Source organism: Mustelus asterias, chromosome 1 (genome assembly GCF_964213995.1).
Source record: "Mustelus asterias chromosome 1, sMusAst1.hap1.1, whole genome shotgun sequence".
NCBI lineage: Eukaryota > Metazoa > Chordata > Chondrichthyes > Carcharhiniformes > Triakidae > Mustelus > Mustelus asterias.
In genome coordinates, this window is record NC_135801.1 from 95,536,608 (window position 1) to 95,791,682 (window position 255,075).

General features: G+C 43.8%; 2 protein-coding genes across 4 annotated transcripts; both read right to left on the bottom strand.

Annotated features, from left to right (window-relative positions):
* Positions 1 to 43,442: 43,442 nt before the first annotated feature.
* On the bottom strand, positions 43,443 to 167,861 carry ccdc149a (coiled-coil domain containing 149a). Of its 3 annotated transcripts, none has more exons than XM_078215502.1 (13): positions 167,670 to 167,825; positions 148,061 to 148,222; positions 125,974 to 126,012; positions 122,374 to 122,481; positions 116,948 to 117,064; positions 109,320 to 109,492; positions 103,789 to 103,861; positions 98,427 to 98,511; positions 78,987 to 79,131; positions 72,231 to 72,307; positions 66,936 to 66,968; positions 61,185 to 61,286; positions 44,519 to 45,670 (listed from the first exon to the last, which is right to left on the bottom strand). In XM_078215502.1, the coding sequence occupies exons 1-13, from the start codon at positions 167,715 to 167,717 to the stop codon at positions 45,111 to 45,113; spliced, it is 1,722 nt and encodes a 573-aa protein (XP_078071628.1). In that variant the 5' UTR covers positions 167,718 to 167,825; the 3' UTR covers positions 44,519 to 45,110. The 3 variants fall into 3 exon arrangements, with proteins under 3 accessions (XP_078071635.1, XP_078071628.1, XP_078071622.1); XM_078215496.1 differs by having other exon boundaries at positions 61,185 to 61,289; XM_078215509.1 differs by lacking the exon at positions 66,936 to 66,968 and having other exon boundaries at positions 43,443 to 45,670; positions 61,185 to 61,289; positions 167,670 to 167,861.
* Positions 167,862 to 194,982: 27,121 nt separating this feature from the next.
* Positions 194,983 to 252,519, bottom strand: lgi2a (leucine-rich repeat LGI family, member 2a). The gene is made up of 8 exons (XM_078225006.1): positions 252,338 to 252,519; positions 251,274 to 251,345; positions 215,728 to 215,799; positions 215,568 to 215,639; positions 215,342 to 215,413; positions 209,763 to 209,932; positions 200,727 to 200,891; positions 194,983 to 195,800 (listed from the first exon to the last, which is right to left on the bottom strand). The coding sequence occupies exons 1-8, from the start codon at positions 252,517 to 252,519 to the stop codon at positions 194,983 to 194,985; spliced, it is 1,623 nt and encodes a 540-aa protein (XP_078081132.1).
* Positions 252,520 to 255,075: the final 2,556 nt, after the last annotated feature.

Here is a 255,075-nt window from a genome sequence, read left to right on the forward strand (position 1 = left end):
GGCCCTGCCCACTGATCTTTAATGATAATCACGCGAGGGCTTTCTGCAGTGCACAGAGTGTGGGAGATTCATTTTGAAAATCCGCTAAAAACGAACAGTGGGATTTACTCCAGTTTTTACACGAATTTGACACTTAGAATTTTTTTGGGAGAATCCCGCCCGTTATATCCTGCAATATTTAACTCTCAGTTCTGAGTTTTTGGTTGTCATGTCTCATTAATCCCTTTTACGTCTGGTTCCTCCCAAAGCATTAGTGCCTCCATCTCATAGTCTAAGAATACAGGATAAACCTTTTAGAACTGGGATGAGGAGAAATTTCTTCATCCAGAGAATGGTAAGCCTGTAAAATTGACTATCACAGAAAGCAGTTGATGCTAAAACATTGCATGTTTTCAAGAAGGAGTTAGACATTGCTCCTGGGGCAAAGGGGATCAAAGATATGGCGGGGGGGCGGGGGCACAGTGGTTAACCCTGCTGCCTCACAGTGTCAAGACCCGGGTTCGATTTCTGGCTTGGGTCACTGAGCAGAGTCTGCACGTTCTCCCCATGTCTGTGTGGGTATCCTCCGGGTGCTCCGGTTTCCTCCCACAGTCTGAAAGACATGCTGGTTAGGTGCATTAGCCATGCTAAATTCTCCCTCAGTGTACCCGAACAGGCACCGGAGTGTGGTGACTAGGGGATTTTCACAGTAACTTCATTGTTGCGTTAATATAAGTCTACTTGTGACTAATAAATAAACTTTAAAAAAGGAAAATCAGGCTATTGAGTTGGATGATCTGCCATGATCGCAATGAATGGTGGAGCAGGCTTGAAAGACCAAATGGCCTCCTCCTGCTCCTACTCCTAGTTTCTATGTTTCCCTTATTTTATTATGTGCACCATATGGATTGCTTTACATATATTTTAATTAATTAATAGGATTCCCTCCCATTTTATGTGAATCCTTTTATATAATTCTATGGGCAAGATTCTCCAATCTCTCTGTACCCCTCACCTGTTACCAGCGTGAATGGAGAATTTGGCGCCCAGCTAAAACTCCATTCACTGTCGCGGCACCAGAGATGTGGACGAGGTCAGGGGTTTTCGGTGTATTTGTTCCATTATTATCAATGTCCTCCCTTACTTTATTTTGTCCTGTGCTTTCCTGCCCTGTTTTATTTATATTTAGGCTGCTTATGTTTCTTGTTGATTGCTCCTCATCTTAAGTTTAAAACTTTTTCCACCTCCTTTCTGCAGGAACACGGATCCCATCTGAACTCAAGTGCAACATATCCTATCAGAACATCTCCTTCCTGTTCCAGAACTGGTGCCAGTGGCCCATAGAAAGGACTATTTTCCCACACCAGTCTTTTTATCACATGTTAAGTCTCTTGATTTGTTAGCTCCTATGCCAAGTAGCAAGTGGCTCAGACAATAATCCAGAGATCATTATCCCCAAGGTCATGCGTTTTAATTTAGAGCCTGACTCCTGATACTCTTTCAACAAGACCTTCTCCCTGTTCGTAGCTTTGTTGTTTGTTCCAAAGTTAACCAGGACAACCGAATTTAACCCTTTTCCATCCAAATTCCTCTCCAGTCACTGTGAGATACCTCTTACCCTAGCATTGGGTAGGCAACAAACTCTTAGAGATTCTCATTCTTGGCTGCAGTGGATACTACCTATCTCCTTGATACCCCAGTCCCCCGTCGCATCCGGCTCTCAGCAGCCTTCTGCGTCATGGTGCCTTGGTCTGCGTTATGGATGTGCTCCCTGCATTCTTTCTCCTTATCCTCACAGACAGTGAGTACACCATAAAGGGTCATCTAGACTCGAAATGTCAGCTCTTTTCTCTCCTTACAGATGCTGCCAGACCTGCTGAGATTTTCCAGCATTTTCTCTTTTGGAGTGAGTACATATATCTGCTGAACAGAACCAGTGTCTGTGGTACCTCCTTCTCAATCACTTCTAAATCCCTGTTACCTGACTCCCTATCAGTCACATCCTCCCTTTCATGAACCTGTGTTTTCCTCTCGCTTGTGACTGTGTACTGGGTAAAACTGAACAGAAATGTTTTCCCTTCCCTTATGCTTCGAGATCTCTCTAACTTGCATTCAAACTCAGTGAGCAGGAGAGATTTGAGATGGAGATATCCCCCACAGAAATGTTTGCCCAGGACAGTCTTGCCATTCACAAACTCCCACATACTTGACATATGAGGAGCATTTGAGGACTCGATGGAGTATAGAAGGATGAGGGGGGATCTCATTGAAACATACAGAATACCGAAAGACCTGGATAGATGTTTCCATTAGTAGGAGAGACTAGGATCCGAGTGCATAGCCTCAGAGTAAAGGGATGACCCTTTAGAACTGAGATGAGAAGGAATTTCTTCAGCCAGAGGGTGTCGATCTAGGGAATTCATAGCCACAGGAGGCTGTGGAGGCCAGGTCATTGTGTGTCTTTAAGACAAAGATAGATAAGTTCTTGAATGATAAAATAGATCAAAGATTACAGGGAAAAGGCGGGAGGATGGGGTTCAGAAACTTATCAGCCATGATTGCATGGCGGACCAGCCTCGATGGACCAATTGGCCTAATTCTGCTCCTATGTCTTATGGTCTTATACTGCAAACCAGACCCTCAACCTGGTTGTTGTATCTTAGACTAACTTTATTTACTAATTTAATTAATTAAAGTCTTTTGAAGCTTTATCAAGTCATTTACCTAGAACTATATATTTAATATAATACTTAAATTTTTCTGGTCCTAGTTTAAACTACCATCCTAGTTTAGAGAACGAAAGCAACCTTAAAATGCACCTAATTGATGACGTTAGACTTTAACCTCTCAGGTGTCATTGTTTCCCATTCTCTCTGTTGGTCAGTTGTTTTGTAAAAATGAAACAAAACAGCAGTTCTTCCCTCACTACTGAATTTCCTGACTCAAATTCTCCAGGTTAAGTAAGTCCCTGACTTGTGCTACCACCTTCGCTCCACTTCTGCTCCTGCTTAGTAATGGCCTCTGTTTCCCATCCTCCCTTCCGGGGCACATTGTCTCTCAGTACAGCTATTGGCAAAAGCAGCACTGAATTTTCACCTCCTTTTCGCTTTCTTTAATCAGGCAGGGGTCTGAGGCTATGTTGTTCCAGTGCACCATTCATAAAATCATGAATTCTCTGTAAAATTCAAGTTAATTGGACTGTAAACCACCTTAATTGCGATCCTGCAGCTTTGCAGTCAGAAATCCGATAATCACCTCTCCGACTGCACACAAAAATCAGAAGCAAAGGCTCAATGTCCGACTTCCCACCACCGAAGCTGCTCTTTCAGGGTTGCTGAAATACCAGCTCTTAGCCTCTTTCCACCACCAGGGAGGTTGCTTTCACACAGTGAAGCCATCTCCAAGAAATGTGCAAGGAGGAAGGAGCAGATTGGGCAGCCAGTCTGACATTATCTTTCTAATTTTCCTGGTCCTGCCAACTTTGAAACCACCGTCATGGGACTAGGGAACCTTTCTCCCCAGCACCTGCCTTATGCAGCAGTACTCTTCTGGAGTGAATTCTATGCTCAAGCTCTGGACAAGGACTTTAACCCACAGCCATCTGACCCAGAGACAAGAGTGCTCGCAGCTGAGCCACAGTCAACATGCTTTTAAATGAATGAGTTGAGAAAAAGGATGATCATTATTCTTGTTTATCTTGTTTCTGTTAACTTTATGCTTTACAATAAATACAAATTTATCTTTTAAATTAAAATCTATAAGAGAAGTCTTTTACCATCTACCTATGAGACTGCACATTCTGTACTATTTCCAGTGTAGACCATAGTTATTAACCCTAAGGCACACTATCCTTTATCACCTTGGCTACATTTCTGTTTGTGGAGGATGCAGGCTTATGGAAGCTGCATTCTGTGGTGACTGTGAATGAAAAGTGTTTACGATGGAACACAAATCCTAGTTGCATAATCAACACATTTGTCAACAATCAACATCAGTCTTCTGATAGAGGCAACATAGTGAAAGGTACCCTGTATCTGACCTCCATGTTCATGTCAGTAGCACAACAGCTTTTATGGCTACATTTCAACATTTTCTATTGATCCAAAAGAACTCCCCACTGAACACCAGCCGTTTCATGTATCACTTCCCCTGCCTCTTAAACTCCTGACACAGCGATGAGCACTAATAACCTTGTTTTTTGACTGCAGGAACTCAGATGCAGAGAAAGCCATCATTGCTTAATGTGGGATGTGTATTCGGACAGGGGAAATTTGTGACTGTTAACATTTATATGCAACAGTAATTACTACATCCACCAGAATCAACCGCTTCTAACAAATTGCTTTAACAATTGGCCAACAGTAGAATCACTGTACAATCGGAGTGATTTCCACCATTGACCCCTTTTAGAAGTAATCATGGCATGACCATTCACCTAATTAACTACATAAACCATTTTAAATTCTGAATAAAACTTTATGATCTGGTTAAAATATTTTATCCTAAAGCACTCTGGGGCCTATTTATTGCTGAATGGGCATAAAGCCTTAGCGCAAGGAGATGGGTACTTTTCATGATGTTAATCGCTATCCACCAAAGCTATTTCCTGCTGAACGATATGGCCTATTTATTTAAAGTCACCGGGGGGCAAATTAGCTAACCCTTGGGAACAGGAGCGGGAATCATATTATGCAATTAACCCGTGCCATTCATTACATTAAATTTGTGCTGCCTGCTGGTTTACATGATTACCCTGTGCAGTCAGCACTACCCATGAAGTCCTTGGCTATTACAGCAGAAAGGGACTTAATATAATGAGTGGCATTGCTACATGGCAACCAGCACCTATTAAAGGATTAATTAATGCTTGTGCAGTAGAACTGCAGGAACTGGGGGGATTCAAACATAAGAACGTATGAAATAGGAGCAGGTAGGCCATTCGACGTCTTGAACTTGTCATTCAATAAGATCATGGCTGAGCTGATCATGTCTCCACAGGAAAATGGATAATCAACTCCACTTTCCTGCTTGTCCCCAAAAAACCATGACTCCCTTGGAGATCAAAAATCCATCTATCTCAGTCTACTGAATGGGGTCGATTTTACCAAATTGGGACTAAGTGCCGGGTGCCGCGCTCCAGTGCCCCCATACGCCTTTTTTCAGCACGGATCTAGTGGGCGGGGCCTAGCGCATTTGCATCTGTCGGAGCCGACAGCATAGCGCGCACGGGCGCGAAAGTCAAAGGCAGCGCTGACAGCAGTGGGGATGACAGGAATCCCCTTTGGAGGATCATGTCCTTGGACATTATCCTCCAAAGGGGATTCCTTTCATCCCCAGTGCTGTCTGTGCTGCCTTAGACTTTCCCTGGTGGGGGTGGGCAGGGGGGTGTCTGATGGGGATGATGCGACGTCTGTGCCCCTGGGGGTGGGTGGGGGGGTGTCTAATGGGGATGATGTGACGTCTCTGCCCCTGGGGGGGGGTGGGAGGGAAGGAGCGGGTGGGTGACGTGTCAGCCCCTGGGGGGAGGGGGGGGGAAATCCCTCCTCCGGTGGGGAGGAGGGATCGGCCGAAGACTGCCTGCTCCATGACACGTCACTCACCTGCTCCGTCGCGCCCCCCCCCCCCCCCCCCCCCCCCCCCCCCACAACAGGGAAAGGCAGAGCAAGGCCAGGAAGGTGCAGGAGGCTGTCGAAGGACTACAGGTCGGAAGAATGGTGGAGGGAGACCAGCGATCGAGGTAGATTGGGGGTGTGCCCCGCCGAGGGGGGCCTGCCACCATGGGTAGGATGCAGGTGGTCCCCCAGGACTGGCAGTGCCAGGTGGCGCCAGGGCTTCTGGAGCTCACTGCAGAGGCATCGGTGTCCCATGGAGTGACCCAGGGGACAAAAGGGGCACCCAGGGAGGAGGAAGGGCACGAGCCCACACCGGGGCATTCCAGCCAGGAGACCGTGGCTACGGCAACACCCTCCGACTCCCCCCTTCCCGACACTGGGGCATCTCAGGGACAGCGGGATGAAGAGGGTTCCATGGTAACACCCCAGACACCTGGAAGCCGGTCAGGGCCCTCAGGGTCCATGGCCTCTAGAGGACGGTCGTCACGCGCATCACAGGCCACGGGGCGTGGTCGGCAGCTGGCCCCCTCCCCCTCCACCGTACATTCTGGGGAGTCACTGAGGTGTAGTGTGAGGCAGCGTAAGGTTCGGAGGTCGTAGTTGCACTGGGATGGCGCGGGAGAAGGGCTGCACTAGTTAGAAAGGACTGGAAGCCGCAGTGTTCTCTTTTCACAGGTTTCCGTGTTTCACCAGCTTACCTTTACTGGAATTAAATGTATTCCCTCCGCAACCACCCGTGAATAGGTTGTCTCGAATCGCATCCCTGCCCCATTGACGGTCACCCGATGGATGCCTCATGGTGATATTAGTTGGGGTGGGCCCGCAATGTGGTGTCACTGAGCAAAGGAGGCAAAGGAAGCCATTGGTCTCTCATACCCCACGGGCGATGACTTCCCATCCCCCAACCCACCCGCCCCGGGGCCCTGTATGGGGGTTTCGGATACCTTACCCACTAGACCGGCATGGGCCCAGGTGCCACCGTGCATGTCGATCTCAGGCAGGAGTCAGACTGGTTTGCACCAGGGCATCATCCGAATAGTGCCTAGCGTGTCGTCATCACCCTCCTGCCTGGCAGATATATCGCGAGCACGGAGTACCCAGGCCTACCACTCCGGTGTGACAATGCGTGGGATAACTGGAAGGCACATTCCGGTGTTGGGGGTGGGGGGGGAATGGATCCCACTATCACCAGACCCTAGCCACTGATCTGCATGGTGACCAGAGCCTGTCTCGCCGCCCTCGCACGCCTCCGCTGCGCTGCCAGCCCTGCACCGCCTGGCAGGTGATCCATGGCGCCCTCAGCCTCCTCTTCCTCCGCCTCCTCTTCCTCCGCCTCCTCTTCCTCCACCTCCTCTTCCTCCACCTCCTCTTCCTCCGCCTCCTCTTCCTCCTCTTCCTCCACCTCCTCTTCCTCCATCTCCTCTTCCTCCACCTCCTCTTCCTCCACCTCCTCTTCCTCCTCCAGGAGGTCACCTCGCTGCTGAGCCAGATTGTGCAGGGCACAGCACACCACCAGTATGCGTGAGGTGACCAGGGAGCTGTACTGGAGGGCCCCTCCGGATCGGTCCAGGCACCGGAACCGCATCTGTTGGAGCCCAATGCACCTCTCCACATGGGCCTCATTATAGCGGGTCTCCGCCTCCATCACAGGCGTCATCAGCCATGTGCGGAGCGGGTAACCCTTATCACCCAGTAGCCACCCCCGCAGCCTGGGCTCCTCCTCAAATACCTGAGGGATGTCGGACATCCTTACAATGTAGCTATCATGCTACATTGAAAAGTGAATCGTGTGGAGGACGGAGAAGATCTGCAGAGAGATTTGGACAGGCTGAGTGAGTGGGCGAGGATATGGCAAATGGAGTATAACGTTGATAAATGCGAGGTTATACACTTTGGAGGAAATAATAACAAATGGGATTACTATCTCAATGGAAACAAATTAAAACATGCTACCGTGCAAAGGGACCTGGGGGTCCTTGTGCATGAGACGCAAAAGCCCAGTCTGCAGGTACAACAGGTGATCAAGAAGGCAAATGGAATGTTGGCCTATATCGCGAGGGGGATAGAATATAAAAGCAGGGATGTCTTGATGCACCTGTACACCTCATTGCTTCTTGGAAGTACAGCAGAGAGGGAGAGATTCGCGAGAGGAGTGCTGCGGGTAAGCGCTTTTATTTTTTAACTTACTTTTTCGCGGGTTTTTAAAAAAATATCTAAACCCGGAAGTGGTCGCGCAGGGAGGTCTGGGAGAGAGAGATTTTTTTTTTCCCCAATAAATTGGAACAGAGAGGAATCCCGATACTCTACACTTGTAGAGTATCCCACCCTCCCTCCTCCTCTAACCTAAAAAAAAAGACCCAGTGAGAGCAGGGCTTTGGAGAAAACAGGAGGAGGAAAGGTAAGTTTAAAATTTTCATTCACTTTTTTTTTCCCTGTGTGTTTAAAAGGGCAATTATGAGTGTGAGGCCAGTATGTTGTTCCCAATGTAGGATGTGGGAGGTCCTGGAGGCTCCTAGCCTCCCGGACCACCATATCTGTGCTGGGTGTGTTGAGCTGCGGTTCCTAAGGGACCATGTTAGGGAACTGGAATTGCAGCTCGAGGACCTTCGCCGGGTTAGGGATAGTGAGGAGGTCATTGACAGGAGCTATCGGCAGGTGGTCACACCGGGACCACGGGAGGAGGGTAACTGGGTAACAGTGAGGAAGGAGAAAGCTCGGTTGATGGTGAGCACCCCGGTGGATGTGCCCCTTAATAATAAGTACTCCTGTCTGAGTACTACTGGGGAGGACAGCCCACCTGGGGGAAGCAGCGGTGGCAGTGTCTCTGGAGCTGAGCCTGGCCCAGTAGTGCAAAAGGGTAAGGAAAGGAGGGTAGTGCTAATTGGGGACTCTACGGTGAGGGGGTCAGATAGGCGTTTTTGCGGACACAGACGGGACTCTCGGATGGTGGTTTGCCTCCCTGGTGCAGGGGTCCGGGATGTCTCTGGTCGAGTCCCAGAAATCCTGAAGGGGGAGGGAGAGGAGCCGAAGGTCGTGATGCATATAGGTACTGCTGACATAGGTAGGAAGAGGGAAGGGGTCATGAAAAGAGAATATAGGGAGTTAGGTAGACAGCTGAGAAAGAGGAATGCAAAGGTAGTAATCTCGGGATTGCTGCCTGTGCCGCGGGAGAGTGAGAACAGGAATCAGTGGAGAATGAATGCGTGGCTGAGGGACTGGAGCAAGGGACAAGGATTTGGGTACTTGGATCATTGGGACCTCTTTAGGGGCAGGTGTGACCTGTTTAAAAAAGACGGGTGGCACTTGAATCCCAGGGGGACCAATATCCTGGCGGGAAGGTTGGCTAAGGCTACTGGAGAGACTTTAAACTAGAAAGGTTGGGGGGAGGGAATCGAAATGAGGGGACTGAGAGCGAGGAGGTTAGCTCGCAAATAGATAAGGAATGTAGACAGGGTAAGAGGGAGGTTAGACGAGTGATGGAGAAGGGAAGTGCTCAGGCTGAAGGTCTGAGATGTGTCTATTTTAATGCCAGGAGTGTAGTGAATAAAGTGGATGAGCTTAGAGCGTGGATTGCTGCTTTGAATTGTGATGTGGTGGCCATTACGGAGACTTGAATGTCTCAGGGACAGGACTGGGTGCTTCAGGTGCCGGGTTTTAGATGTTTCAGGAAGGACAGAGAGGGAGGCAAGAGAGGGGGGGGAGTGGCACTGTTGATCAGGGATAGTGTCACGGCTGTAGAGAAGGTGGACGCCGTGGAGGGATTGACTACGGAGTCTCTGTGGGTGGAGGTTAGGAACAGGAAGGGGTCGGTAACTTTGCTGGGTGTTTTCTATAGGCCGCCCAATAGTAACAGAGATGTTGAGGAGCAGATGGGGAAACAGATCCTGGAGAGATGTAGGAATAACAGAGTTGTCGTGATGGGAGATTTTAATTTCCCAAACATAGATTGGAATATCCCTAGGACTAGGGGTTTGGATGGAGAGGAGTTTGTTAGGTGTGTCCAGGAGAGTTTCCTGACGCAGTATGTGGATAAGCCTACTAGAGGAGAGGCTGTACTTGATCTGGTGCTGGCTAATGAACCTGGACAGGTGGAGGATCTCTCGGTGGGTGAGCATCTTGGGGATAGCGATCATAATTCTATCTCCTTCACGATAGCATTGGAAAGAGATAGGATCAGGCAGGCTAGGAAAGTGTTTCTCTGGAGTAAAGGGAAATACAGTGTCATCAGGGAGGAAATTAGCCGGGTAAATTGGAAGGAGGCATTCTTGGGGAAAAGTACCGAAGGAAAGTGGAGGATTTTCAAGGAATGTTTGTCTGGAGCTCTGCATAACAACGTTCCGATGAGACAGGGGGGTGTTGGTAGGGTACGGGAACCGTGGTGCACGAAGGTTGTGATGAACCTGGTGAATAAGAAAAGAGAGGCGTACAGAAGGTTCAGAGAGCTAGGAGGTGTTAAGGATTTAGAGGAGTATACGGGATGTAGGAAGGAGCTTAAGAAGGAAATTAGGAGAGCGAGAAGGGGTCATGAGAAGACCTTGGCGGGTAAGATTAAGGAGAATCCCAAGGCTTTCTACAAATATGTCAAGAGTAAAAGGATGAGATGTGAAGGCATAGGACCCTTAAAAGGTGAAGGGGGAAAAGTTTGTGCGGAACCGTTAGAAATGGCGGAGGTGCTTAATGAATACTTTACCTCGGTATTCACGGTGGAAAGGGATCTGGGTGGTTGTACTGCTGGTTTGCGGTGGACAGAAAGGATCGAGCATGTGGACATAAAGAAAGAGGATGTGTTGGAACTATTGAATGGCATCAAGGTTGGTAAGTCGCCGGGACCGGATGGGATGTACCCCAGGTTACTGTGGGAGGCGAGGGAGGAGATTGCGGAGCCTTTGGCAATGATCTTTGCATCGTCGATGGAGACGGGAGAGGTTCCGGAGGATTGGAGGATTGCAGATGTGGTCCCTATATTCAAGAAAGGGAACAGGGACAGCCCGGGAAATTACCGACCGGTGAGTCTAACCTCAGTGGTTGGTAAGTTGATGGAGAGGATCCTGAGAGACAGGATTTATGATCATCTAGAGAAGTTTAGTATGATCAAAAGTAGTCAGCACGGCTTTGTCAAGGGCAGGTCGTGCCTTACGAGCCTGGTTGAGTTCTTTGAAAATGTGACCAAACACATTGACGAAGGAAGAGCGGTGGATGTGGTCTATATGGACTTCAGCAAGGCGTTCGATAAGGTCCCCCATGCAAGACTTCTTGAGAAAGTGAGAGGGCATGGGATCCAAGGGGCTGTTGCCTTGTGGATCCAGAACTGGCTTGCCTGCAGAAGGCAGAGAGTGGCTGTGGAGGGGTCTTTCTCTGCATGGAGGTCAGTGACCAGTGGAGTGCCCAGGGATCTGTTCTGGGACCCTTGCTGTTTGTCATTTTCATAAATGACCTGGAAGGAAGTGGAGGGATGGGTTGGTAAGTTTGCTGACGACACCAAGGTAGGTGGTGTTGTGGATAGTTTGGAGGGATGTCAGAAGTTGCAGCGAGACATAGATAGAATGCAAGACTGGGCGGAGAAGTGGCAGATGGACTTCAACCCGGATAAGTGTGTAGTGATCCATTTTGGCAGATCCAATGGGATGAAGCAGCAGTATAATATGAAGGGTACCATTCTTAGCAGTGTAGAGGATCAGAAGGACCTTGGGGTCCGGGTCCATAGGACTCTTAAATCGGCCTCGCAGATGGAGGATGCGGTCAAGAAGGCGTACGGCGTACTAGCCTTCATTAATCGAGGGATTGAGTTTAGGAGTCGGGAGATAATGCTGCAGCTTTATAGGACCCTGGTTAGACCCCACTTGGAGTACTGCGCGCAGTTCTGGTCACCTCATTACAGGAAAGATGTTGAAGCCATTGAAAGGGTGCAGAGGAGATTTACAAGGATGTTGCCTGGATTGGGGGGCATGCCTTATGAGGATAGGTTGAGGGAGCTTGGTCTCTTCTCCCTGGAGAGACGAAGGATGAGAGGTGACCTGATAGAGGTTTACAAGATGTTGAGAGGTCTGGATAGGGTAGACTCTCAGAGGCTATTTCCAAGGGCTGAAATGGTTGCTACGAGAGGACACAGGTTTAAGGTGCTGGGGGGTAGGTACAGAGGAGATGTCAGGGGTAAGTTTTTCACTCAGAGGGTGGTGGGTGAGTGGAATCGGCTGACGTCGGTGGTGGTGGAGGCAAACTCGTTGGGGTCTTTTAAGAGACTTCTGGATGAGTACATGGGATTTAATGGGATTGAGGGCTATAGATAGGCCTAGAGGTAGGGATATGATCGGCGCAACTTGTGGGCCGAAGGGCCTGTTTGTGCTGTGGCTTTCTATGTTCTATGTTCTATGGTGAGGCCGCAGCTGGAATACTGTGTGCAGTATTGGTCACCTTATATGAGGAAGGATATATTGGCATTGGAGGGAGTGCAGAGAAGGTTCACCAGGTTGATACCGGAGATGAGGGGTTTGGATTATGAGGAGAGGCTGAGGAGATTGGGTTTGTACTCGTTGGAGTTTAGAAGGATGAGGGGGGATCTTATGGAGACTTATACGATAATGCGGGGGCTGGATAGGGTGGAGGCAGAGAGATTCTTTCCACTTAGTAAGGAAGTTAAAACTAGAGGACACAGCCTCAAAATAAAGGGGGGTCGGTTTAAGACAGAGTTGAGGAGGAACTTCTTCTCCCAGAGGGTGGTGAATCTCTGGAATTCTCTGCCCACTGAGGTGGTGGAGGCTACCTCGCTGAATATGTTTAAAGCGCGGATGGATGGATTCCTGATCGGTAAGGGAATTAAGGGTTATGGGGATCAGGCGGGTAAGTGGTACTGATCCACGTCAGATCAGCCATGATCTTATTGAATGGCGGGGCAGGCTCGAGGGGCTAGATGGCCTACTCCTGCTCCTATTTCTTATGTTCTTATGTTCATGCACACTACCTGGATGTCTGGCGCAGACGTGCATGATGGTCATGTTGTGGCCACAGATGATTTGCACATTCAGGGAGTGGAACCCCTTCCTATTGACGAATCGTCGTGGATCCTGTAGGGGGGCCCTGAGGGCGACATGGGTGCAGTCGACCAGCCCCTGCACATTTGCCACGAACCCCGCAACCCGGGCTTCCTGATGGGCCTGGTCCAAGTCGAATTTGATAAACTGCCCAGCTCGGGCATACAGGGCCTCGGTGACCTGCTTGACACACGTGTGGACTGCAGACTGGGAGGTGCCACAGACATCTCTGCTCGGGCTCTGGAAAGAGCCGATGGCGTAAAGGTTCAGGGCTGCCGTCAATCCGACAGCCACTGAGAGTGGGTGCCCCCCCCACCCCTCGGCGCCAGGTCCTGCAGCAGGTCACATAGGTGTCGCACGGTCTCCTTTCGGAGTCTGAGACGTCAGCGGCATACGTTGTCCGACATCTCCTCGAAGGAGACTCGTGCACGGAAGTGCCGGGGTCTCTGCTCCCTCCTTCTCTGAAGCCCCCGCCCTGGGAGAATGTCGGCCACCTCCTGTCTCTGATGGTCGTCTCCCTCCAGCCCTGTAGATGGTACGGCCCGGGCCTCCGGGCCCGCAGTTCTTCCTCCACTTCCTCCTCCTCGGCTCCAGCAGCAACCAATAGTATAGCCACATCGATTGGTTGCATTCCAAACGCCATCTCACCACTCTGAAAGGGGGGTGGGGGTAAGGGGAGGGGGGAGGCAGGGGAGGTGGATTGGGGGGCGGGAAGGAGGAGATGTTGGAGTCATGCAATGCTGCTTGTCCCTAGCACATTGACAGCCACAGCCCCCCCATTACCCCCAATCCCCCCAGCCCCAGACTGCACACAGCCACAGAGCCTGGTTGCTTTGGCAGGCTGCTGCAGTGCTATGTGCACTCTGTGCACATCTTCAGCCTTCAGCCTGCAGTGAGCTGTGGTGCTAGGACCCAGCTGCAGTGCAGGGCTCAGTGTTGTGCAGAGCAGCAGCCCCCCCACCCCCCCCCCCCACACAATCCCTGAGACGCCACCCACCCAGGACAGCGGAATGGCCGCGACTTCCAACGCATGTAAGTACCACGGAGCCTCCGATCGCAACGTGCCTACCTCCTCTCACACCCTCGCTGTGGAGGCGCCTGCTCCCGACTTTTATTTCGCAGGTCGGTAATTGCGCAGGCGCAGATTGGGGCGGAGGATGGTAAAGTGGGAAACTTCGGAAAAGTTGGGCGCGGGCTTCATTAGGCCGATTTAAATGCATGCAGATTGGCGCCTGGATCGGCCGTTGGTAAAGGCGCGATTGGCCTTGGGTCGGGTCTGGACCGTGTTTTAGGCCCGAGTCCAACTTTACCACAATTTTGGGCGCTAAGTTTTGGTAAAATCGGGCCCAATAACTCATTCTCCACAGCTCTATGAGGTAGAGAGTTCCGAAGATTAAGGTCCCTCTGAGATGAGAACAGGGGTGGAAAATCCCAGACAGTAATTCAAGAGAAAAACTAATGACTACTTGGACTAGTGTAGACTAATGAAGGAGAGCCAACATGGATTTTTTACAGGAAAATTGTGTTCAACTAACTTGATTGAGCTTTTTTGAGTGGATGACAGCTGTGTTGTTGATTTTTTTAATAGACTTGCAAAAGGCAGTTGATAAAGTACAACACATTTAGCTTGTGAGCATAAATGAACCCCATGGGATAAAAGGGGCAATGTCAGAATGAATACAAAATTGGCTAAGAAATAGAAAACAGAATTGTGGTGAATGACTGTTAATCAGACAGGAGGTAAGGGTACAGTGACATTCCCCAAGGTTGTGTACTAGCACAATTGTTGTTTCTACATTAATGACTTGTAATTTTGGGGTATTTGGCACATTTTCAAAATTGGACCATTTACCATGCTTTGTCTCTTTCTTCATTCTTCCAACCAAAATGTATAATTTCATATTTTTCTACATTGAATTTTACCGGCCATTTGCCTGCTATTCCAGCAGCCTGTCTATCCCTTCAAAATCTATCACTAACTCTTTCACTGTTTTCTACACTTCCATGTTTCAAGAAATTGCACTGCTCAACAATCACCAGGCAGGAGTGTTCCCTTCCTGTCGGGGAACACTTCAGCAGCCAAGGGCATTCAGCCTCTGATCTTCGGGTAAGTGTTCTCCAAGGCAGCCTTCAAGACTCACGACAGCACAGAGTCGCTGAGCAGAGACTGATAGCCAAGTCCCGCACACATGACGACAGCCTCAACCGGGATCTTGGGTTCGTGTCACATTATCTGTAACCCCCACGACTTGCCTGGACTTTCAAAATCTCACTAACTACCCTGGCTGGAGACAATACACACCTCTTTAACCTGTACTTAACCCTCTCTCCACTCGCATTGTCTGTACCTGTAAAGACTTGATTACCTGTTAAGACTCGCATTCCAACCATTGTCTTGGAAATTGAGTCTGTGGGCCTGATTTTACCATTTTGATTCTAAGTGCTGAATCTGGGAGTGATCTAAGTCTGACTTGTAAACCTGTTCTCAGGAGTCCCCATACTCACTCTGCCTGAAAAAAAAGCAGTGATTCTGAATTGTGTTGTAGAAGCCTTTGGGCAGGGCTTAACGCACCTGAAACCCTGCAGCTCCGATTGGAGCCTCCAATTGTGCATGCACAGTAAAAGAAAAATTGAAAAAGGCTCCCCTGTCATATTGCTTCCGGGCTACATAAAGCGGCCCAGGAGCGATGGCCCCCACAGGCATTGCCCGACCGCACAACATAACAAACCCCCTTATCCACCCACCCCCCTGCTACCCAGACCGATCATGACTCCCTGCCCCACATCCCCCCCATCAATTGCACACAGAGTGGCAGCGGACCCCCCTTCCTCCCCCACCAGAGAATAAACTGGCCCACCTCCCTCCTCGTCCCCCCCACCAGAGAACGATCAGGTCCTCCTCCCCCCTCCCCACCAGAGATCCATCTGACCCACCTCCCTCCCACCAGAGATCCATCTGACCCGCCGCTCCCCCTCCCCCCCCCCCCCCCCCCACCAGAGAATGATCTGGCCCTCCTGTTCCACCCCCCCCACCAGAGATCCATCTGGCCCCTCCCCCCACCAGGGATCCATCTGGCCTGCCTCCCTCCTCCTTCTCCCCCCCACCAGAAACCCATCTGGCCCACCTCCCTCCTCATCCACCTCCCCCCCCCCGACCAGAGAGTGATCTGACCCGCCTCCCTCCCCCCCCACCACCACTGATCTGAGTTAGAGAGCACCGGAAGCTCTGAACTTACCTCTTCAGAACTGGAGCGCCCGAAACAGATTTTTGCAGATCATGTCTGTTTCGCGCTGAATCTGGACGGGTGAACACGGTGGTAACAGGGGAAATGCCGGTAAGTTTGGGCATCCAGCCCAAATGCAAATGCATTTAAATTGACGTCGTGCCTGTCTTTACCAAATTTTCGGACCCAAAAACGGGCGCAACTTGTTGGTAAAATCGGGACCTGTGTCCATATATGTCCTGTTTGTGAACCCAATCCTTCACTCACCTGATGAAGGAACAGTGCTCCAAAAGCTTGTGCTACCAAATAAACCTGTTGGACTTTAACCTGGTGTTGTGAGACTTCTTACATTTATTGGTATACAGTGAAAAGTATTGTTTTTTGCATGCTTTACAGACAAAGTATACCATACATAGAGAAGGAAAGGTGAAATTGCAGAATGTAGTGTTACAGTCATAGCTGGGTGTAGAAAAAGATCAACTTAATGTGAGGTAGATCCATTCAAAAGTCTGATGGCAGCAGGGAAGAAGCTGTTCTTGAGTCGGTTGGTGCGTGTCCCCAGACTTTCGTATCTTTTTCCCGGAAGAAGGTGGAAGAAAGTATGTCCAGGGTGTGTGGGGTCCTTGATTATGCTGGCTGCTTTTCTGAGGCAGCGGAAAGTGTAGACAGTATCAATGGGTGGGAGGCTGATTTGAATGCTGGATTGGGCTTCATTCACAACCTTTTGGTCTTGGACAGAGCAGGAGCCATACCAAGCTGTGATACAACCAGAAAGAATGCTTTCTATGGTGCATCTGTAAAAAATGCTGACAGTTGTAGCAAACATGCCAAATTTCCTTAGTCTCCTGAGAACGTAGAGTCAGTGGTGAGCTTTGTTAACTATAGCATTGGCATGGAGGGACTAGGACAGGTTGTTGGTGATCTGGACACCTAGAAACCTGAAGCTCTCGACCATTTCTACTTCATCCCCGTTGATGGACACAGGGGCATGTCCTTCACTACACTTCCTGAAGTCGATGACTATCTCCTTCATTTTGTTGACATTAAAAGAGAGATTATTGTCGTCACACCAGTTCACCAGATTCTCTATCTCTTTGCTGTATTGCGTCTCTTCATTGTTTACAATTACAATCCTTACAATTAAGTGCCCATAAAACACTCTCAGTAAACAAACAGACTTCAGAACTGCTATCTCAGCAGATATCTCCACTGAATACATAAAGCAATGGGAAAAGAGGAAACATTAACATTTGGTTATCATATTCGTCTATCCTGTTAATAGTGTGAAAGTATTTTATCTACCTTTTTACCCATTAGATGAACTTTCTAAAGATCTAATTTGGAGACTTTCCACATTCACGATGCTGATCTTTTCCTTGACAACTTTGCAGTGGGCAGAGGTAACACTCTGGAAAACACAGTGGGTGAGATTTTCCTGCAATTCAGCACAGGCAAATGGTGGGCCGGAAAAGCAACGTTGAAGCTGCTGACTGTAATGATAGTTTTCTCTGCCATATAGTTGAGGACTTTTAAAAAAACTTCAACGGGCAGGGCCAATAATATGTTGCACCCATCCCACCAGAATCTTAGTCAACTGAGAATCAAGATTTTTAAAGGCCACCCCATGGCACAGATAGAAAAGGCGTTCATCCAGCTCCCTTCAGCTCTGTCTCTGGCAGTGTCCCCTGGCACTGCCTGGGTAGCATGGCCCTCTCCCTCCCTGAGCGCTGCCCTCACCTGAGCTCCCTTGGGAGGCCAGTTGTATTCAATGTCGAACTGTAAAGAAGGCAAAACCATTGTAATTACCCTTTTAACAATTCTTGTCTTCAATCCATGGTTCATGCCACCATGCAGCTGGTGAAAAACTGCTAAAGTCTGATGGCCTCCATGAAAATTAAAAAAAACCTACCTGAGGCAGGCTCTCAATGTGTCCACTCTGCTGTCATTTGCTTCCTTCATCAGAACAGTTGGGATCTGAGTGTATTCGAATGCAGGCAGAAATGGAAACAGACATTCCAGCTGTCCTGCTCAGTGGTCATTTTGTTTCTGGTCCCTATTTGGTCCTGATCATGGCCATGAAAATTGAGCTCCTGGGTATACATGTACAAATCAATGAACCAGGACAGGTCAAAAAAGCAGTTAAGAACCATATGGGATTCTGAATTTATAAGTAGAAGCATAGAGTGGCAGCAATGGCACACGCATATAAAAGTTATTCTGCATCAGCTGGAATATGCGGTCCAATTCTGGGTCCTTTTCACTGGAAACAATGTGAAATCTTTTGCGAGGGTACAATGAGATTTACTAGTATGATTGCACAGATGAGAGAATAAAGTTAACATAGAATAGACTGGATAAGCTGGGTCTCCATACGGAACAGAAACACAAGAGAGAATTTGATGAGATGTTTAAAATTATGAAGGATTTAAATGGAGTAAACATAGAAAAACTACAGCACAAAACAGGCCCTTTGGCCCCACAAGTTGTGCTGAACATATCCCTACCTTTTAGGCCTACGTATAACCCTCCATCCTATTAAGTCCCATGTACTCATCCAGGAGTCTCTTAAAAGACCCTATTGAGTTTGCCTCCACCACCACTGACGGCAGCCGATTCCACTCGCCCACCACTCTCTGTGTGAAAAACTTCCCCCTAACATCTCCCCTGTACCTACACCCCAGCACCTTAAACCTGTGTCCTCTCGTAGCAGCCATTTCCACCCTGGGCAAAAGCCTCTGGGAGTCCACCCGATCTATGCCTCTCAACATCTTATATACCTCTATTAGGTCTCCTCTCATCCTACGTCTCTCCAAGGAGAAAAGACCAAGCTCCCTCAGCCTATCCTCATAAGGCATGCCACTCAATCCAGGCAACATCCTTGTAAATCGCCTCTGCACCCTTTCAATCTTTTCCACATCCTTCCGGTAATGAGGCGACCAGAACTGAGCACAGTACTCCAAGTGGGGTCTGACGAGGGTCTTATATAGCTGCATCATTATCCCCGGACTCCTAAACTCAATCCCTCGATTGATAAAGGCCAGCACACCATACGCCTTCTTAACCACCTCCTCCACCTGCGGGGCTGATTTTAGAGTCCTATGGACCTGGACCCCAAGGTCCTTCTGATCCTTTACAGTACTAAGAGTCTTTCCCTTTATATTGTACTCCTTCATCCCATTTGACCTGCCAAAGTGGACCACTACCCATTTATCTGGGTTGAAGTCCATCTGCCACTTCTCCGTCCAGTCTTGCATCCTATCTATGTCCCTCTGTAACTTCTGACATCCCTCCAGACTATTCACAACCCCACCAACCTTCGTGTCATCGACAAACTTACCAACCCATCCCTCCACTTCCTCATCCAGGTCATTTATGAAAATGACAAACAGCAAGGGTCCCAGAACAGATCCCTGAGGCACACCACTGGTGACCGACCTCCATTTAGAAAAAGACCCATCTATACCCACTCTCTGTCTCCTTTAGGCAAGCCAGTTCTGGATCCACAGGGCAGTAGCCCCTTGGATCCCATGCCCTCTCACTTTTTCTAGAAGCCTTGCATGGGGGACCTTATCGAAAGCCTTGCTAAAATCCATATAAACCATACAAACAAAGAGAAGTTGTTTCCAATGACTGAAGGGGCAATAATAAAGAAACTTTAAGGTGATTGGCAAAAGAAGGCAACATGAAGAGAAACATTTTTATGGAAGAAGTGGCAAGGATTTGTAATGCACTGCCTGATAGGGCTGTGCATGCAGATTCAATAGTAGCTATTAAAAGGGAATTGGATAAATATTTGAGCATGAAACAAAATGTAGAAATGAGAAGGAGTGAGGGATTCTGCATCAAGAGAAAAGCTCCACATGATAGTTTGGCAATCTGGAAGTACCAACATATTTTATTCCTGGGTCAAAACGTTTTGGCACAATAGGCTATCTTAAACTAAAAACTAGGTAACTTCTGTGATATACTTCTGATGATTACAACTGGGCGGTTCATTGAGACTGAAATCCTTCCCTGAGTTAGAGCCACGTGATGTAATCGACACCTTGAACCTCCAAGACCGTTAAGAATTTCACCAAACTGTAAAATTGCAATGCTCTGTCATGCTGCACTGATTGTCCATGGGGAAGGAGATGAAGCAGTCCTGAATTAATCTTACGGCATCAAAGTTGAACCATTTTATAGTTAATACAGCCTATTAATACCTTATCCCAGCTGCCACAAGGTGAGGGTGGGGGGGTGATTAGTGAACTGCAAATCATACTTTTCTCACCAACTAATTGCCTGTTACCAACTCAAACTGGCTCGCAGATAAGGTTTCAAGTATCAGTTAAAATTAAGTAAATTTAAGTTCTGATATATCAGAGACAAATGAACATGAAGAGAGTGAGGAAAGTGATTAGGGGAAATTTCTTTACTCAGCAGATTGTTGGAGCATGGAATATTTTGCCTCAGGGAGTGGTTGAGTCAGAGACTATTGCATCATGTAAGGGATAATCTGAAGCAGCAGAATATACAGGAATATAAGGTGAATTCAAGATCATGTAATGAATTTTGGATTTCTCTAGCAAAGAGCCAGGAAACACATGATGGATGATGTAGTTTGTGTTGCTATGATTCTGCTATGTTACTAATTTCTGCAGATGTAAAATTTCAGATGACAATGTACAATTATTGATAGAGAGCCAAGCACAGAGCATTAATGGCTGTAGGGCAGCTATGATTGGTGGGGATTTTGTTCTCTGCTGACTCTTCAGGTGGCAGGGTGGGAAAACCCGCCATTTGAAAAATCCTGCCACACTTCTCATGTTGAATTTCCTGACTTCAGGTAAGGCCTGCTCACAGTAGTCAACTCATCCAAATGAAATGGGCAATTGGAGATTCCGGGGGTCAGGCCCACTCAAACAGGCCTCTTCAAGGTAGCTTAATGTTGCAGCAATTTAATTTCGCACCATGCATGTTCTTACTAGAAGTCTGTAACTTCCTCACTCATTACAACCAGAAAACGAACTGATCCCTAGTCTAAGAAACTATTAACCCCTCACCCCCACTGAGGAAAATTGCACCTAGTCCAATGTAACCCATTCACTATTGCCACTTGCTTCTCTCCCCATCCATTTTTCCACACTGCACCAATGGCTCTGGCTCATGACCAGAGAACTCATTTATTTAATTCTATTGTACTCTCTCCTCTAATCACACTTCTGCCTTGATTTACCTTTCTTCCCCCTTTTCCCTCTTCATCCTCACTCAACTCCCTCCTCCCTCTCTCCCTACCCTTCTTTTCCTGATTTCCATGCATCCGGATAACAAACTACCTTCTGACTTGCCTCACTTGAATACTGGACTTGGTCTTGATTATGTACAATGCGCAAAAGATCAATTGGTAGTTGAATAAATATGCAGTCAAAGAACTGTGGATGATGGGTTTTGGTGTAGCATGCCTTCTGTTAGTTGAGCTCATGTATCAGATGTTAATACTTTAAATTCAGTGTGGAGGGATTCACCTTCCGCCAACACAACTAAACAGACAGCAATTCTAGACGATCTTACAACCCAGCCCATTCTATTTATCATACTAATGGAGTCAGTCTCCTGGTGGCAGGCTTATGTTTAGAAAAAAAAGTATGGAAGTTATAGAAAAAAAACAAACAGAATAGATTTTAAAAATAGATACACTTTTCGATTAATGAAATGTGAAATTAGTTTTAGACTTACCACTGAGGTATAGCAGTGTGCAATTTGATATTTTTAATATGATTTTGTTCATTGCCATCAGAAACAACATGCTTAAAAGATGTTTTTAAAGGAGAGTTGATGAAAAACTTAATGTAACAACTGAAATGATACATTCACCAGTGCTCTAATGATCTACATTACCACTCATTGAAGATAAATAGTGTACTTACCACCAATTGTCATTAAATGATGTACATCAAAGAGAAACATTTTTTAAAGATTGACATTGGAACTGATCACTTACTTCCTGAAAGGTGGTTTTGATGGGCATATGTACTGACAGTGTTGACAAATTTTGGGTTGAATTTTACCAGCCCTTTGAGGACTGGTAGAAAGGTTGGTAAACTGGGGAGGGAAGGCTTCGGGTGGTGTGCTCAACATTTTCTTGCCACCATGCTATTTTTTCCAGCACCAAGCAAGATGGCAAACAAGCCGCCTCCCCAGAGCCAGTAAGTGACCAATTAAGGGCCACCTACATCTGGATGGGTACATGAAGAGAAGGGAATAGAGGGTTATGACCCGCGTAAGGGCAGAAGGGTTTTTTTTAGTTTAATTACGACATCATGATTGGCGCAGGTGTGAGGGCTGAAGGGCCTGTTCCTATGCTCTATTTTTCTTTGTTCTTTACCAACATTTAAGCGGCATCTCCCCTTTGCTGGCACTTAGCCCACATCAGGAGGACTGCTGGCACGTGGGAAGATTTCCAGGTGAATACTGGTGGCCTCCCATTGGACCCTGGGGAAAGGAAGCTTCCTTTTTTGGCCAGTCTTTGGCACATTGATGTAATGGCCACCCCTGTGGCAATGATGTCATCTGCCCACTAAGATCCCTTGCCAAGATCCTCCAAGTGCACCCCAGAAATGGTTGTGGAAGTGCAGCTAAGCTGTCAGAGGCCTCTGCTTGGACCCACCATCTTTAACAGGGGTGCCAACCCTGGTGGCAGCCATTGAATCGTAAAATGTGGCACCGAATTCCATCATCTGCTGAAATGAGTTTAACCTGCTTTCAGCCCAGGCAGTGGAACTTCTGTCACCTCAGCAAACCCCTGGGCTTTTTGTTACAGATTATACAGAATTAAAAGTTAATTATTGGAATTATTTTCATTCAAATTTCAATAATATCTTCTGCAAGGCCAATATCCTCTACTTTCCTTTCACTTTGTTTTTTCTTTTGCTTTGCATAAGTTCAATATGGCTAATGTAGTCACAAGAAGTTAGATTTGATTGGGTTTACTGATCCAGTCTATGTTCAAAGCCTGTGTGAAAAAGGTGGCATACATTCAGAAATGTTGACAAGCAATTTTAATATTTTTTAACCATATCCAAGGACATCAGTAATCCTTTGATCAAAGCAAAATTGAAGCCAATGTTGTAGTGGTGCTTCAAGACAGTTATTTTTCCCTTATTGTTTTCTGATACACTTATTAGCTGTTTGGTATTATGGCAAGGACTGGAAGACATAACAGGCTACAAAATGAAGGCATGTAAAATCGCCGGCTCCAACACACCCCTCCCTGATGAGCTCAATGCATTCTATGCCCATTTTGAGCAAGAGGTCAGTGAGAGCATGCCCTCCACCCTGGAAGCCCTGGATGAACCTGTATCTGGGGTCACCATTGCAGATGTCAGAGCAGCTTTCTCGAAGGTCAACCCGCAGACAGCGACTGGCCTGGATGGGATAGTCGGACGAGCACTCAGATCCTGCACAGATCAGCTGGCGGGGGTATTCACAGACATCTTCAATCTCTCTTTACAACAATCTGAGGTCCCTATCTGCTTCAAGAAGACGACCATCATCCCAGTACCTAAGAAAAACCAAGCAGTGTGCCTTAATGACTATTGGCCGGTGGCTCTGACATCCATCATTATGAAGTGCTTCGAAAGACTAGTTATGGCACCAATCAATTCCAACCTCCCGGACTACCTGGATCCACTACAGTTTGCCTACTGCAGCAACAGGTCCACAGCAGATGCCATTTCCATGGCCCTGCACTCAACCCTGGAACACCTAGATAACAAGGACACCTATGTCAGACTCCTATTTATCGACCACAGCTCAGCCTTCAACACCATTATTCCCATGAAACTCATCTCCAAACTCTGTGGCCTGGGCCTCAGCACCTCCCTCTGCGACTGGATCCTGAACTTCCTAACTCACAGACCACAATCAGTAAGGATAGGCAACAACACCTCCTCCACAATTGTCCTAAACACTGGTGCCCCACAAGGCTGTGTTCTCAGACCCCTACTATACTCCTTATACACCTACGACTGTGTGGCCAAATTCCCCTCCAATTCGATTTTCAAGTTTGCTGATGACACTGCCTAGTGGGTCAGATCTCAAACAATGACGAGACAGAGTACAGGAATGAGATAGAGAATCTGGTGAACTGGTGCGGCAACAATAATCTCTCCCTCAATGTCAACAAAATGAAGGAGACTGTCATTGACTTCAGGAAGTGCAAAGGAGAACATGCCCCTGTCTACATCAATGAGGATGAAGTAGAAAGGGTTGAGAGCTTCAAGTTTTTAGGTGTCCAGATTGCTAACAACCTGTCCTGGTTCCCCCCATGCTGACACTATAGTTAATAAAGCCCACCAACACCTCTACTTTCTCAGAAGACTAAGGAAATTTGGCATGTTAGCTATGACTCTCACCAACTTTTACAGATGCACCATAGAAAGCATTCTTTCTGGTTGTATTACAGCTTGGTGTGGCTTCTGCCTCTGCCCAAGACCGCAAGAAACTACAAACGGTCGTGAATGTAGCCCAATCCATCATGCAAACCAGCCTCCCATCCATTGATCTGGCTACACTTCCCGCTGCCTCGGCAAAACAGCCAGCATAATTAAGGACCTCACGCACCCCGGACATTCTCTCTTCCAACTCCTTCCGTCGGGAAAAAGATACAAAGGTCTGAGGTCACGTACCAACCGACTCAAGAATAGCTGCTTCCTTGCTGCCATCAGACTTTTGAATGGACTTACCTCACACTAAGTTGATCTTTGTCTGCACCCTAGCTATGACTGTAACACTACATTCTGCACTCTCAATTTTCCTTCTCTATGAATGGTATGCTTTGTCTGTATAGCGCACAAGAAACAATACTTTTCACTGTAAATACATGTGACAATAATAAATCAAATCAAATCAAATTATTGGTTCAGGTCTGAAGAAGAGTCACATGGTCTTGAAATGTTAACTTTGTTTCTCTCTCCAAGGATACTGCCAGACCTGCCAAGTTTATACAGCGTTTTCTGTGTTTATTTCTGATTTTCAGCATCCACAGTTTTTTGTTTATGTATTACTGTTTCAGCAGCGCATTACCACAGTAAATAACCTAGCACAAAAGAAACCACACAAAAGTAAAAAGCAAAATTTAGCAAAAGGCGGTTAGTTGTCTTCAGGAAGCAAAGCAGAGGCGGTACAGAAAAAAAAGGATTAGAAACTGGCCTTTTCCAATTGTGGGAAATGGGCCAAAGTGAATTAGCTGCCAACTTTAGATCACGCCTGATTTTCTTTTCAATTGAAGTTCAATTTCACCTCTATTAACTTTTTAGTTCTATGAAATTTCCCAATTAACTGAACCTCTTCAAAACTGTGCAAAAGTTGCATTACTTTCAATTGGATTCACAAGGCAGTGTTTAAAGATCGGCATCTATATAGATTCCTTGATGCAACAAGGTTAGGTGGTAGGCAAAGCTTTCACGGACTGAGCGCTACTTGACCCTTTAAGTTGCCACATACTTGGCTCCAGCTACAAAAAGGTGGTTGCACATTTGAACACTGCAAAGAAATTAGAGGCTCAGGATAAGTGGAAGAATAGTCCTTACTATTGATATTCCAGCAACATTCCATTTATATTAATTCTTTTGAAACTAGTTTATGATAGTCCACAGATGATTATACAGAGAGATCTCATATTCTGATACAGAGTATAATTGTCTATATGTATAATATAGAAACTTCAGCTCACTGTGAAAGCGGTTGGGAATGGGAGATAACAGTGGAATTTTCCCAAAAAATTACTGAGTGCATTTTTGGGCAAGAAAACCGGTGTGATTCGCTTTGGGAGAGGGGTGAGTTTTGCACTGGTTCTGAGAAGGGCAGGGTCTAACACACTGGTAGCCTGGCTCCACAGAGATCGGGCACCCTTTTTAAAGAGCGTCCTGATATCAAATTGAAATTGAGGACCCATCCCTCCCCTCATGGACATTGGGGATCACACCCCCTTCCCTCATTGAAGAGATGTTTACCTACCCCCTCCCCAACAAAGATCACTGGCATCGGTGCCCTCCCAATGTGTCCTCCCTCATGACCACCTTCATTAACCACCTTCATGACCCCACCCTTCATGACCCCTCTCTCATGCCCCAGCCCTCTCAGGCTCCACCCCCTCATGCCCCAACCCCCTTGGCATTGCCCCTGGCACCCAGACACGACCCACCTGGCAGGGCCAGGATGTCACCTGTCAATTCAGCATAGTTCTCCCAGGTTGACACTGCCACTTGGGCAATGCCCATCCATGTCCCCGACCACTGCGGGCTTTAAAGGCCCATGACCCCCCCTCCCCCCCCTCCCCCCGCCCCCCACCCTCCCCTCCGCCAGTGTGGCCATCACACCTGGTCTCCATTTGTGGAGACAGTCGTGATTCTTGTCGGGCTCCCTCTGCGTCCGAGGGTTGGAAAATCCCAGGAGCAGGGAAGGTTCGGCCTCAAATGGACTCAGCATATTTAAATGCTCATTTAAATATGCTGAAGAACAGGAACCAGATGACACCCGGGAGCGGTGGGTTGGAAGATACCGACAAGGCTTCACGCCAGCACAGAATGCACTAAACCACTCACCCGTGATTCTCCTGCCCCGCTTGAATGTGTCCTGCACCAGGCGTGACATGGCCAAAATCCCAGCCAACATTTTCCAAAAATTTGGAACCTGTAAGCAGTACCAAGCATTCCAACGCAGTGTAGTGTAAAGCTTACTGTGTATTAACACAACAATGTACTTTAATCTAGCCATCAAGCAAACATTCTGAACTCAATCTATAAAATTCAATTTCTCCCAATACAATCTCGTTAATTCCATCTGTCGATTTAGTGGTATGAATTCATGTCAATTAAAAACTGGGCTGAGATTAGCCAAAGTTAGTTCACATTCGCTTTACAGGCAACAAAAAGGTCAGACTTTCATCCAATCAAACTGGGCTGCATTTGGATACCAGACTAGGTTTAAAGCCAGTATTTCTATCCATTCTGTTACTGTCACATCATGTACCCATAGACAACAACATGGAACATGGACACCTTTCCCTCACAAAATGGATCCCAGAGAGTCAGGTAAGTTCTTTTGTGGTTTCTGTATTGAAGAGACTAAAAATTGGAGTATGGGGGACTAAAAATAACTGGAATGCTGCTGAGATTGCAAACACCCTCAATTCTGTGGTGAATTGCTTAGCCGTCAACACATTGATGATAGAAACATGGATATTGGTGTTACATGACAGAAACTGACTTGTGATCAGAAATACCTGGAAGTACATTATTAATCCACAAGGACAGCTCGGTGAATCCAGCCTTTAAAAATGGCCTCCTGCAGGTGGGATTTTCAGTCAAGGGTGACGGGCTGAAACAGGAGTCAGGGTGACAACACCTGAGCGAATCCGTAGGCTGCTGGACATGGAGTTGGGCTGAGAACGAGGACTGCCTCTGTGCCTCAGAATTGTGTTTAAATAAATAATTTACAATAATAAAACAAAAAAACATCCCTCCAGACCTCCTCCCTCACCCCCTCCCCACAATCCCTATGTCCAATCTATGCCAAATGATATAAACTCATGTCCTGCACCCTAGCCCCCATACCCCAATGCCAAATTAATGCGCCTCTATCACTCCATTTCTCCATACCACCCATGCTAACTTAATGTCAATTGATACCTACTGTTACCCTCCTACCAACCATTGCTGTCACCACTTCCTAAATAGCTTTGACAAATTTGACAATTTCTGGATAGCTTTGACAGATTTGACAGCTGACACCTCCTTGGACATTTTGTTGCCATCTGGACATCTCTTGGACAGTTTGACAATTCCTGGACAGCTGGCCATCTCTTTTGCAGTTTGACAATTTCAATGATTTTGTGTGTAAAAAGTGCATTCCCAGAGGCTGCCTTTCATCTCCCAAAGGTGTCCTGGAATTCTATCCCTCTTTGTGCCTTACCTCTCAAAAGGGGTGCCCTGGCTATCTACGAGAATTGATCAAGTTAAGACCTCCTCTTACCTGTTCTAATCTGTACATTCCGAATTTCACATTCCTGCTCTTCTAAGATCCCACTTCAGTGGAGTCAGCTGGTGATTGAGTGAAGGTATTTGGTGTCAGAGAGTACAGTGTCAATCAGAGCGGGGAAGTTGGATCAGGTAGGGTGGAAGTTCTAGCGTTATGGAAGAGTAGTGGATGGTGTCATGGGACAGTACATGGAAAGTCAGGGTACTGCTAGCGTTGAGAATGTGAGGAGTTGGCGTCAGGTGAGGCATGGGCATGGTAATCGGCTCTTGAGGAAAGTGCAGGAATGTCCAGATGGATAATGACAGGTTCAGGGTAACAGGGGAAGGTTGAACTGTTACAGGAGGGAGAAGAACGACAAGGTAGTGATTGTGTGGGATAATGGGGAAAACATGGTGGCTAACAAAGATAGGATAGAAAGTGCTTGACACTCTGGCAAACCTGACTTGCACCATACTAAATCTGTAAAGGTTTTTGTGCAGTTTGTAAAACCTCCAAAGCATTCAATATGGGAGGGGTTTCTTTTCAGAGGAGTTAATGCTTCATTTTTGGGCTGAGTAAAGGGGAACCCTATTAGTCCACTTTATGGAGAACTAGGCTCAGCTCAGGGGCAGCACGGTGGCACATTGGTTCGCACTGCTGCCCCACAGCGCCAGGGACCCGGGTTCAATTCCCGGCTTGGGTCACTATCTGTGTGGAGTTTCTGTGTGGGTTTCCTCAGGGTGCTCTGGTTTCCTCCTACAGTCTGAAAGACATGCCGGTTAGGTGCATTGGCTGTGCTAAATTCTCCCTCAGTGCACCCGAACAGGTGCTGGAGTGTGGCAACTAGGGGAATTTCACAGTGTTACATTGCAGTGTTAATGTAAGCCTTACTTGTGACTAATAAATAAATAAACTTTAAACTTTAAAGCTCAGTCTGCTCTTGAGTTCTCATAAACCAGCAATGCTCTATGACTAATGGATTGCATTCCAATGAGAACACACCAAGGTCTGGAGCTACCGTATATTGTTTGCTGATTGGCATCAGCTGCTGTCAGAGGCAGGGATGAAGGGAGAGAGGGAGGTGGAATCCTCCAAGGGCTTCATCTGGGCAAAATGGTAGAAAAAGAAAGTTAAAGATGTTTTTAAGGCATGTAGTTGGGAAGGTTTACAACCATTGATACAGTTTCGGCACTTGTAAATATACGTTCACATTGTTTGGCAATTTCCTGAATTCTCATTTTGCTGCCAGTTTCTTCAATTATCCTAGGCACTTAAGGGCATGAAATTTGGTCCCCAATCAGAGTCCAATAATGTCCTCCTATAGAGTTACTTCTCTCATATTATCAACATTGTGATTACTGAATATTCTGACGTGAGGATGCTTAAGCACTAACCAACATTTGTGAGTGTGTGGACTGGACATGCATCATTCAATCCATTAGTTACAGCTCATTAGGTTCTGAGAGCTGAGAATGATGTCTACACAGAGAATGCAGCAAAGTCATTGCCTATCCTGCTGCTATTGTCCTGGTGTGAGATGTGGGTCAATGCAAAAAGTCCTCAAGGGGAGTTAGAAGGTAGCAGAAGCAGAATATTTGAATATTTGTAAGACAGAGATTGATAGGTTTGTGATAATAAAGGAGGGTGAAAGGCAGTCAGGAGTAAGTGGGAATATGGAGTTGAAATTCCAATCAGATCAGCCACCATTTTATTGAATGGCAGAACAGGCTCGAGGGGCAAGAGGGATTGATATGTAGTAATGATGTTGATCTTGGTAAGCAGGGGACAGTTTCCAAATTTGCAAATGACACAAAATTTGGAAGCATTGTAAACTGTGAAGAGGAGAGTGTAGAACTTGAAAAGGACAGACAAGTTGGTGGAGTGGACAGATGGGTGACAAATGAAGTTCAATGCGGAGAAGTGTGAGGTGATGCATTTTGGTAGGAAGAACGTGGATAGACAATACATTTAATTTGATTTACTATTGTCACATATATTAACATACAGTGAAAAGTATTATTTCTTGCACGCGATACAAAGCATACTGTACATAGAGAGGAAAGAAGAGGGTGCAGAATGTAATGTTACAGTCATAGCTAGGGTGTAGAGAAAGATCAACTTAATACGAAGTAGGTCCATTCAAAAGTCTGATGGCAGCAGGGAAGAACCTGTTCTTGAGTTGGTTGGTATCTGACCTCAGACTTTTATATCTTTTTCCTGATGGAAGAAGGTAGAAGAGAGAATGTCCGGGTGCATGGGGTCCTCAATTATGCTGGCTGCTTTTCCGAGGCAGCGGGAAGTGAAGACAGAGTCAATGGATGGGAGACTGGTTTGAGTGATGGACTGGGCTTCATTCATGACCCTTTGTAGTTTCTTCCGGTCTTCGACAGAGCAGGAGCCATCTAAGCTGTGATACAACCAGAAAGAATGCTTTCTATGGTGCATCTGTGAAAGTTGGTGGGAGTCGTAGCTGACATGCCAAATTTCCTTTCGCCTCCTGAGAAAGTAGAGGCGGTGGTGAGCTTTCTTAACTATAGTGTCAGTATGGGGAGGTCAGGACAGATTGTTGGTGATCTGGACACCTAGAAACTTGAAGCTCTCGAACATTTCCATTTCATCCCCATTGATGTAGAGAGGGGCATATCCTTCACTCGGCTTCCTAAAGTCGATGACTATCTCCTTCATTTTGCTGGAAGAGATTATTGTCGTTGCAATACAAACTAAGGAGTACAATTTTTAAAGGGATGCAGGAGCAGAGGGACCTGGGTGTATATATGAATAAATTATTGAAGGTAGAAGGACTGGTGGAGAGCAGTTAATAAAGCATGCAGAGTCTTAGGCTTTATTAATAGGGGCATAAAGTACAAGAGCAATGATGTTACATTGAACTTATACAGGACACTAGTTAAACCTCAGCTTGGAACATGGTGTGGCATCCAGAATTGAACACAATCGGAAGGATGTGAACGCATTGGAGAAGAGGTTTACAAGAATGATTCCAGGGATGAGAAGCTTCAGTTATGAGGATATAGTAGAGAGGTTGGGACTGCTCCCCTTGGGGAGAAGAAGGCTAAGAGGAGATTTGATAGAGATGTTCAAAATTGTGAGAGGGATGGATAGAATAGGTAGGGAGAAACTGTTCCTGCTCATAAAAGGATCAAAAACATGAGGACACAGATTTAAAGTGATTTGCAAAAGAAATAAATGTGATGTGAGAAAAAACTTCTTCACACAACGTTTGGTTTAGGTCTGGAATACACTGCCTGTAAGTGTGGTGGAGGCATTCAAGAGGAGATTAGATGATTACTTGAATAGAAACAATGTGAAGGGGTACGGGAAAAAGGCAGGGGAATGACACTAAGTCATGATGCTCATTTGAAGAGCAAGTGCAGACATGATGGACCAAATGGCCTCCTTCTGCACCATAAAAATACTGTGATTGTGTGAGTGTAGGATTAAAGAGGTGCATGTGCTGTTCTTGGCAGCCTTTGTGAGACTTCACATGGAGAATTATTTGGCCTGCTCATTTCCTTATCAAAAATAGGGTGGTGGTCCTTGTTGGTGGGCACCATACGTGATCCTTGTCAGTGAGGACCTCAACTGACAAGGTCGTTAAGGTAAGTGAGCCTGGACAATTGCATCCAGGACTCACTAATCATATTAAAATAAGCTGCTAAATATTTAGAAGGGCGCAAGGCCGATTATGCTGGCCGAACATCGCGAGAGACGAGAAACCAGACACAAACATGGTTTTTCACCTCTTGCCCAATCTTACCGGCTCACCACATCGACTAGCATGATGAGCCAGTAAGATTGCCCTCTAAGTGTCATTTTGGGTGAGAGAACCAGCGTGATTGCCAGCGTGAATCAGATCATAATCATCCCGCATTTAGTGCGCTCAAAGAACCCCCACGTGAATCACACCTATTTGGAGTCCTCAGACTTCGCCTGAACTGGCTCACAGCTGTACACTGTTAACAATGGGGAGCTGCATTTAAACACTCCTTCGGCACTTACAACCAGTCAAATCAGGAGGATGGCAGTGCAGCGAGCAGCTCTTCACCTTCAATATTAGGCAGGAACTGAAGAATGTAGATTGGGGGCAGATGTTTGAGGGCAAATCAACATCTGCCATGTGGGAGGCTTTCAAGTGTAAGTTGATAGGAATTCAGGACCAGCACATTCCTGTAAGGATGAAGGATAAATATGGCAAGTTTTAGGAACCTTGGATAACAAGAGATATCGTGAGCTTAGTCAAAGAGAAAAAGGAAGCATTTGTCAAGGCTAGGAGGCGGGGAACACATGAAGTGCAGAATACAAGGAAAGTAGAAAGAAATGTTCAGGCGGTACAGTGGCACAGTGGTTAGCACTGTTGTCTCACAGCGCCAGGGACCCTGGTTCGATTCCCGGCTTGGATCACTGTCTGTGTGAAGTTTGCACATTCTCCCCGTGTCTGCGTGGGTTTCCTCCAGGTGCTCCGTTTTCCTCCCACAGTCCAAAGATGTGCGGGTTTGGTGGATTGGCCATGCTAAATTACCCCTTAGTGTCAGGGGGACTAGCTAGAGTAAATGCATGGGGTTGTGGGGATAGGGCCTCAGTGGGATTGTGGTCGGTGCAGGCTTGATGGCCGAATGGCCTCCTTCTGCATTGTAGAATTCTATGATTCTGTGATCTCTATGAAACTTAAGAAAGGAATAAGGAGGGCTAAAAGAGATCACGAAAAGTCATTGGCCAGCAGGATTAAGAAATTCCCAAGGCTTTTTATACATATATAAAGAGCAAGAGGGTAGCCAGGAGAGAGTTGGCTCACTCAAGGATGGGGAGGGAATCTATGTGTGGAGCCAGACGAAATGGGCGAGGTATTAAATGAGTACTTTGCGTCATTTCACCAAAGAGAAAGACTTGGTAGGTGATGAGTCTGGGGAAGGGTGTGCAGATAGTTTGAGTCATGTTGAGATCAAAAAGGAGGAAGGTATTGGGGTTCTTGAGAAACATTAAGATAGACAAGTCCCCAGTGCCCGATGGGATATATTCAAGAATACTGACGGAGGCAAGGGAGGAAATTGCTGGGGCTTTGAGAGAAATCTTTGTATCTTCTGGCTACAGGGGAGGTCCCAGAGGATTGGAGAAAGCCAATGTTGTTCCTTTGTTTAAGAAGGGTAGCAAGGATAATCCAGGTAATTACAGGCCAGTGAGCCTTACGTTAGTGGTTGGGAAATTATTGGAAAGGATTCTTTGAGACAGGAATTACTCCCACTTGGAAATAACTGGACATATTAGCGAGAGGCAACATGGTTTTGTGAAGAGGAGGTCGTATCTCATTAACTTGATCGAGTTTTTCAAGGAAGTGATGAAGATGATTGATGAGGGTAGGGCAGTGGATTTTGTCTACATGGACTTCAGCAAGGCCTCTGACAAGGTCTCTCATGGCAGACTGGTACAGAAGGTAAAGTCACATGGGATCAGAGGTGAGCTGGCAAGATGGATAGAGAACTGGCTTGGTCATAGAAGACAGAGGGTAGCAGTGGAAGGGTGTGTTTCTGAATGGAGGGCTGTGACAAGTGGCATTCCTCAGGGATCAGTGCTGGGACCTTTGCTGTTTGTAATATATATAAATGATTTGGAGAAAAATGTAACTGGTTTGATCAGTAAGTTTGCAGAAGACACAAAGTTGGTGGAATTGCAGATAGTGATGAGGACCATCAGATGATACAGCAGGATATAGATCAGTTGGAGACTTGGGCGGAGAGATGGCAGATGGAGTTTACTCCAGACAAATGTGAGGTAATACATTTTGGAAAGTCTAATAAAGATAGGAAATATACAGTAAATGGCAGAACCCTTAAGAGTATTGATAGGCAGAGGGATCTGGGTGTACAGGTACATAGGTCACTGAAAGTGGCAACGCAGGTAGAGAAGGTAGTCAAGAAGGCATACGGCATGCCTGCCTTCATCGGCCAGGGCATTGAGTTTAAAAATTGGCAAGTCATGTTGCAGCTTTATAGAACCTTAGTTAGGCCGCACTTGGAATTGCTGACTCTTATCTGCCGCACAGTCTGTTTTAACCCTTATACGGTGGACAAATAACCACGAGTTGACATCTTATTAGTGCAACCAATATTTATTTAAACCCACACAATCGATAATCACCCACCCAACCAACAATAAGTTATCTTACAGGAAAATACTAGAGTTCAAGTCCAATACAAGACCTTGACTTAACTTTGCGTGACCTGCAAGTACCCAAGCAGACATTGGCCTTTAGCTGTGCGTTGATCTCGGTCGTCCTCTGCGTAGTCTGGTCTTTTGGTCTGGCACTCTGGCTCTGGTCTTCCTTCCTTCTTGGGTGTGGTGGCTCTCCTCATGCTGGTCATCGCTGGTGATGTTCACCGTTGTTGTAGCTCGTTCATGGGGTCAGAGAGAGACTCCTGGATGCGCAGCACCCTTTATACCCTGTTGGGTTTCACGCCTCTTTTTGGCCATTGCCAATCAATCAATCAGGACTTGATCACCCTGATCGATAAGAGTCCAATCAGGTGCTGCCACACCGATCTCTGGGTGTGTCCCCAACGGCTATGCCTGTAGGTGCTGGAGGCACATAGAGTTCACACCTTCCCCCCAAACGAGGGGCCACGGTGCCCTCATGTCTGGTACACAACCCAGGGTGACGAGAAAGTCTCTTTCATCCTGGAGATGAAACATATCCTGTGTATTCACTCATCAGGGTTGCAGCCTGTTTGTCTCTGTCTTTAAACTGCAGCCTGTTGTTTTAGTTCTTGCCCAATTGTCCCAGAGTGCTTTGCAAATCGCCATTTTAGGTGGCCCATTTGGCCACAGAATATAGTGTTCAATTCTCATCGCCACACTACCAGGAGGATGTGGAGGCTTTGGAGAGGGTACAGAAAAGATTTACCAGGATGTTGCCTGGTGTGGAGGGCATTAGCTATGAGGAGATGTTGGAGAAACTTGGTTTGTTCTCATTGGAATGACGGAGATTGAGGGGTGACTTGATATAAGTCTACAAGATTATGAGCAGCATGGACAGCGTAGATAGTCAGAAGCTTTTTCCCAGGGTGGAAGAGTCAATTACTAGGGGGCATAAGTTTAAGGTGCGAGGGGCAAGGTTTAAAGGAGATGTATGAGGCAAGTTCTTTTTACACAGAGGGTGGCAGGTGTCTGGAACTCGCTGTCGACTTTTAAGGGGTGTCTGGACAAATACATGAATAGGATGGGAATAGAGGGATATGGTCCCCAGAAGGGTAGGGGGTTTTAGTTCAGTCAGGCCGCATGGTTGGTGCAGGCTTGGAAGGCCGAAGGGCCTGTTCTTGTGCTGTAATTTTTTTTGTTCTTTGTTCATGGAGGCAGATCTCGTAGGCTTCTGGATGAAAGGGAGGAGAGGCAGGCCACCCTGTACCACCGAGTGGACAGAAGACCCAAAAGCAGGGAAGCCAATGCAATCTGGGATGTGGTGGCTGTGGCAGTCAGTGCCCACAGCTTGACCACTGAGGGCTGCTGCCCAATGTCAGAAGTGAATTACCTAATTTGAGCTGTAAGGGTGATTATCCATCTGTCACATCCTAGAATGTCCACAGTAATCCACTCCCTGTCACCCTGTGCCTGACCCTCCCTGTGAAGTTGTACCAACTAAGGAATAGCATGATGGGAACATTGGTCAGCTATTTGGTACAATATAATCGATAAGAGTCCAATCAGGTGCTGCCACACTGTTCTCTGGGTGTGTACCCAACGGCCATATTGCTTAGGCTGACTCCACATAATTTTAAGACTGTATGAGTAAATAAAACAAGATAAGGTCCGGGATGACAGAGTCACCGACCTTCTTCTGTTACATCAAAGGACAAGATAAGGGTATGAATGATGAGACAAAGAGTTCTAAGAGGTCAGCAAGTTATGACATGATTAATGACATTGCTTATGATTCTATTACTAATCGAATTCCTGAATATGCTCTGGTCACGCAAACTGATAATGATTATGTATAAATACTGAACTGATTCTCTGTGTAATTGCGGACTTGAGGAGGAATTAGCAAGTTGTACCAACTGCTCTCTGAACTCAAGTTTTCAGCCAAAACTGCATGCAGTCTTTTGTAAATAAAGACTAAGTTATTTAGTCGGAACAAATTTTGTTGAGTCTTTCAAGAAGCAGGAAAATTTCCACTTCAACATCCCCCCCACCCCCCCAGCATCTTCCTCAAATTCCTCTGGCACGCCTCAATATATGGCAGCTGCTACCAACCCCCAACCCCCAGAGACCCGTCAGCCATCAGGCTTCCGATCATCTCTTTTTGTCCCTGCAGGAGAAGATAGTTCATATTAAAAGGGAGAAGACTGGTGAGGGAATTCCCGAGGTGCATTCCCTAATCTCCTATGAAGAGAGAGTGATGGAGATGGAGATGGGGGCACGAGAGAGAGCTGTGATTGCCTGCGTGGTCAGCCTGCACCACAGAAATGAGGGTCCATATGAACTTTTCTCAAGTGATTTCCAACCTTGTTCTTCCCTTGCCCTGAGCCATGTTTCTTGTCTTGCATGATCAACACCTGATGAGGCCACGCTATCTGGAGTCGCAACCTGCGACCTCACCAGTACCTCGGAGAAAAACTCTGAGGAAAGCACTGACCAGGGTCAGAGGCATCAGCCACACCATCCACCAGCACAGAGGCACAGCCCTTGATGGGCAAAATTAGCAGACAGGTTTTGTTCATGCTGTTCATGCACATCAGGTGAAGGGGGAATGTCCAAGCGATCGGGCAGGCAAAGGTTTGCTGGATCCCAGGAAACCGCTGGCCCCCAGCCAGATGCCGAGCCTCTGGAAAAGGTTCTCCCAGAGCTGCTGGAGTTGCAAAGGCGGAGTCTTTGGAGTGCCAAAGCTTTCAGGCGCAGGAGATGGTGCCGGCATTGCATTGCACCCAGGCTAACACTGGCTTGTCTCACTCGGAGAACGTGATCTTTTACTCTCCTTAGCCTGAAAGATACTTAATTACCGTTCAATTACCAGCAATTTGTCTTAGATTTTAAGGCAAAAGATTGAGATTCAGTCTCTTAAACTCCCACACTTACCTCAACTCCAGATGTCCACTCTCTGCAGATAGCACTCATGAAAAAACTGGGACTGAGTGTAACCATCACATACAATTGTAATGTATAAGGATGCATGGTTGTAAATATTCATCATTGGAGTGAGTTTATTAACAGTTCACTACACAAAGGTTGCCTAAAAATGTTCACCTTTTAAAACATGAAACAAAATTTGAAATTTTGCAGTAGCTGAAAGCTATTTGTTTTTAATCGATTTAATCTTAACAAATGAACTTTTTATTCCTTGGGTGAAAAATTCGCTCATAATATTAATGTTGGTTTAGAGCAAATTCCTTTCTAATGGAAATTGTACTTGTACGTACCAGATTTGTCAATAGGAGATTATGCTGGTATGCAGGAACCATACAATAGGATAAATGGGACATGGGGAATATTTCAGTAGTTATCTAAATATGTTATCTAGGAGTAACAAAGTGCCATGGGATGCTGCCAGACATACACTGCTTCCATGATGCATCACTAATCTCTAATGAGGTGTAAGAGCATCAGAAAGAGGAGCAGTGCAGATTAAATAGACATCATTGTGAATGTTTTGGAAGCAGCCGCCTGTGAATCAAGATTCACAATGCAATTTGAAATGGCATAAATCTAAATGATATTTATGCCACATAGATTATGTTCCCCAGTGGCTTTTATATGGCTGAAAAGGAAGGTCTCATATTCAATTCCATATGTGCTGAGTTAGTTGATCTCAGCAGGAGCTATGATAGGAAAGGTATAACTGTCCTCAACACTCCTGGGTTAGCTGTTGGAAATTTGCAAAGGGAGTTGCTCACAATTTATATTCTTCCAACTCTTGCGCAAGGGCACTGCATGATGACAGGATCAATCCTGGGTATAATGCTCCCTCTTGTTGTGTAGCCCACTAATTATTATCATTGATCAGAAATGAATTACTGAAATACCAGAGGAAGATCATGCGACCATGTTAATACACTGTATCTCTGCAGAAGTGAAGAGGTTGGTTTTAACTGAACAAGAAAGGCATGTGATGTATCCAGAAGTTGTGAAGGAAACAAAGCCCAGCTGACCTTAATGTCTGGCCCACATTTCAATTTTTTAGTCTAACTCCTGCTGAAGCTGATGGGAATGACTTTTCATTGGTTTCATCATACGTACATGCTGGTATCTCCCAACTTGCTTTCTCACCAGGGCAGCCTTCACAAGATCCAATAAAAATAACATTGAAGCATTGATAACCTCACTGGGCCACGAGCTTTACATTTCACCTTGGCATCTGCTTGTAGTTGGGACCGAGGCCATCTTTAAAGTTGGCGAAGAGAAATGAGATCAGGTAGGAGGTGTCATAAAATAAGGCTATTTGGCCCATCAAGTCCATGCTGGTTCTCTGAAAAGCACTCTATTCAGTCCCGATCACCCATGTTAACCCCGTAGCTTGCAAATTTATATTCCTCAACTGCCGATCCAATCTCCTTTTGCAATAATTGATCATCTCTGCTTCTACCATCCTCCACAGGCAACAGTTCCAGGTCATTACCGCTCATTGCATAAAATCATTCTTCCTCATATTTCCCCTGCATTTCTTGCCCAAAACCTTAAATCAGTGTCCCCCTAATAACATTGGCTGATAGGAGTAGTTATTGCTTATCTTCCTTATCGAAATCTCTCATAGTCTTGTACCCCTCTATCAAATCTCGCCTCAATTTCCCTTGCTCCAGATAGAACAACACCAGCTTCTCCAACCTAACCTCATAGCTAAAATCCCTCAGCCAATAAATTGGTTCATCCAATTATAGCTGCTGCTTAGATGCTGCTTCCACCTGGTGGGAGGGTGTTAGAATCAGCTTCAATATTTTTAGGAGAGTATCGGAGAAAATTGTCAGAAAGAAAGTTGGGGGTTTTCCAAAATGCTTTATTTTAGAATAAAAATTCTACTCTATCTGGAGATAATGCTAGCTGCAAAATTTATTATCTATAGAAACTTTTACATACCCGACCTAAAATCTAACAGCGGTAGTACTTTGTTGCAGCTGGATATTGGATTGACCACAGCCATTTCAATAGTAAGCAATAAAAGAAACACCATTGAAGTAATTAACCACTGCCTAAAATTTCAGTGTAATGCAAATTTAACTGTTGCAATGGACAGCAACATTGGAATGTTCCATTTTGGTTTAATTTTTGGGGGTGGCACATTGGCACAGTGGTTAGCACTGCTGCCTCACATTGCCAGAAGCCTGGGTTCAATTCCAGCCTTGGGTGACTGTGTGGAGTATGCACACTTTCCCCGTGTATGCATGCGTTTCCTCTGGGAGCTCTGGTTTCTTCCCACAACCCAAACTAGAATTGGGTATACTAGTGTCCAAAGATGTGTAGACTACTGGGTGACATGCTCTTTTGGAGAGTCAGTGCAGACTCAATGGGCCAAATAGCTTCTTTCTGCACTGTAGGGATTGTATGGATGAATTTTATGGTGAATTCTATGGTGAATTAGCTGCATAAATTTTAAATGGAAGCTCCTGGCTGTGAAGGTACCTGCTTGATTTTCCTTTTGCTTAAATTCCTTGCTGAGGAACAAATCCACGGAAGTTTATCTGAGAGTGCTCTAATGTAATGGTAAAACGTGACTGCAAACATCAGAAAAGACAAGGGAAACAGTGGCAAATTTACCCAGAGTGCCTGGTCTGTGAGCATGATGAATGGTATGGTAATCACAGCATCAACACTGTATAAGTGTGAGAGAATTGAATCCTGAATCATTGATTGATAATCTCATTCCTGTCCTAATTTTGTGGCTTTAATTAGTTACAGCAATTGCCAGGATATGATTGCATTCGGAAATGCATGAACAGGATTAGATAACATGCCAACAGCTGCAAGTGAGAGAGGACCTTGGGTCCAGCTAGCTCACACATTCACAGTATTCGCTTAGGGCATTTCAAGCAAGGGAGATTAGTCATTTATTACATAATTTTGATCAGTCAAGTTTAGCCCATTGAAAGGAATAGTGCAGTTCCATTTAAAGAAAACACCAGAGTAATTTGTCAACCTTTCTCAAGTGAAACCAATGTAACTTGAAGTGGAAATTTGGCAATATTAAACATACACCAACATACACACCACATTCATCTGGATGTAAACAAACCACATGTAGTGCAAAGATGTGCAGGTTAGGTGGATTGTCCATGCTAAATTCTCCCTCAGTGTACGAACAGGCAGCGGAGTGTGGCGACTAGGGGATTTTCACACTAACTTCATTGCAGTGTTAATGTAAGCCTACTTGTGACTAATAAATAAACTGTAAACTACCAGCTTCCACTTTAAACACAATACCCAGGTGTGGTCTCAACAAGGCCCTATACAAATATAGGAAGATATCTTTACTGCTGTATGCAAATCCCCTTGCGATAAAGGCCAACGCTCCATTTGCCTTCCTAATTTCTTGCTGCACCTGCATGATCGCTTTTAATGATTCATGAACAAGGTCACCCAGGACACTTTGGACATCAACATTTCCCAATATCTCACCATTTAAGAAATGCTCTGCCTTTCTGCTTTTTCTACCAAAGTGGATTGCTTCACTCATTCACGTTATATTCCAGCTGCTATGTTCTTGCCCATTCACTTAACATGCCCAAATTCCCTTGAAGCCTCCTTGCATCCTCCTCACAACTGACATTTCCACCTAGTTTCGTGTCATCAGCAAATTGGGAAATATTACATTTGGTCCCCATGTCCAAATCATTCAGATAGATTGTGAAAAGCTGTAGCACATGCCCTGATGCCTTGCGGTGTCCCACTCGTAACAACCTGCCAACTTGAGAATGACCGATGTTTTCCTTATTCTCCCTCAGTGTACCCGAACAGGTGCTGGAGTGTGGCGACGAGGGGATTTTCACAGTAACTTCATTGCAGTATTAATGTAAGCCTACTTGTGACTAATAAATAAACTTTAACTTAACATTATAATACTTCTCCCATGTAAAACCCAGCTAATTGAATTCAATTTAAAATAAATTGATTAATTTTTCATAAAAGATGAAAGTCATAAAGAAAAATAAAACATAAATAAAAGCAAAATACTGCAGATGTTGGAAATCTGAAATAAAGCTTCAAACACAAGGTTAACATGGCTGAAAGACAACCAACATTGACAGTAGAGCTTAAGTCATGACTCACTGCCAGTTTTCTGAATAAGAGTATTTACTGACTTTCAATACTAATAGACAAGTCACAGCAAATACATTCAGAGCAAATGTACATTAGGGAAAACCACATTTAATACATTTTTTATTGTAAAACTTTCAACTTAAAATAAATGCAAGTTAAACTGGAAATATGTAACCATTCCTGAGATTAGAGTCCACAAAGGCCGCAATTCTCTGACCTTGCCTGCAGCTGGGATTCTCCTGTCCTGCTGCAGCGAATAGAGATTTGGCTGAGGGCCAAATTCTCCGTTCTCACTGGCAGCAAGGCGTGCGAGAGGAGAGAATTCCAGCCAAAGTTCCAAGTTCACAATTTAAATTCCGGGTTTTGAACACTTCCATATACAGTACATGAGGATATAGTAATGGTTTATAGAAAATAAGGTATCCATTGGAATGCACTCATCCTGGTATATATGTCAGCACAAATATTATTTATTTTCTGTTACTTTGAAGATTTTCAACGTGTTTGATATTCTGTAGATGTGCAGATTTTGCTGTTAATACAAATATTGCATTCTGTCCAAACATAATGGAGTTCAGTCCATCATATGGAACATCTTTTTCATTGGGGAATTGTGAAACTGGGTGGGAGAGGAAGAATGAAACAAAACAAGCAGAGAAAATGCAAAACAATGCATTTTCCTGGCAAATTTGCAACCGCGGCAAATTCCAAAGCACTTCATTGCTAATGAAATACTTTTAAAAAGATATCCTTACTGTTGTAAGTAGGCAAATGCAGCAGCCAATTTGTACGCAAGATGCCACAAATGGCAATGAGATAAATGACCAGGCAAAGTGTTTTTTTAATGATGTTGGCTGACTGATAAATGTTGGCCAGTGATGAAAATGAGAGAAACAGCTCGGGAATGAACAAATCTGGCTCTACCCAATAGCTCAACGTGTAAATAACTGGCATTAGTTAACACTGGCATAAATCCAATTAAAATTAATGAGATAGCGCCAATTGAGATATGTAGGCATGAAGAATGATCACTTAGCAGGGATTAGAGGTCTTTAAATGACCTTGGAACCATATTTCATAATAAATCACCACCTCGAGCAGAAGAAAAATTGGGAATGGAGGGGGAAATAAATAAAATTAAAAGACAGATGAACATCAGTGAAAACCAAACTGGGGAAACAAAATAATGTTACCAAGAAGAAAGTCAATTGCTAAATCAGTAATGTGACCGACCCAGTGAAAGGGGGAATAGGACAGATACAATAGTGTTGGGAGATAGTGCTGCAATGGCACAGAAGATTCATGTGCGTATGCCATAAGTCTGCAGATTAAACACGTTGCAAATATTTATTTAAGGCTTCTACAAAGTCTGCCCTCATCTGCATTTTCACACATTTCTTTTTCAAATTTCAGTAATAGCAATGCTTTCAAAATGCATTTCCTCTAACCCAAAATGTGTCTGCTGGTGAAGGAAACATGTTTGGAACAGTGCATTCCTCAAATTCAAAGAAACATAATTAATACAGTACAAAAGAATGATTCAACTCCATCCAGGCGCTACTATAATTACCACCAATTCGTAGCCAGACAATAATTTTACAAAAACAATCAGAACACACAGATAAATTAGGAGAAAAAAACCCAAAAATGTTTTAGGCTTTGGGCCTAAAGATTCTTTACTTCTAATCTGGTTCCCACACATTGACAGTGTATGTTTGACTTAACTACCAAGTCCTAAAAGAATAAAATGAAATGTAAATAAACAATATAAAACTAATAAATATGACAGAAAGGTCAAGAGCATTGCAAACGCCTGTAAATAAACTCTGAAGTGGGCTGGATCATTTCTCCTCAAAGACAATGACACAAGTGATATCGGAAAGAACACTTCCTATCAAGAGTATCTGTTTCTACTGACTTATTAACTTTCTTAAAAATAATGTATTTCAAAAGCTCTACTAAAATAGCAAGAACTTGAGGCAGCTGCCAATATATGGCAGGCTGTTTTGGGAAAATATGTGGAATTAAACATACTCAAGAACTCCAAGGTGTCAATAATCTCTCTTTAACACGTATTTTTCTGCATGGAGATGATCCTCATTTAAAAAATAAGCCAGCTCAATCCTCGCAAGTTCATTAAAAAAGAATCCTTTCTGACAGGGATCCGATGATGGCACGCAGCCTACAACAAAACTTCAATCAAGTGCCAAGCAAAATAATAGCCCAGTTATTTCCCTGTGCAATGGCTATTGGTAACCCAGAAAACATTAAATATTGTGAACAATCTAATTTCCATCACCAACAAAATTATAAGTCACACATAAAATGACATGAGGGCATGATTATTTACATAGGCAATTTATTTCCCCTCAGATTCAATCAAAAGGTATTGTTATTTTCCTCCATTCTGCGGTCTTCTCTGATGCTGCTTTTGATTTAAGTATAAGGTGTGAAATGGAAAAGGTTGTTGCCAAAGTAAAGAACAAATACCTATGATTACAGAATCATCAGCATGGAAAACAATCTTTGGAATGCTAATGCTGTGCCCCTGCCTGACTATCGTTGTCCTTAAAATAGTGCAAATTCATCACAATTCTCTCCATTACCCTTGTAATTATCACCATTATAAACATACACAAATTGTGAACTTGATCATTCTTAGAAAGTTGCTAGATCAGAATTCCACAGAAAATCAAGTTAGAAGAGTTACAGAAAATGTGATAGTTCTGTGAGTGGACTCTCCAGTAAAGGACCACGACCTCTCACTCCCCACCCCCATAAATAATTAGTAAATTTCATTAGTATATTCTTGCTTCTAGCATAAAACACACAAGCTATAAAATTCAGCACACAGTTTCTATGTGGTTCTTGTCACTGGCAAATCAATGCTAATTAATAAAAATAATTACTAAAACAAATGCATTATTCATATTACCACAATGAACATATCCTCCAGGTGTAACAAGTCTTGAGTTGTTAATGAAACATGGAAAAAATGCAATATTGACAATGTCATTTCCTTTTCCTCCCAACTTCTTTACTTCTTCAAATGGGAAAATCAAAGTTTTGTATAAATCTTATGCTAGCAACTTATGAATGAACCAATTTAATGCTCATGTTGGGAATTGGGGCTGTTGCCTGCCAATATGCAATAGGTGACACATCACTGTTAGTAAATATAAAACCCGTGGAAAGAGTTCCTTTCTCTATTCCAAGAATAATTCTTGTCTTACTTAATGAAGTCACTGTGACAGCAGCCATGTGTCTTGCTCCTTTACCACATTTCATTTTGATCTGGAGGGATTTCACTTGCAACACAGCAATTTATAAGAAGAAAGTTGCAAGTTCTAAAATGAATTTTAAAAGATGCAAATTGCTGGAAATCAGAAATAAAAAATGAGAAAAGTACACACCAGTTCGGTCAGGGTGTATTAAAAGGGTAAACCACCACAATTTTTCTCATTTAATTTTCAAGCTACAACTCCTCCTATTTCCAGCAACTGTTGTGAAACAAGGTCAGGGTTCCTGCTGAAGAATATTACCCAGATAAATCTCTTGTTTTTGGCAGAAACATTTTTAAATCCAATAGTGTGAAAATCATATTCCACTGATGACTTTCTACTGGTTCCTCAAGTCATTCCACCCTAAATAAGGAAGCAAAAGTATTATAAATTGATTTTCTGTTAATATTGTGTGCTTGGAAAAAAGATAGGAGTAGCTTTTGATGAAAACCCTACCCTTATTATATTTTTCAATAGGTAGCGATCAATGCAATTATTTATTTTACTTTACCATTTCGGATGTGGGAATAGGCTGACTTTGATTGAATTCGGTTCACCAAACAAAACACATAAACATTCACATCACATCCAACAAGTGCTGATGATCTGTTTTCATAATAATTACAGTTCCTCCTTGGTCTCAAATCAAGTTTAAGAGCTTTATCATAATTTTTAATTAAGGACAATAATCTTTAAACTATCGGAGCAAACTAAAATATAAAGCTAACAATCAAATTATGCTATATTTTCTCCATGATTTTCATCAGTACTTTCTGTGGAACCCTCAAATATTGACAGATCTGTGGTCAACAAGCTGTGCAACTGAGAATCAGAATGTGTTTTGGAAGTCATGTTTGATGACGTGCAATTTATGTTGCTTCCCAGAGCATCAGATAATTCATTATTTTGTATCCAGTGGTCACGCTCAGAATCAGATGGGTTTGCTGCATTTGTTCTGGCTGGTGGGGATTCAGAAACAGGTGAAATATCATCATCATTCTGAGATGTCACGATGCATTGCCCTTTCAAAGCGCCTGTTTCATTACAACCATCGCTTAACTCAGCAGTAACTAACTTCTCAGTCATTTTTGCTATTTCATTTCCTGGATTGGATTGGGACACTGATGGATAAATATCCATTGTCTGGGAGTCTGTTTGTAAAGGTAAAAATACTGGACTTCCGCAACTATCCTTTCGTTCCACCTGCATTTCTTCAGATTCTGTGGATTTTTTCTCCTTGCCAGAGAATTCTGGTGCTGAAGACTGAGGTGGAGTTCCTTGACCTTTAAATTGATCTGTGAATCAATGAATTTTTTTTTAAACAATCAATATACGGCATGTTTTATGAAAAGTTTAAACTGTGCACACAAGGGAAAGAAGGATTACGTCAACATCAAACATCTGCAATGGAGGGTAAAACATATATTTTATAATATGTAAAAACTATTGACAAATAGAATAAGGATCACATATTGACAGTTACATTAATGTTTCATGGACCAACTATAAATATCTTATGCACAAAAAGAACTGAAGTCACCACTCTCTGCACTCATAAGTGTTTTCAATGGAAGAAATAAAAGTGGAGTTGGTACAGCTCTTTGAATCGCTGACAAGTACATATATAGATATAAATAGATTTCCCAACTTGAAACAGTAATCACAAACGGGAGAGGTACAAATTTAACATAACTCAAACAAAAGAAGATACTCAAGATCTTTTTCTTGTTAAAAGTAATAGATGTGTTGCAGACTCGCAACAAAAAATGTTATTGCTCTGTCAATCTTTTTTTTAAGTTGCTGAATTGTAAATTACAAGAATAATGGCAATTATATATCACTTGTCAACATTCCTTATCTACATCTCTCATATCTGCTAACACCCATCTGGTCTGATTTCCCCATTAAAATGGCAGTACGTGACACTGCACTGGACACCAGTTGACCCTGTGGTGCAAAGATCTAAAATTTCTATCACAGTTCCAATGTCATGTTGTTTTTCTCAAGGCAGGTTTATTTTCAACTATTTAGTGAATGCTTTCTGCTTTTAATTGTACACGGGTAGATAGTTTTCTGATCGATAAGGGAATTAGGGGATATGGGGAGCAGGCGGGTAAGTGGAACTGATTCGCTTCAGATCAGCCATGATCTTGTTGAATGGCGGGGCAGGCTCGAAGGGCCAGATGGCCTACTCCTGCTCCTATTTCTTATGTTCTTATATCTTCCTAGTACATAACTGTCACCAACCTCTTCTACAGCCTGAATGGCCCTCCTGCTGGAACTTGCTGTGCCTCACTCATGTCCCTTCCCACTTTTAACCAGGGCCCCACTCCTCCTTTCCAACACCCAGGATTAGCGCAATTCTGACATGTGACCCCAGTGTGTCTGTCACCACTCCTTCCTCAAATTATATTCTGGTCCCCTGCTACATTCACATCTGCTTCCCCACTCTTCTCCCATGTTGTGTCTCCTTGGTCATCTGGCCTAAATTTTTAGGATGACGGGGTCCAGGCCACTGCCATCTGGAGAGGTGGCATGAAACACATGCACACTGCCATTTCATGGTCTGATGATTGGCAGAAAGTGGAACTTCGCTTCTCATTTGGGCAGAAGTCCCGTCTTGGAAAGCTGTTGGCTAATCAGATTGGCTGAAAGCTCTCTACCCACTCCAGGCAAGCGCTCTAGTGTGTGGAAGAGGCACTGCAGCAACACGCCAAGAACTAAGTACAGGAGCCAAAGATGAGGTAAGTGGCAGGGGAATCGAGTAGGGAACGATAGGGATGTCATGATGGAGGGTATTTGGGGTCCTGGTGGATAGGCTGGTGAGGGGAGGAGGATGTCCAGAGGTCTTCAGGCCTTGACGGAAGGGGACTGCCTGTCAGAAAATGGCTCTTTATGGAGGTATCCCTCAACCCACACCGCCACCAAACTCACCATCCCAAACTCTCCGCGCCCCCCCCCCCCCCCCCCCCCCCTCCACTTTCCTATCCAAAAGTAGGTTTGGTTGCTTTTCTGTCCGTGTCTCTCCCCCCCCCCTCCCCCGACCTCAAGTTGTTATTCATCTGCCAGCTTAAAAATTGAGGAATTAAGTGGCCACTTAAGGGCAAGGAATTAAAATCACAGACGTTTCCTCTGTCTACTAATGGTTGAGTGGGGGATATGCCGGGCCATGAGGTTGCAGATTGTGCTGGAGTACAATTCCGCTGCTGTTGATGGCCCACAGCGCCTCATGGATGCCCAGTCTTGGGTTGTTAGATGTGTTTGAAGTCTGTCCTATTTAGCATAGTGATAGTACCACACAACATGATGGAGGATATTCTCAATGTGAAGGCAGGACTTCGTTTCCACATGGACTGTGCGGTGGTAACTCTAACTGATACTGTCATGGACAGATGCATCTGCAACTGGCAGATTCGTAAGGATGAGGTTAAGTATGTTTTTCCCTCTTGTTGGTTCCTTCACCACCTGCTGCACACCCAGTCTAGCAGTTATATCCTTTAGGACTTGACCAGCTCGATCAGTAGTGCTGCTGCAGAGCCACTGATGAATATTGAACTCCCCCACCCAGAGTGCACTTTGCACCCTTGCCACCCTTAGTGCTTTCTCCAAGTGTTGTTCAACATGGAGGAGCACCAATTCATCAGCCGAAGGAGGACGGTACGTGGTAACCAGTAAGAGGTTACCTTGTCCGTGTTTAACCTGAAGCCATGAGACTTCATGGGGTCCAGAGTCAATGTTAATGACTCCCTGGGCAACTCCCTCCTGACTGTATACCACTGTGCCATCACCTCTGCTGGCACTGTGCCGCCAGCTCTGTTGGGTCTATCCTGCCAGTGGGACAGGACATATCCAGGGATGGTAATGGTGGTGTCTGGGGCGATATCTGTAAGATATGATTCCGTGACAATGACTATGTCAGGCAGTTGCTTGACTAGTCTGTGAGACAGCTCTCCCAAATTTTGTCACTAGCCTCCAGATGTTAGTAAGGAGGACTTTGCTGGGTCCTCCAGCTGTTGTCTTTTCCAGTACCTAGGTCAATGCCAGAGAGGCTGTCTGGTTTCATTTCTTTGTTGAGACTTTGTAGCGATTGATACAACTGAGTGGCTGAATTGCCATTGACACACGTCACAAATTAATTTAAGAAATCTTTGCCCACCCAATCTGCCTCTGCTCCTCTTTCGGCCCTTCTCCATCTTCCTGCTACCTATTCTCCTCTCCCTCTATCATCCTCTTACCTCCCCTTCCAGTGTAACTGTTTCTTCTTAACCCTAGTCAAATTACCAGCGGCCCCACCCCACATGCCTGTCTATATTTACTGATGCCTCAGCTTCATCTAAATTATTCATATACAAAGCCACAGGAGATGGAGTAGTGTGTAATTAAATACTCCTTGAAGCATGCTTAAACTCTGCTGCAGCATGGATATCCTTGATTGCCTCCAGAAGTCAGGGAGAAATTTCAGACAGCTTTGACGTTTTGAGATTTTCCGATAGTTGGCTATTTCCCTCAGGTGGGTTAAAACCTAGGGGATGTGGGGTTGAGGTCAAAATTCAATGGAGTGGCTTCTATCAAGCTTAATAAAAATTTCAAACCTACCAAGAATGTATTTGGAATAAACAGCCTCTTTTGTATTCATAATTAAATAAGCTAAACTATGAGTTTTCTCTTTTAGTAAGGGACAAATTAGATTCAGTAGAAAAAAAATCTTTGTTTTGTTACTTTAAAAGTCATACTAAATACAGTTGTTATTATTTGTTCTGGATGTCTATAACAGATCGTAACTTGGATCCCTCTCCAACCCAGCTCTCACTTGGTGCTCATGGCAGTTTCCCAGCTTCAAGATGGGGTCACAGTGGGAAAAGGTTTGGGAAGCGCTGGTATCCTGTGTTGTTAGCAGTGGGCAGAAGCAGATTGGTTACCATTTTTAGCCCCACTAGGCTCCCATAGCATTGAAACCCGTGGTGCCACAGAATCGAAATTTGCAGCCTAGGTTCTTAGACTGAGGGTATTTCAGAATCACTCCCAGAGCCACAAACTGGACAAATTAAGAAAAAGCAGATTAGTCATGTCAGTAATATAAACAAAATACTGTGGATGCTGGAATCTGAAACATAAGAACTAGGAGCAGGAGTAGGCCAGCTGGCCCCTCAAGCCTGTTCCGCCATTCAATAAGATCATGACTGATCTTTTTGTGGACTCAGCTCCACTTAACTGCCCACTCATCATAACCCTTAATTCCTTTACTGGTCAAAAATTTCTCTATCCTTGCCTTAAAAACATTCAGTGAGGTAGCCTCAACTGCTTCACTGGGCAGGGAATTCCACAGATTCACAACCCTTTGTGTGAAGAAGTTCCTCCTCAACTCAGTCCTACATCTGCTTCCCCTTATTTTGAGGCTATGTCCCCTAGTTCTAGTTTCACCTGCCAGTGGAAACAATTTCCCTGCTTCTATCTTATCTATTCCCTTCATAATTTTATATGTTTCTATAAGATCTCCCTGCATTCTTCTGAATTCCAATGAGTATAGCCCCAGTCTACTCAGTCTCTCCTCATAAGCCAATCCTCTCAACTCCGGAATCAACCTAGTGAATCTCCTCTGCACCCCCTCCAGTGCCAGTATATCATTTCTCAAGTAAATAAAACTGTACACAGTACTCCAGGTGTGGCCTCACCAGCACCTTATACAGCTGCAACATAATCTCACTGTTTTTAAACTCCATCCCTCTAGCAATGAAGGACAAAATTCCATTTGCCTTCTTAATTACTGCTCCACCTGCAAACCAACTCCTTGAGATTCCTGCACAAGGACACCCAGGTTCCTCTGCACAGCAGCATGCTGCAATTTTTTACCATTTAAATAATAGTCCATTTTGCTGTTATTCCTACCAAAATGGATGACCTCACATTTGCCAACATTGTACTCCATCTGCCAGACCCTCACCCACTCACTTAGATTATCTATATCCCTTTGCAGACTTTCAGCGTCCTCTGAACACTTTGCTCTTCCACCCATCTTAGTGTCATCTGCGAATTTTGACACACTACACTTGGTCCCCAACTCCAAATCATCTATGTAAATCGTAAACAATTGCAGTCCCACCACTGATCCCTGAGGCACACCACTAGTCACTGATTGCCAACCAGAAAAACACCCATTTACCCCCACTCTTTGCTTTCTGTTAGTTAACCAATCCTCTATCCATGCTAATACATTACCCGTAACACTGTGCACTTTATCTTATGTAACAGTCTTTGGTGCGGCACCTTGTCAAATGCCTTCTGGAAATCCAGATACACCACATCCACAGGTTCCCCATTGTCCACTGCACATGTAATGTTCTCAAAGAATTCCATCAAGTTAATCAAACATGACCTGCCCTTCATGAACCCATGCTGCGTCTTACCAATGGGACAATTTATATCCAGATGTCTCGCTGTTTCTACCTTGATGATAGATTCAAGCATTTTCCCTACTACAGAAGTTAAGCTAACCGGCCTATAGTTAGCTGCCTTTTGTCTACCTCCTTTTTTAAACAGTGCCATCACATTTGCTGTTTTCCAATCTGCAGGAACCACCCCAGAGTCCAGCGAATTTTGGTAAATTACCACTAGTGCATTTGCTATTTCTCCCGCCACCTCTTTTAGTACCCTGGGATGCATTCCATCAGGGCCAGGAGACTTGTCTACCTTTAGCACAATTAACTTGCCCAACACTACCTCTTTCGTGATAATGATAGTTTCTAGGTTTTCACCTGCCATAGCCTTCCTGTCATCAATTTTTGGCATGTTATTTGTGTCTTCCACTGTGAAGACTGACACAAAATACCTGCTCAATGCCTCAGCCATTTTCTCATTTCCAGTTATTACATCCCCCTTCTCGTCCTCTAAAGGACCAATGTTTGGGCCCCACACCTCAGGAAGGACATACTGGCACTGGAGCGGGTCCAGCGGAGATTCACACGGATGATCCCAGGAATGGTAGGCCTGACATACGATGAACGTCTGAGGATCGTGGGATTATATTCATTGGAGTTTAGGAGGTTGAGGGGAGATCTGATAGAAACTTACAAGATAATGAACGGCTTAGATAGGATGGACGTAGGGAAGTTGTTTCCATTAACAGGGGAGACTAGGACGCGGGGGCACAGCCTTAGAATAAAAGGGAGTCACTTTAGAACAGAGATGAGGAGAAATTTCTTCAGCCAGAGAGTGGTGGGTCTGTGGAATTCATTGCCACAGAGGGCTGTGGAGGCCGAGACGTTGAGCGTCTTCAAGACAGAAATTGATAAATTCTTGATTTCTCGAGGAATTAAGGGCTATGGGGAGAGAGCGGGTAAATGGAGTTGAAATCAACCATGATTGAATGGTGGAGTGGACTCGATGGGCCGAATGGCCTTACTTCCGCTCCTATGTCTTATGGTCTTATGGTCTTACTTTTGCCACTCTTTCTCGTTTTATATATTTGTAGAAACTTTTGCTATCTGTTTTTATATTCTGAGCTGGTTTACTCTCATAATCCATCTTATCTTTCTTTATAGCTTTTTTCGTGGCTTTCTGCTGCACTTTAACGATTTCCCAATCCTCGAGGTTCCCACTAATCTTTGCCATTTTGTATTCATTTTCTTTCAATTTGATTCCCTCCTTTATTTCCTTAGATATACAAGAACAGAGGATGCTGGGAAAACTCAGGCAGCATCTGTAATGTGAGAAAACAGAGTTAACGTTTTGAGTCCTTTTGATTCTTCACCAGAACTGAAGAGAGAAAAAAAGCATTCAATTTTAAAGTGTAGCAGTGAGAGATTGCAGCAAAATATAGCAACCTTAAGAATGAAATATAGGTGGTCTGGTGTGAGGGGGGGTGCATTGAGGCAATACGTGTATGGGATATTAAAAAAAAAGGGGTTTAAGATGGAGGAGAAAGGTCACAATCTAAAGCTGCAAACTCAACCTCGAGTCCCGGGGGTGACAACGTGCCCTACTGGAAGATGAGATGCTGCTCCTCCAGCTTCGCCAGCCTTCATTGGAGCATTGCAACAGGCCAAGGATGGGACCCGGGTTCGATTCCCGGCTTAGATCGCTGTCTGTGCGGAGTTTGCACGTTCTCCCAGTGTCTGCGTGGGTTTCCTCCGGGTGCTCCGGTTTCCTCCCACAGTCCGAAAAACGTGCTGGTTAGGTGCATTGGCCATGCTAACTAAATTCACCCTCAGTGTACCTGAACAGGCGCCGGAGTGTGGTGACTAGGGGATTTTCACTAACTTCATTACAGTGTTAATGTCAGCTTTTTTTTGACACTAATAAACTTTTAAAAATGTGGAAGTGAGAGCAAGATGCTGAGTTAAAATGTCAGTTCTTGGCTGGAAAATGGAGGGTTTCAGATTCCTGGAGTTAGTAGTCCACTGCTGCAATCTATATGGAAACAGTAAGGGTCGCCCAGCTCTCCTGCATCTCATCGGTAGATAGAGCAGATAACCTTTCCAATATTTAATAACTAATTTTATGAGAAAAAGGATGCACAAGAACAAGTTAAAGACTGATAAAATAGCATGAGTATTCATTTTTTCTAATAACTCAATCCATTTCTGAATCACTTCTAATTCCTGTCCTTTTTCAGAATTCTTAAACTTAGTAAGTGGACACAAAAGACAGCAGGATCATTTACTTTAATAATTGGCGGGAGGCTCTGAGCACAAAGGAAAAACTGGTCTTCATGGAGAACTAGAGGATGTTTGTCAGTGAAGTATGTTTTTTTCCAGGAGGGATGTGTTCATATAAATCAGTTCCGAATTGTTTTTGAAAGGAGTAATTGCGAGGCAATTGAGCTAATTGGGATCAAGACACAAAAAGCTAATTTTGTATGCAGTTCCTAAAGGACTGGAAACCAAAGTGCTACCGATGGCAATATTAAAAACTTGTTTAGTTCTAATTACAAGGAACAAGGCAATTTAATTAGACAAAATCACATGAGGTAACAAAAAAATTCTTTAAAACGTTTCGATGTAAATTCTAGAATTACAGGCATCAGCAATTATGGCAATGGCTGGTTGTAAAGGCCAGCCCTAAAGTTCAGTTGAAAAGGTATAGGCTGACGATTCGGATTGGTAGAACATGTTACAAAGTCATAAATCAAGCTCTATTTATGAACGAGGATGCAACTGTGATAAACAGAGGGTATTCGTCAACAAAGAGGAGCTGAAACAATTTGTATTAGTGGCCTGAATTGTTTGCCCATTGGGCACATACTAGGTGGGCCTGGAAGAGGGCACGAAACCTACTTCCAGCCGTGATCGGCCTTGGAACATTTTTCATGCTGCTTGGACAAGTAGCCAGCAGTCAGTGTGAAATGGGCACTGGGAAAGGGGAGGGTGTGGGTTGGAGCTTCTAATCTGTTCCCTCAAGGGGACAGTTGCTGTGGAGCTGCCTCAGGGAGCGGCAGACCAGTACAAAATATATCCTGATGGAAGAACACTGCAAAAAGTGTCTGTGCAGTACATTTAAACACAATCCTCAGTCCCCGGACACCTTTTTAAATTTTATTTCAGTCCTAACATTTAATTTGGCCTGGATTGAAGTTACAGCTAAAATGTAAAGGATGTCTGGCCAATTGGCCCCTTAATGGGTTAAATTGCCTGTATGATTGTCAGCAGAAGTGCGTCCGACCCTTGCCTTTACCCTCCGACTGAAATATCACACAAGTGCATGGTGACATCAGGACGTGGGCCCTGAGGTCTTCTCAAGCAATTTCTTGTGCTTCAAGGTTGGACACGCACTTGCCCAAGCAATGTGAAATTCTGGGCCTAGAGTTGATTAATATTGCCACGTGTCATAGACACCCAGGACAAACAACTATTTTTATATAGGAGCTTTAATGTACTAAACAGCCCAAAGCATTTTACAGGAACATTTTGAAGCAAAATCTGACACCCATCCACATAAGGTGACATTAGGGCAGATGGCCAAAAGCTTGGTCAATGAGGAAGTATTGGAAAAAACTCAGGAGATCCAGCGGCATCTGTGGAAATTGTGCAGCTGGAGGAGATTACAGAGTTGACATGGGGCGAGGCCAAAAAGAGACTGGAAAACAGATATAAGAGTCTTAAATTGAGGCATTGATTGAGCCAATGTCAGTCAGTGAACACAAGCATGATGGATAAATAACATTTGGCCCAAGTAAGGACATGGGCAAAGTGTTTTGAGTGACCTCAAGTTTACAACAAGTAGAATGTTAAAAATCGGTCAGGACTCTGTGGGAATAGTCAAGTTAAGAGTAGAGTAAAAAGGTTCAGAAAGATGGGGAGCATGTTTTACAGATGATAAAGGCTGTAATAGTGTAGTGATATTGTCATGCGGGTTCTCAATTAAATGTATTTAGGGTAGCAATGTAGCAAGGAGGGAAACAGAAATATTTTATATGGTCAACAATGACTTCTCATCTTCTCCTAAAGAAAATAATCTATTGGATTTGGGGTGGAATTCTCCCATTTTGAGAAGAAGTGTGGCGGTGGGTGGCTCCAGCTGAGATAGACAGATTTTTAATCAGTAAGGCAATCAAAAGTTATAAGGAATAAGGTGGGAAAGTGGAATTAAAGCTTATCATATTAGAAGTCATGATCTCTTTGAATGGTGGAGCAGACCCGATGGGCCAAATGGCTTCCTTCTACTACTGTGTCTTATAGTCTGTCATGCTGACCAGAATGGCAGGATCCTACGCCACATTCTGCATTTAGAATCTCATTAATTATGCACAGGTGAGTTCCCCTCCAACTCTCCTGGCGGGCCGGCAGCTGATTTGTCCACCTGCCCTCAACTGGCAGATTCGAAGCTCCCGGTGCCATATTAAACACCAGCCCAGCACACTTCTATCACTCTCCCCGGCCAACCTGTATTCACCAGACTGTGCAGGATGTCAGCAACACAGGAAAAGGTGAGCAAGAAGTCTGTTCCTCGATTCAACCATCTTCCCGCCCCCAAGCCCATCACCTGCAAGGTGCCCAAACCCCACTTGGACCTCTACCCACTACATCTGGGATCTTCATCCAACCCCTTCCAGTCAATGATGTGTATCCCTCTTGTTTGTGAGCTTTCCTGCAGGCTTGTCGTGTTCCAGCTTCCCTCCCCTCAGTCCGCCTCCTGCCTTCCATTGTTCGTCTTTTTCTTCCACCTCCTTGCCCCTGTACTTGACATTCTGAGTCCCCAACCTTCCCTCACGCTCCCTCCTCGCACAGCCCCCACTTCCACATTGTCCCCATTGTCATCGCCAATCCATCTCGGCCTCACATCGCACCCCACCCAGTGTCGAATTTCGGACCTTTTTTTGCAGTGGTTGTATGAGTCCCGCAGCACAGGCTGTCCGGATAGACACTGGCGTGTGGCACCAGAGGGAAGGAGAACCCTGCACTCCCCAACCCGAGGTGCAGTATTGTTCTGACTTGGTGAAACAAAGAGGGGTCATGGGTCCAGCAGCTGTCCATGGAGACCAGCTCGACATGGAGATGGAGGGGGCAGGAACCAATCTGTTCCAGCAGAGTGGTGCACAGTACATCAGGAACAGTGTAGCATTACAGCAGAAAACGTTGTTGCACTCACCTTGAAGTCTCTTGCCAAATGAGGGCCATCTTGTGCGTACCACTCTTTAGCAATCAGATTTGACGCTGACGTGATTTCCCGTTAGCATGATGCAAAATTTGAAGGTTTGACAGGACACTGGCGGACAGTTGTTTTGATGAACATGAATGCAACTGGCATTTCACCACCACCCAGCGGGAAGACCAACCCGCCCTTAATCTGTCATTGGGAGAATTGCTGGCAAGTTTCTGACATTTTGGCTCCTGCTAGATTTTCTGCTCCTGCCCATCGTGGGTTTGGTGGGAGGATTCCACCCTTAGGAGAGCGATTCTCCCATCCCGCTGGGCTAATTTTTTAGTGCAACGGGCCAGGAGAATCCCGCGGCCGGCGATTTGCGGGGTTCGCGTGTGCATTCGTGCCCCACTAGTGTCCCCCAGCGCCAGATTTCCAGTGGCATCTGCTCCACACTGGAAATCAGTGGGGAGGCACAAAGACCATTTCAATGGTCATTTGAATATAATTTAAATGAGATTAGTGGGCCCGGAACTGAAGTCTACGGGCCCGCTGGCATCTCCCAACCCCCCTGCCAGAGTGGTTTACTCCAGCGGCGTTTACTAATGGAGAACTAGCGGCCCAATCCCGCTCGAGTGAAGTAGGGGCTATTGGGGCCCCCCGGAGGGTTGGGCAGTGGGGAGGGTGGGGGTAGCCCCCTGGGCATTGGCACCTTGGTACTGCCCAAGGGGCAAAGTGCCAATGCTTAGGGGGCACCTTGGCATTTCCTATCGGGCATGGGTCAGTGCCAAGGGAGTAGAGCCAATGGGGGTTGTGGAGTCTGAAAGGCAATTGGTGAGGGTGGGGGCTACCGCTGCCACTCTGCATAGGGATTATGGGGGAGGAAGGGAGGCCAGGAAGGGGGGGGGGGGGGGGGGGGGTTGGCACTGCGGGAGAGGGTTACTGTCAGGGGAGGTGAAATTGGTGGGGTTGGGGGGGGTCAGGGAGCCGGCGTTGCAGGGGTCTTGGGGCTGGCCAGCGATCGAGCTCACTAGTGATCGGGAGGCTGGCAGTGCAGGGCCGCTGTGTCTGCATTGATCTCGGCACTGACAATCGGCACATGCGCAGTGGCCCGCTCAGAGCACTGATTTCAGCCTCTCCAGCGGGAATAGGCCCCACCCCTTGAAATGTAATGATATTCAAGCTGATGCACAGTGTGTGGGAGAATCTTCCCTGAACTCCCACTGAAAAAAACAGTGTGAATTACTCCATTAATCATGCAAATTCGACACTTAGAATATTTTGGGGAGAATTTTGCCCTTATTCTTCAGTAGTGATTCTGGGATGATGTCTTACTGATGGAGGGGGGAAGTGGGAGGGGGGAAACCATGCACGTGTTTAATTGCATCTGATTTTCAAATCAGAGGCCAAACTTGGGAAGGTAGAATGACTATGATATAGAAAGTGAGTGACAGGTTACTTCAATAAACATTTATGGGGCGTATACTCCTTAGATACAAAGACCTGTACAGAGTAAATGGAAGCCTAAATGGGAACATTTGTATGAAACTCAATGTGAAACACATTTGGCATAAAGTGAATAACTGTCAAGAAAAAATCAACAAAGACGGATAACTGAAACCGCCATTGGAGATACTAAAAAGGTACCAGAAAAGAGGGAGTGTGGGCAGGAATAGCAGCAATGATAAAGCTTTTTTCAGTTATGTTTGAAGCTAGAAAATGATTAAAGACCACACTGGTCCTCTGAGAGATTGAATCGTGGTACAGTCGGTAAGAGGATCAGGATTTGGCTAAAGTGCTGAATGGATAATTTGCAATGGTTTTCACGACTGAAGATAATGCTACGGTAACAATATTGTTGCTGAAATTGATTCAATAGAAGTAACTGCAGAATAGTCTAAACTAGGATTAAGGCACTTAAGGCCGAACATGCTGCAAAGTATGATACTATTTACCCCAGAGTGCTGAAGAATGGCACATGTATTCTGTCAGCACTGGTTCGTTTATTCAATCGTTCTGAGATTTGGGATGATTCCGGTGAACAGAGAGGGAGGCTCATGTGTTCCAAATACTTAAGAAATGGAAAGAATCATGGGGATAATCGGCCTGTCAGCTGGATGTCTGTTGAAGGCAGATGCTGGAACACATTATAAGCAATGTGATTCATGATCACCCAGAGGGCTCAATGGCTATTTGGTAATGATAAGCACAGCAACAGGAAAAAGGTCTGACTTCACTAACCTGATCGAATTCCCAGACAGGAACCAGAATAGAGAATGATGGCTTTGATATCTGGTTCCCAAAAAGCCTTCATTAAAGTATCATATGGAAGGCTCCCGGAAAAGGTTACATCATAAGGGGTTGTCGGCCCATTCTCCAGGGCAATGCCTCTACCAACTAGAGTCCACCTAGCAACCAAGCAACACTCTTCTCATGAATGGTTGTTCCATTTACATTTGGTTTTCATGCGAACTGTCCTAATGAGTGCAAGACAAAAATATTCAACTACTTATGCTTTTTTCAGCAATACTCAGGTCTGTACTATCAAACGAACATTTACATTACTCATACCACCCACCCCTGGTGCTGGAAACCATAAGTGATGGTAAATTGGGTGAAGTTTCCGTTTGCAAATTGTGGACTGTTATCTGACACTATTTGGTCCAGGATGCTATGGCTCATGAACCTCTCCTTCAACAGTCTCACCATCGCATCTGTGATTGTACAATTGCTTCTTCACCTCAATCCATTGAGAGAAGTAGTCCACCGCAATGTGGAAGAATCTGCCATTGAAGACAAATAAATCAATGCCCAACTGTTCCCATTGCCTGGTTGGGAACCATGTGGGGATAAGGGGTTCCCTCTGGTCCTGCTTGTATTGCACACATGCTTGGCAGTTCACTATAATGTCCTCAATTGCTCTTGAAATGCCTGCCCATCACACAACGGATTGGGCCCAGGGCCTGCATTTGAAAATGCCCAGGTGGCCCAGGAGTATTCTTTGGAGGATCTTCAGCTGAAGGGAGGTTGGAATGACCAGCCGCTCATTGAGTACCAGCAGATCAATGGCAGGAAAGTGCTTCTGCTGCTCAAACCAAGTCTTCATGGTACTACCGCTCGGTCACTGCTGTTGATAGTAATGGTGGATGCGGGTACACTCATCATCTTATGTCTGTTCCTAGCGGATTTGCTAGAGTTTTGGTGTGGTCGCCGGAAGGTGTCACCACACCAATTGTGAGTCTGATCCAAGCTCCCTGATCAGGTTAAAATCATGTTTCATTGGAAGGTCCATTGTGGTCCTGTAAAGTGTCTCCACAGTTGCTGGTTTTTTATTCCCCTGGGTGTATCCCGTCTTGTATGTGAACCTCATGAGCCATTCATGGATTCTTGGGAATGTCTCTGACAGTTCCTTCTCATCTAGCAGTGAGACCATTGACTTATGATGATTCGTTTCAATGTTGACCTTCAGACAAATAAAGGTCAACAGTCTCCATGGGACTGCAAGAGCTTCTTTTTCGATCATGGCATTTTATGTCTCTATGTTTGACGGTCCTCAGGATATGTAACACACTGGCTAGCAAGTTCTGTCCAGTTGTTCCAGTAATAAGCCTGCTCCGAGGCCTGTGGATGAACCATCCATGGCTATGGCACGAGGCAGGGATGAGTCATCGTAAGCCAGGAGGTCATCTGAGAGCAGCAGCATGGCTTTGACGCAACCAAACGCATGCTCTTGGCATGTGTCCCAGCATCAACCTGGTCTCTCTTCAGGGGTGGGTGGTATGAGTAATGTAAAGGTTCGTTTGATAGTACAGACCTGAGTATTACTGAAAAAAGCATAAGTTGTTGAAGATTTTTGTCTTGCACTCATTAGGACAGTTCGCATGAAAACCAAATGTAAATGGAACATCCATTCATGAGAATTGCTTGGTTGCTAGGTGGACTCTAGTTGGTAGAGGCATTGCCATGAAGAATGGGCCGACAACCCCTTATGATGTAACCTTTTCCGGGAGCCTTCCATATGATACTTTAATGATACTTCAGATGTTCTGTGACCTGTGCCAAATTGAGAAAATATGTTGTTATCTGATTCACCATATGTAGGAATCTCTGAAGGTGTGGATTCAAGGATGGTGTTGAGAAATCGCTGATAATTTTAGTTTCCCCTGGGTCTACCATTGTTGATGCTTTTGAACTGAAGATATGTCCTAAGTGGCCTTGAAGAATTTGCATTTCACATTGAATGTCAGCTCTGTAGTTTCTGTATTTTTCATGCTTTTGAGTCCATCCTTCACTGCCACCATGTTGCAAATTAGTGTATGTAGTTCGGTAAGTTTCATAAAGAAATTCTGAGTATAGTAAGTGTTTATTAGCTACTCAGAACTACATACATATATACAGCATGAGGTCAAAGCCATGGGCTGTCTCCATGCTTGCCTCTCCACACGTCTCTGTTCAGTACAAGGCTGCCCTCTAGATCATGTGTTCCTTGTCATCACAGTGTGGGCAGTACCATAACCAATCCCATGTTAACCCTTTCTATGTCAGACCTTTATCCTACACACAAGAAAAGTAATTGTTCAGAGCATCACCCAGGGATACTCTTATCCATCTCCTGCTATAATCCAAGATGGCATTATTGTAGGCATTGCCAAGTAGCTGCCAATGGTTCAAATTTTATATTAAAAAAAACAATCTTTACCCTTTCCAAAATCAGTGTAATGTTAATGCTGGAAGGAAATAAATTCTTGCCTGCTGTGTCACCACTGAATGGTCTGACCAGTTGAGGACCAATCAAATAGTGTTACCCTATAAATGATCTTTGGTAGTATTAGCAGATTAATTACATTGAATCTACAGAACAAAAATAGGCCATAGGAGCCTCCTCCCACTGTAATTACCTTTTTACAGCGGGTCCCATGTGCCTCCAATTCCTTCTCCCTCATAAAATGTACGAGGCCTCCCCTTAAATGCAACAAGAGTATGTTTTCACCACGCCACATGGCAAAGAATTCCACCTTCTCAGTAATCATGCATCTATGACTATGCAGTGAGTAATGTGTTCATGTGACACTCCCTTGTGTATTCTTTTACGCAAGGATTAACCTATTTAAATAAATGGCTTCGTGCTGGTATGTATAACAAAACAAGACAATGCTAGAGAAAAGCATTAATCACTCACCCACTAATATCATGAAGTAAATGGCAAGCTTTCTTTTCTCAACATTTTAAACTCACCATTCTGCAGCAGCTGTTGCTCAATGCCCAGAAACATAAGTGACTTTGGTCTTAGGTCCACAGGTATAGTAGAATCAGTTAATGTTAGAGTTTCCTTCCCTCCTGCTGTCACAAATGAAACAAAAAGCTGCAATAATGTTGCTCATAATGCAAGTGTTACAAATGATCATTTAAAACTATTTTCATCTTTTTCTATCCAAGGGTGCTGAAAATTATGTATCCATTAGAGCACAAACAAAAACAGAGATTTTAATTAAATGATGCACATGAGCCCAAATCAAATAGGATTCCTAATAAAGTCTATCCAGGGATATGTCAGAATATATTTTAATCCACATTTATTCAGATCAATTTGTAAACTGGCACCAATTTCACTGGCTAGATAATAGAACATAAACATTACAGCGCAGTACAGGCCCTTCGGCCCTCGATGTTGCGCTGACCAGTGAAACCAATCTAAAGCCCATCTAACCTACACTATGCCAATATCATCCATATGTTTATCCAATGACCATTTAAATGCCCTTAATGTTGGCGAGTCCACTACTGCTGCAGGCAAGGCATTCCACGCCCTTACTACTCTCTGAGTAAAGAACCTACCTCTGACATCTGTCCTATATCTATCACCCCTCAATTTAGCTATCCCCATCCGAGGAAAAAGGCTCCCACTATCCACCCTATCTAATCCTCTGATCATCTTGTATGCCTCTATTAAGTCACCTTTTAACCTTCTTCTCTCTAACGAAAGCAACGTCAAGTCCCTCAGCCTTTCCTCATAAGACCTTCCCACCATACCAGGCAACATCCTGGTAAATCTCCTCTGCACCCTTTCCAACAGATCCACATCCTTCCGATAATGCAGTGACCAGAACTGTACGCAAAACTCCAAGTGCGGCCGCACCAGAGTTTTGTACAGCTGCAACATGACTTCCTGGCTGCGAAACTCAATCCCTCTACCAATAAAAGCTAACACTCCGTACGCCTTCTTAACAACCCTATCAACCTGGGTGCCAACTTTCAGGGATCTAAGCACATGGACACCGAGATCTCTCTGCTCATCCACACTACCAAGTATCTTACCATTAGCCCAGTACTCTGTAATCCTGTTACTCCTTCCAAAGTGAATCACCTCACACTTTTCCGCATTGAACTCCATTTGCCACCTCTCAGCCCAGCACTGCAGCTTATCTATGTCCCTCTGTAACCTGCAACAACCTTCCGCACTGTCCACAACTCCACCGACTTTAGTGTCATCCACAAATTTACGAACCTATCCTTCGACGCCCTCATCCAGGTCATTTATAAAAATGACAAACAGCAGTGGCCCCAAAACAGATCCTTGCGGTACACCACTAGTAACTGAACTCCAGGATGAACATTTCCCATCAACCACCACCCTCTGTCTTCTTACAGCTAGCCAATTCCTGATCCAAACTGCTAAATCACCCTCAATCCCATGCCTCCGTATCTTCTGCAATAGCTTACCGTGGGGAACCTTATCAAACGCTTTACTGAAATCCATATACACCACATCAACTGCTTTACCCTCATCCACCTCTTTGGTCACCTTCTCAAAGAACTCAATAAGGTTTGTGAGGCACGACCTACCCTTCACAAAACCGTGTTGACTATCCCTAATCAAATTATTCCTTTCTCGATGATTTTAAATCCTATCTCTTATAATCCTTTCCAAAACTTTGCCCACAACAGAAGTAAGGCTCACTGGTCTATAATTACCAGGGTTGTCTCTACTTCCCTTCTTGAACAAGGGGACAACATTTGCTATCCTCCAGTCTTCTGGCATTATTCCTATAGACAATGACGATATAATGGAGCAACAAACCCAAATTTAGCATTAACAGCATAGAGAATGTATCTGAATACGCTTACAACACATGCTACACATTTTCAGGCCTGGATTCATATAGAATAACCTTAGATCCTATATATTCTTCATTAGCACCCAGTGGTTCCTAGCTGATGGCCCAGCAGTTCATAGTGGCACCTAAAATGTGTTCTTCTAATTAAAAGTTCAGTTAATTGAGGTATAATATTAATTACAAAGACATAGAAAGAATTTTACAAGTTTGTCATCCCTTCTGACTACATTATTTACATTTTCATTATTCAGTTTTTCCTCTTCTGCTTCGGCAGTTTTGTGCTCTGGCCAGCTGGAAGGATAACCAGACACAAGAGTAGCGGAGGGCGGCCTCAGGTTTTTTTCCTTTCTTGAGAAATCACTGGGCTCTCCTTGTCACTAAGTGTGTACAACTGAGGTCAGTAACTCTCGCTGTGGAGAAATTATGGCTGGAATTCACTGGCTATTCACACCCCACGACCACTGCCAGCAAGAATGGAGAATTTGGCGCTCAACTAAATTTCCATTCACTGAAGTGGGACCGGAGAATTCCAGCCGCGGAGAGGACGGAGAATTCTGGCCTATGGTTTTAGCACTGAGTACTTAATCTATTCAGTGCATCTAAATTTGGAGATCATTTTCTGGATTCATTCAAACTACTAAATATACATTTTTAAATCTATTACTGTGATTATACAATGCCACTGACCATCTGGCAGGTGAATTTCAACTTCAGTTCACTGTGCAAATATTATCTATGTCTGAAATGAGTGCAGCTTAGTTTTACTAGAATGATACCTGGACACCAAGGACTAAACTACGTGGAGAGTTTATGGAGTGATTTGATCCAAATTTTATAGATATTAAGGGGAATAATTCATTAGATTGGGCAAATCTATTTCAGCCAGTTGAGGATTCAATGGCCAGTGGAACAGTTTAAAAATTAGAGTCAGACCTTTCAGGACTGAAATCAGAGGTGGAAGTTAATGCCCACCCATTTGGCAAGTTTGGTGGCAGAGAGCATTTAATCAAGTGGGAGAATAGGGGGTGGGGATTCCTCCACTTTCCTGTTTCCACCCTGATTAAGTCCATGGTGGGAAGGCCCATAGATGGCCTTCTTCCACCATTGCCAATTGAGTCCACTAAATGAGCAATTAATCATTGGTCTTAACCATTAGTAGGCATGGGGGTTCACTATGCGAGAACCATGGCCAGAAAACTTGTGCAGAGTTGCTTGTGAGCTCCCGGTGTGGGGTAGGGATCCCTCATTCAAAAGAACTTAGTGTCTGATTGAGATACTCCACATTGGGAAGTGGGCATGCTCACTGAACCAGCCCCTGCACTTTCTGCTGAGCCTCTTGCCCCTGATCTCTTCTGATTCCTACTTCCAACACCCCTCGCACTATCACTCACTTGTGGCCTGCTGACAGACAATACAAGGCCTCAGGTGGGTGTTTGAACCAGCACCACCCAACTACCTCCCTGACGGCTCTGCCATTCAGTACAACAGGACTTCAGCCCAGGTCCTTGATCCCGGGGAGGTCTGACCATTTTCAGAGTGGCACTTAATACAGCTGGTCTTCCCTAAAGGAGGTGAAGTAGGATCCTCACCAGCTCTCCATATGGTGGGCTAGACCCCATCACCTCCATTAAATAGCACCTAAGGAAGCACTTCTTCACTCCAAGGGTGGCGGAAGTTTGGAATTCTCGTCAGCAAATGACAATTGATGCCAGATCAATTGTTAATTTTAAAATTGAGATTGTTAGCCAAAGGTATTAAAATATAGGGAGCAAAGTGGAGGTTATAAAGTCAGCCATGATCTCATGAATGGTGGAACAGTCTTGAGGGGCTGAATGGCCTATCCCTGGTTCTGGACCAAATTTCTGCTCCCATGTTGGAAACACAGATTCTGGAAAATTTCCAACTCCGCAAACCCAACTCGGAAGAAAGATGTTTGAATTTTCAGTCTGGGGAGCAGGGGAAGATGGTGTGGATTAGTGACAGTTGGGCCTGCCATCCCCAGATTCAGTGCTGAGGCAGCCGCAGGCGATGCTGAATGCAGACGTGAACCTTGGAGCTCTAGGACTTTGTCTCAGCCATACTGAAGACGGGAATGGGTTAATGAACCTTGTAACACTTAAACATTGAGACCCGAACTCTGTAATACTTAGAGACTTGTGAGAAGTACTGTAGAGTACATTGTTTTTGTGCATCCAAACCAGATAAGAGAAACAGCTGTTCCTGCTGTTCCCAGCTAATCGTGTTCAGGAATGTGGCTAACCCAGCTGGTATAAGCTAAGCTAGACTCCATTTTATGTTCAGTTATATTATGTACCTTTGTTTAACACGGTGGAGCTGACATGTATGCCTTCTGTGATCGTATAATCATAGATTCATATATATTTATTATATACTATTCATCCTCACCGCTATAAAGCGTTATATAGGCCCCTGTACGTCAGTTAACTTGTTTGTGCAAACGTATAATCTAAACAACCCACAGGAGTCCACATAGAGGCGACAAAACAGACAGCCTTGAGATGGCCACGATTAAGCGGACTACACGAAGGATGGAATCTCTGAGGCAGCAATAATTGTGGGAAGATGCGGATGTGACCAGGGGCAAAAATATTTGTATAAATATTTGATCTTAACTCATATTCGGTGAGAAGTCTGGAGATCGCGTTAGGGATCAGACTTCTCCCACAATTGTGAAAATAAACTACTGTACTTGGACTCACGACTAGTCTCAGAGGTATTATTTACCTACAACACATATAAAAAACAATAAAACCAGAAACAGCCTTTACCCCTCGCACACTCTCCATGCCAAGTCCATGCCTACTCATGCCACTTCATGCCCCCCATTGAGCTTCATGGCCCCTCATGGCCCCTCCATGAAAACATATGCCTCTCAACCCACCACCCTTTTCCCTTACACTCTCCATGCCAACTCACCCAGTATCTACCATGGACAAACCTCTGGAGCCAGGTGAGATGAAATAAAATTCAAAGTGTCTATTGATTATTTCACTGTTCAAAAAAACTCTCCTTCTAAAAAGCCATTCAATACATTTAACGTCTTCAAGTACATAATCCATTATTAAAACAAACCTCTCCTTCAAGGACTTAATCTCTTATGAAAACAAACACTTGTACTCATAACAAGTACAAAGCCTTTATAATCACTTGGGGTTGTCAGTCAAACTGTGAATTTATAAGGCCCTTACAGTGATAATGATAGGGTTGTGGAATCTGTCTTGCAGCACTAATCCTTTAATGATAACCCTAAAGCTTATGTAAACATACAGCTAGTGAAACTGTAAGCACTAATTTTTCTATTGCTGTTTGCTTTTATTCCAAAACATCTTGATATTCAGTTCCACTGAGTTTATCCATTTTTTATGCACATTAATGTCTACTTTTAACAATCCCAAAGGGTACATGACCTCTCCCAAAGGACACCTACATCTCCATATAACTCTGACACCTTTAGACCTTTTGCTCAAAGATCTAAAGCCCACATGTAACCCACAAACAAAAATTGCATCTGTTTGAAGGCAGCTGCACTTTTATATGTGTGGGTGCCTCTGTGAATCACAAATATGTAAAGTACAACCTGTCCCCATTCTTGCCCTGGTGAAAATGGAAATGGTGAGTGTCAGATTCAGTGGGACTTTTGGAATCAGGGCACTGGTGTCATTCACGCTAAGGCACAGACCCCTTCCCTCAATACAAAAATTCGAGCCATTATGTTCACTTACTACAAACGCTGAAAAGAAGAATCTAATGTGAGGTTAAGTTTAGCAGGTTGCATATGTCAATAAAAGCATTGGATAATTAAAGTTTATGCATGCAGTTTCTTAATTAGTACAATATAAGCAAAACCTACTCCCTAATCCCACTGAGATATTGTAGCTCAGACCTGTGGGCAGCAAAGAAAGAGAAGAAAAAGCCATTACTGTGAGACAAAAAAAGAGAAAAGGAAAATCACTCAATACATTGGATAATCGATTTAACAAGAGTTTCCACCAATGTTCAACTGACTTCACTAGCAGTATATTAACAGATTATTCACAGGACACTAACAGCACAGATTAACAAGTGTACAAATAACTTAATTCAAGTACTCAACAGTGCATAGTATATGGTGTCAATGCTAATGATGTCAGACCTTACAATTAACACAATGTTTCTGATATTTATCCCAATCCCCAATGACAGCCAGGAAAGGTCACGGGGAGGGGGGAGGCGGGGGCAGGGGGCATACCTTCTGGCTTTTTAATAGATATGGATATCGGGGCAGCTGAAGATGCTGCTGTGGGGAGGTGGGAATCGCGCTCCCACAGTGCTCTGGGAGCCTGATTAAAAATTCACTGTTGCTGCACAGAGTTTGCAGGGGTTAGGAAATACAGCATTAAAAAGGAGGTGGGAGTTCTTGACTCAACAAGGTAAATGCTTTTCCAGAACTCCGTGTGGACCAGGAGTTCTCTCTTTTGGACCCCAGGATCCTTCTATCTCCCCATGCCCACCTGGGCTTCCCTATCACCACTGCTACAATTGCTGACCTTAACTCACCCCTCCCCCATTCCTAGCCTCAATGGCCATAATCTCCCCTCTGCCTTAATTAGCAAAATCCCACATTTCATCCCCTCACACCCTCTACCCTGAATTGCCGGCATCTATCTCCAAGTGTCTCTGGCTATGGCCACAACAGATTTTCCCTCCTGGCTGCTGACCAGTTTGTCAATTTAGTCAGCTGCGGGGCAGGAAATGGAACATTAAAAAATCATCATGCAGTGCTACCTTTAAGGCTGGTAGGACCTCCCTGTCTCTGGCCTTGTTAAATACTTCAACTGTGTTCAGCTTCCCTGCACCCTTCCCACCTCCCTGTAAATATTAGGACCAATGTTTCTGAATATTCCAAATGTATTATCTGTAAAATACATCTCGCAAAGGGAGGTTAGATGGTTTGTCATGGTCAATGAGTAAATAACCTTGTTATATATAGATTTTAATTTTCATCAAGGACTTAGCATATTTGTAAATATGCAAGTATGTAATGATATGTCTGTTTGGTCAATTAATTTGAGTTCTACAAATTAAATTCATGATCAATTTAAATTTTATCTGCCATTACTATCAAATAGCCAAAGCACACTTATGAGTTAAGAACTATTGCAATTTTCAAAATGTGTGGTTGAATAATACAAACTACTTCAAAAGCTGATTTAAGCTGATGCAAACAACACTGCAGTGATTTTGCATAACATGCAAATAGGGCATAAAAGATTACAGTAAAATGTTCACCATCCAAATTTAAGTTATCCCTTTGGGCAACTGCTGTGGATGAAAGCAGCAAACAGAGAGCAGAAGTAGCAAGTCATCCACAGCAGCTCTGCTATTAAATGGCTCCAATGGTAATGGCTTTGATGATTCCAGAAAAAGTGCAATGCCCAGGATTGTAACTGACAGACAACAGTTTGCAATCATAGCGTCAACAATGAAATCCTGACCCCCCCCCCCCCCCCCGCACTCCCCCCCGCTCCTGCATTGGCTCTTCCTCCTCCTGACAGAACTCAGGAGCACCACTAGCAGCAGCAGGGAAAAGCTTGGCAAATATCAGTGCAGGAAAGAAAAATCCAGAAAACCCTTTGATCACTGAGAGAAGCACACATGGATCAGTAATATTGCAGCAAGTGGTAGGCTTTATCCAAAAGGAAAGTCAGCCACAACCAAAACACCCAGGTAATTTTCTGTCTCGTACTCGCCTACAAAGTGTATTGAAACCTTGCTCCTTCTCTCCAACAAACTGAACAAAAGATTAATCTTAAATAAACCTTCTCCCTCCACAGAAGTTTAAGGCCCCCCATTCCAGTTGGAAACATGTTGATCCAACGCCTACCTGCACCAAGAGGCACGTTGGCCCTAACCCCTGCGTTATGCAAATAAAAAGCAGCATTTTGGTCCTCCTCTGAATCTATCATCCTCTCACCATCCCACATCATCACTACCCACCAGCTGTTTGAATATTTTTATTTTCACCATGGAGCATTCTGGCTTTGTCCTCCTCCACTGAATTTTGTTGACCTTACACAGCTCACAAAATTGCCATGACTTCTACTCTGCCCAAATCTTCTTCCAATTCTCTCTTCTCCACCCATTCCAGCACCTTTCCCTCTTTTCCCACTCCCCTCTGTATTTTCCTTCTCTTCTTAATCCCTTTTCTCTGCATCTGCACTTTTACATCTGTCTCTTCTCCACACTTCCATTCTCTCTTGGACCAATTGGCAATAGAGCAGATCTCTTTCCTGACACCCCCCCCACCCCACCCAAAACCAGAAAACAAATGTTTCTCCCATGCAAAGAGGGAACTGTGCCTCAGCTCTGCTGAGGAGTGATGCTCTTCCCCGGCTTCAAGAATTACTTCTGGATTTTCCCCTTCTCCAATAGAGAAATCAGACATAAAACCACTTCTAATTCCGTCACTCCTACGTGGAAAACTGAACTTTACCCTTTCCAATTAGAAAGAAATTGTTGTCTGTTCTCCCCTCTCCACCCCTGTTCCCCACCAACCCAATAGGAAACCCAACTGCTTGATCAAGCTTAAATCCTCTCCTCTGCCAACCACTGCCCCCACAGAAGATGATCATTCTACATGACTCCCAGGGTAATAAAAATGCCCTGAACCAGTACAACCATACCTACCCACCACCCACACAATTATAAAGAAAATGGGCCCTGTCCCAAGCCTTGTGCACCCAGGGATTGTTACAATAATGGCCTCCTTCTGCACTGTAAGCATTCTATGAATATCTGAAACTTCTTTTCAAACTGGATGGAGTTTAAGATGTGGAGATGCCGGCGTTGGACTGGGGTAAACACAGTCAGAAGTTTAACAACACCAGGTTAAAGTCCAACAGGTTTATTTGGTAGCAAAAGCCACAAGCTTTCGGAGCCTTAAGCTCCTTCTTCAGGTGAGTGGGAGTTTAAGAGCCAGGGCACTTCCCAGAAGATTTGTGGCAAAATACAATCTTCGGTACTTTTGTATATATTCACTGACTCTTATAACAACATTGAACTAGACCAAGGTTTGTTCACTCTGCTTAGCTGGAGAATGGTTCAAAGCACAGGAGACTCACAAAAGGGAGATCAAAATGTTTCTCAGAGTGGTGATATAAAATTGTAGACTCCTTTCTTTACATTAATTTCCAGAAACAGGATGTTCCAGAGCAGCTCCTAGGGCAGTTCATATCAACATTGCTATCAAGTGTCATTCTGACAGCAGTAACCTGCTCATTGATTCTCAGTTTGTGTTCCGCCAGGGACATTCAGCTTCTGACTGCATTATGGCCTTGGTCCATTCATGGACAAAAGAACTCAACTCCAGAGGTGAGTAGTGAGTGACTGCCCTTAACATGACGGCAGCATTTGACCGCTTGTGGCATCAAGGATCGTTAGTAAAACTGAAGTCAATGGGAATCTGGGGAAAACTCTCCACTGGTTGGAGTCATACATAGCACAAAGGCAGGTAGTTGTGGTTGTTGGATGTCAATCATCTCGATCCTGGGACATTGTTGCAGGAGATTCTCAGAGTAGTGCCCGAGGCCCAATCAACTTTATCTGTTTCTTTGCAAGGTCAGAAATGGGGATGTTCCCTAATGATGTTCAGAACCATTTGTGACTCCTCAAGTACTAAGGTAGTCCATGCCCCAATGCAGCAAGACCTGGACAACATTCAAGCTTGGGCTGATAAATGGCAAGTAATATTCATGTCACACAGATGCTAGGCAATGACCATCTCCAAAAAGAGAGAATCTAAGCACCAATCCTTCACTGAATCCCCCACTATTAATATCCTGGGGGTTACTATTGACCAGAAATTGAAATGGTCTAGTCATAAAAACACTGATTACAAGAGCAGATAATAGGCTGGGAATTTTGCAGTGAGTAACTCACTTTTTGACTCCCCAAAGCCATCTGCAAGGCACAGGTCAGAAGTGTGATGGAATACTCTCCACTTGCCTGGATGAATGCAGCTCCAACAACTCTTAACCATCCAGGACAAAGCAGCCTCCTTGAATGGGACCCCATCCACAAACTTGAATATTTACTCCCTCCACCACTGCTGCATGGTGGCAGCAGTGTGTACTACATACTGTGCTGCAGCAACTCACTAAGGCTTCTTCAACTGTACCTTCCAAACCCGCAACCTCGACCACCTAGAAGTACAAGGACAGCTGCATGGAACACCACCATCTGAAAGTTCCCTCCAAGCGACATATCATCCTGACTTGGATATCACCGTTCCTTCATTGTCACTTGGTCAAAATCCTGGAACTCCCCTCCTAACAGCACAATGTGTTTGCCAATACCACATGGACTGTAGCGATTCAAGACGGGGACTCACCACCACCTTCTCAAGGGCATCTGGCCTAGCCAATGACGTTACGTCCCGTGAAAAATTTTAAGAAATGGGAGTAATTGGAGGATATAGAAATTACAGCCTGGGATACTAGTTTCGGACAATTTAGCTCACGCAGTTGAAGCTTCTTGCTCCTTTTGTTGAGCAAAGTTGTTGACACTTCAAAACTAAATGGATCAATATCTCCACTAAAATAGCAGAAAGTATAATTTTATATGAATGTTTTGAGCTTATTATGTGCGTACTCCATGGTGCAATCTGAGGGCCACAATCTACTGAAGTCAAATTTCAAATATGTACTCAGCTGTAAAGTACAGGACATTATATAATGTGTTGCATCACCAACTTTAGTAAACAATTTTGTATTCTTGACATGAGTGCTGGCAGATGACAATGTGGAACCAAGCATGCCAAATGCAGGCCCAAAGTAACTTCAGGACAAACACAAGAAAGGATTGCCAAAAAGTCCAGAAATGCTGTTAACAGTCATGAACAGTTGTAAACACGCACAACAGCAATTTCTAATGTCAAGTGGAACAACTTAATAAACTGTATTGAGAAAGGTTAATCAGTGACGTCTGACTCTGATGTCAGATTTGCTTTGCATGTTTGACCAGAATCTAAAGTAATTTTAGTAGACCGTGGCATTGTAAAAAATCTCCTATCTTGGACTGTTTGAAGATTTAACCTAGAAATAACAACAAAACTGCAACATAAAGAACATTTTAAAACAAATGAAAGATTCCAAGAGACAAAATTCACCTGGAAGACTCCACAAACCAGAAACTTCCAACGTTCTCAGTTTCTTTTCCAATTCAGCCACACGATTGCCCAGAATTCTGCAGAGATGGGAATAATTTCAAAGAGAGAGACTGTTAAACAAAACTGCCTTCAATATATTCAAAAAGCAGTTTAAACATTCACTTTGCCGCAACAAAGAAAATAAAACCAAACTATAAACTATAAACACACCAGTATTAATCAAAAAATATTAGTCCCTCATGTCATGTGTAGAGATAGAGATGAGAATTTTCATCCTGATATATACCATAAAACTAACTTTGAAAATCTATGACAGGCGCCATAATTTAAATGGGTTGGCTGATGGCAGTGACTATCATTTATAATATATTAAAAATTAAATGACTACGTGTACCTCCCTTTAATTCTTTCCATTGTGAATTTATATGCTTCCTATTATAATGCAAACTGCCTAAATAAACAGGTTATACCATAATTATACCCTGTTACCAATCTCCAGTGAAAGAGCTACAGTGACACTATTAGTAGAAGATATAATAGTGTAATAATAGCATTGGATATTTACATTTGGCAGTTTCCATTGTAAACATGGAGATACGAATTGAGGAAAGGGTGCCTGGCTTTCAAAGTGAGACTGAATTACAGGTGCTGGCTTTGGTCTAGGTTTTCACCAGCCTCTAGCTGCACTTCATCTGACGTTTACACTTGCAATTCCACACGAGATTGACTAATACATAAAAGTTACAGCATGAAAACAAACACAAGGCCCAACGAGTCCATTTTGGTTTTCATCCTTCATTTGAAGAGTATCCCTAAATCCTGTATCTCTTATTAATTTCTGGTACTAAATCACCGAATTATGTATACTAGGCACAATGTGCAGTGTCAGAGTGACTTGTTGCCTGCATCCAATATCAGTTTCAATAACTATACAAGTTACTTCAAATACATTCATTCCACTTTCAAAAAAGAACCTAGTCAGAATCCTATGATGATGGTACAGCCTTCTATAACACTTTGTACTAAGCAATTCTATCTCCAGTCAGTATTTTGAAATGATGTAAAAGTTTCACTATTTCAAAAATGATTCTGACATTTTAAGAACAGTGAGAAGTCTCACAACACCAGCTTAAAGTCCAACAGGAGTAATTTGGGATCACAAGTTTATGGACCGCTGTTCCTTCATCAGGTGAGTGATCATCACATCATGGCTACCATCGACAACGCAAACCACCGACTCGCCACATTATTTTAAGAACAATCTTTAAATAACTATAGAAGCACGCCACCATTCAATAAATGCTTCAAAAGAAAATGAATTCTGAAAAATTAGCTTAGTAATTTTCTTCTTAGCCCTGATGTGGTGCCTTGTGTAGAGAATATATGACCTTGAGACTGCACTTACATTAATATGAAGTTTAATAAGAAAATGGTGCTTGTTCTGGCAATTTTTTCTTGTTTCTGTGAAAGGTTCAGAACAAAAGGCACATAAAGAATAAGGTGCACTTATTAGTGCATCTGTGCATAATAGGTATAAGAGCTCTCTCCAGCTGGATTCATTACACACTGTGCTATCTGTGACTGCATGGTTACAGGCAGCAAGTACAGGAATTCGCCTCTTGAGGCTTGTATATAGGCTTAAAATGTTGTTGTAACCGAAATCTCAGCACAGCACAGCTTGCGTCACTGTCAGTATGGAATCTGCACGTTCTCCCAGTGTCTGGGTGGGTTTCCTCTGGGTGCTCTGGTTTCCTTCCACAGTCTGAAAGATGTGCTGATTAGGTACATTGGCCATGCTAAATTCTCCCTCAGTGTACCCGAACAGGCGCTGGAGTGTGGCGACTAGGGGATTTTCACAGTATCTTCATTGCAGTGTTAATGTAAGCCTACTTGACACCAATAAATAAACATAAACCTTTAAAAACCCACTGATTCCAGGTATCAATCTGGTAAACCTCTGAACTGATTCCAATGTATTGACATCCTTCCTTAAATAAGGAGACCAAAACTACAAGCAGTATTCGAGATATGGTCTCACCAGTACTCTATTTAACTGAAGTTTAACATCCTTACTTTTATGTTCAATTGCTCTCGCAATAAAGGATAGCATTCTGTTAGCCATCTTGATAACTTGCTGTACCTGTAAATTAACTTCTTGTGACTTAAGCACAGGAACACTTACATCTCTCTGCACTTCAGAATTCTGCAGCCATTCTCTGTTTAAGTAATATTCTGCTTTTTATTCCTCCTGCCAAAGTGAACAACATTTTCCCACATTATACTCCATCTTCCGGATTCTTGCCCACTCACTCAATCTATCTACAAAAAGGGACCTTGTCAGGATAAAACGGAATTGAAAATGACAGCAAAACGTGCAACAAAACAATGGGTGATCTTCAGAGGAAGTGTCTCAGGTACAGGCTAGCTACATTTCTACAAGGAACAAAGATAGAGGCTAAGGCTCCTTAGGAGATAGAGGGTGTGGTCAAACAGAAGAAAAGGTGAACAGTGCATGTCAGGTGAATTATTCAAGGAGATTTATGTCAAATACAATAGGTTGAGAGGGGAATTGAGGAGGAAATTAAGACTTGGAAAAAAGGGAATATGAGAATAGAATGGCAGTCAGCATCAAAGGGAACCCAAAAATCTTCTCCTGTTTGTAAATAATAAATGGGCTTGTAAGAGTTGGAGTTGGCCCTATGAGGGACAATGAGGGTGATAGAAGCTTAGAGGCGCAGGGCAAGGCTAGAGTACTTAATAAGCATTTTGCATCGGTATTTACTATACAAGAGGAATTTGACAAAATATCAGTGGAAGCGAAGATAATGGAGCTATTGGGTGGGGTGAAAATATAGAGAGAGAAGTTACTGGAAAAGCTGTCTATAATTTGGAGGGATTTTCCGCTCACGTTTTTAGGATTGCATTAGGGTTATGCCAGTGGGATTTTCTGTAGTGATTGTGCCAATGATGTAACAGGAATCCTGATGTTGAACATCGGAATTCCCATTTGACTACATTTAAATGTCACCATCAGACCTTTTGACTGATAATCCTTCACTGCTCCCTTCCCGTTAGTTTGGCTACTCATGTCGGCATGCCAACAGGTCTCTCAGGGCAAGCAGAATCTGCCAGAGTTCAGGCGGGAGGGACGATGTGTGGGTAGAGGGTCTTGCCCAGGCAGTGCTTCTTGGGAGATAGGTGTTGCTTGCAGTGGGAGCAGGGGGAGTGGGAAAGAGTGTTCCATGCATTGGGGTGAGTGACTTGGATATCAGAACACAGAGTGAAATATCAAAATTTGCTAATGATACCAAATTTCAAGGAGTGGCAAACAGTGAGGATGAAACTAATGAACTGCAGTAGGACACGGATGGGCAAGCAGAATAGACAGATAAGTGGCAGACAGAATTTAATACAGAGAATGTTGATGGTGCATTTTAGGAGGAGGAATAGAGAAAGGCAACATAGACTCAACGGCTCAGTTCTGAATAGCATGCAGGAATGAAGGTGGCAGAACATATTGGAGAGTGGCTAGCAAAGTATTTGGGACTTTGGGCTCCATAAATAGAGGCATGGAATTCTAAAGCAGGAAAGTAATGCTAACCTTTCTAAAGCTCTGGTTAGCCATGACTAGAGTTTTGCATCCAATTCTGGTCGCACTTTAGGAATAATGTGAGGGTCCTTGCGAGGGTGCAGTGGAGATTTACCAGAATGGTCCTAGGGATGGGGGACTTTAGCTACAACATTAGGTTGGAGAAGCTAAAACTGTTCTCCTTGGAGGAAAGGAGGTCGAGGTGATATTTGATAGACATGTTTGGGATTATGACAGATTTCAAAAGGTAGACAAGGAAAAACTGTTAGGAAAACAAAGATAATTTCAAGGGATTTAGATTTGTATTAGTAAAAGTTAGCAATAATGTATAGTTTTAAGTGTGTTTAATGTTTCTGTGCCTGGTACAGTAAAACATATAGTTAGATTCATGCTAGATAAAGGTGCTCATATATCTGGGGGTTGGTTTCAATTCCAACTGTGATTCTATTATGCTTAGAGAGAGTTACAGTATGAAGAATAAATAGTAGTAGCAGTGGTTGCTAAGCAACTGGAGGCCCTTGTAAGGTAGAAAATATTTCATATTTTATCTGAATTTGATTGCAGTTGAAGACAGGACACCAGAGAGTGAACGTCTCTCAACTCTGCTAGAAGAGAGACTGGACAGGATGGGAGATGCAAAGAGCCAAGCTTCTTAAAAAAGCAGTTACTTTAGAGATAACCAGGGAGTTGGGACAGATGCCGGAATTTTACCATCCCGCCCACCACGGGAATCAGAGTGGGCAAAGGGCGGACCATGGAAAAGTACGTTGACCTTGGGTGGGATTTTACGGTTTCAGGACAAAGGAGGCTGTAAAGTCCTGCCCAGAATATCTTAAGACACATGAATCTAGGAGAACTGAGACCAATGTAATGTTCAGAAGAATTCAAGGGAAAGTAAACAAAGGGTTCTGAGTTAAAGAGAATTTCAGTAACCAGATTAAAAGTGGAAAAGCAGACTTTAGATAAATCAAAAGTTTGATGCCATTTTACTAGCATCTGGGAATCGAGAGTTAAAGCAATTGTGAACAGTTTGTAGGGTAGTCAAGACAAAGGCATCCTAAAGAGGGTGGTATAAATCTTGGACTAGATTTCCTACTAAAAGTGGAGCAGAGGCTTTGTTTAAAAGTGTCATTTGGAAAACTTAGACTGGTTTTCAAAATGCAAACCGCTAAGGGAAAGCATTATTGTGAAAGATTTTAGAGTATGTTTTCCAGAGTGGAGCTTAAAAGCTCTCAAGTAACAATCAAAGGGAATTCAGAGGAGAAATCCACAGACACTAACTGGGATTCAGAGCGGAGTGTATGCATTTGACCACAGTCATCTCATGTGCGTAAAAAGGACTTTGTGTGTGAGATTATTATAGCTTAAAATGTACTTTGTAATCCATGTTAACCTTAAAATCTGTGTGTATTTGTTAAACTAAGGTGGGGGGAATAAAGGTGTATTGTATAATAATGCAACTTTTCATGTTTAATAGATTTTTTTTCTTGATGTTAAAACTAATTTGTGGTCCTGTGACTCTGCTCCTCCATGTTTTGTGAAAAAAAAGCAAAAGCTAGCCTTTTGAGCCAGGATTCTATTCTGGAATCTTCCCGTTCAGTTATAACATCAACAGGGATTGTAACAAAACTGTTCACATTAACTGATGGTACAAGGATTAGAGGTACACAGATTTCAGGTTTTGGGCAATAGATGTAGGGAGAACGTGAGGAAGTATTGCTAAAACGCTATGCTTTTTATGGAGTGAGTGGTGATGACCTAGAACTCACTGCCCAGAGAGTTGTGGATGCAAAGACTATCAATAATTCCAAAAGGAAATTCGATGGACACTTGAAGAAAACAAATTTACAGGGCTATGAGAATAGAGTAGGGCAATTGGACTGCTCTATGGAGAGCCAGCATAGATAGGCTCAATGGGCTGATCAACCTCCTTCCGTGCTGTAAATCATCCATAGCTCTAATTTACTGGGTACAGGCATGGAAGTGTTAACCCAGGTAAGATTTTAAACAAAGGTGGAGGATGGCAGCAGATTGCAGGGGGTCTTCTTGATATTGTGCTTTATTTTAAAGAAAAGTCAGGGTAATCTGCACTGCTGCTCTGTGCCCCATGTTGTTCTTTTGGTCTTCAAAGAAATACCAAATATCAAAGAAATGGACCTCTGTGTTTTTAGATCATATGGACTTCTGGAGAACATGCAGATTAAAGAGTTACCGAAGTGTTAACTTCACTTTTGAAGTGTAACTCCTTACCTCAGCAGTGCAGCAAGACCTTTTCTTTTACTTCAAGCAACTAAGAATCAAACTCACTCTTTCAAAAGGCATTTCCAATGCATTTATCTCAGAAAATTCTGTCTTACACAGCATCATATATGCAGTATTTTTGCAGTTCCTTGCTTAGAATTGCAAATAAATGTAATTATTGATTTCATAGAAACCAGAAGCAGGAATAGGCCATTCGGCCCTTCGAGCCTGCTCTGCCATTCATTTTGATCACGGCTGATCATCAAATTTAATATTCTGGTCCCGCATTCCTCCCTTTAGCCCTAAGAGCTATATTTTTGCATCAATAGATGTGATTTAATGTAATTTCCACATCCCAAGAGCTGGAGAATTTAATGGGATTCCTAGATAAACTCCAGTAGGCAAGTTACCAAAAATCAAGGTAGCTGCTGTACACGGACTACATTATTCCTGAAAGGGTTGAAAGCAAAAGATATAGATGCAGATTTCCGAATGTAAAGAATTACAAGATGGTAAATTAAAATACTGTTTCAAAAGCCTGGATTAGAAGCTGTCTCAAGAAATATCTGCACAGATAAAAAACACTGATGGCAAGTAATCTAGAAAGGTCCAGCTAGGATAGGGCTCTTAGCCTTCCCTTCATGATTTCCATTTTCAGGACATTTCTTCAGTTGGAAGATAAGTTATGCTTTTCGATGAAGTGCCTTTATTCAGTTAAAAAGAATCGACAGCTTTGCAACTGAGTAATCAGATCAGTGGCAACAAAGCACTAAATCTATCAAAACAATAACACCATAATACAATCTTCTTGATTCCAGGAGTAACAAAACAATAGGAATAATTTACTTATCTGCACCAACGGGATATCAGCACATTTAAAATCACAGCACGACTGGTCTTTGTTATCAAGCTGATGTCATACGTGCCTGTTAGTCTGTCGTTGGTGCTGAAGAACCATGTTCTTGTCGTGGATTGTCTCAAGTAAAGCAGTTGCCAATGATTTCAGATCTGAAATGGACTGTGGAGTGGCTGGCAGACTACAACCATGATCTTCAGACAATAGCTCCTGGACTGTAGCCAAAGTGCATAAAATAACATCAGTTATGTTAATTGCATGGGCAAGAAAAGCAGACACTTTGGGATTTAAACTCCGCTTACGAATTTTAGCAAAGTCAAATCAATGCAAAAAATTGAATTTTCGGTCTTTAACCTTTAATCATCTTTCTGCCTAAATTATTGTATTTCACCCTCATTGCGACCAATGATAGCTATAGAATTGTCAAGTAAATTCACTGATGCTACGCTTCCAATTGGCAGCTGTGCTCCAAAGGAGCATGGGTTAAAGATAAGACTACAAAAATCACTCATTTTCTGATCTGCCCTCTCTTTGAGTACAGCTCCCCACCAGAAGTATGAGACAATTAAAATGACCCTGTAATTTAGTTGCAACAGATTTATTATGCATTTCAGTGTTTTTGCTGTGCTCCAGGCTTAATCAAGGATAACCATCCTACCTCATCAAACATCACAAGTAGCTTTTGGTAACTGAGAGTAATTTCCCCTTAGCATTAATTATCATCCGACCAGTTTTAACTCATCAAAATGTTACATAAGTCAGTCACACAGTTTGAAATATTTTTTATTAAAAAATTAATTTTTCAAAAATGCCTTTAACAAGCTGCACGGTACATCAACTTTAATTTTCATCAAACGGTTCAGATTTTGTAATGCAACTTCACCAGCCAAGGTTGACTGAGAAAACACGCATTTTTAATAATTGGTCTCAGTTCTGATTGCTCCTAAGTTATGCTGAGGGGACCTGATTGCCTTTCAGCCATCTTTAAAACTACAAGAGTTTCACTTTGCCCCTTCCTGAAAGTAGTGATTCTTCCTTGGTAAGCTTGGTACCTCTGGTACCCCATGCAAGTGCTTACTGTCATTTGTAAACAGGAATAGTAATCACAAGCAGGCAGCACGGGAGGAAAGTGGAGGGAAGATGGGGCGATTTACTCTCCAATTCTGAGCTCACCAAATATCTATGCATAGAAATGAGAACGAGGAACACTAACTTCATATCTTCATCAGGTGAGATTGAGGAAAACGCTCACTGCCACTGGGGCACAACTGGCCATCTCAGCAAAGATCAAGAATCAAGCCTCAAACTTTCCTGATATGTTTGGCTCCATCATATCCTACAGTGCAATTATCCACCAAGACAATATATTGGTGAAATGTCACACAAATACACTTGTGACGGCAAAATGTAAATCGTTAGATAGAATGTACAATACTACTCAATAGGGGACCACAGAATCGTTGGGTAAAACTGTGTCCATTTTAATTTTAACCTGAAGCTTGAATTTCAAAATTTAAAATTGGATTTTCACATTTTAAATGCAGCTGCATGGATCAGTACCTTTCAGCGTTAATACAGGCTCCCATTAGTATCACATGCTCACATTGTGAATTGGTATCTTTAAACATGTTCTTACTTTCATATATGAGGTTATTTCATGATCCTTAATGGAGTACACAGACAAGTGAGGCAGTGGTGCAGTGGTATTGTCACTGGACTAGTGATTCAGAGACCCAGGGTGCTGCTCTGGGGATCTGGGTTCAAATCCCACCATGGCAGATTGTGAAATTTGAATTCAATAAAAATATGGAATTAAGGAAGAAAATCTGCTGTCCTTGCATGGCCCAAATGTGACTCCAGACCCATAACAATGTGGTTGACTCTTAAATGCCCTCTCAAATACACTCAGGTCAAGAGCGATTTAAGGATGGGCAACAAATGCTGGCCCAGCCAGTGATGCCCACATCCCCTGAATAAATGAAAAAAGGTAATATCCAATTTGTTTTTAATCTCGAAGCTAATTCGAGACATTGGTGCCACAAAGGTGAGAAACCAGGAAGTTATTGACCTGTTGGTCTGACGTCTAATGTGAGGAAATTATTTGATCTATACTTAGCGTAGCTAAGCACTTAAGAGAAATTTGAGCGAATTACAGAGAGCCAACATGGATGAGTAATATGTAGGTCATGTCTAATTGATTTTTTGTGGAAGTAATTAAAGTAGTAGATAGGGTAACATCTCTCCATCCAAAAGCAAAATACAGCAAATGCTTTTCATAGTGCAGCAGAAGTGAGAACAGAGGCATAAGGGCATGGAAAACTGCACTACAGAAAGTGGGACTGTTTCACAGTGCAGTTCTTAGGCGCTACAATTTTGAAACAAGGTCAGGAAGTGAGAAGTGGCAGGTCTGTAATTTGTTATGCCAGTGAGCTAAGTGTCAGCTTATAGAAGGATAGTTTGCAAATTTTGAATGCAGCCATGAGAAACATGGAGGGTTTCCACAGTCCACAAGAGCTGATCATCCTGGAAAGCATTTGAGTCTGATACTCACCTTTGTTGAAATAAGAAAATGCACACAACACAAATACACCATCATGCACACAGAACAAAAGTCCACAATTGCTCCCAAGAATTAATGAAGCACAATCACCATCAGCTACACAATTATCCTGAGCACAAACATTTGTGTCAATATCAAACATCTTCCTTTTTTACCTTGACTCCATCAAAGACTGGAATCCGACAGGTCTTGGTTCAAAACATTGCATTGTATTGAATTCTGAAAATGTTACTCAAACATAACTCGAGTGAACCTCAACGTGATGCCTTGCACTTGTGGCCATTCCTGAGGTGCTCCCTTTGTGGCTGGGTGTGTGCAGAGGCAGCCTGCTTACTTATGTCTGTTTGCAGATGAGATGCCCAAGGCAGTCATCCACAATTGGTTGTGCAATGCGTGCACCACCACAGGCTGCTCCACCAGCAACAATGCAGGGACAGCCTCCGACTGTTTAGATGGTTCCATAAGAGGCCAATATTTTGAATCCTGAAGCCAATGTCCTGTGAGGGCATGCTCCCTCAAAATAATCTTTGATTCCCTCAACCCATTGATGCATCTGAGGGACCCAACAGCTGGGGTATAGAAGGTACCAACTCATCTTTGTATCCTGCAGTAACACCACTAATCAGTCAATGCTGCAGAATTTCTCATATGTTCTTTGTTTGTCAGCATACTGCTCCTGCATACACTCAGTGATACTGCATACGGCTCTCCACGAGGTGGGCCACACTCTCAATGGAAGAGTTCTTGCCCTCAAAATCCTGAGGCCTGATGGTGCACATGATGAATGGCCTCCTCCCAACCTGTGCCCATGACTTCTCAATTCCTCAGGGGACTCCAATATGTGGGCCTGAATCTCCTGCTGCTAGTCCAGGAAATCCTCCATGTTTCTCATGACTGCACTCAGAATTTGAAAACTACCCTTCTATAAGCTCACACTTAGCTCATTGGCCTATCAAATTACAGAACTGCCACTTCCCACTTCCTGACCTTGTTTCAAAAATTGTAGCACCTTTAAACGGTTAATAACAACGTACAAGTGAAATTGTATTATAAGGACTCAAGATGCAGCTGCAAGACCATGTGGGAAATGAGCAGGGTGGGAGTTTTCTGACAAAGATACAAGATGCTGTTTTGTCCATTAGAACTCAGTGTTGAAGGTCGTAGCTATAGTGAAAACATGATAGTATAATCACTGTATACGTGTATGAATAATGATTGGGTAACTGTACTAACTCATGTTAATTTGTGATTGATAAATATAAACAAACTATTAACTGTATAACAGCATAATAATAATGTGTTGTAGTTGATCAAGAAGGTTATACTCCATTGTATATTGGTATAGCTTCCTGCAGCTGCTTCAATAAAACCGGTACAAAGAAACTGGCGTCTCGTTTGGTCTCTGCCTAATTGGGGGGACATGCCTAAAAACTACATTGTGAAACAGTCACACTTCTCTGCGGTGCAATAAAGAACAAAGAACAATACAGCACAGGAACAGGCCCTTCGGCCCTCCAAGCCCACGCCGCTCCCTGGTCCAAACTAGACCATTCTTTTGTATCCCTCCATTCCCACTCCGTTCATGTGGCTATCTAGATAAGTCTTAAACGTTCCCAGTGTGTCCGCCTCCACCACCTTGCCCGGCAGCGCATTCCAGGCCCCCACCACCCTCTGTGTAAAATACGTCCTTCTGATATCCGTGTTAAACCTCCCCCCCCTCACCTTGAACCTATAACCCCTCGTGAACGTCACCACCAACCTTGGAAAAAGCTTCCCACCGTTCACCCTATCTATGCCTTTCATAATTTTATACACCTCTATTAGGTCACTCCTCATCCTCCGTCTTTCCAGTGAGAACAATCCCAGTTTACCCAATCTCTCCTCATAACTAAGCCCTTCCATACCAGGCAACATCCTGGTAAACCTCCTCTGCACTCTCTCTAAAGCCTCCACGTCCTTCTGGTAGTGTGGCAACCAGGACTGGGCGCAGTATTCCAAATGCGGCCGAACCAACGTTCTATACATCTGCAACATCAGACCCCAACTTTTATACTCTGTGCCCTGTCCTATAAAGGCAAGCATGCCATATGCCTTCTTCACTACCTTCTCCACCTGAGACGTCACCTTCAAGGATCTGTGGACTTGCACACCCAGGTCCCTCTGCGTATCTACACCCTTTATGGTTCTGCCATTTATCGTATAGCTCCCCCCTACGTTAGTTCTACCAAAATGCATCACTTCGCATTTATCTGGATTGAACTCCATCTGCCATTTCTTTGCCCAAATTTCCAGCCTATCTATATCCTTCTGTAGCCTCTGACAATGTTCCTCACTATCTGCAGGTCCAGCCATTTTCGTGTCATCCGCAAACTTACTGATCACCCCAGTTACACCTTCTTCCAGATTGTTTATATAAATCACAAACAGCAGAGGTCCCAATACAGAGCCCTGCGGAACACCACTAGTCACAGGCATCCAGCCGGAAAAAGACCCTTCCATTACCACCCTCTGTCTTCTGTGACCAAGCCAGTTCTCCACCCATCTAGCCACCTCCCCCTTTATCCCACGAGATCCAACCTTTTGCACCTACCTACTATGAGGGACTTTAGCAATCTTCCAGACTCCTATGCCTCCGTTCCCACTTCCGCTGTCCTATGAAAAGTCTGCTCCACAAGTCATTTCCTTCCAATTTGAGTTCATATGACCTGAAACATCAACTCTGATTCTCTCTCCAAAGATGCTGCAAGGCAGCATTATTTCCAGCATTTTCTGTTTTGATTTCAGTTTTCCAGCATTTGCTGTATTTTGCTTTTGGCTGCATAGATATCCGCGTGACTCCAGAGGCTATGCATCTCTGCCGCACATTCTCCTCCAAGCCCACATTTCAAAGCTATTTTATCAAATTGGTATCTGCTTTCCAGAAGATCCAAGTCTCACATCCATACAAAACAACATTCCAACAAATCACTCTTAACTAAACTCTTAACAAATCACTTCTTAAGTTGTTTATTCAGCTTTCTGGTTAAGAACTGTCTTACCATATATTTACTTTCCCTTGATCTAATTTCTTTGTTGCACCACTTCCTAAATGCATGAATTCTCACATCTGTTCTTGTTCTCCTTCCATGAATATACGAATATTTCTTTGTGATTTTGAAATATGTATCACTTTGGTTTTGCCAATATTCACTTTCATTCCAAAGTTCAATCCCTGCTGTTACTAAGTTATCTACAAGTTCTTGTAGCAAGCACCAAGGAAGGATTACAAGTGCTTTGTCATCTGCAAATCTAACTGATGTTATCATTCACCCTTTCAATCTTAACAGCAGATACTGTGTCTTCAAACACATCTTTAATGTTTGCTTCTGCATAGACATTGAAGAAGACTGGTGATAAGCAATAGCCTTTTTGAACTCCTTTTCCAATTTTCCAATTGCATATGGTTCTGACTCCCAGTAGGTTACTCTTACTGTTGCTGTTTGCCCGATGTACAGATTTGTTATGAGTCATCCATCTCTCCAATGTCTTTCAGCACAGTCAAGAGCTTAATTCAGTCAAATCTCCAAAAACAAGCATATAAATCCTGTCCAAAATCTAAACTATGTTCATTCATTAATCCTATAATGTCAATTGCTTCTCTCGTCCCTCTTCCTCCCTACAATCCAAACTGGTCATCTCTGCCTTTCCACCCACTCTCTTTGGTACAAGTCTCACCACAATCTTTGGTGCACAGACAATCAGACTAATTATATGAAAGGCAGGATATTGGCTTCTTTCTTATGATGATTTTTATTTTGTCAGGGGTTTTTTATTAAAAAAACCTTCCTTATTTCATTTTGCTGTTGTTTTTTGCTGAGTACCACTAATCCCCTTTGCTTTTCCATAGAGAAGATTTAATCTTCCCAGCTGATCCAATCTTCCAGTATATAACACTACTATTTTAAGCATTGTGTTTGTGTCTTTTCTGTTTCTCTTCTACATCATTGTTCAAGTGTGTGTATTTCAACTTGCCTTCTTCAAGGTTATATTCTTCAATTTTTTCAGTTTTTCCATCTTTTGCAACACTCACTGTTTCTTGATCCTTTTGCCTCATAAAAATCCTATTCTATTTTCCTTTCCTCCTTGACAGATTCTTTAATTTGTTTGCATTGCTCATTGGTGTTGGTGGTATCCTTACTTTTTACCAGCTAGTGTTTAATTTACTTAGAATCCCTACAGTGCTGAAGAAGCCATTCAGTTCATTGAGCCCTACCAACAACAATTCCACGCAGGCGCTATCCCCGTAACCCCATGTATTTACCCTGCTAATTCCCCTGACACCAAGAGGCAATTTTAGCATGGCCAATCAACCTAACCCACACATCTTTGAACTGTGGGAGGAAACCGGAGCACCCGGAGGAAACCCATGCAGGCATGGGGAGAACATGCAAACTCCACACAGACAGTCACCCAAGGCTGGAATCGAACCCGTTTGGCACTGTGGCACAACAGTGCTAACCACTGTACCTCCGTACCGCCTAAGAATTTTTCGACTGAAGGAATTCTAGTAGACTGGGAACTCCCTACTCAAAGGTCTCCTTTATGCCAAAGCAGTAGCTCTAATAGCCTGCTTCATTCTGTGGAAGTCACTGCAGTCAGAGATGATTTAGCATTACCAGGTTCTTAAGTCTTTCAACAGTGTAAAGGCAGATGTGTGAAGTCTGCTACTGGTATCACTGTTGTCCCGTGCGACCTATCATAATAGTCAAGTTGTCGATGACTAAACTGATACCACAGTGGAAGGCAATGGTGAACTACCACAGAAAATAGCCAAGAAAATGTTGCATGATAGCACAAATGAACACCAATGGCCTAGACATGAGCCCCTAGCAAATAACATGTGGGGGGCAATTTTCCCAGGCTGACCCGCTAATGTTTTGACGGGTCAGGTCAGGAGATTCGCACGTGGCCAATTCATGGGATTCACGCATGTGTTCCCGACGCATGTGCATCTCTGAGCACCAGATATCCGGCACGGTCGGGACCACACAGGAAACCAGCGGGAACAGCAGGTAAGTAATTTTAATCTTATTTAAATGTGATTATAAAGCCCGGGACTGAACTCTCCGGGCCCGATAGCATCTCCCACCCCGCCAGTACAGATTCACTTTAGTGGATTTAGACTAGCTCCCCACGTTCGAGGAACAGCTGGAGACCCCGATGGAGTGAAGGGTGGGGGGCAATCAGCACCCCTCGGGGGGTCGGGCAGCAGTGGGGTGGTGCCCCCTTGGCATGGGCACCCTGGCACTGCCTAAGGGGCAAAGTGTCCATGCCCAGGGGGCACCTTGGCACTGCACAATGGGCATGGAGCAGTGGCAAGGGGACTGGGCCTAGAGGGCGATCGGTCGGGATGGCTGCCACTCTGCAGATAGAATTGGTCGGAACTGGAGGGAAGCCAGCAATTAGGGCAGGCTTGGGGGGGAAGGGGAGTGGTCTGCCGGGGTTTTGGGGTTGAGGGGGCTGGAGATCAGAGCACTCCGGGACAGGAAGAGGGTTGGGAATGGTCATGGGGGCCACGATTGGGCCATGGGAGGGGGGCAATCCTGCGGGGGTCCCGGACTGGCCAGCAATCGAGCGGGCCAGCAAACGGGAGGTTGACAGTTTGGGGTCACTGCGCATGTGCATAGGCCCAGAACTGTCAGACTCTGGCGTGAATAGGCCCTGCCCCCCGAGCTTTTAATGATATTCACGATTGTGACCTCTGCAGTTCGCAGAGTGTGGGAGATTCAAGTCTGATTTCCCACTGAAAAAACAATTGTGATATACACCAGTTTTCCTGCAAATTCAGCACTTGGAACTTTTTTTGGGAGAATTGCCCCCTCGATGTTGGGCTTGGCATGGGAGGAAATGAAGCCTCTGAGTTAGTCATCCTTATATATACAAGCTTGGTAATTTCAAAAGAACAGGAGCGTGGAATGTACAAACAATGAACAGGAAGGGAAAGCTAGAGAACCTAAAGCAAGAAATGGAAAAGTAGAAATTAAATATCCTCGGGTTATGTGACCTACAGTGGACAGGAGAAGGTGACATCATGAGTGATGAACTGAGAATGATACACTCTGGAAGAGAAGAGAGGAATGAAGATAGCATTAGTGCTAGGCAAAGAAGCTGCTAACTGTGTGAGTGAAGTGAAATGTGATTTAGATGGACTGATGTTGGTGAAACTAAAGGAACAACCGGTGGATATCACCACCATTCAGGTATATATACCCAGTATCAAATATTCAGATGATGAAATGTACAATAGAATTTTAAAAACAATCAAATAGGAGAATGGAAAGCACTAAGTGACTGTTATTGGAGACTGGAATAGTTTTGTTGGAGGAGGAAGAGGCAAAAAGGAAATAGACCATATGGTCTTGGAAAAATTGGTAGATTTTTGAAAAAAACAGCAGTCATGAAAACAAATACGTGGTTTAGGCATCACAAAATAAGACAGTATACATTGAAAATGTTTGGCAGTCCAGAAAAATTTCAACTGGATTTTATAATGGTGAGACGAAGATATGGTTATCATGGTTAGAACTCAAAAACTCAACCAGAGGCCAATGCAAAATCAGGTCATAACTTTGTAAAAATGGCAACCATATTCCAACTGAAAATGGTCCAAGGTGGAATTTGTTTATTTCTGTCCGCTTTCTCCTCCATTCTTCCTTTTCAAATAATAACCCAACTCCCTTTCGAATGCCTCGATTGAATTTGACTGCATGACACTTAGGCAACGCATTCCACATCCTAACCATTTGCCGGGTGAAAAGGTTTTTCTTCATGGCGCCAATTTTTCTGCCAATTACCTTAAATCTGTGTGCTCTTGTTCTCGAATGGGAACAGTTTTTCCTGATCTACTCTGTCCAGACCCCTCATGATTTTGAATATCTCTATCAAATTTCTTCTCATCCTCTCTTCTCCAAGGATAAAGACCCAACTTCTCCAATCTATCCTCATAACTGAAGTTCCTCATACCAGGAACCATTCTTATGCATCTTTTCTACATTCTCTCTAATGCCTTCATTAAAGTTGGGCACCCAGAACTGAATGTGCAATATTCCAATTGAGGTCGAGCCAGTGTTCAGTACAAGTTTAACGTAACTTTCTTACCTTTGACTCAATGCCTCTTCTAGCAAAGCCCTGGATGCCTTATGTTTTATTAACTGTTCTCTCAACCGGGGCAGCACAGTGGCACAGTGGTTAGATAGGGACCCAGGTTCAATTCCCGGCTTGGGTCACTGTCTGTGCAGAGTCTGCCCTTCCCCTCCGTGTCTGCATGGGTTTTCTCCGGGTGCTCCGGTTTCCTCCCACAGTCCAAACAATGTGCTGGTTAGGTGTATTGGCCATGCTAAACTCTCCCTCAGTGTACCCAAACAGGTGCCGGAGTGTGGCAACCAGGGGATTTTCACAATAACTTAATTGCAGTGTTAATGTACACCTACTTGTGACACTAATAAATAACTTTAAGCAACCTGTCCTGCCACATTCAATAATTTATGCACATTTACACCCAGGTCCCTCTGCTCCTGTACCTCCTTTAGAATTGTCTCATATTGTCTCTCCATATTCTTCCCACCAAAATGAAGCACTTCACTCATCTCTACATTAATTTCATCTGCCATCTCTCCACCCATTCCACCAACTTGTCTACATCTTTTTGAAGTTCTGCACTATCCTCCTCAAAGTTCACAATGCTTCCAAATTTTGTAAGATTTGCAAATTTTGAAATTAAGCCCTGTACAGCAAGCTCCAGGTCATTAATATATTTATTAATGATTTGGATAACACAAAAAGCAATATATCTAAGTTTGCTGATTACACAAAGATTGGTGGTACAGTATGTGGTGCAGAAACTTGATATTGATAGATTAAGTGAATGGACAAGATGTTTAATTGGTCTCTGATGTAACAGGGGAAGAAAGAACCAAAAATAGTCAACTATTACAAAGCCACATTGCAGTTCCATTACTGGGGCAGAAATCTGTGAAATGCATGGCTTTTTCCCTCGAATTAACTTTCCTCTCCTTGAGGTTGTGACTCATGATAACATGCAGCTACACAGATACCAAAGACCCTCCAGGAATGGCCATTCTTTATCAGTGTTTTCACATGGCAAGAAGTGGAAAGATATTCAATTGTGTGGCACCATAATCATCACTGACCTATTCCTCAAATAGATGTAAACCAACAACTACTTGCTAGTTCAAAATCACAATACACTAAAAAAATGAAATTAAGCAACATCAAGAAAACAACATAGGAGGCATTTCATGAATTAAGATAATTTGAATGAAATAACATTAAATGAAGAGAAGTTGACTGTATACACTTCAAGCAGGGATCAGTTTGTGATCAGGAGAATCTTACATGTTTCAATGCTTAATCATGAAAGATTGGGGAATTAGGTCTGATTTATAAGCTATTATCTCTCATTTAGAAAATTACAATATGAATTTAATAACATTAAATGTAGGCAGGGACATATTATTTCGAAGAGTACTAAATGATCATTCCATCATTGTCCATATCCTGGAGTATTTCTTTAAGCTCAATCTTATTTTAGTTCTCTGCACTCACATTATGCATGGCCCACAGATCAATCAATACAACCTTCGCTGGTATCTCTTAAATACAACTTATTACTATTAACTGCCTGCATGAAACAGCAAGAAATCTAATTTAAATGCAATTACTATCACTGTAATATAATTCCCTCAAACCACGAAGGACAGAAACTCACGTTATTAGTGAGATGAGACTATGCCACTCAACAATCTCCAAGCCAATTAAAACTCCAAACCACCTGCCCCCAATTACTGAACAACACAAACTCTTGACAAAGTTTGATGGATCGACTTGGATTATGAAGCACACTATTTCGGATCCAGGACCGTAATACTGCAGATTCAGTGTCACAACATCTACAGCTCACAAAATCCTGTAGAGGTGGTCAAGGGGGAGACAGGGATTGGAGACAGGGATTGGAGACAGGGTGGGGGGAGGCGGGAGGTGGTGATGGGAGGTGGATTTGAATTTCTCGTTGAATTATTGGGATAGATGTCTATACTATCTGCCTTTATTCTTATTGTTCTTCCCAGTGATGTTAATGGGAGCTGATGCATGTAGCCTTATTGTTAGAGCCAATGTCTAATGATGGTTCGAAAACATAGAGCTGTCATGACCATTTAAATCAATTTAACATTTGTGGTCAGCAAGAATGACAAAGAAAACAGCAAGACTATTGAGGATTGTCAGTGTAATGCGGAATGTCCCAATCAAGGAAAAATACATGAAGATATTTTGAAAGAACTAGACCTTTCCAAATGCAAAGGAGTGCCAGGGTTTCCCACATATTTTGTTTATCTATAAAGTGTTTTGTGGAGTCAAGGGCCACGACCCTGTCAGGCCTATGTCTGATCCACACATCCAAGAACTGTTGGGGAACCCCCGTCAGTTCTGTAGGGGGAGACCCAATAGAATCAGATGCTCTTCAGGCACTTAAATGGCTACCGTGAGATCTTCCCTGCAGTGATTGACATCCCCAGCAGTGATTGACATCCCCAGCAGTGAAGTCCAGCTTGTCGAAGGCTGCTGGTCAATAAAAGTAGAGTAAGAAGTCTCACAACACCAGGTTAAAGTCCAACAGGTTTATTTGGTAGCAAATACCATAAGCTTTCGGAGCACTGCTCCTTCGTCAGATGGAGTGGATATCTGCTCTCAAACAGTGCGCAGACACAGAAATCAAGTTACAGAATACTAATTAGAAATTCTAATTAGTATTCTGTAACTTGATTTCTGTGTCTGTGCACTGTTTGAGAGCAGATATCCACTCCATCTGACGAAGGAGCAGTGCTCCGAAAGCTTATGGTATTTGCTACCAAATAAACCTGTTGGACTTTAACCTGGTGTTGTGAGACTTCTTACTGTGCTTACCGCAGTCCAACGCCGGGATCTCCACATCATGGTCAATAAAAGGCCAGCAGCTCCTCATGCTGCAAGCACCAGCAGAAGCAGGGGCAACTGAGAGCAGCACACCCACCACAGGTCCCGGACCATGGTGGGAATGGGGGTCATTGAGGTCAGGATCATGAGAGGCGGAGGGCAGAGGCAATGGCAGGGGTATGACTTTCATCAACCTCTCCAACCCCCTTCCTGATGCCAGGCCTGAATGCCTGACTACAAGGACCTCAACCCCTCCCATCCTGCTCCTCGCTAAACCCCCAGGATCATGGGGCCACATGGTTTTCCCTTACCCTTGGAAGGCTGCCCAACAGGATTTGCTGGGCAGCCTTCCAAGGGTACAGGAAAACCATGTGGCCCCATGAGCCAAAACTAAATGGTGGTGGGCTCCCAGAAATCCTGAGGGGGGAGGGAGAGGAGCCAGAGGTAGCGGTACATATTGGTACCGCTGATGTGAGAAGGAAGGGGGAAGGGGTCATGAAAAGAGAGTATAGGGAATTAGGGAGACAGCTAAGAAGGAGGAAAGCAAAGGTAGTAATCTCAGGATTACTGCCTGTGCCATGGTAGGGTGAGGGCAGGAACGGAGTGAGGTAGAGGATGAATGTGTGGTTGAGGGACTGGTGCAGGGGGCAGGGATTCAGGTTCCTGGACCATTGGGACCTCTTTAGGGGCAGGTGTGACCTGTACACAAAAAACGGGTGGCACTTGAATCCCAGGGGGACCAATATCCTGGCAGGAAGGTTGTCTAAGGCTACTGGGGAGAGTTTAAACTAGATAGGTTGGGGGGAGGGGATCGAGACGAGGTGACTGGGAGCGAGGAAGTTAGCTCGCAAACAGAGAACGGTTATAGACGGTGCAAGAGGGAGGATGGACGGGGGATAGAGAAGGGGAGAGCTCAGACCAAAGGGTTGAGATGTGTTTACTTTAATGCCAGGAGTATAGTGAATAAAGGGGATGAGCTTAGAGCGTGGATCGATGCCTGGAAGTGTGATGTGGTGGCCATTACGGAGACTTGGATGTCTCAGGGACAGGACTGGATACTACAGGTGCCAGGATTCAGATGTTTCAGGAAGGACAGGGAGGGAGGCAAGAGAGGGGGTGGAGTGGCACTGCTGATCAGGAATAGTGTCACAGCTGTAGAGAAGGTGTATGCTGTGGAGGGATTGTCTACAGAGTCTCTGTGGGTGGAAGTTCGGAGTGGGAAGGGGTCGATCACTTTGCTGGGAGTTTTCCATAGGCCGCCCAATAGTAACAGGGAGGTGGAGGAGCAGATAGGGAAACAGATCCTGGAGAGTTGCAATAATAGCAGAGTTGTTGTGATGGGAGACTTTAATTTCCCAAACATAGATTGGAATATCCCTAGGGTAAGAGGATTGGATGGGGAGGAGTTTGTTAGGTGTGTTCAGGAGGGTTTCCTGACACAGCATGTGGACAAGCCTATAAGAGGAGAGGCTGTACTTGATCTGATACTGACCAATGAACCTGGACAGGTGTCTGATCTCTCAGTGGGAGAGCATCTTGGGGATAGCGATCATAACTCTATCTCCTTTATGCTTGCATTGGAAAAAGAGAGGATCAGGCAAGCTAGGAAAGCGTTTATATGGAGTAAGGGAAAATATGAAGACATAAGGCAGCAAATTAGAGAAGTAAATTGGAAGGAGGTATTCTCGGGGAAATCTACTGAAGAGAGGTGGCAGCTTTTCAAGGAATGTCTGTCTAGGGTTCTACAGGACAATGTTCCGAGCAGACAGGGAGGAGTTGGTAGGTTAAAGGAACCGTGACTACGGGACCTAGTCGAGAAGAAAAGGAAAGCGTACAAAAGGTTCAGAGAGCTTGGCGAAGATCGGGATCTAGATGAGTATACGGCTTGTAGGAAGGGACTAAAAAAGGAAATTAGGAGAGCCAGAAGGGTCATGAGAAGGCCTTGGCAAGTAGGATTAAGGAAAACCCTAAGGCGTTCTATAAATATGTGAAGAGTAAAAGGATGAGACGTGAAGGAATAGGGCCTATAAAAGGTGAAGGCGGGAAAATCAGCACGGAACCAGTAGAAATGGCAGAGTGCTTAATGAGTATTTTGCCTCGGTTTTCACAGTGGAGAAGGACATGGGTGGATGTCCTGCGGGCTTGCGGTGGACTGAAAAGATTGAGTATGTGGACTTTAACAAAGAGGTTGTGCTGGAATCTTTGAATGGCATCAGGATAGATAAGTAGCCGGGTCCGGATGGGATGTACCCCAGGTTACTGTGGAAGACGAGGGAAGAGATTGCAGAGCCTCTGGCGATGATCTTTGCATCATCGATGGAGACGGGAGAGGTGCCGGAGGATTGCGGATGTGGTTCCTATTTTCAAGAAGGGGAATAGGGATAGCACAGGAAATTACCGACCGGTGAGTCTAACCTCAGTGGTTGGTAAGCTGATGGAGAAGATCCTGAGGGATAAGATTTATGAGCATTTAGAGAGGTTTAGTATGCTCAAGAATACTCAGCATGGCTTTGTCAAAGGCAGATTGTGCCTTACGAGCCTGGTGGAGTTCTTTGAAAATGTGATTAAACACATTGACGAAGGGAAAGCGGTAGATGTGGTTTATATGGATTTTAGCAAGGCGTTCGATAAGGTCCCCCATGCAAGGCTTCTAGAAAAAGTGAGAGGGCATGGGATCCAAGGGGCTGCTGCCCTGTGGATCCAGAACTGGCTTGCCCAAAGGACAGTAAGAAGTTTAACAACACCAGGTTAAAGTCCAACAGGTTTATTTGGTAGCAAAAGCCACACAAGCTTTCGAGGCTCTGAGCCCCTTCTTCAGGTGAGTGGGAATTCTGTTCACAAACAGAACTTATAAGACACAGACTCAATTTACATGAATAATGGTTGGAATGCGAATACTTACAACTAATCCAGTCTTTAAGAAACAAAACAATGGGAGTGGGGAGAGCATCAAGACAGGCTAAAAAGATGTGTATTGTCTCCAGACAAGACAGCCGGTGAAACTCTGCAGGTCCACGCAACTGTGGGAGTTACAAATAGTGTGACATAAATTCTGATTCTAGGATCGCATGATAAAGACTCAGGAGGAAAAAAGCAGAAATATTTATGTGAAATAGTGTGACATAAACCCAATATCCCGGTTGAGGCCGTCCTTGTGTGTGCGGAACCTGGCTATCAGTTTCTGCTCCGCGACTCTGCGCTGTCGTGTGTCGCGAAGGCCGCCTTGGAGAACGCTTACCCGAATATCAGAGGCCGAATGCCCGTGACCGCTGAAGTGCTCCCCAACAGGAAGAGAACAGTCTTGCCTGGTGATTGTCGAGCGGTGTTCATTCATCCGTTGTCGCAGCGTCTGCATAGTTTCCCCAATGTACCATGCCTCGGGACATCCTTTCTTGCAGCGTATCAGGTAGACAACGTTGGCCGAGTTGCAAGAGTATGTACCGTGTACCTGGTGGATGGTGTTCTCACGTGAGATGATGGCATCTGTGTCGATGATCCGGCACGTCTTGCAGAGGTTGCTGTGGCAGGGTTGTGTGGTGTCTTGGTCACTGTTCTCCTGAAGGCTGGGTAGTTTGCTGCGGACAATGGTCTGTTTGAGGTTGTGCGGTTGTTTGAAGGCAAGAAGTGGGGGTGTGGGGATGGCCTTGGCGAGATGTTCGTCTTCATCAATGACATGTTGAAGGCTCCGGAGGAGATGCCGTAGCTTCTCCGCTCCGGGGAAGTACTGGACAACGAAGGGTACTCTGTCCACTGTGTCCCGGGACCTTCAACCGGTGCTATACACTAGATACATCGATGACATTTTCTTCCTTTGGACTCATGGTGAACAATCACTGAAACAACTCTATGATGACATCAACAAGTTCCATCCCACCATCAGGCTCACCATAGACTACTCTCCGGAATCGGTTGCATTCTTGGACACGCGCATCTCCATTAAGGACGGTCACCTCAGCACCTCACTGTACCGCAAGCCCACGGATAACCTCACGATGCTCCACTTCTCCAGCTTCCACCCTAAACACGTTAAAGAAGCCATCCCCTACGGACAAGCCCTCCGTATACACAGGATCTGCTCGGATGAGGAGGATCGCAACAGACACCTCCAGACGCTGAAAGATGCCCTCATAAGAACAGGATATGGCGCTAGACTCATTGATCAACAGTTCCAACGCGCCACAGCGAAAAACCGCACCGACCTCCTCAGAAGACAAACACGGGACACAGTGGACAGAGTACCCTTCGTTGTCCAGTACTTCCCCGGAGCGGAGAAGCTACGGCATCTCCTCCGGAGCCTTCAACATGTCATTGATGAAGACGAACATCTCGCCAAGGCCATCCCCACACCCCCACTTCTTGCCTTCAAACAACCGCACAACCTCAAACAGACCATTGTCCGCAGCAAACTACCCAGCCTTCAGGAGAACAGTGACCAAGACACCACACAACCCTGCCACAGCAACCTCTGCAAGACGTGCCGGATCATCGACACAGATGCCATCATCTCACGTGAGAACACCATCCACCAGGTACACGGTACATACTCTTGCAACTCGGCCAACGTTGTCTACCTGATACGCTGCAAGAAAGGATGTCCCGAGGCATGGTACATTGGGGAAACTATGCAGACGCTGCGACAACGGATGAATGAACACCGCTCGACAATCACCAGGCAAGACTGTTCTCTTCCTGTTGGGGAGCACTTCAGCGGTCACGGGCATTCGGCCTCTGATATTCGGGTAAGCGTTCTCCAAGGCGGCCTTCGCGACACACGACAGCGCAGAGTCGCGGAGCAGAAACTGATAGCCAGGTTCCGCACACACAAGGACGGCCTCAACCGGGATATTGGGTTTATGTCACACTATTTCACATAAATATTTCTGCTTTTTTCCTCCTGAGTCTTTATCATGCGATCCTAGAATCAGAATTTATGTCACACTATTTGTAACTCCCACAGTTGCGTGGACCTGCAGAGTTTCACCGGCTGTCTTGTCTGGAGACAATACACATCTTTTTAGCCTGTCTTGATGCTCTCCCCACTCCCATTGTTTTGTTTCTTAAAGACTGGATTAGTTGTAAGTATTCGCATTCCAACCATTATTCATGTAAATTGAGTCTGTGTCTTATAAGTTCTGTTTGTGAACAGAATTCCCACTCACCTGAAGAAGGGGCTCAGAGCCTCGAAAGCTTGTGTGGCTTTTGCTACCAAATAAACCTGTTGGACTTTAACCTGGTGTTGTTAAACTTCTTACTGTGTTTACCCCAGTCCAACGCCGGCATCTCCACATCTTGCCCAAAGGAGGCAGAGAGTGTGTATAGATGGGTCTTTTTCTAAATGGAGGTCGGTCACCAGTGGTGTGCCCCAGGGATCTGTTCTGGGACCCTTGCTGTTTGTCATTTTCATAAATGACCTGGATGAGGAAGTGGAGGGATGGGTTGGTAAGTTTGCCGACGACACGAAGGTTGGTGGGGTTGTGGATAGTCTGGAGGGATGTCAGAAGTTACAGAGGGACATAGATAGGATGCAAGACTGGGCGGAGAAGTGGCAGATGGACTTCAACCCAGATAAATGCGTAGTGGTCCATTTTGGCAGGTCAAACGGGATGAAGGAGTACAATATAAAGGGAAAGACTCTTAGTACTGTAGAGGATCAGAAGGACCTTGGGGTCCGGGTCCATAGGACTCTGAAATCGGCCCCGCAGGTGGAGGAGGTGGTTAAGAAGGCGTATGGTGTGCTGGCCTTTATCAATCGAGGGATTGAGTTTAGGAGTCCGGGGATAATGATGCAGCTATATAAGACCCTCGTCAGACCACACTTGGAGTACTGTGCTCAGTTCTGGTCGCCTCATTACAGGAAGGATGTGGAAAAGATTGAAAGCGTGCAGAGGTGATTTACAAGGATGTTGCCTGGATTGAGTGGCATGCCTTATGAGGATAGGCTGAGGGAGCTTGGTCTTTTCTCCTTGGAGAGACGTAGGATGAGAGAAGACCTAATAGAGGTATATAAGAAGTTGAGAGGCATAGATCGGGTGGACTCTCAGAGGCTTTTTCCCAGGGTGGAAATGGCTGCTACGAGAGGACACAGGTTTAAGGTGCTGGGGTGTAGGTACAGGGGAAATGTTAGGGGGAAGTTTTTCACACAGAGGGTGGTGGGTGAGTGGAATCAGCTGCCGTCAGTGGTGGTAGAGGCAAACTCAATAGGGTCTTTTAAGAGACTCCTGGATGAGTACATGGGACTTAATAGGATGGAGGGTTATAGGTAGGCCTAAAAGGTAGGGATATGTTCGGCACAACTTGTGGGGCCGAAGGGCCTGTTTTGTGCTGTAATTTTCTATGTTTCTATAATGGATGCCAAATGGTTCAATAATCTGCCAAATTTTCATCCCCTCTTGATGGCTGGGAATCCCACATTAGCCCCTTTCAACCACTGACTTAAGAGGAGAGGTTTTGCCAGAGGTTTTGCCATTGATGGGAGGCTGATATGGGGCCTCTCTTGTGATTAAGTGAGCCTGGTCCCCATGTTTCCCATCACACCGAGATGCATTAAATCCAGCCCAAGCTTCCTCATTGGCTCAGCACATTTAGCAAGTGATTATATAAACTGATAAATCCCAGGTTTGACCCCTAGTGCCATTAGCTTGTCTCAAAGGGGAGACAGTAATTAGTCCTCAGTGCCCTAGATGACGGAAATGATTAAGGTACCTGCTCCTGATCACTATCCTGTGACCCATACTGAAACTGCGCTAAGGGAACTTTTGAATGTGGATAGGATCAGGTTTGGCTGTGATACCATCCACATTGGAGTAGCCAACAGTTATTGGTCCTGTAGCCTGACAGAGAAATTAGAGCGGTGATCTGTCCTTGTAAACAGGATTGGTGGAAAATAACTCAGATATGTAGGCTAACAATGGAACACACAATCTGACAGGAAGGTGAAGAATGTTTTTTCTAATGAGCCTCACTGTAATGGGCCCATCTCACCTTGTTTAGCAGAAAGAACTCCTGTAAGTGCACTACTGCTGCTTCTCCCACTCGACTTCGGGTGCTTTTTACGCTCAAGAGCATTCTATGTGAAACAGAAGTTAGGAAATGATGAGGCAACATAATTCTTAAAACATATTAAAGAAAACCAGTCTCCTCCAGTCTCAACACAAGAGCATCACCTGATTCATCACATGATGAATAAAGGTCAGGTGAGAAAGTAACCAATCAACAGTTCATTCTGACTGTTAATCTCTATCACTATAAAATACACTTGGCTCATTAGAGTTAGAAATACATCGGCAATCAGCACAATATATTTCAAAACAACAGAGAAGTAAAAGAACATAATCAATGAGGTGTCTCAACAGAGAAGGAACCTATTTTTTATCTTTAAGTTCAACCAAGAACAATTACTAGATTATCACATTGGAAAGGAGGGAGTCAGAAACAAATCAATTTTTTACTCAAAAGGATAGAAAGAAAGCTTTACTAGAAACTACCTAATTTCTTATATCATCTATCTGCGAGTGCAACAACATTTTGGTTTTGATGAAAAGGAGCACAGAGTACAATAAAGAAATGATGTTGAATTTATACATAATATTAGTTAGCCAACAGGGATTCAAATACATTTTTCCTTGAAAGCTCGAATGCAGGTAAGTAAGGCCATGAATAAAAATAGTCTTTTTGTTCTTTATAAATGAGGCCCATGATATTAAACAAGCACTGATTTGTTTGCACAAGACATAGATTAGGCCACAGTTAGAGTAACGTCAGAGGCACTCTGTTACAGACAGAACATTAAAGCCAATAGGCAGCAACCTGCTGTGTGTTTCACAGTGGCGAAGGTGACCTGCCATTGACTGGCGTGGGATCTTCTGGACCCGCTGTTGTCAATGGGATTTCCTGTTGAATGCACCCCTCGCTGGCAGGAAACCCATGGAGGGGGTGCGCCGTAGGCAGGGCAGGAAAATCCCACCCACCCATATGAACGGCCAGAAAATCCCAGCCACTAAGATGGAACGATATATATTCAACAGGATGATGCTAAAATTAAGAAACTATAGGTATGAGACGAGATTTTAAATACTGGAACTATTTCCACTCGCGCAGAAAGGGTTAAAGATTTAATAAAGAATTTTTAAATCCTGAAGGATCGAAAAGGGAAAGACTACTTCCTCTAGTTGAGGAATTGGTGAGATGTCACCAATTTGAAGTTGCCACTAAGAGAATGACATAAGGAATTCAGTTAAACAGAGAGTTGTTTGAGCATGGAATGCATAATGACATGGAATAGTTGAAGCTGAAAACATAACGTTTTGAAAGAAAAATGCTTAAATGGCCGATTGATTATTTTGTGTGCTTTAGCTTCTACAGCTCTGTGGATGTCACTGGTGGGAGTCCTCTTAATGACCAAATTGCCTGTCAAGGAATCATTACAGAAAACAGCTAAGGATTTGAAGTCAGAAAAATTAAGGGAGGATTTAAAAAGTAAAATTACGCATTTGCTGGATTGACTAAATACCACTGAAGCTTTCTGTGAAAATGTTCCCTCTAAATATGACAAGACTACAGAATCTGAATTTATCCATCACAACTCTGGGCCAGAATACTAAGTCCAAGGCCAGGCTTTTGAGAGAGGCTGAATTTTTGGTAAAAACTTTAATGAAATTATTAAAAGACAAATCAATTGATAACTATAATAATGGATTTGAAAAACATTTTGGATCTTTTAATTTTATTTAAATTTTAGTTTGGACAAAAGGCACAAAATCTTTAAAGACTTAAGAATAAAATGGATAGCTTTAGCTTGCATATTGGTAATAATAGTAAGTTTAATATTAAACTGAAAGAAAAACTGAATAAATCTGCAAAGATAAGAGGTAGGTCAGAAGGTTGGTCAAATTTTAAGAACCTGTAAAGAATGACTAAAAAATAAGAGGGAGAAAGAAGAATATGAGAGAAAGCTAGCGAGTAATACAAAAGCAGAGAGTAGAAACATAGAAACTAGAAGCAGGAGTAGGCCATTTAGACTTTGAGCCTGCTCTGCCATTCATTTTGATCATGGCTGATCACCGAATTCAATACCCTGATCCCATCTTCCCCCACATATCCCTTGATCCCTATAGCCCCAAGGGCTATATCTAATTTCTTCATGAAATCAGACAACCTTTTAGTCTCAACTACATTCTGCGGCAGTGAATTACACACATTCACCACCCTCTGGGTGAAGAAATTTCTCCTCACCTCAGTTCTAAAAGGTTTACCCCTTATCCTCAAACTATGACCCCTAGTTCTGGACTTCCCCACCATTGGGAACATTTTTTCTGAATCTACCCTGTCTAACCTTGTTAGAATTTTATAAGTTTCTGTGAGATCTCCTTTCACTCTTCCAAACTCCAATGAATATAATCCTAACCAACTGAGTCTCTCCTCATATGACAAACATGCCATCCCAGGAATCGGCTGGCAAATCTTCGCTGTACTCCCTTTATTGCAAGGACATAGTTCCTCAGATAAGGACACCAAAACTGCACACAATACTCCACGTGTGGCCTCACCAACACCCTATACAAATGCAGTAAAACAACCCTATCCCTATACTCAAATCCTCTCGCTATGAAGGCCAACATACCATTTGCCTTCTTTACTGCCTGCTGTACGTGCGCACGTACTTTCAGCGATTAGTGCATGGGGACTCCAAGGTATCGCTGAGTATCCACCTCTCTCAAATCTATACCCATTCAACTAATAATCTGTCTTCCTATTTTTGCTACCAAAGTAGATAACCTCACATTAATCCTTATTATGCTGCACCTGCCATGCAGATAACCACACACTCAGTCTGTCAAATCACGCTGAAGCATCTCGACCATCCTCCTCACAGCTCACCCCCACACCCAACTTTGTATCATCTGCAAATTTGGAGATAATACATTTAGTTCCCTCTTCCAAGTCATTAATATATAATCTGAACAGTTGGGGTCCCTGCAGAATCCCACTAGTTACTGACTGCCAATCAGAAAAAGATCCATTTAGCCCAACTCTTTGCTTTCACTCTGCTAACCAGCTTTCTATCCATCTCAAGACATTACCTACAATTCCATTACCTGCTTTAACTTTACATAATTGTCTGAGTAAGAGTAAGAGATTCTACAATTATTTAAAAAGGAAAGAGGAACTAAAGCTTGTGTTGGTCCGCTGGAGAGTGAATGTGGGGAAATGATAATGGAAAACATAGAAATGGCAAGTGTTGAGTGGGTATTTTGTGTCTTTCTTCACAGTAGAAAACTTAGAAAACTTCCCAAAGACACTTGAAAATCAAGAGGTGAATGGGATGGGGAAAGTTAAAACAATCACCAACACTAGGGAAAAGCTGCTGGGAAAACTATTAGACCAAAAGGATGACAAGTCCACAAGACTGGATGGCCTGCATCCTAAGGTCTTAAAAGAAGTGGCTGCAGAGTACATTGGTTGTAATCTTTCAAAATTCCTTAGATTCTGAAAGGGGTCCCAGTGGGTTGGGAAATAGTAAATGCTATTCAACTTTATTCAAGAAAGGAGGGAGACAAAAAGCAGGAAACAACAGACCAGTTAGCCTAACATCTGTCAAAGAGAAATTGCTAGAATCCATTATTAATGAAGTTATAGCAGGATACTTAGGAAATCGTAACTTGATCAGGGAGAGACAACATGGGTTTGTGAAAGGGAAATCTTGTTTATCTAATTTATTAGAGATTTTTGAAGACGTAACAAGCAAGGTGAATAAAGGGAAATCTCCAGATGCAGTGCACTTAGATTTCCAGAAGGCATTTGATAACGTGTCACATCAAGGGTCACTACAGAAAATAAGATTACATAGTGTAGGGGGTAACATATTGGCATGGATAAAGAATTGGGTCAGCTAACAGGGAGCAGAGAGTGGGGACAAATTGTTTTTTTTTGGATTGACAAGCTGTAACTAATGGAGTGTCACAGGGGTCAGTGCTGAGGCCTCAATTATTTATAATCTATATCATTAATTTGGATGAAAAGATCAAATATATGGGAGCTAAATTTGCTAATGACACCAAGATAGGTAGGAAAGTAAGTCAGGAGGAGGTAGAGAGTCTTGGTTAAGTGAGTGGGCAAAATGTTGGCAGATGGAGGGCAATGTGAGTAAATGTGAACTTGTCCACTTTGACAGGAAGAATAGAAAAGTAGTATACTAATTAAATGGGGGCCAAAATATTGTCTGATTTCACGAAGAAATTAGATATCGCTCTTGAGGCTAAAGAGATCAAGGGATATGGGGGGAAGGGAAATCAGGTCATTGAATTCGATGATCAGCCATGATCAATATGAATGGCGGAGGAGGCTCAAAGGGCCTTCTTCTAATTTCTATGTTTCTATGAGAGAGATTGCAGAATTCAGTGATACAGAAGGGTCTGTGTTCAAGAATCACAAAAAATTACTATGGAGGCACGAGTGATTGGAAGGCAAATGGAATATTGATATTTATTGCATGGGGAATGGAATATACATTAGGGAAGTTTTATGGGAGCTATATAGGACATTGGGGAGAACACATCTGGAATACTGTGTACAGTTTTGCTCCCCTTATTTGAAAAAACTAATTGCATTGGAAGCAATTCGGAGAAGGTTCACTTGAGTCATTCCTGGGATATGTTATGAACAAAGATTTAACAGTTGGGCCTATGCCCATTAGAGTTTAGAAGCATGAGGGATACTTTTACTGAAACATAGAAGATCCTGAGGGGATTTGAAAGGGTAGATACTGGGAGGATGTTTCCACTTGTGAGAGAGTCTAAGACCAGAGGAAACAGTTTAAGAATAAAGACGTCTACCGTTTAAGATGAAACTGAAGAGAAATTGTTTCACTCAAAGGGTCATTAGCTTATGGAATTCTCTTCCCCAAAAAGAATGGAGGCTGAGTCTGAATTTATTCAAGGGTGAGTTGGATAGATTTTTGTTAGGCCAGGGAATCAAGGGTGATAGGAGACAGACATCAAAGTGGAGTTGAGATGCAATGAGATCAGCTATGATCTTATTAAATAAATGGTGGAACAGGTTCTAAGGGCTGAACAGCCTACTCCTACTCTGAAGCCTTATGTTCCAAAATATAGCAACGGTAGCTGCAATTTATTTTCCTAACAGGTGGCAATGATCATAATGGACTTTTTACGGTCATAAATTATAGTAAATAATGCACGAAGTGTATTCCACATTGAAGGACTGGCAACACTGAGGCTGAGTTTAAAATTTGAGCTTATTACAATATATATTGATTTTTACTTTCTGCTGATGAAATAATATGAGTCTCAATGCTGGCACAATAGCATGTTGTAGCAGACAATACCTTATATTTAGAGATGTTGTTTTTAAGGATGTTGACTTCTTCCTGGATTTGTTTCAAATGTTCGTGCAGATACCTGGAAAATAGAAGAAGACAAAGAGATAGCGTGTAGCTTTGCTCCTACTCTCTAAGGTCAAAGCAGACTGGCTAATTTTCCAAACTAGACTGAAGGTACTCTCAGGCTGACTTTTCGAGTTTATGCTGTCAACAGGGGGCCTTTATTGGAGGCCATGGACAGAGCACACGTGACCCCTTCAATCATAAGTAAATTTGTCCCTCATCAAAATCAATGATTGTATTTATGCTCGTTCATTTAATATGATTAGGATAACTTGCACTGACATTCAGAAGTTTGAAAATCAGCAATAGTTTATATTTGCACATTGCTATATCTCCATTTCCTAACGCTGGTGTCCTAACCTAACCTGCAAACAACATTGATCAAACAGCCAAATCTGCAGATAAGATTGATCAGAGGCACAAAGCAGCAGACAAGGTGAATTACAGGGAGAGACTGTAAAAAAAGATTAACTTTACATAACAACCCAGAAATCTCAGAAAAACCTTTTCATAGAATCATAGAATGCTGACAGTACAGGAGGAGGTCACTAAGCTCACTGTGTCTGTGCTAGATCTCTAGGGGAGCAATTTACCTCATCCCCTTCCCTTGCCTTCCTATTCTGATAATAATCCAACTGTCTCTCAAATGCCCCAATTAATCTGCCCCAACCCCCCCCCCTCAGGCAGTGCATTCCAGCTCATAGCCACTCGCTGCTGCAAAAGGTTTTCCTCATGTCGCCATTGCTTCTTTTTCCAATCAACTTTAAATCTGTGCCCTCTAGTTCTCAATCATATCCACACTGATTTTCTCTGTCTTGAATGACGCTAACTTAGCCATTGAGCTTGAGTGTGCATTGTAGACATGTCCAATACATAAAAGGGGAGGAGGAATATCTGGACAGTTTGCTCCAGACCTCAGGCACATCTTGTGGAGAAGTGCAGGTTCAGAAAGGTGTTGGTATGACCAATAGTGTAAAGGCAACCCAAGTGAGATAGAGAACAAGGACCTTCAGAAACTGATCCCATGCATTTACTGCCTATGAACATAAGGATACAGACTTTCGGACAGACAGACTCAATGCTGATCATGACACCTTGAAGCAGAAGGCTAGCCAAAGGGGGATGGGGAGTAAAAGGGGGAAGGAGGAGCAGCATGAGTGCAAGGACAATGTGGTAGTTGCAGAGGATTCAATAATTAGGAGGACAGACAGCATTTTTTGTAAGCAGAAACAAAAGGTTTCACAAGGTACATTGCCTATCTGGCTCCAGGTTGAGTGAAATCTCAAACCTGCTTTAAAGGATAATGGAGAGGGATGTGGAGGGTCTCATCACCGTGATCCATGGTGGGACCAACGACATAGTAATGAGTAGATAATAAAGACTGCTTAGAGCTCAGAAATAAATTTAAAATCAAAACTTCAAGCGTTATAATCTATAGAACACCTGCCTAAGATTCCTTTTACTTTTTGCATGTCATTTCTTAGACCACTCATCACAAACTGGTCAAAGCGGGTGATTTCTTCTGAAGCTTCCCAAAGAGCTTTTGGAATTTTTTTCCCCCAACTCTTTAAATTTCACGTCCACGTTATTTGCTATTCACAATACTGATGGATTCCCTCAAGCTGCACATGATTAGTGATTTCAGAAAATTGAGCGAAAATCACACTGTTCCACCTGTACCAGAACAAAACCTGTTTTTAACCATTTGGGTGTAAACTAGACCCATTTCAGATCATCTACCCTTCAGCGTGAACGACTTCTGTTATTTAAGGGTGACATTTATGCTCTTATAAAACATCACTCCCTGACTTGAGACATTCAAGTGGGAATGAGACTGTCAAAAGGAAGTCAAAAGAAAAATGAGTTTTATTGTAATATGTGACCTTTTAATACAGAAAGAAAAAATGGCAGGGTTTGAAAATGAGGTTTAAAAATAGTACACTAGCTATTTTTCCTCAGCAGAGGCAAAGTTGGAAATGAAATAGGAGGATTATTGGAGAGGGCGAGCAGGGTTTTCTGACAAATGGCATCACAGAATAGAATGGATACAGCACGGAGGAGGCCATTTGCTTTCCGTGACTGTGCAGACTTTCTGGAAGAGCAAATCGGCGAGTCCCCATCCTTCCCCTGCGGTCCTGCAATTATTTCTCTTCTCCGATAATGTTCCAATTTCCTTTTGAAAGCCATGAATGTATCTGCTTCCACCAGTGCAATTCAGACCTAACCATAAGAATATTTGAAAAGTCTCAGCAGGTCTGACAGCATCTGTGGAGAGAGAGAGCAGAGCTGACATTTCGTCAGCTCTTCATCAGAGCTGGTTCGTCAGAGAGATTCCAGCATCTGCAGTATTTTGCATTTATCATAAGAATATTTGTCCTCCCTTGGTTTTATACCAATCACCTTAAATCAATTCCCTCTGGTTCCTGACCATTCTGCAAATGGCAGCAGTTTCTCCCATGAAAGAATTTTTAAAAATCAACAGCTGCAATGGTGGGATTTGAACCCAGGAACCCAAAGTATTAGCCTGAACTTCTGGATTACTCATCCAGTGACATAATCACTAACCAAAGTCACTGTTAGATGATAATGGGGATATGTGGAAGGGCAGAGACAGGAAGGGATGGGTGCAGCTGCAAAATAATTTGGTGCGAGTTGTGGTGTGTAGTAGTTGGCACATGAGGGTGCAGTTGAGAGTGCCACTGTCATTACCTTGTCTACCCTGATTCGATAATTAATCTGCTTCCAGGACTGAATCCAGCATGGCACCACCTTCCAACATTACTCGCCTTACTCATCAATATCCAGACCTTCTTGCTCTCTGATTCAAGCTTTACCTGCTGTCAACAGGGAAGTGTATCTCCCTGAGGGGACTATACGTACCACAGCATCAGGTCTAAGGAGGGATCTGTGAATAGCATTTGTGTTCCCACACCTGCCGTTCACCGAAGCGCTTGTTCTTGCCTGTCAGCCAGCCCAGGTTGCTGCTGTCCATGCTGGGTGCTGCAATCCAAAGCCTGGCCTTCTGGAAGCAGATCTGCTCCAGCTCATCCTCCAAAGGCCATCGACAGGCTTGTCACATTGGAAATCAAATAATACATTGCTTCCTCCATTCCCCCACCTGTACAACACTTAATTGTCATCTTTGCAGCTCCCCTCTAAATAGTTCAGCTGAAATAGATTTGTGCAAGTCATTCATTAGTCAGAAAACTCAAAAGTCAGATGTAAATGTTGTGGCTGGATTAAAAAGCAACCTGAAAACACCCTTCAGATACTTTACTAAGCAAAATACTGCGGGTGCTGGAAAGTTCCGATAGTTCTGGATTCCTCAGGCAATAGCAGGTCCTCCTCCTTTGGGTGGGGCAATACATTAAAATTCCATCCTTTGGGTTTTTGGCATCATCATAAAAACATTCTATTACTGTAGAAAACTTCTATAGGGAATTCCAATTTGACAGGTCTGCAAGAATTTATCCTCAACCATCTTTTGTGATTCTTGACTCATTCAGGTTTTATAACTTTGCACAAAGTTTTTAAATTTCAGTTTTAACTGTTTCTGACAGAGCGTATCAAGGGTACCTGCGTTATAGCTTGCAGATTAACCATGGTCTCTGACCCATGGCCATCTGTCCATTGAAAGCAAATCCCATTTCTATTCATATCTCTCTTGCTAGTTTGTCTGGTTTGAATTTCACTGGTCAAAATCAGAACGCCAATGGATATATGCAAATCATCGAGTACTTAGGCTTAAATTTTGAACATTTCATTGTATGCACCCAAACATCTTGTGAAGATGAAAGGCTTTGTTATTTCTGCAGTGCATCAAAAGGAATCACCAATGAGGAAATATGGAATACGAAATGCATTCCATCAGCAGGAAAGACATCTTCTGCATGAATGAATCAATTCTATCTGCCGGGTCCTCACAGAATATTCAATTCATACAATGCATGTAGTTCTTTTTTAAAATAGGAATTATAGAATATGCTCTGATCGGTTACCTGCCTCTCACCTGTTTCCTGGAGTAGCTGCCATCTGAAAACTGTGCTTAAAGTCACAGGGTTCCAGATTCAAGTGCCACTCCAGGGCTTGAGCACAAAGGTTTAAGCTGACACTCTAGTGCATTACTGAGGGAGTGCCATCTTTCAGATGAGACATTAAAATGAGGCTGTATCTGCTCACTTGGGTAAATATAAAAGATCCCATGGCACTATTTCAAAACGGAGCAGGAGAGTTATACCCGTTCATTATTTATCCCTCAATCAATGTAATTATCATATTGCTGTTTGTGGGAGCTTATTGTGTGTAAATTAATTGCACTGAAAATGTGGTACTTTATTGGCTGTAAAGTACTTTGAGTCATCCGGTGGTTGTGCAAAGTGCAAAATAAATGTATGATTTTCTTTCTTTTTCCTTTCTTAACGAGCCATCTTGAATAAGACCACAGAATCAATCAAAGGTCTTTGTTAGTCAGATAACTGTTCAGCAAGGCTAGTATCAGTGACCTTTTCCTTTATCTGGCTGGTGGCAGAGGGGGAGAAAGTTCAAACCGAAACCCATTGAACTGCCTAGTGACAGTCTTAACACCTTTCCCAGCATGTCATAGAAAAAGGACAGCTACTTTTTGAGTGGCAGAGAGGGGGAAGGTAGTGCTTTGGAGAAGCAGAGAAGAACCGTTTTGAGTTAATACCAAGCAGGATGTTTTTGAGAATTCATTTTCTGTTTGAAAGGAAGGGACCCATACAGACTGCGGCTTTGGCGATGTAAGGAGCAGGGGGTCACTGAGGTGGGCCTTGCTGGTGAAATTCTGATCTAGAAAGCTCAGGCTAAGTGGAACAGTCTTTCAAGTGCAAATTTCAATCTAGCATGGTGGGGAGAGGTGAGCCTACTGGAAAGCTGGGAGTTAAAGTGGAACTGTCCCTCCAATGCCAGTTATCTGCCTGAAGTGGGGTGCTTAGCAAAAGGGTTTGGTAAGACGCATCTCAATTGTGATATTTAGTTAATGCAAAAGTAACTTTCTTTAATTTTGTGAACTGTTGTCAGTTAGGTAAAGTTTGATCTATGTGAATATCAGTTTGTTTGTTACAATGAAGCCTTAAAACTTGACATCTTGCCCTTTGGCTCTTTCTGTCAGTGGCTGGGAAATTTGTCTTTTTATTGGTTTCCACAGGGATCCTAACAGTAACTTTGTGAAACCACACACACTAATGACAGAATTGTGATAGCATTGAAGGAGGCCATTTGGCTCATCAACTCTGCACCTGCTCTCCACATGAGCACCTAATGCCAACCCCCCACCTTTTCCCTTCAGAAGACGAAGGAATAAAAATTTAAAAATTAACGGGAAATATTCCTACTTTTCTCATGCATTTAGGATAAATTACATATTTCATAGTTTATGATAATGACCACGTTATAAATATGACTCATATACAATCTGCTAAAAATAAAGACATTTCTGAGAAGGACTCAGTCACCTGTTCTCCATGCACAATGCATCAACATCAATTATTCGGTTTTCATGTCCTCCAAGAATATGGTTAATCTCTTGATTTAGGCGGTCAGATTTCTCCTGGTAGAAAGAGCGTTCGACCTTAACATCCTGAAGCTCATCCACCGCTGCTTGATAGTCATGATCCAAACGTTCAATCTACAGCAGAACAAAAACTCTGTTGAGTCACTAGACTGTCAGAGACATACATAGGAGCATTGGAAATAGGAACAGGAGTAGGCCATTCAGCCCGTCAAGCGTTCTCCACCATTCACACAGATCATGGCTGATCATCTATTTCTATACCACTTTCCCCCACTATCCCAATATCCTTGATGTCATTAGTATTCAAAAATCTATTGACTTCTGTCTTGAACATGCTCAATGATTGACCTGCTACAGCCCTCCAGAGAAGCAAATTCCAAAGATTCATCACCCTCTCTGAGTGACAGAATTTCTCCTCATCTCAGTCTGAAATGGCCTGCCCAAAATTCTCAGACTCTGTCCCCCTCACCAGCCGGGGGAACCATCCGTTATCCCCTGTAAGAATTTTATCAGTTTCAATTAGATCACTTCTCACTCTTTCAAAATCTAGAAAATACAGGCCAGTTTCTTCAACCTCTCCTCACAAGACAATCCAGCCACCCCAGGTATCAGTCTGGTGAATCTTCATCGCACTACTGCTATGGCAAGTACATTCTTCCTTAGATACGGAGACCAAAACTGGGGTAGCATGGTGGCACAGTGGTTAGCACTGCTGCCTCAGAGCACCAGGGACCCATGTTCAATTCCTGACTTGGGTCACTGTCTGTGTGGAGTTTGCACATTCTCCCTGTATATGCATGGGTTTCCTCCAGGTGCTCCAGTTTCCTCCCACAATCCGAAAAATGTGCTGGTCAAGTGGATTGACCATGATAAATTCTTCCTCAGTGTACCCGAACAGGCGTCAGAGTGTGGCAACCAGGGGATTTTCACAATAACTTCATTGCAGTGTTAACTATAAGCCTACTTGTGACACTAGTAAATAAACTTTAAACTACCTGCTTCCACTTTAAACACAATACCCAGGTATGGTCTCACCAAGACCCTACACAAATACAGGAAGGTATCTTTATTGCTGTATGCAAATCCCCTTGCGATAAGGGCTAACACTCCATTTGCCTTCCTAATTTCTTGCTGCGCCTACATGATCGCTTTTAATGACTCATGAACAAGGTCACCCAGGGCTCTTTGGACATAAACACTTCCCAACATCTCACCATTTAAGAAATACTCTACCTTTCTGCTTTTTCTACCAGTGTGGATTGCTTCACACTCATTCACACTATATTCCATCTGCTATGTTCTTACCCATCCACTTAACATGTCCAAATTCCCTTGAAGACTCCTTGCATCCTCCTCACATCTGACATTTCCACCTAGTTTTGTGTCATCAGCAAATTGGGAAATATTATATTTGGTCCCCACGTACAAATCATTCACATAGATTCTGAGAAGCTGGAGCACATGCCCTGATCCCTTGCGGTGCCACACTCGTAACAACCTACCAACTTGAGAATGACCGATTTATTCCTACTCTCCATTTCCTCTCTCCTTTCCTTCTCAAATAGTGGGGTTATATTTGCTACTTTCCAGTCTGAAGGAACCTTTCCAGAATCTATAGCATTTTGAATGCATCCACTATCAATGCATCCACTATCTTTATACCACCTCCTTCAATACACAAATGTAGCTCATCTGGTTCAGGGATTTATCAATCTTCAATTCAATTAATCCAATCCAATAATCTAATTACAATTAATCTATACGTAAACAGTTTACCCAAAATATTGTAACAACATCTGTGAATTAAAATCCCAACTGGAGAAGCATGTCTATAGGAACATTTAATTTTAAAACTGAATTTAATTGTTTTTTAACCAAGCATCTCTACTGTGAATACTTCCAAAAACACATTTGTTTAATTGCTCATCAATGGGTTTGGTAAATTGTCATTTACATGCCGATACTCATGCAATTTATCTCGCTGGGATATCGATATAGTCTTTTTTTGGAATGTTATATCTGGAATCCACTTGACTTTTCAATTGCTCACCCGAAATATGTTTTGTAGGTTCTCTTCCCTATTCCCTACTGTCATCATTCAATCTTGCAGTTTCCGAATACCAAACCCCATTTCCAGCATTGACACAATGGGCTGAATGGCTGTTTTCCTACCGTAATGACTCTCAACACTGGATTTTACAAGGTCTTGTCATCCTCACCCCCAGCTAAAAAGTCATGGGAGGCTGTGAGCCCAATCACAGTCCAAATGTCAGCCCCACAACAATTTAACATGGGCAGCAGCATTCATTGCTTTAAGGCGAGGAATACACCCCTTTCTTGGGAGGAAGGCCCTTAGAAAACTGCTGGCCAATCAGATGGCCAGAAGCCCCGTAATCCCTGCAGGACCAGTGAGAGCACTGACAACTACTGAGACCACAGGCTGTCCCATCATGCTGAGGAGTCAAGTTAGGTCTGGGGTTTGGCGTTTTAATGAGTGGGTGGGTTTAAGAGGCCAAGGTTCAGGTTAAATGGGAGAATGGCCTTTAGGGGTTGTCTCTGTTGGGCCCAGAAAGCCCTCAAAAGGAAGCTACCCCATCTTGCCCAACACCAGCCAGTTTAACTAAAGCTGGCAGGCTTCCTTGCAAGGCATGGGCCTCTTCTTGTTGTGGGTGCAATGGGCCTCAATAGACCAAAGGGGGGCAGCCAGCGATGTCTTCTCCTTCAATATAAAACTTCAAACAGTTCGAGCAGGCAAGTAGGTGGTGGGAATACCACCTGCTGGATTTTATCCACCCCCCAAATGGCAGTGGGTGTACATTCCAGTCCCATGACTCCCAAACATTGCAATGGTTTAACTGACTGATCAATCTCCTTCCTTTTCTCTCCCTTTCTATCCTCATATAGCCTTGAGCATTATATCAGCAATTAAGTATGCCAGATCAAAAGAGAAAATCCAGTGAGAAGGGCAACAGGAAAGTATAATCTGCATGAAATGAACTTCATTCTTACAATAGTGAATAGCAATTTGCTATTGGACAGGAAGATATTTCAAAGAGTAATATCTGTGGGCACCAAACAGCCAGAGAACATAAATAAATAGGTTGAGAAATTGAGGAAGGAATTTTAACCTAAAAATAGCAGCTTTGGGTCAGGCGGCATGGATGGGGTTAATATCTGAGAGATCAGTTTCCCAATCCAAACTCATCTTCAGATTGCCAATTTCAGGTTTTAACTGAGACCAGAAGGGCAAGCTACCAAAACATGCCCAGGAATCTGCCAGCCTCATTGTCATCTTACATTTCAGCTTTAACTGTTGGTTGTGTCTCCCCAAGGAAGTAAGGACTTAGTAGATTCAGGCAGTACCTTTACATCTACCTCTTGGACTCTGGTATCTGCCTGAAAAGCCTTTGCAATTGGGCATTCCTGACCACCACTACAACCTTCTGTCCTGATGCCTCCAATCCTCCCACCATGAGACCTACGATGTTCACCACACTAACCCCCACAGCTTTCCATTCTAATTTGTACGGGTTGGGGGAAGGAGTGGGGACGTCATCTTGAAGAGCATTAGAGAAGTCAACTCTTGAGGCAATAAAAGCGTGGATTCAGTCTTAGTGTGATGGTGGTAGAAGTAATGGCAAAGGCAGACGGTGTTGCGGCAGTGGAAGCAGGTGGTCTTGGAAATTGAATAAATATGGAAGGAAGATGTTCAGGTCAGAGTTGCCCTTTATACCAATCCCATAGAATAGAATCCCTATAGTACAGAAGGTGGCCATTCGGCCCATCGGGTCTGCATCAACTCTCCAAAAGAGCATCTTACCCAAAGAGAAAATCTCAGCAGGTCTGGCAATATCCGTAAGGAGAGAAAAGAGCTGATGTTTCGAGTCCAGATAACCCTTTGTCAAAGCAAAAAGGAATAGAAAGTGTGGGATATTTATACTGTGGGTGAGGGAATGAAAGATGAGTCATAGCCACAAAAACAAAGGGAAAGGCTGCTAATGGCAGTCCATGGAGAGAATAAAGGATGTGAATGGCCAAACGACAGAGAAACTAAAATCAGAGGATAAGCTGTGACAGATGAAGATATGGGGAGGGAGGGGAGATGAGTGGGAGAGAAGCAAAATTGAGAAAAAAGGGGGAAGGGGAAGCAAAGGGGGAGAAAAGGTAAGGAAAGGGGGCACAAAATATGGGGAAAGAGTGGGGGGAAGAAAAGTAAAGAAAGACAATAAAGAAATAAAGAACAGGTAGAGAACAGTTAAAAATAAATAAAATGAAAACAAAGGGGTTGAGGTGGGGTAGAGCTAATCATCTGAAGTTGTTGAATTCAATGTTGAGACTGGAAGGTTGTAATGTCCTAGCCGGAAGATGAGATGCTGTTCCTCCAGTTTGCATTGAGCTTCACTGGAACATTACAGCAGGCCAAGGACAGGCATGTGGGTATGGGAGCAGGATTGTGTGTTAAAATGGCAAGCAATGGGAAGGTCAGGGTCCTGATTGCGCACAGACCAAAGGTGCTCACCAAAGTGATCTCCCAGTCTACGCTTGGTTTCTCCAATACAGAGGAGGCCACATTGGGAGCAGCAAATGCAATAGACCAAATTGAAAGAGGTGCAAGTAAAACACTGCTTAACCTGGAATGAGTGTTTTGGGCCTTAGATGATAAGTATGGAAGAGGTAAAGGGGCAGGTGTTACCCCTTCTGCAATTGCATGGGAAGGTGCCATGGGTGATGGGAGAGGTATTGGGTACAGTGGAGGAGTGGACCAGGTTATCCCGGAGGGAATGGTCTCTGCGGAATGCTGACAGTGGAAGATGTGTTTGGTGGTGGTATCACGCTGGAGTTGGCGAAAATGGTGGAGGATTATGCTTTGCATGTGGAGGCTGGTGGGGCGAAATGTGAGAACAAGGTGGACTCTATCCTTGTTCCGGGAGGGAGGGGAGGGGGTGAGGGTCGTGGCGCGGGAGATGGACCACACGCTGTTGAGGGCCCTGTCAACAACTGCAGGTGGGAAACCATGGTTGAGGAAGAAGGAGCACATATTAGAAGCACCACTTTGGAAAGTGGCATCATTGGAACAAATGCGACGGAGGCGAAGGAGCTGAGAGAAAGGGTTGCAGTCCTTACAGGATGTAAGGCGCAAAGAGCTGTAGTCCAGATAGCTGTGGGAGTCAGTGGGCTTGTAATGGATATTGGTAGATAATCTACTGCCGGAAATGGAGACAGAAAAGTCAAGGAAGGGAAGGGAAGTGTCTGAGATGGACCAGGTGAAGGTGATGGAGGGGTGGAAACTGGAAGTGAAGTTGATTAATTTTTCCAGGTCTGGATGAGCGCATGAAGCGGCACCAAAATAGTCATCGATGTACCAGTAAAGGAGTTGTGGTAGGGGAACTGGGTAGGCCTGGAACAAGGAATGTTCCATATACCCCATAAAAAGACAAGCGGGTACCCATTGCTACACCTTTGATTTGGAGAAAGTGGGATGAGTTAAAGGAGAAGTTGTTGAGAGATAGAACGAGTTCAGCCAGGCGGAGGAGAGTGGTGGTGGATGGGAATTGTTTAGGTCTCTTTCCAAGAAAGAAGCGAAGAGTTCTTAGGCCATCCTGGTGTGGGATGGAGGTGTAGAGAGATTGCACATCCATAGCGAACAGGAGGCAGTTAGGGCCTGCGAACTGGAAACTGTCAATATGACGCAGAGGAATCCCGGATGTAGGTGAGGAGGGAATGGACCAGAGGAGTGAGGATGGAGTCAAGATAAGAAGAAATAAGTTCAGTGGGGCAGGATCATGCTGACACAATAGGCCTACCAGGAAAGTCCTTTTTGTGGATTTTGGGAAGTAGATAGAAACACGCTGTTCAAGGTTGGAGACTATGAGGTTGGAAGCTGTGGGGGGAAGGCATCCAGAGGAAGTGAGGTCGGTGATGGTGTTGGAGATAATGGCTTGAGTTCAGTGGTGAGGTCATGGTCCAGGGGGAGGTAGGAGGAAGTATCTGAGAGTTGCCGCTCAGCCTCTGCGAGGTAGAGGTCGGTATGCCAGATGGCAACAGCACCCTCTTTGTCGGCAGGTTTAATGACAAAGTCGGGGTTGGACCTGAGGAAGCAAAGAGCGGAAAGTTCGGAAGGAGAGAGGTTCGAATGGGAGAGGGGGGCAGAAAAATTAAGATGGCCAATGTCCTGTCGACAATTCCCAATGAAAAGATTGAGGGCAGCTAATTGTCCCGGTGGGGGTGTCCAATTAGAGGCAGAATTTTGGAGGCACGTGAAAAAAATCAGTGGAACGAAGGAGGACTCTCGCCCAAAGAAGTGGGCACGGAGACAAAGGCAATGGAAGAAGAGTTCAACATCATGTCAAGCCCGTGATTCATTGAGGTGGGGACATAAGGGTACAAAGCTGAGTCCTTTGCTGAGAACAGCACACACAGCCTCAGAGAGGGGAAGGTTGGAGAGTGTGGTGAACACAAGGCAAGGGTGGGGCTAGAAGAAATGGGGTTCGAGGGATTGGGATGGGCAGTGGGCTGCCACGAGCAGCCTTTCCCCTTGTTTTTGTGGCTATGACTCATCTTTCATTCCCTCACCCACAATATAAATATCTCCCACTTTCTATGCCTTTTAGCTTTGACAAAGGGTCATTTGGACTCGAAACGTCAGTTCTTTTCTCTCCTTACAGATGTTGCCAAACCTGCTGAGATTTTCCAGCATTTTCTCTTTTGGTTTCAGACTCCAGCATCTACAGTAATTTGTTTTTATCCAGCATCTTACTCGGGCCCATCTCCTGCCCTATCCCTGTAAACCTGTGTATTTACCATGGCTAATCCCCCTAACCCTTGTGGGAGGAAACCTGAGAACCCGGAGGAAACCCACGTAGACACGGGGAGAACATGCCATCTCCACACAGACACCAAAGGCAGGAATTGAACTCAGGTCTTCTGGATAATGCTGCCAAAAAGAGGCATTATAAACAAAGAAGAGGAAGAGACAATTGCAATGCATACAGTACAGTGGAGGTGGCACATGAGGCAGGGAGAGAAACCACTGGAGGTGACTGTCTCAGCTTACCCTCTGATTTCAGCTTCTCTGCCATTTGGCCATTCACACCTTCTATTCTATGGGCTGCCATTAGCACCTCTTAGCCTTTCCCCTTATTTTAGTGGCTATGACTCATCTTTCATTCCCTCAAAGAAAAAACTTACAGTTGCTGCCAGAACCTGCTGAGATTTTCCAGTATTTTCTCTTTTGGTTTCAGATTCCAGCATCCGCAGTAATTTGCTTTTATGGAGGTGACTTAATGCCTTTCCTACAACAGGCATCAGCGAGACTCTGGAAACCAGAGGAGGACTACAGCAGAGACCCAGTGGAAAAGATGGAGTGTTTGACAATGATATTGTTGAAAGGTAGCGGAGAGATTGAGGATAAACAGTGAGGAAAGGTTACAGTTGCACAGGATATTATGTGCGACTCTGATAGATGCGGTCTAGATGCTGTGTGTGGCTAAAGGCTGAATTTCTGAGAAGTGAATACAAGGAGTACAATGAGAGTTGAATACATGATTGAATAATAATTTTTAAAAGTACCTGTTCGCGTGTTTTTTCCAGCTGCTGAACAAGGTCCTCACGTTCATGTGCAGGAAAATGACGAGCCCCTACTTCTTCATCACCCAGCCGCTGTTTTGCAATAGTCATTCTTAGGAGCTCAAGGAAAGAGAAAATATATGATTATCATCACAGCCATTGCTTGAAAGAACCATGGAAAATAGGAGCAGGAGTAGACCATTCAGCCCTTTGAGCCTGCTCTGCCATTCAATGTGATCATGACTCTTCCTCCATCTCAACGCCATACTCCCGCTCTCTCCCCATACCCCTTGAAACCTTTAGGTCTCGAAGTCCATCTAATTCTTTTCTTAAATACATTTGGCGTCTTGGCCTCCACAGCCTTGTGGGAGAGAGTTCCAAAGGTTCACCACTATCTAGTGAAGAAATTTCTCCTCATCTCAGTCCTAAATGGCCTATCCCATATCCTGAGACCGTGGCCCCTTGTTCTAGACGCAACAGCTCCCCTCTGAAGGAAACATAATCCCTGCATCCAGTCTGTCTAGCCCTGTCAGAATTTTATGCATTTCAATGAGATGATGGTCACTGAATAAGTCAAATTTGATTTTCAATCAATGGAATTCTTACTAGTGTTTTAGGGATTGCTTTCTGCAATGCTGCCCGCTTTTCTGTTAAAACGTCAAACCAGTGGCCTTGATCATCATGCAAATAGTACATCAGTCTGAACAACACTTTGATTTTCAGGATGATGTTAAATAGTCCTTTTATGATGTGTCATTGATATCAATTGGTTGTAAAGATCAATGGTCCTTTCACAGCACATCAATTTAAGAACCCTTTAAAGAAGTTTATTGATTCAGCTGCGCAAGCATTCTAAAAAAACTGAGTTTGAAATTTAGCATTTTCTTAATACTTTCTAAATATACGATAGTAGTGATACAGAAACTAGTTTCCCTTCTTTTTTGCTCCATAAGATAAAAAGTGTGGACTATAACACTAACAGAAAGATGGGTGGTTGAGGGTGGGGGGAGTTCAACCCTTCTTTCCCTCACAACGGACTGGAGAGGTTCAGGGTTAAATCATCAAATTTGTGAAATCCAACTCCAACCCACTGTGAATGAATCTGGTTCTGTTTTAATCGTGGCAGATATTGGGGCAACTGGGTACACTGCTCAGGAGAGGCAGGTCCAAGATAATATTCTGATAAGGCTCCATTCCTGAGATTTCGGCAGCAATGTGAAATGAACACTTCCAGAGTTTGGGAACCTTGTCAGGAAAATGGTGGCAAGCTTGAGCCACATTTAAGAGAGCTGGTTAAAAATTAAAAATCTCAATATGAATAAAGGCTTGATGTTCACAGTTATCTTTTAGTTCCCTTTGGGAAATGGTGTGGGAACACTACGGGCCTGATTTTACCATTTTGAGTCTAAGTGCCAAATCTGGGCGTCAAATAGATCCGAGCCTGGAATCCTCTTTCCAGCGCGCCCATACGCGTTTTGCCGGCTCCGGTCTGATCCGCGCTGTGGGCGTGGCTTAGCGCTGGCGGACCGATCGGAGCTCTGAACTGCACATGCGCAGTTCGAAAAAAATCTGACAGAGCGCGCCCGGGTGCGAAAGAAAAAAAAAGCAGAAAGCGGAGAGAGCGGCTCTCTGACGATCATCCTCTGGTCGGGGGGGGACGGGGGACCCAGATCATCCTCTGGTTGGTGGGGGGGGGGGCCGCTGCCAGTCTGTGGCCAATCGGTGGGGAGGGAGGGGGCAGGGGGGTCCGCCGCCACTCTGCGGGCGATCCCTCCTCCCCACCGGAGGAACGAATCCCTCCTGCCAGAGTGGACGTGCGGCCATGCCGTCCCACAAAACCTTCAGGATGAAGCGATTCCTCGCTAAGAAGATGAAGCAGAACCGGCCGATTCCACAGTGGATCCAAATGAAAACCGGCGACAAGATCAGTACAAGTCAAAGAGGAGACACTGGAGAAGGACTAAGCTGGGCCTGTAAAGGGGTACACCGCCCGAATCGGGTGTCGGTAAAGCCGCGATCTGCTTGGAATCGGGTGCAGATCACGGTATAGGCCTGACACCCAACTTTACCACGATTTCGTGCCCGTTTTGGTCAAATCAGGCCCTACATGTTGTGTCGCGCACTTTGGCACTGGTGACAAAGGGAATTGCTGGCGTTATGACTGCTTTTGACAGTTTTTCTCATTTGAAGTGCAATCAGCATCCACAGCAGCAAGGAAGTGCTGTGGAGGGAGCTGCAGAGAGAGGAGCAACAGGGAACTGAAGATCATAAGAGGCACTACCCACTGAGCACTCTACAGACAGAGGTTCAGTTTCGCTGACCTTTCTGAAGAGCTGTCTTCCTAGGGGGTGTGACTGCCATGTCAGCTGGTCTTACAAAACATGCTCCTTGTTGGACAATGCGAACAAGTACCTGCTTGTCTCAAATTGACAACCTGTTACCCTGCTAAGCTCCTTAAGGAGCATGTTAACAGTTCAGGTGAGCTAAAAGGTGTTTTTTCAAATTGCAGATCACCAAACTCAAACAGCCTGGTACTTGTTACTGCACAACTGCTGGGTTCAATGCGTTAGCAATTAAGTAATTTTTTTAGGGCTTTGCATGTCTGACCAGGTGTAGTAGATTTTAGTTTGGCCTCTTCTCTGCCCAATGAGAGTTTTGGCTCTCCAATGTTCTGCTTCCTCACTTCTGTAAGGCAGCTGTGGGCCCCATCATGACTACCTTTGGCGACCATGCTTAACAGGCAACCCCTGCCTCCTGGCAGAGTTCAGCACAACTAATTGAGCACTGAGCTCACTACTGGTCCAAATAGGGCATCTACATTTGTGAGCAAACACAAGGTTGGGACTAGGAAATTATCTGGGCATCCATTTACCAACCTCATCAAACACAAAGGTCACATTCTGCACGCCCTCTTAGGAGAAAGCAGGACTCACTGTGATCAGGACAGCATCCATAATAAAACAAAAAAACAAAACTTCCCAGGAACATGGCCATAATATGATTAAATTAATTAGCTGGAAATCAACACTAAGGCCAGGATATATAGACCACTGACTAGACCCTACTTAAGAGTATTTTATTCAGTTCGGGTACCACAACTCAAAAGGATATAATGGACTTGGGAGGAATACAGCACAGATTCCACATCTCTCTAGGGTGCAAAGGTAAGTATAGCCCCCGGGGGAGAGGGACAGGGCCAGGGCCAGGCAGTGAACTGGCAATGCCCTGGCACTGCCCTTTTGTTGAGGTTGGCACTGCCAGGTTGGCACCATACTCATGAGTGGGGGGGGGGGGGTTGCAGAAGTGGGTGTCAGCTCAGACCATTGGGGGCAGGGTGGGGGAGGGGCTGATGATCGGGTAGAATGTTGGGAAAGGGCCGATGATCGGGCTGGCGGGGGGATTGTAAAGCAGTGCCGACACTGATCGAGGGTGGGCCCATGGCCCCCACAGTGAACTGCAGGGAGGGTTACCCAGGTTATGATCAGGGCACCTTTAAAGATGGTGCCCCGACTTCTGTGCAGCTGGGTTTTGCTGGTGTGTTGAAGCCCCAGCTCACTGTACGATGGCACGAAACACGTGGTTTTTCTCAGCAGAGTGGCATAAAATCTGGAGAGTAAACGAGCGTGTTTCTCGCTGGAAATATCACTCAGCCATTTTTTTGGTAAGATTTCGCCCAATAACTTTTGTAAGATACATGCATAACCAAGAGAAACCTGTATCAGTTAAATAAGCACTATGCGAAATAGTTCAGCAAATCTATTTAAAAGAGAATGTTTAAAAATCTACTCCAAGTCTACAGGGAAAAAAAGAGTGAACACCAGGAGGAGGAAAATAATTTACTAAAGCAAGTTAAAAGGGATATTAGAATATCAAAGGGGATATTGGAGATGAGTTTAGTTAAAGATGCTAAGCATGATATTAAAAAGGTCTCTCAACAACATAGCCTGGCAAGAGCACTTGAAGGATAAAGTGACAAGGAATTTACTGAAGATAAATTAGTTGAATTATTAAATGAATAACATATATAGATTATAGTGAAGCCAGAATCCTAAAAGATTTTGAAATTAGTGTGGTAAGGATACTTGATAAGTTTGGGGACTGATGTGCAAAAATCCCCTCCCTACATCTTGCGGTGCTGAAGGGGACGAGGGAAGAAATTTGAAGCAGCTTGTATGTAAAACTCACTAAGCTTGAGGTCTCCACTGCCCCTGCCCTGACTCACACCAATTCACATTCCATCATCACTCCTTTGCTCACATATATATATATATATAAATATAATCGGCTCCTGGTTAAAAAACAAATCAATTATAAATTCCGCAGCTCAGTGGCTGCAAACCTGTGGCATCCAGCGGTTGTGAAAAGCACCATATAAATGCAAGTCTCTTTTATTATCCCAATATCAAAAATATATCAACATTAATTATAAGAGATAACACAATAATAATAGTGGTGATATAAAAAGATCATGTCCACCGAGATAGATGGGATGAATGTTTTCTTTGCCCATTAGCTGTAAGGGTTCCATGTGAAATGAGGTTGGAGTATTCTAGTAAACAAACAATAGGGAGACTGGGCATTACTGTGTTCATTCTAAATAAAATTAGATTCTATGATGGGGATGATAATACGTTAGTGATCGTTTTCCATGGGTTCAATGATCTGTCCTTCTGTTAAGTAATACCTTGGGAAGTTTACACCTATGAGTCACCTTCCAAGGTTGTACACCTGATGAGGATCCTTGAACCATTGGTAGCATCTACTGGAAAAATGATTGTGCTCTGGAAACAGTGGGCAGTGTGTACCCAGATATATCCTGTAACTGCTGCCAGTGGGGAAGCTACCTGCCCAAGACGCAAACTCAGTTACCCCATCAACTTGTTGTCCTTTGACAGTTTATGCTGGTTATTCTGCTTAGAAATTGTGACTTGTTTTGTGATTAAAGAGAGAACACCTGCGAGTTTCTTCACATGATCACCAGAAGGATAGTTCCAGCAGAACTGTTATCTGTCAGTTATCTAAAATAAGCAAATGGGCTGTAAGGTTAGGCAAATCAGAAGGAAGATACTGACAAAAGTGCAGCATAAACATTCAAATACGAGGCAACAGATAGTGACTTTCTGACAGTTCTGAACTAGTAAATGAGCATGTTGATTAAACTGAGCTGCATACTGCTGCTAATCACAGAAACTTATCAACCAGAACATTTTAATCACTTGCAGGACTGTAGCTATTTATTTTTCATATTCTGATTCGCCACATGAACTGTTATGCTGATGCAATTTCTTCATTGTTTTACTTCAATCTTCACCATTGTTTTGTGTTTTGAAGATTTCCTTCCCCTCCCCTTTCCACTTCCAGCAGACAAGGCTGATGAATTTTTTCTTCTTCCAGCGCCCCTAACTCTAATCCGTCTTTATAAATTATACCTTGTTATCGCCCTGTGCCTCAGTTAGTCTCTGCTGGAACTCCTTGATTTCCTCCGTCAGCTGTTTATTCCGCTCTCGAGAACTACTCAGTAGTTGTGCAAGGTTTGCCTGGACAAAGAAATGAGGTTTGAGTTTATTTACTTCCACATTACAAATGCTCACTTGTAACATTATCTTGTCCTATTGCAAGTGTTTAACTTCTAAGCTGATTCCCTCTACCTTCACATCCATAAATCAACAGCAAAATTATTTATTTAATTTAGGTCCATAGGGAAAATAAACAATGGGCTGGATTTTACCATTTCCAGCAGAGTGAGGGAGACGGAACAGGAGTGCGCAGTCCACTTGCTCCTGCCTGTTTGATGGTGAATCAAACATCAGCACGGTGGCACAGTGGTTAGCATTGCTGCCTCACGGCGCCAGGGAACCAGGTTCGATTCCCAGCTTGGGTCACTGTCTCTACACGTTCTCCCCGTGTCTGCGTGGGTTTCCTCCGGGTGCTCCGGTTTCCTCCCACAGTCCTAAAGATGTGCTGGTTAGGTGCAATGGTCATGATAAATTCTCCCTCAGTGTACCTGAACAGGTGCCAGATTGTGGCAACTGGAAGATTATCACAGTAAGGTCATTGCAGTGTGCATGTAAGCCTACTTGTGACACTAATAATTAAACTTAAACTAGCCAATTAGCAGCCGCCCTGCAGAAACAGCCACACACGGCCATTGGGTAGGCGGCAGCTTCACGAGAAATCCACATGTGGCGACAGCACCCTTTGAACAAGGCAGAATCCACAGCAAACGCAAGCAGTGCAGCAGGAGGTGAAAGCACACTTTTCCATTCTGGTGACTGCTGTGCCAGCAGTGTCTCATTCAGGACCCATGCCAGGGAGGAAAGAATATCGGAGTAAACTTGTCCCATTTCCCTTCTAAATAATTATTCGGTGTTCAGGGAAAGAGAGTCATGTTGTGCCATTTAACGGTCTTTCCACCTGACTGGCTGTTTCTAGCATTTTGGGTTTTGAATTCTCCCCACCACTTGCAGCTGCCAGATCAAATGGTGGGGCTCAGATCACAGGCAGCTCCACAGATCGGCGATGACTTCAGGCTAATCCTCAGACTGGTCCTGAGAGTCCTTACCATAGAATGCAGCTTGCTCCATTAGATCATCTCTGCTGGGACCTCCCCTCTCTGCAGGTTGTGTACAGCACAGCAGACCATGACCATTAGTGAGACACAAGCCGGAGAGCAGACTGCACGGTCCAAGCATCAAAATCATGTTTTAAGCCTGGTCTGCTGAATGACGGCCCCAGTCGATACATGGCTCTCACTGTAAGGCATCTCAGCCTCCTCCGCAGATTTCTCAATGGAGTCATGGGACATGTCTTCAGTGAGTATCTCTTGGCTCCAAGAAGCCAACCTTCACATGGCTCTGGTGGATGGAACATCTGTGGCACCTGGGAGTGCCTAAGGATGTTAAGAGTCCTAGGATAGCAAGCACACACTCGAAGAAATGTTTGACGATGGTCAATTGAGGATGGTTGGAGCGAAAATCTTTATGAATGACAGATGCCCATGGCTGTCCCGTTGGAGCTTTGATGGCCACAAAATGTCTGCTGTCTATCACACTTTGAACTTTGGGGAAGCCAGCAATACAGGTGAAACCTCTGGCTGTCACCCTGACTAACGTCATCAATGGTAAAGGCGATTAAGTCATTTGTTCACCTAAACTTTGCATCTTTATAAAATGGGGAGCTTGAGCTGGAGATACGCTGCAAAGGTCTCTCGTTGCTGCCTGGAATGACCCCAGTGCATAAAAGTTCAAGGCCACAGTTATCTTGGAGTGACTGGCATAGGGTGATCATCAGCACAAATCGAACCAGCATTTCACAAAAGGAGGTAACAGTCTGCAAAGTTACTGGTGCTCTAAGAGATGAAGATAATTAATCCTTTGCCTGTAGACTCTGGGTGTGGGATAGTGTTTTCTCCTACTTATAGATTAGCTGTTGTTGTTGTCTGTCTTGTTTCAGCCCTTGCACAACAGCAGGTTCCTCACCTGCCTGGGCTGCATGGTGCACCTCTCCATGGACAGCTGGCTTCCTCGGTCTCCTTCTCCTTTCCCCCTCACTGGAGGTGCCTCCTCCAGCATGCACATGCTCCTTGGGGACAGCAATATCTGGTTCCTCTGCTGGAGTACTCACCCGCCAGGATAACGCTGTCTCCAGGCCCCCTTCCCTCTCACTCTCTTCTTATGTGTAATGTCAGCCGAAAACTGAGGAAATAGAGTCTACTAACAGCCAAACACTGCCACCTTCAGCAGCATGCAGCTGTTTGCAAGCCTTGACATGTTTTTCCCAGGTGGCTACTGAAAAACTGCAGTAAATTGGCTCTTTAACAAGTTTAATAACCTGTTAATTGTTTTTTTCAAAATGGCCAGGCTTCAAATTTTGGTGCACGTTTGACCAGAGGACTGCCGGAAGCTGGCAGATGACCTCGGATTGCCAGTGTGACATCAGCACAGTGTTTAACACTGCTGCCTCACAGCGCCAGGAACCTGGGTTCGATTCCCGGCTTGGGTCACTGTGCGGAATCTGCACGGGTTTCCTCCAGGTGCGCCAGTTTCCTCTCACAGTCCAAAAGACGTGCTGGTTAGGTGCATTGGCCATGCTAAATTCACCCTCAGTTTTACCGAACAGGCATCAGAGTGTGGCAACTCAGGGATTTTTACAGTAACTTCATTGCAGTGCCAACGTAGGCCTATCTGTGACACTCACCAATAAGTTTTAAAAACATTATTTTTTTTACTAAGCGTAGAGGACATCCTGTCGGATTGGTGGCTGCAAAATCCAGCTCAATGCCAAGTACCTATTGCTCTGAATTTATATTAAGATTTGTATGCCTTCTTCATTTAATCTGCTTGGGAAACTTAAATCACTTCATGCAATAAGCTCAAAAAGGGATATCATGTTCATTTGCATTAAGTGAATCATGGTAAACAGGATTACATAAAAGTAATGATGTACTTGATCGAGTCGAAAAAGTATGTTTGTTTTTGGTAAACAAGCAACAAAATGTCAGATTTTGACCAAAGCAAAAGAGGCAGAAAAATGGCTAAAGAAATGCAAAATACCAACTGGTCTCCATGAACCTGCTTTGGTTCCAATCTTCATATAGAAAGCCAAGTTCAAAATTTACTGCTTAGACCTCATAGAATTTTTTCACATTTCAAAATGTCCCTGTCCTCTAAATATTATTTGTAAATTTTAAATAAAATCCGATTCACGTTGGAATGTTTCTTTAAATTACTTTTTCTTAATTTAAATTCAGTTGCTCTACTTTCCTGATTTGCATTTTTTCCATCTAAACTTCCCTTTTCATTAGCATTCAGTGACAGGCTGTGTTCATGTTTTATCCTAGGAGATCAATTGGTCGCAAATTTGATCACAGCTAGCATTTATTTCAAATACTGTGTAAGGCTTATTCCCTTTTGATGCATGCTGCGTCTAGTTCACTTTTGTGGAATTGGTGCTGCAGTTAATTATAAAACATAATTACAGCCAAAATAAACATGATTTTGTCAAAAGAGTTTTATTAGGTTACACCTTACCTGATTCCGCTTTTCTGGAGGGAGAGTAGGATCACCATCCTGTGGAGTTTTAAAAAAAAGATACAAATGAAACCTTTACTGACTACCATTGCATCAATTTTCAAAATCCTTTATTTGTGTTTTTCAATTTTCTTTGTTGCTTGGCCTCATTACATCTGAGAAAATGGCCAAAATGGAGAGAGGATACTGCCTGGCATTCAATAGATTCCAAGTAATGCAACGGATCAGCTGGCCATGCACCACAACATGAAGCTACAGGGTGAGGTACTTTTCCATTGGAAGGAAGAGAAAATCCCAAAAAGTCAACCTTACTTGAGTAATTCCCAAGCGCCTCCAAGCAGACAATGTCAATGCGGCATTTGAAAATGGAAGTCTGGGGGAAAAGCTAAGTGACCTCCCTCTCGGCTACTACAATTAAGTAGAACAGGACAATGGAATAAAATTCCATAAAAATTAAGTAACACCAAAAGAATTTTGGTCTGAGCCAATTGAATATCTCAAATTGTGGAGAACTGCTCGAGTCAAGTTGTAAACATGCTATTTTTGAAAATACATACAATGACAATATAGAATGACTACAGTGATTATTTTCCCAGTGCCCACCTTTCAGTTTTAGAAGGTCTTGTGGTGCAGTGGGTATCATCCCTGCCTCCAGAAGCTCCAGTTCACGTTCCCACCCCAGCACTTGATGAACAAGGAAGGTATGTCCAGGAAAGAGATAGAGAATCTCGTGAACTGGTGCGATGACAATGATCTCTCCCGCAATGTCAGCGAAACGAAGGAGACAGTCATCGACTTCAAGAAGCATAGTGGAGGCCCCTGTCTACATCAACGGGGATGAAGTGGAAATGGTCAAGCGATCCAAGTTTCTAGGTGTCCAGATCACCAACAACCTGTCCTGTTCCCTCCGCACTAACGCTAAGTTAAGAAAGTCCACCAATGCCTCTAATTTCTCAGGTGGTAAGGAAATTTGGCATCTCTGCTACAACCCTCACCAACTTTTAGAAGGTGATAATAACAGCTGACCCAAACAGTCCTCACCCAGTTCAGAATTACATTGTTTCTAGTCGGTGTTCTGGGGATGGGGGTGATTAAGAACAGGAACATTAGCTCATTCTTCATCGTCCGCCCCCCCGCCCCCCTCCCCTTGCTCAGGTTGTAAACCGAATAATGAAATCAACGAGTATTGATACAACAGCAAAATGCTGCAGATGCTAGAAATCTGAAATTAAAACAGAAAACGCTGGATAAACTCAGCAGGTCAGGCAGCATCTGTGGAGAAAGAAACAGAGTTAACGTTTCAGGTCTTATAAAAGTTTGTTGACCTGAAACTTTAACTCTGAGCTGGATTTTAGGGGAATGGGCTGTGAGGTACAAGCATCTGTAAAATGGAAAGGGAAGGTGGGAGCGTGCGGGCTTCCTGCCACCGTGCAGACAACCCTCCCACCAAAAGCCCACTGAGCCACTTCAGTGGTTGGATTAAGGGCCTTCTCGTGCTGCCACTGGCATTTTACCAGCAGTGGGTGGTCCATCCACCGTGTGGGTTGGAAGATCAGAAAATGTCATTTAACACTGACAGACTGAATTCCATTCCATTTCTGCGCAAGTTTGGGAGAGAGAGAGTAACGTACAAAGGGAGAGAAAGGACTCAAGAATGGGGAGAGTGATGCTGCTCTAGTTGCTAACTTGGATCAAAGTTACTGGTCCTTATTAAATATGCTCTATTCTATATAAAGGTGTTTAGGACTTCAGTAAGCAGTGCTGATTTGGGCTTCCTAATGTGTTGGTAGCAAAAGAAGATACAGAGGATTGAGTAGTGGATTTTGAGCAAGTTCTAATGTAAGGAGAGATACCAAAACTTACACATTAATCACAAGGTGACACAGGATATTCATCCAGATATAAGCAAATATTAATTGAAAGCCACCTTGCTGCTAGTATAATTCCCTCTACACCTCAGCACACTTCAATTTCCATGGCACCATCCAGCAGATTTTCTATTTTAGTGCTTCTGGCACACAACCATATATCTTTGAATGGCACCTCAGGAAATTGTGCACTCTCAGCCTGATATTCTGTCCATTAATGTTGGTCTCAAGGTGTGCAATTTTCTGCTATGTTCTCCCACTGGGCACAGTTCCATGCCAGCAACGTGGCAGCTAAGAGTTTATCCAAAGATATTTCCATCAAAAGAATTTTTGGATAAAGTTCAATAAAGTTCTCCTTGCCAAACAAACCTGTTTATTTTAACTTAACGTATTTATAGCTGGAGCTATTATCTCTAAAATAGACTTATAACTTCAATAACATCCGTGTACCTAGTAGTAATACATAGTAAACTGTCCCAAGTCCCTTCACAGGGGCATTATCAAATAAAGCATTGTCAAACAAAACTTGACAATGAGCAACACAAGGAGGTTGTAGGACAGATGACCAAAAGCTTGGCCAAAAAGGGAACTTTTAAGGAGCAGCTTAAAGAGGGAAAGAGAGGTTGAGATGCAGGGGGAGGGATTTCCAGAACTGAAGACATAGCCACCAATGGAAGAGCAAATCCAATCAGGGATACCCAGAGGCCGGAATTAGAGTTAAGCAGATGCCTCGGTGGGTTGGAGGGCTAGAGGAGAGCGCAGAGATGGGCGAATGGGACGTGGTCTGAGTTCGGACACCAGCAGCAGAGTTTTAGGTGACCTTAAGTTTTTTGAGAGTAGAATGAGACAGCCATCAAGGAGTGCATCAGAAGAGTAAAGTCCAATGGTGACAAAGATATGGATCAGTGTTTTAGCAGAAGACAAATTAAGGCAAATTGGAGTCAGGCAATGTTATTGAGGTGAAAATGTGCAGTCTTTTTGATGACATGGGCAGAAGTTCATCTAAGATATGATATCAAGCTTCTGAACTGTCTGGTTCAGCCTCACAGTTGTCAAGCAGAAGAACACAGTCAGTGGCTAGGGAACGGAGTATTTTACTGGGGGAAACAAAAGACTATGGGTGGGATTTTCCAGCCGCGCTCGCCCCGAAACCGGAAAATCCTGCTGCCTGACTAAACTCAACTGGAAAAGAATTAGAATTTGCGCTGCAGACAATACTATGCTGTCTTCTCTCTAAAAAAATGCATATTTTTAAAATAAAAATTGTAATAGTTAAACAGTTGGTGTGTCAGGTAATCACTGCATAAGATTAAGACAGTTCCTGTAATAATCATTTCATGTACTGGAACTGCAGAAAGCAGCATTTTCTGACCTGATGGGAGACAAACAAGTATTTTGCCAATTTCAATGGACAATGTGTTGCTCTACCCTATAATCCGTGTTGTATCTTTTCTGGGGACAACGTAAAGGACGCTTTCCTCTGGGCGGGATTTTACGGCCTTGATCATCCCGAAAGCGTAAAATCCTGCCCGAGGTCAACGGATCTTCCCATGCTCCTTCCCTCATCCACTCCGCTTCCCGTGGCAGGTAGGCCGATAAAATTCCGCCCTCTGTGTCTTACCAGTGCTGTAAGTGCAGGAGAGGGGTGGCGAGCAAGGGTTTGAGAGTGAGGAGTGAGAATTCGATTAACGGTGGTAATGGCGTAGGAGAGGGACAGTGCTCAAGGCAGCAAGCAGGAGACAGCAAGTGGGCAGCGAACACGCAGGACTCAGCAAGCAGTTGGTGAGCGGGCAGCGATGAGGCCTTGGGAGGGTTCGTACAGGATGGTGGATGTGCAAATGAGTACCGTCACCAACTGCTAAGCACCCTGGAATGGGTGTCAACTGTACAACTGTTACTGTTCAGCGTCAGGAACAGGATTCAAAATTCATGCGGGTGGTATGCCAATTTATCCATGAAATTTCACAAATAGCCTGCAACAAATCCAAGTAAAAAATTCAAAACACTGAAAGGTCGCCTTTGCATATTTTGATTGGAGCAATAGTGAGCGTAGGTTTAAGTGGGAGGTTAGTAAGATTTTTAAACTTAGACATTAAGGCACTGACAGAACTACCAGTATTAAGTTAAATGACTTTTAAAACAAGATTATAAGCTAACGAGAAAGCAGCTTACACCTATGAGATGCAGTAAGAAATTTAGACGAGTGACTATGATTTTAAAACACATATGCTGATCTTTTGAATGTATTAATATATTGTTACGGTATATTGTTCACTTAAGTCAAAAGCAATTTGCTGCAAAGCATCATGGTAAAAGGCATTAGAGTGAAGCTATATTCCAAGAGAATGTTTAAACCTTGAGAATATGCAAGATTTATCAGTAAAGTTTCAGACGGAAAGAACATTTAGAACACTTAATCACATTTCATGAATAGGGTTTATTCACAGTTCAGACAAGGTGGATGCATGCCCGGATGTGGAGTCATGTGTTAATCTGGTTAGATAGTGACATTTAAGGGAACCCATGGAAACGTTCAATTGAACTTTGGGCTAGTGTCTAAGGGTACTAGGCAACATGGGAAGTAGGGTCAGCCAAGACAGGAGTTAGCTTCTGGATTCCACAGACTAATAAAATGCCATTATGCCAGAGTGTAAGATGCGATTGGCTAAAGTATATGACAGGTATTATTGTTGATTTGTGTATATTGAAGATGATTGATTTAAAGCTAATGATAGCAAGGATAAATTGATTTGAAAAATCTATAATTGATCTGTTTTGAATTGTGTACATCAGATTTCATCAGAGAGATCCAGCTGCTCTATCTCAGAGCTGCCCTGACCCTTTTGATGGTCTCCTAGCGGCCACTGGTCTAAATAAAGTTACGTCTTTAAACTGAGTCATTGGCTTCATAAGTTTTGTATTGTCTAGAGTTAAGGCAGTACCGGCCACCTTGATAACCCCACTAACAGTAGGAGGGATTGAATCTGTGAGGAAATGCTGCAATCACAGATTCTGTCTCTCCCATGTTTGCTGGTCCAGCTCCTCCAATGGGATACCCCTCCCACTCTTGCTGCTCCTCCAGAGACAGAATCCAAGATTGGAGGAGCAGCAGGGCCGCAATGGAGGGAAACTGTGATTAGAGGTCAAGGTATTTGGATAATTGCATGCAGATGACATGGTTGCGCTGCCGCCAATCGCTTCAACCAGCTGCTGGACAACAAGAGGAAGGAGGAGGCAGCCAAAAACTGAGGCATGAAACATGGGAGTACAAATCATGCCAGGTTATGTTTTCTGACCAGTGGATTGTAATCCCTTGATCAAAGGTTCCTCAGAAAACCTTCCCCTGTGAACACAATTCTTACCTCCCTATTCTATTAAGAAACAATAGCTCCCAAAAGTCATAGCTGACTTCACAAAATTTTTTAAAATATATTTTATTGGCGATTTTTTCCCATTTTTACAAAAACGCAATAAACTCTCAAGAACAGTAGAGCATAATAATTTTTCCACACATACATATAGAAAGAAGAGAGCATCAACGCAGTTGGTTTGAATTATTCATTGTTCATTACAAATGTTGTCTCCAAAGATACAAACATTGAAAAGTGTGTCAGAGATTGGCGGAAAACAAGATAAAGCCATGAATGCATGGCATAATGGCGCATATTCTCGCTTACAGGATACTAGTGACAGAGCCACGCAACCTACATTCCAGGATTTTCAAAGTAGCGACTGCCATTGCATATTCAGCCAAGAAGAATATAGGATATGATACAGGTATAGAAAAGACTGATCAGCCAAAGATTCTGCTACCACCCTTAGACATGCACCAAAGCATGCTTTCCCATCTCCAGCTATATCAGGGGCACCATTAATACAAAACAATGTCTTTCCCAGGATATGTGCTCTGTCCTTTAAGGAGTCTGTCAGAGATTCTTTGACTCCAAAATAACAAAAATGCAAAAAACAACTCTGCCACACCAATAGTTCTGTGGTGAACCATCGTTGGTTACCACTGTGGGGTTATTCTAATGTTGTTGTTGGGCTAGGGTGTTTACACTGTGGGATTAATACACCTGTGGTGGTTGCTGTTGTGGCACATCCCAGTCGGGCCCCGCCTCCTGGGAGAGGTATAAGACCCTCTGCTCGGGCGGGACCCCTCCAGTCTGGAATGGTGTACTCGTGTTTAAATAGTTCCATTGTTAGACAATAAAAGCCTTCAATTACAGAAGCCTTGTGTCTCGTGCTCGATTGTCGTGCATCAATTTTATTGTCTAACACGAAACTCTCGACAGAAAGGAGAGTATGGAACAAATGCTAAAGCCAGAGCGTCTGACGCTGGATCCACGTGCGGTCGGCGCCTCTAACACCTTCGACCACTGGCTGAAGTGTTTCGAGGACTACCTGGCAGCCTCTGCAGCAGTCACCACGGATAACGACAGACTCCAGGTCCTCCATGCGAGGGTAAGCGACACTGTCTACCTCGCGATTCGTGCGGCCACCACTTACCCAGGGCCCTCGAGCTTTTAAAAAAGCGCTACACGAGACCTCCCAACGAGATCCACACTCGTTACCTCCTCGCTACACGACGTCGGCAGTCGGGCGAAACCATGGAGGACTACGCCAATGAGCTCTTGCAGCTTGCCAGGGGCTGCGACTGCAAAGCTGTGTCGGCTGAGCAGTACATGTACGACCTCGCCCGAGATGCGTTTGTGGCAGGGGTAGGGTCTTCGTACATCCGGCTCAAGCTGTTGGAGAAGGGGAATCTCAACCTGACCCAAGCTATGGAGATGGCTGAAATGCTGGAGGCGGCGTCGAAGAGCTTGGCCCTGTATCCGGAGGACCACGTGGAGACAACGTGGCAGGAGCAGTCACAAATCCCTCCTCGCCCCACGGGCTCGCGCTCCCATATCGACCCGACGACGGCGGCAGCCCCAGGCGGCCCGCGGTGCTATTTCTGCGGAGGAGCCAAGCATCCACGGCAACAGTGTCCTGCTAAAGCGGTGGTCTGTAATCAATGCGGTAAAAAGGGGCACTACGCGAAAGTCTGCAGATCGGAGCCCAAGAACGGCAGTGCAGCCTGTGACCCTCCAGAACGGAGATCATCTCCATCGACGTCGCAGTACCCACGAGGTCCGTCCACGTGCGAGCCCAGGACAACGCCATTGTGGCTGGCGGAGTCGGAGGAGGATGACCACCAGGAGTCGCTACGCTTGGCACCCTCAACCATGTGCGATTCATGGGGGCGGCCATCTTGGTCGACGACGACCAGGAGCGACCAGCAGGGGTCCTCAGCATCAACCTCGGCTGCCTGCAGTGACGTCCAAGGGCCAACGGTGGCGTCGATCACCCTGGACCAGGCTAAGCACCACAGGCTTGACTGTTCAATGATGAACATTAAGGTAAATGGTCGTACTGTTTATTGTCTGTTTGACAGCGGGAGCACTGAGAGCTTTATTCACCCTGACACTGCAAAGAGGTGTGGACTCCGGGTTCTACCTGCCAAACAGACAATTTCTATGGCATCACGGTCCCGGTCTGTACCGATCCAAGGACGTTGTGTGGTAACTCTGAAAGTGCAGGGCACAATTTACGAGCAATACAGGCTCCTTGTGTTGCCGCATCTTTGCGCGCCAATTCTCCTCGGACTAAACTTTATGGTCCACATGAAGAGTGTGATCCTACAGTACGGTGGGCCACTCCCTTCGCTGACAGTAGGGGATCAGCCGCAGCCTCCAAATTGTCCAAAGCGCCCCGCATGCAATCTTTCCACACTAAAGATCACCACACCCTCTTTATTTAAGAATCTGGTACCAGGCTGCAAGCCCATCGCTACTAAAAGTAGGCGTTACAGCGCTGAAGATCGGATCTTCATCAGATCTGAGGTTCAGCGGCTCCTCAAAGAAGGGATCATACAGCCCAGCGTTAGTCCGTGGAGAGCACAGGTCGTGGTGGTTAAGAGCGGGAACAAACCCCGGATGGTCATCGACTACAGTCAGACCATTAATCGATATACGCAGCTGGATGCGTATCCTCTCCCGCGCATATCTGATATGGTCAATCAGATTGCGCAGTACCGGGTGTTCTCCACCATAGACCTTAAGTCCGCCTACCACCAACTCCCCATCCGCCCAGAGGACCGACATTATACGGCTTTTGAGGCGGATGGTCGTCTGTATCAGTTTCTTAGGGTTCCATTTGGTGTCATCAATGGGGTCTCGGTCTTCCAGCGTGCTATGGACCGAATGGTGGACCAGAACAGGCTGCGGGCCACCTTCCCGTACCTGGATAATGTCACCATCTGCGGCCATGATCAGCAGGACCATGACACAAATCTCCAGAACTTTTTGCGCACTGCATCTCGCCTGAATCTGACCTACAACAGGGAGAAGTGTGTATTCCGTACGCGCCGGTTAGCCATCCTGGGATACGTAGTGGAAAACGGGGTCATTGGCCCTGATCCCGACCGTATGCGCCCCCTTGCTGAACTTCCGTTGCCCGCTAGCGCAAAAGCACTGAGGAGATGCCTAGGCTTCTTCTCCTATTATGCGCAGTGGGTCCCCAACTACGCGGACAAAGCCCGTCCGCTTATTAAGTCCACGACTTTTCCACTCACGCCAGAGGCCCAATTGGCCTTCAAGGCATTGAAAAGCGACATTGTGAAAGCCACGATGCACGCGGTGGATGAATCCATCCCTTTTCAGGTGGAAAGTGATGCATCTGATTTCGCCCTGGCCGCCACACTAAACCAGGCAGGCAGGCCCATCGCGTTTTTTTCCCGCACCCTTCAAGGTCCCGAAATTCGGCATTCAGCGGTGGAAAAGGAGGCCCAGGCTATTGTGGAGGCCGTCAGACACTGGCGCCATTACCTGGCGGGGAAGCGGTTCACCCTGATCACGGACCAGCGGTCCGTGGCGTTTATGTTCAATAATACGCAGAGGGGCAAGATCAAGAATGACAAGATCTTGCGGTGGAGAATTGAGCTCTCCACCTATAATTACGATATTATGTATCGTCCAGGGAAACTCAATGAGCCCTCGGATGCCCTCTCGCGCGGAACATGCGCTACTATGCAGGAGGACCGCTTGAACGCCCTCCATAATGACCTGTGCCATCCTGGGGTCACTCGGCTCTACCACTTCATCAAAGCCCGCAACCTGCCCTACTCGGTGGAGGATGTCAGGTCAGTAACAAGGAGCTGTCGGATTTGCGCGGAATGCAAACCGCACTTTTATCGACCTGACCGGGCACATTTGGTCAAGGCCACTCGCCCCTTCGAGAGGCTGAGTGTGGATTTTAAGGGCCCCCTTCCCTCAACAGACCGGAACGTGTACTTTCTTAACATCATAGACGAGTACTCCCGGTTCCCGTTTGTTGTCCCCTGTGCGGACACGTCGACTGCCACGGTGATCAAGGCATTCCGTGATCTTTTTACCCTGTTCGGGTACCCCTGCTATATACATAGCGACAGGGGCTCGTCGTTCATGAGTAACGACTTGAGGCAATTCCTGCTCTCATACGGGATTGCCTCTAGTAGAACCACGAGTTACAACCCTAGGGGCAACGGACAGGTGGAGAGAGAGAATGCTACAGTCTGGAAGGCTGTCCTATTGGCGCTGAAGTCCAAAGGCCTTCCAGTCTCCCATTGGCAGGAGGTCCTCCCAAATGCGCTTCACTCCATTCGCTCCCTCCTGTGTACGGCAACCAATGCTACCCCCCACGAGAGGATGTTCTCATTCCCTCGGAAGTCGTCCTCGGGGATATCTTTACCAGCCTGGTTGACGTACCCAGGACCCGTCCTTCTGCGGCGACATGTGAGGGCCCGCAAGTCCGACCGCTTGGTCGAACCGGTCCACCTCCTCCACGCCAACCCTCAGTATGCCTATGTGGCATATCCTGACGGGCGAGAGGACACAGTCTCGATCCGAGACCTGGCGCCCGCAGGGGACGTAGCAACTCCTGTCGCTCCCACACCCCCAGTCACGAATCCCCTATCTCTTATTTCTCCCCCGGACGTGGCGCGGTCAGCACCGGGACCAGTGCATAACAGTTATACTCCACTGTACAGCTTGCCTGAGACTCGGAGATCGGCGCCATCGCAGAAGGTACCGGGATCCCCTGCACTACCGCTTCATCAGGGTCAACCGGCCCGTGAGTCCTCGAGGGGACAGCCGGACGCTGTTTTGGAGAGAACGCCACCGCAAGCACCTGCTCCGGTGTCACAGCCGGTATTGAGGAGGTCACAACGACGGTGCGGTCCTCCAGACCGTCTGGACTTGTAGATTTTTTTTGTATATATATAGTCTGTTTTCGCACCCCGCCGGCCTTTGTTCTCAAAGGAGGGGTGAATGTGGTGAACCATCGTTGGTTACCACTGTGGGGTTATTCTAATGTTGTTGTTGGGCTAGGGTGTTCACACTGTGGGGTTGTTATAATGTTGTTGTTGGGCTAGGGTGTTTACACTGTGGGATTAATATACCTGTGGTGGTTGCTGTTGTGGCACATCCCAGTCGGGCCCCGCCTCCTGGGAGAGGTATAAGACCCTCTGCTCGGGCGGGACCCCTCCAGTCTGGAATGGTGTACTCGTGTTTAAATAGTTCCATTGTTAGACAATAAAAGCCTTCAATTACAGAAGCCTTGTGTCTCGTGCTCGATTGTCGTGCATCAAGTTCAAAGCGGGTTTTCCTCACCAACTGTGAGCCATAGCTGCAACCTCTGCACCAAACCACCCACCCATCTCCTCACAGTGGTGCTACTCATATTAGCCATGATAACAGTAAAGGATACCACATGGTATATATCACCATTATAAACGCAAGGATTATAAGAAAAAAAAGATAAATATTGCACAGCCCTAGTACCATACAACGTACCGAGCATGCTCCCCAATACTCTCAAGATCTTTAAGGATATTAAACCCCTAGGATTCAATTTTGACACAGGACCAGAAGCAATGCAACTAGTCCTCTGTGCCACCTTGCACCCCTGGCATATTGAGGATATAGTAGGATCAAATCTGTGTCTTAAGCTTGGAGTAATTAAAGGAACATGCTGAGGGATGCATTCCATTATAAACAAATGGACGTCCCTGGCTTTCAAAGGATTACAGGTGAAATTCACCTCAGTGCTCATGAGCTACATCACCCCTGTCAACATGATAAATAACATCATAAAATCAAAAAAAGAGTGTAACGACAAGCGGTGAAGTTCAGGATTATCAATGAACTGCAGACCATGACTCCAAATTATTGCCATCCATGGAGTTTAGCCTCAGTAAAATTGTCAAACAGCCTTCGGGATCTGTCAGATGTCACCCTCAGGGTAGCAGGATAAAGCAGGGAAAACTTGCAAATTCAGGTAAATGTTATGGTAGATATCCTAATCAATCCGGATAGCCGGGGCCGGAGGAGGAGTGTCCGTCTGACCGGCTTTCCAGACGGAGCTGAAGGCTAGCTCCCAGCTAAATTTCAGATTCCAGCATCCACAGTAATTTGCTTTTAAATTTTTTGAGAACTGGCTACTATGTTTTCTAAATCTCGACACAAAAACTGGGCATATTAATTCTGAGGGGCATGTTGTATCCTGATTTCGAAGCCATTATCATGCATCTTCATAGCTTTGGTTGCAGAGGTTTCGATAAAAGCTGGAAAGCGTCTGAAAGTTATCTGAATGCAGTTTGACTTCACAATGTTTATCTGAAGAAAAATTTCCCAATGAAAATTTCTGATGCTTCATCACTGTATTGCTTTCTATGTAAGTGAATGGTGTCAGTTTTGAGGGAATGGAGCCTTCCTCATTTCAGGCTGGGTTCACAGCAAGATTGGACTTACAACAAACAGTTAAACTGCATCCACCTGTCCCAAATGAAGATGACTATCAGTTGGCAGAATGTGACCTCTTCATTTTGCATTCCAGCTATTTATGTGGCCTGTCAGATTGAGGCTGGCAATCTGGGGGTGTAATTGTAGTCCTATTGGGCACCAAGTTGAATGAGGACTGGTCTTTAGGCTGTCCAAATATTGTTCCATGTAGCATCCTTCAAACCAGCAGAGGGAAAGGAGAGCATCTCTCCCTTAAGCCAGGGCTAGGTTTAAACATAGGTCATGAGGTGAAAGGACAGTAGCAGCACCAAGTTCACCCCAAATTTGGAAACTGGAAATATAACACCTTTATTCAAGAAAGGAGGGAGACAGAAAGCATGAAACTATAGACAAGTTAGCTTAACATATGTCATGAGAAATTGCTAGAATCCATTATTAAAGAGGTAGCAGCAGGACATTTAAAAATTAATACTAAAATCAGACAGTGTCAGCATTGTTTTGTAAGGGGGAAATCGTGTTTAACAAATTTATGAGAGTTCTTTGAGGATATATGGAGCAGAGTGAATAGTAGATGTGGTGCATTTGGATTGTGCAGTAACCATTTAAAAGCTCATGATGTTGGGGGTGATTTACTGGCATAGAGACAGAATCAACCAGGTAAGAGGACACAGGAAATCGGGATTATTTACAGGTTGGCAAACTAGATCGAGTAGAGTGCCACTGGAGCATCAATTATTTACAATCTATATTAATGTTTTGGATGAAGGGACCAAATGTCTTTTAGCTAAATATGTTGATGATACAAAGGTAGGCAGAAAAGCAAGTTGTGAAAATTATACTAAAAGTATGCCAGGTGAGAGAGGTAGGTTAAGCGAGTGGACAGAAAACTGGCAGATTGACTATAATGTGGAAAGATGTGAGGTCGTCCACTTTGGCAGAATGAATAAAAAAGCAGAATATTATTGAAATGGAGAGAGACAATAGAAATAGTAGGGGGAGAAAGACACTGGTAGGCGTGGTCTATAGGCCCCCAAATAATAACTTAGAGGTGGGGAGGGCTATAAACAAGCAAATAATGGATGCGTGCAAAAACGGAACGGCAATAATCATGGGGGATTTTAACCTGCATATTGATTGGTCGACTCAAATTGGACGTGGAGGGCTTGAGGAAGAGTTCTTAGAGTGCTGTCGGGATAGTTTCATTGAACAGTATGTTACAGAACCTACGAGAGAGCGAGTTATCTTAGATCTGGTACTGTGTAATGAGACAGGTAGAATTAAGGATCTTCTTGTGAGGGATCCGCTTGGGTTGAGTGATCATAATATGGTTGAATTTCTGATACAGATGGAGGGTGAGAAAGTAGGGTCCCAAACCAGTGTCCTCTGCTTGAACAGAGGGGAGTACAATAGGATGAGGGCGGAATTGGCTAATGTAGACTGGGCGAGCAGACTGGTAGGTAGGACAGCTGAGGAACAGTGGAGGATTTTTAAGGAGATTTTTTTAAGTACTCAGCAAAAATATATTCCGGTGATAAAGAAGGACTGTAAGAAAAGGGATAACCGGACGTGGATAACGAAGGAAATAAAGGAGAGTATTAAAATAAAAACAGATGCGTACAGAGTGGCTAAAAATATTGGAGAATTAGTGGATTGGGAAAGCTTTAAAAAACACAAAAGAACGACTAAGAAAGCGATTAAGAAAGGAAAGATAGATTATGAAATTAAACTAGCTCAAAATATAAAAAATGATAGTAAAAGTTTTTACAAATATATAGAAAGGAATAGAGTGGCAAGAGTGAATGTTGGATCCTTGGAGGACGAGAGGGGAGATTTAATAGTGGAAAACGAGGAAATGGCTGAGACTTTACATAAGTTCTTTGTGTCGGTCTTCACGGTGGAAGACACAAATAGTTTACCGAATATTAGAGATCGAGAGTTGGTGGGAGGTGAGGTCCTTAATACAATTACTGTTACTAAAGAGGTAGTGCTTGGTAGACTAATGGGACTGAAGGTAGACAAGTCCCCGGGCCCGGATGGAATGCATCCCAGGGTACTGAAAGAAATGGCTGAGGTAATAGCAGATGCATTAGTAGTTATTTATCAAAATTCGCTGGAATCTGGGGTAGTGCCGGCTGATTGGAAAACAGCTACTGTTACGCCGCTGTTTAAAAAAGGAAGTAGACAAAAGGCGGGTAACTACAGGCTGGTTAGCTTAACGTCCGTAGTTGGGAAGATGCTGGAGTCCATCATTAAAGAGGAAATAGCAGAGCACCTGGATAAGAATGGTTCGATCAAGCAGACGCAGCATGGATTCATGAAGGGAAAGTCGTGTTTGACGAATTTACTGGATTTTTTATGAAGATGTGACTTGTGCGGTTGACAGAGGGGAACCAGTGGATGTTGTGTTTTTAGATTTCCAGAAGGCGTTTGATAAAGTGCCTCACAAAAGGTTGCTGCAGAAGATCGGGGTACACAGAGTTGGGGGTAAGGTGTTGGTGTGGATTGGGGTTTGGCTATCTAACAGGAAGCAGAGAGTTGGAATAAATGAGTGCTTTTCTGGTTGGCAGTTGGTGACCAGTGGCGTGCCGCAGGGATCGGTGCTGGGGCCCCAACTGTTTACCATTTACATAGATGATCTGGAGGAGGGGACTGAGTGTAGGGTATCAAAGTTTGCTAATGACACGAAGATGAGTGAGAAAGCGAATTGCGTGGAGGACACGGAAAGTCTGCAGCGAGATTTTGATAGGCTGAGCGAGTGGACGAGGATCTGGCAGGTGGAATATAACGTTGGCAAATGTGAGGTTATCCACTTTGGAAGAAATAATAGTAAATTGGAATATTATTTAAATGGAGAAAAATTACATCATGCTACTGTGCAGAGGGACCTGGGGGTCCTTGTGCACGAATCGCAAAAACTCAGTCTGCAGGTGCAGCAGGTGATCAAGAAGGCGAATGGAATGTTGGCCTTTATTGCGAGGGGGATAGAATATAAAAGCAGGGAGGTCTTGCTGCAACTATACAAGGCACTGGTGAGGCCGCAACTGGAGTACTGTGTGCAGTTTTGGTCCCCTTATTTGTGAAAGGATATATTGGCCTTGGAGGGAGTGCAGAGAAGGTTCACCAGGTTGATACCGGAGATGAGGGGTGTAGCTTATGAGGAGAGATTGAACAGATTGGGTCTGTACTCGTTGGAGTTTAGAAGGCTGACGGGTCATCTTATAGAGACATATAGGATAATGAAGGGACTGGATAGGGTAGAGGTAGAGGTAGAGAGATTCTTTCCACTTAGAAGGGAAACCAGAACTAGAGGGCACAGCCTCAAAATAAGTGGGGGCCGGTTCAGAACAGAGTTGAGGGGGAAATTCTTCTCTCAGAGGGTAGTGAATCTCTGGAATTCTCTGCCTATTGAAGTGGTGGAGGCTACCTCGTTGAATATGTTTAAATCACGGGTAGATAGATTTCTGATCGATAAGGGAATTAAGGGATATGGGGAGCAGTGGAACTGATTCGCTTCAGATCAGCCATGATCTTGTTGAATGGCGGGGCAGACTCGAGGAGCTAGATGGCCTACTTCTGCTCCTATTTCTTGTGTTCTTATGTTCTTATGCTGCGGTACGGAGGGATCTGAGTGCCCTTATACATGAATCACAAAACATTCGCATGCAGATACTGCAAATTTGGAAGGAAATGCTGGCCTTAATTTTAAGTGGAAAGCAGTATAGAAGTAGGGAAGCCTTTCTACTGCTGTACAGTGTATTAGCGAGACCACACCTAGGATTCTGTAAGCAGTCTGGTGTCCTCGGGGAAGGATATATTTGCATTGGGCGCCAAATTCTCCGACTTCACTGTGACAGGAGCGTGGCGTGAACAGCTGGTAAGACGCGCCCTTTGCTTTCTGAAGGGTAGCCACAGTTGTAAAGTAGATGACACAGCAGCCAATTTGAACTTGGCAAACTCTAACAAACAGCAATGCCATTATGATCAGATAATCTGTTACTGTGATGTTGGTTGAAGGGTAAATATTGACAAGTGCAACTGGGGTAAGTTCCCTGCTCTTCTTCTAAATAATGTCATGGGGTTTTTTACATGCAACCGAACCGACAGATGGGGCTTTGGTTTAACATTTCAGTTGTAAGGTAGAACCTTTGACAGTGCAACACCCAGCAGCGCAATGGAGGTGTCAGCTTTGGCTTCTGTGCTCAAGCACAAGATTAGGACCTGAACCCAGAACCTTGTGACTCAGAGAGTTGACCTAAATGTGCCATGTTCCTTGAACAAAATCTTACAATTTGTTGGAGGTTTATTTTAAAATGATTACATGTTTTTCCTTATTTCAATAGTACAAGATTACAATCTCTTGATCCTTTACAGTTAAACTGGAGCTGGATTTACATACAATTTGCTTTCTAATATATGTCAGATTTTATTCTTTATTCTACCTAGAAGCAGGGTTTGTAGAGCTTCTTTGTTATTTTTCGTGAAATTGTAAATGTATTTGTGACAAATAGGTTTACAATTTCACTATAATTAGTGTGCTAAAGCCTTCTTACCACAAGTTTCTAAAGTATTTGATCTCATATGATTCAGAATTTTTGTACGTTTTTTGGGGGGAACAGAGGCAAGCACTATCCTTGATGACTGAATTGTTACATATATTTCGATTGATATTCAGAGAACAAGGAGAAGAAAAGAAATGAAACAAAGAAGACATCATAGCAAATGAACTACAAAAGAAATCTTGAAGAATGGAGAGCTCGACCACAAAGCATCCCCTTGTGAGATGTGTGGAAGTCTCAAGCCCGTGACTTCTATCAGTTAGATGGAGAATTGGAACACTGACCACGATTTCCCCCCCAAAAAACCAAGTGTCATCACGGCAAGGATACTGGAGTGATCCGCGCCGCTCTGTCCCACACACTCCGGATTGCAATCGCCCCAGTCAGTCATTCTTTGGGAGAGCGGTGAGTTGCACGCCAGTTCTGAGAGGGGCGGGCCTAAATACAACAGTGACCCCCACCTCACAGCGCTCGGGCACCATTTGAAAGGGCGCCACCATCTCACAGTGCACTGGGGGACCCCTCCCTCCCCCAACAGACCACCCCACTTCATTGGTGGCATGTTTCCCCACCCCTCCCCAACATGGATCGCTGGCATCGGGGCCCTCCTGAAGAGTTCTCCCTCATGAACCCTGACATGCCCCCTTCATGACCCCTGACATGCCACTCCTCATGGTCAATGCCTGCATGATCCTCCTCCCCCCAATCATTGCCCCCTGTTATTGCACCCTTACCATTGCCCCTATTGCCCCTATTAAGGCCCCACCCCTTTGGCACTGCCTCTGGCACACTGGCAGAGCCCAACTGTCAGTTTCCCATCAAATCATGATGGGAAAATAGCCAACCTCACAAACATCAGAACTATAAAAAGCTGAGATTGTGATTCAGTCTACAGAAGAGAGAAAATGAGAACCAAAACCAGATTGCTGACTGAGCAGGCAGCTGCAATAAAGGTTGTTTGACCTTTGCGGTTATGAAGATTATTATGGATAGAGAACAATGGAACAGATGTGTCCTGTTTTCGTCACCCTTGGACGGATGATCTCAACAAAAGGTGGGCCTTGAACAAACAAGCATCATCAGCCTTTTTGAGGACTGGCAGAAACAGTATGAAGATGAGAGACTGAAGGTATCAGCAGAGACAACCCGGGACAAACCATCATGAAGGAAGAGCCTGAGTTTGGAACTCAGAGAAGACTACAGCCAAGCAGAATGAACCTGGCCAGTCCATCATGCATGGGTAGTATTTAAGTCCAAGATGTGAGTCTTGCAGCCTGTCATAGTTAAATGCTAAGTAGAGCTACACAAATTATCCTTATGAAGGAAGGTATGCTGAGTATTTGTGTGTTTTGTGTGTTCAAGTATTACTAATAAACTGCAAGTTGAACCATTTTATATTTTGGGGTTTTCGTCCAATATGATCATTAGAAACGAAGCAGTTGACGCCCACAAGAGACAAGAAGGATCAACAAACTTTAGACTAAATTTTGAAAAAAATGCCATTAGAAACACCATCTACTCATTTAGCATTTCATTTAATTCTTTAAGTTCAAGTATTACCTGAAGGTGATTGACAATAACCTCAGAGAAAATCACAGTATTTCTGGACAAGGTCAGAAGGTGGCTGATAACCTCAGGGAAGAAAACAGTATTTCTGGACAATAGCACCATGATGGAAAATGTGGCCAGTCAATGTATTCTGACTGCAGTTTTACTTGATAACTATGTAGTCAGCATCATCAGCTACTGAGTCTAATGGCCACAAAGAGTTGGCAGCAGTTGTCCAGGAAAATATGGCACCATTCATAAAATTAGCATTTACAAATACCAAGATGCTCAGCATTGATGGTATTCAGTACATGTGGAGGGAAGGGGTGCACTGAGTCCACAGCTGATAGATGGACAGAGACAAGGAGCATCTTCAATTACGGCAGTTGTGATCACAAAGCCTGTGGCTCACACACTCAAAAAAGGAAATGTTTCCAATAAATGCCCAAAGAGCTTTAGCCTTCCTTGTAGACAGAAGTGGTAGGTGGTTTAAATTCACATCGACACTCAACGCAGCAGCACTCGAGATGGACGTAGAATTGGAAGGATCATTTTATCTGGAGTGTCTTTTCATCTCTCTCATATATGAATATTACATCGAAATGTTGAGATACCAATTACATAATATTAATTAAAAACTCCATTGTATGGCCACTTTTTAATTAAAAGGAATTGTAAAATCTCTTTAATTTATATTTTAAACTAACTGGGACATTAATTGGCACAAACAATAAACCAAACACAATCAATTTGCAGGGTTTGAAACACGTGTTAAATGACAAGAGTGATTCACAGACGCATTGAATTCATAATTATGGAACAAGTTCATAGTGTCATTTTCTATTTATCCTGGGGAATATCTGTAGGGTGTGCTAAACTGCTCAGTGTACTCATAAGACTTGAAGTATCCCAGTGGTCTTTGTCAATCAAAAATCACTATTGGCAAAAATGATTTTTCACTATCTCTAAAGAGCTTTCCTCCTCTTCTTTGTTCCAGTCCCAATTAGGTAACCACCAGAAAGAAAACCAATCAAATCCCTGAATTTACCCATAAGCATTTTGAGGTCAATAGTCGCCACCCACTTCAACACACTTCCTCCAAAATAACATTTATAACAAAATCAACACAGGAAAATTAACTGTTTCTGAAAAAAATACCGATTCCTTCTTTGAAATTCCTTCAACAGTTTTGCTCCTGTCATAGAGATCTGATCTTGAGGCCCGAGAGGCCAAACGGCCTACTCCTGCTCCTACTTTGTATTCTGTCTATTGCTACTGTGTTTTTTATTATTTGTTCATGGGATGTGGGTATCGCTGGCTAAACCAACATTTGGTGCTTGATCTTCAATGTCCTTGAGAAACTAATGGTGAGCTGTCTTCTTGAACCGCTGCAGTCCACATGATTTCAGGAGAGAAGATCCAGGATTTTGTGCCATTGAGAATGAAGGAATAGTGATACAGTTCCAAGTCAGGATGGCGTTTGGTTTGGGGGGGAACTTGCAGGTAGTAGTGTTTCATGCAAATGCTGCCCTTGTCCATTTCAATAGCAGAGATCACGGGTTTGGAAGGTGCTGTTGAAGCAGCCTTAGCATGTTGCTGCAGTAAAGGGTGCACATTCATGCCACTGCACGCTGGCAATAGAGGGAGTGAATGATTAAAGTGGTGGATGGGGTGCCAACTAAGTGGTCTGCCTTGTCTGGATGGCGTCAAGCTTCTTGAACATTGCTGGAGTTATACTCATCCAGGCAAGTGAGGAGTATCCCATCACACTCCCGACTTGTGCTTTGTAGATGTCATACAGTAAGAAGTCTCACAACACCAGGTTAAAGTCCAACAGGTTTATTTGGAATCCTTCGTCAGGTGAGATGTTAAGCAGGATTTGGAGAGTCAGGAGATGAGTTACTCACAGCAGAATTCCCAGCCTTGGAGCTGCTGTTGTAGCCACAGTATTTATATGGCTAGTCTAGTTCAGTGGTAACTCCCAGGATATTGATTTCCTTCCTTTATGCAAGTTTTGACTCCAGCCATTGGAGAGGTGTCCCCCCAACCACCCCATCAACCCCCGCCCCACACACACACCCGCTGCCGCCTAATTTTGCTAAGGTTCCATGTTTGGACCAAGGTTGTATTGAGGTCTACAGCCAAGGAGACCGGGTGGGACCCAAACTGAGCATCCGTGAGCAGGTTATTTCTGAGTAACTGCCAGTTGCTGGGATTTTCGATGGCACCTTCCATCTCTTTGCTGATAATTGAGAGTAAATTGATAGAGCAATAATTGCCCCGGATTGTGTCACTGCAATATAGGATAAAATTATGGAAAGCAGAAAGCAACACAGAGATAACTGGAAAGCAGGAACGAATGAGGAAGACAACTGTAGACGGAGATATTTTTCTCCATGAGCAACATCAATGGAAACCATCTGTCATAAAGTAAAGTAATAGAGTAGATTTTCTTCCTCGTCACAATTAGAAATCAAAGATTGTTGCAAACTTGAAAGAGTAAAATACAGAACAGCTTGTTTACTGCCAGCTTATTCTAATATCAAATACAGCCCCGCTGAATTAATTGCCAGAGTGTAAACCATGTAGCTTACTTACATTCTGATTATGTTCAATTTTATAGATGTATGGTGTATACTCAACTTCAAAAGAGAACAAAGCAGCTTGCCATGACATGAGCAGGGCTGAAGTTAATATTTGCATGTCAGCGTGCAGCATGATCAGAATTCTTATGATTCCTTTGTGCACATTATATGAAATGCACCAACATCCCAGAATCAAGACTTTCGAGTTCCACTGGAGAAAACATTTCAATTCTCATCACACCGTTTGAACCCAAAATTATTTGTCGATAAATCATTCTCACATTATGAACTATGTCCATTCTACTTTTAAAACAAGCAACAATATATGAGTAATTTTTCCTCTCCAACTTTTTTTTTGAGGATGAACAGAAATAGTTTGGAGAATAAAGAATGAATCTTTAAAATATAATCCAGCTTTGGACTTGTATGACGGTAAACTTATGCAGCCAGGTCAACGATGGTACTGAGGAGGTTAAAAATGAAGGAAAACTGATAGGTTTCACTGAATCACAGAAACATCATTGTGCAGAAAATAGACAAAATATACACGGTGCTCGATAACTAAGAATAGACACGATGCTCGATAACTAAGAGAAGCCACATAATGATAAAGGGAGATGTAAGACATATATAAGAGGGAAAACTAGAACTGTGGAAGGGCAAATGCTGCAACAAGGGTAGAAATTAATATTGCTACACGTAATAAAATTCGAATTAGGCATCCTGTCAACTGCCAGCTCATGTTGAACAGAAGTGGAATAGAACTAGGGACAACAAGGAGAGAAGGTAAAAGTATCAACAATTTTATGGTGACAATCTGTCTCTTACCACAAGCCAGCAGAATACAAGAACAGATGCTACGCTGCATTTAGTATTCAGCAGCTTATCACAACTGATCAGTAAACTAGAACTGGGTGAACACTTGGCTACCAATGATTATTTGATACAATAAGATTTGACACTGTAATTAAAGTCAAGGCCAAAAGTAATAATATAGACTTCCAAGACTCAGGGAGTAAATTTTCCAGATATGAAAAGAGCACTCGGGAAGATTCAGTGGGGAGTGGAAAAGAACAGAAGTAGAACTAACTTGTGCATTCTACTTAGAACAAACCATCGAAGCAGCTATCCCCCTCTGGGGGAAAGAAACACAGTCGAACCACAACCACAGACTTTGGTCAAAAATACAATAAAGATAAAGGAAAATTTTTTTTAAAGATAGCTGGATCATATATATATATAAAAAGAATAATTAAGAGTGTAAAAGAGGTAAAATTTCAGACAATAGAAAAGAAATTGCAGGCAGCAGCAAGGTGAATGCAATATGTTTTTTTAAAACTTTGCATACGATAGGCAAAAATAAAAGACCAAGTAGATCCATATTGCTGAATCGCACCCCTGTGCCAGTTCACCCTATCTCTTTTACCAATCCCTTCATAATTTGTTGAGTGTACAGCCTCCAGTTACGATGGATTTTACTTCCATTGCTCTTGTATAATCCACTTGTAACATTTCTAGGTTAGACCCGTCTACACAGTAACCTCAATATCAATGAATTGGGAGTTAAATCTAGTGGTGCTAAAGTTGGCGTCTAAATTCACCCTAAAACAAAAGTTTCTGAACAATATATATTTTTAATAACATAATTTTGCTTCTTCCTTCCACAATGCAACTGGAATACAGGCTCAAAAATTAAAATAGTAACTTACTATTAGTTCTCTGTACTTTTTCTTCAGAGATTGATGGCGCTCCCGTAGCTGATTCGCCATTAGCTTGTACTGGTCCCGTTCCTGTTGGCACGTATCAAGCTCCTTGGAGAGAATCAACAAAGCTTCCTTCTTGCTCTCCAGTTTTCTTTTGCATATCAAATACTGAAACAGAAGGAAAATGTTAAAATTGGGCTAAAGTATGATGGGAAGGCAAACAAATTTCAGATTTTGTTCTTCCTAAAGGGACAGGATTTTTTTCCCTTAAACTTCTACAACTTTCTACCACCTACTGAACGTTTGTGAAATATAAGCCCATTAAGAAACCATACAGGGGTAACAAAGTGGCCAGCCAGTGAGAGTGATGAGCATTGAGCTGTGTGAAGACTCCTTTCTAAAAAGAATTAAACTTTCTCCCCATGGCCCCCTTTGTAAGGTGGGGGAGGGATGGTGGTACTATTTAAAAATATATTTTAAAGCTTACTGCTTTGTTTTGATTGTCCAGGCACCCAGGCCAGCCTGCCCATCCCTTCCCCCAAAATCTGATACATCTCACCAGGACCATCAATGCCAAAAATGTTGGAACTCCCTTTGGCGCGTGCCCCTAGCCATGCACCCTCCCAGGTCAGCGGCTTTATGATGGCTGGTCGAGAGCATCACTTTCAATGGACCATATAATTCCTTATGCAAGGTTAGGACCTTGTAAAAACCGACTGTAAAAGTCTCTATAGGTATGTGAGGAGAAAAAGTTGGTGAAGACAAATGTAGGTCCCTTACAGTCAGAAACAGGGGAATTAATAATGGGGAACAAAGAAATGGCTGCCCAACCAAATACATACTTTGGTTCTGTCTTCACAAAGGAGGACACAAATAAGATACCAGAAATGTTGGGGAACATAAGGCTTAGTGAGAGGGAGGAATTTAGTAGAGAAATGGAGTTGAGGAAACTGATGGAATTGAAGGCTGATAAATCCCCAAGGCCTGATAATCTACATTCTAGAGTATTTAAGCAAGTGGCTTGAGAAATAGTGGATGCATTGGTGGTCATCTTCCAAGATTCTATAGACTCTGGAACAGTTCCTACAGATTGGAGGGTAGCTAATGTAACTCCTCAATTTCAAAAGAGTGGTAGAGACAAAACAGGGAATTACAGACCAGTAAGCCTGACATAAGTAGTAGGGAAATTTCTAGAATCCATTATCAAAGATTTTACTGCAGTACACTTGGAAAACAGTGGCAGGATTGGACAGAGTCAGCATGGATTTATGAAAGGGAAACCATGCTTGACAAATCTACTGGAAATCTTTGAGGATGTAACTAGTTGAGTTGATGAGGGGAAGCCAGTGGATGTGGTTTATTTGGACTTTCAGAAGGCTTTCGACAAAGTCCCACATGAGAGATTAACATGTCAAATTAAAGCACATGGGATTGTATTCAGATGGATAGAATACTGGTTGGCAGCCAGAAAACAAAGAGTAGGAAGGAATAAATAGGTCTTTTTCCAAATGGCAGGCAGTGATTAGTGGGATACTGTAGGGAGCTATGCTGGGACCCCAGGTTTTCACTATATATTTTAATGATTTAGTTGAGGGAACTAAATGTAATATCTCCAAATCTGCAGATGACACAAAGCTGGGTGGGAGGTGAGCTATGAGGAGGATGCAGAGATCCTTCCGTGTGATTTGGACAAGTTGAGTGAGTGGGAAAATTAATGCAAGATACAGTATAACTTGAATAAATGTGAAGTTATCCACTTTGGTAGCAAAAACCAGAAGGCAGATTAATATCTGAAAGGCTATAAATTAGCAGAGGGGAATGTGCAACGAGACCTGGGTGTCCTCATACACCAGTCACTGAAGGTACACATGCAGGTGCAGCAGGCAGTAAAAAAGGCAAATAGTATCATAGCCTTCATAGCGAGAGGATTTGAGTACAGGAGCAGGGATGCCTTGCTGCAATTATACAGGACCTTGGTAAGGCCACATCTGGAATATTGTATGCCATTTTGATCTTATCTGACGAAGGATGTTCTCTGAAGGTTTACCAGACTGATTCCTGGGATTGCAGGACTGATAGAACATAGAACATTACAGCACAGAACAGGCCCTTCGGCCCACGATGTTGTGCCGAGCTTTATCTGAAACCAAGATCAAGCTATCCCACTCCCTATCATCCTGGTGCACTCCATGTGCCTATCCAATAACCGCTTAAATGTTCCTAAAGTGTCTGACTCCACTATCACTGCAGGCAGTCCATTCCACACCCCAAAATGTATGAGGAGAGATTGAGGATTGTATTTGCTGCAGTTCAGAAGAATGAGGGGGGAATCTCATAGAAATCTATAAAATTCTAACTGGACTAGACAGAGTGGATGCAAGAAGGATGTTCCCGATGGTGGAACCAGGGGTCACAGTCTGAGGATACAAGGTAGACTATTTAGGACTGAGATGAGGAGAAATTTCTTCACCCAAAGAGTGGTCAGCCTGTGGAATTCACTACCACAGAGGGTAGTTGAGGCCAAAACACAAGAAGCAGCTTGATATAGCACTTGAGGCGAAGAGGATCAAAGGAGATGGGGGGAAGGCAGGATCAGGCTATTGAGTTGGATGATCAGCCATGATCATAATGAATGATGGAGCAGGCTCAGAGGGCCAAATGGCCTCATCCTGCTCCTATTTTCTATGTTTCTATGTCTATCTGGGTCCTCCACTACTGCCAATACAATGCAAGTATGCAAAAATGCCATGGATTTTCCATCCCACTATCACATGCATTAAAAGGTCGACACTTAGATGTTTAAGATCTGCTGCTTGTATAACATTTATTCACTCTTTTGCTTTTTTCCAAATGTTGTCCATGTCGCCTGAAATGGGGATGGGAGAGGGGAAAGAGGTTTCACGGAGTTAACTTTATCCAGCATGCTGTTACAGAAAAGGGCAAAGAGTTGAGATTTTCCACTTGCAGTTTGCCAAGTATGTAAAATGTAATGAAGTCCTTCATTGTTCAATTTTACAATCCGCACAATATACGCCCACTGCCTTAATTTTCGTTAAATAATTCTGTATTATCACTTTAATTATTTCACAATAGTGCAGTCATCATGTCCCCACTGGGTGGAGAACTTTGGCAACATTCCTCCAGCTCTAGCCAGAAAACAGAGCAGAGAAACAATGGATTAATGCAGGAGATTGATAAGATGGTTGAAAACCACTCAAGTTTGAAGCTTCTGGCTCGTGAAAATATCAGAAAAGCTTTGGTGAGATTTCTGCTTTGTAATCACTCCTGGATATCCATAATTCTTTATTCAAACACAGTAAAACATTCTACTTAATGAACATCAATTTAGTTGACCAACCACTGTAACAGAGTCTCATTACCACTTCTACATGGCTATAAAGTTAATTTAAATAGAGGTCCAAGACAGCAGAATAAAATCTATACTTGCAAAGCTTGGCTGACTAGATATTGTACAATATGGTGATGCATGCAAGGTACTGAATAACTCCAGTACTTCACTGCATTTCTTATAATATAGTTGTCATCCATTTGATCAATATCATGCACTCACTTATTTCACAGAGATCTGTGATCGGCCTTCATTTATTTCACCTCATTAAGATCGGAGGCAGTTTTCAATATCAGTAAATCATTGAGTATTTATGTATAAAAATAATTTTTAATGAATTGAAAGTTATTTTTCTGGTGTTATTAAGGGAGTTTGGCTAGTCTGTCACTGTGGAGCCCTGCTGTATTTTGTGATCAGCATTTTGCTTTCCCTGATGCAACAATCTACCACCTGGAAATTGCCCTCAGCTGAGATACGCTATTGAATTCATGGGACCTCTTTAAATCCAATTGCTACTTCTTTTAGCAATGACTCACAGAACTAATGTGAACACTTACCTCCGAAGCTCCAAATAAATTCTTCCCCATTGTTTCCAATTATACAGGCAAGACACAATATCACATAAAATATAGCTTCAATTACACATTTACAAGTGTACTATTGCCATAGAGTGTCAAAGTAGTAAAATTATAGCAGAAATGGAAGAGGTAACTGTTGTGTATTTGGAGAATGACTCTCAGAGACATTCGATAAATGGAAGTAACTTTATTGTGGTGTATTCTCTCTCATACCTGCTGCTTCTTTGTTTCCCACTCTACATCGCATAGCATCCCTTCCTTGCATACATTACTGCAGCAGGGCTCCACGGTGAGCCAAAAGGGACAAATATATAACAGAATGAATGTATTCTGGAACAAGCCAGATTGAGGGGAGCGCAGGTAGGCTGCAACAGTTCAAAAAGGAACTACTTGAATTTCTTGTGACAGCTAATATTCTGGGTACTAAAGATAGGCTGGGCTGAGGTTTGCACTGCATAATCACAGTGATCTCCTGGAACTTGTTTTTGATTGCCTTGTGGGAACTTAGAGGAACTCCCCAGACTTTTTGCCCCTAAAATTGTGCAGTAAAATACATTTCGTATCACTCTACATCTAACAGGATGGCAAAATTCAGCAAACTGCATGTTTTCAGTGGAACAGAGGTCCCTGGAGGAAGCAGTTCCAAGAGTAAACTATGACCTGTCAACTGGTCAAGGCTAGTTAACTTACGTCACAATTTGTTTTTTTTGCTGATACTCCCAACCTTACTGCATTAGGGGAAGCAAAAACTGAATGATGTGCAAAATCCTACCACAGGTGAGGATTATCAAACTCCTTCAAAAAGTGCATTCAAATAGTTGCAAAATGACTAGTTCAACTCTAGTGGCTACAATTATGTCACGATTAATAAACACCACCAGGTTTTATAATAAATTTAAAGATTAGGTTTAGAATAAAAATACAGTTATTCAAATAGGGCATGGAAGGTTATCATATCCATGCAATGTTTTGGAATGAAAGCACTCTTATAGTTAAATAGACCTGGTTCAAAACTTTGAAGCTCTTCTCCTGCACCACTGCCATTGTGAACCTAGCAGGAATATGCCAAAAGTGCAAAAAATTGGACCAAGAATCTGATGCATTTAATTCCAGTGTTGTCATTTTCCATGGAGGACTCCTTTGGGATGGGGCGTCCTCCATGAAGCTCAAAGGGGAAGAAAGTCTCAGTTCAGGAGCTATCCCCTCTATAACACTGAGATTCTGTCAGTGGGCCCAGTCAGCAGGCATACCAGCTGAACAGTAGGGGTCAGGCCCAAGTTGTGTCCTGGACCACATATGTTGTTAAAACATCTGGCAGAATGTTCCAACCCATAAGACCATCAGAAATAGGAACTGGAGTAAGCTGCTTACCCCATCAAGCCTGCTGCGCCATTCAAAAGAATCATGGCTGATCCGACATGCCTCGCGTCCATTTTCCTACCCTTTCCCCATAACCCTCGATTCCCTTATTGATCAAAAATCTATCCATCTCAGCCATAAATATACAGCTCTCTGTGGCAAGAAGTTGTAAAGACTCACAACCCTCTCAGAGAAGAAATTCATCCTCATCTGTCTTAAATTGGCATCCCTTTATTCTGAGACTATGCACTTAGGTTTTAAACTCTCCCTGAGGGAAACATCCTCTCAGCATTTACCCTGTCAAGCCCCTTAAGAATCCGATATATTTCAACGAGATCGCCTCTCATTCTTCTAAACTTCAATGAATAGAGTTCCATCCTGTTTAACCTTTCCTCGTAAGACAATCCCTCCATACTTCTCTACTCTTATACTCCAGTCCACTTGAAATAAGGACCAAGATTCCATTAGCCTTCCTGATTATCTGCTGCGACTGTGTGCTAGCTTTTTTTGTTTCATGTACAAGTGCTTGTAAGTCCCTTTGTGTTGCAACTTTCTGCAGTTTTTCTCTATTTAAATAACAGTCTGTTCTTTTGATCTCACTTCCAAAATGAACAACTTCACATTTTCCCACATTATACTCCATTTGTCAACATTTTGCCCACTTCCTTTACCTATCAACATCTCTTTATAAACTCTATCCTTTTCAATTTGCCTTTCCATTTATTTTTGGCGACAGTATATTCGCTTCATTCCTCCAACTCATTTATATTGTAAATAGATGCAGTCCCAGCACTGATCCCTGCAGAACTCCACTGGTTACAGGTGGCCAACCTGAAAAAGAACCCCTTATCCCCACTCGCTGCTTCCTGCCAATTAACCAAATCTCTATCCATGCCAATATACTCCAACACCATGGGCTCTTATCTTATGATTTAACCTTTTGTCAGGTACTTTGTCAAATGCCATATGGAAGTCGAAATACAATCCACCTACTGGTCCCCCTCTATCCACTCTGGTTGAGACTTTCTCGCAAAACTCCAAACATTAGTCAGACACAATTTCCTTTTCTTGAAGCCATGCTGACACTGCTTGATTAGATTATGATTTTCCAAATGTGCTGCTTTACTTCCTTCATAGCAGCATATATGGAACCCCTGATAAAGGAGGCCAAAAGGCCACGTAGAATATCTCCAGGAAATACCACTTTAAATCCAAGTGCTACTTCTTGCAATAACGAGTCACAGAACTCAACATCAACATTCAATGCCAAAAAGTTTGATTTCCTTAGTCAGGTGGATTCCTGAGATAAGATAATGGCAGCACCGACATCCTTGCCCATAGTTACATGTGATGAAACTTCCCTTTAACCTGTGCATTAAATGGGGTCAGCAACAGACCCAACAAGCAAGCACAACCCAGCGCGAATACTCAGCCCACTGAACTTTGGCTTCATAAGCCACAGACAATATATTTCCACTCACCATCTTCAAACAACCCTAATAAAATTCTAAAGTCAGCTATTCCATCCTTTCCAAGCATTTCTGGGAGCAATAAGACTAGTGCTAAATAATTCAGCAAATAAGCATTTTGAAAAAATATTATTTCTGTATTTGAGAAATTGGATAGTCAATATAAATGCTGCAGAAAGATATTCTCAGTTCTGCCCCAGTAAGATTTAAAATGTTTTAAACAGCATTGCTGTCTCAGAAATATTTTATTTCGTCAGCCTGGCAAAATTATTATTCCCAGGAAATTTTTTTAAGCACCATTTATCAAAATCTAGCTGAATAAAATATTTCCAGTAATAACTATTTACCATTTTTAGGTTGCTGATCGATGGCATACTATAATTCACACTAAAAAAAATGCAATATAAGGGGCAGTCCAAATTAAAATGCCAATAAGCAGCAAAATGTGCTGATAGTTTGGATGTCTAATGCATTGTCAGCGCTCATTCTTAACCCTTCAATAACCAGTCACCAACTGATCCATGTACAATATAGTATGTGTTGCTAAGCATTATAAACTTACAATTCTGTGCATGTAAAACAAAAACATTTGCTAAACTTACTCAAAACTCTTACTACTTATGCATGTTTCTCTAAAGTTGGCAACAAGATAATGAAATATTTGAACATGTCCTCTACCGGTTAGAGATCAAAAAGGAGATGTTCTTGGAAAGGCAGAGGTTCTATTGAGTACTTCACCTCTGCCTAAAGGAGAGGACACTGCTAATGTCACAGTAAAAGGCAAAGGTAGTAGAAAAAATGGATAAGATAAAAATAGACAAAGTATGGGTATTTAAAAAGTTGGCAATCCTCAAAATAGAAAAGTCACTTGTTCTGCATGGGGCGCATCTTAGGTTACTGAGGGAAGTAAGGATATAGGTAATGAATGCTCCAAAGAAGACTGCAAATGTTAAAGAACTGTTTAAAAAAAAGGGAGGGATAAACCTGGCAGTTAGCCTAACATCACGGGAACATTTAAGTTGAACCAAAATGAATTGTTACTTGTAAATGAACGGGTTAATAAGTGAAATCAACAGGATTTGTTAAAGACAAATCATGTTTTGCTGACTTTATTGAGTTCTTTAATGACTAATGGGAAAGTCTGATGAGGATTAATGTTGTTTATAATGGCATTCCAAACACTCGATAAAGTTCCACATTATACATAGTACACAAAATAGAAGCCCCTTGAAGGATTAATGGGGCAGTAACAACAAGGATACATAACTGGCTAGGAGAGCAATGGTGAATAATTACTTTTCCAGCTGGAGGGAAGTATAGAGTGTTGGCCCCTGGGTTCCATATTAGAACCATTGCTCTTTTTGATCAACGTTGTTGTCCTGGACTTGAAGATAAAGGGCATAATTTTAACATCTGCACATGACTCAAACTCAAAATGTGTAAACAGTGAGGTGGATAGTAACAGACTTGAGGAGGACTGAGGCAAATTTGTGAAATAGAGAGATATTGCAGATGGGGTGGCAGGTGGCACAGTGGCAGTGTCAGGAACCCAGATTTGATTCCAACCTTGGTTAACTATGAGGAATTTACACATTCTCCCGTGTCCGCATGGGTTTCTTCCGGGTGTTCCTGTTTCCTCCCACAGTCCAAAGATGTGCAGGTTAGGTGCATTGGCCATGGTAAATGCACGCGATGACGAGAATAGGCTGGGGTGGGGGCAGTAGGCCTGGGTGGGATGCTCCTTTGGAAAGTTGGTGCAGATGGGCTGAATGATCTCCTTCTGAACTGTAGGATTCTATGAACTTAAGACAGAGAAGAGTAAAGTGAAGCATTCTGGTAAGAAGAATGAAAAGAGGCAAATATAAGCCAAGGGGAGCAATTGAGATTGTAGAAACAATTCTGGTGGGTTGGTGTGAGGGTGAAATAATCAAATCTGTTAAGGTGACAGGAGAAATTGAGAAGGCTGCTTAAAAAGTACTGTATATGATATCCTTGGCTTTATCAACAAGGCATGCAAAAATGAGTAAGTTGTGTTAAACCTTTAGAAGACACTTAGAACATAGAACATAGAACATTACAGCGCAGTACAGGCCCTTCGGCCCTCGATGTTGCGCCAACCAGTGAAACCAATCTAAAGCCCCTCTAATCTACACTATTCCAATATCATCCATATGTTTATCCAATAACCATTTAAATGTCCTTAATGTCGACGAGTCCACTACTGCTGCAGGCAGGGCATTCCACGCCCTTACTACTCTCTGAGTAAAGAACCTACCTCTGACATCTGTCCTATATCTATCACCCCTCAATTTAGCTATCCCCATCCGAGGAAAAAGGCTCCCACTATCCACCCTATCTAATCCTCTGATCATCTTGTATGCCTCTATTAAGTCACCTTTTAACCTTCTTCTCTCCAACGAAAACAACCTCAAGTCCCTCAGCCTTTCCTCATAAGACCTTCCCACCATACCAGGCAACAACATGGTAAATCTCCTCTGCACCCTTTCCAATGCTTCCACATCCTTCCTATAATTCGGCGACCAGAACTGTACACAATACTCCAAGTATGGCTGCACCAGAGTTTTGTACAGCTGCAACATGACCTCCTGGCTCTGAAATTCAATCCCTCTACCAATAAAAGCTAACACTCCATACACCTTCTTAACAACCCTATCAACCTGGGTGCCAACTTTCAGGGATCTATGCACATGGACAGCGAGATCTCTCTGCTCATCCACACTACCAAGTATCTTATCATTAGCCCAGTACTCTGTAATCCTGTTACTCCTTCCAAAGTGAATCACCTCACACTTTTCCACATTAAACTCCATTTGCCACCTCTCTGCCCAGCCCTGCAGCTTATCTATGTCCCTCTGTAACCTGCAACAACCTTCTGCACTGTCCACAACTCCACCAACTTTAGTGCCATCCGCAAATTTACTAATCCATCCTTCTACGCCCTCATCCAGGTCATTTATAAAAATGACAAACAGCAGTAGCCCCAAAACAGATCCTTGTGGTACACCACTAGTAACTGAACTCCAGGATGAACTTTCCCATCAACCAGCACCCTCTGTCTTCTTACAGCTAGTCAATTCCTGATCCAAACCGCTAAATCACCCTCAATCCCATGCATCCATATTTTCTGCAATAGCTCACCGTGGGGAACCTTATCAAACGCTTTACTGAAATCCATATACACTTGGTAGGCCACAGCTGAAATATCGCATTAATTTCTGGGCATCAAACTTTAGGAAGAATGTACCTGAGATGTGTAGATCATGGAGAGGTTTGATAGTGGTGTTCAAACTCTTGAAGTGTTTTGGTGGAGCAGTTAGGAGAAAGCATTCCAGTAGCAGCAGAGTCAATAAAAGACACAGGCTTAAGGTATTTGCCAAAAGGGCCAAAGGAAAAGGAGGAAAAATCTATGACCCAGTGCACTGTCCATGAAATAGTGGTGGAAAGAGATCAAAAGAGAATTGGATAAATACTCAAAGGGGAAAATAATTGCAGAGCAATGGGGTTAGGGCAGGGGAATGGAACTAATTGGCTAGCTCTTTGAAAGAGCCAACACAAACATAATTAAAACTGGCATCTGGCATGAGGGTGAATGGAAATGCAGGCACAAAATCTCATGAGAATCAAAAAATGAGATTCTCACTGGTGAGACCTCCAGGTAAGAGGAGAAAAATTGAAATAGAAAATATGGTAAATTTATTCATTTGTTTCCTCCAGGAAGTGTTCCCTCTGCCCATCAACTCTTCTCCTTTTTGCTGAGACAATATTCAGGTTTTGCTGTAGTTTCTACCATCACAGCTAGAAATGTTGTTCTAAGAACAGAAGATACTGGAAAAACTCAGTAGGTCTGCCAGCACCTATTAGGAGAGAAAGAGAGTTAACATTCCTTAGACTCTTCTGAAGGGAGTGAGTATATGTTAGAACTGTAGAAAGTGCAACAAAAAATAGCAACTTTGAAAACAAAAGATGAATGGCCTGGTGTGAGAGGGGAAGGGGGTTTTGCATTGAGGCAATACATGTATGGGATATTTGAAAAACAAAGGGGGTTTAAGATGGAGGAGGACAAAATCTAAAGTTGCTGAACTCAATGTGGAGTATCGAGGGCTGCAACGTGCCCAACTGGAAGATGAGGTGCTGCTTCTCCAGCTTGCTCTGGGCTTCTTTGGAGCACTGCAGCAGGTCAAGGACAGGCATGTGAGCAAGATGCTGAATTGAAATGGCACGCAACAGGAAGGTTGAGGTCATGCTTGTGAACTGAGCAAAAGGTCTTCTGCAAAATGGTCACCCAGTCCATGTTTAGTCTCTTCAATGTAGAGCAGATTGCATTAGGAGCAGCAATACAATAATCAAATTGAAGGGAGTGCAAGTGAAGCTTTGGTTAAGAAAAAAGGCAGACATATCAGAAGCACCACTTCTGAAGGTGACATTATCAGCATAAATGCAACGGAGGTGGAGAAACTGGGAGAATGGTATGGAGTCGGTAATGGGGCAGCACGGTGGCACAGTGGTTAGCACTGCTGCCTCACAGCGCCAGGGAACCTGGTTTGATTCCCAGCTTGGGTCACTGTCTGTGTGGAGTTTGCACATTCTCCTTGTGGCTACGTGGGTTTCCTCCCATACTCCAAAGATGTACGGGTTAGGTTGATGAGTCCTTACAGGGAGCAGGGTGATGGGAACTGCAGTTGAAGTAGCTGTGGAAGTCAGTGGGGTTGTAATGAATATTATTTGTCAGTCCATCACCAGAAATGGAGAAGGAGGGGTCAAGGAAGGGAAGTGATGTGTTCCGCCCTCTGCTTAAGGAAGAAGCGGAGAGCCCTCATTATGTCCTGGTAAGGGATGGAAGTGTAGAGGGATTGGACATCCATAAAGAAGAGGACGCAGTTAGGGGCAGGGAACTGGAAATTGTTGATATGACATTCGGCATCAGATGAATCATGAATGTAGGTGGGAAGGTCTGGACAAGGACAGAGAGGATGGAGTCAAACTAGGAAGAAATGAGTTTTGTGGAGCAGGAACTGGCTGAAACAATGGGTCCACCAAGACAGCCCTGTTTGTGGATTTTGGGAAGGAGGTAGAAGCGGGCTGTATGGGCTTTGGGGCTGTGGAGGGAAGATTGCCTGAGACGATGAGGTCAGTGACCATCCCGGAAACAACAGCTTGATGCTCAGCAGTGGGGTCATAGTCCAAGGGGAGGTAGGAGGATGTGTCTGAGAGTTAGTACTCAGGTTCTGTGAGGTACAAGTCAGTACGGCAGATAACAACGACACCACCTTTGTCAGCAGGTTTGATCACAAGGTCGGGGTTAGACCGGAGAGAGTAGAGTGTAGCAAGTTCAGAGGAAGACAGGTTGGAGTGGGTAGACGGGGTAGAGAAATTCGGATGGCCAATGTCATGCTGACAGTTCTCAATTAAAAGATAAGATCAGGTAGGAGGCCAGAGGATGGGGTCCAGATAGAGGGAGAATACTGCAGGTAGGTAAAAGGATCCATTCAACAAGGGTAAAACTCGTGTCGAAGAAGTGAGCAAGGAGACAGAGGTGACAGAAGAAGAGTTCAACAGCAAGCCAAGCCATCCATTGAGGTGAGAATGTAAAGGGATGAAACTGAGTCCGTTGCCAAGTGCAGAACTTCCCGCATCAAAGAGGGGCAGGTCAGTGGGTATGGTGAATACATGGTAAGGGGCTAAAAGGAGGAATGGGATCAGACAGACAGCAAGGTGTGGAGGGTCCAGGGATGGCATTGGTACCCGTAAGTTACTGAAGTTTGCGTTCCTTTGTTGTTGAGAGAACACAAAAATAATGTATATATTTTTAAATAGTTTGCATCCCAAAATTATGATCTCAGTGTCTTTTAAATACAGTCACAATAAATGCTATTAACAGGAAGCTTCTTTTCAAGTCATAATTTATATTATGCTAGGCAACATAAAAAAACAGCACAGCTGGAGACAACTATTGACAACTCATTTTTGACATTGAAATACTGACTGTTTCTGGCATTTGTCAGCAATTAACGTAGCTACAATGCTAATAACGTTGACACCCCATAAAAAGAAACTAACTATTTTTGACAATAAACTAACCAGTTTGTGGAAATTATTGACAAACTCCTTAACCTTGCGAACTAAATAGCGATTAAGTCATTCCCATCACTGAAACACCTATAAACATCAGCAGATTTGTCACCACACAATGTAAATAGGTCACTAAAATACTTATCAGAGAGTTCATCATACATTTTAGACTTTATTTGCTTGTGAACTCCATTTCAGTAGAATAAGCCTAAAGCAATGCTATTCCTTTAAATGATGGTGCCTGGAAAGTATACATCATGTAACCCTGAGTAAATAATGCTATGAGAAGTACGTATCTGTTTTTACTTTTTTAAAAGCTCATCCATATCTCTTGTCATCACACACTGGACAGTTATAGCTGTGTCAATTCATTGCGTATCACACTATTTAAACAAACACATGGAGTGCCTCAGGAAACCATCATTCAAACAGATTCCCAGGTTGCAATGTTGAGGAAGGCAACTGACAGTGCAGCTCCTCCTCGGCATGAACTCATGGAAACACTTGTTCACCACATGACTGTTTTAAATTATTCTCAATCACTAAAAGCTGCTGCACCAACCAATATTTAACAAAGGAAAGATATCACAGAATAGTTACAATGCAGAAGGAGGCCTTTCGGCCCATCACATCTCACTAGCTCACTGAAAGAGCATTCTGCCCAATCCCACTCCCCTGCTTTATCCCCATAACTTTACACATTTTTTCTTTTTAGATAGCAATCCAATTCCTATTTGAATATGTCGATCCAGCCTGCCTCCATCACCCTCGCGGAATTTGTTCCAGACTCCAACCAGCCTCTGAGTGAAAAGATTTTTCCTCACACCAAACCTATGCCCCCTAGTCCTTAATGGGCTCTTAAGAGGGAACAATTTATCACTATTTACCTTGTGCATACCTCTCAAGATCTTGAATATCTTTATCAAGTCTCATCTCAGCCTACTTATCTCCAAAGAAAACAGTCCTAACCTCTCCAGTCTATCCTCGTAGCTACAATTCTTTATCCCTGGAAAACTCTTGTGAATCCCCTGTGTACTTTCTCCAATGCCTTCACATCATTCTTCAAGTACACTGCCCAGAACTGGTCGCAGTTCTCCAGATGGGATCTAACTAATGTCTTATACAAGTTCAACAAGACCTCTTTACTCTTGTACTCAATGCCTCTATTAATAAAACCAAGAATACCATATGCTTTAATAACTGCTCTCTCAACATGTCCTACCATCTTCAATAACATGTTGTACATAAACACCGAGGACTCTTTGGTCCTGCACCTCCTTAAGAGTTTCTCGTGGTGGCACAGTGGTTAGCCTCACAGCTCCAGGGACTCAGGTTCGATTCCCAGCTTGGGTCACTGTCTGTGTGGAGTTTGCACATTCTCCCCATGTCTGCGTGGGTTTCATCCAGCTGCTCCTGTTTCCTCCCACAGTCCAAAGATGTGTGAGTTAGGTGGATTGGCCATGCTAAATTGCCCTTAGTGTCAGGGGGACTAGCTAGGGTAAATGCATGGGGTTATGGGATAGGACCTGGGTGGGATTGTGGTTGGTGCAGACTCAATGGGCCGAATGGCCCCCTTCTGCTCTGTAGGATTCTATGATTGTCTACTGTTTCTGCACGTTCTTCCTGCCAAAATAAATCACCTCACACATCTTTGCATTGAACTTCAGCTGTGACTTGTCTGCCCAATCCACCAACATGTCTCTGTCCTTTTAGAGTTTTAAGACTGTCCTCATCACAGTTGGCAACACTTCCAATCTTCATATCGTCTGCAAATTTTGAAACCATGCCCTGCACACCACAGTCTAGGTCACTAATATATACCAGGAAGGGCAAGGGTCCCAGGAATGACCTCTGGGGAACTCCACTACAAACTTTCCCCCAACATGAAAAACAACTATTTATCACTACTCTCTGTTTCCCGTCACTCAGATAATTTCTTACCTGGAGTGGGATGGAGCCAGGGAACCAGTACATTGGCCAGCAGTGCTAGTTTTAATGCTTTCCTGCCTCCATTCCCACCCCAAGGTTAAGTGAGTGGGCAAATATCTGTAAATGGAGTATAATGTGGACAAATGTGAAATTGCCCATTTTGGCAGGATGTATAAATAAAGCTTATGATCGAAATGGAGAGAGATTGCAGAGCTCTGAGGTGCAAAGGAACCTGGATGTCCTTGTGCATGAATCACAATAGGCTCGTAAACAGGTACAACTTAGGAAAGCCAATAGATTTATAATCAATTATTGTGAAGGGAACTGATTAATAAAGTAGGGAGATTGTGCTTCAGTTGAACAGGGCATTGGTGAGACTACATCTGGATTATTCCCTAGGGAACGCCATTACAAACTTTCCTCCAATCTGAAAAATAACTATTTATCACTACTCTCTGTTATAATAGTTTCTGATAACAATACATTGATTCCTAGACTTCAAGGGTAAAATTACAAGGTGAGATTACACAAACTAGGGTTGTATAACCTAGAATTTTTGAAGGTTAAAGACAATTTGCTTGCAGTTTTCAGGTTTTCAATATCTGTGGTTTTATACACAAACAGATGCTGGAAATCTAAAATAAAAACAGAAAATGCTGGAAATACTCAGCAAGCTGGGCAGCATCTGTGAAGAGAAACAGAGTTAACATTTCAGGTCATTGATCTTTCATCAGAACTTGTTTTCTACAGTTTGAGTATAACTACCTTGTTCCAGATCTCGACCAATAAAGGAAAGCACCTTGCTTGCCTTCTTGACCATCTCTCTTGCTACCTGGTGGACATGCATTCTAAGGTTCTGTTCCTCAACGCTTTCCAGAATCCTATCATTTATTTTGTATTCCCTAACCTTGTTTGCCCTCTTCAAAAGCATTCCCTCACACTTCTCTGACTGTATTCCCTTTGTCACTTTTCTGCACATCTGATGAGTTCAATGATATCTTCCTGCAGTCTACAAATTTCTTACTATCTATCACACAGTCAATTTTTGTATTATCTGCAAACTTCTTAATCATGCACCCTAAAATTGAAGTCTAAATAATTGATATTTACCACTGTTATAATTCAGGTCAGAAACTCCAAGGTATTCTATAAAGTTTGCCTGGATGATAAGTTTTGGAATTTGAATTTGGCGAGGGTAAGCATGAGTGTTTCACTTCAGGTACGATTCGAATGATCCACTCGGGGGCTTTTATCAAACAAAGTTTATTTAAGCATACAGTTAATATGTATAGAAAGAAAATTAGCAATAACTTTTACCAGCCACAAAGAAATAAAAACAACTATGATATTGGATAAACCTTAACAGCTAAATACCGTTCTAACCAAACAAACCCCATAAACAAAACCCTTGCTGCAGGTTTAGCACAGAAAATACGAATGCTCATGTGATGCTGGAACTTAGTCCTTTGGTTGGATGCTGCAGCTCTTTTGATACACACACAGGCAAGCTTGAAGTCAAGACAGCAGGGAGAGACTCCAGTTACTAGCTAGCACACCACCAACAGCAGAATTTTCACTCCAGGAAGGCCAGGAGAGCTGGAGTTAGTCAGCAGAATTTACAAGACCAGGGAGAGAGAGAGAGAGAGAGAAAACCGTCCTGCTACTTGACAACCAGGACAGCTTCTGACTCTAAACCAAAACCAAGACTCGAAGCATTGGTTCTACTCTCTCTCCATAGACCTGCTGAGAATTTCCAGCATTTTCTGTTTTTGCTTCAGATTCCAACATCCACAGTATTTTGCTTTAATGTAGATTCACTTATTGACTGAATAGCACAAATGATGCAGGACCAGGGATTCATACCAGGGATTGTCCTAGTCCCTTGTTCTAAGTACAGGCCCTACGATAACCAGTAATTCAGAGAAGGAAAATGCAACAAAAAGGCTGACTGTACACACAATGAAGGAAAGCAGAGTGATAGGTAGAAAGACAAGTTGGTTTGGGAAAGAACTTAAGCATGGAGAGTGAAGGATTAGTAGGGCATCACTAACATGAAACAATATGAAGTGCTCTTGCATGTATGACACTCTTCAAAGTTTTAGGGAAAAAACAAAGACCCATAGAGGGATATATCCTCTCTGCGTTATATGAGATGAGCATAACAATATTCATAAAAACAAGTTACAATTCTATAACAAAGAGAAACTCCTGACCCATAGTATATGGCCAGCTGACGCAAGTGAAATCATGGGGGCGATTCTCCCAAAAGTGCTGAATTGGTGGGAAAATTGTCCTAAATCATGACTGTTTTTTCAGTGCAACTTCTGACCCGAATCTCCCCAGTCTGTGCAATGCAGAGGTCACAATCGTGAATATCATTAAAAAACCCAGGAGGGCGGGGCCTATTCACGCCAGAGTCTGACAGTTCTGGAACTCTGCGCATGCGCAGTGGTCCTGATCCGTCAATATCCCCGTTTGCTGGCCAGCCCAGGACCCCCGCAGTGCTGCCCTTCCAGCCCTCCCCCCAAAGCCCGATCACGGACCCCACAATTCCCGGGTCAGCTCTGACCCCCCCGCAACCCAGGAGCGCCCCGATGTCCAGCCTGCCCCAGCAGTGGCGATTCCCCCACCCCCTCACCTGGGCAGACCCCCCCCCCCACTGACCAACCTTGGGGTCAGATCCCCCCCCCCCGGGAGGAATACTCCCCTCTGGCAGACCACCACCCACCCCCAGCCCGCCCCAATCTCTGGCCTCCCTCCAGCGCAGACCGATCCCCATGCAGAGTGGCAGCAGGACCCCCCACCCCACCAATCGCCCCTAGGCCCTGCCCACAATAGGCCCCACCCTCTTGGCACTGCCCAATGCCCGGTGGGTAGTGCCAAGGTGTCCCCAGGGCATGGGCACTTTGTCCCTTTGGCAGCCGGGGGCACAGGCTAGTACTGCCAGGGTGCCCATGCCCAGGAGGCGCTACCCCTCCGCTGCCCGACCCCCAGGGTGGCCCCAATTGCCCCCCCTTCACTCCGGTAGGGTCTCCCGCTAGTTCCGCTAGCTACATCAATAGGATGGGAATAGAGGGATATGGTCCCCGAAAGGGTAGGGGGTTTTAGTTAAGTCAGGCAGCATGGTCAATGCAGGCTTGGACGGCCGAAGGGCCTGTTCCTGTGCTGTAATTTTCTTTGTTCTTTGTTCCCCGAACGTGGGGAGCTACTCTAAACCCTGCCGGAATGAAGTACTCCTGGCGGGGTGGGAGATGCATTCAGGCCTGGCAAGTTCCGTGCCAGGCCCGATAATCACATGCAAAGTATGTTTAAAATACATTTTTTTAAAGATTTAAATGATTAACCTTTCTTCCCGTCGGTTTCCAGCACGGTCCCGACTGTGACTGTTCTCCAGTTTTGGGAGACACGCATGCGTTCCCGTGAAATGGCCGACAAGCGATTCTCCTGACCGGACCCGCCAGAAAATCTGCGGGTCGCAATGGGAGAATTGTGCCCCATAATACTTAACACTCTTTATTTACAAAATGTAGGTTCATAGAGACATGGATAAATTGCTTTAGGTGTATTCTTCAGCACTTGTAAAAACCATTTTGTAATGCTTTGAGATTGGTTTCAACACTTTCTGATTCTAAACACAATAATCCAGTGTGTGAGCGAGCAACTGAAACATTGAAGCTTTGGACATTTTGACAAGAGTTTTTTGAAAATTAATTTTCATCATAGTGGCACAAGACAAGAGTAGGCCGCATTCACCCCCTGGAGCCCATTCCGCTGTTCAATCAGCTGGCTTGTGCTATTTACCCAAAGATGTGTGGGTTAGGTTGATTGGCTATGCTAAACTGACCCTAGTGTCAGGGGGATTAGCAGGGTAAATGAGGGTTACGGGAATAGGGCCTGGGTGGGATTGTGGTCCGTAGAGGCTCGATGGGTTGAATGGCTTCATTCTGTACTGCAGGGATTCTATGACTCAGTATTTGAGAATTTCTACACACTTTCATCAACAACAACAAACAATGAGAAGAGTTTCCCCCCTCCAACATGTCTCCTTAATGCTTCTGGTGTTGGTCTCAGTGAAAGATGAGAACAGTTGCTGCATTGAGAAAGTCTGGCAATCATTGAATAAGTACAAATATTTTTCCTCATGTCAGCAGGAAAAAACATCAAGTAGTCCTGACAATTTGATTTTCCTTTTCAAACCACTTATTTTGTTGTTGTTTTCACATAATAATGTACACAGCTCCTGTAATTTATATTACCTGCCATGATGCAGACACTGACCAAGTCAGTGATGTGGGCTGAGATGTTTGAATAAGTTATGCAATTGCTACAACAGTGGGACATTATCCCTGCTCTACCCGTGCCCATGCGCACTGACTGCATCATCAATTCTGACGTGGAGGATCAGAGCCGGATCCGGGAACTCGGGCCGGAGATGCTCAGGCTCAGCCGCACGCACTGCAGCGCAGCTCCACGCTCAGGCTCAGCCGCACGTACTGCTGGAGCTCCACGCTCAGGCTCAGCCGCACGTACTGCAGCGCAGCTCCACGCTCAGGCTCAGCCGCGCGCACTGCTGCAGCTCCACGCTGAGGCTCAGCTCCAAGCTCAGCTGCAGCCGTGATCCGTGGCTCCCAGCACCGACAGAGAGTATGAAACCACATAGTAGTCGGTCGTTTGCTGTGTGGTTTCTGGGATCAATGTCTGGATGCACCACATTTTGCATCAAATAAAATATAAACATGAAGCCTCTAGCTGGGAGACCGTCCCTGTGAAAACAAGTAAACATAATCCCGCAGATGGCTGGATGACATTTCCTTATATTGATTCACTTAACATAAACTCACCTCATTCACCAGCCCCTGCCATTCGCCTTCGCTCCTCTTTGAAGTCATTTTATTGCTAAACTATAAGAATATATATGTGTGTATGAACGCAGTTAGTAAGTGGAGCTGCCAAAAAAAATACGCGTGAGGATTGTGATCAGTCAACCATGGGCAGTCGCTTCCTCCCGGCTGTGCTACCTCACTTCCATGTGTAGACCAAGCCCAACGTCAGGTCAACCCAGGGTAATGTGAGGCAAGCTGCAGCAGGAGGTTAGTTTAACAATGCCAGCACTTTCACTACAACATGATCTGGGTTCATTATAGCGCAGTCCCACAATGTGGGAAGGAGGTGGAATAAATGTTTGCTGTTTAAGATGTAGTTCATTGACTTTTCTTGTTCCTGAGACCTCTTAATACTCCTAAATAGTTTGGATTGACTTATGCAAATTTACCATTGCTGTCTTGTTTAATTCATAGATATAATGACCGTTTATTTTAAGCAGCAGAATTTTCCCGAATCCCTATTGACAGGAATTTTATAAAGAAATCCCTCCTCACCCCCAGACTCTGCCTTGAACAGACCCTCCTCCTGCCCAAGCTGCCACTTCCACATATTATATCCCTTCCACTGACTACTGGTCCCTTTATTTTTATTCATTTATAGGACATGGGCATCACTGGCTGGCCAGCATTTATTGTGCATCCCTAATTGCCCTTGTACTGAGTGGCTTGCTAGGCCATTTCAGAGGGCAGTTGAGAGTCAATCGTATTGCTGTGACTGGAGTAACATGTAGGCCAGACCAGGTAAGAACAGCAGATTTCCTTCCCTAAAGGACACGAGTAAACCAGATGGATTTTTCCGACAATCAACAATGGTTTCATGGTCATCAGTAGAGTCTTAGGGTGGGATTTTACTGCCGCTTTACGCCCGCTTTGCGGCAGGAAAATGCCGAATGGCGTCGGTTTTTGCGACCAGTGCGATTGTACGACACCCGGATTTTGGGCATGGTCAGCCTCTCACCAGAAATGGGCGAGAGGCTGGTTAATTTTTTGAAATTTATTAAAATCGTGCTTTGCATCTGTTTAGTGAGCCCGGCGTTCAATTGTCTGGGCTCAGTTGCCTTTATGGCCTCGCCGGGAGAGGTTCTCCCCGGCGAGGAAAACACCTGCTCCCCATGAACGGGGAACAGTCGTGTTGACCTCCCCGGTGGAACCGGAGGCCATTGAGGCCTCCCAGGATGGCTGAGGGCAAGCAGAGGTGGCCATTGGACAGTGCCAGACTGGCAGTGCCACCCTGGCAATGCCAGCCAAGCACCTGGGCAATGTGCACTGTGCAGTGCCAGGGAGCAGGGCCTGTGGGTGGGGTCAATGGGAGTGAGGTCTGTGTGGGGAGGGGCAAATGGGGCAGAGACTGTGGGGGGAGGAGCCAATGGGGATAGGGCCTGTGGGGGGAGGGGGCCCGCTGCCACACTGCATGCAGTCATGGGGAAGGGAGGGGTCCGCAATCAGCCTGGGCAGCGGGGGCTGCATCTCAGACTGCTGGCCCCGCGATTGTGGGGGGGAGGGAGCTAGTTGAGGCTGCCTGCAGTAGCAAGTGCCTGACAGCTCTCTCTTTGTCTGTCAGACCCCTGCTACTGCTAATGCGCATGTGCAACATTAGAAGTCTGCACATGCACCATACCACCCTCTACATGTTGTCTGTTGCGTTACCGCCCCCCCCCCCCCCAGCCTTCTGTAGCAAAAAAGGGACTCGCCCAAATTTTTAAAGACAGACTGCAGAAGATTGGGCCTGAAAACACACCCAAAAGACGGATCAGGAGCTCTCCCAGTTTCATGCCCGCCCAACACTTAGAAAAAATCTTGTAAAATTCCACCCTTAATTCCTGATATTTAATATTGAATTCATCATCCTGCCGTGGCAGGATTCAAACCTGGGTTCCCAGAACATTAGCTGAGTTTCTGGATTAATATCGAGCAATAGGAAATTATGATGCGATTAGGCGAGATTTAGCTGGCATAGGTTGGGGAAGGAAACTGCAGGGGATGGGCACAATTGTAATGTGGAACTTGTTCAAGGAACAGCTACTACGCGTCCTTGATAAATATGTACCTGTCAGGCAGGGAGGAAGCAGACGTGTGAGGGAACCGTGGTTTACTAAGGAGGTTGAATCTCTTGTGAAGAGGAAGAAGGAGACTTATGTTAAGATGAGACTTGAAGGCTCAGTTAAGGCACTTGAGCGTTACAAGTTAGCCAGGAAGGACCTAAAGAAAGAGTTAAGAAGAGCCAGGATGGGACATGAGAAGTCTTTGGCAGGTAGGATCAAAGAAAACCCTAAAGCTTTCTATAGGTATGTCAGGAGTAAAAGAATGACTAGGGTAAGATTAGGACCTGTCAAGGACAGTAGTGGGAAGTTGTGCGTGGAGTCTGAAGCGATAGGAGGGGCACTAAATTAATATTTTTCAGCGGTATTCACACTGGAGAGGGACAGTGTTGTCGAGGGGAGTACTGAGATGCAGGCTGTTGGACTGGATGGGATTAATGTTCATAACGAGGAGGTGTTAGCAATTTTGGAAAGGGTAAAAATAGATAAGTCCCCTGGGCCGGATGGGATTTATCCTAGGATTCTCTGGGAGGCTAGAGAAGAGATTGCAGAGCCTTTGGCTTTGATCTTTGTGTCGTCATTGTCTACAGGAACAGTGCCAGAAGACTGGAGGATAGCAAATGTGTCCTCTTGTTCAAGAAGGGGAGTAGGGACAACCCTGGTAATTATAGACCGGTGAGCCTTACTTCTGTTGTGGGCAAAGTATTGGAAAGGATTATAAGAGATAGGATTTATAATCACCTAGAAAGGAACAATTTGATTAGGGATAGTCAGCACGGTTTTGTGAAGGGTAGGTCATGCCTCACAAACCATATTGAGTTCTTTGAGAAGGTGACCAAAGAGGTGGATGAGGGTAAAGCGGTTGATGTGGTGTATATGGATTTCAGCAAAGCGTTTGATAAGGTTCCCCATGGTAAGCTTTTGCAGAAAATACGGACACATGGGATTGAGGGTGATTTAGTGGTTTGGATCAGGAATTGGCTAGCTGTAAGAAAACAGAGGGTGGTGGTTGATGGGAAATATTCATCCTGGAGTTCAGTTACTAGTGGTGTACCGCAAGGATCTGTTTTGGGGCCACTGCTGTTTGTCATTTTTATTAATGACCTGGATGAGGGCGTGGAAGGATGGATTAGTAAATTTGCGGATGACACTAAAGTCGGTGGAGTTGTAGACAGTGCGGAGGGAAGTGGCAGGTTACAGAGGAACATAGATAAGCTGCAGAGCTGGGCTGAGAGGTGGAAAATGGAGTTTAATGCGGAAAAGTGTGAGGTGATTCACTTTGGAAGGAGTAACAGGAATACAGAGTACTGGGCTAATGGTAAGATACTTGGTAGTGTGGATGAACAGAGGGATCTGGGTGTCCATGTGCATAGATCCCTGAAAGTTGGCACCCAGGTTGATAGGGTTGTTAAGAAGGTGTACGATGTGTTAGCTTTTATTGGTAGAGGGATTGAGTTTCGGAGCCAGGAGGTCATGCTGCAACTGTACAAAACTCTGGTGCGGCCGCATTTGGAGTATTGCGTACAGTTCTGGTTGCCATATTATAGGAAAGATGTGGAAGTGTTGGAAAGGGTGCAGAGGAGATTTACCAGGATGTTGCCTGGTATGGTGGGAAAATCGTATGAGGAAAGGTTGAGGGGCTTGAGGTTGTTTTCGTTAGAGAGAAGAAGGTTAAGAGGTGACTTAATAGAGGCATACAAGATGATCAGAGGATTAGATAGGGTGGATAGTGAGAGCCTTTTTCCTCGGATGGTAATGGCTAGCATGAGGGGACATAGCTTTAAATTGAGGGGTGAGAGATATAGGACAGATGTTAGAGGTAGGTTCTTTACTCAGAGAGTAATAAGGGCATGGAATGACCTGCCTGCAGCAGTAGTGGACTCATCAACATTAAGAGCATTCAAATGGTTATTGGATAAACATATGGATGATATTGGAATAGTGTAGATTAGAGGGGCTTTAGATTGGTTCCACTGGTCGGCGCAACATCGAGGGCCGAAGGGCCTGTACTGCGCTGTAATGTTCTATGTTCTATAATGCCACTAGGTCAGCTGGGGTTTTACCTTTGAGATGTGATGGGGATATTGTCACCTGCCTGGGCTCACTCTGTGAATTTTGGGCATCATATCCATAAGTATTTATTTATTAGTCACAGGTAGGCTTACATTAACCCTGCAATGAAGTTACTGTGAAAATCCCCTAGTTGCCACATTCCAGCACCTGTTCAGGTACACTGAGGGAAAATTTAGCATGGCCAATGCACCTAACCAGCACACCTTTCGCACTATGGGAGGAAACCAGAGCACCCGGAGGAAACCCACGCAGACACAGGGAGAATGTGCAAACTCCACACAGACAGTGACCCAAGCTGGGAATCAAACCCGTGTCCCTGACACTGTGAGGCAGCAGTGCTAACCACTGTGCCACCGTGCCGCCCCATCACCTAGCCTCTTCGCACTTGGTTTCTATCATCTTCCTGGCAATAAGCTAGAAATGGTTTTAAGTTATTAATAGCCTTCTGGATGTGCAGCAAATGCCACTGATATATAAGGACAACATTGAAGTTCCTGGTACTTCTCAAGCCCATATCACAAAGTATTGATTACAAAACTATTTTCCTTAATTGTCCCTCCATGTCTTCATTCCTCCATGCCATTTCAACTTTCTTTGATCCTATTTTCCAGGATTCACACTCAGCTTCTCCGTCTCTCACTTCCTTTGCAATTTCACTCCCTCTCCGTCCTCAATAGTTGAGCTTCCACCCACCTTAGCCCCACTCTTCCAAGGTTTCTCAGCCTTACTACCTCTCTGTCCTTCAAAAGCTTTCTTAAAATCGACCACTTGTCTCTGTGAACAGAATGCTTTGTTTTATTAAGTTAAAGGTGCGACAAAAAGGTGTGGAGTTGTTATTGAACCAGTCAGCAGTAAGTCTCAATGGTGGCATCATAGCAATCAACAGCCCTGTAAAGAAGCAGTGCATACACTCTTGGGCTTATTCCTTCTCAGCAAGGCTGTTCATAAAGAGAGTGCAAGGAGGAGACAGGTTCCTAATTAATTATCTGGCTCAGATTATTGTCTAGAGTGATTCCCCACGGGATTGGTGAAGTTACCCTTATGCCCAACTCTCTGTCTCTTGATACACAGCCACCCAATAGAAATAACATTATCTTTCCCCCAGTACACAAACACCCAAATATAACATCCACTGAATATTCTTATTATGTCTGTAAATCAAATACATTGTATTAAATATATGCCATTTACAAATTGCATATTATAAACATTGCATGTACTAATCTTTTATGTTTTTAAGAATATGAAAGTATTTGAGAAGAAAGATTGGGGAACGCTACTAGATAGGTACAAATGTGATTCGAGAAGTGTGAAGCCATGCAATTTAGATGATTAATGCGGAAATACATTCTAAAAATGGCATGATTTTGACAAGTATAATGAGCAGGGAGATTCTGGTGTCAATTTACACAAACCATTAAAGGCAGGGCAAATTGATAAGGTGGTTAAGAAAGCATATAAGTTGCTTGGATTTATAAATAGAGGCATAGAAAACAAAAGCTAAGAGATTGTGCTAGAACTTTGCAATTTATTGGTTCGGTTTTAGCTGGAGTATTGTGAACAATTCTGGGCATCACGTTTCAGGAATGATGTCAAGGCCTCAGAAAGAGTGAAGAAGGGACTTCAGTTATAAGAGAGTTGAGAAAGTTAGGACTATTTTCCTCAAAAAAGAGAAGGTTAAAAGGTAACCTCATAGAGATTTTCAAAATAATGAGAAGTTTTGTTTGAATAGACAGAGAAAAGCTGTTCCTTGCCACGAGCGGGGCAATAACCAGAGGTTGTGGATTTAAAACCATTGGACAAGTACGTAAGATGGCAGTTTACAGGATTACTGGCAAAATGTGGTGGTGTGGAACTAAATACAACTGCTTTTTCAAATATCCAACACGGGCAAATGATCTTCTTGTTATAAGGTTGTCTGATTCTAAGAGACCATATCGAGCTAATAGGAACGGCCCACACAAGTGAAAGAAAGGGCTTAATTTTCTTCACCCCCCACAGAGATGGTGCTGAAAGCAAATTTTGAAAAGTGGCCCATCAGGTTGGAGAATCTAAGCTATCCCTCCTCCAAGCACTTTTTCCAGAAGTGGGGACATCACATTGGCTACATGCGGCACCAGGAGGTTGCCAATTAGGCCAGTTAAGGGCAGGAAGAAACCATTGGGATCTTCTCAGCATTAGATTGGCCACCTACGAAGTCCATTGCCAACGGCAGCATGGAGGCAGCCTCACAGTAGTAGCTTTGGGGTAGGGCTTTACTTAATCACCCCAGCATAGACCCACTGCAATGTCCACCATGTCTGTAAGTCATCCTCTGGAGGGATGCTGCAAAGAGCTCCTCCATTTTGAGGCGCCCTTGCATTTGCCTGATAGTCTCAGCAGCACACACCACTACCATTGGGGCTGCCAGGCAGGCATCACCGCAGGCCCTCAGGATGGATTGAGCCTTATGTCTCCCTGATCCACCTGCCATCATTAATTGGACAGGGATCCCAGAGACAACTTCTTAAATTGCTGTCTCCTGGTACATCACGATCAACATCCTATCACAGCTACTTCCTGGTTCCTGCCCAGAATTGAGGCCAACATGGGATTGTAACCCAGCCAGGAAAATTCAGCTCAATTAGTTGAAATCCAGTGAGCTATATGGGTTATAAAAGACATAAATGGATTAAAAAGGAATATGAAAGAAACTTGCAAGGCATATCAAATTAATTTGTTTTATAGCTGTATTGAGAAGGAAAGAGTACTGGAGAGAACTATGGGCCATTAAAGGCAAATGCAGATTTAACTATAATGGGAAATAAGGTAATGGCAGAATTGTTAAATAAATACTTTAGGAGCAGAAATAGAACATATCTTGTTACGTTCATACAGCTATATCTAGAATACAAAGTCTGATTACCATTGGCGATTGGAGAGAACTTTCCAAAAGACTTCCCTTGACTGAAGGTTTTTCTGTTTCATTATCTCTTCCGGGAGATTGTGTGACTTGTGTACAGAAAGCACCATGTGGGGATGGGATAGGCTTCATGCAGCAGTTGGTCTTTTCCTGTACTCTTTGATATGTTCATTTTTCACATTGATTTATTTTTACTTCTGTTCACGTTTGGATAACTTTTAGAAATTAGTTTAAAAATGTCCATTGTGGTTTTATTTTTTTCAGTTTCATTCATTTTAGCATCTTTAGAATGTTTTTTCCCCTTTAATATTTTACAATAGTTTCTTTATTTTTAACCAGCTTTTTATTCCCAATGGCAGGCTAAAATATAAATATCTATTGCATCACGTAATCCTTTCCTTATCAAACTATCCATCTTACAACTTCCCAAAACATTGTTTATGCCAAATCCACTCTATATGTAAAAACAGTCAGAATAATTTTATGTATTTGAACTCCCAGTGCAGAATTTTGCATGCTGGAAGTGCAAATTGGGATTTCAGGCACATGCACCTGATCCCACTTAATTTTATTGAACAGAAAATCAATGGGGGGAGAAATTGAGCCCAATTCACAACATGCCCATCTGGAATGTTAATTCATAAAATAACGCCTTGCGATCTTTTTACTAAGTCTTACATTCCTTCAGGTATAAATTGGTATGAATTTGAAGCTGAAGTTTGTTCTAAATTTCAGTGGCTATGGGATGGGTTATACTTTACCATCAAGCAGACGAACAATGTTTCAAAAACATGAAATCATGAAAGGCAGCTGTGAGGAAGGCAGGAATATTTGAGCTGCCAAGAAAGTATGGGTTTTGCGGAGGTTCTGTTCAATTTAACATTAGGACTCAGTTTTCAATCCAAAGCCATTGAAGGTCAAATATTTGGAAGTTGGGTGAGCAGACTTGATGCTCCAGTCCGCAGTCCGGAATCTGACATTGGCAAGGAGATAAGTGATCAGGAAAGTCTGCGCCGACTCTCTGAAGAGCATCTTACCCATGCCTATCCATGCAGTTACCATAGCTAATCCACTTAATCTTTGGACACTAAGGGGAAATTTAGCATGGCCAATCCACCTAACCTGCACATCTTTGGACTGTGGGAGGAAACTGGAGCACCCTGAGGAAACCCACACAGACGGGGAGAATGTGCAAACTCCACACAGACACCCAAGGCCAGGATTGAACCCAGTCCCTGGTGCTATGAAACTGCAGTGTTAACCACTGTGCCACCATGCTGCCCTTGTATGTTACATAATTGTAATTTCTGGAAAAAAACATTCTCACTGTTTCTGGCAGATGGCACATTTAGTCAGCAGAATAATATGTTAAAAAAACTACAACAGCAATGAATGCATTACTCTGTAAGAGAAAATAGGGGAGATTTTCCTGGTCTGTGTCCAGACATTGATTTGTGCTCAGGGAAACCTCTACTAATGTGTATTTAAAAAATGGACCATGAGTAAATAATAACATCTTACTGTTCCCCATAAGGCTGTCTTCATTTCAAGTCAAATGTCTAGAAATCACATTGTGCTTGAAAACTGGAGCATGAGGGAGGTGAGAGGGGTGGGGACGTGGGATGCACAGACTAACCACACTAGTGAGTACCGATGCAGGCAGCAAGCAACATTTGTGTGATGATTTGTGCGTAAAGCCAGCATCACCCAAGCTGTACATCTGTCTGGGAAGCCAGGATTGGGAGGCCAGGACGCTACTTTAATGCAGCCAACATCTCTGAAAGAGAAGTGGTTTCTGGTTATGAATATGATAGAATTTCTGGACAAAATGGCTGAAAGAGAGAGTGGGCAGGCACCAAGAATCTCCAATGTTGTGCTGGCGGTCTTGGTGGAGATCATAGGGAGGAGAAGAAACAGGGGGACAGGAAGGCCTCCCAACATCTACTTAAGATGCAGTGGGAAGAGATCACAGAGGACATCAATGCCAGGAACATTACCCCAAGATGACAGCAGCAAAAAGGATAAAAATCCACTGGATTTGTTAAGATAAAAGAATTGCCAAAATATTTTCTCATCAGAGCTGCACCATTCAAAACCTAATTACTTACAACACACACAGCATTCTCAATACTGCCTTCCCCCACCACTCTGCACTGCCCCACAACTACTGTGCTACAATTAACTAGACATCCTTCTCCTCATACTCATGCAGTCAGCAATATTACACCCCTTGCTCAGCCACAGCTCACATCTCTCACACATAGAAACACAGCTCTTTCACAATCACAATCTCCAAATTTCTCTAATGCAAGATTCTTTCTTGTGGAAGAGAATTGCACACAACAGGAGGCAGCAACTGCCACCATAGATGGAAAGGCCTATTTTATACCCTCACCCCCTTGAAAGGAGTATCCTGGCTACATTGGGAAAGGGCACCAAGGAGGCCAGAGCACTGGTGAGTTACTGCAGCAGGTGCTATGCAGGGTTTCTTATTGCAAAATCTTTCTTATCCCTTCCTATTCTCTCTCACCCAACACACTCATAACAAGCTGCAGATGTTTTCCACAACCATTTCTTTCATTCTGGTCTCACTCACATGAGCTACCATTGATTGCCTTTTGCTTATTTTCTTGAGAGTTAGTGATATTCAAAATAAAGACTGATTTTTGCTGATATTTTCTAAATTTATTTTTGTCGAGGTTCCACAGGGAACTTAGAGGTGACCATATTCTGATGACCTCACCTCTGTTTGGTATATTTGTGATATATCCAATTACTGCTGGCTTTTGCCCAGAGGGTTCCTATCTGGTTCGTTCAATCCGGCATCAAAGTGCAACTATTTCTTTTTCACCCCAGTAATGCAGCAAAATGTTTCCTGAGCTAAGGTCTGCAGTTCATACACAATGCCCCAAATTTGTCTTCTCTCAAAGATTCATGTTAGTTTAACATTGAATCCTAATTGTGAGATAAGTCACAATTAGGCATAGATCAGTTAGATAGTCAACACCTTTTCCCAAAGGTAGAGGAGTCAAAAGACAGAGGCATAGTTATATTGAGAAATACAAAAGGGTCCAGAGGGGCAATTGTTTCACACAGAGGGTGGTGAGTGTCTGGAACGAGCTGCCAGAGGTAGTAGTAGAGGCGGGTACAATTTTGTCTTTTAAAAAGCATTTAGACAGTTACATGGGTAGGGTGGGTATAGAGGGATATGGGCCAAGCATGGGCAATTGGGACTAGCTTTGTGGTTTTAAAAAAAGGGCGGCATGAACAAGTTGGGCCAAAGGGCCTGTTTCCATGCTGTAAGCCTCTATGACTCTATGACTCGAAGTCAAATGTTGACAGTTTGTTGACCTAGCAACTTTGGAATTGAAACATTGCTCTCTTAACCTAAAGGTCAGAAATCAAAATCATTACCTCAACTGACATTTGAACCTACGCAGCGTCTTTGGGCAAATTCCACTAGCTCTATTACGTTTCCAGACAGGTTACTTTAGATGCGCGAAGCTTTCTGGGGTTAAATGTTGCAATGCTTTGATTTTAGTTATCTATTAATAGACTGGAATAGTATTGAACTAGAAAAGAGGAGGATTTCTATTTGCAGTACAATATTTTCTCTGTCAGTATCTTCCTGTCCCAATAAGCAAAGTGCTACCTGACTCTGTTCTGGGTGATGAAGTAGAGCAAGGGAATATTTGGGAAGAAGTTGTCACAAAATAATAGGTATCGTGTAAGAATAAAAATGAAAAAAAGGCCAGTGACAAGGGTACTCTAAGGGAAAAAGTAAACTGTAGGGCGATAAGAAAATGAGTTTAACCAGATTAAGTGGAAAGAAAATCTAACAAACAAAAGTGTAGGTGACTGGTGGGAAATATTTATATAGGAGACAGAATGAGTGTAGAACAAGAAGTGATGTGATGACACGACTACTTAAAGAGTCATGTGACAGAAGTGTGGGCGTTCTCCCTGGAGCGTGGGCAGAGTGGAAGCATGTAAGAGCTGCTCCGAATACTGAATAAACTATTGCTATAAATCCCTGGTTGCCAGTCATTGGAACCCAGCATGATGGCACAATGGTTAGCACTGCTGCCTCACAGCGCCAGGGACCCAGGTTTGAGTCCAGCCTTGGATGACTGTCTGTGTGGAGTTTGCACATTCTCCCTGTCTACGTAGGTTTCCTCTGGGTACCCTAGTTTCCTCCCACACTCCAAAAATGTGCAGGTTAGTTGGATTGGCCATGCTAAATTGCTCTTTAGTGTCCAAGGATGTGCAAGTTAGGTGAATTAGCCATGGTAAATACGTGGAGTTACGGGAATAGGGAGGGTTTGGGTGGGATGCTCTTTCAGAGAGATTCGAGGGGCTATATAGCCTCTTACTGCACTGTTGGGATTCTGTAGTTTTATTCTATAATTCGGCAATGGGCACACCTTTTATTAATGAAAAAATGTATATTGACAGCTGTTTTTCTTATGGATGAATAGGAAGATTAGACTAAATATGAAACAAATGGAAAGAAGTACCCAGTGAAGAGATAATCAGGAACAAGCCAGGATTAATGTAAAGAATATAGGAAAATAGAAACGCTAAGACGGAGTATGAGCAAAAATTATCAAAATGCATAATGGGCAATAAAAAACCTTTCTGCAAGCATATCAGAAGCATTAGGATTGTCAAAGTAAGAATAGAGATTCAAAGAGATGATGGAAACAAACATCATGAAAATTGGTAGAGGAATGCACTTTGCCTTAGTTTGATGTAGAACATTTAAGTGGAGGTTATTATTCAAAAAGAGATAGTACCACAGAAGCTATTAAAACATAAGGTAAATAAACAACAGTGACCTACAAGTTGATACTCAAGGATCCTGCAGGGATCTTGGGAAGAGGTATTGCAGACTGTGACAATGATGCTACAGAATTCTGTAGAAAGAAAATAATGCCAGAAGGCTGGATGAGTGGCAGACATGACGTCCCTCTTCAAGCAAAGAGGCATGGCAAAGCAGGAAATTATCAAATAGTTAGTCTCATTTCTATTATTGGTAAAATACACAGTAAAAGTGCTAAACATTTGAAGAAACATAAGTTAAGCAGTCAATATGGATTTCAAAAAGGCTTGTGCTTACTTAATCTTATAGAAATGTTTGAGAAAGGAACAGCAGATCGGTAAAGTAAATAGATACAGTTTGTATGAATTTTTGAAAAGCTTGTGACAAGGTGCCATTAAATAGCCTCATAACAAAGAAATCTAGGGTCATTTTAATGCCCATCATTCCTTGTCTCTGTGCTAGACATGCTTACTCTTGGCAGACCCCCAAACTGAGAAATGGGCAGAACAAGCAGCACAGCCACAGATTTTTCAGATGGCCCTTGAACTAAAACTCCACAGGGGCTAAATTGAAAATTAGGCCTCAGTTTTGGTTTTTCTTTAGATGCCTGCTCGGCTCCCTCAAGTCATCTGATTTGATTAAGGACCTGGAATGAAGCTGACCTTCAGCTTAGAATCATAGATACCCTACAGTGCAGAAGGAGGCCATTCATCCCATCGAGTCTGCACCAACTCTCCAACTTCTTAATCAGGCTCACTCTGTGCCCTATCCCGGTAACCCCATGCATTTTCCCTGCCAACCCCCCATCCATCACCGAACCCCCACCTCTTAACACCTTGGGAGTCCCCACTGAATGCGTCATATTGAAATCATCACTACAATAGCAGGACAGAGGCTATGTACTCCGCAGCACGTGGCTCACCTGGTGAACCTCAACGACTGTCCACTATTTACAAGCCTCCTGTGAGGAGGATGATGGAATACTCACCCTCAACTGATAGGTACAGATTTGATAGCACTCAATAAGCTCAGCATCATCCAGACACAACCACTGAACTCAATTTCTATTTATTTCATTGCCAATGCACTATGACTGCAGTATGTACAATATAAAAATGCATAGTAGCAGCTGCACCTCCCTCCCCTACACTTATACCGTGGAGAAGGACAAAAATGGCAATCATAGAATCCCTACAGTGCAGAAGGAGGCCATTCGGCTCATTGAGTCTGCTCCGACTCTCTGGCAGAGTATCTTACCTACACCCTCTCCCATGTACTATCCCTGTAACCCTGCACATTTACCATGGCCAACCCACCTAATCTACACATCTTTGGACTTAATGGCAATATGTGGGGACACCATTCTGAATTGTCAAACAGTGCTTTCTCTGGGTCAGTGTCATTGAACTACCTTCCCAACATCACTGTGTGAGTGCCATCATGACAAAGATTCAGTTCAAGAAGAAGACCCACCAACACCTTCTCTAGCCAACTCCAAATGTGCAATAATTATGGTCTTGCCTGCATTGTCCACATCCCAATGATAACAAAAAACAAAGTTTGTCAGATTGAAAAATGCTCTGAGTGGTATTCCACAGAGTTCTGTACTGGCCCATTTGATATCAAATTGGAGGGTTTGACAAATTGAATGGTTTAGAAAGACTGCAAGCAGACTGGACACAAAGGTGACAGATAAAGTTCAATGTAAACAGATGTGAAGTAACACATTTAAAGATAAAATTAGGACAAGAAAATTATTTCTTATACAGTATGATTTTGAATAGAGGAGCCTAGGGATTTGGAGCACAAGTACACATATTATTTAAGCTGACTGCACAAGGAGATAAGACCATGAAAAGGCAAATGTAACCACAGGATTTATATCCACTACAAAAGCAGCCATTGCAAAAGTTAGTATACATGACTTTAACAGCAGCTGCAGTATTGTGTACAGTTTTAACAAGGACAATAATGGGAATGATTTTGAAGGTTAATGGATGACCTAATGAAGGTGGAAGATTACAATTAAGTAAATAGTGATAAAATGTTTCCACTGGTTGGTTCGATGGTGATGAAAGGGCACAAATTTATGCAAGTATGAAGACAGTTAAAAGGGAGATTGTGTTTGGAATTCTCTACTTCAAACAGCTGAAATAAGGTTGACTAACTCTTTTAATAAGGAATCAGTTGCTCAAAAAGGAGTCACAAAAGGTAATTGAGAGTAAATGGCAGAGTGAGATTATACTAGGTGGGACATGTAGAGAAAAGTCCCTGCACCAATTTGATAGACCAAATGGCGTATTTCTAAATTGCGTTTTCAGTGATCCTAATACTAGTTTACGCCTATGGTTTCTTCTGGCCACCAAAACGTGTCAAACATCAATCTTAATGAACTAGGAAGAATTGAATAGCTGTTGTAAGATGCTGAATTATACCATGCTGCCTGAAACTGGAGCTTCTATCAACCCTTCCCGCAGAGACCCACTTGTGGAACTTTTCAGATACGATAGATTGACATTCCGTGAATGAAGCAAGTAGCAAACAAGGTTCCAATTAATTCAGTTTACAAAGGATATTTATTTTCATCTCAATCTGTTTGACTCTAGGGATAAGTACACTGGTTGATGGTAATGTTCAGACTTTCATTTCATTGTTTCCTAGAATGTGGGCATCACTGGCAAGGCCAGCGTTGTTTCTCATCCCTAATTGCCCTTGAGAAGGAGGTGGTGAGCTATCTTTTTGAACTGCTGCAGTCCATGTTGTGAAGGTACACCCACAGTGCTGTTAGGAAGGGAGTTCCTGGAATTTGACCCAACGACAATAAAGGAATGACAATATAGTTCCAAGTCAGGAAGGTGTGTGGCTTGGAGGGGAACTTACAGGTTGTGAGGTTCCCATGCATTGCAGCCTTTTAGGTAGTAGAGGTCGCAGGTTTGGAAGGTGAGTTGCTGCAGTGTATCTTGTGTATGATACACACTGCTTATTGGCATGTAATTCTTTCACATTTTCTTAACCTTTGATAAAGAGTAAATACTCTGCTGTGCCAGTCATGATCATATTGAATGGCTGGGCAGGCTTGAAGGGTCTGGTGGCCTACTCCTGCTTCTGTTTCTCATGTTCATGTGGGCTATGTGATTTAAATGAAAATCTGCAATCAGCTGATTAAAATAAAATGTCAAACAATGGTGGAAAGTTAACACAGCAGATTTAATCTGATTATGGAACCTTTATTTGTGTGTTTTCTCTGGAATAAAATCAATAGCTTTAGTGAGTCTGATCAAACAGAACTAACGGAGGGTATCTGTAGTTTGACACATCTGGTTTCCTTTAGCTACCAGTGTGCAGCATCCTGTGGTCATCACCTCAGATGAATTGAAGAGCTGTAATTCACTGCTGAAATATATCAACCTTCCTGAACCTAAAGCTTCCATTAACTTCTCCGTTAGACAGAGCATTCCTTGTTGTGAAGGACATATTCCAGGTCTGTTCTAATGGACATCTGAACTGACTATCCAAGCCTGCGAATCATAAAATCATAGAATGACACAGCACTAAGAGAGATTATTCAGCCCATTCTGCCTGTGCACATCCTCCCTATTTACTCTATCAAAACCCTTCCTGACTTCAAACAGCTCTATGAAATCTCCCTTTAACCTTCTCCACTCAAGGTTAAACCACAACCGCAGTTTCGCTAATCTCTCTGCATAATTGAAATGCCCCCCTCCCACCCATCCATGGTAACACTGTGGCCTTGCATCTCGTAAAACAATGGTTTGCGGCATAGTGGTCAACTCTGTGTTAATCATCGTCGTACGTGGCTCAGGAGCCTCATTCGGCTATGGCAGTCTCAGCTCCATTTGATGCACAGGAAGACAGTGGACAATTTGCTGGCCTGTCTTGGGCATTCTCAGCCAGCTGAACTTTTTGTTTCTGCTCATACCTTCCAATGTACTTCTAAACAATCAGCCTCCAGAGGTCACAGCCATCAGTGACTGTCTCCCAGTTGTTTGTGTCATTATCTTCACTTTCATATCTCACTTACAAGTATTGGAGTCATGGATATCCAGGAGGTTGTGACCCAGTGACCAATTCACCATACCAAAAGTCTTTGGCTGTCATGCATTCGATGAATTTGGACAAGCCAGTGCATTATTGGTTTAGCAACAAATGTATGTTGATGGAATTAGTATACTCCAGGATCTCAGAGTTTGGTGACCTTGTCCTGCAAAGAGATGCCAAGGAAATGTCTAAGACAGCAAAGTTCAGCCTTTTCTCTTTTCTAGCATTTGTTGTCTATTAAGAAGTCTCACAACACTCGGTTAAAGTCCAACAGCTTTATTTGGAATCATGAGTTTTCGGAGCGCTGCTCCTCCATCAGGTGAATGGCAGTACTGTACTGACAGTACTCACCTGATGAAGGAGCAGCGCTCTGAAAGCTCGTGATTCCAAATAAACTTGTTGGACTTTAACCTGGTGTTGTGAGACTTCTTACTGTGCCCACCCCAATCCAACGCCGGCATCTCCACATCTTTATTGTCCATGTCTCACCAGTAGAAGAGTATGCTGAGTACGCAGGTTTGATAGACTCACAGTTTGGTGTTCTCAATCAGATTGCTGCTGTTTCACACTCTCATACTCAACGTGGACATAATGGCGGCAGCTTTTGCAATGCATGTGTTGATTGCAGCATGAAGGGACAGATTGCTGGTGATCATGGAGTTTAGATATGTGAAGCTATCATATATTGCCAATGCTGATAGATGGTGGTATGGCAACATCTTGGACCATGACATTTGTCTTCCTGATATTGATGGTCAAAGCAAACTCTTTACTGCAATGAACAAGTCTGTCTATTTTCCGCTTTAACTGTGGAACAGGTTTTACAGGCAATATTTTCAGGTATGTAATCTTTATTTCCCATGTACAACAATACAAAATGTCAGAGAATGGATTCAGAATTTTATTGATAGTTTCAGAGAATCAGAGAATTCCTACAGTGCAGAAGGAGGCCATTCGGCCCATTGAGTCTGCACCGACCACAATCCCACCCAGGCCCTATTCTCATATCCCTACATATTTAACCTGCTAATCCTCTGACACTAGGGTCAATTCAGCACGGCCAATCAACCTAACCCACACATCTTTGGATTGTGGGAGGAAACCCACGCAGACAGGTGGAGAATGTGCAAACTCCACACAGTCACCCAAGGCCGGAATTGAACCCAGATCCCTGGCGCTGTGAGGCAACACTGTGCCACTGTGCTGCCCGTTTGTTTGGTGTAAAACAAGTGTATAACTGACCAATGCAGATCAAAAGATTTCTCTAGGATCTAAAAACAGCATGAACTGAGATCTGTTTTCAGACAAGTGTGTCAATTGCACAGTCCAGTTGCAGTGGCAGCAGGACTGCTGCTTCTCAAGCAGCACATCGCTAGTGCACTCATCTGAGACATGAGCTCAAGTCAGTTACTTAATTAGAAAATGTTCCCTGTGCACATTGGCACAGGTGTTAAGGAGCCCAGAATGACACCAACAGCACTTATGAGCTTTGAGCTGCCAGGATAATTTAACTGGATGCATTCAATTAAAAGTAAGTGTCTAAATAAAGCTGGGTGTAATTTCCAAGCCTCGGAATGGCAATGTAAAGCATTAGTCCAAAACCAAAGTAGATCTAAACCTGAAGCACGAAATAGGATCTGTGGTTAAGTGCCAGAGTAGCAGAGTTTCCAAACCCCTGATGGCTGTCAAAATGGATGTACTGTTGCAGGGGTGAGTGCAAAGAAGATTGCATTTTAATTGTCAAAAGCCAAGTATCAAGTCTTCATTTAGCTTTACTTATATGTGTCAGTCAGCAAACAGAATGTTTGAGATATGAGGGAGTTAAGCATCCAAGCTCCCATTTGTGATTTCACCACACAAAAGGTGGACTCTTTCCATTCTGACCTTTAAAAATTTTCACATTGGTTAATTGGTATAATTTTACCCAACTTAGTTTTGAGCCACTGAAGTTACCTTCACTTTTATAACTCACTTGCAGGTTGTAGTGGAGGAAAGGATACCTAGGGAGTTGTGACCCAGTGACCAATTCACCATCCAGAAGGTCTTTGGCCGTCATGCAAATTGTCATCTACAAATGCCAACCATGGTTTATATAGGGATCACAAGTAAATATATAAATAAATATTTATATACATTTACTGTCAGAAGTGTTTCATATTCAATTAGATAATTTCCTCTGATATGTTAGAAATATGTCGTGATTTTGCAAAATGGCTACAATTTAATTCTATTTTTGCTTCCTGTTTCTCACCTGGTAAATTATGGACCTGCTGCTGTTATGAAATTTGATACAAGTTCATTTTTGTGTAACTAAGCAACCAGTAATTGTCGCCTGTTTTAATTTGGTTAAATGGTGCATAACAGGTGTGTGAAAAGTGAAGGTGTCACTTTCAAATATTAAGATCAAAGGGCGGATAGTTTAAGCGAAACCTGGCAGTATATGTCAGCTCCCGTCTTAGCTATGTAGTGACTTTTGGAACGCAAAACAGATGGAAGTGGTTCAGGTCATGGTTACTTTCAATTTGGCAACTCAACAATTGACATTTATACAATGCCGTTAACTTAATGAAAGATCCCAAGGCGCTCCACAAGAACATTATAAAACAGACTATGATGCTGAGCCACACATAGAGATATTAGGTCAGCTGACCAAAAGTATAGGTTTTAAGAAGTGTCTTTAAGGAGGAAAGCAAGGTAGGGAAATTGAGAAGAGGGAGGGAATTCGAGAGCACCGGGTCCAGGTAAAAGAAAGCATTACAACTGGTTGCAGAGCGATTAAATTTGGGAAGGGACAAGAGACCGGAATCACAGGAGCACAACTATCTCAGATGGGTTGTGGGGCTGGGGCAGCATCACTAACTTAGACATTAATGATAATATGGATTGAAACTTTATATGTAACCTCAAGGCTCCATTCGATGCACTTATGTGGCCCACAAAGACAAAAGCTTGGACATTCCTAATTTATATTTTTGCTGAGCTTGTACAGACATTGTTGAGTAGGCCAGATTTTCCCTAATTTTTCCTCTCCTGGCCTGTAGACACTAACTCTTACAGAGTTATATTTTCTAAAGGAAGCATCAGCCTTTTAGTACTACACTCTGTAAGAAATTGTTTCTTGAATGAACAGATATTTTCTGCATGATATAGAAACATTATAGGATTTTCTATCCAGCTTTAGTTCAGGCTACTATGTTGATATTCCTAAGATGCTGTTCTCTGCTCTCTGACATTGTTCTCTGTAGCCAGGATCGAGAATCTTATAGGTTATGTTGCCTGCCCAATGCCAGGGTTGAGGACTGAGCTGGAGAGGAACATGGGAGGCGATTCTCCCAAAAGTGCTGAATTGGCAGGAAAACTGTTCTAGATCGTGACAGTCCTGAGAACTCAGCTTCTCACCCGAATCTCCGCACTGTGTGCCATGCAGAGGGCCCAGTCGTGAATCTCATTAAACGCTCAGTGGGGCGGGGCTAAAGAGCGTGAAATCAGGATAGAGCAGGAACCCGCGCATGCGCACATCGCTGGGAGATCGCGGAAAAGACCTCCCAGCATCCAAATCACTGCCATCAAAACCCCACACACATCGCTGGCCTCATTGCTGGCTCCCACAACCCCCCTCCCCCACACATCGCTGGCCTCATCGCTGGCTCCCACCACCCCCCCACAGAGACATCACTGGCCTCATCGCTGCCCCCCACCACCCCCCCCATCTACCCCCACACACAGACATGGCTGCCCGCTCACCTCATGCCCCCATGGATCCGGATAATGTGGGTACCCAATCCCTCCATCCCTTGAACATACTGTCCTCACTGCTGCCCTGCAGAGAACTAGCATTGTGTTGACATACACAACCTCACCTTGTGATCATTCCCTCTCTTGAATGGGAGCCTTGAGTATTGCACACCCTCCCCTGCCATCCCCCCCTGCCATCTCCCCCCCCCCCCCCCCCCCCCCGCCTCTGGACACAGCAGCCTATTGATTGGCAGCCAATCAGCACCCTGAGGGATGAATGACACTCAACTGAATGCAGCCTTCAAAATCTCTCACAAGTATTTGTTGCCAACGGGCCCTTGACGGCCACACTCACTGCACCTGCACTCCCCTAATAAGCCAGAGCTGTATATAAGCTGCAGGAATGGACACTCAGCCAGTCACGCCACAAAGATGGCTGCTCAAAAACCAGCTCCCAGATTTCCAGTGGCAGACCAGGAGCACCTACTTGATGCTGTGGAGGAGAGGCGTGATCGTCTGTTCTCCGGCCAGGGCCCCAACCCAAGGGGTGCATCTGCCACGGCATTGAGGGAGGAGGTGGCAGAAGTGGTGAATGTCAGGAACCTCCGTGCCCTGGAGGCAGTGTCGCAAAAAATGTACGACCTTCTGTGAGCAGCAAGGGTGAGTGAGCATCCCACTTGCTGATTTCACGCTCTTGCTTGGCACGGACCTCAAACCCTGCTTAGACACCTGAAGGCCATGCGACAAGTGACCCTTTCCCCAGGAACAGAATCTAACCCCTTCCCCTCACCCCTCAACGAGCACCCTTCAGTGGTGACCGTTTTCCCCGAAACTGTCAGCACAATGCCCGAGACACAGGCACGCATTGCGCACCATGCACTGCAATATGTTAATGTTTACTATCCATCTTGTGGAAAAGATAAGGTGGATAGACACCACAGGAAAAGAAAATCCACAAGGCATGGGAGACAACACAGACTGGTGGTGGTGTGCCTGACCTGCGGCAGCTGATCACCATGGAGGAGCGTGTCATGGAGCTGGCAGGGATTGATGGGACATCCCGATTGGTCACTGACAGCCACGTCGACATACAGCATGCAAGTGAGCAGAAGCGCACCCTCAACCTTGGTCCTCCTCTCAGTAAGTGCGATGCTGCATGGAATATTTTGCCTCCCTCCCACTAATGTGTTTTTTTTTTCCAGCTCTGGACCCAGAGGAACCCGGCCCTTTGGATGTTGCCGCTGCCCCCGCTGCTCTGGAGCAAAGTGCACATGACCGCCTGAATGATACCTCGGAGGGAGGCACTGAGGAATCCTCCAAGGGCAGCACCACTAAAGTGTCACCGGTATGTACCACACAACCCACCAACACAGAGATGAGCACCATGGTGGGTACCTTTAGTGTTGAGGCTTCTGGGTCACGATCAGGTGAGCACATCACAGACACTGATGCACATTAGGTGGAGGCGGGCACATCTGAGGGCTCGGGCACACGGAGGTCTGCCAGAGGCCAGGATTCAGCTGTCCCCAAGCCAGTTGCTGGACCTCTGGGTTTGTTCCTCCCATGGCTGATGGAGATGCATCAGGAAACCTGGGGAGTTGTGGAAGGGCTGACAGCAACCATGCTGTGACTGCAAGGCTGTTTAGGGGAGTCAGACAGAGTGCTGTTGCTGGAGGTGGTGCCAACACAGCGTGAGACCCAGGCCAACACTGCAACTGCAGTGGAAAGTCTGGCTCAGGGGCCACGTGCAAGTGTGTTTCCGGCATCCAGGAGGCACAGCATTCGATGGCCATGGGTGTCGGGGACGTGTGGGAGACACTGCTGGCCATGGCTGGGACTCTCGCTGGCATTCTGGAGACACAGCAGGCCGTGGCTGTGATCCTCGACAACTTAGCCCAGGCTCAGAGGGTTACTGCTGAGGGGCTCCGGAGCCTGGCTCGCTCACAGAATGCTGTAGCGGAGGGACTCTGGAGCTTGGCTGAGTCTCAGAGGGCCAGGGCTGAGGGATCACTCATCATGGGGCAGACGCATCTAGGCCTCCAGGACTGGCAGAGCCAGGTGACACCGGTGCTTCTGGAGCTTAGTCCAGTTACCCTGGTGTCCCATGGAGTGCCCCTGGGGCCTCTGGGCACCCCAAGGGAGGAGGAAGGGCTTGAGCTCATGCTGGGGTCTTCCACCCAGGAGATCCCGGACGTCCAAAGACCTACTGATTCCCCCCTTCCTCACACCAGGGCATCTCAGGCCAGCGTGATGAACAGGGTGGCACCGAAACAGTGCCATCCTCAAGTCAGCCGGGGCCCTCCAGGTCTCGGCCACCCAGGGGACGTCCGCCAAGGGCATCACAGGCAACGGGGCGTGCATCACAGCTGGACACCTCCACCTCCGATGTGCAACCTGGGATAGCACCTCGAAGAAGCAGTAGACAGCACAAAGTTAGAAAGTTGTAGTTCACTAGAGGGCATGGGTGAAGGTCAGCGTTAGTCAGGGTTTGGTAATCATTTATGTTAAGAGCACAATAAATTGTTAATTGCACATCCTGCTGTGACTAATGTGTCTCTTATTCTCTTTCCCCCGCCCCCCTCCCCCACCCACAGACGTCACTCGTCAGTGGGCCAAAACGTGAAGACAGCAGGAGGAAGACCACCAGGCATCTCCAGGGCTTGCCTCCAACATTCCCCATGCTCCGCGAGCAGCACTTACCTCCTCACGCCAGTTCAAGGCTGCCATGCCAGGTTGCGACTCTTAAATACCTGTTCTGATTCGCCCCAAAATTACATCACGCCAAAGAGGTTGGAGATGCAGACGTGGGCGGAGATTGCTGTGTGAATTTTGATAATGGAATGTAAAGGTATGTTAAACTTATGTTAAACAGCGGCCCGCCGATTTTCAGCGGGTTCCCGGTGGTGCCATTTTTCTCCAACTGGACGATGCGTGCGGGTCGGAAAAACTGTCAGGGAACCCGCAAAATGGCCGACACGCGTCTCCCACCGGACCCGCCAGAAAAGTGGCGGGCACGGATGGGAGAATCGCGACTATGCAGTGAGAGGGGTGGACCCTGTGACTGTGGTCCACGTTGGTAGAACAAGGAAGGAGGTTCTGTGTTAGTATTTTGAGGAGTTAGGTATTAAATAAAAGTAGTAAGAAGTTTAACAACACCAGGTTAAAGTCCAACAGGTTTATTTGGTAGCAAAAGCCACACATGCTTTCGAGGCTCTAAGCCCCTTCTTCAGGTGAGTGGGAATTCTGTTCACAAACAGAACTTATAAACACACAGACTCAATTTACATGAATAATGGTTGGAATGCGAATACTTACAATCACCAGGCAAGACTGTTCTCTTCCTGTTGGGGAGCACTTCAGCGGTCACGGGCATTCGGCCTCTGATATTCGGGTAAGCGTTCTCCAAGGCGGCCTTCGCGACACACGACAGCGCAGAGTCGCTGAGCAGAAACTGATAGCCAAGTTCCGCACACACAGTGACGGTTTATGTCACACTATTTGTAACTCCCACAGTTGCGTGGACCTGCAGAGTTTCACTGGCTGTCTTGTCTGGAGACAATACACATCTTTTTAGCCTGTCTTGATGCTCTCTCCACTCCCATTGTTTTGTTTCTTAAAGACTGGATTAGTTGTAAGTATTCGCATTCCAACCATTATTCATGTAAATTGAGTCTGTGTCTTTATAAGTTCTGTTTGTGAACAGAATTCCCACTCACCTGAAGAAGGGGCTTAGAGCCTCGAAAGCTTGTGTGGCTTTTGCTACCAAATAAACCTGTTGGACTTTAACCTGGTGTTGTTAAACTTCTTACTGTGTTTACCCCAGTCCAACGCCGGCATCTCCACATCATTAAATAAAAGAACAGAGCCTCCAAGGTTAAAATCTCTGGATTATTACCTGAGCCACATGCAAATTAGCAAAGGTGCATAACATTCGAGAGATGAATACATGGCTCCAAGACTGGTGTGGGAGAATGGGGTTTCAGTTCATGGGGCATTGGCATCAGTACTAGGGAAAGTGGAAACTGTACTGCTGGGAAGGCTTACATCTGAACTGTGCTGGGACCAGTGTTCTTGTGGACTGCATAACTAGGGAAGTAGAGATGGCTTTAAACTAAATAGTGGGGGTGAGTGTTCAGTTGCATGGAAAATTACAAAATCAAAGTTAATCAAGGCAGGTTAGTGATGAGTCGGAGTGTCAACAGAATGCAAAAGATAGGGATAGATCATATGAAGTTCATATTGCACCAAGGACCTGTACAAGATTGATTGAACAAAAAATGCAAGTGTGGGTCCCATGATGTCACACTTGTGACCAGCAACTGATCAAGGTACCATTTTTAAAGGTCACCCTGATACAAAAAAATTAAAATAGAATAATGTGCTCCATGCAACACCTACCCCCTGGCAATGCCTCCTGGTACTACCCTCTGTTTCCTGTTAGCCAGCCAATCTTTTATATGTGCCAATATGTTATCCTGTACATCTGGCACCTCATTGAATGCCTTCTGGAAATCTACATGTAGTACACCCACCAGTTCCCCTTTATTCTGTTCAAACTTCTGGCTTACCACCCATCTCGGCGCAGTTATATGCTTTTTCTTTAGACCTGCCTTGAGTAAATGTCTGTGGAGTTCGCACATTCTCCCCATGTCTGAGTGGTTTTCCTCCAGGGGCTCCAGTTACTTCCCACAGTCCAAAGATGTGCAGGTTAGGTTGATTAACCATACTAAAATTGCCCCTAGGTGTCCCAAGATGTGTAGGTTAGGGGGCATTAGAGGGGTAAATACGTGGGGTTACAGGGATAGGGACCAGGTAGGATGCTCCGTTGGAGAGTCGGTGCAGGCTTCATTGGCCGAATGGCCTTCTTCTACACTGTAGGGTTTCTATGATTCTGTCTCATCTCGGGTACCAATCCAGCGAACCTTCGCTGTATCACCTCCAAGGCAGATATCTCTTTTCTTAGATGTGGAGACTAAAACTGTACATAGTTTTCCAGCACTGGTCTTACTAAAACGCTATGTAGCTTTAGCAAGACTTCTTCATTCTTGCATCAAAGCAAAATACTGCAGATGGTGGACATCTGAAATATAACCAGAAACTGCTGGAAAAACTCATCAGGTTTGGCAGCATCTGTGGAGGAAGAAACAGAGTCTAATGACTCTTCTTCAGAACCCAGAGAATCTCTTCTGAGGAAGAATCATATTGGACAGCTGTCCTCTCAGACAGCTATAGTAAAAGTAGAACTTGCTGGAGACACTCAGCAGCTCATGCAGCCGCTGTAGAGAGGAAAACAGAGTTCATCTTTCAGCTCAATGATTCTTCAACAGATTGAGTGAAGTTAGAAGTGTAGTAAGTTTTAGCAAATGAAAGCAGGGACAGAGGAAAACTAAAAAAAAAGCAGGAAGGGCTGTGTTAGGATGAAAATCAGCAGATTAAATGAATCAAGCATTTGTGGTGCGTAATCAAAGGCTGTGGTAAACATAGGATCACAGAATGGTCACAGCATGCAATGAAGTCATTGGGACTATTGTATGTGTTCTTTCCAGCCTTAAGAATGAGTTAGATAAATTATTGACTGATAAGGGAGTCCAATGGTATAGTGGGTAGACAGGAAAGTGGAATTGAGGCTATAATCGAATCAGCCGTGATTTATCAAATTGCGGAACAGGCTCAAGGGGCCGAATGGCCCATTCCTGCTCCAAATTTGTATGTTTGTATGGTTTAAAGAGCTCCATTAGACCAAAGTTTTACTCCAAGGAGCTGGAGGCAGGATTTACTCGGGCCAGTCAACCCCAGAGGTAGATCGTATGTGGCCATGGAAGCAGGCAAGTACTGAGGCAATCTGGTTAGAAGGCCCGCCTCAATTTTCTGATACTTTGTCCCAGTTGTTTTAGAAGTTGTTAGGCCCTTTAGCTCTCACCCCTCACACCCCCTATCATCCATCTACCCACCTCCCCATGCCCCCTCATACCTCCATGAGAACTCAACTTCCATGCCCTCTCATACAACTCTGCCAACTCATTCTCCTACTACCCGTCAGACCTCTTCACTACCTCCATGTCACTTCCAACCCACTCACACAGTAACAACAATGGAAAGACCTCAGGAACCATGTAGAAATGAAAAAACTTCTAACAATCAAATCCAGTTTTCACTCATACACATTTAAAAGTGAAAAATCTTCCATTCATAAAACCAAGTTAAAGCTGTTAAATCTCTTCAAGTGGTTAATCTCTTATAAAAACAAACTTCTATTCTGACTCCACATCAAAGACAGCTAGTCCTTTAGACTGTCAATCAAAATCCGAGCACAGAATATCCTGCTGAGATAATTGTAGCTTTTGAAATTCAGCCAAGCATAATAGCCTTGGGAAATGTCCACAAAGACTTCTATTAAAACTATATGACGAGTTAATAACTTCAATTTTCAAACTACACCAGATGACATGTCAATCAAAGCAGTCCTGCAGAACATTACTTTAAAAGCATCCAGCAGAGCATTTTTTTCATGTTTAACAAGTAGGGGGTTTAAAAAATAACTACAGATCATGACACTTAAACAACCCTTATCTGCCCTTCAATAGCATTAATCATAACTCTCACACCGCAGTTAAGACCCTCAGAACAGCCAAAATACGGTTAGTTTGAGTTTCCTGCCAGTGTGAATCACACACCATCCCCTTCCGTCAAAGTTTGGATCTGTGGGAAATGGAAGCAGAACCTCCACATTCACGTCCCCCTCGCCATTTTTAGAAGTCTGAGGAGTCTTCCCTGATCTGTGAAAATCTGGTCCTGGCACTGCATCTGCACGTTTGTAGCAAGTGCACCCCCTAGTGTTGCAGCACAAATAAACACACTTATTCTGACGCTGAAAGCCAGCAAATGGACACCTTTGGAATCACAACTGTCATTCTGCTCCTCAGTAAATTTCACCCTTGTCCAACTTCTTTTGCTGAGCTAAATTAGAAGGTAAAATGTATCGCACACATGTTATGAGTATTTCAACAGTGGAAATTACCCAAATTAAAAAATATAGCCAATGCAACCAGCAAAACCTGCCTATCTGAGTAAGTTGTGCGAATGGTGCTTAATTGTGCTATGAATATATAATCACAACTAGCATAATGTTAATTCAGGAAGAGTATTTTATTTTGCTGTGCACTATAAGATTACATACAACTTTGACATATTTATTGCTTTACTAACATTACATGTTAGAATCCTAAACATAGAACACGTGTTAATAATGAACAGCTCATTTCATAAATACTGTTGGTACTGCAGGTAATGTACTGACAGTAAAAGAATTGCACATTTTAAAATCATTTTGTTATAGCCAATATCTTTTGGGTTCTGAGTTTGGCAATTGAAAGGAAGTCAGTCAATGGAACTGCATTCTTGCCAAATATCAGGGGAAGTAATGACCTATCTTGTGCTTCAGCTTCTCCTAGAAAGAAAGTCATCAGACACAGAAAGAAAAAGACTACCTGATTATTCCATTTTTATAGTTCTGCTTTTCTTCTAATTGTACATCTGCAATTTAATACTTTATATTTACTCCAGATTCCTCTGCTTACAGTTCTGAAGATTCAATAGCAATCTAACTCACCTTTTCTTTTGACTCAGTACCTTTTCATCAAGTTACAGACTCAAATCAACAATTGCATGCTCAAAAATTTGAGTGTTGCCTTTAAAACTTGCAGCAAATAAAAAGTCCATTCGATCTGTGGACACAGGAGTAAACGACCGAGGGGTCTGCACATACATTTCCTCAAATTTTGCAAAAGCTTTCTTTTGATTATCCCAAATATAAATTTGAGAGAAAGTGTAGTCACTTCCTACAACCAAATAGTGGCGATCCTTGAATGAAAATGGCTGCAGTATCATTGATCCTCGTGAAGGAAGGTCTTGCACTTCAATAAACTGTGTGGTATTCCACTTCATTATTTTAGAATCTCCAATAAATCTTGTCAGGCAGATGAACAGGTCATTTTTAATTCTAAAACTTTTCACAGCGATCACATCCTCCATGTGTTTCATTATACTTTGTTGAACAAACTGCTTTGTTTTCTGATTCCATTCAAAGATGGCTGGATCTTGTGACCGACTTGTTAATATTAAACATGATTTCCCATCAATATTGACATACTCTGCGTCTGTATCTCTGAACCATTCATGCAGAGTCTGATAGGAATAGAATCCTTTGCCACTCCATTTATATATTGTTGATAACCCAGCTTTGGAACTGTCCACTATAATAAAGAACCACTCGTTATCAATCTGGAATGCCTCAATATCATTTGGCTTTGATATTTTTGAAACTTTGATCTCCTGAAATTTCACAAATTTGGTCCAGCTGTCATCGTATTTGTAAATGGAAGAATCACCAAAGAGCTGTGCAACTATAACAAAGATTTGCTCTCCAATTGTTACTGCTTTACATCCAATTATCGACTGACCTGTAAAAGTATCACAATGCTGTTATTTCACATTATATTCATGTGGTAAAGCCTTACACTCACAAATCTAAACACGTGCATGACTGTGCAAGTAATGTATAGATAAACACTTCTAATGAAAAGGACATTTTTAAATAAAGAGGTTGTAAGACCATAGAGAGAGAAAGAAAGGCAAAGAAAACTGCTCATTACAATAATTAATTGCATTTATGGAGGGGGGTGTTGGGACAGACCATGCGAAGGTCTGTTGACCTTAGGCAGAATTTTCCAATTTTGGGGTGAGCGCGGCCAGAAAATTCCACCCCGAATCATAGGACATGTAAACAAAAGTTCAAAGGGGTAGAATTTACATGTCAATTTAAAGGAGAGGTAGAGAGACAAGGAGGTTTAGGGAGGGAGTTACAGAGATTAGTAATTAGAGACTAGTTGAAGGCACAACCACCAATGGGGGAGAATGAAAATTGGTAATGCTCAAGAAATCCAAATTGGAGGAATATTTTTTAAATAAAGAGGTTGTAAGATCATAGAGAGAGAAAGAAAGGCAAAGAAAACTGCTCATTACAATAATTAATTGCATTTATGGATGCTTTCAATGTAGTAAAACATCCCAAGTCCCTTCCAGGAACAAATTTGACACCAAGTCATATAAAGGGGGAAATTTGAGGGTTGCTGAGCTGGAGGAGGAGGAGGTGACAGGGATAGGAAGGGGTGGGAACATGGTTACAGCAGAGAGTAACAATGATTTCTCGTCATATTTAACTTCAATTTTTTCAAAATTAGCTGAATTTTGAAGCAAATAACCTCTAATTATATTACCTGATCATCTCCTGTTTTATTGACAATCTGATTACTAACAGCTATCAGGCATAGGGAGACACAGATAGAAATAAAGACACACATAGTGGGCTTCCCTCTGCAGGTCAAGTTTTGGAAGCACAAGCTTTGCCCCACGTCATTTAAAGCTATCCTAACTGTAGCCCTAACCCATTTCCCTGGGTCATTACTAATGATGTGGAGATGCCGGCGTTGGACTGGGTAAACACAGTAAGAAGTTTAACATCAGGTTAAAGTCCAACAGGTTTATTTGGTAGCAAAAGCCACACAAGCTTTCGGAGCTCCAGGCCCCTTCTTCAGGTGAGTGGGAATTCTGTTCACAAACAGGGCATATAACGACACAGACTCAATTTACATGAATAATGGTTGGAATGCGAATACTTACAGCTAATCAAGTCTTTAAGATACAGACAACGTGAGTGGAGAGAGCATCAAGACAGGCTAAAAAGATGTGTATTGTCTCCAGACAAGACAGCCAGTGAAACTCTGCAGGTCCAGGCAAGCTGTGGGGGTTACAAATAGTGTGACATGAACCCAATATCCCGGTTGAGGCTGTCCTCGTGTGTGCGGAACTTGGCTATCAGTTTCTGCTCAGCGACTCTGCGCCGTCGTGTGTCGTGAAGGCCGCCTTGGAGACGCTTACCCGAATATCAGAGGCCGAATGCCCGTGACCGCTGAAGTGCTCCCCAACAGGAAGAGAACAGTCTTGCCTGGTGATTGTCGAGCGGTGTTCATTCATCCATTGTCGCAGCGTCTGTATAGTTTCCCCAATGTACCATGCCTCGGGACATCCTTTCCTGCAGCGTATCAGGTAGATAACGTTGGCAGAGTTGCAAGAGTATGTACCATGTATCTGGTGGATGGTGTTCTCACGTGAGATGATGGCATCTGTGTTGATGATCCGGCACGTCTTGCAGAGGTTGCTGTGGCAGAGTTGTGTGGTGTCGTGGTCACTGTTCTCCTGAAGGCTGGGTAGTTTGCTGCGGACAATGGTCTGTTTGAGGTTGTGCGGTTGTTTGAAGGCAAGAAGTGGTAGTGTGGGGATGGCCTTGGCGAGATGTTTGTCTTCATCAATGACATGTTGAAGGCTCTGGAGGAGATGCCGTAGCTTCTCCGCTCCGGGGAAGTAGTGGACGACGAAGGGTACTCTGTCCACTGTGTCCCGTGTTTGTCTTCTGAGGAGGTCGGTGCGGTTTTTCACTGTGGCGCGTTGGAACTGTTGATCAATGAGTCGAGCGCTATATCCTGTTCTTATGAGGGCATATTTCAGCGTCTGGAGGTGTCTGTTGCGATCCTCCTCATCTGAGCAGATCCTGTGTATACGGAGGGCTTGTCCGCAGGGGATGTCTTCTTTAACGTGTTTAGGGTGGAAGCTGGAGAAGTGGAGCATCGTGAGGTTATCCGTGGGCTTGCGGTACAGTGAGGTGCTAAGGTGACCGTCCTTAATGGAGATGCGTGTGTCCAAGAATGCAACCGATTCCGGAGAGTAGTCCATGGTGAGTCTGATGGTGGGATGGAACTTGTTGATGTCATCATAGAGTTGTTTCAGTGATTGTTCACCATGAGTCCAAAGGAAGAAAATGTCATCGATGTATCTAGTGTACAGCATCAGTTGAAGGTCCTGTGCGGTGAAGAAGTCTTGTTCGAACCTGTGCATGAAGATGTTGGCATATTGAGGTGTGAATTTGGTCCCCATGGCTGTTCCGTGTGTCTGGATGAAGAACTGGTTGTTGAAGGTGAAGATATTGTGGTCCAGGATGAAGCGGATGAGATGTAAAATTGCATCTGGAAACTGGCAGTTGTTGGCGCTGAGCACTGAGGCCGTTGCAGCAATGCCATCATCATGGGCTTTATATGCCTTTATGTCTTTATATGCCCTGTTTGTGAACAGAATTCCCACTCACCTGAAGAAGGGGCTTGGAGCTCCGAAAGCTTGTGTGGCTTTTGCTACCAAATAAACCTGTTGGACTTTAACCTGGTGTTGTTAAACTTCTTACTGTCATTACTAATGCACAGCAATCTCCAGGAAAGATTCATGTCACCAAGATGGATCCTGCTAGTGTCTGACTGCAAAGTTCCAACAGTGCTACTGTCTGAGCATTACTGTTTCACCAGAAGAGATGTTTGGCACTAAAAGGGGCAGAAGGGCCACGAAGATGGGTAAGTCAGTGCAGACTGAGGCTTACAAAGGAAGGAAGAAGGTACTAGATTGGAAGGAGAGAGCTCTTCTTCCACGATTGGGAAACCAAAGGCCATTACCATCACTTCTGATCTTCTTGCTGCCCTTCCAGGAAGTAAGGGTAACCTGAGCGGACACCAGGAAATCCCAATTATAAATCCTAAAAGAGTGTTGCATTTTTTAAATGGTTTTATTGACCTCTATTCACACTTACAAGGAACTAATTAATTGAACCCCTGGAACTCTCTATTGTTGAAGTTATAAAGTCTGTGTAACATTTTTTTTCACATGTTCACTCTGGTCATGCATTATTTTTAGGTTTTATCAAATTGTTGAAGCTATTGGGCAAGTTTTACTTGTTTCCTAGGTTGAAATGTGTGTTCTAATTGGATCGTGTTTACATCATGGGAAGGAGTCTTCATTAACATAAAATTGTAGGCTATAATAAACTTTGTGCACATTTTCTATACTCAAAGACATGTTCAGATTCACATTTTGATGCACTACAAACATCAAGCCTCTGACCTTTGCATAAAATATCAGGAACCATATTAATCATCCTCATGAATATACTGCATGCGTCACTTAGCAACTAATTACAAAATGCCACTGACCAAAGCATGAGACTCCGTCACATCTTCACTCTCAGAGGTACAGAACAGTGTGTAATGCAATAATCTCCAAAAGATGAGAAATGCACTAAGAATGGGTGCAAAATGTAAATAAAGCAGTGGAAAGAGAATGTTTGTTGAAATCAACGAGTCTACATTACTCTATAATTATTTGCCACTAACATATACTTCAAAGAGTGAAAGCAGAAAGGCTAAAATTAGTTGGATTGTTCAGTGGAAGTCGTCACAATGTTCAGGAGTCATTGCACTTGTGTTACCAGCTCTTTACATCAGAGGTTAAAACTTCCAACCTGAAATATCTTCCCATCACTAATGGTAATAAAGTAAGTCGTTCTACTAATCACAATCCTTCAGCATTCTTCCCCGTTGATACTACTTTAATTCACTTAGCAAAGTTCCTCCATTAGAAACACTGAAATCTCCCTCACCATGTCAGAGAAATCATTGATTTTCCACTTGTATATTTTCTTGCACATTTAGAGATTTGGAAAGCCCTTCTTTAATAACTAATGGAATCATTGATTTCTTGTTTGTTTGATGTGATTCATTTAAACTTCTATTTAGATGGCATGATGGCTCTGATATTAACTCTGAGTTGGGAAGGGCGGCCAGTTTAGCAGTCAGGAAACCCGGGAAAATGAGTTTTCCTCAGATCTTGTGGAATTTAGCAGCAGGATCTAATTACCACTTTTGGAATAAATACTCAACAGGCCAGGCAATGTCTGCAGAGAAAGAATTCAAGTCAATCAGGCCTGTAACCTTTCAGCAGTATTTCCAGCATAGTTTCACATTCCCTCACATTTCCAACACCTTTTGCTTCTATATTACTTTGGAATCTGTTTCCCCACTGCAGTCAACCAGATGCAATCCCGTCCCCACCTGACTTTCATGTAAATAGATTTTCCAAGGATAGATAGAGATCAGGACTTGAGACACTGGCTGTCTTTTTTCCCTTCCGGGGCAACTAGCACCAGTTGTGTGGTGTTCATTGATGTCTCAGCTAAGGTCAATAACTGAGCACACAGAAGGGATCAACCTATTAAAACTAAAAAGTATTCATTGCACATGAAGTGTTTTGGTATAGTTCCAAGAGATGTGTCACAAGGCAATATATAAATGTGCCTTCCTTCCTTCATTATTTCCTGTTTGTATGGTTGAATGCCAGATAACATCATGCGGTGCATGTAAGGATGTGACCAAAATAACAGGGATTTATCTTTTTTAAATGATGAGAATAGTACACAAATGTATTTAGTAACCATTAGTTAGATTCATACATACCAGTTATATTGTCGTAATTTCGAAAATTCTTCTCAATATAGTTCCATTCCAGCACTCTGCAGTTTCCCAGATTAGGTTGGGCAATTGCTACATATACATCATTCTTATAAGAGAATGTGTTCACAGATACAGACTCATATGGTAAAATCTGGTGCAGCACAAATTCTGTAAATAAAACAGTATTGTTTAACTGATCAGTAATGTATACATATCGCCCTAATTAACTTAACTTATATCTTCTGAATGACCTATAGTGAGCATATTATTCACCATTTCAAAGTTAACTTCACTCTTCTTACGATTCCTGTGGCAAGGTCATAAAAGAAAAACATAGAAACTAAAAGCAGGAGTAGGCTATTTGGCCCTTCGAGCCTGCTCTGCCATTAATTTTGATCATGGCTGATCACCGAATTCAATATCCTATCCCCCTTCCCCACATATTCCTTGATCCCTTTAGCCCCTAGAGCTACATCTAATTTCTTCTTGATATCAGACAACGTTTTAGTCTCAACTACATTCTGTAGTAGTGAATTCCACACATTCATCATCTTTTGGGTGAAGAAATTTCTCCTCATCTCAGTTCTAAAAGGTTTACCCCTTATCCTCAAACTATGACCCCTAGTTCTGGACTTCCCCACTATTGGAAACATTCTTCCTGAAACTACCCTGTCTAGCCCTGTTAGAATTTTATACGTTTCTATGCAATCCCCTCTTACTCTTCTAAACTCCAGTGAATATAACCCTAACCGACTAAGTCTCTCTTCATATGAGAGACCTGCTATCCCAGGAATTGGCCTGATAAACCTTTGCTGTACTCCCTCTCTAGCAAGTTGTCCTTCCTCAGATAAGGACACCAAAATTGCACACAATACTCCAGGTCTGGCCTCACCAACACCCTATACAAATGCAGTAAAACATCCTTATCCCTATACTCAAATCCTCTCGCTATGAAGGCCAACATACCATTTGCCTTCTTTACTGCCTGCTGTACATGCGCACGTACTTTCAGCGACTGATGCACGAGGACACCAAGGTCTCCCTGAGTATCCACCTCTCTCGATTTACACCCATTCAAGTAATAATCTGTCTTCCTATTATTGCTACCAAAGTGGATAACTTCATATTTATCCACATTATACTGCACCTGCCATGCATATGCCCACACACTCAGCCTGTCCAAATCACACTGAAGCATTTCTGCATCCTCCTCACAGCTCACCCTCCCACCCAACTTTGTATCATCTGCAAATTTGGAGATAATACATTCAGTTCCCTCTTCCAAATAGAAAGTTTTGCTTAATGGAAGATCAACATGTTTTAGAAACTGTAGTTATCACATGTTGGTTTTCTGATTTCAGGTTGCCACCTTTTTGCCTGTCACCTCCTCAGTTATGGCCCAGCAATGTTATTACCATCATTCTTTGTTATATAAAGAACAAGATTTCCACTTGTATTTTCCCCTTCAGCATTGTGAGTAACAAAGTTTGTAACGCACTCAAATATGAGAATCAAATAATAATAAGAAAAAATTAAATTAATCTTACAACCTTTGGTTAACTATTCATAATGTAAGTAGATTTTAAGGGCGGCATGGTGGCACAGTGGTTAGCACTGCTGCCTCACAGCACCAGGAACCCAGGTCCAATTCTGGGCTTGGGTGACTGATTGTGCAGCGTCTGTATGTTCTGTGTGGGTTTCCTCTGGCTGTTTTGGTTTCCTCTCACAGTCCAAAGGTGTACCAGTTAAGTGGATTGACCATGATCATTGTGTGGGGTTAGAGGGATGGAGTGGGCCTAGGTAGAGTGCTCTTTCAAAGGATCGGTGCCAACCTGATGGGCCAAATGGTCTCCTTCTGCCCTGTAGGGATTCTATGGAAAAGAATGAATAAAACGAGAGGACTTTATAGTTTAATTCAGAGGTAGAACTGTAAAATTCAATTGCTTTTATCTTAAAGATTTGATCAGGACGCTAACAGTTTCTGACATTACAAGCTTTGTTCAGTCAGATAAAAGGAAAACCAGGCAATAATAAGATGCGGTCTTTTATCTCATGCAGAATTAAAATTATGCCTTTAGAATTAAGGTCAAACTTTTCTTCTTAACAATATGTTTTTTTTAATTTGTTTTTGGTAACATAACTTCAAGGCATTGATTGTTGAGAACTACATGGAAGAGAATGATTAGAGTACACAAATCAATGTTAACAACCACAAAGCACAACAGAAATATTTGTAGAGTGATGATTATTTTTACGGGCACCCAAAGAAATTTGATGTACAATCTCAGCACTTTATATCATTAGTGTAATTTATTTAATTTCACCATTTATTGGAGAACTGATTGGATCATTGGAAAATTAGAATACATTGTCTAGCAGTGTACATTATATTATGCAATGTTTTATAGTGCACACATCTTTTATCTTACAATTTTCAAAGAATGCAAGAATTGTATTTTCACATAATTCTAATAGTTAAGATAAGATATGTTAAATAAGGTTAATATTCAGAATAAAAATAAAGTAAGGAATATAACAGTCCGAGGTCTGTCCTTAGTCTCTTTCACTTCATTATTATTCTCTTTGGTCATATCAGCTTGGAAGCATAGGTTCAGGTTCCTTATATGTTTCCTATATTCACAGATCAACTACTCCTTTCCATTGCAGTATAGTTCACTCATCTCCCACCTTTCACCATTGCTGCTTAGATTCTAAGCCAAGTCAATATTACCTCATGGCTTGCTTGCTTGCTTGTTTCCCCATTCCACAAATCGTGGCTCATTCAGAATTGCATTGGCCACACAAAGACACGTGTTCTTCACCTCAGTCCTTGCTAGGCTCCACTGGTTCATTAGCCAGAAAGACCAGGCACTCACATTCGCTGTGCTGGCTGGATTCCATCAATAATTGGATACTACTTAATGCACCATTAGAAAGCAACTCTCGACTCAAGATATCTGTGAGGAACCCCACCAATGAAGCGCAAGAGTGTAACAATAAGAGCCACATGATCAGTAGGTCAAGTTATTGAATTGTTGAAGATGCTCTTCAGGGTGGCTACATAGGCCAAGAAGTATCCTTGAGTACTCGGAGGCAAGGATTCCCAGAATAACAGTGGTCTGTTGCATCTGCAACATTGCAGAACAGAGAGAATCATAGAAATCATAGAATCCCTACAGTGCAGAAGAAGGCCGTTCCGCCCATCGAGTCTGCACCAACAGCAATCACACCCCTGCCTCTATCCCCACAACCCCACACATTTACCCCACTAATTCCTCTAACCTACACATCCCAGGACACTAAGAGGCAATTTAACATGGCCAATCAACCTAACCCACACATCTTTGGAGTGTGGGAGGAAGCCCACGCAGACACGGGGTGAATGTGAAAATTCCACACAGACAGTGACCCAAGCCGAGAATTGAACCCAGCTGCCTGGAGCTGTGAGGCAGCAGTGCTAACCACTATGCCACCATGCTACCCCATGGAGGGTAGTTGAAGAAGGACTCATTTGAGAGCTGTACTTAAAGTTGCATGGAGTAAGTCAGTTTTGCCATGGGAGCATTCCCACAATTCCCTGTGCCACTAATCCACTAGATATCAAGTGAAATTATTCCATCCTCTCTGCTGTTGTGGAGAGAGTATGAGAAATGTCTGTCAATACCTAGTTAAGTTGCTGGCGCACCTCCAGAATCCTCCTTCTCAGCAGTGTACAAGAACCAGTCTCCTGAGTCAAGTTAAACCTGGTGAGAAATGCAGCCCTGTGCAGAACCGCCACAGCCATCAGTGTCTGCTCTTGTTTGCTTATGGAATAAGAGTCACTCGGTGAAAACTCAAGTCACTATCTAGGTGGACCCACTGAAGTGCAAGTGTCTGTGGGTACACATTACTATATTTATGACAATGTATCCTCAGAAAGATTGAGGCTGTCTGAGGAATCGTCCTCTTGGATGTCCAACAACACTCGTTGTTTGCATATAGTCCAGCATACAGGAGGAAGCCCTGGAGGTGAATGATGAATCTTGGTTCTCTCAGTTGGAAATGGAGAGACAAGAAACTCACGAATAGCTAGTGACAGAATTACAAATATCTGACACACATCGTTTCATCAATGACTGAACTATAAGAAGACTGAGTATGATGATTGTCACATGATTAAATCATCTTCCTTTATTCTGTCTTATTTGGTCACATGTAGGCCAGACCTGGAATACCAAAGAAAAGAATATCTTCTGATGGAGAGAAGGTCATTGCTGAAGCAGCTGAAAATGGGTTAGATAGTAACCTGAGAAACTCACATAGAAATGTCCTGGAACTGAACTGAGATGATTGGCCTCCGTCAACCACAACCATCTTCCTTTGGGATAGGTAGGCCTCCAATCATTGGAGAGATTTCACCTGATTCCCACTGGGCTTCAATTTTGCTCGGCCTTCTTGGTGCTGCACTCAGTCACATGCTGCTTTGATGTCAAAGGCAGTCATTCTTACCTCCCTCTTGATTTCAGCTTTTTTGTCTGTAATGAGATCAGGAGCGGATTGGCTTTGATGGAACCCAAACTGAGCATCAGTCAGCAGGTTTTGCTGAGTAAAGTTGTTTAACAGCTGTCGATGACACTTTCGACCAATCTGCTCAGAGATTGAGAGGATGCTGACGAGGTGGTAATTGGCCGGATAGGACTTTTCCTATACTTTTGAGCAGGACTTTCCGAAGCAATTTGTCAGATAGAGTCATAGAGGTTTACAGCATGGAAACAAGCCCTTCAGCCCAAATTGTCCATACCGCCCTTTCTTTTTTAAAACCCCAAAGCTAATCCCAATTTCCTGCATTTGGCCCATATCCCTCTATACCTATTGTACCCATGTGACTATCTAAATGCTTTTTAAAAGACAAAATTGTACCCGCCTTTACTACTACCTCTGGCAGCTTGTTCCAGACACTCACCACACTCTGTGTGAAAAAATTGCCCCTCTGGACACTTTTGTATCTCTCCCTCTCACCTTAAACCTATGCCCTCTAGTTTTAGACTCCCCTGCCTTTGGGAAAAGATATTGACTATCTAGCTGATCTGTGCTCCTCATTATTTTATAGACCTCTATAAGATCACCCCTCAGCCTCCTACGCTCCAGAGAAAAATGTTCCAGTCTATCCAGCCTCTCCTTATAACTCAATCCATCAAGTCCCGGTAGCATCCTAGTAAATCTTTTCTGCACTCTTTCTAGTTTAATAATATCCTTTTTATAATGGGGTGACCAGAATTGCACACAGTATTCCAAGTGTGGCCTTACCAATGTCTTGTACAACTTCAACAAGACATTCCAACTCCTGTATTCAATGTTCTGGCCAATGAAACCAAGCATGCCGAATGCCTTCTTCACCACTCTGTCCACCTGTGACTCCACTTTCAAGGAGCTATGAACATGTACCCCTAGATCTCTTTGTTCTGTAACTCTCCCCAACGCCCTACCATTAACTGAGTAAGTCCTGCCCTCAATCTACCAAATGCATCACCTCGCATTTGTCTAAATTAAAGATGCCAGAGTTTAAGTTGTACTGGAAGTCTGGCTAGTTCTGGAGTATAGAAGTATTGCTGGGATATTGTCAGGTCCAGAAACTTTGCCATATCCAGTGCCTTCAACTGTTCCTTGATATCATATGGAGTGAATCAAATTGGCTGAAGACTGGCATCTGTGATGCTTGGGATCTCTGGAGGAGGCTGAGGTGGATCATCCACTCAGCACTTTTAGCTGAGGATTGTTGCGAATGCTTCAGTCTAATCACCGATGTGCCGGGCTCCCCCACCGTTGAGGATGTTGGGGATGTTTGTGGAGCCTCTTCCTTTGGTTAGTTGTTTAATTGTCCACCACCATTTATGACTGGATGTGACACAACTGCAGAGCTTAGATCTGATCCGTTGGCTGTGGCATCATTTAACTCTGTATATTGCATGCTGTTTCCATTGTTTGGTATACAAGTGGTCAAGTGTTTGAGCTTCGTTAGGTTGGCACCTCATTTTGGTATGCCTGTAGCTGTTCCTTCTCCTGCACTCTTCATTGAACCAAAGTTGATCCCTGCTTGATGGTAGTAGAGTGAGGAATATGCCAGACCATGGTGTTACAGATTATTGTTAAATACTGCAGCTGCTGATGGTCTACAGTGCTTCTTGGAGGCTCAGTTTTGAGTTGCTAGATCTGTTTGAAATCTATCCCATTTAGCCCTGTGACAGTGCCACACAACACAGTGGAAGGTATCCCCAGTGTGAGGACAGGAGATTGTGTCCTTCAGGACCATGCAGTTGGCACTCGTACCAATACTATCACAGGCAGATGCATCTGCGACAGGTAGATTGGTGAGGACAAGGTCAAGTAGGTTTTTATCTTGTTGCTTCCCTTACCAATTTCTGCAGGCCCACTCTAGCAACCATGGCGCAGTGGCTTAGGGAACATGAGGCCTCTGTGGAATGTGATCAGCATTCCACGAGTGCACTTCCTTTGGCAACTATACATAGTGTAGATCTTTCAACCATGGTGTCAAGTCAGTGGACATAGCAGTCTTCAAATGACTGACACACTATTGCACAGATGGATGCACTCATGCCAGAATGACTGTAGCTTGGCAAGTCAGTTCCTACAAGAAAAACAATTGTCTGTGGTTAGAGCTTGACCATTTGAACAGGGAGCTACATCCAGGCAGCACCATCTCTCCAAGCACTAGCTCTCATTCATGAATAATGCATCTTGATAGTGAGGCCAAGATGCCATCGGACATCAGAACACAGTAATGTTACTCAACAGCATGCACCCAAAGCTCAGTTTATGTTTACATTGTCCTCACAGAGAGTGGCTCAGCAGGATCCTGGTTTGATTATTTACAAACAGTCATGACCATGCATTTGTCGGAAGCCTGCCGAATGACCGTCCTACTTTGGCTTGACATTTGGGAGAGACGTGACCCAGTCAGTATTGACACAGCAGTCAATGACAACTTCTTTCCTTCATAGATCCTGCTGAGCACTCAGGAGATTTCCTGAAACATCACTTCCATAGTATTATGATCTTCAACATTGTCCATCTCACAAAAGCCAATCCTTTCAATCTACCCAAAGTCAATGAGTGCAGTCATTCAATGAATTCCGTACTGTGTACTGTGCTTTTATAGAAAGATTCCATATTGTACCACTAGGCAGCTCTTTAGGAGCAAAGAAAAGTCCTCACAGGTAAATCAATGGCTTCATCAGGATGAGCACACACCTCTGATATCACATACTCATTCCCCTCTGGCAGACCGTTTAGATGTCACCAAGTGGAACCAACTCCCATTGTTCAGTGTCATACATGGAGAGAGTGAACTAAGAAAGGAATAATGTTCAGCCTTAAATGCAGAGACAAAAAGACACTACTGGGAGGCGTGAAAGTCCCTGGCGCTCAAGCTCAGTGAAGAATTTTCCCCAAAACTCACAGTCATAAAATAGTGCACTTGGGGGGGAAAGACTATAACGCTGGTCCTGACAAATACTTGTTACATCCACAACAACAGACTTCAGTATGACAGCATCAGAACAATCACCAACCTTGGTGACCAATTCTCATGAGGTCAAATTGTGTCTACCTGAGCTGTAACAGCCACATGTGTATCGTCCAGCCATTATTCCACATATACTGTACCTTTGTTCAGATCCCAGATGTGGAAATAAAATAAAATCATTGTGATAAGATTGAGTGAGACTGAATGGAACTGAGGAGCCAGATGGGAGATAATTGGAGAGTGCCTTTTGTGCCACTGAATGAATGCGGGACTTTGCATCCCATCGAACAGCTGTTGAAGACCTGGGACTCGGAGAAGGCTAAATGCAAAATATAGTGAAGACAATATACAGTGAAAGAATACCCATGCTATCATTAGGCATTCAAACTTTCTTAATTTTCTAACACCACCATTACATCTAGGTGCTGAGTTGGCTTTGATAGATGATTTCCAATGGTCTGTGGCCTGGAGGGCCCTGGCCTGATGAGGATCCCCTGATCTGGGGGAGATGCCTGATCAGCTGTGAAGCAGTCACAGACAGAGGGAACTTGGAGTGACAGGACACCCTTGGAGTTTCCTAGGTAGATGTCCCCAAGGTGTCTGACTAGCACTCCTCCTCCCTTTGGGTGCCATAGGGCCCCTCCCTGACTCCTTGAGGATGGGACACCTGGAGCGAGGTCAAGGTGTCCAAACCCTTCTCGCGTAGCCACTGCTGGAACACACCCATGGCTAGAGCAATGATGTTAAGGTCTCAGCCATGTCTTTTATCTCAACCAATAGTTCTCCGTTGTGGTCCCCAATTGATTCAGACAACCGTTATATTGTTTATATGTCTACAGAACTTATCTTTCTCTTTTAGACACTAACTCACTTCCATTTCCAGTACTCATTGTTTTTCGCCTGTCATCACTGAATCATGCATTATTTAGCTTAGTTATGTTTACCACTCATGTGACCTCAGGCTAATCGACCTTCAGGGAAGGCATTAGGTAAGCAGCTCTTTCCCAACATCTATTCACATGCAGTTTCTGGCAGGAGTTACTGGATAGTGATCAGGAACGGGAACTTTGGTTCCCTTAAGCACCCCCCCCCCGCCCCCAATTATAAAACTTGCACTGCCAACCAGCTCAGAACAAACATGTCAGAGCTCAAAGCTAAATGGTGTGTTTTAGCCATTGAACAGTTTACTGATGGTCCAAAAGTTATGTTTAACTTGAGACAAGTTTCAGAATCAAGGAACATTCAACAAATCACATTCAGAAAATAATCATTATTCTTTTTCTCTCGCTACTCAGTTTATTTACGTATATAGATTTGACTGGTTGGGATAATGAAGGTTTGGATCAGTGGGAAACAATAGATAAAACTGTGAATTTGGTAGGCTAAGTTTTGTGCTAATTATTATTTTTGTTACATAGTTTTTATAGATATTTGCAAAGTTCATTGTGACGAAAATAACTGAAAATGATACATTTCTGCTTTCAATTTGCTTGTGCATAATATGGAAGACAACATACCTGCTGACATGCAGTCAAAGTCAGAAGTTGCCATTTCTGTTAATTTCTTTCCCTCATGTTCTGGTGGGCCAGCACAGAAAACATCAGACACAGTGGCGTTTATGATCTTCAGCCAAGTGGTCATCCATTTTGTTTTACAGTCACATTGGAGCTCATTTCCACGTAAATCTCTAAGCAGTTAAAGAAAATATTGAATGAATATTTGCAATGGGAAGTCACTGCATTTGATTGCCCATGAAGCATGGCTACGCCACTTGGGTTGCACCTGAGGAACCCCTCTATCTCCACAGCATAGAAAGTTCTGCGACTGCTGCCATGTTGGGGGCAGAGAGAGAAGGAAAAGAATATTATTCTCCTACCCCCACATCCTGATTCATTTGCTCCTCATGACCTCCTTTGTGAGGGAGGAAGAATTTTTCTCCTGAACTGTCAAAGTTGGAGATTTTTGGCAGGACAGTGCTGCTGTACCGCATCCCAGAGGCCATCCAGGCCTAGTGTGCTCTGCCAGGCCTCTACGAGGAGGTGGTCACGTGGATTTGCAATATAATGGTATATTGGGTTCCAGCCTGTGTTCCAGTCCATTCACCACATTTATGTCTAGTCACAGTGGGTGCGGGCTGGAAAAGCCAAGGATTTTCAGCCCCAACTGGATCCATGTCTGGCAGCTTGGTTTTCAAAATAATCACATGTTTTGTCATGTGGTACATCACAAGCTCATTTTATGTAAAGCATTATAACATCAAAAGGCAAAGGAAGCTAAATGTATGAAACACAAAATAGTTCACAATAGTCAATGAATTAAGGAAATCAAGGGGCAATTTTCAATGAATGCCCAGTACAGGTGCAAAGTCAGTTTGTGCCGACAGGAGGACAAGGCCAGGCCTCAGCAGGTTGACGCTGGCAACCTGCAGGTGTCCAACTGCAACTCACCCATCCTGGGACAGTGAGAAATTGTCTAGCAGCTGCACCAATTACCAAAACAGGCCAGGTGGTGGCTGGGAGGGACATGCGCAGGCAAGCAGCTGGCTGCACTATTTTCTAGGCCCACCAAAGCAAAATTGAAAGTTTTCTGAGTGACCTCTGCTCAACACTTGGCACAACTGGACGGCGAATGTAGAGGGCAGAATTTAATGAGGGCAGCGGGGAGCCTGATGTCCGTCACCAGAACTGGCAATACCCCTGCTGACACCATCGCTAGGAGCCCCGAGGGAATTAAGTCTCTAATTGGCAGCAGGAACCCTGCCGCTAAGGCTCCCACCTGCACAGGGAACATTTAATTACAGAGCATCCCCAGTCAGGTGGAAATCCTGCCCCTGGTGAACTTCCAGTCATTGAGAGGCCAGTAGCTCTCCTTACTGATAGTGCCACTATATTGGGCCTTCACCACGATTCATCCTGGAGAAAGGTGACACCAGAATGCGCTTGCTGGGAGAGGAATGGGAAAAAAGGTGTGGGGGTGGCTGTCAGTGGGGACTGCCCACTGGTCCCTCAATCAGGCACTGACCTGCCTTTGAACGAGAGACTCCCCCACCCTGCTAGACTACAAGCAAACCCAACTGGTAACTCCCCTGCCCAGTGCTGGTTTAATACCGATGGCCTTGGCATGAGGCCCTGAAGTAGCCACTAATTCCGCACTTACAGGCCTCAATTGGCATCCAGGCTAAAAGGCCAATCATAAACCTTCCCACCCCAGACTTCCACTGCCCCATCAATGGCCACCCTCCACTTTGGAAGTCGCCTTGGAAAAGGGGGTTGGGCAGTAAATTCCATCCACGGCTTGAACTTGAAATATCAATTTTGGTCCAGATATGGCAGCCCCATTAAACAACTCGAGGTTAGACCTCTTCTAACTGAGTACAGAAACATCTCTGAAGGATCTTGCTTCAAACACAGTGACGTAGGCTTTGTAATCTTGAGTATATTGACAGCAAGTCTTTATTAACAGCTCATAACTATATACGTGTACACAGTAAAGGGCACAGGTATGGAGCAAACTCCATTCTCAATCTTTACACATCTCTTTCCATCTCTAGACTGACCCTGGCTCTGGGTCATGTGCTCTCTCTGTGTGGACAATAGTGTACTCAGTCCTACATTAACCCTGTATGTACCAAACCCTACTGCTACAATTTCTGACCACAACTATTTGAATCCCTCCCCTCTGTTATCTTTCTGCTTTACTCTGACAGTTGAAAATGGTCTAGGTCCAGTTCGTACACAAGATTGCTCATGAAATTAGTTACAAATAGCAAACGGTTAATGCTGAGTCAGGGGGTGTTCTAAACTGTAACATTTGAAGTCTTTTTTTCATTCATTGTGGGACATGGGCGTCGCTGGCTGGCCAGCATTTATTGCCCATCCCTAGTTGCCCTTGAGAAGGTGATGGTGAGCTGCCTTCTTGAATCACTGCAGTCCATGTTCTGTGGGATGGTCTTACTTACCATTAGGGAGGGAATTCCAGGAATTTGACCCAGTGACTGTGAAGGAACAGCGATATATTTCCAAGTCAGGATGGTGAGTGGCTTGGAGGGGAATATGCAGGTAGTGGTGTACCCATTTATCTGTTGCCCTTGTCCTTCTAGATGGAAGTGGTCGTGGGTTTGGAAGGTGCTGCCTGAGGACCTTTGGTGAATTGCTGCAGTGCATCTTGTAGATAGTACACACTGCTGCTACTGAGTGTCAGTGGTACAGAGATTGAATGTTTGTAGATGTGGTTCTTTGGTGTGCAAGAAGGGTTCCAGTCCCAGGAACACCAGAAAATGTAGCCAGAGTGATGGTTTTCCGATCCATACTGTTGCCCATAATCATCCCCTGCCTTTTTACTCATTCAATATCACCACTGTGCAATAATTAGTGTTTCCTGTGACACCTCCCACATTCTTAATCCCAAGATGCTGGTCTGTATGTGGGAAGTGATAGTGGTGATGCTGGGTGACCTGATCTGCTCTGAGTTCCAGTGCGCACCATTAGTTCCAGTGTATCATCTGTGAAGAAAACAGAGGCTACATTTCTGAGTCTATTAACACACTTTGCTTAAAGCCTCATCTTTGACAGTAATAATGTGGAAAATTTCTCACCATGTGACAGCAGTAAGCCAAAAAATCAGCAGGAAGAATGAAATTGGAACACATCAGCTGCTTCTCCTTCTACTCTGTCCATGCCAAATGCAGGCCAGCTTCCTTCGTTCAAAGGTTGGTAGGGGCTGTATTTTATTGCTGACGTTACTGATATCACTGTAGACTATCTTGTGCACACCATCTCTTCCAGCAAAAGTGACATAACCAGACCTTATTGGTAGGGTACATTAGCCAAGACTCTGATAAGCCGTGTGCAATACCATCAGACTGAAATTTTTACTTGCGTTGCATTGTAAAGGCTGCAACATTATGGGGCCTGTAATAACTCAGGAGTCAGCTGTAAAGGAACAGTGCTCTATAGCCCAAAGAAAAAGTAAAGCCAAACCACAAGCCTGTGATGAACACAGACCGGTCCCAACCAGGACATTATAATAATGGGCCCACTCAGAGGCCTGCTTTATAAAGAGCTCGGGATATGAGTTCCGTCTGGTAATTATAATTCACCCGGGAACTCATATTCTATTAGTGCCACTGGGAGGTCAATCAGGGATTCCCCATTAAAGACCTGGGGCTTATCATCGACCCACCCTCTTGTTCTGAAATGGCGATAATTAATCAGCTCTTTAACCACTTCCGTAACGTGAAATATCGACTTTGGTGGAGATGTCTGCAGTGCAATCAATTTTGCTCTGTGAGATTAATGAATTTGTGAGGCACAAATAGGACCTGAAGAAACCAAGGTTTGACTGACAGTGGTACTAACAGAAACAAGTAAACTTTAATAAGTTTGGACTTTTCCTGAAATCATAGTCTTCTGATATTCACAGTTCAGTTTTTCCTATTAACCTTTAGTCTGCAGCAGAGATCTGAATGCAGAAGCTCAGATTAATCTAACACATTGCTGAATTTCACTGACGGAGCCAAGATTACAGTCTCTTACTTGACTCTATTTCAGGATTAGCATAGCAGTGAAATTTCTTATTTTTTTACATTTCTGATGTGGAAATCTTACTGGAATCTTCAATAATCAAATCATGTTTGTTGTTTCTACCATGTGTTTTCCAGTAAAGTTCGGATGATTTCTTATCTCTTGTTATCATGTTCCCACTCTAGGTTCCTCAACACCGTACAAATTTGCTGATTTTCCTCAAATATATTTAGAACATAGAACATAGAACATAGAACATTACAGCGCAGAACAGGCCCTTCGGCCCACGATGTTGCACCGACCAGTTAAAAAAAAACTGTGACCCTCCAACCTAAACCAATTTCTTTTCGTCCATGAACCTATCTACGGATCTCTTAAACGCCCCCAAACTAGGCGCATTTACTACTGATGCTGGCAGGGCATTCCAATCCCTCACCACCCTCTGGGTAAAGAACCTACCCCTGACATCGGTTCTATAACTACCCCCCCTCAATTTAAAGCCATGCCCCCTCGTGCTGGATTTCTCCATCAGAGGAAAAAGGCTATCACTATCCACCCTATCTAAACCTCTAATCATCTTATATGTTTCAATAAGATCCCCTTATATGTTTCAATAAGATCCCCTTTAAATGAGCTCACTTACAAATTCACGTATGTCAGATTCTTTGTAAATATCCTTATGCATATAATATAAAGAGCAGAGGGCATAAGGTAAACAGCCATATTAGCAGCACATTGATCGCAAGCCCATTCATCCCACCGCACACTTCCAAGGGGCAGAGTAACAGAATGTTCTGCCTCTGGGTATGTTTGCCTAACATTCTGAAATATATGGTTCATATTTGACTAACTGGGAGTTATTTGTGTCACAACATATTGGTTCTCTGCCAACACAACACGCTGAGTAAATATTCCTGGTTCTTTACTGAGTGTACTGATTCACTGCAGCAAAGTAGACCATCTTAAGGGAAAGAGAAAACAAAAATAAACAGGAACTGCCTGCACATAGCAGGTAATATGAATGGCACTGCTGACAACACTCTTCTACCTGAAGGAGAGCAACCAAAAAAAAAGGAAGAATAAAGGCCTTATTTATTCTTTCATGGGATGTTGACATCACTAGCAAGGCCAGCATTTGTTGCTCATCCTTCATTGCCCTTGAACGCAGTAGCCTGCTCGGCCATTTCTGAGGGCAGTTAAGAGTTAAAAACATTACCGTGGATCTGGAATTACAGGTAAGTCTGACTAGTTAAGGACGACAGATTTTCTTTCTTAAAGGGGATTAGTGAACCTGATAGGAGTTTTCAATGATAGATTCATGGTCACCATTACTGAAACTAGCTTTCAATGGCAGATTTTATTAATTCAATTTAATTTAAATTCCACCAGCTATTGTGGTGGGATTTGATGCCCACATCCCCAGCACATTAGCCTTTGCCTCTGGACTATGAGCCCAATTACATTACCACCATGCCCCCATTTCCCTCCTAAGGTAACAATACATCTAAAACAAGTGCTAATGAATAATATTTTAAGTTAAATTAATTTATTACAGAAAAGGGCTGGAATCTTACAGTTCAATCAGGGAATCCAAGCCACTGAAGACATCTCTCGGTAAGGATCTGATGCCGCTGTTAGCCAAAGAACTGAAAATGAAATAATTAACTTTAAGGCACCACCTCATTAGTTTAAATGTCTTCTGAGAAATTACTTGTTCTTATAGTTAGTTTATTTCTATAGAAATAAGAATTTTAAAAATTAGACTGTGTTTTGACAGATGACAATAATACAGAAACTTACAGGTGGATCAAACCTCGGAGCCCTCGAAAAGCATGTTTTGAAATAGACTCAATGTTGTTGCTTTCAATGAATCTGTGGAAATGAGGACAACTGGTTAGTTCAAATTGTTAGTCAATAATATGATGAAGGAATCGTAAAATGCAAAATGAAAAGAACTTACAAATATTCTAGATGTGGAAGCCCAGCAAAAGCATCATCGTCTATTGACGTAACTGAATTTGAATTCAGTAGTCTGAAAAAAAAATCAACCCTTTTGAGTATCTTGGAGTTTTCAATTTATATTACTAAAAATTAGCAAACAAGCTAGAATTATTAGTGTGAACTTGATACTTGACCTTAACAAATGCATGAGAACTTTCTTTCTTTGAAAGTTGGATAGTTTTGGGAGCAAAGCAGATTCAGGCCCAAGGTGTGAGGGGGAATGTGAGCGATTTTGTATGCAGGACAGGAGAACAGGAACAGAAGCAGAGGCAGCTGGATATAGTCTTCATCATGGTGATGAAGAAATCCACAAGCTCCATGTGGCTGGTGTGAGAGGTAAGAGTGGATTGGACAAGGGAGGTGCGGGGGGGGGGGGGGGGGGGGTTAATGAGAAGGTTGTTATTAAAGCAAAGGGTATCTTTAAATAGGCAAGAAGATCACCAATCGCCCACACTAAAACCCATACAGAAATTCATGAGAACTTCAACCTGGTGGATAATTTCAGAGTTATGGGCAGTTTCCATAGAACAACAAAGAACAATACAGCACAGGAACAGGCCCTTCGGCCCTCCAAGCCCGTGCCGCTCCCCCTAGTCCAAACTAGACTATTCTTTTGTATCCCTCCATTCCCACTCCGTTCATATGGCTGTCTAGATAAGTCTTAAATGTTCCCAGTGTGTCTGCCTCCACCACCTTGCCTGTCAGCGCATTTCAGGCCTCCACCACCCTCTGTGTAAAATATGTCCTTCTGATATCTGTGTTAAACCTCCCCCCCCTTCACCTTGAACCTATGACCCCTCGTGAACATCACCACCGACCTGGGGAAAAGCTTCCCACCGTTCACCCTATCTATGCCTTTCAATATTTTATACACCTCTAGTAAGTCTCCCCTCATCCTCCGTCTTTCCAGGGAGAACAACCCCAGTTTACCCAATCTCTCCTCATAACTAAGCCCCTCCATACCAGGCAACATCCTGGTAAACCTCCTCTGTACTCTCTCCAAAGCCTCCACGTCCTTCTGGTAGTGTGGCGACCAGAACTGGACGCAGTATTCCAAATGCGGCCGAACCAACGTTCTATACATCTGCAACATCAGACCCCAACTTTTATACTCTATGCCCCATCCTATAAAGGCAAGCATGCCATATGCCTTCTTCACCACCTTCTCCACCGGTGACGTGACCTTCAAGGATCTGTGGACTTGCACACCCAGGTCCCTCTGCGTATCTACACCCTTTATGGTTCTGCCATTTATCGTATAGCTCCTCCCTACATTATGTCTACCAAAATGCATCACTTCGCATTTATCAGGATTGAACTCCATCTGCCATTTCTTTGCCCAAATTTCCAGCCTATCTATATCCTTCTGTAGCTTCTGACAATGCTCCTCACTATCTGCAAGTCCTGCCAATTTTGTGTCGTCCGCAAACTTACTGATCACCCCAGTTACACCTTCTTCCAGATCGTTTATATAAATCACAAACAGCAGCGGTCCCAATACAGAGCCCTGCAGAACACCACTAGTCACAGGCCTCCAGCCAGAAAAAGACCCTTCCACTACCACCCTCTGTCTTCTGTGACCAAGGTAAGATGTCTCACAACACCAGGTTAAAGTCCAACAGGTTTATTTGGTAGCAAATACCATAAGCTTTCGGAGCTTGCTGCTCCTTCGTCAGATGGAGTGGTCTCTGTTCTCCAACAGTGCACAGACACAGAAATCAAGTTACAGAATACTAATTAGAATGCAAATCTCTACAGCCAGCCAGGTCTTAAAAGGTACAGATAATGTGGTTGGAGGGAACATTAAACACAGGTTAAAGAGATGTGTATTGTCTCCAGACAGAACAGCTGGTGAGATTATGCAAGACCAGGGGCGAGCTGTGGGGGTTACTGATAATGTGACATAAATCCAACATCCCGGTTTAGGCCGTCCTCATGTGTGCGGAACTTGGCTATCAGTTTCTGCTCAGCGACTCTGCGCTGTCGTGTGTCGTGAAGGCCGCCTTGGAGAACGCTTACCTGAAGATCCAAGGCTGAATGCCCGTGACTGCTGAAGTGCTCCCCCACACTGGCTTAGTCTGTGACCAAGCCAGTTCTCCACCCATCTAGCCACCTCCCCCTTTATCCCATGAGATCCAACCTTTTTCACCAGCCTACCATGAGGGACTTTGTCAAACGCTTTACTAAAGTCCATATAGACGACATCCACGGCCCTTCCCTCGTCAACCATTCTGGTCACTTCTTCAAAAAACTCCACCAGGTTAGTGAGGCATGACCTCCCTCTCACAAAACCATGCTGACTATCGTTAATGAGTTTATTCCTTTCTAAATGCGCATACAACCTATCTCTAAGAATCTTCTCCAACAACTTCCCCACCACGGACGTCAAGCTCCCCGGCCTATAATTATCCGGGTTATCCTTCCTACCCTTCTTAAATAACGGGACCACATTAGCTCTCCTCCAATCATCTGGGACCTCACCTGCGTCCAGTGACGAGACAAAGATTTGCGTCAGAGGCCCAGCGATTTCATCTCTCGTCTCCCTGAGCAGCCTTGGATAGATTCCATCAGGCCCTGGGGATTTGTCAGTCTTTATATTCTCTAACAAACCTAACACTTCCTCCCTTGTAATGGAGATTTTCTCCAACGGTTCAACACTCCCTTCCGAGACACTCCCAGTCAACACATCCCTCTCCTTTGTGAATACCGACGCAAAGTATTCATTTAGGATCTCCCCTACTTCTTTGGGCTCCAAGCATAATTCCCCACTTTTGTCCCTGAGAGGTCCGATTTTTTCCCTGACAACACTTTTGTTCCTAACGTATGAATAAAATGCCTTGGGATTCTCCTTAATCCTGTCTGCCAAGGACATTTCGTGACCCCTTTTTGCCCTTCTAATTCCCCGTTTGAGTTCTTTCCTACTTTCTTTGTACTCCTCCAGAGCTCCCTCCGTTTTTAGCTGCCTGGACCTAACATACGCCTCTCTTTTCTTTTTGACCAGTCCCTCAATTTCCCTGGTTATCCACGGTTCTCGAATCCTACCTTTCCTATCCTTCTTTTTTACAGGCACATGCCTGTCCTGTAACTTCAGAAAGTGTCATTAGAACTGTCGTAATTAAAATAATCAGACTGATCACCTTCCTTTAGAATAGAGTGAACACGAACAAATACTCAAGCAAAAGAAAAGTAGATTGGACATTGGAGAGATAATGCTGCATGGGACAGTAATTAATGCTTTTGAGAACGGTGGGAGGGCTGCCAACAGGACCGAGTCTAGTAGAAGTCTAGAGTGGGAGGTTTATAACATGTCCTAGGACTTGATGTGGGGTTGCATAAAAGAGCAGAATGAAGCGATGCAGAGAGTTTCTTTGCTCATACCATTAATTTTAATAATGGAAGAAAAAGATGATCCAAAGGGATCAGCTTTCTTTTAGAAGGGTGGAAGAGAAGATGGAAGAACATAGAACATAGAACATAGAACAGTACAGCACAGAACAGGCCCTTCGGCCCACGATGTTGTGCCGACCTTCATCTGAAACCAAGATCAAGCTATCCCACTCCCTACCATCCTGGTGTGCTCCATGTGCCTATCCAATAACCGCTTAAATGTTCCTAAAGTGTCTGACTCCACTATCACTGCAGGCAGTCCATTCCACACCCCAACCACTCTCTGCGTGAAGAACCTACCTCTGATATCCTTCCTATATCTCCCACCATGAACCCTATAGTTATGCCCCCTTGTAATAGCTCCATCCACCCGAGGAAATAGTCTTTGAACGTTCACTCGATCTATCCCCTTCATCATTTTATAAACCTCTATTAAGTCTCCCCTCAATCTCCTCCGCTCCAGAGAGAACAGCCCCAGCTCCCTCAACCTTTCCTCATAAGACCGACACTCCAAACCAGGCAGCATCCTGGTAAATCTCCTCTGCACTCTTTCCAGCGCTTCCACATCCTTCTTATAGTGAGGTGACCAGAACTGCACGCAATATTCCAAATGTGGTCTCACCAAGGTCCTGTACAGTTGCAGCATAACCCCACGGCTCTTAAACTCCAACCCCCTGTTAATAAAAGCTAACACACTATATGCCTTCTTCACAGCTCTATCCACTTGAGTGGCAACCTTTAGAGATCTGTGGATATGGACCCCAAGATCTCTCTGTTCCTCCACAGTCTTCAGAACCCTACCTTTGACCCTGTAATCCACATTTAAATTTGTCCTACCAAAATGAATCACTTCACATTTATCAGGGTTAAACTCCATTTGCCATTTTTTAGCCCAGCTTTGCATCCTATCTATGTCTCTTTGCAGCCTACAATAGCCCTCCACCTCATCCACTACTCCACCAATCTTGGTGTCATCAGCAAATTTACTGATCCACCCTTCAGCCCCCTCCTCTAAGTCATTAATAAAAATCACAAAGAGCAGAGGACCAAGCACCGATCCCTGCGGCACTCCGCTAGCAACCTGCCTCCAGTCCGAAAATTTTCCATCCACCACCACCCTCTGTCTTCGATCAGATAGCCAGTTACCTATCCAATCGGCCAACTTTCCCTCTATCCCACACCTCCTTACTTTCATCATAAGCCGACCATGGGGGACCTTATCAAACGCCTTACTAAAATCCATGTATATGACATCAACCGCCTACCTTCATCAACACACCTAGTTACCTCCTCAAAAAATTCTATCAAATTTGTGAGGCACGATTTGCCCTTCACAAATCCGTGCTGACTATCCCGGATTAATCCGCATCTTTCTAAATGGTCGTAAATCCCATCCCTAAGGACCTTTTCCATCAATTTACCAACCACCGAAGTCAGACTAACCGGTCTATAATTACCAGGGTCATTTCTATTCCCTTTCTTAAACAGAGGAACAACATTTGCCACTCTCCAGTCCTCTGGCACCATCCCCGTGGACAGTGAGGACCCAAAGATCAAAGCCAAAGGCTCTGCAATCTCATCCCTCGCCTCCCAAAGAATCCTAGGATACATTTCATCAGGCCCAGGGGACTTATCGACCTTCAGTTTATTCAAAACTGCCAATACATCCTCCCTCCGAACATCTATTTCCTCCAGCCTATTAGCCTGTAACACCTTCTCTTCCTGAAAAACATGGCCCCTCTCCTTGGTGAACACTGAAGAAAAGTATTCATTCATCACCTCGCCTATCTCTACTGATTCCATACACAAGTTCCCACCACTGTCCTTGACCGGCCCTAACCTCACCCTGGTCATTCTTTTATTCCTCACATAAGAGTAAAAAGCCTTGGGGTTTTCCTTGATCCGACCCGCCAAGGACTTCTCATGTCCCCTCCTAGCTCTCCTCAGCCCCTTTTTCAGCTCATTCCTTGCTAACTTGTAACCCTCAATCGAGCCATCTGAACCTTGTTTCCTCATCCCTACATAAGCTTCCCTCTTCCTTTTCACAAGACATTCCACCTCTTTTGTGAACCACGGTTCCCTCACTCGGCCATTTCCTCCCTGCCTGACAGGGACATACCTATCAAGGACACCCAGTATTTGTTCCTTGAAAAAGTTCCACTTTTCATCAGTGCCTTTCCCTGACAGTTTCTGTTCCCATCTTATGCCCCCTAATTCTTGCCTAATCGCATCATAATTACCTCTCCCCCAATTGTAAGCCTTGCCCTGCCGTCCGGCCCTATCCCTCTCCATTGCAATAACAAAAGACACCGAATTGTGGTCACTATCTCCAAAGTTCTCTCCCACAACCAAATCTAACACTTGGCCCGGTTCATTTCCCAGTACCAAATCCAATGTGGCCTCACCCCTTGTCGGCCTATCCACATATTGTGTCAGGAAACCCTCCTGCACACACTGCACAAAAAGTGCCCCATCCAAACTATTTGACCTACAAAGGTTCCAATCAATATTTGGAAAGTTAAAGTCCCCCATGACAACTACCCTGTGACCCCCACACGTATCCATAATCTGCTTAGCAATTTCTTCCTCCACATCTCTATTACTATTTGGGGGCCTATAGTAAACTCCTAACAACGTGACCGCTCCTTTCCTGTTTCTAACTGCAGCCCATATTACCTCAGTGTGCATATCCCCCTCAAAGTGCTTTTCCGCAGCCGTTAAACTATCCTTGATTAACAATGCTACTCCTCCACCTCTTTTACCAGCTTCCCTACACTTACTGAAACATCTATACCCCGGAACGTCCAACAACCATTCCTGTCCTTGTTCTACCCACGTCTCCGTAATGGCCACAACATCGTAGTCCCAAGTAGCAATCCACGCCCCAAGTTCATCCACCTTGTTCTGGATGCTCCTTGCATTGAAGTAGACACACTTCAACCCACCTTCCTGTCTACCGGTACCCACCCTTGACCTTGATACCTTCCCCAATACCTCACCACCCTCAACACTGACTTCCGGACTACAACTCCTTTTCCCACTCCCCTGACAAATTAGTTTAAATCCCCCTGAAGAGCCGTAGCAAATTTCCCTCCCAGGATATTGGTGCCCCTCTGGTTCAGGTGCACCCCGTCCTGTTTGTAGAGGTCCCACCTTCCCCAGAACGTGTTCCAATTATCCACGTATCTGAAACCCTCCCTCCTGCACCATCCCTGCAACCACATGTTTAACTGCACTCTCTCCCTGTTCCTCAACTCGCTATCACGTGGCACCGGTAGCGTACCAGAGATGACCACATGTTTTATCTTTGCTCTCAGCTTCCAGCCCAGCTCCCGAAATTCCTGTTTTAAATCCCCGTCCCTTCTCCTACCTATGTCGTTGGTACCAATGTGTACCACGACTTGTGACTGTTTCCCCTCCCCCTTAAGAATCCGGAAAACACGGTCCGAGACGTCACGGACCCTGGCATCCGGTAGGCAACAAACCATCCTCGAGTCTCTTTTGCTGCCACAGAACCTCCTATCTATCCCTCTAACTAACAAGTCCCCAATAACTATTGCCCTCCCGCTCTCCTCCTTACCCTCCTGAGCCACAGGGACGGACTCAGTGCCGGAGATCCTTTCACTGCGGCTCACCACTGGTATGTCGTCCCCCTCAACCGTATCCAAAGCGGAATACTTATTGCTAAGGGAAAAGACCACAGGGGATCCCTGCACCGACTGCTTCTTCCCAGCCCCTCTCACCGTCACCCATCTATTTTCATTCCGCGGAGTAACTGTATCCCTGAAGCTTCTGTCTATGGCCATCTCTGCATCCCTAATGATCCTAAGTTCCTCCAACTCCAGCAGTGGGAAGGAAATTTTCTAAAAATGCAGAGACATTTTTTAAAAATTCATTCGTGGGACATGGGTGTCGCTGGCTGGCCAGCATTTATTGCCCATCCCTAGTTGCCCTTGAGAAGGTGGTGGTGAGCTGCCTTCTTGAATCGCTGCAGTCCATGTTCTGTGGGTTGATCCACAATGCTGGTAAGGAGGGAATTCCAGGATTTTGACCCAGCGACTGTGAAGGAACGGCGATATATTTCCAAATCAGGATGGTGAGTGGCTTGAAGGGGAACTTATCTGCTGCCCTTATCCTTCTAGATGGAAGTGGTTGTGGGTTTGGAAGGTGCTGTCTAAGGATCTTTGGTGAATTGCTGCAGTGTATCTTGTAGACAGTAGACACTGCTGCGACTGAGCGTCGGTGGTGGATGGAGTGGATGTTTGTGGATGTGGTGTCAATCAAGCGGGCTGCTTTGTCCCAGATGGTGACAAACTTCTTGAGTGTTGTTGGAGCTGCACCCATCCAGGCAAGTGGAGAGTATTCCATCACACTCCTGACTTATGCCTTGTAGATGGTGGATAGGCTTCAGGGAGTCAGGAGGTGAGTTACTTGCCGCAGTATTTCTAGCTTCTGACCTGCTCTTGTAGCCACATTTAGCATGGAATGAGTGGGAAAGTTGAAGAAGGCCAAGAGTTGGCAATTCCCTCAAGAACAATTATGTGTTTAGCAAATTTTTAAAAAAGCTATAAAAAGAATCAGCACCTAGTGTTAACTGTTTAATATTGGTGTAAAACACATATGCTGGAGTTTTACCACCTCACATGCCCAAGGCTCTTAGAATCCCGCCTGCGGCCAGTGGAAAATGCCGTTCTCCGAGCCTCGGGGCAGGCAAGGCAGTAAAATTCCAGCAATAGGGTGTAATTTTCAGGCCTCTGTGCTCCTGGCATGAATCGCACTAATCTGGGTAAATTGCGTGAGGGTCCAAAGACAGGATTTGTGCCTGGCACCAAATAGTTTGCTATCTTCTCAGTCCCTTCCTGCCGGCACAAATTAAATCGCACCCAGAAAAGGTGCGAGGCTGATTAGCATGAGATTGACTTGATTTCAATCTTTGGCATGCGATCATTCCCCCTCCCAGAATGTTTCCACCTTCCCAACAGGAAGTCACATGGGCACAAATCACTGCCGGTCCCTTGAAGTGTGGTCCAGGCACCATGGATTACGAGAGTGAGCGAAGAGGCAAGTGCTGCTTAGCACTAACCTCCAGGGTACAAAGGGTAAGTCAGCCGTTACCACGGTGCAAGATGGGGGCCTTCAAGAGTGCAGATGTTTGAGGGGGGCGGGGGGGGGGGGGGGGGCGGCGTGGGGCTGGAGGTCTGCAGGTCGGGGCCCACTGCTGGGTTGGGGCTCGTGTGGCGAGTATTCTCACTGGCTGCTGAGGGGCCCGTGAGGGACTGCCTATGGTGACAATTGCATAGCCCACTAATGTTGCTGGCTATTGCTTGAAAGGCTCTGTGGTTTATTTTTGACATTCCATCCTAGACGCCACTGACAGTTACAAACACCAGGTCTGGCAGCTGTTGCCTCAGTCAAGAAATTTGTCAGCACAGCTCTTCACACTGGGTAAACTCTGAAGTGCTTCCTACAATGAGCACAGTAAGGTCTGATCACATAGAAGTTAGGAGGGTTCTTTCTTCTGTCTGAACTGCATGCCATTCCTGAAGGCTAATTTGCACCAGACATCCAGGTGACTACACCCCGAAATCATACTGAAAGCATTGCTCAATGAGAGCCTTCTCACAATCATCCTGATTGTCTACATGAGCAACACGGAGCTCAGCCCAAACAGCCAAATGCTGGTACCATATAGCCAGGGGTGCCAGGATTCTGTATCTGGGTGGGAGTGACTTCCTTTACTGAAACCTGCCAGCACAAGGGGCTGGTTGTATGTCACTGAGAGAGAGAAGCTGAGGATGAGGGAGGGGGTTTAACATCTGACTCCCCATCGGGCTACAAGTCACAGCTCATGCACTGACTGTCCAGGTGCATTGAGTATGATAGCTGGACAGCTACACCTTCATCCTGGGTCACTTCCAGGGTCTCCGAGGACCACCCCATGCTGTCAGAGTGGCTCATGAGGAACAAGAGATCCCCGCTGAGGTCTTGGCTGATGACGTCAGTGCAGAGGCCTGGGATTGGAATGGAGACCTGCTGCAATGAAGCTCACACTGCCACCCGATCTGTTATTGAACGGTGCATTGGCATGGCAAGTAGTTCCACTCGCTGCCTGGACTCAGCGACTAGCCATGCCTTGGACTGCCCCCCATGGCTACAAATACCTGCCCCAGATTTTCCACTGTGGTCACCAACTTGCAGTGTTGGCCTAGGTGTCACGCAATGCCGGCACCATCACCTGTGCCTGAAGGCAGTGGGACTCCTTCAAGTGGCCTTGCAGTTGCTGGAATGTTGCTGACACACCTTCTGCTCTGCATTTCCAGCAACTTTGAGAGAAATCTTTCCAACAGCTCATCATCTGGCTGGGGACCAGCTGTTTCCCCCTGGGATCCAGCAGAGCTCCCTCCTCCTGTCCAATCCCTTGGATGTTCCCGCTTCCACCTGATGTGCATCAGCAGCTGTGGAGTGCTCACCAGATAGTGACCCTGAAGCCTGTTTGCTAATTCGAGGTGTGTGTCTCTGCGCTGGTGGATGGTGTGGCTGATGCCTGTGACCCTGGTCGGTGCTTTCCTCAGAGTTTTCCACCAAGGTGCTAGTGAGGGTCGCAGGGGGGTGCCAATTCCAAATGGCACTAACTGTCACAGCCACCGCATCCCAGGCCATACTTGCTTCCCTGTTTTGGGTCGTCTATCCACTTGGGGGTACAGGATGGCCCGCCCCTTCTCCACTGCATCCAGGAGCCTAACAAGATCTGCCTCCATGAAGTGTGGAGCTGCTCTCCGCACCGCCATCCTCCTGGCGTGACTGGCAGTGAGTGCACAGGAAGCGTTTAAATGCAGCTCCCCATTGTTAACAGTGCATAGCTGTGAGCCGGTTCGGGTGAATCACACACCTGGGGAATTTCACGTGGGGGTTCTTTCAGTGCACTAAGTGTGGGACAATTGCAATCTGATTCGTGCCGGTAATCACATTGGTTTTCTTGCCCGAAATCCTTTGGAAAAATTCCGCCCATAATCATTTCTGAGTGGGATATTTCACAGGAATGCACTTCTTAAAAACTGAAACGTCGAGCAAAGTTCAAAAAATAATCCCACAGTCTTATTCTCAACATGTGTTTCTGGAAACAAAGTAATGAAGTGAGAGTAAAATGTAGTCCATTACTTCCAGAATAATAATGTATAGAGGTCATTTTATATCGTTTAATGGAGCACTGACCCCTTTCAAGCTGAATCTGTTCACAGTAATATTCTAGTAAATAAGGCGGTTTATTGTCAAGAATGGATTTACGGAAATTACAAGAAGAGATAAAGCTACTCATGATTTGTCATCAGTCAAGAGACTTGCCCCAAACTGTCCTTTGATCCCAGTGTGAGTGCTCAGAATTGCCCATTGAGAATCTCTACCTCTGACTGTTTTGCAGCACTTGGAGCCAGCAGCAGACAAAATGATTTGATAGATTTGATTTTGCTTGATTAGAATCTGAAAAGTTCTAGAGATATATATTTTGGGCAACAGGGAGTTGAGTCAGATGTTTTAAGAAAAGGCAATTGAGCTGCAAGATGCCAGAATTAACATAATCACTCTTATCTTCTTTATCTGGAACCTGGAGTGGAAAATAAAACAGAGACTGGAAAGAAAGAAGTGAATTGTTGAGTTACAACTGGAAATGATAGTTGAGCAGAGCATGGTTAGAGTTGAAAATGGAGAGAAACAGATACGGCATTTACTGGCAGCGACAGGGCTCTCACCACCAGTTGGAGGGTTGTCACTTCCTTTCAGGAAGCCCCACAGAATTAATTGCCAATCAAGGATTTAACTCGGTAAGATTGGGCCTTCCCCACAATCAAGTACCCCAGGGGAGAAATCTGCCTGCTGAGTGTTGCTGAGCAATCACAGCAGGGTTAGCAACCAGGGCAGAGGGGTGGCCCTGCCATCAGAATGGGTCCCCCACCTTTTCCCATGTCAGGTCCTTCACTGAGAGTCCTGGAACAAGGGACCTCACCCCCGGAAGCCCAAAAGCAATCCCAACAGGGTTTCAGACTTCCTGCTTGGCGAGTCTCCCAAAATGAGGCCCTTAAGTAGGTACTAATTGCTTCAATTAGTTCTCCATGGGCCTTCCCATTCTGGACTTAACTGGAGCAGAGATTGGAAGGAGGTGGGTCCTTCCCTTATTCTCCTGCCCAATTAATGACTTCCCTGCTACCAAATTCGTCACGGGTGAGGGCATTTAATTCCACCCAGTGTTTGAGGAGAAGTTAAAGTATCCCAAAAATTTAAACTAAAACAAGAAGAGGAAATAGTATCTTTGTGAGTGGGGCATGGGATGACACAGAGGTTGTAATATGCTATGAATCTTCAGGTATAACTTATAATGTTATCAGCGAGAACAAAAGCATAAACTGTGGTGGCTGTGGCAACATGAAAAGGTTCTGAAAGATTCCAGATGGGATGGTGTTGAAATCTTTTGGCAGCTTTGGTGTGTCCTCCATTCAGGGAGTGTCAGACCATGGAACATATCACATCAAGCTGCACTCAAAGCTCTGTTGTTGGAGGCACCTTGTTTCTCTACTTGGCATCTCAGAAGGACATTGAATGAATATCCTAACCAGATGTCCACAGCATAAGCTTCTTCCATCTCATGAAAGTAGCTGTATTATTGTATTTTCTGGACATAGTTGCGGAGTCATCTATAAATGCAGTTATGCTGGGAATTGAACCCACTGATGAAGGCAGTTTGCCAAAGCACTATCCATTAGTTCAAGTAGCTAACAACCAAAAGGGTGAGCCGTAACGCTGTGTTTGTCCATGATACCCAGGCACAGAAGTTGATTTCTCGACATCTTCAGTTTAGAAGGAAGAAGGTTAAAGAAAATTAAATGGAGAGATACTAAACGAATTATTATATTTCATTTTCTTAGTGTTCTTTTCCTTGCGTATGAGCATGTATAGATATAACTGTAATAAGTACAGCACTTTTACTGCATTGGATGTTTTAATTAATTAACATCAAAGAGGTAAGGGAAAACATTTAACATTTGTATGGGATTACTCAATGTTAAATCAGATACTGAGTGAGATAACTATCCTTCAGGGCTATGAAATTATGCCAGGAATTATTAGTATATGAATGTTTAAGATAATCACATGAAATTATTATCTGCTATTTTAACATTTTTAATCCATTAATGTTAAAGAAGATGAATGTTGCCATTTAATTAGCAGGAAATTCATATGAAATTCATATGAACGTATTAAGTATCCTTATGTTAATATTGGACAATATTATCTTAATGCTCTTGTATCTATGACTGCAGATCTTTCACAGGAAGGAATGGATATGTGCAGTAATTGTATAAACTTATTGTTATGGTGCAGAAGGAAACCATTTGGCCCATTGTAACTGCACTAGCTCTCCCAATGAGCATTCTGACTTAAAGCCATTCCCCTGCCTTTACCCTGCACATTGTTTTGATTCAAGGAATCATCTAATCTCCTTTTACATTATTTGATTGAACCTGCCTCCATCACACTTCCAGGCAGTGCATTTCAGACCAGAACCATTCACTGTGTAAAATAAATCTCACATCACATTTATTTCTTTTGCAACTCCCTTTAAATCTGTGCCCTCTCATTCTTGATCCTTTTAGGAGTGGGGACAGTTTCGCCCTATCTGTCCATCCCCCTCGTGATTTTGAACATCTCTATCAAATCTCCTCTTGGACTTCTTCTCTCTAAGGAGAACAATCCCGACTTCTCCAATCTATCCTCATAACTGAAGCGTCTCATCCCTGGAATCATTCTTGTAAACCTCTTCACCACTTTCTCAAATGTGTTCACATCCTCCCTATAGTGTGGCACCCAGAACTGTATGCAACACTCCAGCTGAGATCTAACCAATGTCTATTATAGGTTCAGCATAACCTCCTTGTTCTGTACTTTATGCAAAAATTAATAAAGCCCAGGATACTGTATACTTTATTAAATACTCTCTCCACCTATCCTGCCACCTTTGATGATCTATGCAAATACACACCCAGGTTCCTCTGCTCCTGCGCCCCTTTAAGAATTTTGCCCCTTATTTTCTAATTTTCTCTCCATGTTCTTCCTACCAAAATGCATCACCTCATACTTCATTAACAAAATATTAATTATTCACCAATGGTTCTCAAGCCCCCTTCCCATTTTGTCATATTGATTTAGAGATTTAGTATACAAACCAAACCTAAAGATAATTATCATGAGTTGAAAATATGGCCAAGTTTGGAAACATTTAAACATTTTTTGCGCAATTACATTTTCTCTGTGGCAATATTTTACAATTCACAAGTATTTATAAATTCAGTTATTATGAGAGTTGCTTGTCTTGCTGATTTCTTCATTTCAATAATTTGTACATTATTTATAAAATACATGCTCATTTTGCCCAATTTGATTTACTGCTTTCAATAGAGAATAAAGTTTGAATTAAAAATTCACAGCACTCCAGTCGGATATTCAATGCAGATCATCAACATACTAGACTTTGCCAACAGTACATTGCAATTAGTGAGAGAATGCAAAGCTTTTCAGTCAATTATCCTTGAGAAAGATTGAGTCACTGGCATGCATACATCAAAGCTTCTACTGGGGACCCCTCTCTAAGTTTTTACTCGTATTGATTGCATTAATGATCTATAGTCATAAACTTGCTCCAGTGTGTGTTTTGATGTCCCAAATTACTTGTATAAACTGCATGGGAATAAAGTGCCATTTGTTGAGGTGGCAATAAACATTTACTGTACATCTACGAACAAAATGTGTTTACTTTCAAATTACAGCTTGTGTTGCTGATTTGAATGGTTAGATGATTCATTGCATATCATTCAATAAAATCATTGTTGCTACAATATCCATCAGTAAGTAGTGATGAAAACTAGTTTCCCCATGTAACAGTTCTTCCTCTTTAGTACTTTGGTATAAGGACTATGTCTTTTAGACTCCTAAGACTTGACTCTCTGCAAATAAATATAATCTATTCAAAATAATAAGTATCACTTTTTTTCCCAAAGTATCAGTCACAGTAATAAAATAAAAGCTGAACAGGAAATAAGACCTTGTTACTAAACAAAATAAATCTTACGATCAAAGTGTTGGTTTTGATGTGGAATATTTAACAATGAAGAGCTATAAAGCAAACTGCAAAAACAATGAAAAAAAATAACTATTTGATGTTTAAGAAAGTTTAACTGTCAAATGATGCCCACTTAGATTATATTGTCACTTCTGAAAGTTGAAACTATAAAATTTCTATGCAACAAACTTACCTGGATGGGTGTAGCTCCAATAATACTCAAGAAGTTTGACACTGTCTAGGACAATGCAGACAACTGGATTGGCACCTTAAATATCCACTCCCTCTACCACCTGGCATGTCAGGAACAGCACCAAGCATACCTAAAAATGAGGTGTTAATCCGGTGAAGCTACAGAAAAAAAGGACAACTTGCGTGCCAAACAGCATAAACAACAAGTAATCGACAGAGCTCAGCGATCCCACAACCAATGGATCAGATCTAAGCTCTGCAGTCCTGGCACATCCAGCCGTGAATGGTGGTGGTTAATAAAACAACTCACTGGAGGAGGCGGCTCCACAAATATCCCCATCCTAGGCCTAGCACATCATTGCAAAAATAAGGCTGAAGCATTTGCAATAATCTTCGGCCAGAATGCCAAGTGGATGATCCATCTCGGTCTCCTCTGGAGGTCCCTGGCATCACAGATGTCAGTTTGCAGCCAATTCGATTCACTCCACGTGATATCAAGAAATGGCTGAAGGCACTGAATGTTACAAAGGCTATGGACACTGACAATATTCTGGCAGTAGTACTGAAGACTTGTGGTTCAGAACTTGCCCCTAGCCAAGCTGTTCCAGTATAGCTACAACACTGGCATCTACCTTGTAACGTTCAAAATTATGTAGGTATGTACTATACACAAGAAACAGGACAATATCAATCCAGCCAATTACCACCCCATCAGTCTATTCTTGATCATTAGTAAAGTGATGGAAAGTGTCATCAATAGTGCAGCACGTGGGGCGGCACGGTAGCACAGTGGTTAGCACTGCTGCTTCACAGCTCCAGGGACCTGGGTTCGATTCCCAGCTCGGGTCACTGTCTGTGTGGAGTTTGCACATTCTCCTCATGTCTGCGTGGGTTTCCTCCGGGTGCTCCGGTTTCCTCCCACAGTCCAAAGATGTGCGGGTTAGGTTGATTGGCCATGCTAAAAAAATTGCCCCTTAGTGTCCTGAGATGCGTAGGTTAGAGGGATTAGCGGGGTAAATATGTAGGGATAAGGGGGTAGGGCCTGGGTGGGAATGTGGTCGGTGCAGACTCGATGGGCCAAATGGCCTCTTTCTGCACTGTAGGGTTTCTATGATTCTATGATTCTATAGTGCTATCAAGCAGGATTTACTCAGCAATAATGTGCTCAAGGATTCTCAATTTGGGTTCCATCAGGGTCACTCATCTCCTGACCTCATTACAGCCTTGGTTCAAACATGGACTAAAGAGCTGAATGCCAGAGATGAGGTTGATATCAAGGAGCATTTGACCGAGTATAGCATCAAGGAGCCCTCGCAAAACTGTAATCAATGGTAATTAGGAAGAAAACCGAATTAGGAAGAAAACCCTCCACTGGTTGGAGTCATGACTGGCACAAAGGAAGCTATTTGTGGTGATTGGAGGTCAATCATCTCAGCTCCAGGACATTACTGCAAGAGTTCCCCCGGGTTGTGTCTTAGCACCAACCATCTTCAACTGCTTCATCAATGACCTTCCTTCCATCATAAGGTCAGAAGTGGGGATGTTAACTGATGATTGCACAACATTCAGCACCATTTGCGACTCCTCAGATACTGAAGCAGTCCTTGTCCAAATGCAGCAAGATGTGGACAATATCCAGGTTTGGGCTGACAAATGGCAGGAAACAAGTGCCAGACAATGATCATCACCAACAAAGAAGGATCTAACCATCACCCCTTGACATTCAATGTCATTACCATCGCTGAATCCCCCATTACCAACATCTTGGGAGTTATCATTAACCAGAAACTGAACCATATAAATACTTTGGCTATCAGAGCGAGTCAAAGATTAGGAATCCTGCAGTGAGTAACTCACCTCTTAACTCACCAAAGTCTGTTCACCATCTACAAGGCACAGTCAGGAATGTAATGGATTATCTCCACTTGCCTGGATATGTGAAGCTCCAACAACACTCAAGAAGCTTGACACCATTCAGGACAAAGCAACCCACTTGATTGTTATCCCTTCCACAAACATTCAATCTCTCCATCACCATGTGTACTATCTACAAGATGCACTGCAGGAAAGTTATCTCCGATTGCAACAGGATCTTGATCAATTGGGCCAGTGGGCTGACAAATGGCAGATGGAGTTTAATTTAGACAAATGCGAGGTGATGCATTTTTGTAGATTGAACCAGGGCAGGACTTACTTAGTTAATGGTAGGGCGTTGGGGAGAGTTACAGAACAAAGAGATCTAGGGGTACATGTTCATAGCTCCTTGAAAGTGGAGTCACAGGTGGATTGAGTGGTGAAGAAGGCATTCGGCATGCTTGGTTTCATCGGTCAGAACATTGAATACAGGAGTTGGGACGTCTTGTTAAAGTTATACAAAACATTGGTACGGCCACACTTGGAATACTGTGTACAGTTCTGATCACCTATTACAGAAAAAATATTATTAAACTAGAAAGAGTGCAGAAAAGATTTACTAGGATGCTACCGGGACGTGATGGCTTGAGTTATAAGGAGAGGCTGGATAGACTGGGACTTTTTTCTCTGGAGCGTAGGAGGCTGAGGGGTGATCTTATAGAGGTCTATAAAATAATGAGGGGCAGAGATCAGCTGGATAGTCAATATCTTTTCCCAAAGGTAGGGGAGTCTAAAACTAGAGGGCATAGGCTTAAGGTGAGAGGGAGAGATACAAAAGTGTCCAGAGGGGCAATTTTTTCACACAGAGGATGGTGAGTGTCTGGAACAAGCTGCCAGAGGTAGTAGTAGAGACGGATACAATTTTGTCTTTTAAAAAACATTTAGACAGTTACATGGGTACAGAGGGATATGGGCCAAATGGGGGCAATTGGGATTAGCTTAGGGGTTTAAAAAAAATGGCAGCATGGACACGTTGGGCCGAAAGGCCTGTTTCCATGCTGTAAACATCGATGACTCTATAACTCACCAAGGTACCTTCGGCAGCACCTTCCAAACCCTTGATCACTGCCATCTAAAAGGACAAGAGCAGCAAATACCTGGGAACACCACAACCTGGGAGTGGGGTCCCTCCAAGTCACTCATCATCCTGACTTGGCTATATATCGCTGTTCCTTCATTGTCACTGGATCAAAATGCTGGAAATCCCTCCCTAACAGCACTGTGGGTGTGTCTACACCTCAGGGACTGCAGCAGTTCAAGGAGGCAGCTCACCACCACCTCCTGAAGGGCAACTAGGGATGGACAATAAATGCTGGTCCAGCCATCTCTTAAATGAATTTTTAAAAAGCACCGTGGTAGCAGTGTGTACTATTGCAAGATGCATGGCACTGACTCTTCAAGGCTCCTTCAACAACACCTTCCAAACCAGCAACCTCTACCAACATGAACAACAAAGAAATACTGACACCTGCAAGTTCCTCTAGAAGCCATACACCATCCTGACTTGGAACTATGTTGTCATTCCTTCATTATTGCTGAGTCATAATCCTGGAACTTCCTCCCTAACAGCACAGTAGGTGTACATACCCCACATGGATTGCAGAAGTTCAAAAGGCACCTTCTCAAGGGTAGTTAGAGATGGACAATAAATGCTGACCTAGCCAGTGACAACCACGCCCCGTGAAAGAGTTTTTAAAAATTAAAATTCGAATTCCCTTACCCAATCTTTATCAAAGAATACTCTGGGTAGAACAGAGGCACAATCTTTTCATTACTCAGATCAAGTTTTAAATCCAACTTGACGGATGGAATGAATGTTGTAATAATCGAGAGCAACTTGATGAGACTTCAGAACAAAAAGGGTTTATTGCCAACACAATGATTAACTATATATACAAATAGGGTCAGTCAGAATAACTATGCGACTGTACACTACTCCTCCCTGGCTCCAACTGGCGATCCTTACCAACCTGGGATACACGCCCTTGCACTTGATTGGCTAAGCTTCCAACCTCAACACTCCATAGGGTCAGCCCGACCACGTGGCCCTCAGGAAATGTCCCCTTAATGGAGCCACTCCACTACACTCCTTCCCCCCTGACTCCTGAAGTCACCTAAGGAGAAAGCAAAAAAAAAATCATTAACATAATCAGCAATTTGCAGAAAAATATTAGGGAAAACCCCATGACAACTTGTCATTAAGTTTAGTCAGTCTGGCAACTTCTGAACTCTTGTAGATTGCCTCAACTCCAAGCTAGGTTCGTCTGGATATGAAAAATCAGGTCAGGCTGAGGCGAATGGCAAACTTATAAACTCAGGTTAGCCATGGCGCGCGTCAGCTCCGGCCTCCTAGATTGCCTGGATCCACTACAGTTCACCTATCACCACAACAGGTCCACAGCAGATGCCATCTCCCTGGCCGTGCACTCAACCCTGGAACACCTGGATAACAAGGACACTTATGTCAGATTCCTGTTTATTGACTACAGCTCAGCCTTCAACACCATTATCCCAACAAAACTCATCTCCAAACTCCGTGGCCGAAAGCTTGCCTCCTCCCTCTGCAACTGGATCCTACACTTCCTAACCCACAGACCGCAATCACTAAGGATATGGAAGGATGTCATGTTGCAACTTTATAAAACTTTGGTTAGGCCGCACTTAGAGTATTGCATTCAATTCTGGTCGCCACATTACAGGCAGGATGTGGAGGCTTTGGAGAGATGCAGAAGAGGTTTACCAGGATGTTGCCTGGATTAGAGGGTATGAACTATAAGGAGAGGCCGGACAAACTAGGGTTGTTTTCTCTGAAGCACCAGAAGCTGAGGGGAGATCTGATAGAAGTCTTTAAAATTATGAGAGGCATAAATAGAGTTGAAAGTCAGAACCTTTTCCAGAGTTGAAATGTCTAATACTAGGGGGCATACACTTAAGGTGAGAGGGAGAACGTTCAAAGGAGATGTGAAGGGCAAGTTTTTTACACAGAGTGGAAGGTATCTGGAACGCAAGGAATAGAGAAATATGGACCAAGAGCAGGCAAAAGGGATTGATTTAATTTGGCATCATGTTTGGCATAACATCATAGGCTGACAGGTCTATTCCTGTGCTGTTCTATGTAATGACACCTACTCCACGATTATCCTCAACATCGGTGTCCCGCAAGGCTGTGACCTCAGCCTCTTACCATACTCTTAATGCACATACGATTATGTGGCCAAATTCCGCTCCAACTCCATTTTCAAGTTTGCTGATGACACCACCGCAGTGAGTCAGATCTCAAACAATATTGTGACAGAATACAGGAAAGAGATAGAGAATCTGATGAAATCTCTCCCTCAATGTCAGTAAAACGAAGGAGATAGTCATCGATTTCAGGAAGTGTAGTGGAGGGCATGCCCCTGTTTGCATCAACAGTGATGAAGTGGGAATGGTCGAAAGTTTCAAGTTCATAGAATCATGGAATCATTCAGCACAGAAGAGCCCTTCGGCCCATCAAGTCCACACCCACACATTAGAAGCACCTGAAATCCCATCTAATCCCGTCTGCCAGCACTTGGCCCATAGCCCTGAATGTTATGATGTGCCAAGTGATCATCCAGATACTTTTGAAAAGATGTGAGGCAACCCATCTCTACCACCCTCCCAGGCAGTGCATTCTAGACTGTCGCCACCCTCTGCATAAAAAGGTTTTTCCTCACATCCTCCCTCAACCTCCTGCCCCTCATCTTGAACCTATGTCCTCTTGTGACTGACCCTTCAACTAAGGGGAACAGCTGCTCCTTATCCACTCTGCCCATGTCTCTCATAATCTTATACACCTCAATCAGGTTGCCCCCTCAGTCTTTTCTGCTCCAATGAAAACAACCTAAGCCTATCCAACCTCTCTTCATAACTTAAATGTTCCATCCCAGGCAGCATCCTGGTGAATTACCTCTGCACTCCCTCCAGTGCAATCACATCCTTCTGATCATGTGCAACCAGAACTGCACACAGTAATCTAGCTTCACTAAAGTTTTATGATTCCAACATGACTTCTCTGCTTTTGAAATCTATGCCTCGACTGATAAAGGCAAGTGTCCTATATGCCTTTTTCATCATCCTACCAACATGCCCTTTCACTTTCAGAGATCTGTGGACAAACATGCCAAGGTATCTTTGTTCCACAGAACTTCCTTGTGTCCTACCATTCATTGAGTACTTTCCTATCAAATTACTCCTTCCAAAGTGTATCACATCACACTTTTCAGGGTTAAATTCCATCTGCCACTTATCTGCCCATTTGACCATTCCGTCTATATCTTCTTGAAGCCCAAGACACTCCGCCTCACTGTTAACCACACGGCCAATCTTTGTGTCATCTGCAAACTCACTAATCCTACCCCCCACATAGTCATCAGTCATTTATATAAATGCGAATAATAGGGGGCCTAACACAGATCCCTGTGGTACGCCACTGGACAATGGTTTCCAGTCACTAAAGCAGCCTTCTATCATCATCCTCTGTCTCCTATAACTGAGTAAGAAGTCTCACAACACCAGGTTAAAGTCCAACAGGTTTATTTGGTAGCAAATACCATAAGCTTTCGGAGCAATGCTCCTTCGTCAGATGGAGTGGTCTCTGTTCTCAAACAGGGCACAGACACAGAAATCAAATTACAGAATACTGATTAGAATGCAAATCTCTACAGCCAGCCAGGTCTTAAATGCACAGACAATGTGGGTGGAGGGAGCATTCAACACAGGTTAAAGAGATGTGTATTGTCTCCAGACAGTACAGCTTGTGAAATTGTGCAAGTCCAGGAGTCAAGCTGTGGGGGTTACTGATAATGTGACATAAATCCAACATCCCGGTTTAGACCGTCCTCATGTGTGCGGAACTTGGCTATCAGTTTCTGCTCAGTGACTCTGCGCTGTCGTGTGTCGTGAAGGCCGCCTTGGAGAACGCTTACCTGAAGATCCAAGGCTGAATGCCCGTGACTGCTGAAGTGCTCCCCCACAGGAAGAGAACAGTCTTGCCTGGTGATTGTCGAGCGGTGTTCATTCATCCGTTGTCGTAGCGTCTGCATGGTTTCCCCAATGTACCATGCCTCGGGACATCCTTTCATCCTATAACTGAGCCAGTTTTGAATCCACTTTATCAAATTACCCTGTATCCCATGCGAATTTACCTTCTTTCTAAGTCTCCTACATGGGACCTTGTCAAAGACTTTGCTGAAATCCATATAAAAACATCAACCCTTGTCTGCACACTTGGTCATCTCCTCAAAAGTTTCTCGGTGTTCGGATCACCAACAACCTGCTCCATGCCAACCCTCTGCTTAACAAAGGGTGCAAATCTTTAAAAGCTAAACAGGTAAATTCATAGGGAGGGACAGGACTGGCAGCTTAATGTTCCAGGGTACAGATACTACAGGAAAGATAGAACAGGAGGTAAGAGAGGAGGGGGAGTTGCACTTTTGATTAGGGAAAGCATCACGGCCGTACTGAGAGGGGATATATCCGAGGGTTCGGCCACTGAGTCTATATGGGTAGAACTGAGAAACAAGAAGGGGGAAATCACTATGATAGGGTTGTACTATAGGCCCCCAAATAGTCAGTGGGAAATTGACGAGCAAATATGTAAGGAGATTACAGATAGCTCCAAGATAAATAGGGTAGTAATAGTCGGAGATTTTAATTTTCCCAACATTGACTGGGACAGCCATAGTATTAGAGGGTTGGATGGAGAGAAATTTGTTGAGTGTATTCAGGAGGAATTTCTCATTCAGTATGTGGATGGCCCGACTAGAGACTGGGCAAAACTTGAGCTCCTCTTGGGAAATAGGGAAGGGCAGGTGACAGAAGTGTTAGTGAGGGATCACTTTGGGACCAGTGACCATAATTCTATTAGTTTTAAGATAGCTATGGAGAATGATAGGTCTGTCCCAAAAGTTAATATTCTAAATTGGAGCAAGGCCAATTTTGATGGTATCAGGCAGGAACTTTCAAAAATTAATTGGGGGAGTCTGTGGGAAGGCAAAGGGACGTCTGGTAAGTAGCACGCTTTCAAAAGTGTGTTAACCAGGGTTCAGGGTAAACACGTTCCTCTTAGAGTGAAGGACAAGGCTGGCAGAAATCGGGAACCCTGGATGACTCGGGACATTGAGGCCCTGGTCAAAAAGAAGAAAGCGACACATGACATGCATAGGCAGCGGGGATCAAGTGAATCCCTTGAAGAGTATAGGGGGTGTAGGAGTAGAGTTAAGAGAGAAATCAGGAGGGCAAAAAGGGGACACAAAATTGCTTTGGCAGCTAAGGTAAAGGAGAACCAAAGAGCTTCTACAAATACATAAAGGGCTAAAGAGTAACAAGGGAGAGAGTAGGGCCTCTTAAGGATCAACAAGGACATCTATGTGCGGATCCACAAGAGATGGGTGAGATCCTAAATGAATATTTCTCATCAGTATTTACTGTTGAGAAAAGCATGGATGTTGGGGAACTTAGGGAAAAAAATAGTGCTTTCTTGAGGAGTGTACATATTACAGAGAAGGAGGTCCTGGAAGTCTTAAAGTGCATCAAGGTAGATAAATCCCCTGGACCTGATGAAGTATATCCCAGGGCGTTGTGGGAGGCTAGGGAGGAAATTGCGGGTCCCCTAGCCGAGATATTTGAATCATTGATAGTCACGGGTGAGGTGCCTGAAAATTGGACAGCGGCAAATGTTGTGCCTTTGTTTAAAAAGGGCTGCAGGGAAAAGCCTGGGAACTACAGGCCAGTGAGCCTCACATCTGTGGTGGGTAAATTGTTGGAAGGTATTTTGAGAGACAGGATCTACAGGCATTTAGAGATGCAAGGACTGATTAGGGACAGTCAGCATGGCTTTGTGAGTGGAAAATCATGTCTCACAAATTTAATTGAGTTTTTTGAAGGGGTAACCAAGAAGGTAGATGAGGGCAGTGCAGTTGATGTTGTCTACATGGGCTTTAGCAAGGCCTTTGACAAGGTACTGCATGGTAGGTTGTTGCATAAAGATAAATCTCACGGGGATCCAGGGTGAGGTATCTAAATGGATACAAAAGTGGCTCTTGACAGAAGCCAGAGGGTGGTTGTAGAGAATTGTTTTCCAAACTGGAGGCCTGTGACCAGCGGTGTGCCTCAGGGATCAGTGCTGGGCCCACTGTTATTTGTCATTTATATTAATGATTTGGATGAGAATATAGGGGGCAAGGTTAGTTAGTTTGCAGATGACACCAAGATTGGTGGCATAGTGGACAGTGAAGAAAGCTATCTCCAATTGCAACGGGATCTTGATCAATTGGGCCAGTGGACTGACGAATGGCAGATGGAGTTTAATTTAGACAAATGCGAGGTGATGCATTTTGGTAGATTGAACCAGGGCAGGACTTACTCAGTTAATGGTAGGGTGTTGGGGAGAGTTACAGAACAAAGAGATCGAGGGGTACATGTTCATAGCTCCTGTAAGAAAAGGGATAAACACCGTAAGAAGTTTAACAACACCAGGTTAAAGTCCAACAGGTTTATTTGGTAGCAAAAGCCACACAAGCTTTGGGAGCTCCAAGCCCCTTCTTCAGGTGAGTGGGAATTCTGTTCACAAACAGGGCATATAAAGACACAAACTCAATTTACATGAATAATGGTTGGAATGCGAATACTTACAACTAATCGAGTCTTTAAGAAACAAAACAACGTTTCATAAAGACTTGATTAGTTGTAAGTATTCGCATTCCAACCATTATTCATGTAAATTGAGTTTGTGTCTTTATATGCCCTGTTTGTGAACAGAATTCCCACTCACCTGAAGAAGGGGCTTGGAGCTCCCAAAGCTTGTGTGGCTTTTGCTACCAAATAAACCTGTTGGACTTTAACCTGGTGTTGTTAAACTTCTTACTGTGTTTACCCCAGTCCAACGCCAGCATCTCCACATCAGAAAAGGGATAACCAGACGTGGATAACAAAAGAAATAAAGGAGAGTATTAAAATAAAAACAGATGCGTACAGAGTGGCCAAAAATAGTGGAGAATTAGTGGATTGGGAAAGCTTTAAAAAACACCAAAGAACGACTAAGAAAGCGATTAAGAAAGGAAAGATAGATTATGAAATTAAACTAGCTCAAAATATAAAAAATGATAGTAAAAGTTTTTACAAATATATAGAAAGGAATAGAGTGGCTAGAGTGAATGTTGGACCCTTGAAGGACGAGAGGGGAGATTTAATAGTGGAAAACGAGGAAATGGCTGAGACTTTAAATAAGTTCTTTGTGTCGGTCTTCACGGTGGAAGACACAAATAGTTTACCGAATATTAGAGATCGAGAGTTGGTGGGAGGTGAGGTCCTTAATACAATTACTGTTACTAAAGAGGTAGTGCTTGGTAGACTAATGGGACTGAAGGTAGACAAGTCCCCGGGCCCGGATGGAGTGCATCCCAGGGTACTGATAGCAATGGCTGAGGTAATAGCAGATGCGTTAGTAGTTATTTATCAATATTCGCTGGACTCTGGGGTAGTGCCGGCTGATTGGAAAACAGCTACTGTTACGCCGCTGTTTAAAAAAGGAAGTAGACAAAAGGCGGGTAACTACAGGCCGGTTAGCTTAACGTCCGTAGTTGGGAAGATGCTGGAGTCCATCGTTAAAGAGGAAATAGCAGAGCACCTGGATAAGAATGGTTCGATCAAGCAGACGCAGCATGGATTCATGAAGGGAAAGTTGTGTTTGACGAATTTACTGGATTTTTATGAAGATGTAACGAGTGCAGTTGGCAGAGGGAACCGGTGGATGTGGTGTTTTTGGATTTCCAGAAGGCATTCGATAAGGTGCCTCACAAAAGGTTGCTGCAGAAGATTGGGGTACACGGAGTTGGGGGTAAGGTGTTGGCGTGGATTGGGGATTGGCTATCTAACAGGAAGCAGAGAGTTGGAATAAATGGGTGCTTTTCTGGTTGGCAGTTGGTGACCAGTGGCGTGCCGCAGGGATCGGTGCTGGGGCCCCAACTGTTTACCATTTACATAGATGATCTGGAGGAGGGGACTGAGTATAGGGTATCAAAGTTTGCTAATGACACGAAGATGAGTGGGAAAGCGAATTGCGTGGAGGACACGGAAAGTCTGCAGCGAGATTTTGATAGGCTGAGCGAATGGGCGAGGATCTGGCAGGTGGAATATAACGTTGGCAAATGTGAGGTTATCCACTTTGGAAGAAATAATAGTAAATTGGAATATTATTTAAATGGAGAAAAATTACATCATGCTACTGTGCAGAGGGACCTGGGGGTCCTTGTGCACGAATCTCAAAAACTCAGTCTGCAGGTGCAGCAGGTGATCAAGAAGGCGAATGGAATGTTGGCCTTTATCGCGAGGGGGATAGAATATAAAAGCAGGGAGGTCTTGCTGCAACTATACAAGGCACTGGTGAGGCCGCAACTGGAGTACTGTGTGCAGTTTTGGTCCTCTTATTTGCGAAAGGATATATTGGCCTTGGAGGGAGTGCAGAGAAGGTTCACCAGGTTGATACCGGAGATGAGGGGTGTAGCTTATGAGGAGAGATTGAACAGATTGGGTCTGTACTCGTTGGAGTTTAGAAGGCTGAGGGGTGATCTTATAGAGACATATAAGATAATGAAGGGGCTGGATAGGGTAGAGGTAGAGAGATTCTTTCCACTTAGAAGGGAAACCAGAACTAGAGGGCACAGCCTCAAAATAAGTGGGGGCTGGTTCAGAACAGAGTTGAGGGGGAACTTCTTCTCTCAGAGGGTAATGAATCTCTGGAATTCTCTGCCCATTGAAGTGGTGGAGGCTACCTCGTTGAATATGTTTAAATCACGGGTAGATAGATTTCTGATCGATAAGGGAATTAAGGGATATGGGGAGCAGGCGGGTAAGTGGAACTGATTCGCTTCAGATCAGCCATGATCTTGTTGAATGGTGGGGTAGGCTCGAGGGGCTAGATGGCCTACTCCTTCTCCTATTTCTTATGTTCTTGAAAGTGGAATCACAGGTGGACAGAGTGGTGAAGAAGGCGTTCGGCATGCTTGGTTTCATCGGTCAGAACATTGTATACAGGAGTTGGGACGTCTTGTTAAAGTTGTACAAGACATTGGTACGGCCACACTTGGAATACTGTGTGCAATTCAGGTCACCCTATTATAGAAAGGATATTATTAAACTAGAAAGGGTGCAGAAAAGATTTACTAGGATGCTACCGGTACTTGATGGATTGAGTTATAAGGAGAGGCTGAATAGACTGGGACTTTTTTCTCTGGAGCGTAGGAGGCTGAAAGGTGATCTTATAGAGGTCTATAAAATAATGATGGGCATAGACAAGGTAGATAGTCAATATCTTTTCCCAAAGATAGGGGAGTCTAAAACTAGAGGGCATAGGTTTAAGGTGAGAGGGGAGAGATACAAAAGTGTCCAGAGGGGCAATTGTTTCACACAGAGGGTGGTGGGTGTCTGGAACAAGCTGCCAGAGGTAGTAGTAGAGGCGGGTACAAATTATCTTTTAAAAAGCATTTAGAAAAGTTACATGGGTACGATGGATATGGAAGGATATGGGCCAAATGCGGGCAATTGGAATTAGCTTAGGATTTTTTTTAAAAAGGGCGGCATGGACAAGTTGGGCCGAAGGGCCTGTTTCCATGCTGTAAACCTCTATGACTCTATCTGCTTGAAAAGTATATTTCTCCTATTTAAGCCTAACCACTGCTTCCTTAAATCACTTCAAAACTTTCTTCAAGTTTGATCTGTGTTCTTCAGGTCAGGCTCCTGTAATTAGAATGCCGTTGAGATAAATCACAACATTCAGGGTGCCTTGTAATAGACTTTCCATCATATGTTGGAAAATGGCGCAAGCTAATGAGACTCCAAAAGGTAGGCGTTTATATTGGTATTGTGAGTGCTGATGGATACCAATCTCTGTGAGTCTTTGTCCAATTCCAACTGCTGGTTAGACTGAGGTCTAACTTGGTGTATATTAAACCTCCTGCTAGTTTGGCATTGGGGTCCTCAATTTTAGGAATGGCGTATCTGTCTGTTTGAGCTCCTCTAATAATCGTCAATTTATAGTCCCCACAAATTCTGGTTTTAGGACAGGGTCTATGGGTGCTGCCCATTCTAAAAATTGGACAGGCTTCATGTACATCCTTCATTTCTTCCAGTCACTCGAGCTCAACTTCAACCTTAAGGCACAGGACGAACCCTGAAAAATTTTGGGGTTGCCTCCAGATTCAAATATATTTTAGCTTTAGCTTCCTTTTCCGTCCTAATTAATTTTGGAAGACATTGGGATAGTTATATAGCAGCTCCTGAAAACCTCCGTCTCACACATTTAATATTTCTAACCTGTCCAGTTTAATCTGCTTAAGCCAATCATGCCCTACTAAACAAAGCTGTTTATCAACATCCCCCACAATAGGATTGGTCTCAGGTTGCCAAAACAATCAAATTTAAATCTAATAGGTTGCTGGTATCCTAGTGCCTGATTTAAACTGATTGGTTAAATTCAAAAGCCTGTTCTGGTTCAAATCGATTGGCTTAATTCAAAAAAAGTCAAAAAGCCTATTACCAAGGCAACCCTGCTGCTTGGCCTTCTGAAACAAATGTTTCATTCTGGGCTCCTTGTGTCCTTGCATTTTTATTAACTTTCTAAGCACAGAAAAAACACCACCTTTTTAAAAGGACCATGCAATACTTTCACCTCTTAGCATTTTACAATTTTTAAATAATTTTACAAACAACAAATTCTAACATTCTTCTCAACTTTGCAACAGTAGGCAATATGGGGCAATTTTGAGCCCTCAATCGCCATCTGGAGGAATGGCGGTATGTGCTCAAAATCCAGAGAGGGTGATTCACGCCAGCAAGATTTCAAGTTCCGATCTTATCGGCCCCTCACCGGAGGAGTGGTGTAAAACACGCCATGGACTGCAGAAAGGCATTACCATCACTGAATCCCCCACTCTCAACATCCTGGTGGTTACCATTGACCAGAAACTGAACTAGATTCACTATATAAATACTGTGGCTACCAGAGCAGGTCAAAGGCTAGGAATCAAGTGGTGAGTAACTAATCTCCTGACTCCCAAAGCATGTCCAACATCTACAATGCACAAGTCAAGACTGTACTGGAATACTCTCCACTTGTCCGAATGAGTGCGCTCCAACAATACTCAAGAAGCTCAGCACCATCCAGGACAAAGCAGTCCACTTAATAGAGACCCCATCCACAAACTTCACTTGCTCAACTACTAACGCACAGTGGCAGCAGTGTGTATCATCTACAAGATGCACTGCAGCAATCCACTAAGGCTCATTAAGCAGCATCTTCCAAATCCATGGCCACTTCTATCTAGAAGGACAAGGGCAGCAGACACATTAGAACAGCACCACCTGAAAGTTCCTCTTAAAGCCACTGACCATCCTGACCTGGAAATATATTGCTCTTTCTTCACTGTCACTGGGTCATAATCCTGGGCCTCCCTCCCTAACAGCACCTAGACTACAATGGTTCAAGAAGGAGCTCACCACCACCTTCTTAAAGGCAATTAGGGATGCGCAATAAATGCTGACCTAACCAGCAACACCCACAACATCCCTTGAATGGATAGAAAAAGACAGGTGAAACATTAATTAGGAACACTGGAACAGAAGTCGATGATTCAACCCTTTGAGCCTATCCCACCATTAAATTAGATCATGGCTGGTCCATGCCTCAATTCCATTTACCTGTCTTTACTCCATATCCCTTAATAACTAACACAAGCCTTAAAAATTCAAATAGACATACGCCTATTTTACCCACCCTGCCCACCATGGAATCGGAGCAGGCAAGGGGTGGACAACAGCAATGCCTGTTGACCTCAGGTGGGAATTTCCGGTCTCGCCTGAGCGAGGTCGTAAAATCCCACCCATACAGTCCACAGCACTCTAGGCAAGAGTTCCATATTTCTGCAACAGTGTGTGTGACAAATTGCTTCTAATTTCATCCCTATGTGACCAAGCTCTGTAAAATTATGCCCGTTTATTCTGGATTCCTCCACTAAAGGAGTTGATTCTCTATATCTACTCTTTCAAATCCCTTTAGGATTTTAAATAATTCAATTAGACCCCCCTTAACTTCCTAAACTTTTAAGAATGTAAACAAAGTTGATACAATCTGTCCTCATAACTTAATTCTTTAAGTCTTGATAACATTCTGGTGAATCTACACTACATCCCTCCTCCCACCACCACTATACTGCACCCCTCGATCTTTTTAAGGTCTAGTGCCTAAAACTGAACACAATAGTCCAGATAATATTAGCTGAAGCACATGTTATCTCTCTTGTTGTGGTCGTGGTATATCATAGTTCACCCAGGAAGTCCAAGTTGCTGTGGCAACATGCACTTTTTACATACACATTCTAGTCTGGAGCTATGGGTTGTGATGGTAGAGCGTCCAATGTTTTTCCCATCATCTGGAATCTCACCCACTCGCCTGCCATTCGTGTGTGTTGGAAGAATTTGCAGGCTGATACTCAACCAGTTTGGTTGTATTTGTATAAGATGGTCCCAATGCAGGGACAACATGACTGTCACATCTCACCAATCAGAGAATGTTCCCTTTATCCCTACTCTTTGTCTCATAATTCCCAATTGTCCAATTCTGTTTGCTTTCATTTTTGCTCATAATATGTTATTAGAAGACTGCTGGAAGTGCAGGTATACAAAAAACATCCATAGGCATCATTAGCGACTGCCCCAAAAATTCAACTACATCAGTGAGACATGATTTACCTTTTACAAATCCATGCTGTGGCAACTGTGAGTTTAGAATCAGCAAAAATTTATAGTCCTTGAATGTAGCACTCAGTTTGGAAGCAAATTAGTGGGGCATAGTAAATTGGGAATTGAAAATTAAGCAATCTACATTCCTGTGTTTGGATTAGCAACTGAATAAACAAAAAATAATTGATAAATTAACTTCCCCTTCCTCATGAATAAATTACCTATATAGTTAATTCCATTCAGTAGGATATTCTGTAATATTTAATGACAATTTTATATGAAAACTTTGTTAGAGATAATCTGTAATTAAAAATATGCTTACATCAAAGTAATTTCAGTATTCAAGCAATGCATATTTTTAATGACTGCTGTCTTTCTTATTTAAAGAATGTGCTGACTAAGATGAATGAATGTTAGTACTGGGCAATGAAACATTCCCATCCTAGCAACCTAGTGTAAGATTCAATCACTCCCAGATCAGATAGTCTGCCACAGAGTAAAACTCTCTGTAGTTAGTGACAGTAACTTCTGCCTCAGAAAAGGAACCTCCCCCCCTCCCCCCCCACCACCACCCCCACCATCATTCCCATCCCTTCTGCACCAGAATTACATCTTCCCCTTTTCCACATCATTTATCCTGAGATATCTTTTGGGGACAGTTTTGTGACATAGGTCCATGCCCATTAGGGTTGAAGTCCAATGGTCCGAACTTATTTCACAAGGAGTCCTTGAAGTCAGAGTCGAATTTTGTGGTAGCATGGCCCCTTTAAGGAGGCGTTCCCTGAGGGCCACATGGTCGGGCCAGACTTTATGGAGTGTTGAAGCGGGAAGTTTATCAATTGACTGCAAGGGTGTGTACCTTGGGTCAGGAAGATTCAGCAGTTGGAGCCAGGAAGAAGTAGTATACAATCACATTGTTATTCCGTCTGACCATATTAGTGTCTATAGTTAACCAGTGTGTTGGCAATAAAGCCTTCTTGTTCTGAAGTCTCATCGAGTCACCCTTGTTACACTGGTGACGAGGAAAGTCTTTCCAAGTTTCTTGGGGATTGCAGTGCACAAATAGAGGAAAAGAGATTGGAGTGTTGAAGATAAGAAAAAGTAAAATACAGGGGCAGTGTTAAAATGCCTTTGATCAGGAAATTAGAATATGTCACCCTCGAAGTAGAAAAGTGGGGCCAGTATATTGAGGTATACATTACTTTTTTGTAGCTAATGAGATAACAACTGAAGAAAAGCAGAAGGTTATTCTGCTCCCAATTTCTGGCCCACAGACTTACAGTTTAATCAGAAGTTTAACACTGCCTGATGCTCCTGACAGCCAATCCTTTGACCAGATAGTTGAGTTGGTTAAGAATAATTTTAACCCCCAACCCTCCATCATTATGTTGAAATGCAAATTTCACTCAGTAGTCCAAGAACCAGGGGAAACAGTCTCAGTTTTCATGGCCAGATTGGGAGGATTAGCAGAGCATTGCGAGTATGGCCCAGCTTTCAGAGAAATGTTGGGGGACCATTTGGTCTGTGGTATAAACAGCCTAATTATACAAAAAAAGTTATTGGCTGAGACCAAAATTTCTCTGGAGAAAGCCGCTGACCCCGGCAACTGAATATGCAGAACAATGTGTAAGCGAATTGCAAGATATGCCAAGCAAAGTAAAGCACTTATGGCATGAAACAGCTGTGCTGAGTGCAGGTACTGAAGAGTCCAATAAAAGGGATAGAGCATCGAGGGCAGAAGCTTGTTATCGGTGTGGGGGAGGGCTCTCCCAAGAAGCTTGCCGGTGTAGAAATTACGTGTGTTTCAGATGCAACAAAAAGGATTATTTACAAACGTGGTGCAGAGCAAACCTGTCAGGACAAAATGTACAAAAACTCCACAATGATCAGTTTAACACTTGTGAAGAAACTGGCTGAGGAGCCTGACAAGGGCCCGAATCGTTTATCCTAACCCAGGTCCAAGTGAGTAAAGTGCCCCCTACAGAGATAGCCTCAATGGTAAATGGCAGTCCTCTTAAAATAGAAGTAGACACACGGGCAGTAGCTACAGTAATTGGGGAGCAGACATTTCATTACCTTCATAAATTCTTCACACCATTGAGATTAAATGAGTCGTATAATTGTCCACCACCAGATTGGATGTGGCAGAACTGCAGAGCTTAGATCTGATCATCATTGAATGGTGAGACAGACATTTTGGGCCAAATGGCCTACTTCTGCTCCTACATCGTAAGTCTTATGGTTATTGGTAGTGGAATTGCTTAGTTCTGTCAATCACTTGCTGTTTATGCAGTTTGGCATGCAAGTAATCCAATGCTGTAGCTTCACCAGGTTGACACTCATTTTTAGGTATGCCTGCTGCTGTTCCTGGCATGCCTTCCTCCACCCTTCATTGAACACCAGGATTGATCCCTGGCTTGATGGTAATGTCACAGTGGAGGATATGCTGCGTCATGAGATTACACATTGTGGGTGTGTACAGTTCTACTACTGTTGATGATCCACAATGCCTCATGGTTGCCCAGACTTGATTTGCTCGAGCTATTTGAAATCTATCCCATTTAGCACAGTGGTCATGCCACGCAACATGATGGTGTGTATCTTCAATGCAAAGATGGACCTTTGACTCCACAAGATTGTGTGATTGTTGCTCCTACCGATACTGTAAATGACAGATGCTTCTGCAGCAGGCAGGTTAGTGAGAATTGCCTACAGTGTAGACTAAGGGTGAGGTTGTAGGAACACTTAAGAAATTAAGAATATTGGGCTGTCTATGACAAAACGTCCTTTGATATTTCTCTCTTTAGTCTCTGTCTTCTTCTTGTAGATGAGAGAAGATAGACCATTTCCATCTGTTACTGATGGGGCTACTCAGCCTAGTTCTTGCTTTCCATTTATCACAATATATTTGCCATCAGCAAGATAGCCTTTATTGGTTAATCAATTCTTGCTACATTCTGAACATGAAAACTATTTCCTGCAATAGTTTAAAACTTGAACATAAACTTGTCATAAAAACAATTCATACTTTGGCTAAGTTCATTCCTTATTCATAGTGTGTTGCTTTTACATTCCCTACTTGCCTTTTTCTTTAAAATTATTTTACTTTATTCTGACTGAGGTTTCAAAATTTTCTGTTCTCAATTTTTAAAAATTAGTTCACCTTTCAAAGATTACCATTGTGGATAAATTAATTGCAAATATTGCCAAGAAGAAAGCTCATTCTCATCCTGCTCAAGAGCAATTCGGAATGGGCAATAAATGCTGGTCTCACCAGAGATATTCACATGCCAAGGACAAATAAAATCAAAGATTGGTTGAACACCTACTCAAGATTTTAAAAAGCATATGATTATTTCCTAAAGTACTTAAGTCTCGTGTGTGGTTTTAACCTGTTAATTCAGTATGTTCTGCATTTATAAGGTTATTTTCTTTACCTGCCTTTTCTCTCTGTTTTCTAGTTTTCCTTTCTGTTTCAACTATTTACCCTTGGCTCCAGATTTTTCCTTTTAAATGTAATTTATTTCTCTACAAATTACTTAGACAAGGCACATGGTAACATTCATTGTTCTAACAAAGAGTCATCCAAAGTCGAAAAGTTAGCTCTGTTTTCTCTCTACAGATGCTGTCAGACTTGCTGAGATTTTCCAGCATTTTCTATTTTTGTTACATTTATTGCATTCTGTTTGGCTTTCTTGGTATCACCTTCACTTTATCTTCTTTTATGGAAAGGTTCTGACCTTTAAGCAAAAATATTCTTCCATTTGTGCAACTCATAATCTACTCATGATTATTTGAGATTTTCTGTTGTAGCCTGTACTCTGTCACTCAATCTTTTTCTTCTACAGTTGTTTGCCACCCTGCATCCATTGAAGCTTGTCAGTTCCTCGTGTGACTACATGTCTACCATCATCACAAGGCTGTAACTACATCTTTACTATATATTGGGCTTGTACTTATAATAAATTTCACCCTATTTACAATCATTAATGACAGATATGGAGAGTCTCAACCAGATTTGATAAAGATTGTCTTTATTTTTGACAGAGAAGTGCTATATTATTCCCCAAAGTTCTAGAGTAAGAATTCAGTTTTGTTTGGTTCATTGTTTTCTTTATGATTCTTGTATGTATTTACAATGTGGCACAATCCATAGGCTTCCTGCAGTGACTAATTCTCTCCCATTTTGTCTTTACTTATTTTCTGAATTATTGTAACTCATGCAGAATTCTGTGGGAAGTGAACTTTATTCAATTGTTCATTTTTTAAAAATTCAGTTGTGGGACATGGGCAGCACTGGCTGGCCAACATTTATTGCTCATCCCTAGTTGCCCGAGGGCAGTTGAGAGTCAACCACATTGCTGTAACTCTGGAGTCACATGTAGGCCAGACCAGGTAAGGACGGCAGATTTCCTTTCCTGAAGGACATTAGTGAACCAGATGGGTTCTTCTGACAATCAACAATGGTTTCATGGTCATCAGTAGATTCTTAATTCCAGATATTTTTTATTGAATTCAAATTCCACCGTCTGCCGTGGTGGGATTGGAACCCCATTCTTCATTTGTGAGTGTGGGCAACCATTTGGCAGCTGTTATCTGCAGATAAACATAATAGTAATGTTGCAAAGCATCATTATCAATGACGCTTCCAGCACTAGCTAGGACAACTGCCCATTCATTGAGATTGGTTCATTCAACATGGATACCTTGGGATTTTTCTGTGTAAACTAGCAGTAGCCATTGAGACATTTGAGGAAGAGAGGGTGCTCCGTTGTTTTACATTTGAAATACACTTATCCTCTGGTTCTCCTTATCCTTTATGAAACTCCATTAGCCACACATGACCTGGAGTCACGCTTATAGGGGCGGGTAATAGTAAAAATATCCACGGCCAATTAAAATTGACTTCACCCCAATGTCGCAATGATTTCATGGATAAAATCAATGGTAAGATTCTCAGTTTGAACTCTACATATAACTATCACTGGAAAATGCATACTTTATATTCACAACATCTATGAAGTCAGCAGGTTTGACAACTTGGCAAAACTTTTGCTTTTTTCTAATATAATTTTGCAGCAGAATCTAACTGGCCTCTCCAGAGAGAGAGAATCCTCCCGTCCCAAGACCAGCAAAGCCATACTCACAGAAGTTGCAAAAACGGCAAGTTTGAAAACATCCCTTCCGTTATTTCGCGGTAACTTCCGTTTACCAAACTCCTGGGGACGGAATATAAACAAAAACATTAAGAGGAGGCAATTGTTTGTGATGGAGATAGAATGACCTTGATATGACTGAAGTGATGGGAAAATCTAACAGTGAGATCTTTATTTTTCATACACTTCAATACGGAACTCCTGGCTTCTCATATATGTAATTTATAACGTGACTTCCTTACTTTAAAAAAACGGGATTGATTTGCCACGGTGGACTTATTTCTTCATTGATTTGCAATGGTGTACTTTATCCAGTTTTGATCAAAAGTCTCTCTTTCGAAATTATTTTCTTTACACTTTTCCATTGGACATAGATCCCTTGCAACACAAATTATTCTGTAAATGCGTAGTATGGCTACAGAGAATGAAAATAAAACTGTTGGAAGCGAATGCAATATTCTATTCTCTTACACAAAGCCAAACCTATTTAAAAAAGACGTGTGAGTGAAAATAGAAAACTACTGGCTAAAGATTGAATTGAAATGAAATAGTGAGAAGAATAGATAGACAGCAGTTCCCAGAGGAGCCAGTGCATCTGCTGAACACTCCCTGTTTTATGATGTTACTGAAGGAGTAAAAATTAAAGTAAAATTAAAGTTGAAAACAAAAGTCTCCTAAGTCGTATCCTGCCACCGCCTTACAAAACCACTGTTAAATGTCAAATTGGCAGAATGTTCAATATTCTGCATTGCCAACGCTGCAAAGTCCTGTCTGGAGCTGACAATCTGCTACGCTCAGAATGGGTCTCCCCGCTTCCCTTTCATTTGTTAGCATTGTTCTTATGTTGCACAGTGCAGTGAGATAGAGTTACAGAATAATATAAACAATCTCACATCTCCTACAATCTAAACTTAATTTCCCTGCGTGCATTTTGGTTGTATTTTAAAGCGGTGCCGACTGTCCACTGATGTAAATAAGAATTGTCACTTTGTCAGGGAACAGATGAAGAAAAAAAATAGACAAGAGATATATCGCAGTCGGTTCTGGTTACTTACAGGGAAATTATATCATTGGGGGGGATCCTTGGGACAGATGAAGTTCCAACACACATGACTGCGTCCCTTGTACAACTGCAGCGACGTGGACATTTCGTTGGTTTTCTGATCTCAGCGCCGGATAACAAGCTGATTCCAATTGCAACAGAAAGAAAGGCAAAACTCTTATTCAAACTGCACATTTTTGTTCCTTGACATGCCCGTACACACGGCCATTAAAAAAAAGAACCCACCCCCTTTACACAGTCCTGCGGCTCCCACTTTCTGCACCGTGCGCCGTTTCCACAAAGTGCTGACATCAGCGAGGAACCGCAGCCCTGGCTCCCATGAATTATTTATTGGATATTCCGACTCCAGAGAGTTTAAAAATATCCGCTTCTCCCACAACACGCTTCGGCGTGCCCTTGCCCGCTGTCTTACCTCTTCTCCCCGCGTGAGAGAGGCCGCGGAGGGTGGGACTCAAGCGCTGAACCATCGGATGGTAGAAGCATTTTAAAATGAAAACTGATTGATTATTGTAATTTAGGAAGGCAAATATGAAGGGCCTCCCTCTGGGGTTTAGAACTAAAACCACAGGAAACACTTCCTGTCCCCTTCACCTGAGCACTTTGCAAATTTCCCCACAATTTTCAAACCGATAAGCATAAAACTTCATCAATTTCAATTTCTGCTTTTCCTCGCAGTTATATATATATATATATATGGACACAACTTCCCCCACCCACCTCTCCCCTTAATATTCCTTTGGAGAGATGACAGTAACTATAAGTAGTCTCAAAGTGGATCGCAAATCTTTAATCCATTGATAATTGACATGTGTATTCCATTTAAGGAGGGGTTGGTGAAGTTCTAACATGTGGAGAATTTAAAATGCGATGTATTGTCTGCAAGTTGGGTGCTAGTGAAAAGGTACCGATTTCAATCAGCACCTTGGACAAGGTCACTGAACAACAGTCAGCATCTTTGGAAGGAGGCCTGTAGCCGTGTAAAAAAAAACACGCAAGGAAACAGTAGTCCAGGGACAGAAAATCAGGAGATAATAATCAGTCCTGTTCATACTGGGTGGCTACTGACACTTTCAGGATCTGTATTTGTTCTAAAAATAGCTTGCGTGTCACCTCGGTAGCCCTGGAGGACTTGACAGGCATTGCAAGCCTACGCAGACGATTGAAATAGGCACTCAGAGGGATAGAAAAATAGTAACATACTGGCAAGACGTCTCACGACAAAATCCCATCACAAACATGACTTAATCATTTAATACAATAGCAATACATGAAATACATTAGATAACAGCGTCTAGATGTGAGTTTTATACGAGGGTAATTTTCCTTCTCTATATACCGTATGCTTTGTCTGTATAACGCGCAAGAAACACTATACTAAGACAATAATAAATCAAATCAAATGTTGTCCCCTGTTACTAAGACGGACCATGATTTGAGAGAAAGTGAATAATAATTGCAATCAGAGGCACAAGCAAACTGATGTAACTTAATATACCTGTAGTATAGATTTTAAAATGGTCATTAACTGGGACACAGTGGGGAGGAAAAGCTGGAATCTTTGTTGCCTGTCCATTTATGACATTAGCTGGTGACCATTTTCTCTGTAGTGCTGGACTCAGAGACATGAGTAAGTCTGAGGGGGTGCGAATGTGGCTATATTCAAAACTGATAGGATTCTCATCCAGACTCGAAACGTTAACTCTATGCTCTCTCCACAGATGCTTTAAGACCTGCTGAGATTTTCCAGCATTTTCTGCCAAAATTAACAATCAGAATTACAATATTTCTGTCCCTGAGTTTTGGAAGTGGTGGAGGACAATTTTAAGCTTTAATGGCCTAAATGCTTGCATGGAATTAAACCATTGGAACCTAATCTGGATAATCATTTAATTTAAAATGAACAATAATTCACTTGTTAGTTAGCTGATAAACTGATATGGAATGTTGCCGGGATTAAGTGGTATGCCTTATGAGGATAGGTTGAGAGAGCGAGGTCTATTCTCCTTGGAGAGGCGAAGGATGAGAGGTGACCTGATAGAGGTGTATAAGACGTTGAGAGGTATTGATAGAGTGGATTCTGAGAGGCTTTTACCCAGGGCTGAAATGGTTGTCACGAGAGGCCACAGGTATAGAATAGAATAGAAACCCTACAGTGCAGAAAGAGGCCATTCGTCCCATCGCGCCTGCACCGACCACAATCCCACCCAGGACCTACCCCCATATCCCTACATATTTTACCCACTAATCCCTCTAACCTATGCATCTCAGGACACTAAGGGGCAATTTTTTAGCATGACCAATCAACCTAACCCACACATCTTTGGACTGTGGGAGGAAACCGGAGCACCCAGAGGAAACCCACGCAGACGCGAGGAGAATGTGCAAACTCCACACAGACAGTGACCCAAGCCGGGAATCGAACCCAGGTCCCTGGAGCTGTGAAGCAGCAGTGCTAACCACTGTGCTACCGTGCCGCAGTGACAATATCAGTTTAGGGTGCTGGGGAGTAGGTATAGAGGAGATGTTAGGGGTAAGTTTTTCACTCAGAGGGTGGTGGGTGCGTGGAATCGGCTGCTGGTAGTGGTGGTGGAAACGGATTCGATTGAGTCTTTTAAGAGACTTTTGGATAGATTCATGGAGGTTAGTAAGATAGAGGGTTATAGATGAGCCTAGAAGGTAAGGAAATTGTTCGGCGTAGCTTGTGGGCTGAAGGGCCTGTTTGTGCTGTAG

Bases quoted from the DNA above. Each gene is read 5' to 3' on its own strand.
- lgi2a (XM_078225006.1), bottom strand. From the start codon at position 252,519: ATGTGCAGTTTGAATAAGAGTTTTGCCTTTCTTTCTGTTGCAATTGGA. The intron at 251,346-252,337 runs GTAAGTAACCAG...TTCCGTCCCCAG, and splicing joins CCCAATGATATAATTTCCCT to GAGTTTGGTAAACGGAAGTT. The intron at 195,801-200,726 runs GTATGTATGAAT...ATACTTTTACAG, and splicing joins AAATTACGACAATATAACTG to GTCAGTCGATAATTGGATGT.
- ccdc149a (XM_078215496.1), bottom strand. From the start codon at position 167,717: ATGACTTCAAAGAGGAGCGAAGGCGAATGGCAGGGGCTGGTGAATGAG. The intron at 122,482-125,973 runs GTAAGGTGTAAC...TTCTTTGTCCAG, and splicing joins CTCCAGAAAAGCGGAATCAG to GCAAACCTTGCACAACTACT. The intron at 109,493-116,947 runs GTACTTTTAAAA...GTTCTGCTGTAG, and splicing joins TGGAAAAAACACGCGAACAG to ATTGAACGTTTGGATCATGA.